We start from the raw sequence: 288,170 nt of genomic DNA, 5'->3' as shown, positions 1-288,170 counted from the left end.
GGTTCCCCTTTCCCAGGACTGTCTCCTCCCCTTATTAGACCCTTCCAGGTTCCACTCTTGCTTCGCTTTGCAGCTTCTTTCTCTGTAACTTACTTCTGTCCTTTTTCCTACTAGCCTACGTCTCCTTTTTTCCCCCAAAGTATAGAAAAGCGCTATCCTAGTCATGTAGAATCCATAAGTTCTGTTCCCGCCCCAAACTAGAAAAGTTAAGAAGCAGTAAAAACTTATCCAGAGGTCTGGGCCCTTCTGCCTTCACTCGTGGAGACCAGGCAACCCTGGACTGGAAGGTATAGAAGAAAACAGGTCCGTGTACACATTCAAATTTGTTTAGGGTCAATTTTAAATTGTGTGTGTGTGTGTAAATATGTTGATTTCTGTGAGCGACCCTGAGGGGATTACTGATTCTGTTGTCTCCCTTCCCAATCCGGACCACTGAATCCTCTTCCCACCACTTGTCTCTCCTTCCTGGTCCTTCCCTTCCCTTCATCTCTTGCCCCACCATCACCTCTGAAATGGGTTTAAGGCGTACAGATGACTCCATGTCGTATGCACCCCATGTCGGAAACAGATGGACGTGTTTATGTGCATTCACAATGTCGGAGTTTATTGAATTACAGTAAATTCCACAAGTACAGTGGTTTCACTGGCACCGAAGAGTCCCACTTTACTTGGTAGCTCTGGCTAAGGCAAACACAGGTTCATTTACTGCAGTAGTAATTACTAATATTAACTGAGATCCACATACATCACTCAGTAAGTTTCTCTATATATATGTTTATGTATGTGTGTGTGTGTGTGTGTGTGTGTGTGTTGCAGTGCCTACAAAGGGTTAAAAGGGGGCTAGGAATTTAAAAAGCCTTGGGAAGCCAAAGCTGAGAAACTGATAGGGATGCAAGAGTCTCTGTATTGATAACATATAAACCAGCTGCAGGGAAGAAGCTGCTGTTCTTGGGCCACTGTGGGTTACAAATTTGACAAAGTGTCCAATGTAATCCAGATGCAGAGGTGAAATGGCAGGACATAGTCCAGACACAGGAACTGTTAGGCTGATGGACAGCAGATCCACACTGGCAGATGAGCTGTTGATTGACCCCATCAAAAGCAGGGACTAGCTAACCTGAAGGTCTCTGGAAATTCGGGGTTCTCTGCATTTTGGCCAGTGGCATACACCAGATAGTTAGAGGACCCATTTGTGGGAGCATTGACATCACAGTGTTAGATGTCAGCCTTTGTTGACAGAGAAACAAGATTTCTGATACAATCATGTGCCTGAGGCTCTCTCTTCCCAACCATAAAGTTTCCATTTCCAGGAATCTCACTAGAAATTTCGTTTATAGGGGAAAGACATGCATTAAACCCTTTGTGTAGCTTCGGTGACTTTTTACCTTGTAAGATCCTGGCTATCTCTGTAGTCCCAAATTGATACAGTCTAGAGGTCTTGATCAGGTTTGTTTTTGTGGCAGCAGAGAAATCTCAAACTGCACAGACAGAATTAGTAGTTGAAGAAAGGTGACCATTTGGGGGTGAGGAAACATGCACACAGCAGACATACAGAATAAAAAAAAAAAAAGACCCTCTACGAAGCAGAGCAGAGACACAGCCAAAAAAAAAAAAAAATCTAATCTCTTCTTGGGGCTGGGGATTTTTAAGCCTCTAAAGAGTCTTCTTCCTCTAATTTAGGGTTGGTTGGTCAGTTTGAAGAAATACAGGAAGTTTGATTGGCCAGCAACTGTTCAACTGTTGTGGAACATGTCATCAAGCCTTGAACTTGTTGAACTAGTCCATCAGCAGGGGGCCTTCTGGGTGGAGGACAAGAGCCAACAAGGCTTTGGTTTTAGGCTTCCAGGCTTTTGTCTCCAGTCAGGAGGGCCAGGAAGAAGCCAGCCATCTTAGAAATTCTCTACCTTGAATGCCTAGCCATGGCCCCTTTCCCTATCTGTCTACCAGGGCAACTGTCTAATTCCTAGTTTCTCAAGTGAGGTACTGTTTCTGTTTCCTCATCACTAAGAGGGTAAAAAATTTTCTCTCATGAGCCTGACACCTTCCTATTATCACTTAAGAACACAGTATTTCAAAGTGGACTCAAGGAGGAAACTCCAGGACATTTGGAGAGGGAAAGAAAGGTAGGCACACAAGATGTTTTTTGAGTTAGGGGTCAAGAAAACAGGCATGCTTCATCAGGAATTCCTCAAGCAATGGAACTGGGGGTGGTGTTGCTAGAGAGGGTCTTAAGGAAGTTAGAAGACCTGGAGTGTCAGAGCACGAAAATTTAGGAGTTTGGCTTTTGTCTTAAAAAAGGAAGCAGAGGGAAGAGAAAATGTTGTGGTTTCAAGTGGGCAGGCTTAGCAGTGAGGGGCTATAAACAGTTAAAGGAAGGACTTGTAAGGTACCAGTGCATGTTTTGAGGCGTATCATTTCTTTCCCCCTTCTGGCTTCAAGCTATCTTTCCAAGATTGTAAAACAGTACTTTCTACTCATCACAGTAGGTCTTTGGCTTTGCCTGGCCAAGGGTGGCTCCTGCTGTCTACATCACAATATGTTATCAACCACTGACCATTTGCAAAGGGAGTTAGTGACCATTAACCATGCTGCTTGTGTCATTACCACAGTGATATTTATTTGTCCCAGATGGGTCTCCAGACATGGATGGCACCTGCTGTCTGCATCAAAAAGGATGTGGAGCACGCCATTTTTACTAGAGGAAGTGCACATAGATGTGTGCATTACGTCACCAATAAAGCCTGGAAAGCAGCTGACTACCAATGGCCCTTTTGATTCCCCTTCTCACTACCTAGCATCCCCTATCACCAACACTTGAACTTTTTTGAGTAGTGTTGTCATAGCAACTTTTGTGACTTTTCAACGATGTATGATGAAACTGCCTAACTCAGTGAATAGTTTCTAAATATCCCAAGCATAGTGTTTACAGGATCATACTTGAGTACACTTTTTTTTTTTCCTGAATGTCTGTCTCTGTTAATGTAACAGTACCAAAATTACCTCATCTTGAAGAAGCTATGAGTTCCTGACTTTTTGGTGCAGTATGATAAAAGAATGGTCACATTATTTAAAAAGACTACTAAAATGTGCTTTTTTTTCCTCCTAAATTTGAATCTATATTTGAATGAGACCAGATTTTATTCATTGGCTTCAACCAGCTGTTGCAGAATATACAACCCTCACTTCAAAGGGAATGAGAGATCATTTATTCTAGAGCCAAATAAGAGTGACCATGGGAGGGAACACAGATTTGGGTTACTACCAAATACCACTCTTCAACATGGTAACAGTTTCATGATGTATTAAAAGTAACTCAACAAAGGAAGTGATCAGTCAAGTTACTTTTCAGATATTTTGGTGGATGTGGACGCATCAAATAGGCTACAGTGAAACAGGTAATTCTGCTATAGGCTTCAGATGTTATGACATTTGTAGCCTTTGGGTTATGGAAGCTACAGGTCATGATTGTACATTACAGAAGTATTTACCTAATAATCATGAGGATGTTAGGTCATACAGGTGGGCAATAAATGGCTATTTAGAGAGCTAAGGATAACTCAAGATAATTGGACTCTAGACTTGCAGCATTCCACTCTCCACAATTCAAATAAGTTCTAATCAGTCAGTCAACCTTGTTTAACATAATATGTTCCCCTCCCAGTGTCATCTTTTACACTTGGCAGTAGGGAGATTAGCAGAAATAAAAACGTAAGCAGAACCATCCTTCTTACTAAATTTTATTGTTTTAAAAATATAGTGTGTGCTATTTAAAGTGTAAAAGGTTTATTTCTAAAGTATAAAAGGTATATTATATTTCTAAAAGAATTAATAAATGACATGATGGAGAAACCCATTTGGGAGGTTCTCTTGTTTTGAGATAGTCTCACTGTGGTTCCCAGGATGGTCTCATACTGCTGAGCTCAAGCAGTCCACTCAAGTTCTAGGACTATAGGCCTATACTAGTGTGTCTGACTCAGGAAGTCAGTTTTTTTAATGAAGCTGTGCTGTGGGATGGTCTTCCTGTATGCTGTGAATATGTTTTAGTGCCATTGCTGAATAAAGAAACTGCTTTGGCCTATAGCAAAGCAGGATGGAGCCAGGCAGGAAATCCAAGTAGAGATACAGGAAGAAGAAGGGCAGAGTCAGAGCAGACGCCATCGAGCCACTAGGGCAACAAGATGTACCAGGGAACAGGTTAACACCATGAAGCCACGTGGCAAAAAAAAAGATTAATAGAAATGGGTTAATTTAAGTTGTAAGAGCTAGTTAGTAATAAGCCTGAGCATCGGGCCAAATGGTTTGTAATTCATATTAAGTCTCTGAGTGATTATTTTAAAAGGGGCTGCAGGAACAGGCAGGTCAAAAAAGCCTCTGTTTACAAAGCTGGCATGTAAAATGCAAGACAAAGGGGGAGAAGTAAGTCTTTCATGAAATCCTCAAGTCTGTATTCCTGGCAGGAACCCTAACAACACAAGGAACAAGGCTACTTAATCGTGTCAACTGTGGAATCCACCCCTCCAGTTATACAAACCAAAAAAGTGTTTATTACGGTATTTGTTCACTTTGCATTAATTTGACAAAATACCTGACAGAAACAAGTGAGTATTTTGGTTCCTGGTCTCAGAGGGTTTCAGGCCATGGTGTTATGGAAGACTGAGGCTGTCACATCTGAGGAAGCAGAGAGCAAGGCCAGAACCAGGGCAAGGCTGTCATCTTCAAAGGGCTGTCCATATTGATACACATCTGCCAAAAGGTTCAGGAGCATCCAAGAATAGCATCCCAGAATACCACTGCAAACATGACCCTGTGGGGATATTCAGATTTAGGCCATAACAGTTACTAATCCCTGTTTGAGGTAGGCTTTCGATTATCACTTATCCTGCCATCCATGTTAAAACCTCCAGGTAACTATTCCCCTGATTCATTACCTGTCGATATCCAAACAGGCACTAGAGACAATGATTAGTACTTAGATTTCTGATGCTGATCTAGAGTCTGGCAACAGATTTCTAAGAAGTAAGGTGGATAAGGTCTGTCTGCTTGGTGGAACATAATGTCCATGGTAAGAGACAGACAGTTGAAACTACTTACAAGAGTCAGTGATTTAAAACAGAAAGATGTGTACAGTAGAGTGAGTTATACAGTGGCATCTTTAAACGCTAATACTAAAGGATGCTCAGGATAGGACACTGAAGTTAGGAATGTGATGGTCACGCAAAGATGAAAGACCCGCACTCCCAAGTGAGGAATTAGCAAATGATGAAGTCTTGAGGAGATAAGGAGGTCAGTGCTCACATGCTCAACTCTTCACCCCACCCTCTACCCATCAGCATGCGCTACTGATCTCGACATCACAGTACACCCTATCCATCCCTATCTCAGTGACACACTTCCCAGAGACCAGTTGGTCCTTATCTGTGTGATTATAACCACCTCTGAACTAGTGTCCTTGGGCCCACCCATATGCCTGTTGTACTCTATTCACTAAACCCTCTATAGAGTAGCTGGTGGGGGCTAACTTGGGCTTTCCCAAATGCATGTAAAATTCTCCCTCCTGCACCTTGGAAAGTGATCTTACTGTATAGAATGTCTTCATAGAGGTAGCCAAGTTAAAAGGAAGTGATCAGGGTGGATCTCAGCCACTTTAACAACAAAACTTTGGGATACAGACTCTCAAAGTAGGTGGCCTCGAAAAGAGACACAGAACAAAGCCACCTGTCAGCCAAAGAGATAAACCAGGAACAAGCCCTCCCCTGCCAGTCCTCAGAACTCTATCCTGCCAGAGTCTCGCTTTCCATCCTCTACTCCCAAGATGGTGACAGTAGACCTCTGTTCGAGCCCCAATAGGTGGTGCTCGGTTACCTACCCCTAGCCAACAAATACAGGAGGCACAGATCCTTGTGTTACTTCTCTGCTGGAAATGCTCCTGCCTCAGTAAAATCTCAAAGTCCTATCTCGAGTCTGCAATGCTGTGTTCTGAACCACCTCTATAGCTGCATGGGCATCGATCTGTCAGACTCAAGTGCACAGCATCCCAACATTCAGGACTGAGCCACTCTCCACCCTTGAAGTCCCAGAGTCTATTCCCTAGGAAGATGAAGGTGTATGCAGGGCATGCATGATAAGGGGCAAATGTATGCCACAATGTGTGTGTAGGGGTCAGAGGACAACTTCATGGAGTCAGGTCTCTCCCATCTTCACATGACTTTCATGAACTTTTACCTGCTGAGCCATCTTCCCATCGTAGAACTAGAATTTATGAAGCAGAGTATCATGTTTATACCTTCAGGATTCTTGAAACTTAAAAAAAAAATCAAAATTTCACTTGTTTAAACCTATTCTAGGTTTTAGTTTGCTTCTGCCAAACCTAGTACCATTATAAACCCCCTTGTTGTGCTTCTGTCTTAGTACATTATTTCTGTGTGACATGATGGCTAGAATGGAGGATCCCAGTGAGGAGCTTTGTTTTGCTCTTGCTGGCTTTCTACAGCCTGGACCAGTGCACATCAGGTAAGCCCATAAATACTCCTTGACTAAACTGAAGAGGAAATCTGCACTCTAGGAAGACACGCTTTCCTGGGAGTTACTTAAGCACTTGGCAAACAGCTTTATCTTCTGGGAATGAAGTTCCTGGCAGAAGTTGACTCAGTCTGACAGGTCAGTAGCTACACAGCTAAGATGCTAATCCCCACTTGTGAGATATTTATGCAGTGTTTTCTCTGCCCGTGTGTCTTCTTTGGAAGGCATTCGACAGGCCCTGCCAAGCAAGGCTGCACCACAGTCAGCCTGTTCTAGAGAATCACTCCTCTCCCTCCAGGTAATTGGATCCAAGGTGATTAAGTCCTGGACCAGCTGAGACACTGTTGATGGCCATACACAGCTAAGCGCTGGATTTCAGTAGTGGTGTGACTCCAAGTCATGAACCCAAACCACAAATGCCATGGATGGCCAGAATAGATGAGCTTGGAGAGAGAAACAGCTTGTGTACCTGTCTGGAAGGACAAAGTCAGATGCTCTGAGGCATCCTGCTGACCATCCATGACAGTTCCTGATTCTTATAAAGAATGGCCTATTCCTGTTGTATTAGAGTGGGCTTAAGATCTTTGCACAGAAGCAATCTCTAGCTAAGACAAGGTCCTTAGGATATCACTCAGCTCTCTCCAGCCTGGTGCCCCCTATCTGAGATCTCATCCCTTGCTGGCTTTCCAGTGTTGATACTTTACACAAACTGTTTTTCATTCTCTAGAAAAACATCACACTGTTTCAGTTTGTAGTATTTTGCGGGGCATTTACCCATCAACCCCACAGCTCCCCAGAGTTTTAAGTGAGAGCAGCAAGAAATATTAGATAGAAGGATTTAGAGTATGAAGATAAACAGAAAATACAGGATAACCTCGAGAGGGCCTAGAATCTATTCCAACGGGCCCTGTCTCTGCCCCAGGGTATTTATAGAGACACCAAGTGGTGGAGCAAAAGACCTCCCCCCAGCACCATCTCAGACACCTGCACTCAGGCCCGTGGTCCTAATCATCCTCTATGCAGACCTGCTGGGTAAAGCCACTAGGAACCTGAAAATGGGCTCCCACAGTATTTGAATACATGCTGTCATGTTAATCACACAGATGGGAGAAGAAAGACCACTGGCCCAAATGGGGGCAAATAAAATTAAAGCAAGCTATTTTTATTCCTGTACTCAGGCTGTCTCCCACTAAGGCTGGGTTCAAGAGGTCAGCATTGGATGTGAGGAAGACAAAGTTAAAAAAAAAATAAGGTTTAATAAAAACCTTAGGTCAGGATGCCTGAGCTATAAAAACCTTAGATTTTAATAGCTAATATAGATCTAGATAATATAATACTATATAACTAATATAATATAGAAAATAGGGGGGTTCCAAATGGGAGATTTGGCAGGCAAGTAAGCAGGGGTCACAGAAGCGGAACAAAACAAGTTGGTTATAACAACCTTTTGAAATGAAGTCATGGTTGCACGGTGATCCTAACAGTCTCTTGAAACAAGGCATGGTTGCTGTCTCCAGAACAAGCAGGACAGAACTATTTGTAGTTAAGATGACAGGCGCGGCATAGCCCAATCCTTGAGAAACAGGTTTACTCATAAACAGAAATGGACCTCGTTTATCTTTACTACAACTTGGCTTTTAAGCCCAAAATGGAGGCAGGCTGGTTTAACAATTTATGCTGGTAAGCTCTTCCTTCCTAGCTTGTACACTGCTGACACCTTCACACTATTTTTCTTCCTTCCAAGAGCATGCCCAGGCTTGTCTGCTCTGATTCCTCAGGCAGAAGCCTCTCTTCACAACACTGGCATGTCTCCACTAGGACTCATCATAACACACTGCAACTGATTGAGGAAAGGCTATGTTCATTCTTGGAAGTCTCCAGCTGTGGCTGCTCTCAGGCGCACCTGCTACTCAGGTGTTTTTGCCCAAGTCTAATTTTCAGCTGTAGGTTTTGATGCTCTGATAATAGATGCTGACTGATGTACAGATTAGTTCTCTTGAGTTGCTAACATTTATAAAAGAAATCTTCCTACCAGACATCAAAGCCTGGAACATTTAGAAAAATGTTTAATGTTTATAGCAGAATGTACCACTACTACTTATAACTTATACCATGTTCCTTCTCTAATCTGGAGAACTGGCCCAGAGGTTAGGACCACTGGCTGCTCTTTCAGAAGACCCAGGTTCAATTCCCAGATCTCACGTGGCAGCTCACAACCATCTGTAACTGTAGTTCCAGGAACTCTGACAACCCTTTTCTGAACTCCAAGGGCACTGGGCACACATAGACATACATGCAGGCAAAGCACTCATACATTAAAAAAAAGTTTTAAAAAGCCTTAGCACCCACCCTATGTGTGATTCAGTGGCTGGCAGGGGCTGCCAACTCCTCTGCAGAGCTGCCCATCTTCTGCAGCTGTAGCACCAGGCCTAGACTGACTCTTTATACCCAGGGGATTTTTACATGTCTTTAGGTATATAAGTACCTTAGTTTCTTTCCCCATTGCTGCAAAAAAGTACCCTACCAAAAGCAACTTAAGGGAGAAAAGGTTTGTTTAGTTTACAGTGCCACATACAGTCCACCACAGTCGGGGAATCAAGGCAGCAGGAGCTTGAAGCAGCTGGTCACATTATGTCCACAGAGGAAAAAGCAATGGGCACAGGCTTGCCAGTGTTCAGCTTGATGTCACCAATTTATACACTAGCCGTCTTAATATGTGTGCTGGCTAGTTTTTTGTCAACTTTACAGAAACTCAGTAAGATTGGGCTGTAGGCAAGCCTGTGAGGTATTTTCTTAATTAGTGATTGATGGGGGAGGGCCCAGTCCATGGTGGGTGGTGCCATCCATGAGCCGGTGGTCCTGGCTTCTATAAGAAAGAGGCTGAGCAAGCTTTAGAGAGGAAGCCAGTAAGCAGCACTCCTCCACAGCCTCTACATCAGCTCCTGCCTCTAGGATTCTGCTCTGTTTGATTTCCCGCCCTGACTTCCTTCGATAATGAAGAGTGATGGGGAAGTGTGAGACAAATAAACCCTTTCCTCCTCAGTCTACTTTTGGCTATGACAATAGGTATTTAAAATAGGTACACAGATCAAATTTTGACTGACGATAAGTAATGAAGGATTTCATTTTAAAGCAATCCTTTCGAATCTCTGGTTACTCTTCAGATTGTATTGAGCTTTCAGTGTATGTGTGGTGGTGGGGACACGAATGCCCTGGCACACAGTGGAGGTCAGAGGGCAGCTTGCAGGAGTTGATTCTCTTCTATCATGAAGATCCTGGGGATCAAACTCAGGTTGTCAAGCTTGGTGACAGGCACCTCTTTTACCTGCTGTTCTATCTCACTGGCTCCAACTTAATGCATTTTAAAATGATTCTTTGGTATGTGTTTAATTTGGTCATTGATTAAATATGTAAGCAAATACGCTTATTTTTACATAATTAAATCCTGGATGAATATTTGGTACTGCAGAATTAAAGTGTCATTTCAGTGTTTTCTCAAGTTGATCCATATTTTGATTTTATAATCAACACTGATGTTACCACTTCACATAAACACATTGTACAAAATGGCACAAGTATGTTTAGGGCCATTTCAGAAAGTGTTGAAAATTTTGTCCTATTTTGAAGCCAAAATTCATTTAACAATGTTTTTCGAAACTCAATTCAGCAATTCAAACAGCAATTCTTAAAATCAAACATTCTAACACAATAGGATCAAAGACCTACTAATTTGATAGATGCTGAGGAATGATGAGAGGTAAAGATTAAAAGCCTTTGTTTTCCATAACGAAAGCGGTATGTTCCTATGAGGGCAAGAAACTTTACATGCCCAGTGAAAGCACTGTGGTCCATCACAGGCAATAGTCTTGTATCTGAGCCGAACTGATTTCGTGCTCCTTGTCATGGTGTGGACAGCGTGTGCCGTGGAAAGGGCACACGTTCAGAAATTGGCCTGCGGTGAAATCGGCATGACACAAAGAGCCGGTATTGTGAAAAATGCCTTGGGCTCACTACACACTTGATTTCAAGTTACCTTTCAGTCACCAGATTCAGAACCCATTTCATGATCGCACATTCAGTTGCCAGCCACAGTTGATGATGAAGCTGTGGTCTCACTCTGATCCCATCCTAAACCCCCTGCTCCCCTTTGTATAGGACAGTCCCACACTCTCCAGGGTACCCAGGCTTTGTCAGTCCAGCTTGAGCTGGTGCTGCAGGCCAAAGCCATCGTGTCCTTCAGGAAGCTCTCACCATATTTGCAAGGAATAATAACACACCTTACATGAAGTCTTCACTAGCTCTTTAAAATCATAATCAAGTATTTCCCCATTTTTTCACTTCACTGTAGCTTTGGCTAGATACTTGGTATTTTTTTTATTATCATGTGTGTGTTGTGTGTGATGTGTGCCACAGAGTGCATGTCAGGTCAGAAAACAACTTTGTGGAATCCATTCTCTCCACTTCACCATTAAATAGGTACTGGGGATTGAACCTAGATCACCAGGCTTGAGCAGCAACCACTTTACCCTCTAAACCATTTCGCTGGCCCCTTGAATTTTTTTAGTATGACTTTTGACTCTAGACAGAGTTGTCAATTCAATATTCAATGACTTATAATCACTGGATTTTCCAGATAATTTGAGAAATACTATTTGTCTGATCTGCAATCTAATAATCCCTGCTCGTTAAGCTATTCTGTAGAAACAGACCTGTCTGGGTGCTTGTCCTTCCGCAAGCCTTTCCTTTCCTCAAGGAAACCCCTGGGGACATTTGAATGAGTGGTGGCTGCTGTGACAGAATCACTCTCTGGAAGAACCATGCTAAGCTTTTCCTCTGACAAGCGAGGCCAGTGGCTGCCCTGTTTGGTGCCATTCCTCCGCACATGCGCCCGCAGATGTGTCTCTGGCCTTGGCCTGGCGTATTTCACTCTTCATTTCCTGTGTGCTTCTTGATGGCTTCATCAGAGCAGCCCTGTCCCTTCTCTAAGTCAGACTCCAGTACCTCCAGCCAGCCTTTGCTATGTGTCAATCAGAGGGACAGGAGCCTTCCTCTATTACTTTATACACCACATACGGTGATTTTGTGTTTCCAAAACTTAAAGACTGATTTTTTTTTTTTTTTAGTGCATTTTTGTTCTCTCGAAACCCAGGCCAGACCAAATCTTTTATTTATTTTTATTTATTTATTTATTTACTTATTTATTTATTTTTTCCTGAACAGCATATTCCTTCCAGATTTTTCTGCTCTGGCAAGAGCTTTATTTATTAGTTAACAGCATTGCTAGAAACACTCCTTCTTTTAAATCTTTCCAAACCTGAATGTGCCCACGAGGTTCTAGCTATCAACCTCCAGCCTTCAGCAAAAGACCCATCATTCTCCTAGCATCATCTCACTTCAGACTCGGCATGTAGTGAGTTAAATTCTGTTTCCTGATCACTTTCATATTTTGTTGTTCATTCTCTCTTTGCCAGTGAAACCCAGCAGTGTGTGTGTGTGTGTGTGTGTGTGTGTGTGTGTGTGTGTGTTACCGTGGAGCACACAGTACCAGGGTCACAATGGAGAAGAAAGAGGGTCCTCACCTGCACAGGCCCAGTGCCTTTGCCTTTCTTTTTCATTCAACAAACACGTCACTACTTAACTCGTTCACTGGCTGCAAGTAACAGTGAGTGAAGCAGCAACTACCTCGAGACTCTAAGAGATGAACAACAGCCGGGAAGAGAAAATGAATACAGATGTCAAAAATAGGAGCTAAAGAGATGGCTCAGCAGTTAAGAGACCCTGAGTTCAATTCCCAGTACCTACATGGCAGCTCACAACCATCTATAACTGTAGTTCGATGGGATCCAGTGTCCTCTTCTTGTGTGGAGACAGACATGCAGAGAAAACGCCCATATACATAAAATACATAATAAATCTTGAAAGCATCGTTTTCAAAAATAGGGCTTGCAGGTGATGACTATACAGGTACTTGCTGTGCAAGCCCGATGACCTGAGTTTGATCCCTGGGATCCACTTAGAAAGCTGAGTGCAGTGACTCACATCTATAATCCTAGAGATGTGAGGGAGAGGCAGGAGAATTGCCCACGGGCTCACAGGCCAGCTAGCAAAGAATAAGCAATGAAGAAATAGAACAGGGGAGATAACCTCATCACAAGATGGGCAGAGAGGATGAACTCCTGACCTCCACATGCATGCTTGGTACATGCTTGCTTGCATTCACACACACACACACACACACACACACACACACACACACACACACACCATACACATATAGAACCCACTACCTTTTTTTTTTTAGATGACTAGGACCTGTGGTTAGTATTTTTGTTAAGGTAGAGTGCCACTGCATTTCTCAGGCTCACCTTGAATTTGGGACCCCTTGCCTCCCCAGGGATGAGCTTACAGGCATATACCACCAAGTACAGCTTGAGTTTTCATTCCTGCTTTAACCACAGTTGCCCTTGATTGAGGTACAGAACCATGTGATGGGCATAAAGGGCACAAGTTCCAAGTTCCAGGAAGAACCGCTCTTTCCCATTAGAGAGCCCAGCAAAGCCTGCTGTGAGCAGAAGACCATGAGTGGTAAATCCAGCTTCTCCTTCCCCTTCATCCCCACCCCGTTCTCCCCAACTCTCTCCTTTCCTCGCTCAGCCTCTCCCTCTTCTCTTTCCCTGATGTCTCCCTTCCTCTCTCCTCTCTCCTACTTTCCTGTCCCACCCTTCTCCTTTCCTCTCTTCCTTGTCTCCTCTTCCCTCTCGATTCTCCCATGTTTTCTCCTCTCCTAGCTACGCCACCTTACAGATCTACACAATTGCAGTGGGGACACAGACAGCTAAAACTCCAGTGCAAAACTATTGTTATGACCAAAGGATCCTGGAAAAGGAGTCTTGGGAATCAGCAATGTGGGAGATTCCAAAAATAAAGGCCCCTCTCATTGTGCCTCCATATCCCACTGAGGGAGGTCTTCTGGAGTTGAAAGTATAGAATAGACCCAGAGGAGTATAGAAAAACCTTAGGAAACTGGACAGCCTATAGAGGGAACAATCTCAACCTGTGGAAACAAACCACAGACTGCTTTAGGTCATAGCACCATGAGTCTCACAAGGTAATGCTCAATTTGTCCAAGACAGAATGCAGAATTGTCTGACAAAACAAAACAAAGACGAGAAATGGTGACCACCAATGCCAACCAGGATATGGCTCAGACCCTGAAATTAGCAGACAGTTGAAAGCATCTGTTATAACCACAGCTAAAATAAAGGAAGAGATGGGGCTAGATTCCATTTTGTTTTTGTGGTACTAGGCACAAACTGGGTTTTTGAACCCAGGGCATCACATATGCCAGGCAACTGTTCTTCCACCGAGCTACGTACACCCTCAGCCCTAGAAATAGGTTTCACCAGAGAATAGGAAAATGAAAAGGAACATATTCTACAACTGAAAGACTCAGCACAACCTGAGAAAGAAAAGTTTACCAGGCAGCTCAGAAATAGATGCAAATGCCAGAGAGACCATAGGAAAGGGTCCAACATGGAAGTGCAGACAAAAAGAATTTAAAGCAATAAGCATGGCCAAGGGGCAAAGTCATACATCAGTACAGTAGGGAGATGGCTGAGCAGGGAAAAGTTATCTGAGAAGTAATGCCAGGCTTAGAATTAATAACTTGAGGAACACATAAACCCAAGTTAACCTCAATCAGGACGAACTTGAAAACTGCTAAGAAACCACATTGGTGAACTACCACAGGAAAGAGGAAGAGGAGGAGGACCAGATAAAAACAACCGATTACATGACAGAATATCAGAAAAGAAAGATTTGAGACTTTTCCTCAGAAAAGTTTAAGGACAGAAACTCAAACCAAGCCCCTGAAGCTCACCCCTTGGAAACCAATTTCCTATCATCCCCAAATTCTATGTGCATTCAATTCTATGTCCTTCAGGTCATGTGATTATGGTGAGAGCTTGTCTGTGGGTTCCCAAGACCAGGAGACCCAGCATGAGAAAAAAGACTCCTCCTGAATAAAGGCAAAATGTAGTTCTGACAGGCGGATGCAGTGACTGAAGCCAGACACCTCAGCCCACAGTGCTTTAATATTAGACACCCCACCTCCGGAACTGTGTGCCCTCTTTATAAAGTCCAGTCTAGGGCATTCTGTCACATCATCCTAAAAACAATGAACCAATTTCTAGTACACTTTGCTACTGGATTTTAAAAACAAGAGTCTCAGTGTAGCCCAGGCAGACCTAGAACTCACTGTGTAGCCAAAGCGGTCCTCAAACTCATGCCAATCCTCCTGTCTCAGCCTCTCAGTTTGGCTGAGATTACAAGTGTGAGTCACGATACCTAGTTTCCAAATTATTTTTTTGATGGGGGAGGGGTAAACTATCCGTAACATTTAAACAAATGATGTGTATGTATGTATGTATATGTATGTATGTATGTATGTATGTATGTATGTGCACATGTGCATGTAGGTGCCTGGGCATGCTAGAAAAGGCTATTGGATCCCCTGGAGCTGGAGTTACAGAGAGTTGTGAGCTGCCAGACATGGGTGGTAGGAGTGGAATTCAGCTCTTCTGGAAGAACAGCCAATGTTCTGCTAAGTTACCTCTCCAGCCCACAAAATAATTGGAAGTAGAAAGATGGGAGGGCATAGTGCTTGATTTCAAGACTTCTGATAAAATGAATGAAAATGAAGACATGACCATTCCAAGGGTATGCTTGTGGAGAAGGTTTTATTGTAGATATGAGGGAGAGAACAGCCAGAGGCATCTGGAAGAGTCCAAACAGAACATGGCCAGCACAATAGAGCAGACCATGAGAGGAGAGGGGAGGGCAAGAGAGGGGACCAGGAGCCAAGAGTGGAGAACCAAGAGGACAAGAAGAGAGGCCGTGGCCAAAATGGCAGATTTTTATAAGAATCAGAAGCCGGGGGAAGGGAAGCAAAGCTCAGGATCTGGAGAGATTTAGAGTTGGGAGTAGGAAAAAGAAGAGCAAAGAGGAGTCAGGACTCTGTAAAAGTACTCATGATGCTGAGAAAGGATGGGAGCCAGTATGCACTTCGGTATGTTAAATAAGTATCACTGTTAGCCATTTGTCCTGGGTTTCTTTGGGATCTGAGAATAAAGGTATAGTAAGATGGTGTAATTTTGGTGAAAGCGTTAAAAGATCATTAGAACAGAATGCTACTGAAATAGAGCCATGTTGAAATGATTAGTTGTGTGCAAAAGTATAAAGTAGTTTGGGAGAAAATTATGATGTTGTAATAATCAAGCATTCATATTGGAAATAATGAGTTTGACCTATGTGTCACACTTTATGCAACAACTAATTTAAAATGTATCATGGACCTATTGATGAACCAGCCTGCCTCCATCTTAAGCTTAAAAGACATCTTATAGTAAGGACAAAAAAGGCTCATTCCTGTTTATGATGAAATCTCTGTTTCTCATGAACTGGGCAATGCCCTACCTATATAATCTTAAGTGCAAACTATTTTGTACTGCCTATTCCAGGCAATGGCAACCATCTATATCTTTGTTCCAGATAACCATCTTGCAACCTTATCTTTGTTTCAAAAGGTTGTTATGACTGCTTGTAATGTCTACCTTGCTATGACCACCTTGCAATCATGTCTTTGTTTCATGTCAAGGTCATTATGACCAACTTGTTACGCTTATGTTCTGCTCCTGTAACCCCGACTATTTTGCCTGCCAAATCCTCCATTTGGAAACTCTCTACCCCTGAGCTATAAGAACATTGTCTTCCTCATGTGCAATGCTGAACTCTTTTTTTAAAAAATATTTATTTATTTATTATGCATACAGTGTTCTGCCTGCATCCCTGCAGGCCAGAAGAGGGCACCAGATTTCATTACAGATGGTTGTAAACCATCATGTGGTTGCTGGGAATTGAACTCAGGACTTCTGGAAGAACAACTAGTGCTCTTAACCTCTGAGCCATCTCTCCAGCCCAATGCTAAACTCTTGAATCTTATGGGGAGGCAGCCCATGTATACAAATAAAAAAGCTTGCTTTAATTAATTGCTTGTTTTAATTAATTTGGCCTTGATGATTTGGGTCAGTGTTTTTTTTTTTTTTCTCCCATCTTTGGGATTAGCATTATGGCTTATAAATGTTCGTGGAAGCTTTATAAGCATCTAATTCATCAATGCATGAGCAACTGTGACAAACCATAAAAAAGAATTCTGCTTTCAAAGCAAAACTCAGGGCTCATCTCAGAAGAATAAGAGACAGCTTATTATGAATCAAATATGAGTGACCATTGCCTGGGAATGGGATGCCTCCAGCATGTTGCAATGTGAGAGCAGTTACACGAACCTTTGTAGTTACAAACCAATAGTCATAATTAAGGAATTTCCAAATACATTGGTGGGAACATCAGATAAGTGGGTTTCAACAAAGCGGAGGAGTCTCTGCAATAGAGATTATCTGATGACATCTTTCCTTTGGGCTTGTCATAATTAATGGTTTGAGAAGTTAGTACATTTTAAAGAAAGGTATTAGGTCAGATGCAGCAGTGGGCAGTAAATGGATATTAAGAGAGCTAATGATAGTCCAAGATAAACCTGTCTCTAGTTCTGGATATCCTTAGCTTCAGGAAAGTCTCCTAGGATCTAATGAAGTTGAGGATGAGCATGCAGAAGAAGTCTTTGGGGTCAGAGAGGAAAGCCTCCAGATCTTGTTGGCATTATTAATCCTCTTGATCTTGTTTCCATTTTCTACCCTCCTTATCTGACATAATATTTAGAAGTAATGTATAACATGAGTATTATACCAATGTTGAAATTCTCAAGAACACAGTGTCACCTAAAGAAGTAAAGAGAGTAAATGAGGGAAACGAGCATTTTAACCAAGCAGGAATCAAATCAGACTCTTCAACCAAATTGGAGGGTGGTGAAAAGTAGAAGTGCTGGAAATGAAAACCTCAATGAACCACATATGAAACAGTGGGAAGTATAATAGGGTCTACCAAACAGAAGAAAGAAGACTGTAGATTGGAGTTCAAGGTTGGTAAGTACTACATTCACATATGAAAGAAAAGAATAAATAAATAAAGGACCATAGCCACATTGTCCAAGAACTCTGAGATACAACAAAGAGACCAAACCTAAGAATCTATAAGATAGAGGAAAGAGTTGAAATAAACATTAAAGTAATAGCTTCTGTGGAATTATAGCAGAAATATTCCAAAACTTTGGAGAAAGGAATATAATTACAGCATTTAGAACCCCAAGTAGAAATTTCCAGAGAAGAACATTTCCAAAACATGTCAAGATGTCAAAAATACAAAGCAAAGAGATATTAAAAGCCATGAGGGAAAATAATAACTCACCTACAAAGGTAAGAACAGCAGAATAATATCAGATCTGTCATCAACCTTCAAAGTCAAGGAATGAAACCTTAAGACTAAACAACTGCCAACAACATGGCTATATCCATCAAAGCTATTTCTCAAAATTGATGGAGATGGCTAGGGAAATGGCTCTGTGGCTAAAGGCCCTGACTGCTGGGACTGGTGACCTGATTTTGATTCACAGGATACACTTGTAGAAAGACAGAAATGACTACCACAAGTTGTCCTCTGATTTCCACATGAGTACCATGGGATGTGTGGTACATTAGGTAAATTTAAAGAAGAAGAAAAAGGAAGAAGAGGAGGAGGAGAAGGAAGAAGAGGAGGAGGAATACAAATGGTCAATAAACATTTTTAAATGTCCAACTTCACTAGTCATCAGAGAAATGCAAGTTAACACTACCTTGAAATTTGACCCACAGTCAAAAAAAAAAAAAAAAAAAAAAAAAAAAAAAAAACACACTACTGTTGGTGGGAATGTAAACTGATACAGCCACTATGGAAATCAGTGTACAAGTTTCTTAAAGAGTGAATTATAGGACTACCATATGGCCTAGTTATCACTTCTGGATATTTACCCAAAGTCTATACTATATTCCATCTTTCTGTGTTCTTTGATGTTCTGTTCACAATAGCTAGGAAGTGCTATCAGCCTACAAATCTATTCACTGATGAGTGGGTAATGATAATATGGTACATATACATAATGGAATTCTATTAGTCACTAAAGAAAAATGAAGCTATGAAAATGAATGGACCTAGAAAGTGGGCCAAGTAATGGTCCTGGAAATACAAAATATTGTTCTCTTTCATATGAAGATACTTCGAAATTTATGTGTTTAAGTTGGAATGAGTACTTGTAAAGGACAGGAAGCAAGAAAGGATCCTTGAGATGCTGAGAGGAGTTTCTGGGAGCTGGGGGAGAGCAAACATACATATGACGTGAAAGGAGAGTTGGAGAGAGCAGAGCGTTGTTACCACTGGTCCAGCAGTGACAAGAGTGTTTTGGTGTTAACCAACTGTTGTGATAAAGAATGGAATCTGGGCTGGTTGGTGGTTTGAATGAGAATGACTCCCATAGGCTCAAATATTTGAATGTTTGGTTCCCAGTTGGTGGAACTGTCTGGGAAGCATCAGGAAGTATGTTGTTGAAGGAGGTATGTCACTGGGGTGGACTCTGAGGTTTCAAAAGCCCATACCATTCCCTGTTAGCTTTTTTTCTGCCTCCTACTTTTGGATCGGGATATAAACTTAGCAAATACTGCTTCAGCACCATGCCTGCCTGCCTGCCTGCCTGCCTGCCGTGCCCTGCCATAAGACTCACTCTCTAGAACCATGAGCCCCAATAAATCCTTTCCTCTTCGAGTTGCCTTGGTCATGGTGCTTTGTCACAGCAGTAGAGCAGTAACGAAGACAGCTGGAGAGATGGCTCAGCAGTGAAGTGTGCATACTGCTATTGCAAAGGACGTGGGTTCAGTTCCCAGCATGCATATCAAGCAGCTTACAACTGCCTGGGACTTCAGCTTCCGAGGCATCCAATGCCTCTGTGGTTTCTGCAGGCACCAGCACTGCTGCACATATCCCCAATATATACACACAATTAAAAAGAATACATCTTCTAAAAAAGAGAATAGATTCTAGCATTAAGTGGAAATATGCGATTGTCTTCTCCTTAAGAGTTAATCCACTTGGGCAGGTCCATGACTTTGACAAGAGATCACCACCCCACCCCCCAGGAAGGCAGGACCACACCTAGGAAGGTGGGCTCACCTTAAGCCATGCTCAGTAGACAGGCATAATAACTGTTTCTTTACTAAGATAATGTACCTTTCCTTCCCAGAATTCTCATCTCTTAGTGCAGTACCTTGAGTTTGGCTGGTCTGCCCATCTTCCCGAGTTAGGAGTAACTATTTCTGTTTTCTTCTTGTCTTTTACATTCAGATGCTGACCACAGTCTGGTTTTTATTTTGTACATTGGACGCTGGACTTCCTTACTTTTCCTGAAGCTCCCTGGTCCCCATCATGTGGGTGACCATGGTGGATGGCTCTTGTGTGTGGATGACCTCTGCATCAGTTTGCTTCAAAGGACATGGCTTTCCCCCCTTTTTTTCTTTTTTCTTCACTCTCCTTTTCTTCGCAGCTGCTGAGATTTACTACTTTTCTGCTCTGGAGTTTTTCTTTTCAATCCTAATAAAATTATTCTCAGGTTTCTGTTTGGGTCTATTCTTAAATTCTTTTATTAATGAGATGGAGAACCTCAAGAGGGGACCCCAATTTCCCCAGTATCACCCCCACTTTCCAGTGGGATTTGAGGCCCTCCTGCAGAGGAGAGCACAGACTAGTACTGGTGAAAAGCCTTTGGCTGGGAGGAGAAGGAGGCTGTCCTGCTGATGTTTTGCTAAATGAACAGATAGACAACTGCTGCCTGAATGCATTTATATCCACAGACTAGTGCTGTTGTCCGCCTCTGTCACAGAAGCTTTTTGCAGAGGGCAGAAGTTAATGCAGAGACTCAAAGACAGCTGGCCAAAGGGCTGAGATAAATGACTGTTGAATGTTCATCCCCACACAAGACATCTATGTCACTCCTGCCCAGGCCCAGGGAACATCACAGGAGGTGGAAAGATTGTGAGAGCCACAAAATGGAGAAAACTCGTGCAGAATGTTGTATTCTGGATATGGCATGGCTGTCATCATCACAAATACACACCATCTGTGATCACCTGAATACGACTCGTGTGTGCATGCACATACATGTATATACAGATGCACACACACAAGTTAGCAGTCCTGGAGATGATTCTGGTTATTGGCAAATATAACTGATTTGTTTAGAGTCAAGTCTTAATTTTAACAAGCACTTAGGAATTGCTTTTTTTTTCCCCAAAAAAGCTTCAGCTTCTCACTTGGTTTCACAAGGTAGGATAAAAACCCAGCATCTCTGCCTTTATTTTATGTCTGGCTCCTTTCTTTTGATCCATTACTTAACTATCAAAATTTTCTCATTGGTTAAGACTGACAGGACAGAGATAAGCTATCTGATTTGGAATCCCATTAGATTTTAGGACTAAGGAAACCTTCCAGGGAACGTTATACCTATGCATGGGCGAGGCTGCCAAGTCCAGCATTTTTCTCCTGAGAACCAGCTTGTCCCTCAAGCAGTGAGGATTGCTTTGGATCACGTTGCAAAGTCAGGATTGAGTCCATGATCAAGGAGACCTCTCCTTGGCCAGGTCTGCATAAAATTGTGATTCTTGCTCCATTTTTCTCTCATACCAACACCTGGACAGGCTTGGGGTCATTGGCCCTCTCTCTCTGCTCTGCCCCCAATATGGCCACATCAATTGAAGATCTTTTCTTTAACCCTTGTCATTATTCTGTCTTTAATTGGCACATTGGTCAGGTGGCTAAGTCTAGCTCGTTGAGGCTGCATGAACCAGGATTTTGCCCAAAACTCTGGATACACTGTGAACTAAGGATAATATCTGTACTGATTTTTCACTTTCAACTTACATGAGCAGTCACTTATCAGCCAATTTAGTAGCATGTAACCAGTATACAAACAAACACACACAGGGAATACATACTGACGACAGACCAAAAGGCCAATGTTATTGTAGATGTCATTTAGCTTTAGGATTTGCAAATTTCAAAAATATTCTTTTTTTGCAAATTTATACACACATATATGTATGTGTCTATATGTATGTATGTATATATACATATAAATATGTATGTAGCACCTTGATAATATCTACCCTGGCTCCCTTATTTGAAGATATTAACATTACATTAGTGATCAAATTGTACTTCCTCCTTAGCACTGAGCTAGCCTAATGCAATATCTGTACGTGCAAAGGATCTGCTCTTCTTAGACACAAGGTAGAAAATGTGAACCCCAAAAACATAAGGCCCAACCTGAGTACTGATAAGATTCCAGCTAATAACCTGTAAAAGCCAAAATGTGACCCGTGTTGTGCAAACATTGGCTAATCTCTTCCCCTGATTTACAAGGCAGTTTGATAGGAAGAAGTCAAAAGATCTCATTTGGTAGGGCAGGAGGTATTCTGAAATTCTCTAGCAAATCCCACAGTCCTAGTGATGTGAGAAACCTCAGGGTCAAAAGATTTCAGCCAGAGATTATAGATAGTAGGATCACTTCTTATCTAGCTGTCATCCTACAAGAGGTCACAACGATCTTTTTTTTTTTTTTTTTTTTGATACAGAATTTTGATCCATTTTGGTATTACTAGAGTGGATAATAGAAAGAGTTGACACCAGGAAAGACTAAATGAGAGAAGGGGGATGAGAAAAGTTGGTACAGTCTTTGACATTTTCTTGTTTTCTGTTTTTTTTTTTTTTTAACATCAATTTTTCTTAACTTTGGTAGAATTTTTCAAAACATTATTTCCAAGTTAGAAATTTCATTATTTCTCTTAGATGCTTTAAAATTCCAATTAGAGTAGGCTACCCATTATCTTTTGCTTTATTGTGTAGGAGTTCTAGTTTAGTGTGAAAAAAATACATTAAAAAAAAAGAAGAAGAAACCAGTTTAGGAATATCAATTGTGTCCTGTTGAAGAAAATATAAAGCCAAGTTACCTTTAGAATTCCCCATTTCCCGTGGAAGTTGAATTATAATTACTGATACTACTTTTTCCACTGTGGAATTTCCATTTCCACTTCTGCTAGAGGCATCTTTCCTCCTGAAAACCAGAATCTTCTATGATAGCTGGTGGAAATCTAAATCAAAGATTTATATCCTACTTAAGGGATTAGACCCTTTGGGTCTCATCCTGAGGTGGTTTCATCCAATTCCATCCTAGGTTTATCCTGTACACAGGTGTACAGGGAACATGAGGGAGATTAAGGCTCTTGGTGATTATCCTTCATGTATGCTTCCCCAATGAGCCAAGAGAGTTCTCTCTAACTCTTGTCTTTGAGAAAAAGGTATTTTGTCTTGGGTTTCCATGTGAGGCTGTTGCATGTTTTAGGGGAGTCCCCCATGTCCTCTACATCCTGTTGAGCTGGAAAGATCAGGTGCCTCCAGCCTTCAGTACATCAAAAGAAGACACTCCTAGACTTTACAGACTGAAAGAAGTAAGGTTATACAGGAGAGGACACACACAAATGCACTGTGGAGTGTTGGCGGATTGGCAGTAGAAAGAGGCCAAATGTTAGCAGGCAAATGCTGTGAGAACCAAAACTTGGAACAGCTAGAACACCCCAAACTATCTCTGAATAAATCAGTTGACTATGGACCAAAACAAAAATGGAGTCCCTACATCAGAAAAAAAAAAAAAAAAAAAAAAAAAAACCTCACTGACACTCACCTGAGCAGGCAACAAGGATGGTTGGGGAAAAGAGTATTGTAATAGTACCCAGTACCAAGCCAAGTGACTTTTCTGGTGAAAGTGGACCATCCCTGGGACCTCATGGCTGGAAGTCAAAGCTGTTGATGTAAAACATAGCTCTTATTTCAACTGGTACTAGAGATAATTTATTTTATAATAAGTGTGGGTCATGGCTTCGGAACATAGATTCAGCCTGTTACAAATAACACGTCCCAACATGAAAGTGCTTGCATGAATTTTCATAGTCACAAAAGAAAGTCACAAGTCAAAGAATTTTGTGAACACATGGGTGGGTTACAGCAAAATGAGATGTCTGTGTTGTTGGTCTCTGAGGCTATCTGATGATGTTCTAAGTTTTGGGAACAGTGAAGCCTGAGGTCTGTTAAGTCACTATATCCCAAGGGTTTTACCCCAAAGTTGAAAGTTGCTAGATCAGCCAAAGAGATGACTAACAATGACCTATTAGGTGGACTAATGACAGCCAAGATAATTTTGCTCTGGATCTGGAACATTCCAACTTTCCACAATCAACTAAGTTCTAGTAGTTAGCCAAGAGACTCTTTAACATAGGTAGTTTGTTTTCCAGGAACTTCAATTCACACTACTCTTCAATAAAAAGAAAGAAGTACTTGTACCTGCCACATCTTGGTAGACTCACAGTTGGGTTGTTCTAAATGGGAAGAGCCACATACTTTCCACCATACTGCAGGGCAGGTAAGTTGTGTGGCTGGGACAACGGCCATGGATATTCTGGGTTTAGTTCTGATGGAGAGAGGATGATCACAAAGCACTGAGGGGATTTCTGATTGTGTATGAATATCTGCTTCTTGGCTGGGTAGTTTTCACGTACCTCTATGCATTGGCCAAACTCACACTGCTATACTCTGAAAGAGTGAATTTTACTGTATATAAATTTAAAATACAGTCACGATAGAAAACAGTGTGGGAGTTCTCAAAAAGCTAAAATTAGAAATTCTCTATGATCCAGATATACCACTCTTGGTCTCATAACTGAAAGACTCTATATCCTACTACAGGAATACTGGATAATCCATGTTCATTGTGGCTCTATTAGCAATATCTAGGGATGGAATCAGCCTATCAACTAAAGAATGGATACTAAAAGTGTAGTACATGTACACAATGGAATTCTATTCAGCCATAAAAATTAAATAAAATTGAAAGATAAACAAATAGAACTGGAAAGTATTATACTGAATGAGGTAGCCCAGGCCTGGAAGGACAAACACTACTTGTTCTCTCTAATATGGGGAATGCCAGCTTCAGATTTTTAGATTTCTGAATTTAAATTGGGTTGAGTACCAGTTGAGGCCAGGAAGCAAGAAAGGAGCCCGGGGGAGGGGGCACTAAGTTGGGGATTGGAGGTAGTAAAACACTGGAGGGGACGTCCATAAGAATTTCCTTCTCAAGAGTGCAGGGACAGGAATGCCTGAGGAGCAGTTTCCAGTGGAGATCCGTGGCAAAGGCTCTGTTAGTCTGAGAGTTGGCAGGCTCCACAGCCATGCTAACTCTTGCTGTGAGTGCACTTGCTGTGTGGTGGGAACAGCAGTCTACCTCTGTGCCCTTCCATCCCCCGAGGCCCTTCCCACAGCCTAAGAGAGAAAGCACCCTGCAGAGTTCATAAAGGAACTCAGTGCAAAATACCTGATCAACCCTCTGTCGAGGACATCAGAAAAAGAGGGCACTGTCACAGCTAAGTGGAACCAAAGGAGACAAAACAGGGGAATGCACTGGGGAGCCCAGTGGGACTCCAAAACAGAAAGAAATCTGAATAACCCAGTGTGAGGGTACAAGTCTGTAATCCCAGCACTCAGGAGCTGGAGGCTGGAGGATCCGAAGCTTAAGGTCATCCTGAAGATACAGTGACTGGAAAGCCAGCCTTGGCTACATGAGACCTGTCTCAAAAACAAAAACGAAACATAAGTAATAAATAAGGTAAGGGCTTTTTGGTGTTGTTGGCACATCAGTATTGGTCCATTGATCCTAACAACCATACCTTATAACCTAAGATGTCAGAGATGGGGGAAATGGGTGCAGCCATTCTCCAGGCCATAGTCTTAATTTTTCTGTTCAACAAGTGACCTATAAGTACCAGCAGGCTCCAGCACACTCCTATGTAATGAGAACAAGCTCACTGGACATTTAACCTATTATTTCAATTAGGCACATGTAGTCAGAAGTTTTCCTGTGTCCCATCCATTACACAGGGGCTTATATTAATTACCAATTCTATGGCCTATTGGTTCAGGCTTCTCACTAGCCAGTTCTTACAACTTAAATTAACCCATCCCTATTAATCTATATGTTGCCACGTGGCCATGGCGTTACTGGTCTGCTGGCATCTTGTTGCTCCTTGAGCCGCAGCAGGCATCTCTTACTCTCCTTTCTTCTTCTTCTTCTCTCTCTCTTCAGTTCAAATGTACCGCCTAATTTTATTCTGCCTCGCTATTGGCCAAACAGCCTTATTTATCAACCAATCAGAGCAACACCTATTCACAGCATACAGAAAGACATCCCGCAGCAGGCACATAACAAACCACTCCAGAATTCAGGAGCTTAGAAGAATGGCTTATGGTTTTCTATGATTCTGTGGGTTGGCTGAGCTCCACTCCATGCTCATTTTTGCTAGAAGTCCTCTTCATGTGTGAGCTCGACTGGACCAGAAGTTCCACAATGGCCTCTCTTACATCTACCCTCCCCAGCTTGGCTCAAGTCCCTATCCAACAGGACATGAAACTTCTTTACTTGGTGGTGACTCCAGGCTTCACTCACCTGAATATGGAGCACCCTAGAAAAGGCAGCATGTTCACCAGACATTACAGGAGGAAGCAAGTCCCAGGTCACTAGATCTAATAGAGGGGAAGCAGGTTCTGTATCTTCAGAGAAGCCTGGCAGATGCCCACGCTGTGAGATGACCCGATGCTCATTGCTAAAGACAACTTCCCACTTGAATGGGTTAGGTCTCACTGTGTACCCCTGGCTGTCCTGGATCTCACAGGCATCCACCTGCTGCTGCCACACATGCTGGGATTAGAAGTACCAAGCTTTGGGGTTACTTTCTACCACACACGCTTGTGCATAAGCTGCACGGAGAAAGGGAGATTTATGGCTTCAGTAAGTCCTGTGCCCCCAGTGCTCAGAACTGAACTTGGTGCACAGAAGGCCCCAAGAATGTACGTGAATGCACCAGAGTGAAACTTTTTAACTGTATGTTCTCTTCTGGTTCTGCCCACATGTTAGGCTTATGACTGACTGTCTGAAAAATCACCTTCAATCACACGAATGTGCATTGAATGACTCCCACAGTAAGTGAAGGGGCTCTAGCAGGCCCAAGCATGGCAAACACAGGCCTGAGCATGGCAAACACGGCCTGAGCATGGCAAACACGGCCGAGCATGGCAAACACGGCCCGAGCGTGGCAAACACTGCAGACAGGTTTTGCCCTTTACCCTCCCCCTCTCCCTTGCTAAAAACCATGACATCCCTAAAACTAGCCCCCAAGGTCCATTCCCTTATTTGGCCACTGACTCATTCCTGAGACAAAACACCAGGGTCCAACAATTAAAATTCATTATTTGGCCACTATGTCCAGTCAGGATTTACCAGCTCACCTTAGCACAGACTCCCCCACTTTTCCCTTGAAAACCCATTCCTGCAGAAACACCCTCTCTTGCCTTTCTTTCTTGTTTACCCCCCTACCTCTACTTGCCCCTGTGGGGTAATATATCTACTTTGTGCTGAGAATTTGATGTCTTGGTATGTCCTGTGCTGATTCTGAGTGTGTGTGTGTGTGTGTGTGTGTGTGTGTGTGTGTGTGTGTGTGTGTGTGTGTGTATGTGTGTGTAGGTAAGACCATTATAGGCTTTGTGAGTAGTTTAATGTTTTTGTTGTTGTTGGAGACAGGGTCTCTCTATGCAGCCCTAGTTGGCCTGGAACACACTCTGTTAGACCAGGCTAGCTTTGAACTTAAAGAGCTCCACCTGCCTCTGCCTCCTGAGTGCTGGGAACAAAGGTGAGCACCACCAGGCGTGGTTTGTTATTTTTAAGTTTTCCTCCTACCCTCCGACTGCCTTGCCTATGTTCATTTGGATAATGGCTTGTCTGATTGATTCTTTGCTCTTTCTCCCAAGGCTTGCTTAGGGGAAGGGTTCTACGTCTTCAAAGTTGGATTGTCACCATGTCTCTGTCCCTATTTTAGACTCCCGCCTGCCATTCACTGTGCTTCAACCTTCTGCATTCCTTCAAAAACTTACATACACATTTTGAGATAGGGTTCCATGTAGCCCAGGCTGGCCTTGAATTTTTAGTGCTCCTGCCTCGACTCCCCAACTGCAGGATAACAGGAGTGTACCATCATGCTCTATTTTGAATACGGCACTGAGGACTGAACCTCGGGCTCTGTACATTTAGCACTCTACCAACTAAGTTACACCCTCACCTCCCCATCCAAAGCTTTCAAAGAATGAAATGAAATGGTTTGAAACTTCTCAAGCCCATTTAGATGATCACTGATTACACACCAAACTGCAATCTTACCACCTGTGTGTCTGACCTCCCATGGCACTCCATCCACTTTGATAACTAATTGCCTCCTTAGCTCATTTTAGACGTCCATCCCAGCAGTGCTGAGGAAATGCACATAGCTGTGCATCCTTTCTTCAGATATCTTCATTCCAGAAACCCAGAACTGCCCTGGCTGCCACCTTCTACCTTCTGTTACTGTGGATCTGGCCCCTGAGACATCTAATGAAACATGGAATTATGTGGCATTTGTCTTTTTGTAACTGGCTTGTTTCACTTAGTAGAATGGCCTCAAGGTGGGTGAAGTACTTGGAACTGGTTTACAACTGCATGACCTTCCTCATTATGGACATACGTATTATGGACTCCTTAAGTATCAGAGGTGGGCCTAGAGAGATGACTCCAGGATTGAGAGCACTTGCTGCTCTCTCTGAGGACCTGACTTTGGTTTTTAGACTGGGGAATTAATTGCTTATAACTGTAACTCCACTCAGAGGATCCAGTGACTTCTGACCTTTGCAGACACCCCTACAGGTGGCGCACACACACACACACACACACACACACACACACACACACACACACACTTTTTTTTTTAACTTTATAAAAAGAGTCAGAAGAATCCATTCAGCTGAGTTTTTCTTTTTAAATGTCTTCTGAGATTCCATGACAAATGCTGGTTCAGTGATCACCTTAAGAGAAGAAACAAAGAGTTGTGTGATGGATGTTTGTTTTTTTGCAAAACACATCAGGTAAAGAACTGATATCCAATATACAGACAGAACTTCAGTAATACAAAAACGGACAACTTCAAATGGAGAAACGTACTTCACAGAGAAAATACACAGAGGTGATGGAGCATGCAGAAGGTGCTTAGCAACATGTACCAGGAATTATAAATCAGATGCAGCCATGACATCCACTGCACACCTGTGAGACTGGCCCGGCACAGAACACTGATGCCCCCAAAGGCCGTTGTGTAGCCACAGGAACACTCTCTCATTGCTGGTTGGATGCATTCCGAAACAGCCCTTGTGGAGGAGGGTCTGGTAGTGTCTTATAAAACTAAACCTTGGGCTGGTGAGATGGTTCCATGGGAAAGGGGCCTGCTGACAAGCCCGAGGACCTGGGTTTGATCCCAGCACCCACCTGGTGGCAGGAGAGAACCCTGCTTCTGCAAGCTGTCCCCCAATCCACATGCACAAAATAAATGAATAAAAATGCAACTAAAAATGTAAAGTACTAAATGTACTGTGATTTACTAATCCCATTATATGGTATTTAGCCAAAGGAATTGAATTTTTTTTTTTTTTTTTGTTGTTGTTGTTGTTGTTTTCGAGACAAGGTTTCTCTATATAGCAGCTATAGCTGTCCTGAAACTCGCTCTGTAGGCCAGGCTGGCCTCAAACTCACAGCCATCCACCTGCTTCTGCTTCCTGAGTACTGGGATTAAAGGTGTGCACCACCACTACCACCACCACCACCACCACCACCACCACCCAGTAGGAATTGGAAATTTATGTGTGCAGAAAAGCCTGCACACAGGGGATGACATTAGCTTCTTCATAACTGCCCAAACTTGGAAAAGTAAGGTGTCCTTCAGTCTGTGAATGAACAAACTGCGGCAAGTCCAAGAGATGGAATATTATTCTGCCCTGAAAACAAATGTTGTATCAAGACACGAAATGACACGGAGGGAACTTCAATGCACACTGTGAAAGAAGCCGAGTTAGAAAGGCTACGTGTTGCTGATTCCAACTGCATGCCACCCTGGGAAAGGCTAAACCATGAAGGACACGATTGGCGAATGGTTGCCGAGGATTTGGGGGACGGGAAACTGAGCAGGTGGAGAGTCGGGAGTCTTGGGGAAAGAATAATCTGTTAGTTTGCATAACATTTATAATTGTGTCGTTTTTATACTTGCCCAAACCTACGGAGTGTCCGACACAAGCAGTGATTCTTAAACTAGGGGCTAGATTTTAATTAATAAATTAAAATTATAGCCAATACGCCCCATGGTTTTGCAAGATTGAAAACAGAGGAAATTAACAGTGCTGGGAAGGCGCATGGGAACCTTATTTATTTACTGCTCAATATTTTCTATAAGCCTAAAACTGCTCAAATACTCTGTTTTAAAAATCACCAATACTGGCACTGGAGAGATGGCTCAGTGGTTAGGAGCACTGGCTGCTCTTCCAGAGGACCAAGGTTCAATTCCCAGCACTTACATGGCAGCTCACAACTCTCTGTAGCTCCAGTTCCAGGGGATCTGAATCTTCACACCAATGCATATAAAATAAAATTTAAAAAACCTCACTAATAGCTTCAGCATCTTGTACAGCTCTTCTATTGCCCACCTTTAAACAGAACACAAACCCAGGGCCTGATTTGGGGCTGTCTCAACCTGCCCTTTCTCTGCTTAGCTTCCTTGCCAATTCATTTCCTTCCCTGTTGGAAATAGCTACCAGCAGAGGTTGCTAGCAGGCAGGCATTGGACATGCTCAGAGGCCTTTCTGGGATGCTCTGCTTCAACCTCCCCAAGTTAGCATCACGGGAGAGCAGAGCAGGACAGGGAGCCTATAACAGCGCAGCATCGGGAAGTGTCGTTACAGTGTGTGTGTGTGTGTGTGTGTGTGTGTGTGTGTGTGTGTGTGTGTGTGTGTGCAGGGGGGCGGGGGAGGGAGGAACACATGAAGCAGTTCAAGGAAGAAGACAAACTTTCTCACACCAGGGAGCTAGGTGGGCACCTCATTTTCTGGGTGGTGTTGTGAGGGGTTAAAGGTAACACATTTTTTTCACCCACCCCCACAGTGTCCCACCTAAGGAAGGAAAGCAGAGCATACTTGTTTTACTTGAACTGCTGAATGATTAGGCTTAGGCTTAGTTTTGTGTTTTAGAAGAAAATTCCCAGGGACATGAGAAAGTGGATGTAAATATTAACAGCTTGCTTGCGTTGAAAATGTCTTTCCTAGAAATACGTTTACATTTAAATATTTTTTTTCACTGAGCACACGTATGAAATCATTTCATTCTCAGGTTTGTTTTTAATATTTGAGGGACACTCATGGTTGCGGGACGCTCATTAGCAGTTCTGTCAAGCTCCTTTAATAAAATTCTGAATGCAGCCTTGCTCTATTCCCAGAGGTTATCCAAGAAGGGAAGTAGAGAATGTTCTTTTAGAAAGCATGAAGTGGGAAAATGTCTAAAGCTATTTATAGCAGCACTCAGCCATGGAAACCCCAGACTTTGCGTCTATTTATAGTTAGTCTTTGGGTTAAAAGGGTGAAACCAGAAATCTTGAAAATGCCGCCGCTTTTACCCCGCAGCGAAGACTGATCAGCTGTCCCTCTGTGGTTATGATAACCAGAGACTCACTGGAGTGACTCTGGGAATGATAACAAATACATCTTGACTTAGAAAACAATGGTTTGTTTAAATTGAAAAAGCAACTCTGATTATGGGATGCATACTTAAGTTTCTTAGGTTTGCAAGCTGCCTCTGAGTGGGAGTCTGTCTGTGGCATGTGGGATGTCGAATGACAAGAGAGAAGGAGAGTGGGCTTGTAAATCTGGACACAGCAGTGAGTTCCATCACTGGCTCATCATCTGGATAAAAAGGTGGGGGGGGGGAAGCACTCCAAACGTTAGTGTGTGTGTGTGTGTGTGTGTGTGCTGTGCATGTATGTGTGTTGTAAATATGTGTGTGTGCCTGTGGGTGCACGTGTGTGTGTGTGTGTGTGTGTGTGTGTGTGTGTGTGTGTGTGTAGGCAAGTTTGAGGTTGGGTGTTCCTTCAGTTGCTTCACACCCTATCTTTGCGACAGGGTCTCACAGAACCCGGATCTCACGGATTCAGCTAGCTGGTGGCTCATCTCCTCCTCCCCCGCTCCGGGGTTACAGACATGTGCCACTGCACCTGGCTTTTTAGGTGGGAGATGGAAAATCAAGTATTTGCTTGCATGGCAAATACTCTACCAATATAGCTCGCTCTCCCAATCCCTCAAACGACAGCCTTTAGACCTTCCTCTGAGGCTTAACAGTTTTCAATCATTCCCCCAGAACATAACAGCAAGTCCTGATGAGGCCTTGGATACACAGCATGGGATCTGTACAAAATCTATAACCTCCGGACCTGAGGAATTTGTGTACTAGTTTCTTAATATGCTCCTGCTGGGGGCACGGAGACTGGGTCAGAGGTCACTGCTAGAGCACCTGCCATCCCTGGGGGGCCAGTGCTGAAATGAGGTGGGGGTGTCTTTCCAAGCAGGGTCAGCTGTCCTCCTTGAGATATTAACACGCTGAGAATGAATGAAGTTCTAAACAAAGGAAAACTCCTACTTGAAGAACAATGCGGACTTGGACAGAACAGAAAAATCTGGGGTTGGGTATGAATGGGCGAGCACAGCCATGAGAGAATAGCCAGATGATCACGTTGCTGCTAACAGTTGGGTCTTTACCCGTGTCCACTTTTGACTGTCACCTGTGCCAATCAAGTAGGGCTTTCCCAATCCACTCCAGCTTCTGCATGGCTTAGACAGAAGGTCAGACCTCCGAGCATGCAAACACACCTTTCATTTACAGTTCCCTTTTCTTCTGCCTGGGTGATGTCACGTAAGAACACGTAGCCTTCTCCTGAACCCGTCACCTTCAGACCCTTTGAAGTTGGGGTAACTTCTTCACTGTCTCCCTGAGAGCCCCAGTAACATTGGTCCCCCATTTGTCCCTTAGTTACCTCAGTTACATGTCAGCTTACGTCATCTCTGACGCCATTGCCCTTCCTTTATGAAGCACTTGTTTCCTGTGACTACCCTGGTATGTTCCAGCCTTGCCTTGTCTTGCTAAAGCCATGTGGTTTCCGGGAAGCCACGTGGCTGCAAGGACCAGAAGGACCTGGAAGGAAAAGCTAGGGCCCGAGTTCCCACCCAGTTTCTGCTGTCAACATGTTGAGTCGTTCTGGATGAAGTCTCTGCTTCCGTTGCTAAGAGGAGGTTGAGCCAGACTTTCTGGGAGGCCTCACCAGCTCCCAGTGCCTTTTCCCCTCCTTTCTCAGCCCCTCCCTGGGCTGAGCCACACTCTGAGAACCACCTCATCTTACTCATCTCCAGCCCCCAAGCTGTTCACACCTACAACTGTTCCTCAACTCTAAAATGTAAGTGTGCCTCCATGTGGGGATGGCTGTTCTCCCAGGCTGAGGTCAGGTCAGGAAGCCCAGGACCCTGGCAGACACACACCTTGCACAGCCCTGTTGGCTATCCTCAACCTGAGCTTGAGGGATGCTTTCCATCCTCGGAAGGGGTAAGGTTCCGCAGTGCTCAACAGGGTCTCACAGGACAGGCCTCCAAGGCAAGGTCATGTGACTCTGACTTCAGCTCTCTGTGCTGTCTGCCTGCTTCGGTTGGCCAGATAGGGCCTGTTAGTGGAGGTGGAGCGTGGCTGAGGCTTTGGTAACAGTGAGACTGAGTTCAGTGTCAGAGCTGGAGGTGCTGCTGAGATGGACTAGAGCTCAGGTAGGACAGGTGTTGGGATGATCGGGGCTAAGGACTCTGAACTTCTTGCCTGTGCCCTGAATCCAGCTGTGGTCATGGTGATGGCCCTGGGGTCCCAGAACCTAATTCTGTTATTGCTGTTAGCCCCTCCCCCAGCCTTCTGCATAAGATGCCTTTGTTCTCAGTCACTCAAGGGTTGAGCAGGGTCATTAACTGGACTTGGCATGTTCTTTAGGCAGAGAGAGGGAGGAAGAGCTAAGGCACACTCAGAATTTGGCGGGAAGGCCTGGTCCCAGGAGCAGCTTCAGAAGCACCCAGGGGAACCCCGAGTGGTCCAGGTTACCACTTGGTGGTGGTAGATTCCCTAGGCATTTTGGTGTTGGACAGGCCCATTCCCCACATCTTCTTTTTTTCTCTGTAATTCACATAACAGCCAAACAGATGAGGATGTAGGTGCATTTTCAGTTTCTTCTGAAAGGTCATTCCATTTTCATGTGTCATGAGTAAAGACAACGGACTGAGACAGGTATGGTGGCGCATGCTTTTGATACTAGAGCTCAGGAGACAGAGGAAGCAGATCTCTGTTGAGTTCAAGGTCAGCCTGATCTACATAATGCGTTCCAGGCTAGCCAGAGATACATAGTGAGACCCTCTCTGAAAAAGCAAAGAACAAAAGAAGCTTAAAAAAACAAACAAACAGAATGATGACCCTTCCATAAAAGACAAACACTATTGAGACCCTAGGAATAGAGGCCCCAGGCAAAGTCATTTTGTGCAGAGGTGGGGAAAGGTGGAGGTCCTCAGATGAGCCCGATCTCTAGTCACGGTTGACATCCACTGAGCTGGAGTCAAGAAAGGAAAGGTTTCTGCTCTCCATCTTTGATCCCTGGCCTCACTGGAGCAACCTTGCAGCCACTCTGGCTTCACACAGGGTGGATGTTCTAGTGAATTCTACCCTGGCATCTGCTTTGGCACAGTCCTCAAAGGAGTCACGTGGCTCACAGGAGTGCCCTGGATCAAAGTGATCTCACAGAAAACCAAAGCAACGATGAGGCCATCCTCCCAATTTTACATGGGAAACATCATTATACATGGTGCTTAAGTTTCTGTGCTTAAAGTCTTTTGTGTGCTCAGATAAGAAAATGGCAATTTATTAAAAATGTAGGCCAAGAGCAATCTTGTGCATGTACAAGATCGTTGGCACTGGTATGCTGAGTCCTGGTATGGGGCTGAAACTGAACTCTTTAACTCCTAGAGAGAGAAGCTGAAGCACATGCAGGTCTAGCACCCCGGGGACAAGCACACACAGGAGAAGGAGCTGGAATGGAGCTGAGCATCTGGAGACTTGCAGGAACTGACCATTGACTGCACCCAAAGACAGAACAAGAGAACGGCAGCATCCACGATGCTCAGGGCACAACCTGCATGACATACTCGGCATAGAGACACGAAGTCCTTTGCTATGGGCTCAACTGAGTGGTCACTGCACCTGGGACTGAGTTGCCAGGAAGGGCATCTGTTTCATGGGTTCCCTTAAATGGCTCTAAGATAGAAGCCCAATGAGCCTTGGGATATTGGGGAAACTGAGGCCTGCTTCACAAACAGCACACAGAAACACTTTCAGGCTTCTAATCGGAGAGTGACAAGTGGGTCTTGAGTCTTTTGGTGTTTGTTGAAGGCTGCAGACTTTCGACACAAAGCTTCTCTTTGTCATTTACCTGGTGTGAAGATGCCGTTTCACAGTCTATCATCCTATTGCTTTCTGAAGACATACCTAGTGCAAATTTTAAATCACAATTTTCTCCTTTCCCTTTCTTCCTCTTTCCCTCCCTCCCAGTGCTACAGCGCAAAGCCAGGGCCTTGCATGTGTAAGACAAGTATGCAAGAAAAGATGTGGCATCTCCAGACTTCTTTTTTTTTTTTTTTTTAAACACAGGCTGTCTTATAGGGTTTCTATTGCTGTGAAGAGACACTATGACCATGGCGACTCTTATAAAGGAAAACATTTAATGGCTTACAGTTTCAGAGGTTTAGTCCATTATCATCATGATGGGACATGGCATTTGCAGGCAGACATGGTGCTGGAGAAGGAGCTGAGAGTCCTATATCTTGATCCAAAGGCAGCAGGAGGTAAACTGAACCAGGTGTAGTTTGAGCATAGGAAAACTCAAAGCCCATCCCCACAGTGATATACTTCCTCCAACAAGGCCACACCCACTCCAACAAAGCCACACCTCCTAATAGTGCCACTTACAATAAGTGTATGGGGGCCAATTACATTCAAACTACCACATAGGGTTTCACTATGTAACCCAGGATATTCTTGGACTCTCCATGCAGCCCAGGTTTTCCATCAAGTTATAATCCTCCTGCCTCCACCCTTAAGTGCTGCTATTATGGACAAGCACCATGATGCCCAGTTAAATCCATGATCTTTCTCCTCAGACTCCTTGTCTTCTCTTACTACTTATGAAGATAAACTAATCCCTCTCTCCACCCAGTCTCCCTATAATTCAGGCCAGGCAGTCAGGCGTTCTGTTGGCTCTTGCATTAGTAACTTTACTGGTGCTGTGATCAAATACTATCACCCAAAAGCAACTTAAGGGAGAGTTTATTTTGGCTTACGATTCCAGAGGTCTAGATGTTCCTGATGGCAGGGAAGCACGGCAGCAGGTGGTTGGAACAGGAAACTGAAAACTGTTTCACTGTGGCTACAGACAGATGTCTCCCCTCTTCTGGTAAAGCACAAACAAACCCAAGTGCTATTCTCCCAGAGTACGACTGGAGGCGAATGAGCTTACTGGCTGATGTACAGAGCATGAGTGAGGGATTACGTACAGGATCATGGGTGACCCCAAAGCAGCCGTGGCACCAGGAAGTCCCAGCATGGATAACACTGCCCCCCATTGCCACAGGGATGGAGGTTCCCCTTCAGTCACCCTTCCACAGTCTGTATTCTCCAGCACCTGAGACCATGTGGCCACATGCAATGCAGGCAAAATTACATACAAATGTCCAGGAAGTACAGAGGGAGCCGCTGAATCTCAGATGAGGGTCCAAAAACTCCCTACTCTCTTCTAGGAGAGTTGACAAGCCCAATCTTGGGGGAATCGTAAAAGTGGGGTCACAGCTGTTTGAATGGAGCTGATGGCTGCTATGCTCAGAGGATCTTCTGCCTGGTACATCCTATTTGCTAAAGCGTTTCTGGTTAACCACATTAACCATGGAATTCTGAGAACTCAGACAGTCCTGACTCTGGCCGTGATGGTGAGCTGGAGCTTCATAGAGCGGAATGCAATAAACACAGAGGCATGCTCCTTGCAGGCTGAGGACCTCCATCGGTGGACCTGTGCAGTTTCCCACTGCATCCCCACCTTGTCCCTGCAGCTCCAATGGTATTAGCACAGTCCAATTTAGAGGGGATGTGGAGCCCTTGACACAGCTTTAACTTTTTCAGGTCTAGCCTCTATTCTCATTATTTATTTGCCTCTACTCATGGCCTGGGAAATCTTTGTCTATTTCATTTAAGGTATACAGCCATCATGTTTAATTCATTTATTAAGTCTGTCCCCGAGGGGCAGCTTATCTTCCGAGGCAGGTTAAACAACATTTGTTGCTTGTTAATTCTATGTAGCCTCTAAGTTAGCATTTCATTTTCAGAGGACTCACATGGTAAATGTATTGAATTGGGCTAAATCTGCTTGGTTCCCTTCTCTTTTGGAGTCTGTATTAGTTACTAAGGTTTAATTGTTGTTTGCTGACAAGCTACTTCTTAAGATATTTTGAAAAGGAAATTACATTCTGGATGCAGTGACCACTTAGGGCTGGAATATTTTAGAAGTGTAAGGGTGTTCTGTGTGTGTGTGTGTGTGTGTGTGTGTGTGTGTGTGTGTGTGTGTATGTGTGTGTGTGTGTATGTGTGTGTGTGTGTGCCCATGTGCACACTCTCGATAAAGCAGGTTCCCTCCTGCACATGTTGACTGTCACAGAGATGTCCCTTGGGTGATGGGAAAGGGTGTGTGGCTGGAATACTAGTTCTATGCATTGGTTTCATTGAGAATGGGGCATTGGCAGGAGGCAGAACGCTACAGACTGGCAGGAATTGATCCATGGGGAGCATTTTGGAAGCATGTCTGGGAAGAACATGGATGTTGGAATAACACAAACAAAGTTAGAATCTCTTCTCTGTGACTTAGAAGGGGGTGACTTTGGGCAAGTTATTAACCCCCAATAGCAGACCTCTGTTCTAGACCTCTAGCTCTGTGGGCTCAATGAGGTGATTAAGTAACTCCCTCATCATGGAGCCCCAAAGTCCTTTATGCTATTAATCTGAAAAGACTATCTACTCTCTGGTCAATTATTGCCTCAGAACATTGATGAAGATGGCCAAGGAACGAAGACCCTAACTGGGAACAGGTCTGTACTCTCCAGACTGGCCTGAGCAGGGAAGAGATCTAAGACAGAAGCTGGCAGGGCTGCAGCAGGGGAGGAGGAACTATAGCTCAGGTATTAGGTGAGCTGAGAAGGCTTGGCCTGTTGATTCACCACATACTATGGCCGCCCCAGTGCAGGATGCTCGGGCCCACTGCTACAAACATCCCACAGATCACCTGCCTGGCCTGGCCTCTGTGGAGGGCATTGGCTGGCATCTTCATGGAGGACACTGTGCCCTGGCTGCAAACTTCCCTAGACACAGCTGCGGAGCTCCCTAGAGCCAGAACTCAGCACAGTTCAGAGGGCAGATCACTCTATACCTCTGTGGAGGGGATGGTGGAGCAGAAAAAGGGTCTGCACCACTTCGATCTAGTATGTCAAATACCACAAAGGACTTCCTGGATGTTGTAGAGAGCTGGGCCCAGAACCTGTGGCGCTTTAGCTGACAGCCTTCTTATCCACATCCTACCCATCGTCCTTGGGCATCAGATGCTGAACCACTTTCCCACTTTGGGAGGCTGATTCGTCCCCAAATCTATTTCTTCTGCTTTTTCTTCTCTCCACAGCAACTCTGGTTTAACTCCCTTCTTATCTCCCCCGACCCCCAATCTTGCCATTCTAGTGGAACAGCCCTGACACTGGGAGCATTGAGTGTTGAGCATTGGGAGAGCGCAGCAGGAATTTGAACCCTGGATAGATGGTGAGTGATAGAACAGGTGAAATTTTTGGTATCTCCTCTGTATTCAGGTCTCCAGCACCAGTGGGTCATCCTGTATATGGCCTCCAGAACATGAGCATCTGGCCCTCTGGGGCTCTTTCTTTGCCCTCTGGATGGCTGCTCTGTAGGCCAGCCAGCTACCCTGTTCCCTGGCCTCTTCCTTTTCCTGAACCCTCTAAAGGTTAGAATAGAGCTGCACAGATAAGGCCTGCTTCCTGGGTGGAGGCCCTGGAGCCTCCTCCCCATCACACAGTATCCACACCGCGAAGCCTGTTTCCATTCCCACACCCTCACTTAGGTCAGGGGCCAGTTCAGGACAAAGTCTCAGTGATGTGGCAAATAGAGGGCACAAACCTTAACGTCTAGGTGAATTGCCCGGCACTCTGTGGTCTAAGTCCGCTCTGAAAATGTTTAAAAACGCGGATCATCTACGGCATTCTTGACTGTACCTCAATTATGCTATGGGTAACACTTACATAATGAGCATCTCAGGAAGCAAACACCAGCTCCGACAGGGTTCTTGTCGACTTCCAAATGCTCGCCTCATAAACTCACATAGCACACTATAATTTGGGGACCGTTGGTATTTTTTAACTAGTGAGATAGTGAGATGTTGAGTGGTTTCTCCCCAGATTACTCTACCCAGAGAGTCCAGAGCTGGTCTGTCAGCAACTATAAAATCCAGGCGGCCAGAGGATTCCAACATTCATGGTGACGCCTTGTGGCTGCTCACTGGAGCCACAGAAATAGGAACCTCTTGTGAAGCCCACTGTCCAGGAGGTAAAAACAAATTGTTTGCCAAAATTAGAGCAAAGAGCAAGCTGAAGGGGACTGTAGATAATTGGGTTGAAACTACAAGTGCACAAGGGTGTGTGCGAGCACACACGCACGCACGCACGCACGCACGCACGCACGCACGCACGCACGCGCCCCAGGCTTAGGGTCTCAAATAATTATCATCTCTTTTTCAATTGAGCCTATCAAAACAACAGCCACTTGCTCTTTCTTGTAGTCAATTATCATCCTGTGCCTGCAGGGAAAACCTCAATGAATCTTACATCTTTCTTTGCTTCAGGATGATGGCGAGTAACCCTGGATCTGCTTTTTTGTTCCCTTCATTTACCTTTGCAGATTTTGATGGTATATGCCATACTTCTTTAAATTCCTTTATATTTACTTCACACTCTAAAGTTATGCATGGGCCTGGGGAGATGACTCAAAACTGGCCAAGTAGAGAGAGGTGGGTCCCAGGGGCTTGCTGGATAGTCACACTGGCCAACCTGGTGGCCTCCAGGTCCAGTGAGCAGTTGTGTCTCAAAAAATAAGGTGGAGAGCAATCGAGAAAGATACCTGTTGTCAATCCTTGGCTTCCACACCCACAGGCATACTCATGTGGATGCTTACACAGATATGCATATATAAATGAGTCATTTTTATTTATCTGAAAACATCTATTTTACTTCTCATTTAGAAGCTATCAATTACCATTGGATTTACAATTCCAGATCTATGGATACTGTCTAGGACATCCAAGAGATCCAATGCCTCCATTTCCAGGCTCCCATTAGAAGATCACAATCAGCCTAACTGAGGTGTTACTTTGTCTTTGATAGTATATAGTATGACTAAGAGATAATTACATATGAATTCACTTTTTACTATCTTGCTTGGTATAATCTAGTGATTTCTCAATTCTATGAAGATGTCATTATTCCAGTGATATTTTCAATATTCTTCACTATTACTGTCCTGCCATTTAGTTCTGGAATGGACTATGTCGAACTTTCTCTTCATTTTCTAACTTCTCTTCCACAGTTTCTGTTTGTCCTTGTGTGATATATTTGGAACTATTTGTTTGGATATGATTTTCATGTTAGTGAATCTTTCTTAAATGGTGTCTAATTTTCAGATGGCATTTCCATGAGATACTTCTTATTACTCTTGGATGCTAACAGTCTCTAATGTGTCTTAAAAACGATCTGTGGTCTTTGTCTGTCCCCTTTCTCTTATAATTATTTATCCTGTGAAGGACCTGACTCATTTGATCTGTCATTTCTAGTTTGCTACCACAGGGATGTTGGTGGCTGCATGTTAGTAGTACAATTTCCCTCATTGCTGCTTCTCTATTTCCTGGAAATTGGTGTTGAGTTCCCCAGCAGGATCATAACTCAGATTCAAGGCTTGATCAAGACTCTGGGAGCCATGCTGATTCTTCTCTTTCATTGGGATAGCAGCAGTCACTGATACTGAACCTCCCCATCCCTGTTGGTGATTGAACTTTGGTCCTTGTACATGCTAGGCAAGTGCCTATAAACATTTCGGTTATTATGAAGTGCAAGATGCCTCACCTTAACCGGTAGGAGCCTCTTCCAACAAGTCTGTGGACTTTTTAAAGACATTACCCAATAGTCTTTAATAGCTTTCTATTTGTTGTGACAAGATGTTCCAAACTCATCCTATACTTTTAGAAAATGTAAAATTAACAATTTCTTAAAGAAGTCTTGTTATAGTTTTCTTCAGAAATGGTACTTTAGGACTATAACTTGGGCACCAAAGGATATTCAGTGTGCGGACAAAGTTAGAGGTTACATGTATTTCTTGTTATAGGTATAATATTTTATACATATATGTTGTAAGTGTATCATGAGTTTGGTTCAAATTAGTTTATGGTGGCATTGTGTTCCCCAAAAATATTGTGCACCCTAATTAATTTATCTGGGGTCAGAGAACAGAACAGCCATAATATTAAACATAGAGTATAGGCAGTGGTAGCGCACACCTTTAATCCTAGCATTCCAGAGGCAGAAATCCCCCTGGATCTCTATGAGTTCAAGGCCACATTGGAAACAGTCAGGCATGGTTGACTCATGCCTTTAATCCCAGGGAGTGATGACAGAAAGAAGAAAGATAGGTAAGGCATGAGGACCAGAAACTAGAAGCATTTGGCTGGCTAAGCCTTTAGGCTTTGAGCAGCACAGTTCAGCTGAGATCCATTTGGATGAGGACTCAGAGGCATCCAGTCTGAGGAAACAAGACCAGCTGAGGAACTGGCGAGGTGAGGAAGCTGTGGCTTGTTCTGCTTCTCTGACCTTTTAGCATTCACCCCAATAACTGGCCTCAGGTTTGATTTCATTAATAAGAACTTTTAAGATTCCTGCTGCATTAGTTTATAAAACTTGTCTTCTTGATCCTACTGGGGACTCCTTTCCTCTGTGTTTGTGCAGGCAGGCCAGCATGGAGCAGCAGCTGAGAGGCTGCACCCTGATCTGAAAGTTGGAGGCAGAGAGAGAGTGGGAGAGAGGGAGGAAGGGAGGGAGGGAGAGAGAGTGTGTGTGTGTATATGTAGGGGGGGGGCAGACCTAGCATGGGGTTTTGAAACCTCAAAGCCCATCTCCAGTGATACACATCATCCAACAAAGTCATATCTCCTAATGCTTATCACATATTCCACCAACTGGGACCAAGCATTCAGATATCTGAGCCTATGGAGGTCATGCTCATCCTAACCCCAAATGCCTCAGGATCAGCTCTCGATACTCTTGGTAAGGAGTTCTCCCTAGGGTATGGCCTGGCTGGGACAGGTACTTACATGGGCCAGTTTGAGAACTCATGGAATAGCAGTGTCATCTTCTAGTGCCAAGCCCTCGCACGCACATCTACCACTCAGTTAAAACCAGTACTGGATCTAGCTCGCTCTGCTGTGTTTTCTAGGGGCAGCTGTTCATTGTCTGGGGGTTCTTCTGTTCTCAGGTCCATCTGTGTTGCCCAGGGACCCTTTCCTCCTCCTCTGTGTAGACACTGCAATGACAGGAGGCTTCTGGTTGATGGCTGATGGTGTTCTGTCCCCACCTGCCTGTATTTGGAGTTCAAGAGAGTTCCTTGGTTTGGTTTGATTTCCTAGACCATCTGTGTTTGAGGACATTCTACTCAGTGGTTTGATACTACAACATGATGCCACCATCTACAAATGTGTAGATGTGGCCACATTTTTAGCTACCTTGGGATGCCTGAGGCCTAAGGTTAGGCACATGAGAAGCACTCTTATATTGCAAGTGCTATTTTTCATTTCTATAATTATACTTTCTTTTTAACTTGAATGCATCAGGTTATTTTGGATTTATTGCCCCTTTCTCATGGATTTTGTCCTTTGCTTTCATTTAATTTGTGAGACTTAAAAAAAAATTGATTTCCAGGCTGCTCCCCGACTTGCTATATAGCTGAAGTTAGCCTTGAACTCCCGATCCTCTTGCCTCCACCTCCCAAATGGTGGTAGCCCAGCTTGTTTGCTAGACAAACCTGTTTTATCATCTACACCTGATGACTGAAGTCTGCCTGGTCCTTGCTTTTCCTAAGGTGTGTGGTTCATCTGAACTGTCTGCCATTCAATCCCATCTGAGGGATATTCTTAGCAGCCGTGCTTGCCTTTTCAGGGCCTGATGACAGTTTCCAGCTGTGCATGGTAGCGTGCATCTGCAGCATTAGTAAATTGGAAGGCTGACATGAGCGAGATCACCTGGGTCCAGGAGTTCAAGAGCAAGCCTGGGCCAAAGGCTGGAGTGGTGGAGAAGGTCTGTGCCCCTAGCTGCCCTTCGTGCTACGTCTTTACATGAGAACATGTGCTGCATGGCTGGAAATGACCAATGTACTGTTGGACAACGTAAATCGTTGCATGTTGAAGTCTGTAGCTGCTGGGTTTGGTGGTGCATGCCTTTAATCCCAACACTTGGGGGCAGATATAGGTAGATTTCTGTTGAGTTCAAGGTCAGGCTGGCCTAACCCGAGTCTACATAACCAGGGCTATGTAAAGAGACTCTGTTTCAAAAATAAATAGAAAGAAGCGCGTGTCTCCTCCTTGCAGTGTCTAACTTAGATCCACAGAGCAGTTTGCACAAGAACTCATTTCTTCCCATCCACTGATGGCTCCTGCTGCAACCACCACAGGGAAGTGAGTCCTACCTTGACCTCGTGACTCATCCTTGTTCAACTCTGCCCCTAGTTCAGCAAATACTACCACCCAGTCCTACTATACCCTCTCCCAAGTACCTTTCAAACCCATCATGCTCCTTACAAGCAACTAGTCCAAATTCTCCACATTTCTCCCCTGAAAATAGAGGGTCTCTCCCCACTGGCTGAGGCTCATGTATGATGGAGGCCTCTCCAGAATTTCCTCTCCTCCTTCCTGGATGCAGAACACTGCCTCCCTACTCCTCTGTGCGAATCTGACCTCTTTCTGGTCCCTTTCTGAACTTGATACACAGGAGCTCACATGTATTCAGTCCCTTCAAGGCCATCAGCCTGTGGGCAGTGCTGTATGTAGCAAGAGGTCCTCAGCTCTCTGAGGGCAGTGCTGTTCTAGCTACATCTGACCCTTGGGGCTTGGCATAGTAACCGATACAGAATAAATGTTCAGCAAATGACCGACTATGTTCTTTTTCTGTTTCTTATGAACCAACCATAGACTTCTGTAAGAAGGTGAATGTTAAGAACGGTGGGGGCACGAGAATGCTAAGAGTTAAGGTCTAATTTGGGTTCAAAGGATATTGTAAGGTGGTCCGTGTGCGCAATAAACCCTTAACAAGGTCCGGGGAAGAAATTCTCATTAAAAAAAAAAAAAATGCTAGAATTCAAAATATTCAAATTTCTCTGTAAGATGTGATCGGGTTGGAAGGCTGTTGCACAGTTTGTCCTTGGCTCTGTGGCCACGAGCCGAGGTGACAGCTTTTCATCACCCCGAGGAGATCTGTCTTGAGCCTTCTGCTTCCCTCTGTGCTACTGGCCCGTCCCATACAGCATCCTCACTCTGTTTTCCGAAGGAAGCTTGTCTCCCCAGTCCAAACCCCTGCCCTGCCCCTGGCACCCGCAGCTTCACACTCTCGGGACACCGAGTCCTCTCGCCTCCCCTGACTGGTTCCCAATAATTTAATGATTGGGTTTCACACCACTGGCTGAGCGCCCCATCTGCCTGATAGGGTGCTCTTGGTGTTGAGCCCTGAGGTCTGGCAGCCTCCTCTTCTCTGGCTCTCTCTGGCCCAGTGGGCTGACTGATAGGGCCTTTGTCTCTCCCCTGTGGATGCTGGCCCAGCCCAGGAGGGAGTTCCTCCCTGCCATTCCTCTTCCCTTAGCTTTGGCGAGATCACACTGGCTGGCCCACAGAAGGGGATACGAAGTTAACTTTCTCAGTAAATCTTCCCTCTGGACTCTTCAAGATAGAACAATCATTTGTTCCCATAGATAAGCCGTGAATCCAAATGCTTAAAAAATTGAAACCAGATTAATAAAGCCACAGCAGCTGCCAGTATCTTAGAATTCTAGGTGGAGCTTCGCCCCTGGAAGGTCTTAAGGCTTTGGGAAAATAGGAACGCCTAAGCTGGGAACTCGTACCAAATAAAATATTAGTTTAGCCTGTAGAATATGTGTGTGCTCTTGTTTAGTTTCAGGTCAATAATTTTAATTACTGTCTTTCAGTTAACAGTTCAAATATTAGAGGGAGAAAACCAGATACTGTCTTCTTGGCACACAAAAACCTTCACAGCTTTAAATCAGGAGAAAAAGCCACACTGAGAGCAGAGAATGTAACACTGTAACCACAGATAACTCTATAACAGGATCCACAACCGATTATTAATTAAATCAAATAACTGCTGAGCACAAAATAATTGAACAAAGTGCCTACTGTCTCTGTGCTCTTGGGTTATTTGGACCCAGGGCTATTTAGTGGACATTTTCTAATCTGTGCTGGGAACACCCAGGAGTTGTTTGGGTGGACACAACTCAATACAGACCTCAGAGCCCTGACTTCCTTTTGCAGGAGGGTGTGTCTCCTGGCCCTGGACCGCCAGACATCAGGGCAGGTGGGATGATTTCACCAGTTGAAGAAACAGTAAATGACTTGTCTCAGGCTGTGTCCCAGAAAATGGCTGTCACCAAGCCTCAGGTTTCATGTGAGGAGAACTATGGGCAGTGTAGGGCAGTACAGAGCAGTGTAGGAAGCAGAATCAAGGCCTTGCCAAGACACCCATGTTCCAACCCTTGAATCTGCAACTGAGGTACCTCACTTGCAGAGGTATATGGGAAAGCGGGCACTCAGTTGACTTAAATAAAGACAATATCCCGGATTACCTGGGTAGTCCTTGTAATGACAAGGCCCCCGGCTGAGGATAATAGGTGGCTTGGGAATAAGAATCAGAGTGGAGTGAATGGGCAAAGGCTCTGCCTTGCTATGACTAAGGTAGGGGAAAGGCCAAGGGATAGGCGTTGGCACCCCTCACCTAGGGAAAAATGCAGGGTTTCTCTGCAGGGCTCCAAAGAGGAGTCAGTTCCGCTGACACCTTAGTTCAGGAAGTTCATCTCCACCTCCCTGAAGCTCAAGCGCTATGGTTTTGACTGTAGGTGGCTGAATTTTGCATTTCAAAATCATTACAAGTATTCTTGGATAAATATTACAGCACTAACAAATCAACAAATCAACCACGGTCTACTTTACTTCAATCATTTTTTCATGCTATTGTCCTAGAACACTGTATTGTGCAAACAAAATTTGCATGGTGGACTATAGTAAAATTGTATAATTTTGTATTTTATTTCATATTATACATGCTTCTTCCACTGTATTATTTCTCATAATTCTAAGTGCTGCTTGACATTTCACCAGACTGATTTCTAACAATTAAAAAAATTGTTTCTTCTTGCTGGGCATCTTTTCCTTTCAGTGTAATTAGTGCTTGATGTCGAGTATTGCTATAGTGAACATCACTGGTGTGATGGTAAGTGTTGTCAACTTGACAGAATTTAGGATTTCCTGGGAGCTGGGCCTCCGGGCATGCCTTCGTTAAATGAGGCGTGCGTACCCACCAAAGCAGATGGCATTGTCCCTGGGTAGGGTCCTGGCCTGCATGAGCGGTGAAAGGAGGCTAAGCAGCAGTAAGCATGCACTGCTGTGTTCCTGATTAGGGATGGGATGTCATGCGGCCGTGTGGTGGTATTCTAATTGTACTGAGATGTGATTTTGATTGTATGTTAATAAATAAAGTTGCCCGGGTCAGAGCTATTAGAGCCATAGACAGAGTGTGGCGGTGGTGGCACACGCCTTTAATCCCATAGGTATCTGTGTGTTCAGGGATATAGCCAGCATTGGAGACATATGCCTTTAAGACCTAGGGGGCTGTACATTCAGAGAGTGACGAGGCAGTCACGTGTTTGGGTTTACAACCAATGAGAAGGCAGAACAAAATACTATAAATAGACGAACAGACAGGAAATAGGTCTCTTTCGGGAAGCTGGGACACCGCAGGCGGAAGGGTGAGATTTTAGCTCTGAGCTCTGACCTCTCGCTTTCTCTTTTACATTGTTTTTGTGTTTCTTATTTAATAAGACAGTTGGTTACATCGATAAGGCCGGCCGCTTCAGGTTCCTGTTGTCCTGTCTTCCCCGCAATGTTGGACTGTACTCATGTACTGTGGCAGAAAACCCTTAGATTGATATGGTCAGGATCTTTTACCCTAGCAACAGGAAAATAAAGAAGGAACTGGGTATGTGCAACTTTCCTTCTCTTAGAAGATTTTATTACAAAAAAACAAAAACAAAAACAAAAACAAACAAACAAACAAACAAAAAGCCGGGCGGTGGTTGCGCACGCCTTTAATCCCAGCACTTGGGAAGCAGAGCCAGGCGGATCTCTGTGAGTTCGAGGCAGCCTGGCTACCAAGTGAGTTCCAGGAAAAGCGCAAAGCTACACAGAGAAACCTGTCTCGAAAAAAAAAAAAAAAAAAAAAAAAAAAAAAAAAAAACAAAAACAACAACAACAAAAAAACAACAAGATTTTATTACAATTAAATCATATGGATCTAGGGCATAAATACCTGTGTTTCCATGGTGATCAACAAATTGCTGCCTCACGATGTCATGTCAAAGGCCGGGGATGTAGCTTAGTGCTAGAGAGCTTGCTTGCTCAACATGCAGGAGGCGCTAGGTTTGATTTCCACATGTAAAAATCAAGACATTGTGCCAATTTATCAAGCCACCAGCAGTGTGTACAGGTACACACGGCCAGCCTTGTTAGTGTTGGTGGTTAACTTTCAAAATTGTTGTCTTAATGTCTTCAGGTGTGCTAGCAATGGCTTCTGATGAGCAAAGAGACAGGAGATGTTCATTTCAGGCTTTTATATTTATTGTGACACATAGGAGATGCTTGTCTTTGGGTTTTTACATTTATTCTGATGCAAGAAAGTAACTTGAATTGCAGAATCTCAAAGGATTGTTAAGAAAAAAATGAAAATCTACCCAATTCAACCATTAACATTAGGAATCATGGCACAAAGGAGTTAGTGGTGATTTAACCAGTTTAATACATTCACTGTGGAGAAAATCAATCTGAGGAATCCTGAAGTCATGCTGGAGAACCTCCTCATGATGGCCCTCCTCTAGATAGCTTCTGGTTGGGGTTGGTCACCTGAAAGGTCAACTACATGTTTGGAGGGTGAGATTTCAGTAATCATGAGCTCCAGGGAGTGGGAGTTGAGTGAAGGACTGAAGTCGGTCAACAAGGATTGAATTACCCAGGTCTGCATCAGGTCACAGAAGGAAGCAAGGAGTTACCACTTGCTGTATGCAAACAGGTTAATGGCTTTGCACATGCGAAGAAAGAGAGGACAGCAACTTGCTCTTGATGCTGACCTAAGGGAACAGGACAGTACAGAATGGTGCACCGAGACCTGGCTGCTGACAGATTCACACATGCTTCCCTTTGGTCTTGCTCTGACCTCCATCCTAACTTCTCGCAGTCAACTTCTTTGTCTTCCTTTGCTTCTCAAGATGCTGCTGTGTCCTGCTCAAGGCCTGGGTGTGGTACAGACTTGGTGCTGGTACTTTACAAATGACCAACAGAACTGGGAGACTCCAAAGTCCATGGTGCATGAGTAACTTAGGGTATGGTTTGAATAAGTCATTTTTGGTGTATCCTCATGTCGTGGAAGAAGCAAAGAGCTTACCCTGAGTCTCCTTCCAGGGCTCCATGATTTGGTCACCTCTCTAAAACCTCCTAACACCATTTGGGAGTGGTGGTTTCCAGCCATGATTTGTGAGGGAAAACAGAGTCATTCAGATTATAGAAGAGGGGCCAAAGATAAATGGGGTCTCTCTCACTCTCATTTGATCTGCTCCTTCCAAGGAGCCTGGACTGCTGGATCATCCAGTACACATGACACCACAAATTGCTTTAAATTTCAGAGGCCATTCCCACTGGGCTTCATTCCTTCACTTTATTCAGGGGATGAATAACAAAGCTGTAGAACAGCCATGCCACAGAATACTGTTTGGCAACAAAAAGGAATTGTCTGCTGCCACACATGACATGAATGAATCATCAGAGCATTAATTACATGGTGAAAAGGCCAATGCCACAAAGTCACATATTGTATGATTCAACTGCTTATCACTAAAATGACAAGGTTTTGGAAGTGGAGTTAGATTTACTGAGTTGGAAACAGCAGCTGACATGAGCAACCAATCACATTACAGAAAACCGCAATGAGCTGAGTGATACCTTCAAGCTCCCTGAGACTCAGTACCTCTGTTAGGTGCCGGAGCAGCATGAGAATGTGGTGTCACATGATTATAACCCAACACTTGGGATGTGGACAGGAGGTCTGCAAGCTCCAGGCCAGTCTGGGCTATAGAGAGACCCTGTGTCAACACAATGAAGAGTTACCAACCTGATGGTATATCCAGGCTTTTCACATTGTAATGCAATGTGGTCATCTACAAAGTTCACTCACAAGAACTGTGCAATTGAGTTACCTCTCAACACACACACACACACACACACACACACACACACACACACACACACCCCTTATAATACTTTTAAGTAAGTTTATAATTTTGTATTAGCCACATTCATAGTTATCCTTTGACAAATATGACACATGGGCCATGGGTTGGACAACCCAGACATAATTCAGTCCTAGCAGCTGACTTTGCATAGAGAACCTTGCGGTAGCCATTTGAGGCTGAATGATAGCCATTCAGAAGGCAGACACAGTCACTGTACAAAACTTTCAGACCCATCTTCCTTAACTGCTCTGAGAAGCATCTCAGAGACATAAGTGTAATCTTAACAATGCATGGTTGACCTTCCTATCTAGACAGAGCATATTAACAAAGCTCTCAGAGTCCAAGCCAAGAAAGTTAGGGGTTTGCTTGATTGTTTAGGACTAAAACAATTTAAATCAATTTCCATTCTGTAATTGGGAGTAAAGTATCTTGAAGACAAAAGTTCTGTGACCTTTTCATCATGGTCATTATTAGTATTGTATAAAAAGCCCAATTGGTGCTGGCCAAGATTTCTGTGAAATACAATATGAGTCATGAATAAATTACATAAAAGAGTTTTGAAGATAAAAGCTGGAGATGTAGCTCAGTGGTAGAGTGCCTGCTTAGCTAGCCCTGGATTTAATCTCCAGCAACACACACACACACACACACACACACACACACACACACACACACACCTACACACCCCACTGAAGATAAAAACAACAGCACACGAGGTAATGTGCGACATCAAGCCTTAAGCTGTACACTGGTTCCTTCTTTCCATGGCTGTTTTTCTTGAGTGTTGAGGACAGCAGCCATTGTCTCTCACTGTAGCAATTGGTAGTTGTCAAAGTCACAGACTTTGTGTTGGGTGATGGAATCTAAACAGAGAAAAAAAAAAGGCAGCTTTACAGTTAAGATAGCTGGTTGCAACACAGGTAATCCTCTTTGTTTTACAAAAACGATAGTTTAAACATCTTAAATGTTTCAGTACTACTCACAGACCCACTGGATTTTAAAAGTAAAATGAAATAAAGTAAAACAAAGTAATTACTTCCCAGAGAAAGTTAGATGGCTGGTCAGCTGGTCAGCACGGTGTGCCACAGTTGCCCCCAATCCCTCTCTGCTATGGCTGGGATGTGTAATGGTCCACGGGCTGGAGGTGAAAGCTCAGTTCCCAGCTAGCGGTGCAGGTAACTTTTTGAGGTGGAGCCTAGCAGATGAAGTGGGTGTTTGAGGTGGGTCTTCGGTTGGATCTTGCCCTGGTCCCTTCTCCTCTCTCCCTGTGCTTCCCAGCTGCCATAGGCTACTTTCCTCTGCTCTGCAGAACACACCCCTAATCATGATGCTTTGCCCACCCACCGCCCCAAAGTAGTAGAACCAGCCAACAATGCATTGCTGAACTGAGGCCTACAATACATCTTCTCATGGCATTTTTCTCAGGACTTTGGTCATAGGAATCGAATTTTGACTAATATACTGTCATTGTCCATACTAAGAAGCTTACTACTCACAAGTGTCTTCTTACTATAAAAATAAAAAAGGAACCACAGCTGACTGTCAGTACTCACTGGCTGACAAGCTTAATCACATTGATTACAGCATCTCCCATCACAATTGCAGAGAAGTAAGGCGATGATATTTGGAGGGTCCTGAAGAGCGATGCTAATGAAAGATGGATGGACAGCTATGAAGGTTGTGTGGAACAGGGGAGAAAGGGGTTCCTTCTAGAAATAAAGAAAAAAAAATAAAGGGAAAGCAGAAGAAATAAAAAAAGCTCATCTTAGTTTGGTCTTAAAGTGTCTGAGAGTTTCCCAGTTGCCTTCCTCTATAGATACCCTTCCATATAAGAATGTGAGCTGGAGAGGGGTTCCCTGGTGGGCTTCAGAGGGAGGAACACATTGACTAGTACTTTATATATATATATGCAATTGTGTACACACACACATTATTATGTATAGGTAAGACAACTACTATCAGTATGGGAACACCATTTAGTTTACTGTACAATGGTGAAGTAGCCCTTATGGTTTATACCTTCATCTGAGCTTGTCATGATGCATGCTGTACTATGTTTTTGTTTTTTGTTGTGTCTTTTGCTTTTTGTCTTTTTTTGTACACACTTTTGCCATGTAAAAGCCATTGTCTTCCTTATGTGTTTACATTATATTGACATTTGGTTTTGTACCTAGGTTTTGAGCCACAGATGAAGATATGCTCTCTGTACCCAGTCTATAAAGTAATTCAGCCATATTTCCATCCAGGTTGTAAGAGCTCTTTGGACTCCAGTTTTACACATGGAATCTTACTGTATTATTTATAAGGCCAGGAAAAACAAAACAATTTGTCAAAAGAATGCCTCTTCCTACTTAATATGAAAATTCAATACAACCAGAAACTTTCAAGTTTTATAAAAGAGTAAATTAATGTATTGACTCTAACATAGGAATACAGATTTGAAAAGGAGAACCCAGTGATAAAAAGGACTGAACTGTTGTAATTACAGCAGTAAAGTCCAATGTGTTTGCACAGAACAAATAGAACACTGCAGGGAAATGAGAAATGAACCCATAAAAAGGAGGCGAGCGAAACGGGGCAGAGAGACAGGTCAGACAAATGAGAAACCCCGTTTCCCCAATCCTTCACACAGTGAGGCAACTACAGGCAGAGGACAGCTCCAGACAGTAAGAAAACCATTACTCCTCAGCTTTTTGAAACAGGCTTTTATGTAGTCCAGGCTGTACATGAACCTGACACTCCTGCCTCCTCATCTCCCTGTGCCACCAGTACACAGCTAGGAATTTTAAGCAGGAAAGATGAGGAGATGTGCTTGACATCGAGGCAACAGCTCTCCCCGTCTCGTTCCTGCCTCCTTCGCTCTTTTCTTCTTAAAACAAAAACAAAATCTCTAACCCCCACACCCACCCTGCTCTTTAATAGGTCCTGGCACACATCTAGGGCAAGCCACAATTTTCTAACCACACTTCTGTGTGGTCTTAGGGTTAATGTATGGTACCAACATGCTGCCAACGTTAATGTTTTATGGCGTGGAGGACAAATATATTTAACTGAAACTCGGTAGCTAGTGGCTGATGACATTGTGCCAGCTCAAGAGCACTGGGGACTGGGCTTTATCTTTGCTTATCAAAGGTCCAGAAGAAAGCTCAGTGGCCATGTGCACAAACTCATTCAGTTAGGCATTCCCTCTTCACTGTGGGATGAGCATTAACTAGTCTCTGGGAGTTATGTACGGCAAGAACTTCACCCTTCAACAGTAGGGGCTCAGATTATGGATTCCCTGTCTTAGTGCGTCTTAGTTAGGGCGATGAAACACTGTGACTAAAAGCAACACAGTGAGGAAAGGGTTGATGTTGCTTACATTTCCACATCACTATTCATTATTGAAGGAAGTCAGGACAGGAAACTCGAGCATGACAGGAACCTCCAGACAGGAGCTGGCGCAGAAGCCATGGAAGAGTGCTGCTTACTGGCTTGCTCCTCATGGCTTGCTTAGCCTGCTTTTTTCTAGAACCCAGGACCACCAGCCCAGGGATGGCACCACCCTCAATGGGCTGGGCCCTCCCCCATCAATCACTATTTAAGAAAACGCCCAACAGACTTGCCTATAGTCTGCTCTTATGGAGGCATTTTGTGAACTGGGGTTTCCTCCTCTTAGATGACCCTAGTTTGAGGCAGGCTGACATAAAAACTAGCCAGCACAATTTTCAAAGCACTCTCTAATGATAAACCTAGTGCTACCCCCTGCATAATTATCACAGGTTGACCTCAGTTCTGTCTGGAGCCAATGAAGCAGGTCTCTCCTGCTGTCCGGTCATCCCACAGGCTGGGCCAAACTTGGCTCTTTCAGCATGGCTCCCCAAAACTTGCTTGTTTAGACTCTCCTTGTGGCTGTTCTGGACACTCAGAATTCAAGTCTAGGGGTGACTACCATTCCTCATTTCTCCTATATCCTGCCAGCAACAGCCACTGACATGTCAATTATATTTAATGTGACGACAACATGCCTGCACGGGTATCAGCCTAGCATCCCTAACCACCCTTGCTGATCAGCCGAGCATCCAGGGGCCAGCATCACTTAACATGCATCACAGCCTCCCTCCCCTATGGAGCTCTTTCCCACTTGCACTTCACGACACCCACACCTCCAGGCCTTGAATGGGCAGCTGGTTTCTCGGGCCTCATTCCCCTCCCTTGGTCTTCTCTTCTTCCTTTCAGTCACCCCAGGCTGACTGCTTCTCCTAACTGAAACATCTTGCACCCCCAGGCCAGGACACAAGTCTCTCCAGCCCCTCTTCCTTATTCAGTCCTTGGCTCCAAAGCAGTTCTTGGTGAGGACCTCCCCCGCCCCCTTCATTCCTGCACCCCATCTTCTGCATAGTATCTACCAGTACTGTTGTGTAAATCTGTTTTCTGTCTTTCTTAGAGTGTAAGTCTCACAGGGGCAATGACTGTGTCTTTCTTGTCAGTGTTACATATATAGTGCCTAAGAACATGTTCAGCCCACAAGCAGTGCAAAATACGATGAATGAGACTTGATGGTGTGTGTGTGTGTGTGTGTGTGTGTGTGTGTGTGTGTGTGTGTGTGCCATGCACACTCGAGGCAGCTGACATTGACTGGCAACTCGACAGGTTGATAATCACCTAGGAGACAAGCCTCTTGGCATATCTGTGAAGAAGTTTCTAGATTAGATGAACTGAAGTGGGAAGACCCACCCAAAATGTGGAAAGCACCATTCCATGGGCTCGGGCCCTCGACTGAGTAGGAGAAAGTGAGCTGAGCAGCAGCCCTCGTCTTTCGGATTTCTGACAGGGATGAAATGTGTCCAACGCCTCTTGCCCTGCCTTCCTGACTCCCACCATGATGGATTTCATTCTCAACTGTGAGCAAGAATAAACTCCCCCTTCCCCCTTAAGTTGCCGCTGTCAGATACTTTCTCAGAGCCAAGAGACAAGTAACTAATTCTTTTTCATGACGGAAAATGCTTGGTCTAAGGCACTTCCTTTCAGCTCCAGTATTGCCCAGAGCTACCCTTAACCTGGCATCTGTCTGAGGACTTAACCACGGGCAAGACAGTCTGCCCTTGCCTCTCACTCACAGGGCTTCTCCTTGCTGTCCTGAACATGGAAATAAAATGCCCGTACAACCTACTATTTTCTCTATTTTATAATCATCACAGGGTCTGCTATTGGCCTCAGTGGTAGATTTTGTCATGTTCAACTTTGCTGACTTAGTTGTGGCAGTTTCTTGTTTCTATGTAGACAACAGCACCATGCAAAGATGGTTTCCTCTCATCCTTTAAGCCCCCACCCCTTTTTCTGTTTACTTGACTGGCTACCCCAGAATACTGTTGAAAGGGTCATAGCATTGCTGTGCTTCTTCTACCTGACTTGAGTCTTACGCTAAGGTTCTCACTACTAAATAACTTGCCATAGTTATTTCTTCACAGATAACGTGGGCAGGTTAAGAAGGTTCCTGTCTGCTCCTGGAACTTGAGGCATATTGCCATGGGTGGATGCTCAATTATCTTTCATGCTTTTAAACACGACTGGGAAAAATAACAGATGAAGAAAAATCATGTTACTCATTTTTCTCATGTTCTTAGGCTGATATTTGGTTATGTACATTTTATTTTTAGCACACCACTACACTGGATTTCCTAAGATTTCACTTTAGGTTTTTAATATCCATGTTGACAAAATGAGTGATTAGATTAAGATCAATAGCCTTGGAAAACAGGGTGTGTAACTCCCTTCTTTAGTTCTGCAATGGTTTGTTACTTTTGGTAAAACCTATTACTAAAATTGTATAGAGGAGATATCATTTTTATAAGCTATACAAACTACAGATTTACCATTTTGGTTATTTTGACTACACACTTCAATGCCAGTAAAAGTATGTTCACAATACTGTGCAATTACCAGCACTTCTGAATTTCGAGAACTTTCTCATGATCTCAAACCAAATCTCCATACCCACTAAACAGCAACTTGCCACGCCTATACTCCCTGCCGTCGCTTCTGGCAACCCTGATCACATGTTCTGTCTCTGTCTCGGAGACATCAGGACCCTGGGTTTGTCTTCCTGTGCCTGGCTTATTCCACTGGGCATAACGTCCATGTGGAGTAGGCATCAGGCTCTCCTTTTGCAGGCAGGAGACAGGACACCATGCTTATACCCTGGATTCACCTTGCTGTTGTCTGTCAACTGATACTTAGGGTTGCTTCCACCTTTTTGCTACTGTGAATGCTGCTGCTATAATTATAGACATACACATCCTGCCAGACTCATCATTTATATTTGGGGTGGGATATGTATGGCTAGCAGTGGAGCTGTTAGGTCATAGTAACTCGACACAGTGTTTTCCTTAGTGGCCACAGTACTTACATTTCTTTTAGTGGCCCACAAGGGTTCTAATTACCCTTATTTTCTTGAACACTTTTTTTTTTCTCTAACTTTTGGTGTGTGTGGGGGTGTAGTACCCATCATAACGGGTGTGGAGTTCTGATTCACATTTCCCCGGCGGTTAGTTTTGTTGACCACTTTGTCATGAACTTATTACACATTTGGATTTTTTTTCACATTCATTGTCCCATTTCTTAACACTGATCTTACTTACTATTCTTTTTTGAATCACAGGAGGCTTTATGCATACTCTTTCTGAAAGTCTGTCGTTCTGACATAGTCTCATTTATCTGCTTTTACCTCTGCTGCCTCCCTTCTGGACTCTTTTCTGTCCACTCTCCAGTCCGTGAGGTGGTGGTGAGGATTCATCTTGCAGAGCCCCAGCCCTAGTGGCACAAGCTTGTCCTTCTCTTGGACCATGGAGAAGGGCAGAGATCTGGCCATCGACTGACTACATGCACATCTTCACACCATTCTGAAGATGGCCTTCCTCGACTGGGCATACTCCAGTTGCTGTAAACCTTTAAAGGCTCTGTAGATTTCCTACACAGTTGGCTCGGATAGCCTCTGTTCATTTTCTCATGTTTCTGTGACAGATAAGCGTATGAAGCATAGGTCTGATGTTCTGATAGCGTCCCCCCCATCCTCCTGCAGCAGTTTAGAGGATAGTGGGAGACACTCCTTGATTCCTTTTCACTCTTTTTTTTTTTTCCCTTTTCACTCTTTGTAATGCCCAATTTGTTTATATTTTCTGTTCCCCGATTCAGTTTTGGCATCTCATTTTCAAATTTGTCAACACGAATTTGCTCATCACACTGCCTTTACTGTCAAACATCCCTACTGTGTGTGTAATGGTCTCTAGGTTAATCTGCAGTACTGTTCACTGACTGCTTTGCCTTCCTTTTCCAGTATTGAGCATTTTTGCCATTTAGAAGATCGGGCTTCACTGCTGCTCAGCTTCATGGTCTTCTCTGCTTTGTTCTGTTAATGTCTGGCAATGCCACTACTGTTTTCTCCTCCTTTTGTGCTTCAAGATTATCTTACTGTCACTCATCTTCAAGCACTGATGTTTGAGAAAAAAAAAAAAAAAACGGACTGAAGATTAAAACAACAGAGCTTATCCAACTACTGTTCTTCCATGCTTGAAAGCTGGGAGGTGGGGGGTGGGGAGGGTGTATTGTCTTTTGCTCTGGGGTGGAACAGCTCAGCTTTGGTCCTGTTTGCCGAACACTGCAGTGCACAGTTGGAAGTCTACCCATTAGCAGTCTTGCAATCAAAAGAAACTTTTACTACAGTACAAATGACCACTCCTTATGCTGAACTGGAAATCAGGTGGTTGGGCTGGTTTCTAGAGTTCTTTGTAATCCACCTATGACTTCCATAGGGGACCTCAGGAGTCAGTGAATTATAGTAACCAAGGCTGCAATCAGAGAGGACTCTAGGCAGGGTGGGGCAAACAGCATTCATCTACTTTCTCACAGTTCTGCATTGATATCTGAGGTCAAGGTGTTTCTCTTGAGGTCTCTTCCTTGGCTGGTTGATGCTCTGGCTCCCTGCATCCTCCCATGGTCTTTTCCCTTTTCTTAAAAGAGAAACCATCCAACTGGATTAACACCCTACCTTTATGAGCACTTAACCTTTTATCCTCTTTCAAGGTCTTATCTCCAAATACATTCTAAGTTCCCTGCAGGCTTTATTTATCTCGACCACTTGGACCTTATCACTTGAGGTTCTCGGGTGTTTAACATTAACTGCCTAGCAGGCAACTGCATTGAAAAAGGAGCCAAAGCCTAAGGTATTCCAAACTCACAAGAAAACTACCTTTCAGCTCTAACCCAGAGAACATCAGTTAACCAAGCGAGCAAAGATAGGCTAAGTAAGTGATCAGCAACATCCCATTAGGAGGTCAACCTCTGAAGTTCCTTTTAGATGTGGGAGCCATGGGGAAGCTGTTACACACTGGGGGCCTTGCTCAGGAGGAGGGTGCTGCTGGGCTTTGTGAACCTCTAATCTCTACAGCAAGGTTTAGAGAGTTGTATGTCACATCACAACCATGCTGAGCACAACCATGCTGATGGCGACGGTGACTTCCTACATGAGCACATACATTTCTTCTGATGTATATAAAATGCTGTTCTGCTGACGTCATTTTTGCTCAGGGCTGAAGACACAGATGCCTTTTGGGTTCTGAGGTGGCATTTTGTGCTGAGGGAGGCTGAAGGAACTGGCTTGAGTTGAGTAAGGGCAGCCTGGCTGGCCAGGAAAATTCAAGGACAATCACCTGGACGATTGGGAGAGCTTAGGGACTTTTCCTGAGTCCATCTTTTCCATATATTTCCCAAACCAAAGCTAAGATACCACGTCAGCAGTCAACTTACAGAATCCTATCAACTATATGTTGGCACACACATCGGCTTTTGATGTAAAATCACAAAATTCTACTGCTTAGCTTTTAATCATGTATAATTTGGTAGTTACTTTCCCTCAGTGTGATTGGTGGACTGCTGGGCCTAGATTCCTGGGCAAGGATAAATTAAGCACATGGGAAGAGAAGGTCAGAGAGAAGTGGAACCAAGGGGCAGACAGGCCTCTCATTCTTCTGGTTTCTTTTCTGGACCCTCAGCCTTCTGTAACTAGTTCTTATCTATGCAGCTGGGATATGGGACAAGGTGAGCTTGATCAACCCTCATGTGTCCATTTAATTATGAATCCCCAGGGAACATGGCATCTAGATTAGCCTTGTTTCACAGAAAGCCACAGTTAATGTGCTTAGCTGGTCAGCCAGTGGGGGACACAATGAACATCCAGGCCAGCATGGGAAGGCCCCCAAGCTATCAGGGACCTTTTTCCTGAAAGCTCTGACATGGGGCAACTGTCAAGTCAAATGCTCTTTGTAAGCTTTGCGGAAATTATGTCAGGGCTAAACTTTCTTTTTCTGGTAGCTCTGTGAAGAATACTACACTATCTCCCCACAATAGCATAAATGTTTTCCCCACAATAGCATAAATGTATGTCTTATCTCTTGAATGCAGTCCAGACAATTAAGAGGAGGCGGAGACTGGGACCAGTCTCATGAGAAAGGCCAAACCCATATTATTTGATACCATCGAAGGGAGGGGATGGCGTGACCAAGAATGACCACAGCACCAAGTCACATATCTTGACAGCTCCTGGTGCAGAGCTGTGCTTGCCTCTTTCTCACCAGTCAGGGTCCTTAGACCTTTGAGGATCTTTGAGATATGAAATGGGAACTATAGTTCGTGGGAGTGCCAAGGAGACTCCAACAATTAGACAGCAGTTTTAAATCACACCCACATTACTGACATTAGGACAGGTAGTGCCTGGTTCCTGCTACCAGGAACTTGATGTTTGTTCTCTTGATGTTGATTTTCATGTATATTCAAGTGCCCACAAGGGTGTTCTTGCTCAAAAATCCCCATTGCTCCTTCTGGTTGAATGATTCATGGAGAATGTTGGCCCAAGTACAGTGCTGTTTCAGGGAAAATGGGCTCTAGGGAGTGAAGAGGGAACATAGATTCCTTGTAAGGCAGCCTGGCATCTGACACCCTCTGTGGAGAGCATGAGTAAGGCGAGGATTAAATGCCTCCTGTTGAATTCCACAGGGTGACATTCTGCACTCCTTCAGGTCCTCTGTCAGCAGCACACAATGGCTGGGAAGGCAGGATGCTCAATGCTAACAGTTCACCCGACTCAAGGCTGGAAGAAATTCGCAGAACACTCCCTCACTTTCTTTGAGGCACTTCTCTGCAGTTTCACACAAAACTCATCAATTATAAGAATAAATATAAAGCTATCAACCAAACAAATACAGCACACTCAATCCTGAAATTTTCGTTTTGGATGGCAACTAACAAATTTTAAAACTTTGTTTCTTTTCAAGACAGGGTTTCTCTGTGTAGCCCAGGCTGTCCTGGAACTAGATCTGTCTACCTCTGCCTCCCGAGTGCTGGGATTAAAGGTGTGCCCCACCCTGCCTTGCCTTTTAACACTTTTAAATAAACATTTTATCCAAACTACTCTCAAGCCTCTCCTTGGCCCAAACTCCTACTGCCTATTCCAGTTGAAATAAACTTGATTAATAAATACTGAATATTGTCTTTCATAACTTATCACAAAATAATTTTCCTTTCAAATTAATGCTTTAAAAGTTCCTGTTAATCTTAGATTTTTTTTTCTATTTACTCATTTATTTTAGAGCTGGGGACTGAGCCTTCACACATGGCAGGCACGTGCACTACCATCAAGCTCTATCTCCACTCCCTTTCAGTATATGTTGAGACTACAGTATCTCCTCTCTTTCTCTTCTTCTCCCTCTCCCTCCTCAGAATGACCCTAGGGCCTTGTACAAGGTGGACAGGCATTCAATCACTGAGCCTAATCCACCAGCCTGAGAATAAAATGTTCTCTAGAGAAATGTTTATAATAATACAAGTTTTGGGGAGTAAGAGCCTTCAAGGGACACATGTCACTTTGTTATGGCGCTGGGGTGACAGATCCATGCACGAAGGGACATTGTCACTCAGAAATCCTGGGAAGGCCAACCACAGCACACACTGTCACACACTCCTGCGTTGTCTCCTTGGGCCACTGCACGAGGTGAAGAGGAAAAGATCACGCCAGGGCAGAGCCTGGAGGGGCCAGCAAGCACAGGATTCAGTTGTGCTTGGTGCACAGAGGTGGAGGCCACACCTCCGTTGGGTTATAATTCAATTCAGAAAGAGAAAAATGAGCTAGCTAGTGTTTGAAAGATACACGGCTCAGGCTGCAAGACCTGGTGTGTTTGAGGGGTACCCACAAGCCATGGGGACTCATCTTACTCAGGCAAGCCTGAAGCCCACACAATACCCGGATGCTGCCAAGGGCAGAGGAGCTAGTGTAATCAATGACAGGTCAGCAACAGGACGTCAATTAGGGGGAGGAAAGAAGCAGAAATGAGGGTCCCCGAGCCAGCCCTGGCATGCAGAGAATGTTGCGGGGCCTTGGGTAGATGCAAGCAGGTAGGCAGTCATCTCCTAAAATCCCAGCCAGAGACAACCGACAAACAACCGGAAGAGCTTAGCCTGGCTCAGACAGTGACTGCACAGGACGTAGGAGCAACAGGAAGGACCGTCAGTCACCCAGCCTGGAAATAACAGGAGTGTACGGGCTCAGTCTGGGGCCCTGAGCAGCAACAATTCCCGCACTCGGGAGCCGTTAGCTGTTGGTTCAGACTACTGATACCAAGTCATGCACGGACATGTTTTTAAAGCCCAGCTCTGGTCTGCAGGGTTGTTAATTTGATGCAGTTTTCCAAGAAACCAAACGAGAACCCGGCTTTGGAACATGTGATGTCTGAAGGTTCTATTCTTGGCATTCAAAAGAGTAAACAGTGGCTTGGCTTTGGGACTGGAGCTAAAGGGTATTTTTTTTTTTTTTTTAGTAGTTTCTAAGCAAAAGACAAATTGCTCTGTAGCGGACAGTAAAAAGTACTTTTGATTGCCTTATTTGAAAATGTACAGTGACAATCATCAATCATTTAAAAGATATTAATAAAATCTATGTGTTTCTCTGTGAATGTAATTCTGGAAAACAAGGTTATCTATTTATCTATTCAAGGAGATTGTCAAGACGGGAGTGAGAGAAGCCAGAACTTTGGGGTTTAAAGATGAGGGCAGAATAAGAAACCCAGGAGGAGGGGAAGCAGGGAGGAGAAGGAGAGGAAGAAGGAGAGAGACGGTACACACACTGGGAAACAGTTCAAGGACCTCAGCCTCAGGAGAGAAAGGGAGGGACAGGGAAAGAGAAGAGGAAAGAGGGCAGGCAGAAAGAGGAGAGGATGGGGGGGGGATGGAGGAGAGGAGCAGGTGGAGGAGGGGAGCAGGAAGAGAGGAGGGGGAAGAGAGGAGCACGTAGAGAGAGGATGGGGGGAGGAGGGGAGGGAGGAGGAGGGGGTGAGAAGAAGGGTAAGAATGAGGAAGATGGGGTGGGGAGGAGAGGAAGAGATAGTTAGGCTTTGGCCACAAGAGAGAAAGGGAGAAATACACACACACACACACACACACACACACACACACACACACACACACACACACGAGACAGCTCTGAAGGAACCAGGTAAGGACCTGCAAGTGGGGTAATTGTTTTAAAGCTGATTCCTCTCAAAACTCCTATGTTCAAGCCCCAACCTCCAGCCCCTTAGAATATAGATGTATTTGGAGACAGGACCCAGGGAAGACACTAAATTAAAATTAGGTCTCAGGTGGGGATGAACGAGTCTCACCAGTGTCTTGAAGGAGGAAGTGTGGACTCAAAAAAACGAAGTCCTGGGGGGAAGAGATGTCACCTATATATTCAGGGGAAAGCCATAGGGAATCTACCTGATCCTACTTTGGCCTAATCCTTCCAGGTTCCACGATGGTGAGAAAATGACCGGTTAGTTGCCTGGTCTGCAGGACATGGTCCTACCAAACCAATACATCTGTCAACGTCTCAGGGATGAAGATTTAAATGTACTCTCAAAGCTGAGTCTGGAGTTCATCCTGTTTGGGATGAGTCCATTGCAGGGTGGTGAGCCCAGCATAAAAGGACGGAAGGAGGAGAAGGATGGGAGAGGGAGGGGGAGGGGAAAGGAAAAGGGAGAAGAAGGACACCCCTGGGAACGCCCACCCCTGGCTGCATGGCCCTTCTCCTCTTAAGAGTTCTGCAATCCTCCAAAGTGGAATAACTGGTGAGGCCTGCCTGTCACCATCATACATGTGGACAGCCTACAGTCAGGTGTCTAGTCTAGAATCTTTTCCTCTCTGGGCATCTCAGGTAGCACCTGCTCCAGGTGCTTAACCCAAGCCAGCCAGTGTAGCCTGGTCACTCCATGCTTACAACTTGAGGCTCTGAGTGAGCTGGTCCTACATGCGCTGAGAGGACAAGGCCCAGTGCAGTCTCCTCTCCGTATGAACTGTCCTGCATCTGGCAGTAAGGGGCATGTGTGTCTATGATGGTTAGAGAAGATGCCTGAAGGCTGAGCTACTAATTTCAGGCCCAGACCACATGGGCATCATCTACTTCTCTTCTTACTACCAGGACCACAAAGTGGTATTCTCCGTAAGCTCCTAATGGCCATGGGATCAGCAGGACCCTCCCCTGTGCCTCCTTCTTGTGTTCCATCATCTGGGTTCTTACCTAAGACCCATTTCTCTGACAGGTACTGGATTCTTGCTTCCTTCTTGCCACAGTAGGGACCAATGATGAGGCTGGCCAGCTGAGGGGCTGGGCTGACTTGGCCACCACACAGGAGTACCAGTTCACACAGCTTGGCTCTTGGGGGGCTGCTGGCTGGTACAATGAACATCTTCGGCTGGTTGGCAAAGAGGGTTCCTTGGTATCGCCGGGTAGATAACTGGCGTTCCAGTCTGCAGACCTGTGGGCAGACAGAAGGAAGTCAGCGGGGGCAGAAACTCACTCAGCATGGAGACCCGGTTAACAGTGAAGCTCACTTCTCTTTTCAAAAACAAACTCAAGGTAAGGTTGCTGTATCTGTCCATTTCTGTCAATATCACAATGTATCCGAGACAAACACCATCAAGGAGGAAGGCTTTCTTCTGGCTCATGATTTGTTTCTGTGCTAAGTGTGGTGGTTGGGAGACCTAGTGTAGAATGGAGCACAATCAGGGGAAAAAGCACACCCCAGCGAGCAGCTTCCTCCAGCTAGTCCCCACTTCCTAAAAGCCCATGCAGTCATGAACTCACGCACAGATTCATTCTGTGGTGAAGCTAACATCTTCCCAATCTAAATCACTTCTCAAACAGCATGGCCAGCTGGAGATGAAGACTTCCAACACACCAGCCTTTGGGGTCCCACTTTAGATCTGAATCACAAAAGCCATCCATTCTTGGGCAAATTTTACATTCCCAAGACTCAAGAAGACGATGATGTGAAAGAACGTTTTTTTTTTTTTTTTTTTTTTCTTCAAGGTGGACAAGGTAAAACTCTAGGAACACAAACGTACAGGAAAAAATGGGTTGGCTTCTGAATTATCACAACACTAAAAACGAAGTATTAAAGAGTAACCAAGTACGTCTTTGAGTACTGTTGAAGTAACTTGGACGACTGTGTTGGTGAGGGCAACACCTACTGCTGGTATCGCCTTTGCCGTCATTCAACTCTGGGGGCTCCGGGGCTCCTTGGCAAGTGACTAAGAGACTCTGTGACTGCTTCAGATTGACCACCAGGTGAGATGGCAAAGGGGTAGGAAGAGAATTCCCAGGAACATTCCCCAGAGAGAGCAGGCGTGTATGTGGGGGAAGGGATCCTGGAAGATGTTTCAAAGAGTCATTATAAAAACAGTTTAGACAACATTTGAGGAAAAGTGTCAGGCTGGAGAGATGGCTCAGCCATTAAAGGCTAGGCTCACAACCAAAAATATCAGAGAAAAAGTGTCACAGGCAGTGGAAGGCATTTGAGAAACAGACACGTGAACTTGTACTCTCTTGTAGTTCGATACAGTTGTTGTGGCCATCTCCTTCTCCTTATCCCAGTTCCTCTGCAGCTGGCATGCTCCTAGCCAAGGTGATCTAAGACTAGGTGAGATCGGGATGTTTCCCTCACTATTATGACCCACAGTGCCCTTTGGACTAAATGGCCATGTCTATGTGCGACACATGCAGTTATTGAGCCCCTGGGACATGATGAAAATGGATGAACGGGAAGATGGCAAGTCTAGGATCCCGAAGAACCTAAGTCCTGGACCAACCAAACTGGGACACATCCTTCTTTTCTCCTTATACTAGAAAACCAATTCTAAGTGTGTAAGCTACCTATTTTTTCTTTTTAACTTTTCCTTTTCAGAAATTAAAGTGTGTCAATGATCTTAATTAACTATTAAAGATTTGCTGGGTATTTATTAACCCACTCTAAAATGCTAACACAATGTACACATAAACACTTAGAATATTTTAAAGCAAGAACAACAAATCATCATCATCATCATCATCATCATCATCATCATCATCAACATCATCTAGGTTCCGTGGCACACACATGTAATCCCAACACTTTTAAGGCTTTGGCTACACAGTGAACTTGAGCCTGCTTCTGCTATGTGTGACTTGTCTCAAACAACAAACAAACAAACAAAAAATGGGATCAAGTTCACTCTCTTACAATATTATAAGCAGCAGGCAGCCTGTTTTTATTTCAGAAGAGGGAAATAAGCCTTTGGCATCCCAGAATATGGAGTTAGTTGCTGATTTCTTTAGTTAGGTTAGTCTTTCCTCATCAAGCATGTACGTTTGCCAGACTCATTTGGAGCACTGGTGAACAGTGAGAAAGAGAGTTCCTGACCAGATTATATACTCAAGTCAGCAGATTAAAATTTGTCTTTTTGTTTATATACTCGGCCTGAAATCAGAGGAGGCACAGTGTTTAAAAAAAAATCTGATTACTGCCAGCAGATGGTGGCACATGCCTTTCATCCCAGCACTTGGGAGGCGGAGGCAGGCAGATCTCTGTGAGTTCCAGGCCAGCCTGGTCTACAAGTAAGTTCCAGGACAACCAGGGCTGTTACACAGAGAAACCCTGTCTCAAAAAACAAAACCAGAAATATCTGATTATTATTGAGAACAGTTGAGCCTACCCAGGCACTGACTTTCTGCTGGGAAGAGGGTCTTAGTCACTCTTCTCATTACTTTGACAAGAAGTAATTTAAAGAAGGAAGGTTAGTTTTGTGGCTCAAAGTTCAAGGGGATCATTCCATCATGATGAGAAGACATGACAGCCGATGGGAAAGGCTTGACAGGGGGTGTGGGAGGCCCGATGACATTCTACGTGTATGTACTTAAGGACAGGGAAGTGAAGGAGCAGACAGCAAGTGAATACTTCTTACTCTGAGCTCTTCAATCCACACTGCTGGTGGAGGTTAGCTACAGTATGGTGCCAGCTGAGGCCAAAACTGGACATCAGCTTTGCTTTAGAGAATGCTGTCTCTGGGACTGTGTGTTTGTCCTAATCAGAGAGGCTACTGATTCACCAAGGGTTAGCTCAGACCCTTCAAATCTGTTTACCTAGAAGTCAGTCACGGCAGACCGTACTGCTGAAGTGGAACAGAATCTCTCAAGGTCTAGCTCCAAGGAATCCTAGCTATTTATCCATGACCAAGAAATAAAACATGGCAGGGGTTGATGGTTCACTCACTGCAGCCAGGGTACAGGATTGCAATTAGCAAGAGAGCGTACTTGCTGAGTCTCTCTGGCTCACTGATGGGATACACAGGCCCCTGGTGGGCCACACATGGGAGAGGAGGTACAGAGCTGCTGCGACCAAATCCTGGGGGCAGCAGACAGTATAAGGGGTCGCAGCTCCAGGAGGACGCCTGAGACCATGTGCTAGCCACAGGACAGTCAGGCTTTGAATCAAAGGGTTGGGCCCCACAGTGCTGGCCTTTCCCAACTCTGTTTCTCACCACTACCAAGAAGACAAATCCACATCCAGGTCAAGTGAATACTGCCACATCTGAGTCCCCAGATGAGGTTTCCGTAGCCTAACAATAACATGCAGATGCTGGGGGGTTAGCCTGACGACTCTTTGGAGAAGCATGGGAAACACAAGCAGGCGACACCTTCAGTGCATCTTCGATTTCGGTATCCGGGGCACTTGCCACCTCCTTAACTGGTGAGGAGCTGGTGCTGTCAGCTCTGAGTACACTGGGTTGGGCCTCTAGAACATTCGCATGGCTGTGCAATCATAGGACAGGTGATTGGTGCCCCTTTTCTTGGGTCAGGACTTCTGAACCCATAATGGGGTCCACTTCATTAGTAACCTGCTTTTCTCCTGTAGCCGGGGCCTGGGGTTTCTAATGTGGGTCTGCTTTCCCTCTGAAATGTTCTCTGCCCATCAAGCCATTTCCTCAAGCATGCTACCAATAAGCTTGGACTTTTCAGATCCCTGCTTAGGATGGCTGGTGCCACACTCACAGAACTGGACATGGAAAATGTCAGTTTCTTGCATGTTAATTTAAAGGGTATGAATTGTACCTTTCCAGCCTTACATTTTATATCCATTTTTTTTCCCTTCAAGGACAGTGTGCCTCTTCCTCTGGGCTTATCTAATGGGCTCTACCCTCATATCCTTCCCACCTGACTTGTCTTAGAGGCAGGCAGTGCCACCGGTCATGCATGGTCATGAACACCAGCACCTTGTGTCCCAGGGATACCAGCTGGTACATGTGACCGAGGCTGGAGAGAGATGACGTGGACTCAGGTGGAAAGGCAGGAGGCACAGAGGACATGGGATCACTCAGCCTGCTCACAGGAGGCAGGTACTGTAGTTTTTAACTTAATAAGAAAAGTAATTTTAGGGGCTGAAGAGATAGCTCAGTGGTTAAGAGCACTGACTGCTATTCCAGAGGACCTGGGTTCAATTCCTAGCACCCACATGGCAGCTCATAACTGTCTGTAACTCCAGTTTCAGGGGACATGATATCCTCACACAGACATACAGGGAGGCAAAACACCAATGCACGTAAAATAAAAATAAATTATTAAAAAAAGAAAAGTAATTTTAGTTCAAGTAACTGAAGACAGGGTGCACAGATGGCTCAGTCAGTGAAGTGCTTACTATGTGAGCACAAAGATCCGAGTTCAAGCCCCAGAACCCACATGAAACAGCCAGATGTGGTGGTAATGTGCTTGCAATCCGAATGTTGAGGAGATGGAGACAGGCTGATCTCTGGAGCTAACTGGGCAGCAACCTACCTTACTTGGTGAGTTCCAGATCAGGGAGAGACTGTGCCTCAAATAAATCCAGTTATGGGTTGGAGAGGTGGCTCAGCAGTTAAGTGCATTGGCTGCTTGGGTAAGAGCACTGGCTGCTCTTCCAGAGCACCTGGGTTCGATTCCCAGCACCCACATGGTGGCTCACAACTATCTGAAACTTCAGTTCCAGGGGTTCTGACACCTTTTTCTGTCTTCCTCAGGCACACACATATAGTATACCGACACACATGCAGGCAAAACATGCATACACACAAAGTGAAAAAAAAATTAATGTGGCCAGGCATGGACGCACACATCTTTAATCCCAGAACTGAGGGGGCAAAGGCAGGGGGATCTCTATGAGTTCTAGGTCATCCAGGGCTACACATTGAGTTCCAGGATAGCTAAGACTACAGAGTAAGGTCCTGTCTCAAAAACTGGAGCAAACAAACAAACAAAACAAAACAAAAAAAGCCAAAAAACCAAAAACCCCAAACAGACGAAAATATGAAGGTGGAAAATATCACAGTGGAGAGTGTCAGAGGACACCTGGAATTGTGCTCTGATCTCCACACATAGGCACATGCACACGATTCTCTCTCTGAATGTTCCTCCCACTGGTGGAAGTGCTCCCTTCTCACTGTGCTCCAAGGGCTCAGCTGTCTGGGTGTTCTGAGAGGAACTGCAGAGACAGGAGAACCTCACTGCACAGTGTGCACAGATTCCAGAGGCACTATAAGGGGGGGCGGTCAGGAAATCCAGGGGAGTTAGAGAGAACCCTGAGTATGGGGCTGTTCGAGATACAGCTGTTCAGGAGTCACCTCTGGCTGATGAAGCCACTTTGGGATACAGAGTATCTAGTGTAGGGTGTGGTCCTTAGAGGACATTTGACCATAGCTTTCACTGTACAGGGGGGAAACTGAGGCCCAGGGACAAAGGACACAGAGCTGCTTTGGATGTTGCAGAGAACCTGACAACACTGGCCAATCCTGCTCCCACCGACTCTTCACACTGCTCAGGATGCTGTCACTGAACTAATTGGGGCTCTCCTGGCCTGCTCCTCATTCTCATGTTGGGTCACTGGTGAGTCCAATCATTTACCACCCCCTTCATTCAATAGAATAACAGGCTACACTTTGAGAGCACAAAAATGGGAAGACAGCCGGTCTACTTTGTTTCTCAGAGTACAGACACTTCACTCAAAGAGACTGAGGAGACTAGAACCAGCTAGGGGGACCTGACCTGGTGGTGGCGGCGGGAAGGAAGGAAGAGAAAGCACACGGCAGAGCACTTCAGGTGACAGGTGTCTAGAGCTTGGCACGTTCCAACACAAAGTCCAGGATCACCAGAGCGTGATCGCGCAGGAGGGCACTTGGTGGTGGGGTGGTAGGGAGTACTAAGAAAAGACAACCTTCTTAGAGTGTTTAGGAAGTGACCATGCGATGAGGCTGAATAAGTAGGCAGCAGACCAACGTGACCCCACAGTGGGAGGAGGGTAGTTAACAGGGCCACCCAAAAACTCATTACACAGTGAGTCCCAGGCCAGCTTGGGCTACAGGGTGAGACTCTGAAAACAAACAAACAAACAAAATCAATCAATCAATCAATCAATCCATTCATCATCAAACTCCCCCTTGTGAGCAGCAGGTTGTTATATTATCGCCTCTGTAAGTTAGGAGGATTGCCCTATAGAAGAACACACAGGGCAGGATGGACAGACCAAAGGAAAACACCGTCATGATTTTAGTAAGAAATGAAGATGTGAAGATGCTGAGTTTGTGAAGGATGAGAACTCAAGACAGAACGAGAAAGCAACTCTACTTAGAACCTAGCCATGCGATTTGCTTGATATGTGTAAATGGCGGGGGGGTTAACATGAACAATGGTACAAGAGCCATGTGTGGCCCCTGCGGGAAGACTCGGCCATTGAGGTTTGAAGGGTTCCAGTACCTGTCTTTCTCCCCAGAGTTCAACATCAACAGGAAGGAATTACAGGTGTTGAGCAGCTGGCGACCAAAACTGCATTTTCTTATCCACGCAGCTGCCTGCAGACATGGCCTGAGACCGCAGTCATGTGACTTTAAGCGGCCAGCCACTCAAGAACGCCTGCTGAAAGAGTGAGCTCATCTCTAGTTCCTCTTTCTTCTCCTCTTTTCCCTGCCCACTACACCTGTGTGGTCTCCAACCCCCAGCACGGCACGCCATTTCTCACATGCACCCAAGACACTGCTTTCGGACACGCTGAAGACAGTGGGGGCAACAAACAGACGTTCCACAGCCTCCCTACAGATCTGCCTTCCTACCGTGACTGGGGTGGACTGCTCCCAGGGAGAGCTGACAGTCCCCACTGAGCATGAGTACGGCCTGCTTGCCCACCCGAGGACCGCCCTGTCAGTTCCCTCGCCCTAATTAGCTCACAGCTACAATTAAAAACACGCGTTTCTCCATTTACCCGCCACTTGCCTGCTCTGCTCCCCTGGCCAGGTCCTTCCTCTCTGTGTCTCTCTGGTCTCCCTAAAGCCTTTGCTTCCACCACATCCTGCGCCTGGAATGCTGGTGTGACATTTCTCCAGAGCGAAAGCTGAAGCTCCTCAGTGGGCAGCAGGGCCCTCACCGCTACCGACGTGCACTGCCCAGGAGCTCTCAGGCAGCCACACCCATCCCTGGCTCCTGACTGGTCTGCCTCATGCTCCTGCACTAGACCGTCTCGAAACTGTCTTCCCACTCAGGTGACTGTGCAGCTTACGGAGCTGTCTCACTGTCTGCAAGGCCTGCTTTCTAAGCACACTGAGGGTGTCCCTCGGCTCCCCTCGCTCTCCCGCTCCCCTGGGCCTCCTCTGCTTCTCCTGTCAAACTTTCCAGCACCTTCCAGTGTAACAGATCATTTACTTTTTGTGTTATTTCTCTTTTCTCCTGCTGGAACCAAAGGCAAGAAATGGCCGTTCTGTTCAGGGGTAGACCCCAGCACGCCTGGCAACACCTGGTGTGCTGTGGGCACTCAGCTACATTTGCACGGTTAATGGATTTCTTGGGTAACTGTGGGGGTATGGTATGCAGGAGACCCAGGGTTCTGAGGAATCTAATTTCAAGAAAGCTCCAACTTTAGCTTGGGAAGCAAAATATACTACTTTAGGGGCAAAATCAGGGCAGGAACGAGGAGAGAGCCATCTTAAGGCTCAAGATTATGGCAGATGAGGCGATGCCTAGAAGGGTGGGCTGTAGTGATGGATGAGTGCAGATGAATGAGGACTCACTCAGGAAATGGGGCAGGGGGAGGCAATCTCGGAACATTAACAGCAAAGCAGCACCAGCCGTGAGGGGAGGAGGAAAGGGAGTGCTCTTGAGCCAAGAGAGTTGGAAGAGGTAGCCGGCCATGAACAGGTTGCTGGGGCAGAGCAGTCCTGGCATGGGTGAGGACTCGGCTCAGCTTTATATGTCGGGTTAAGTCACTTTTCTCAGTGTTCTGACAAAACACCGGACAGAAGCGACTTAAGAATGGAAGCGTTTATTCTGGTTTGCTGCTCACGGAGGGAAGGGCATGGCTGCCGGGGCACGAGAAGGCTGGTCACACTGCATGCAGTCATGAAGCAGAGAGGTGATAGCTGGTGCTCAGACTGCGTCCTTTTCATTCAGCCCCGGGCCCCAGCCCATGGGATGGAGCTGGTCCACAGTCAGGGTGGGCTTTCTCACCTCGATTAACTTAATCTAGACATTCCCTTATAGACATGCTCAGAGGCAGGTTTCCATGGTGATTCTAAACGAAGCTACCCATTGCAGATGTGCCGAGTGGGATGCTGCAGTCGTCTGTCATCATCCAGTCTACAGGATGCAGCTCCGCAGACATCCAAGCCCATGGGTTTATAGAGCTACAAGTTGGTGAGCATGTCTAGGGGCAGAGAGGACGGAGAACTGCCATGTGTGCCCTGTCCTCCTGTCCTGTGTTTTGCCTCGGGCATTTCCTCTTTAGGCTCTGCACTTTTGTCCCTCAGTAATATCTTTTGTGATAAGGTGACAGGTGTAATTCAGTGCTTCTCTGATTTCTCAGCTGTTCAAGCAGGTTATCAAATCCGGGGGGGGGGGGGGGGGTTAGGAATCCCTGAGTCACAGTTACTCAGTCAGAAGTCACTGGGGGACCCAGCCTGTGTGACTGGTTTGAGTCTCAGGATACCTAGTCGGTGTCCACAGCAAAGGGGTGCCTGGAATGGAGACCCCACACGGTCAATGCTGATGTGCTGTGTGCAAGGACAGCAGAAGGCAGAAGTCTGTGAGTTTAGAAGAATGCTCAGGGGCAGCTCACAGCAGGGCATTGGGCCTGTGGCTCACCTGTGCATACGCAACAACAGCCACCAGAAGACTTCATTTCTAACTTGCCACTTAAAGCTCCCAAGTTTTAAGTCTTTAATTGGAAACATCATGCCTAGGCATTTCTGAAAGAACTACAAAGGTTAAAAAAAAAAATTCGGGTCTTATAGTCTTAGTTGGGATAAATGGGTCAATGCCCTGGGCCAATACCCCCACCCCACCCCCGCCCCCTCACAAGCTCATTCACAAAATCACACCTGTGTGTGGCAGGTTCTGTCCCGGCCTGGGAGGCCCATGGGCAACAGCAAAGCAGGGTGATGACAAATGTGAAACCTGCCCTTCTGTTGGAAGTGTGCTTCGATGATGCTGGGATTTCTCACCAGTGAAGGGTCTTCCCAACAGGGAACCATGTGCCAGGCCTGCTGCCAGGAGCCATATGGCTGGTTTGACTGGTCTGACGGGGCTAGAGAAACCAGTGGACAATCAGAGCTGACCGACACTAGAAAGGTAGGACAGAGAAGGAGGAGGCAGAGGTCTGCCAAGAGCACACTGAAAAGGTTGAGAAAGACCATACCTTAAAAATAAAGGCTCCTGATTGTCACCAAGAGTGCTCTGGCTCTGCATCACCTTGGCTACAGTGTCCTGAGCTTTTTGTGCAAATCCTTGTGAACGCTTCTGTTTTCTCACTGGACTCTGAGCTATAAAATGCTTACTTAACTACTGCCATAAATTACTCAGCATGTAAACACACCATACAAGTTTAAAAGTAGAGTGGTATCGAAAAGCATTTTTAAAAGCTTGCCACACTTGGAACAAAATGCTCTACTCCAAGGGATTACTGTAATCTGCTGGTAAGTACTCCAAGGCCTAGAGACATGAAGGGCATGGGGCCACAGAGCGAGAACAGCTCAGCCTTTCCCGCACAGGGGTCAGGACACTCTGCTGAGCAGTGCTCCTTCACCCTAGAGGCTGCACCCAGCATGTGACACAGAGGAGGGCCACCAGACTAAAATACTGGTACTTCCCAGTCCTACTCTGTGTGTGTGTATGAGAGTTTAAGTAATTCCCTTGGAGCCTGATCTGTGAAGCTAGCTCACATACTGTCGCTCATTTAGTCATACGCCACAAACTTTTGGCTTCTGTTGGACACATCTAAAGATGCCTAAAGTGTGTGTCTCCAATATATACCATATTCTATTTGGATCTGTCTTGCTTCTTGTTTGATCTTCCTTCCTGTGGCCACGCTGAAGCCCCCTTTGTCAAATCCTCTAAGAACGCCCATTGTCATCTCTTTAGCAGCTCTCCTGTCCCCAGAAGCTGAGAGACAAGAGGGCAGGCCTGGGCTCCAGGAAGAGCACAGGCTTCAATCTCAGCTGTTACTGTGTGGCCTTCAGTAAGCCGTTACCTCTCTTGACTCCCAACTTCTGCTCATGCTCTCACAGCATCTGCTCAGCAGAAATGCTAGAAGGAAAATTGAAAATGTAGACACTCAAGAAATGCCAGTGGTCATGTTATCACAGCCTCCCACTCTTTCACATTCATGCAGTATTTGCACTCTGCATACTTGTTAAATCATTCTAGGAACATTCCACAAAATACCCAACTGTTATAAACTTATTGAGGCAGAGACCATCATTGTAACATTTTACAGTTAATGAGACTGAAGTCTAAGGCATCTTAACCAAGGTGACATGCTGGTAATGTGGTAGGAAATATTCAAATTAGATCTATCCTACTGTCTAGGTAGAGCCCGTGCCCTTGGCTACACAACATAGTGACTTAAAGTCATGGTTGCTAAACCAGTTGCTGTTAGCAGCCTCTTGTCTGAAAGCAAGATGCTCTTTCTAGCCATCAGGTCTCTGACAGTGTCTGAATATATCTGAGTCCGTTATTCTATATCCGTAACTAAAATCTTGCAACGGGTCTAAATTCATTATACTTTCCTGTCAAACTTTAAGCTTGAACTTGTTAGTTTGGGACTTAAACACAGAGATATTTCATATGGTGTCGTGGCTCTTCCACACTCCAGGCTGTGAAAGCTCAAGCTATACAACTGCTTAGATCTTAACTTGGTTTATGCCAAGATGCGGGTGATGACCTCCCAGAGTCGTGGTGGAGGCCATCTTTAATCCTGCTAGCCTTGCCATCAAATGTTTGCTTAGCTCAGTTGAATCCCTTGACACCGTATGATAAATCATGGATCAACTGGATTCAGTGCTCTGAATGAGGAAAGACAGACAGATACATTGGTTGATTTCAAGACTTCTCTCAAGGAAGACTATGGTACCTCTGATGAGCCAAAAGTGTATGTGTGCGCATATAAGTAACATTCAGATATTCATCCACAAAGAATTCCCACACAATGTCCCAGGTGCTAAGCCAATAACAATGTAGGCTCCAGACGCTAGGCAATGCAGCCTTCCCTGCTGCTTAGGCAATGTTCTGAAATCTGAGCTCCAAGGATGGATGGGAGGGGCGTTTGCCTCTAACGCAGTAGCAACTCGGCCTTGAACATCTGTATCTGGTTAAGAGGACTGGACTCAGGAACATTTAACAGGCTGATGACTGGGAGATGAGAGCATGTCAAAGAGGGAGACGTGCAGGCCAGCGACAATGGTGCAAATGATTTAGAGAACCCTTATGTTATGTCCTTGGCAGCGACCGTCGTCTCAGGCAAAGCATGTGTGGTTGAGTTCTAAGAGTATGGTTTATATAATCTCCCTTGGTTTATAACTCTAAATAAAATCGAGATAAATTGTAAAGAACATGCTAAGAAAATATATGGGGTGAGGACAGAGGAGGGAGTGTTGGGAGGCAAAAAGCCCTGGATGTCTGCATCAGTATGAGGCTACTTGGTAGGATGTGGGTGGCATTACTTCAATAATGAAACTCCCAGTAAATACAGAGCCTATGTACTGAGGAAGGAGACAAAAGGGCTGTCACTCGCCCAAAGCCTTGACTGAAACCCTCAGTTTATGAAAAATGGCACAAGAAAGTGATGAAGGAAGTCACCGTTGGCCCAGCGTTTCCAAGAGTCATGTACAAATGATGACGGAAACGTTTTCCTGACTTTTGCTGAATGCTACTCAGACAACCAATGTCAGAGTTTGGTGTGTGCCAAACTTGGATTTTCTAAAGCATCCTTTGAGTTTTAAAGGCTGCATAAGTGATGGGAACATAGCTGTCTGGGGAATCCACAAATAGCTTCCCCAAAGCCATAAATCTGCAGTTCACGCCTCGCAGTGTTCAGCAACTACAAGAAGTATGTCAGAATCTGAACTCATTAGGTACTTTTCTCTCTCTTTTTTAAAAAAAGTCTCACACTATAGCCTGATGTGGACCTTGCCCAAATCCTCCTGCCTCAGTCTCCTAAGTGTTGCGATTCCAAATATGTGCCAGCTCCCATTCCATCACACCCGCCCCCAACCTGCCAGGTTCTCCCCTTCAGAGGTCTGAGGATAGTTTCTCCATACATTTCAGTACTAACAATGTGAGCTACTGTGTGGTGTGTGGCTCTGAATAATTTTGTTTTTAATTCCCATTTTTAGAAATCTCAATACTTATGGAAATCATTCCTTGGGTTTACAGAATCTATATTTTGAGCCTTTAAAAGCCATCTGGTAGGGTCATCAAGATGGCTCAGTGGGTATAGGCATTTGCTGCCAAGCCTAATGACCTTAATTTGATCCCCTGGACCCACACAGTGGAAAGAGAGAACCTACTTCTCCAAGATGTCCTTTGACTTCTAGAAGTACATTGTGGCACACACGGGCTTCACACATACAAAATAAATGAATGTAACCATTTTTTAAAAATTGTCTGGTAGCCCAGAGCATATCCATAGAGTATTAGGAAGTCAGGAGTTCTGGGTGTTGGGGAGATGCCTCAGTTAATAAAGTGCTTGTCCATAAGCATGAGGATTTAGTTTTCACCCCCCAGAATCTCCATGAAAATGCTGAGTATGGTGGCATTCACTTGTAATCCCAGTGCTGGGAAGAGGACATAGGAAGACACTTGAGGCTCACTGATTGGTCAGCCTAGTCAACTGACCAGTTTAAGGTCTCAGTGAGAGACCTTGTCTCAAAGAAACAAGGGAGATGGCCTCAGAGGAATGACACTGACCTCTGTGTTCACGTTCATGAATATATTCGCCTTACACCCTACCCTCACATGTGTGCAGCTGGGCATTACACACAAAGTTAGGAGTTCTGAGCAAAAATGTAGACAAGGCTGTACTCCAACACTTCTATAGGGTTCTTTAGAGTAGTTCTCATTCTAAGTGGCTGTTAGAACTGCCTCAGAAGCTGCAGGTCCACACTACTCCAGTAAAGTCAGAATACTGGGTGGGCGAGGGCAGACATCATTTCCCAACCGAGTTGATTAGGATGTTCAGGCAGAGACAGTTTGCTGACCAAGGTTTTCAAACACCCGACTTCTGTAGTTACCAGGGGGTTTCAAAGGTACCTGCGTCCTGGCTCTTCTGCTTTAACTAAAGGAGCCATGATTACAGCAGCAGACCTTACCAAATCTCTCATGTGATTCTACAGTCCTAGAAGGCCCAGATTAGAACTGAAGGGGCTTCAGAAGAGCCAGGCTAGCTGGCTGTGGACAGGTCTATTTACAGTTCAACAGACTGTGAGCTCAAAGACCACACTTGAGCACCTTACTACAAAGGCCTGGCTGCACTGGGCCACCCACCAGGGAAGAGTAGTGGTCCTTTCTTAGTGACGAGGAAAAATCTGTGAACAGGGACCTAACATCAGTCTCAGGCCTCACATGAGCCACCCCAGTAAGTGATATGGTTCTGCACCCCTCCCTGCTTGTGCTTTCTGGGTTGTCTTTAGGCTCTTACCTGACTACAGACATCTCCATTACCTAGGCAGCCCTGCTGCCATGAGCAGGTGAGGCCTGGCCACTGGGAAAGACTGCTCAGTCCTCACAGGCTTACACACGTGCTGAGCTGCTCTCAAGCCCGGCGTGATGGTCTGTGTCTGTTTATCCTTCCTGGCTTGCCAGCCAGTTCTGTTGATGTTGGAGTCCTGCTTCAGGATCTGGCTAACACACTTTGTTGGGGGTGAGTACTCTGTCCCTTCCAAGAACCATGACTACTGTTTGCTTCCTTGGGACCAGAGAAGACCTGACTCTAAGTCGTTAGTCTGGTCTCCCCATCTCTATCGTTGTTCTGAAGTGACCTGGTTGCTTACTGCCAAGTGCATGCTGGGTTGTGTGGAGAGGAGAGATATTCTTCCTACCCCATCAGAGACACCTATGTGCTTAGTTTTACTGGAGTGTGGATAGCCAAGTAGAAGTGTTATTGGACAAAGCAGGTGTGATCTAATGATGAGCTGAGGCCTGAGAAGGTGGGGTACCCACTCTCCAGTGTGCAGAGAAGAGGGAGTTCCTTTCATCCAGGTGTAGGGAGGCCATGCCTCCCAGCAGTCTTAAGATAAGTCTCAGGGAGAAGTGTGGGAGAGGATGGGGGGATCCTTCCTGTTTCTTCAGCTTTCTGGAATGCTCACTGCCTACACTTTTAAGATTTGGAAAGTGAAAAGTGACCTGCTGTGATTTTTTTTTTTTCTTTTCAAATTTGAGCTGGGATGCAGGCCAGTGGCCACAACTGTCACCTGGGTCGTGATCTAAGTTTGGAGGGCAGAGCACTGTGGCATCTGTCCAGCCATTCACAGCAGGGCCTTTTGATGTTACGAGCTCAGGGCTCCTCTGTAGCTCATTTCCATGATTTATTTGCTGCTGAGTCTTTGGTCAGAAATGCAAGGCCTGAGCCCCCGAGCACTTCTACATGTGCCTCCTGAGGCTTCTGAGGAATGATCTGAGGCCGGGCTCCTTGCGCCTTCCAAAAGCTCCCTCAGGGTGAAAGTGCTCCTGGGCTGCCAGCTGCTGAAAACTAGGGACAAGAGAGGAGGGAGGAGAAACTGAGTAGCCAAGGAGCCCTGAGGGAGGAAAGATCCTCATTGGACATCAACATCTGGAAGAAAGAATAAAAACTGCTCAGATATTTGAGACCCGCCCAGAGCAGAGCTATGAGGGGAGTCCTGCCCTCTCTGCATCTCCACTGGATAGCACCCGTGGGAGCAGGAACAGAGACACAGTGACATCTGGGTGACAAGGAGCAGGTGTGTACACAACACTGTCAGGGTGACCCCATCCTCCAGTCCTTAGCTCTCCACCTACGAAATGAAAAGACCACTGGACCATTTTCTAACTTTCTTTCTGATTAAATATTTCGATTCGGTGTTTCCCCCATGTCTACTTCTCTCATTCCTTTCTATACAACAATGTGTTTGCTATGAGCTAATTTCAAAAGTGTTTGTTGCCCTTCTCTTTTTTTTTTCCTTCCTTCCTTCCTTCCTTGCTTCCTTTTTGTTTTTTGAGACAGGGTTTCTCTGTGTAGCTTTGCGCCTTTCCTGGAACTCACTCTATAGCCCAGGCTGGCCTTGAACTCACAGAGATCCTCCTGCCTCTGCCTCCCAAGTACTGGAATTAAAGGTGTGTGCCACCACCGCCCAGCTCCCTTCTCTTGATGATTCTAAAAACCTTTTAGAATTATAAGTGCACAGTGAAGGATTCAGACAGTCACATTCATACTCTGTTATACTTCAACCTAAACAAAGAGGGCTCTGGAGTCAGCCTGAATACCTGGTTTCTATCTAGGACGGGACAGGAATGGTCTAGGATGGTAGTGAAGCACACCTGAGCCAAGGCCAAGGCTCTCTGGAGGCAACAAGGTAGAGAACCAGCACCACCCTGGGAAGATACTTCACTGCACCAAGAGGCAGTGGCAGGAATCCCGGGTGAGGGCCCAGTGACCCTCTCTACCTTCTATGAGTGAGCAGCAAAAAAGCCCCACCTCAGGGTCTGTCAAAGGTCAGGGCTGTGAAGATGACAGATGTCATGCTTAGAGGCCAGCACAACAGGAGGGAATCCAGTGTCTATGTGCACACAGGTGACGAACAGTCACAGACCCACCCTGAAGCAACATGCCTGTTTCTGTATGCTTAAGTGTCAGGATCAACTTGACTGAGGTGATACACAAGCATTATAACACACCAATTAAAGGAACCAGTGTGGTGATTTGACAAAAGGAAATAATGACACTCAACTAACACGGAGACCATTCCATCCTAGAGACTGCACTCATTCATTCCCTTTGCACGCATTTATTCCCTTTGCGTTTTCTCAGCACTCCAACCTCTGAAGTTGCTGGCAGTGAGAGAACCCAAGACAAAACAGAGGCGGCCCATTTGAAAATTGTGTGTCTATGAGCCACTTCTATAGGCACCACAGCCTCACAGAAGGGGACAGACAACTTCTGTATGGAGCCATGGGTATCAATATCTTGTTTGTCATCCAGTTTTGTATGGATCAATTCCTGGGGAGACTGAAAAATTCAGGCTGCAGGATAATGCCTAGGAGGAAAGGATGAAGTAAGGCTCTCAGGGAAATGATACACTGTATTTATAAAGGACTGGCTGGGTGCGTGCATGTGCGTGCACACACACACACACACATACACACACACACTCATGTGCTTGCATACATAAATACAACATGCATGACCACAGGTGTGCACATAGATATAAATATGCACACATCATACAAATACACTTCAATTTTCTTTCTTTCTTTTTTTAAAAGACCATTCTTATCTAGGCCAGGCCTTATTTAGTTTATTGCATCTCTTAAAATAGTCCCAATAGAATAACACAAAAACAAACATGCTTCAGAGAGTGTGGAAAGGTCATGCCAGGAGCAGAGTTTAAAAGAATAAAATACACAGAGCTGGGCCAAGAGGTGACTAAGAGGGAAGGAGATAAGATCTGTCTACAAATACCTGGAGGCTGTAAACAACAAGGAAAGCCACAAACCAAGCCAGCCAACAACAAAGGCTGACCAGGAATTCACTGCGCATTAGGGAGAGGAAATGACCTGCAGGAGCAGGAGCCTTCCCACTCTGGGGCTTGAGTGGGAGGGCACAGCTGGCGCCATCCCTCCCAGGTCCCTGGACTTCCCTAGTCTCAGACCTAGTCTCCCTTCTGCTTCCATGGTTACTTCGGTGGCTCAGCATCTTAGGGCACTTCCACTTGGGGGACCACCTCCATCAGGTCTACCTTTATCTGCCATTGCTTGGTTGCGATGGAAGTCCTCACTAGAGATGGCTGATCTAACTTTTGACAGAAAAGGCATGAGGCTTATTGTGTCTGGCCTTAGGTCCCCCTGCATTCCGAGTGAGCACCTTTCTGGGGCATTTTGTGCAAGGACTCTGATTATCCTAAATTACACACATAGTATTTGGAACCTTGCTACCTTGTGTCACATTCACATTTAACTTGATGATTTACAGAATGTCCTCATTGTATAATATAGGAAAGTTAAAAGGAAAGGGGAAAAATACATGGACTCTGCTTCTAGGAACTCACAACCTAGCAGGAGACACATGGATATGCCTAACAGAATCAGAGCAGGTCAATTACCCTCATGTATAATGGTAACAGGCAACAGTCCTGTGAAATCAACTCTTTATGGAGGACTTGGGAATGCTTTTCAGAGAAACCTGTCCTGTGGGGATAATTAGGAAAAAGGTGTGTGTGTGTGTGTGTGTGTGTGTGTGTGTGTGTGTGTGTGTGTGTGTGTGTGTGTGTGAGAGAGAGAGAGAGAGAGAGAGAGAGAGAGAGAGAGAATGAATGAGAATGAGGGAGACAGAGTTATATGTGTACTGTAACATACACAAACATACACACATATGTGAGGTACAATAGGCATGTGTTCTAAGTACATGAATGGATATATATATATATCATGTGTGCACATGTCCAGCATAACAGAGACTAAGTAATTAACAGTGGTTCCAGGAGGGCAGGCTGGCCCTAGTGTGGGTAGCTGCATTTGGGGAGAAAGGAAGAAGGAAAGAAGAGATGCAACTGGCAGGGAGGTGAGAGCAGGTTTTGAAAAGTTCTGCAACGCTGCACTCTGGGGTTGAACTTTAACCTGCCAATGAGAGGAAATCCCTAGAAATTCCACAGCAGAGTGGAACTCGATGGTATCTGTTTTCCAAAGACACATTGACGAAGACCAACATGAGCCGAGAGTCGGGCATGGAAGGAAGCAGCAGGAGCAGGAAGGTGCCCTCATGCCAGGCAACAAAGTCCACCCCTGCCGGCCCTGGCATGTGGCTACAGGCTGTATCTGTCTATAGGATCTACACTTGCTCCTTCCTGAGGGCACCTGTTCTTCCTCTCTACCTTGTCACCTGTCCTTCCACAGGCCTGTTTACCAGCCACATAGCCTGCGGGACACAGAACAACTCAGAGAGGACCTGGGTCCTGCCCCCGAAACCCCACTCTCCCCAGTGGATCTCTCACTCCAGCACTTCCCTCCGGGGCCACCAGAAGCAGCCCTTTGACAGGAGACGCACGGGTGTTTAGCGCGCTGTGTGGTACCAGGGTGGCTGCAGATCTCTACAGATTTTAAAGCAGCATCCAGACAAAGGTTTCAGAAAAAAAAAAAAGAAAAACAAAACCCCAAGTTTAACTGTTTCTGGATCCCAAACAAAACGATGTCAGCTCCAGATAGCTTTGCAGCTTTCTAATACCGTGGGTCTGTCATTCAGTTTCCATGGCCCAAAGCTAATAAAACACAGAGAAAGAAAGAATCCACAGCACTTCTCTTTTGATTAATCACACACTTCCCCAGACTGACAGCATTTAGATAGTAACTCACTCAGGCAAGTTCTCATTTTATTTCATTTTCCCTTATTTTGTATATAGGTAACTACAAAAACGCACAGATATGGTTAAGGAGAGACTGTCCCGCTGGTTTTATGTGTTTAATTGTCATAGCTTATCTTTTTTTAACCTACACAACCTGACTGGAGTTCTGTGTAATTTCCTACCCCACCTGACCCCATGACTCTGAAAAAAAGGGGGGGGGGGGGAGGAAAGAAGATAAAAAGTAAATTCAGGGAAAGCTACCAGAGTCCGCTGCCACCAACAGATGACTCAACCAGCACCTGAGAATTTGTTGTGTTTGTGTGTTCTGAGGCCCTGGACTTCCTGCTTCAATAAAATACCAAACAAGTTGTGTTTCCTTCACAAATAAGCTATTACATCAAGCCCTGTTCCTATAATTTCACGGGTTTGTCTCCATTCCAACATTTTCTTTGGCAAATGTAGAAACATTCTAATTAAAGTGTGGAGCAAAACAAGCGTCACCCATGGCGGTAAGAACCGGGCACGAAAGCACATCCTCGCCTTTCACTCTCTTGCTGTGCTGGGCTCTGCTTTCAAACGGTGGGGGACTGGCGACTTGCGGTCCCTGACTAATTCCGAGGTGACGGTTTGAAGAAGCCTGAGTCACTTGAGAAAAAATTCCAAAGGTATCAATAATTCCTGTCACAAGCTTAGCATTCCTGAAGAATGTCCTTCCGTCCGCCCTCGGAGGAAGGCATTCCTTTTAGGTCATCACGTAACATCAAGGTTTCTTTTTAAGACATTGAAACGAGGAAGAGGCCTTCCTATTTATATGACGGCGGAAGCGAGTTGGAAGCCGAGTTGAAAGGACGGCCTCACTTCCCAGGGGCTCTCTACATTTTCGCTTTTATGGAGACTTTTAAAAGCCTCCCTTGTATTTACTTTGAGAAGCACCATCTAAATAGGACGAGTGCTTTTTAAAATACCCAGCTTCAGTAGCCAGAAGCCACCAGCCCTGGACCTCGTTCTCTCGGTCCCCAGCTAAGCAGGCGCAAGTGCGCGTTCTGCTTTTACCTCAAAGGAACCGTGTGGTGGCATGCTGTGCTCCACTATCATCAGAGTCAATGAGACCACTCACAAGAGACCCTCAAGACTGTAGTGCTGACACTACTGTGAAGGAGGAAGCAGTAGGAAGGGTCTGCACCTGAGATGCTAGCTTGTCCCTCGGTGCCAGCCGATCTCAGTCTGCCCCAGCTGCAAACGATCTCCTGGTCTTCAGAGGGGGTCGTATGCACAGAGGGCTAAGTAGGAATACCATCTGCACCATTCATGCAGTTGTGGCAAGCTGTCATCTATGCTCAAGTGAGACTTTTGGGGGATGTGGCCATCTTGGACTTACGCATACTCCTTTAGGCCAATTTTCACTCATTGGGCAAGCAAGCCCAATAATTCTGTTGGTTTTCTAAGCTGGACTTGAGTGGAATCATCACTTTGGCCTGGTTGGCGTCCTATTTGGGGGATGCGTATGTTTCTGTTCCCATCTCCCCAGGAAAAGTCCATGCAACACACTGTATTTGGAAAGAGTCACACTCTAAATCACACTTGCTGGATAAGCCACAGCTGGGCATTTTCTCTAGGGCGCCTGACCACATCTGTTCTCCAAGTTCTGGTTAGCTCTTAGTTTGACAGAGAAGAAAGGCACCTTTAAGACCACCATTCTCATGTGCTTCTCAGATGATGGACTATAGTGGCCGACCCAAGAGCATGTGGCTCCCACTGTAGTACAGAGGCCACTGGAGGACCCACATTCACCTACATGCACATACGTCTTTAGCTGAATAAAGCAAGAGAGATGCGGTTTCATTGTGGGAGGTGGAGGGGGGCAGCAATGATCTTCCAGAGGCTTCCTCACACAAGAGAGAGGGCTGGCTTTACATTGTCCAAGGAGCTCTCCAGGGACATTCACCTTCCAGCTACCAGCCATTCTCCTAGCAAGGGTCAGGAGTGGGGGTGGAGGGTGCAGGGGGGGTGGTGCAGGGGTTGGTACTTTCTTCTGTACTGGGTCTTCGAGGCTGTCACTTCCAAGAGTTATACTATAGACACTACTCTGTCTTAGGAAGGTTCCCACTGAGTGAGTGTCTTGTTTGAGACTTTTGCTGGTCACCCATATGTCTGAATGTCTTGACTAAAGCCGGTCACACTCATGTCTGTTCCTCTTGGCTGCATTTATGGTGTATGTGGGGGATCCTCACTTTGTTGCAGGAGCTCCAAAATACTGAGATAATGTTGATTGCAAAAGGATGAGATCATCCTGGAAAGAGGCTACCTATTCAGTGCACATTGACTCAGGGGAGGGCCTCACATTATGTGTGTGAGTCCCAAAGCCAGGGGTCTGCTTTTGCCTCCCAGGGGCTCACAGTTCTAGAGAGGCAGGTGCAAGAAGGGTACACTTGCCACGGAGGGGTTTCTTAGGACAGAGACTTCAGGTAGAATCATTAGTGGTGATGTGCACATTAAGGAAAGGCCTGCATTCAGAAGTAGCATGATACAGGCTGAGAGATCTCAGGACCGCCCTGAAGCAAATGCCACCAGAGATGAACAAATTGGGAAAGCGAAAGCAAAATTTTTTTTTCTCCTGTTCTTTCCCAGCACCAGCTCTCAGCTTGCTGGCTCTGTCTGCAGCACTAACAGCCCCTGGAGAAACTCAGGAATGCTCAGGGGGGAGTAGACGTTTGGGTCTAGTGGGGAACTCCAGCTCTCTGGGCTGTTGGCCACTGTCCATCCTTGCACTGGCTCCAGTGTTTCTAGGCAGACCAGTATCTGACAGAAGGCCCTTCCGAGACACATTCATTACCTGTGGCCACAGTGAATGGAACTGGCTTTGACGAATGGCCACGTGTCTGATGAAAAGATGGACATCGGAGCCCTGTGTCCTGCCTGTTTTCTTTCAGTATTTCATGCTGACAGGGACGATATAAGGATGACAATGAGGGGGACTTCTGAGGACGCAGGTGCCCTGTGCAGGAGCAGTGTTGGTACATTTTCTCTTGTAGCAGCTGGAATCAGGTTCACACTGAGTCTCAAGGCAGAGTCGCATGCCAGGAACTATGGGGCGTACATGGCTCCTGTGCTGCCTCCCAGTGTGGGTTATAGCCTTGCCTCGGTTCTTTGTAAACCAACTCACTGCTAATTCTTGCCATAGCAGCTATACAGGAGTTTTCTTTCTTTACTGTTTGTCCTTCTGTACCTTGGCAGCTGAGTCTTAGTCATCTTATGATTGACAGATACTAGTTTTGTCTCCACTGCAAATATCTTGTCTTTGGAACAGGTCAGGAAACCCAGCACAAGAGGGACTGCTTGCACTGATCCGGTTGGGTCCAGCTAGTGCCACAGTTTGCTGGCAGCTATTATCTTCTGAGCAGTGTGCTGGTTGCTAGGAATACAGTCAAGTGCTGCAAAGCCTTTGCCTGGGGACCAGGAGTATCCTGCATGTCCCTCATCCATACCCATGGGCTAGCATACTGCTGCTCTTCACATTGGCTCTAGGCTTCTGGCTTCCTTGCCCATCTTGTATAGGTAAGTCACTTCCCATGGTTTTAGAAGCTAGACTCCCTTGGCTAGCCTGGGCATGGATACAGAAGTATCATGCTTTGGTTGTGGGCCTGGGCCATCCTGTGGTATGTATCTCAACAGACCACCTCCCCAGTGACTTTCCTGTCTTTAGCCTTGCCTGGGAAGGAGGACAGAGGCTATGGACATCCAGCAGCTGGCTGAGCTCCAGGAGAAGCTCAGAGTGAACTGAGACCTCCAACCCAGAGGCATGGAATGCGCAGTTAAAGGCACAGCTAGTTTGATGCCAGCTGAGCTTGGAGCCCGAAGGAAGGATCAAAACATCTTCCAATATCCTTCCCATGTGGATGTAAAACTTTGTCTCTTAGAACTCACTGTTGCCAGTGTGGCCAGAAGAGACATCCGCAAATGTGTATTACATGCATGGGATGATGCAGAATGCTAAAACAGATGAAAACAACTACGAGTTCAATGTTCTCACCCAAGCATTCTTACTGTCATGTAGAACCTTCACCTGATTTCCGTAAGCCCTTCTCTGAGGATCTTCTCTATGGTGGGAACAAATGACCCTCTTGACCATGTCTCTTACTGTCCACATTTACTCTTGTCCGCAGCAGATTCCTCCCACTCGACAGTATCTTCATCACCACAGCAGCTGAAAAAATTCTCTGAAGACCTGGGTCCCTTGATGCTTCTCACTCAGACTCGTGGGGCCCCCATCTCTTGGTCACAGCAGAGCCCAGCTATCCCCTGGCACCCAGTCTTACTCTTCCCCATGCCTAGCGAGCAGACATGTGAGATCCTATACTCAGGACACCCTGAGCTCTACAGCTGAGGGAGTGCCTACGCTTATTATTGGCTCAACACTTGGGTAGGACCGACAGCTTGCGTCTTAGTTATGCCCTGGGATCTTCCACGCAGGCAAGAGGTGGGTCTCCTGGAAAATTAACATGGCCCCAGAGAGCGGAAGCCCTTTGTGTCCTCTCCCAGGACCTGAGGGCAACAGGCACTAGGGTAAAATTCCACAGTGACTCTCATGGTGATGAGGGGATTTTTTTTTTTTTTTTTTTTAATTCAGACAGGGATTTATGGAGCCCAGGGTGGCTTCAAACTCATGATGTAGCTGAGGCTGGGGGCTGGCCTTGCACTTCCGGTCTTGGTTCCACGTGTAAGTTTTTTTTTTTTTTTTTTAAAGAATATCTTTTACTATGACTGCTACAGGAACCTGTGCAGATGATGTCCTGATGTGCACAGTTCTGGGGAAGCCAAGTACTCAGTCCCTCTGCACCGTAGTCACCTTACCTAGACAGTTAGCCATGGAGGCACTGACCAAGGGGAAAGGTAGGTGTAGGTGTAGGTGTAGGTGTAGGTGTGTAGGTGTGTGTGTGTGTGTGTGTGTGTGTGTGTGTGTGTGAAATCTCAGGGAGAGCCACAAACATGGAGCCATCCTAGAAGCTCTGTTCCCAAGTCCCAGGCAAATCTTGGTGATGATCTTGAGATATGTATGCATTAGCACAGGCAAGAGACCAGTCCAGGGCCACGGTAACCTCCATGGAAGGAGGAAAGGAAAAGGAGGTTTGGTGTGATAACTGGGCAAGACTGTCCAATGTTAAAAATACTTGCCAAGACCAAGCAGAAATGGAAATAAATACATTAGATTGTTAGGATTTGACAACTGTGTGGCACATGTCGCTACCAGACATTTCTGTTGCTCTCCGTGTACTTGGATGGCCTCATAAAGATCGGCATAAAGGAAAAGGGCTGCTGGTAGTGGTCACCAGCACAGCCCTACTTTTCCATTGTTTGATCCATGGAACTTTCCCTGGTTCTACCCTCAGGATTACCCAGCATTTTACTCTGAAGAGTTCTGAATGCACATCTAAGCTTAAATTTGCTGTGACACCTACTACCCAGCTAAACACACAGGATCAATTTCTACTCTTCCTTGCTTTAGTAAACAGCATTGCTACACATCACATAGGAGTCTGTGGGGTACAGTTGCTCCACGTAGAGGTTTAATACCTTTCTCTTCAAATACCACACAGTGTCTCAGTGGCTCTTGACTTTTCTACAAAACTCAGCCTTCAAACTTCGGCAATATCGCTGAAGCACGAGATGACAGAATTACTTGCTTCTCTAAGGGTCGAATGTGCCAGGACAGAGTGGATATCCGTAGCTCATCACCCCACAAAGCAAAAAGGAACCTGCAGAGAAGTCTCTGAGGCTACACCGCTGCATCCGTCAAAGGCAGAGGAGGCAAGGAAAGACAGTATATTTCTCTCACCATGCATTCCACACTAGGGAAATTTACAGGGGGAAATACCCATGATTTACGCAGTCTGACTTCATGGGCATCACATTACCAGGGCCTGTCACTCAACATTCGACTATCTGCAAACACCACGTGGAAGCACCTTCACAAAGAGAAGCCCCGGAGTTCAGCTGTGATGTAGCCAAACCCATTGAGCTCAGTTGCTATATAAAGCAGGCATGTGGCCAATGGAAGTGATTTTAACTACTAGGGCCCCAGAGAGGCAGCTCACTGTAGCACTGAGAAGAGGGCGACCTGTGAGTCCCATCCCTGGAACCCACATTGTACAAAGAGAGGCACAAAAAGACTCCCAAACATTGCTCACTGGCCTCCACATAAAATAAATAAACAAATGAATAAATACAATGTTTTTTAAAAAGTGTTTAGAGACTTCATGCTTGGCTTATTTGATATAACTAAGCCTGGGGTTACATCCCCACTGACCTGTGATGTTTTATTATTTATAGCAATTTTTGTTTGTATTCTGGCAGACCATTGCTTTAACTGTTTCCATATACACTGTATCTGACATGCCAGGCAAGAAAACAATGGCGATAGGGTCAGATTCCAGACTGGGGTGCTGGTCGATCTGAACCAGAGACTGACACACCCTTCACAGAGGGGCGAGCAGACTTGAGCCTGAAGAGCCCCGCAAACACGCAGCTTCCTACCACAGACCTGTCTCATGTCCTGGTCATGGCTGGTTTTCCGTTACAGCGGCTCACATCACTTCTGAAAGTCCAAACCAAGTGGCGTTTACTCTCTTCACATACAACACAGATGACACACGGCAGCCTTCCTTCCCTCCACCCTTGCTCAGCTGCCACCCAAGCTTTCAGTAATTCCTCCTTCTAGGCCTGATCGATACATAGTTGGAACCTCATTCCTGTTTCTGTGGTACTGAACACTTGGGTTTTTCATGATTTCTGACTTTCGTAGACATGCTTCTTGTCTGAATGTCCCCTGCCCCTCTTTTTGTTATCATAAAGAACATTCAACCTTTCCTGCCCATAATCTCAGGAGGCAGAGACAAGAGGATTGGTAATTCAAAGAAAGTCTTATGCAGGGCCAGGTTCAAGACCAGCCTTAGCTACATGAGACAGTGTATGGATACGATAGAGTGAGATACTCTGGAGATTTTGTTTGTAAGACATGTTTTTTATATAGCTAGAGAAAAACAATCTCTCGTGACTTAAGACATTGCATTTTAACATTCTCATTGCAATAAGGACAGACGCATCTAGAAGACACTGCCACATCTGCCCAGACTGCAAACGTTCTGACAGGTATGCTGGCATCCAAGTGGCATCCCGTGATGTAAAGGAAACACATGCCTGAGAATTTCTGTTAGCTCCAGACCTTGGACACACCGAGGACAAAAATGGGCAGTGTTTGCCCGGCAGGGTGCAGTCTGAATGTCTCACCCCAAACCTTAAGACGGCAGATGGCAGGCGCATAGTAGGAGCTCAGGGAAGTCTGGCTTCCTTCCCCTGCCCCATGAGCTTGTTTTCCTGAAAACAACTTTGTTGTTCAGGGTTCCATCATTTCCAGACGCCTGCTCTTGAAGTGACACCTAGAGCTACACACACTGATGTCAGAAAGCCGGGAATTTCTGGTGGGAATCAGTGGTAGAGTGGCCACAGAGATCCTGTTTTTATGTCAATATCCTCAGCAACAAAATATGAGGAAAAAGGAAGTAGAATATATAAATATTCTTTTCTCCCAATTTGTACTGAGAGAATGTCTTGTTAATTAGGCATAGACAGTACAAATAAGAAAAACAGAAGAAAAAAAAAAACAAATAAGAAAAACAGAAGCACCTTCAATATGTGAAAAGGCCATCATTAAGATCTGAGTTCCATACAGCAGTTTCTATGTTCCTGTGTTTCTGTATCACTGCCTAATAAACCTGGTTTCCCCCCAAATAAAGAAGATCCTGCTGTCAATTTATCACAGAGCTTATTGACAGTCTCATGGTCTAGTTTTTCGTTCAGAAAAATCTACTTGTAAAAGATGTTTTCAATGGCCACCCACCCCACCCTCCCAATGCTGTGATTTCTGCCCTTGCACCTGCTGACCATGTCTCCCTGGTGCCCTGAACATAACATCTGGATTATAACTGATGCATCTCCATGAGTCTTTCTCCCTGTGTTTGGGACCCGAGCCTATCCTCAGTGGAGCTGGTGGCCCTGCAGAATGCCATGGATTCAGGTATCTAGGGGACACAGGCACATCCTGGGAAGAGGACACAGCCTGATGAGGTTCAGCAGTGTCATGGGTATGATAATGCAGTCGCTATGTCTGACCAGAGCATCACTCAGCCTCTCCCAGGAGACAGCCAAAAGCTGGAAGGGGAAGGACAGAGGAGGCCTGCAGAACGGAGTCCAGTGTTGACATTGTCCTGTGCGACTTCGTGGCTACCCCAGTCTAAAAACCCAGTGGGGATCCAGCTTCCCTGGGGATCTTGGACCCTCACCTTTCCCTATAAGAGCTTTTCCAATGCCACCATGCCCACCCCGCCAAGCCACAGATCTGTTCTCCAAAGGCTTTAAAGTGAAAGGTTTTTTTTTGGTTGCTGTCATTATTATTATTTTTTTCCCCCAGGCAATCTATGATTATTGCTTCAGTGGCGGTCAGCGCCTTTGAAGACTGAGCTGCCTGCCGGGCAGGCGGGCTGGCTGGCCCTTCACAGAGGTGCAGCTGCAGTCTCTTCACCTATACAGTGGATATGGTACAGGTGAGGTGTTGGTGTCTCCTACAGCTTGCATCTGCCAGCATCAAGATAAGCCTGAGCTTATCCTAACCTGGCACAGTGAAAGCTAGCCAGCCACTACCAACGCCACACAGCTTAAGACAAAGCAGTCCGGTGATGACGGCTGAGACTGAAGCAAGCGTGCACTTTCTGGACTCTTCCAAGTGAGGGTTGAGCCACCACACACCTTCTAGAGGACATTCAGTCTTGGGGAGCTCAGATGCACACCGCCTCACCAGCAGAGCAGAGACTGTAACCTTTGACAAGCCCCTGGGTGTTAACGGCCATCATGGGTCTGTTTCCTTGTCTTTGGCAGCAGCATCCCAAGCACGTACTTTCTTTCTCACCTACCCCAGTTTCCCTGCGAGTAGGAAGACATTCATACAGAGATGCCCTGGGCTGTGCCCCTGCCATCAGGAACATTCTGAAACCACACTCAACTATCCAGGCCCCAAGACAGCCATTCTCCTGAAAAATTACCAAGTGATTTATGTAGATATACAAATCTCTGCCAGAAACCATAATCAAATTCACAGCAGTTGAAAGCTGGAAACCACTTGGCCGTCCAGCAGTCAGCAGTTGGGGAATGGTTCCACCATGCATCTGCTGTGCCCTGTGATCATACATCTGCGAACAGTTGCCCAGAGCATTAAACACACATGGAAGGTGGGGGAACTCCTCTGTGCAGAAATGACAGTGAACAAATAAAGCCATGGGAAACATTCCAGAACAAATTAAACAGAATCCAAGCCCAGGGACATCCAGGTGAACCTCAGTATGGCTGGGTAGCAAGTCAGGCCAGGGTCTCTGTGACTGCCAAACTCTAGGGCTATGCAATCCATGGGACCAGAGGTGGTCAAGGGGCACTCACATCAGCCAGGCACACACCATCAACAACTAAAATAAACAGCTGCTTACAGCACTGAGAAGGGAGAGCAGAGCCCCAGCTCTGGGTGCACAACAAAGCCACTGCTGACTTTAAGGCCACCTGCTAAAGCGATCCTCCATGGAGAGCCTGTGGCAGGAGGATTTTCCTGATAGGAATTATCTCAAGTGAGTTTTTAACTCAGGATGACTGTGTAGAGAGGACTGTGTGCTGTTAGACGAGATCCAGTCTAAGATTCGGGGGTGGGGGTGAGGGGATGTTCTCATGGTTCTTATCCCTTCTTTTCATCTTGAGCAGCACTGACAGACCAGTCTCACCAAACATTGCTCCCAGGCTCCAAAGTGCCTGTGCTCAGGGCATGAGCATCACTGTGTTTACTTCCAGCACCCCCTTGGCCAGCTCTGCCTCTACCTGACCCACTCTGGTGAACTCATGGTTTTTTTCTCCACCCTACACACCTCTCCCACATGCCTTTAGCTGGGGTTCACATTGCTAGAATTCCCCTCAGATGTGCATCTCTAAGCCCTGACTGGCAGACGGCAATGCCTGATAAGGAGTGGTCCCAGTGTATACCCTGCCATGGGGAGAGCACGCACTGAAGAAGAGCATGGGGGCTGCAGAGCAGCTTGGGCCTCTGAGATTCATCTCTGAAGGTGGGGCAGCTGGCAAGGAGTTTGTTTTGTCTAGGAAACCTCAGAGCAGTTGGAGAGGTTTAGCTGGTCCCAGCTGCATCACTGCACCCCTGCCCATGCTAACAGAAGGACTGCCTCTTGGGCCTGAGAAACTGCAGTCAGAACTATGAGTGAACTTCAGCTAACAGTCAAAGCAGAACACTGCACACCAGCACTGCACTGATGGCCACCTTCTGTTGTGCAGCCATGGAGCTACTGTGTTGTAAAGGCTGCCTTGCAGTCTCCTAGCATGACTGGCCATGAGGAAAGAAGTATAGGAAGAGGCCAGGTGTGGTGATGCACACCTTCACTCCTAGCACTTGGGAGGCAGAAGGAGGAGGATGCATTTCAATAAGAGAAAAAAAGAAATATATAGTCTTCTTACTTTGCAACATCTCGAAAGGCAGACCTAGAGAGAGGGGTGTTGATCTATTCACAGCACCCTAGCTTAGGTTTTAGGAGGTGAAGGAAAACCAGAGGCAGCCAACAGGAGTAGCATCCAGGCTCCAGCTGCACTGCAGCCCTGGAGGAGAAGCCCTGTCCAGGGAAGAGCTCTCACACAGCTGTGACATATGTATGTATGTATGTACCATGTACCACCACATTCCCAACTGCGCTGACAACACAGCCTGCTTCCCGGGAGTGTTCACCCAAACGGTCTCCTCTCAACAGGAAGCTTGGAGGACAGATGCTGTCGATGGACTCAGCAGCCCAGGGAATGTTATTCCTTCTCACCTTAGCTGTGTGCCTTGCCGGCCACAACCATGCCTCCTGTCTCTGCAACCTCCAACAGGAAAAACTGTGTTTTCACTCCCGACAAGTCCTTTTATTGGCACCCCCAACCCCCAAAAATCAGGAAACAGAGATTCTGTAGCCATTTTGAAAGATTAGAAACATACAGCTTTTCTCCCAATTCAAGCTAAATTGCTGAAGACCAGTTCATGCTCACAAACTCTCATACCTGCTGCATTGACAAGATGATTGGCACTGGGATGGGTAGGGCTGCCTGTTGATTGACTGGACCCTGATAACGGAATGCAGCTCAGATTTGAGATGCTGCTTCTTACATTATATTTGGACTTTGAGGCTCTTGTGTGGTTTGTATATGGAGTTATTGTGGCGCCAAGGGACACAGTGGACCCCAACTACTTAACAGAAGAACTGTGTTGGTAAGCAAGAATCTCCTGCAATAGCTAAGTCTTGGCAGAATCTGGCCATGGAAAATGCAATCAGGAAAGAATCACTTCATTGTAAAGCCATGTGTTAGTGTGCATGTGTATGTGTGGGTTTTAATACACCCATGCTCACATGTGTAGGCCTATATGTGTGTGTGTTTGTGTATGTAACCCAGAGGCTGGTGTTAATTGTTTTGTGAGCAGGGTCTCTCACTGAATCTCACTGGCTGAGCAGCTTCTGGGATCCTCCTGTCTCTTACCCACCCCCGCCCACCCCGATGCTGGGGATACAGACTCCTGCTGCCATGCCTGGCTTTTAACATGGGCTGGTGAGGATTCCGACGCAAGTCCTTGAGCTTTCAGAGCAAGCCCTTTCCCCACGGAGCCATCTTCCCAGTCTCTGTGAAGCCACTTTGACAAGTCATTATTAATTGTTGTGTATACTGTCCAAATACCAAGTGGAGTGGTGGCTGAAACAGAAGGGGCTTCAGGAGATAACTCTTCTTTACGCCCTTTCTCTTCCCGCTCTAATGATCTGAAGAGTCAGGCCTGCCCTGAATCGTGTTCTGTCGTTGTGCCCTTGGAATGCATGGGTGCAGCAGCTGAGAGGACGAGTAAGCAGAGATTACACGAGAGAGAGCAGGCTCAGTGCAGTCAGAGGACTTGTCACAGTAATTGCATCTGCTTTGTCTCCTTTTCAATCGGCTGAAATATGCTTTGGGGTCAATGCTTGTTTCCATTAACCTCTAACTTTTATGGTTCACTAAACCCTAGATTTGATATGAATGTAAACATTTTGTGGAGAGGACGGATCGATGTCTCTGATGGGGCAGAGAAGAGGAGCTTGTGAGTCCCTTTGTCCCCAGCTCCTCCATGTGCAATACTCTTTTCAAAGTGCGTCTGGACCATGAAATCAATCCGGGCTCTTTTAAAATTGCACATTCAGCATAAAATCTGAGGGTTCCAATTATGATGAATCAGGGGATGAGCAGAAGTTTCCAAGAAGTCACAGACCACTAGCAGGGTGTGGAGATTTGGGGTGGGGGTGGGACAATCCACTGAGTAATAATTCTCTCACCTATTAAAAAACTAATATAGTTATTGACTCCGTGTCAACAACATTAAATGTGTAAATACATCATGTACAGTTACCTATAGGAACAAAAGTCAGGAAGCCTTCTGGTGACACACTGTCTAGTCATGAGGCCTGGGGAAGGCATTCTGCTTACTGGGTCACGCACAACATAAGGGCTCTCCAGTCTCTTTCCGACCCTCAGATGATTCCAGTTTGAGACAGCCAACAGCCACAGGGGCATCATGGAGGTGCTCACACCTAACAATGTGGAGGTCAGACTGCATTTTAAGTGCATATGGACCTTACTCCCTCGGCTGGTATTTGAGTGCCACCTCACATTTGGCAATTCCCTATCGTGTGATGGCAGAGATGCCTGGCTCCCTGTTTCCCAATGTGTGCAGTGGATTCGGAGTGTATACCCATCTACACAGAGAGAGACTCATCGCTCAGAAGTGAGAATTTAAAGGAAAGAGAAAGTAGCATCTGCCTCCCAGTCAAGGGCACATGGAGCCCTTAGCATCTGTCCAGGGCTGGTGGTGCTGGGAGCAGATCTGTCTGTTTTGTATTCAAACTGTACCTTAGTCATTGACCAAACAGCACACAGCGTCTTCCTCACTAGTATTATTTAAATGCCCCAATTTCTTTTTCAAGCAATTCCACTTACATATAAATTAGAAAGCATCTGTTAGTACCTTCCCTTATAACTAGGAAATCCAGCAACTCCTGGTGACATGAGCTTTGGGGTAGTAAAGAACTGCTGTTGCATATTTGTTTTTTCTTCTTTCTTTCTTTCTTTCTTTTTTTCTTTCTTTTTTTTTTTTTTGGTTTTTCGAGACAGGGTTTCTCTGTATAGCTTTGGAGCCTGTCCTGGAACTCACTCTGTAGACCAGGCTGGTCTCGAACTCACAGAGATCCGCCTGCCTCTGCCTCCGAGTGCTGGGATTAAAGGTGTGCACGGCCGCTGCCACCGCCGCCGCCCAGCTTGCGTATTTGTTTTTTTTTCTAAAATCTTTTCTTAGTATAAGATTCAAGACACTCACCACGTACCTTCAGCACTGATTTAAGAGGTTAATGTCAGCTATGCAACAGTAACAGAAGCAGGGACAAACGTCCAGGCTGTATATCAGGTATGCTCAGATTATCTGCATGCCAAAACAATTGCTCAAGAGCCCCTAATAAAAAAGTTCCAGAGAAATGCTTTCCTCAGGAATGCATGAGTTAATCAGAAGATCGCGGACAGTTCAGCTCTGAACACAGACATGGTTTCCAGTATCTAGAGAGGACAGAGTGCACTCTGGTCATCGTTCCTAAGAGAACAGATCAGACCCTTTCCATTGCAGATGGAATTTTTCTTTGGTGATTTGGCAGATGCTGAAGAATGGAGTACTATGTGGTGTTAATCAGCTCTTCCATCCTGAGGTGGGCATGGCTGCTCAGATCCTTTATGAGCCTGCATCTGTCCTGAGGCGACTGAGGATCCTATGTGGCCTTCACTCTTCTATCTGTACGTCACAGCACATCTGAACATGCCTGTCAGACAAGCTGGGTTTGGTGGCTCTAGTCTGTAATCCCAGCACTCCAGAGGCCGAGGCAGGATGGTTGCTGGAAGCTTGAAGCTAGTCACTTCTACAAAGCTAGACTCTAACACAAACAAAGGCAGAGATTCAGAGGTGGTGCCTTGCATTTTGTTTATTTATTTATTTATTTATTTATTTATTTATTTATTTATTTATTTATTTATTTTTTAAACAGGGTCTCTCTTTGTAGCCCTGGAACTTGTCACGTAGACCAGGCTATCCTCAACCTCAGAGGTCTGTCCGTCTGTCTCCCATGCCTTACATTTGGACCTACTGTACTTCCTCTATTGTTTTGGTAGCCACAAAGTAGAATATTCTCAAAAAATGAAAGAAAACAAGTATACAGGAAAATTTAAGGTTATATTTAGAAAATAGCCCCCAAAATTCCAGGTTTAGTCATTAAGGCGTTCAAAATACATTCTAGAACACAGGTGCAAAGTCGGGCTTTGGTTCTGATGTCCTGAAAACAGACATATTTTTAAGTCCTAAATAAGCTCATCATGGGAAGGGGTTTCCCGACTTTTTTGGTGGCAAGCTTTATCATTTTCTCCCTTTCCCTCTGCCAACTAAAATGCTGATGAGGATTGATATTGGATAGTAAACAGGTGCAGGCTCTAGCTGAGAGTCTTCCTAGAAATACCAGCTTTGGAAAGAATTTCCATGGCTTCCTTCTCCCACCAGCCACCCTAACAGTCCAAGCTTGATTCTGCTCAAAGGCCACGGTCCACACACTTAGCAGGACAGCTGAGTGTGTGGGAGACAAAGTCAGCATGCTATTTTTAGCAGGTGGTGAAAGGAAAGCCCACTTTGGAACTGCCCTTGGGATGAAGCTTTCCCCAAAGAGGGCCGGGAAACGCAAGGTCCAAATGAGACGTGGGAGAGATGCAGAGTGCTACAGGAGGTCGGGGGAGACCTTGTTTCCACCACCCTCCATGTCAGAATGTTTTTACTTTTCTTGAGTGACTTTGCAGGCAGGTGGACACTTCTAGAACACTTGTCTGTTGGGGGGAAAAACAGGAGGACCTATTTTCTAGAGGTCTTTCTACACTTGCCTTGTCTCTCTTGTACAGGAGCCAAAATATCTTCCTCATCTATAGCAGTGGATACAAGGAAACGGCACTGAAACCCCAAAGGACTAACACTGTACACCGCTTAGCCACATACTAAGCTAATGCTGTGGTTGGGACATACTCAAACTTCTTGGCCCTTAACTAGTCAAGATTTGCCACTCATGATGTCTTTAAACGCAAGGTGTGTGGCTTTCAGCTGAGGACCAACACTTCTAAAAGTAGTGGAATAAGGGCAGTGTCATATATAATGTGGCAAATAATGTTGAAGGATAATATATTCATATTCTCTCTCTCTCTCTCTCTCTCTCTCTGCTTTTAGAGACAGGGCTTCTCTGTGTAACAGCTCTGGATGTCCTGGAACTCAATCTGTAGACCAGGCTGGCCTTGAACTCAGAGATCCACCTGCCTCTGCCTCCCGAGTGCTGGGATTAAAGGTGTGCATCGCCACCTCCCGGCTCTGATAACATTCTTTTAAATGCAAGATGTAGCACGTCTGCTGGAAGATCATTTGCCCACATGGAATCTCTGAATGTGTTTACCTGGGAAGAATTTATTCTATGTCAGGTGCTGTACACCTGATAGTTGAATTTGGCTCAGAGCTGCTGCCTCTTGGTTTCATTAGAATAAAACAAATTCTAGACCATGAGAGATGAAGAGAAGATGGAGGCTTCCATTACAGACTTGCACACCACTACTGCTTAAAGGGCAGAACTCCTGGGAGAGGAGTCAAGATGCCAGGAGCTGCAGATGTTGAGGAAAGAGGGCTTCTGAATGTTTAGATTAACACTTCCCAGTCAAGGGACTCATGACAAACACCTAGCACCTTGTCCTCTTCTACTGCAGCAGGAGCCTGAGGTGGCTGAGACTGAGGATATCATCTTGGGCTTCCGCAGAATACCACTCCAGTGGCAGAAGTTGCAGGCTGAATGGAAAAGGGGCTCTTGTCACACAGGCTGCAGAGACAAACACTGGCAGCATGGGTAGGAGCTCTACACCTGCATGTCTTCATTTCATGGTAGATGCCCTTGCAGGCACAGCGGACGAATGTGCATGAATCACTTTATAGCAGCAGTAGGCTGCATCAGGCTGTACACAGCCTCAGGTAGGACTTCATCACATAGTGGAGATGGTGAGCTATTCTGACCTCAAGTACAATGACCCTGAGTTGCCTGTGGAAGGACAGGGAGTGCTTCAAAGAGGACATGACATTTGGCCTGACCCTTTAGAGGCTGGCTGCAACTGCAGATCAGCAGTCCTCCCAGGAAACTCTTGCAAGAGCTGGGCATGGCTATTGCTATCATTAGAAGCCAGAACTGCTTGGGTCCCCTCTGCTCTCTGCCCTCAGGTTAAATCGGAAGCACGAGAATCAGGTGGTTAGTTGGGTGGAGGCATATGATAATGTCCTTCTGAAGGTGAATTGTTTTGAAGGCTGTACTAGTTGATCGGAGCAATCATAACTGCCATATACTGAGTGGCTTAGGGAACAGAAATTCATGCTCCCATGGTTTGGAGGCCAGAATGTCCCAGGTCCTGGTATTGGTAGGTATGGTCCCTCCTGAGGCCTGTGATGGTATCTCTTCTGGCCTCTCCCGGGTTTCTGGAGGCTGATGGCTGTTTGGGGGTACTATCACTTGCTCTCTGCCTCCAATGTCACATGGCATCTTCAGAGGCTGTCTCTGTCTCCACATGACCATCTCCTTGTAAAGATACTGGTCGTGTTGGATGAGGGGCCCACACTATTTCAGTATGACTCTAGCCTAGTTCAGTATACTCGAATGACCATAACTGCAAATAAAGTAACATTCTGAGGTCCTTGGAGATAGGATTTCAGCTTGGATTTAGGGGTAATACAATCCAAACCTCAATGTATATATATTCCTTAAATCAAATGACAAATTAATGTAAAGGAATTAAGCTACACATTACATCCTACAGATGTAACTCTACTTTGAATCACTTGCAATACCCCTTGGACTCTTTTGACATTTTTAGTAATTGGACCGAGTCTTCCTTATTTCTCTCATTGAGTATCTTCTAGAGCAGAAACTAGAACCAGAGATAGCATGTCAGAAAGCACACAGCCTGCCCTTGTGAGCCTTCAGTGAAGGATCACTCATGGAATTAGCGTCAGCACTCAGCAGAGGAAAATCAGCCATGGAGCTCTGAGAAACAGACAGCTTCTTTTATCCACATCACGTGCAGGGATGTCAGTTAAGACTGCTTCAAGAGGCTAGCCATTGACTTGGAAGTCTGAGTCCGTGGTACTTTATGCAGCAGCCTCAAGAAACTGGTCTAGCAAGAAGTGAAGTGACTTGGTAGAATGGATCCATTCCCTGTGAAGGCTGTGCTAACCTGGCTCTTGGCTATTTCTTTTATCTGTTGGGTTTTGCTAATGGCATAGGATTGCTTGTGTTTTTATTATTTTTATCTGTGGGCTGCTCTGTTGCCTTAAGAAACTGTTAAGCTGTTTTGAAAGCTGAGGGGAAGGTACAGAAAGGATTCTCATCAGCTTCTACCACAACTGGGCTGGGTGAGAATTGGTATCACCAGTCCAGGATGCCTTCAGAAAAATTTAAAATGGATCAAGACTCCAAATGGATCAAAGACTTCAACATAAAAACCAGATACACAGAATTTGATAGATGTGAAAGTGAGGAACAGCCTTGAACTCACTGGCACAGGAGAAGACTTCTGAACAGAACACCATTAGTATAGGCACTAAAATCATCAATTAATAAATGGGACCCCGTGAAACTGAAAAGCTTCTGTAAGGCAAAGCACACCATCACTAGGGCAAAGCGGCAGCCTACAGAATGGGAAAAGATTTTTAAAAACTACACATCTAGTAGAGAGCTACTACCTGAAAATATATAAAGAACTCAAGAAACTAGCTATCAAGACATCTAATAACCCAATTAAAAATGTGGCATAGATCTAAACAGAATTCTCAATAGAGGAAACTCAAATGGCTGAGAAACACTTAAATGTTTAACATCCTTAGCCATCAGGGAAATGCCAATCAAAACTACTTTGTGATTTCATTTTACACCTGTTAGAATGGCTAAGATCAGCAAAGCAAGTGACAGCTCATGCTGCCAAGGATGTGGAATAAGAGGACCACTCATGCATTGCTGGTGGAAGTGAAAATTCATACAGCCATTATGGAAATCAGTGTGTTGTTCCTCTAGATTCAACCATACAACTCTTGGGCATATACCCAAAGGATGCTTCATCCTACCATGGAGACATCTGCTTAACCATGTTCATTATGCTCCCACCCTCCACAGTATTACATAAGACTAATATTTTATTATTGTCTTGTCATATTGTTCATGCTATTAAAATGATTCTTTAGTCCAACATTTAAAGATGTTAAAGTAAGAAATTTCTTACTCCTTTTTCTTCCCTAAAACATCCCATGCTGCTGGGGATGGAACTCAGGACTTTGCTCATGCTAGGCAAGCAATCCCAATCACTGAAACTCTTCATAGCAGTCACACAGATTCTCCCTTTCAAATGTCTGCAAGCCTTGCATTAACACCGAAGCTCAGGCCACCGTAATATCTGCCATGGGACCGCATTCAGAGTTTCTTCTAGATCAAAGTGGGCTACTCTCCTGCTTCAAACTCTCCACTGGTAGAGTTTGGGTAGGGTCCAATTGCTGAGCAGATGCTTTAGGAGTGAGTTCCAGGCACCATCTAAAAGTTTACACCTTCACCATCCCTCTGTTCGACTATAGTCAATTTCTTTTAATGCCCGTAATGTTATTTTCCTTTTTAAATTGTACAAATAATTTTCTCAGCATGGAATGTAGTTTCTCAGTTTAGTTTGCTCTGTGGAGCAAGTCAGGATTGGGGAGATGGCTTCTTTTTGATTAAGTAAATAGTTGGGAGCAAAACCAACATTGAAGACATTCCCGCAGTTCATTTAACATTCACTTGCTTTCCCTGGGGGTATGAACTTCACTGCTGGTGCCACCAAGCCATGCCTTTGGCACAGCATCCCTTTGCCTCTCCAGAGTGGGACCTTGCTGCAGGCAGCTGGGTCTCAAACTCCACTCATTTTGGAGACTGATAACAAGGACTTCTGTCACAAAGCACGGCTCATGTCCTGGGGCTGGTAACTGTATTGCTGTGCATGCTGTGCACACTACATGTGTGTGCCTGTGTGCACAGACGTTAAGGCTCTGTCCCTGATGTGCTATTTTACATTATGACTGACAGCATCCAGGTTACTTACGAGTTGCAGCTGATTTAGGTCTTAAACTGCCCAGTGTTTTTATTAATGACTTTATTGACAGTCTTGTGGGTCACTTGTTAGGAGACCAGCAGGGGGAGCAGGTGAGCATTAATAGTGGATTTGATGTTAGCATTCTGCAATAGGTACTTTTCTTGCTGTTTTCTTTTGGCTTAGTATTTTATTTTAGTCAAGACTTTTTGGCATATAAACTAAAAGAAAAGGCCATTTAAAGGCATCAGGATTTGGGGAGAATGTACATAATTTCTTTTTCTGTAAATATTCTAATAGAATTGTTTTTAGACTTCAAAAACATTATTGCATTTTTTTTTTCTTGAGGGAAACAGATGTCAGGAACTGGTACCTAATACTTAATAAATGTCCTCTCTTTGTGGTCTTTGTCCAATTTGTCTCCTTTCATTTCTCTTTTGTGACTGTCTGTCTTTGACTTGTGCTCTTGCCTGGACTGGGAACATTTGGAGGGAGTGCTAGCGGGTGCCAGACTAGGGCTTAGGGAGGCGTCCGAAAGAAAAGCACAGAATACGTACAGCAGACAACCAGGAAGACCTAGTCATTAAGAGACAACTGGATCCACACAGGGATAAAGACAGCATGGAGTCTTTTGTGCACCTAAGTGCAAGCATCATGACTGCTTATAACCTTGACTGTAACTTTTATGCCCAACTATTTATCATAGTTGTGATACAGTTTTTTAAAAACTACTTTTGTCCATGTAAGTCCATAACCAAATGTAAGTTCCCACAGAAAGTTTTCATATTAACTCAGCCAGATGGATGGGAATAGCAAATGAGGGTCATGTGCATTTTTTAAAAAAATAACCTTGACATAAGCTATTTATTTATGTTAACTTATAACCAAGAGAGATAATATATCTAAATGTGAATACTTACTATGGCATTTTTATCTCTTTTTAAAAATGTTTCTCAATAATTAAGATAAAATTTATAAATTTAGATTAAAAGAAGATTAATCTAGATGGCATTAAGCCACTTGAAATGAAAACTCATTCTGTGGAGAGATGCAGACAGTTCATTCAGAATGGCCATGAAGGGAGGCTGGACACATTTCTCAAGAGCAGTAGGATCCGAACTCTCAAAAGCTTGTCTAGATGGATTTAATGTAGAATTTTATCTAATAAACTTACCTCAAAACATCAAGTACTGTGTCAAAGCAAAGATTTAATTCAGGTCATAAGTGAAACAGCCATCACTGGCACAGGAATCTTTTACAAAGAATGTTTACCGTTTCTTCCTCCAGAGAGGAAATGCAGAGATGTCAGGCTGGCGCTTACTCATTGCTGGAGAATTGTACTCACCGTTTTCTCAAAGCTGTGATTTGTATCTGTACCCTTCTGACATTTGTTTTTTGATGGAGAGGTAAATATTCCACAAAAAATATTAGAATGAAAATATTTAAAAATCAAACAGTGTTTGAGATAACTTTATACAACAGGATAATTATATAAACTGAAATCTTCCTAAAAATTTGAGGAATTCGTGGTGTAATCTTAAAAAAATATTTACTTGCATATTTCTCAAGTTTCTAATAAATAAAAAGCTCCCCCTTTCAGAGCCCGTGGGCTCTAGAAGATGCAGTGTGGCTGTCAGATCTGAAAGCCCTTTAACAGGATGCTCTGCTGGGTCCTGATGGTGCACACTGTAAACAATTTGAGAATCTTTTAAGTTTCTTTCAAACAAAAATCTATCCTATCTAAATGTCATTCAGACATGATTTCATGGTAAACACTCGGATAAGAGAGTGAGTGAGCACCTGGTACCTTTTCATATAACTAAACAGGAATGGCAGGCATTGAGAGGTCATATGATCTTCTTACAGCCCCTCACTTTGCCCTCATATGCACTCATCAACAGACCAGGTCTGTAGCTCTTTGTCAAATGGAAGTCACACAGCTGGGCTGAAGATGGGGACTGAGGGTGACAGGCCCAGGCTACAGACCCTGTAGTCCTTTTAACGTACTTGTCACCATCTACCCGGAGATGAAAACATGCTGGCGGTAGGCGGAAATGGCTGTTTCCCAGGAAAGGAAGTGGCCTGAAAACACATCTGGCAGACCGTCCTTCCCTCCTTTGGCAGTCAGAGAATGATTTTAACAAAATATTCACTTCCTCACCTCTCACAAAGGTGAATTCCACAGAGTCAATGCCCAATTCTAAGCCAGTGACTTAATTATGCTCTAAATATACCGGGCCAGCTATTTTATGTCAAACGCTATGTGCATACAGCAAACATAAATAAACACACAAACAAATACTTCCAACAAGAACAGGAAAATGTGCTCCAATTGGCACCATATTTTATTTCACAGGCCCATCACATTCTTAGCTGCGAATATAGGAAGAAGCTAAAGAGACAAATTGGGAAGGAATTATGAAAGCCAGAAAAATGAGTATGTGGGGGCAATGTGAATACACAGCTAGCCGAAACATGGACACACATGCTGGGCTTCCAGCATCTGGATTCTAAGTCTCCACTGATGAATGAGTTTGTGTACTCACACAGGGTTGCCCCCTAATGGTGATCACAGGACTGCCCCCTCCCCATGACCACGTCTGCACTATTCACAAAAGCTTGTACTTTCATGCAGCACCCCGAAGCTCAGTTTTGGGTCATGACAAGGATTCTGTCATTAGGAGAAGTATCCGTACCATACAGGGGGGACAGCCAGCACTAAACAGCAAGTCTCAATCCTTTCCAAAGGAAGTTGGGTTTTTGCCTTGTTAAAACTGAAGTAAAAAATTATTGCTTTAGGGGCTGGAGATACAGTTCAGTGAGTGATAGTACCTGTTCAACGAGCATGAGGACCATGCATGTATGTACACACACATGCATGTATGTACACACGCATGCACATATGCACACATATACATCCCATGGCTTTATATTCAATGGCATTACATGAATGAAAAGGAAGGCTCCATGGATGCACTTGGCTGGCAGGAGTCTTTGCTTTTCACCCCAGTGAGCCTTGATTTCTTCATCTTTAACAGGAATGAAAAACTCCATATGTATTGAAGGATCTGTGTGCCTCTTTGAACTTTTCTTCAAGGGGCTTTCCTCTGGTACTTTTCTCAAATCGACAGCTGGGGATTACCTCACGGGACCCCAGATTCTGGGCTCCATATGGGCATGCTGGCCGCTCAGGAGTGGTGGGAGTTGGTGTGCTGACATTTTTGCTGATGGCCACAGTCTGCCTTTGTGTTGTTCAGATCGAGGTCGACACGCACCGAGTAGAAAGAAGCCACGCCAAGGTACTGCTGTGCAGGGACTGCTGAAATATTACTATCTCCCCCCAACCCCTTGTATGTGTTGGGGGGCAGTTTCAATTGTTCCCTTGATTCTCATTAATGGCTGCAGACAATGTGAAGAGAACAGCAGAAACTTCCCTGGCAAGTTTTAGGTCCAGTGAATGCCTAATGCTTTTCCCTGCAGACCAACTTTGAGGTGTATAGAGAAACATATTAATTATTTGACAATTCTAAAGATGCCAAGGGCAGGAGGAGAGATGGCCAAGAGGTCCCTCAGTTCTCTCCCCACTTTCACATGCCAGGCGCCCGAGAGTCTCAAGTGTGCCATTCTGACTGCAAAGACACAGTGTCCCAGCTTCACCCTGTAGGGTAATTCAGCAGAGTCTCTTATATACCAACAAGGCACTTTCCAAAACTCCAGTCCAGGCTGGCCAGATGTGCCTGTGCCAGTCAGCACGCCAGGGCTGTAGGCAGTGATGGCATGGAGAGAGGACTCTGCTGTGCCTGGTGAGGGTACAGACAGGGGACTGGCTCAGAAGGACCTGCCTAGCTCTGCAGGGAATGGCTGTGATCCAGATCCACGTGCAGGGGACCCCATGCCTGTAAAGGGTCTGAGTGCTCTGTGCATTTTTAATAACACAGGCTCTTGTTAAATGTCCCTTGTTATGTGGTGAGGGCGAATGTTCTTCCAGGTCAGGCGAGAGGCCCTGGGTCTACCCACTTATCTAACAAAGACAACACTCCTAGGGACACTCTGTAAACTGGTTCACCCTGACAGCGGAGACCATGGGAGCTACTCACAAATGCCCTCCGGCATGGGTCGCGTGGCAGCTGCCCACTTCATGTTGATTTAAAAGTGGGAAGTACCTGGCTTCCAAGGATACTATTTCCACAGAGCCAATCATTTTCTGGGTGACTCTAGGCAAACTAGAGGCTCTGAGTACTCTGACTCCAGGATTCTGACAGCAGGGGATCTGTGAGATACTAGATTCCTGAAGAATTGGGGAAGCCAAAGCCTACAAGGAGACCCTGTAGCTTTGACCTCAGTTGAATGGGATGAAATGATGCCAAAGGGTGGTGCTTAAGCGTCTTTGTGATGCATCCTTCCCTACAAGACTCAAGGTTCTTTGTGGAATAATGTGCAGAAGGATTGTAAGAACCAATGGCAGTTGATAACATCAAGGAACCAGTGTTTTCCAGACACACAGGGCTGATACACATGTGAATTCACACTGATTGTGGTAGCATGCATAAGGCCTGTGCAAGCAACAGCCATCCAAAATCCCAGCATAGGGGTGGGCTGAAATCCCACCATGAGCTGAAGTTATTGACATTTGACAATAGCTGGGAGGAGGGAGAAGCAATGATTTTTAAATGATGTGACCCCTGTTAGGTTGAGCACACAGTAGGGCAGGCTCCACTCTCAAGACTAGCTAGGCAACAATAACTGGACTGAACAGGGAGGAAGAGAAGGAGGAGAAGGAGGAGGATGAGGAAGAGAAAGAGGAGGAGGACGACGATGAAGACGAAGACAAAGAAGAAGAACTTGTTACCATCATTATCCTCTCAAAGCTGGGTGGGAGGGTGGACAGGATGGCTATGGGTGGGTGAATATATTCAAAGTACATTGTATGAAATTCCCAGAGAATTAATAAAATTATTGTAGTTTTGTTTTGTTTAAGGTCTTTGTAGATGGCTTCCTTTCTGGAAATGGTAACTCTGTCTTTCTGGTACCATCAAATGGCTTAATGGGAACTGGAGACAACTCTTTTTTTTTTTTTTTTTTTTAATGATCATTGGTGTTTTGCCTGCATGCATGTCTGTGTGAGGGTGTCAGAAGCACTGGAAATGGAGTTACAGACAAGTGTGACCTGCCATATGGATGCAGGGAATTAAACCCGGGTCCTCTGGAAGAGCAGCCAGTGCTCTTAACCACTGAGCCTTCTCTCCAGACCCCAGAGACAGTTCTTGAGAGGATAAATGGGGCTGTGAGGTTTCAGCTGATGACATGGAACATGGCAGAAAATACGCATAATGATGGAAAAAAGCCGCACCATGCATAGCTGCTCCGCAGAAGCAATGGGGGCCGAGAGCAGCTTCTAGGAAACCAGTGTCAATATCCCTCAGTTTGCATCTCCATCTGCTTCAGCAATCCTGTCAGTAAGTGACTAAGGCCAAAGGTTCTGTGTAAAAGGAACACTGGAGAATCACAGAAAAGGATGGAGGGGCCTGAGCATGCTCAGTCGCTACCCCAAGCCATGGTGGGAATCATTGGCCATTGGCTGGTGGCGCTAACAGCAGGGCCCTTTCGGTTTCTGCTGGCTTCCCTGGAGCTGGTGTTCCGTGAGGGTCTCCTGTGAGTTCTCCTAGCAGTCTAGCCACAGTTCTGACTATGTAAGCCCCTCTGAGTTCCTGTGGCTCTGGGGGCTGCCACGTGTCACTCCTTGCTCTGTGATGGCGTCCCTTTCCTAGCACTTCAAAGTGTCACTCCTCCTTGGGCTCTGTACTAGACCCTGGCCTGGCATCTGCCACACTGTAAAGTGAGGGCCTTCTTTTCACCCTGGATGCAGACTCAACAGCGAGTGGCCTCATTGAATATGTCCCATCCCCAGGGTATGGATTTGCTGACTCCTCCCCCTGCTTCTAACTCATAACCTATTTGAGTGTATGAGTTAGAAATGCTTTTTTTTTTTTTTTTTTAAATAGCACCTATGCACATGGGTGTTTGTGTGTGTATTTACTTTGTTTCGTTTGAGACAGAGTCTCCATGTAGCCCAGGCTGGCCTCGAGCCTGCCACAATCCTCCTGCTATAACCTCTTGGGTGCTGGGACTGCAGGCATGTGCCATCATGCCTTGCTCTGACCCCTACATTCTTAAATGATTGAAAAATATACAAAAAAGAGTATTTCACGGGTGTGAAAATAATAAAAAATGTGAAGTGCTGTGTTCACGAATAAAGCCCTCTTCTGGCAGGCCAAGAGCTGCCCGGCAGCTGCCATGATTTGCTGATACAGTCATCGAGACTGGGGCAGTCCACAGAGCTCGAAGCCTCTACCATCTCATTCCTCAAAGAAGCCTTGCTGACTCCACTCTTAATCGTTTCCATTTCAGAATCTATGAAGAACAGCTCCTACCATGTTCTGGGGGAACCGGTGAGGACAGTGTCCATAGCAAGAGCACTGAGGCCTGGTGTCCCCAGGAGGTGGCGTTGCCTTACCCTATGCACTCTCATAGTGCTCTGCCTATGGTCCCCTTCCCTCCCTGTCCCACGATCCCCTCTGGATCAGAAGTCCTGGTGTGAGTCACCCTTTGCCCAGCAGAGTGTTTCACTTGCTAATTGGCATGATCTCTTTTTCCATGTTTCTTCTTGTAAAGCATCTTGATTTGCCTGGAACACTATTGAATGGTTCCAACCTACACCATATATTAAAGCCTTGAATTGTGCTTTTCCAAACAAACAAAAGAAAAGATCTGCACCCATTGCTATTGCCTCGCTCAGAATCAGAGAGGAAGTGTGGAACAGCGGAGCTACTGTGTGATGGTGAACAAATAATCTCCACTTAATAAACGAGCCTGTAAGGAAAGGGAGTTAGCAATCTTAAATTGTGCCCATTATGGATCAACTTAATCCAGAAAATTCCACAGAGAAAGAACGGATCCTATTTTCTAAGTAGGGAAACTGAGGCTGAGAGCAGCTTAGCTCTGCTAAGTACACACAGCCCTGAAGTGAAGGCCTGCCTACTCTTTCCTGGGTGTTCTGAGTAGGGATAGCGGCATCAAGGAACCATGCATCATCTCTCAGGAGTCAAACCTCCTCGCCTACTAACCGTCTGTGCAGAGCATGAGTTCTGGCCTTTCGGAGCCACAGAACTCTCTAGTAGTTTGGAACACCTGTGAGTCCCTTCTAACAAGTGTGAGGATTGAGGAGTCTGTAAGAATGGACATATCTCCACTGATGGGAAAGTATGGTTGGCTAATTCCTCATTTATCCAGGAAAAGCTGAATTTTCAGTTAGAGCTTGCTGAAATACATTTCTTTTTTCTTTTCTTCTCTCCAAGTTCATGGACCCCCATTATATCTGCCTGTGGACTTTTGGATAAGGACCCCTGTTCTGGTGGCAGCTTGGTAGCCAGTCTGTTAATAGGATGCATTTTAAAAAGATTTAACTAGGTCTCTTCTAAACTGATTCTGTGAATAACAAAATTCTCTGTGCAGATGCCAGATTCACCTATGATCTAAAGTCACGAACTTTTGTAACCTCCAGAAGCCGAGCATGTACTCTGTGGAGCTGCCTGGGCTTTCTGGAGGCAGATACGGTCCCGAGTTAGTTCACCAAATCCTGGAGATTGCACAGTACCGATCTCTGGAGCATTAAGATCTAGTTATGAAGGGGGAAGTGAGTCCGGATCAGCAGAGCCACAGGGCTGGAAGTGCCTTAGAAGTCAGCACAGCCCCTGACTTTTATGGCCAAGGGATTTAGCACTTAATTAAAAGGGGAAAGTGTTTTGCCTGAGTCCATTGACTGGGACTAATTTAATTAATAACATGTCACAGAACGATGGATCCCTGAGCAAACCCCAATACCGTAAAGGACAGGGTATGTGTTCCCTCTAGATAAACTTCATTTAAATATCTACCGTAAATTAATAGATCATTAATGAGGCCAAAGTATTTTAAGCTTATTTGTATATTTAAATGGCTATTTTGTTTTAAGTTACAAATTGTAAGTGCTGAGAAACTGATCTTGGTAACTAGATTTAGTAACATCAAACTGGGTTAAAATAAAAACTATGCATAGCTTATCTAATAGTTAAAAAAAAAAATCAAATAATACCAACAGGACTATACCCTACCCCCCTTTGAAAAGGCACAGTTTACAAGAGCTGGCTGGTCTTACTCTTTATATTTACAGTAACAAAAACAAAGTCCTGTTATAGCTGTAGTTTTATTCCTACAGGAAAACACAGAAACTTTCACTGTGTTTTAAAATTAAAGTCATTACCTCAGATACTCTGCAAGCTTAGCCAGCGAATGAGCGGACAGACAACAGAGCCCCAACTTCTCTCTAGGAAACAATTAGGGTGGTGCCTATGACATGCCCAGGGGCCTTGTGGCTGGTCCTGGTTCCCAGAAGGCTTCTGCAGTGCACAGTCCTTCGGGGCAGCAAGCACTATGCTCTGATTTTTCCTGTTGCCTGGCTAGTGACCCCCTACAGGAAGATAGTGGGTGAGCCAGGGGGCGGAGCGGCTGGCTGCACATGTCTGGCTGCTCTTATCAACTTATCATATAAGGGAAGGAAAGTGATTGATTCGGATACTGACACTGTAGACTCGGGGTAGAAACAAAGAGTCTGTGCAGACCTCTGGAGTGAGCGGGGCTGCTCCTTCCTCTGCAGGACAGCTCCCTGTGTGCCGGGGGAAAGAGAAGAGACAGCCCTGGGAGTCAAGCCTGCTTCAGGAACGGGAGGAGAAGGCTCTCACTGATGGACTTGTTCACGCAGCACAGCCCTGTGCTCTAGACAGCAGCTGAGGGCTGAGGACGCGTACGTGCCTGCAAGTTTGCTGAGCTCACAGTTTATAACCCAAAGAGAGAAAGAATGTGGCAGATTGTTTTCCTGACTCTTGGCTGTGATCTTGTCTTGGCCTCAGCCTACAATAACTTTCGGAAGAGTGTGGACAGCACAGGGAAAAGGCAGTACCAGGTCCAGAACGGGCCCTGCAGCTACACATTCCTCCTGCCGGAGACCGACAGCTGCCGATCTTCCTCCAGCCCCTACATGTCCAATGCCGTGCAGAGGGACGCACCCCTCGACTACGACGACTCTGTACAAAGGCTGCAGGTGCTGGAGAACATTCTAGAGAACAACACACAGTGGCTGATGAAGGTAGGAAGGTGGGCTGGCTCTGCCGAGCAAGAAGTAACAGCTCTGGTTTTATCAGGCAGGACTGGGGCTATGGAGATGGGCTGCAAGCATCCTCGAGTGAAGGACGGCTTCTTTTGTGCTGTCCTGGAGTAAAGTAGTCATAGGGTGAAGAGCAATAAAGGGGCTGTCTGAAAAGAATGCCAGCATCTGTTCAGAAACATCCCTGAGTTTAGGAATCTTTACTAGCTGAGCAGAGGAAGTGTGCCTCTCTGCAGATCCGCATGCGGCTCTGTTTGACTAGCTGGGGCTAAGTGACACCCATTCCCAGGATCTTCTCAGCGGGTTGTAGGCATGTGAGGGAGGCCGTGAACAAGACAGCACGGAGCCAGGAAAAACGTGACAATCATGTTAATTACGGATACTTAACGGATGGAGTCAAGTGCTTTACCAATTTCCTGAATTTCTTTACGAAAATAGATTATGACTCTCGGTAAAAGAGAGGAAATTAAATAGAGCCAACCTCGTGTTCTCCGAGTCTCAGGGCTGCGTATGCCGTGAAGGGGTTGCCATCTGGAAATGGGGCTGTGTTTCCCAAGTGTCCCGGAGACACTGCAGCCCGGTTCAGTTCCAGAGACAGGCTGTGAGCTTGTCCCCACGTGGGGCTGTGATGCTCAAGTCACGCTGGGCTGAGAGGGTCTGACAGTTTGTTCTCCGGGCTGCAACGATCCCTCTGTTTCATGGCCTTTTTATAGAGCGTAACCAAAACAAGACATTGAAAGGTCTGTTTTGCTTTCACAAATGATTGTTTTCTACAAAACCTCAAATGACCCTGGAGTTTTCTTTATGTGAACCATATGTATTCCACAGGAAGTTGAAACAAAACATGTAGATAGTAGATGAATCGTTAAACGTTATGACAATGACATCACATGCTTACAAGGTAATTATTTAAAGTCAGATAAATCTTTTCAAAGATGGAGGACTTCAATGACTACTTCTTCCCAGAAAAGCATAATTTATTTTTCTCAGACTTCTCCATAAACTTTTGGTTTGACACCCTTCCTTAATCTGAGAATAGAGCTGTGTTTCTCATGCATACCCCAACTTTCTGAAGTAGACAAGCTTTCGCTGGAAACTGGAGTCTAAATGAATGAGTGTTGCCAGCCCTAATCTTGTGGAGAGAGGGGAGTCGTTCAAATCAAAGAACAGAAAACAAAAACTCCCCAGGACTACAGGCAACACAACAGAAAAATCCTCCTCAGAATCCTTTTTTTCCTGAGTGATTTCCTCAGCTTTCCTCCTTTCCAAAATTCACAGATATCTGAACACTGACCTTTGATGGGTGTGACAAGGCATGTTCCAACGTCTGGGGTAGTGAGGGGTCCCAGGTATCTGCTTATCTCTTTGGATTCTTTGGCAACTGTCTTGCTCCCTTTCAGGGACCTTCCACATCTACTGTGGCGGTGGGGATACTGGTGAGCAGAGCTCCACAGAGGAGGAAGGCACATCCTTCTAGTAAACACTCTAATCTGACGACTACCAAGTCCTCTGCTAAGATAAACAGTCACCAAACGGGGAAAAAAATGTTTTGCTGAGGGCAACGCTGCTCTTTGCTCAGCGGAGCCTGGGCTGGGTATACCTGGGCTTGTGTTTCCTGCACGGGAAACCACCCGCGTTGTGGGGCTTTGCAAAGCGGAGAACGGGAGGAGGAACTCAAAGCTAGGTGGCCGCAATCTCCTCCCTCCCAGAGTCTATTTGTAAATATTTGAACAGTAGCACAGTGGCATCTCGAAAGCCCTTCTTCTAGTGGTTGAGCTAACTGTCCCGGAGGGCGGCGGCGGCACGCTTATCTGCTCATCAGTGGCGGCACCTGCTCCCACCAGCACCTGCTCTTGCTCTGAGCCGTGCACCTGAGAAAGGCAATTTGCCAGCTCATTCACTTGGTTTATGGGCTCCAGGCGTGGAGACAAAAGCAAAAAGTAAATATGAAACCCACTCGGAATGATTAAATGAAATCTCTCTGCTTGTTTTTCTCCTCCGTGTTTTGGCACCTGCAATAATAAACACTGCTTTTCTTTGAGGGAAGAAAATAACATCTAATGGAACCACAGATAAGCCTGATAACTAAAAGAGCAACAACATGACCAACACCTATTTATAGATTATCACAGAAAGAAAAAGCATGATTCGGTTTCATTGTTTCACGTGTTTTCTCTTGAGCTGTTTTTAAAAAGGTTTCCTTATTTCCTTGCCCTCCCTGATCTACACACAAAACTCACCCAAGAACCATTCGGCTTCCAGGAGTTTCAAAAACTTGTCAGGAAGGAAAATAAAGGCACAGTTTCGGTGAGTTTGGCAGATGAATAGCACTTCAATTTCTGAGCGCTAAGCACAGCCCAGGGAGTTCAAGCTAAGAAAGCTCCACCAACACCATCAAAAGGGCCCACACTGCCCCTTTAATCTGTCATGCAAAGGAAGTGTCAGCCTTCTGAATGAATGTGGGGGGAGCACATGAATGGAACAAAAGCTCACTCTCCATGGCGTGGTTAAGCAAGTATAAGATAAACTCCTGGTTGCCAGACCCCATTCTACCAGGTGATCAACCATGAGGACAAACCTCTGTCCCAGCGATTTCAAACACATTTCATACAGCCTCTCAGCTTACCAACATGCACTGTATTTGGGTAGGTCAAACGTATTTTTTTTTTTTATCCAACAAGAGGAAGTATGGAAAGGAAATAAACAACTATTTCACGCTACCGAATGCCGTATATTTTATAAACAGCTATGAACCCTGCGGCCACTTTAAGACAAAGTGACTTGAAAAACACAGCTAATGCTTATTAGCTTGATGTAAACATTTCCTCTGCCACCAGCCTCTCAGTGCTGGTTTTTAAACAACACAAGTGCAATGCAGGAAAGGCAATCCTTTTCTTTCTTTAAAAGCGATAATAAGATATCCTCAAAGAAAGGTCTGGAAACTGCAATTCATCAGTCCAATGCAGGGGGACCAAGGCAGTTATGCTCCTAAAAACATAGTTGCTGGGAAAACAAATGACGACAAGGGGTTTGCAGAGGCGCTCAGCCCCTCAGGACCTTCCCATGGTGTGTGTGTGTGTGTGTGTGTGTGTGTGTGTGTGTGTGTGTGTGTGTGTGTGATCATGCATAGTATTCTTTACCATTTTTCTGTGACACTTATGGTCAATGTGCTGCCCTGAAGCCTGGAGAACAGCAACTAAACCCCCAGGAATTACATTCTGAGTTGGGAAATATGCATTTTTTTTTTTTTGCATCTTGATAAGATGATTAAACTACCTATTTTAGATCTCAGGGAAACAACTACTATGATTATGGCCATTATATATTAGCATCATCATTTTGAGGCATGTTGGGGGGTAAGTTTCACTAAGTTGAGAAGGGTAAGTGTGTTTAAAGAGTGCAGGTACGGTACAGTGTGTAACTTTTCACTACAGCGGTGTGCTGCCACGGCAAGAGTGTGGCTATCACAGTACATGCCAATCCTTACGGTGCATAAGGATACATGTTTACTATACATGGATCTGTAATTTATATTCTATAATTAGGCGGTCTCTGCCTATCAAATAGGGTCACTGGACATGCTGGATCAACTATTTGGGTGTCACCCTATAGAGCTGATTAGTCTGAAGGGCTTCGAGCTAGGAAATGACTTCCTTCATACCTCACTTCCTGCTGAGACAGGAGACAATCCATTCAGTTTGAATGCCGATACTGGAAAGCTCATTTGGCTTTAATTAAAATGGGTCTATACAGTTAACAAGCAAGTTGTAATTCAGAAGTTCATCTGCAAGCCAGTCCCTCTCTCTGAAAGCTGACACAGATAATGAGGCCCACGGTACTTACTTTATTCTAACACATAACTGAAAAATTGGGGCTGGAGAGATGGCTCAGTTGCTGACCCATTTGCCACATGAGTATGATAACCCTGGGACCCATGTAAAAGCTAGGCATGCTAAAATGCATCTGTGACCCCAGCATTTGGTGGGTAGTGCAGAGATAGACAGGGCCCTGGAGCTTGCTAGTTTAGCTGAATTGGTGAGATCCAGGTTCAGTGAGGCCTTGATTCATAAGTGGAGAGCAACTATGAAAGACACTTAACATTTGACTCTGGCTTCCACTTGTGTACATAAACTTATAACACACACACACACTCCTAAATTTTTCTGTATTTGTATTTAAAAGGACACGTTAAAAACAATCCTATCACCATATAGACAATTTTAAAAAATAAAAATATTAAGAAAGACATAGGTAAAGTTAAAATCAAAAGTGCACGCCTTTAATTCCAGTACGTGGGAGGCAGCACTAGGCAGATCTCTGTGAGTTCTAGGCCAGCCTGGTCTACGTAGTGAGTTCTAGGACACCCAGGACTACATAGTGAGACTCTGTTTAAAAACAACAACAAAGACAAAAACCAAAAGAAGAAAGTCAGGTTGTGCAAACGAGAGGAGAGGAGAATACCCTTCCTTCTCCTTCTCTCCAGACCTTCCTTCAGGACTTACACTAGCTGTTCACTGCGGTCAACAGAATGACGCGCACCCTCCCTTCCACTGCACAGACTGTGCTGTTACACCATGGCCAGCACACGCCTTGGCTTACCCGGTGACAAGAAAAGAGGCTGGAGAAGAGAAGCCGGGGGAAGGAACGGAATGAGGCGTGAGGTGAAGGAACACCTGAGTTAAAGCCCAGTGTGTATGGGGCGAAGAGCAGGGGAAGGGGGGCCACCTGGAAAGAGTCAGGGCGAGAGCGGATTGAGGGGGAAGGAGCGCCCGGATTACAGCCAGTGTGTATGGGAGCAAGGAGGACAGGAAAGGCGAGAGAGAGTGCAGGGGCTGGCAGTTATGGCAGGGATGGACGGAGGGACTTTGTATCTTTCCATAACTGCCCATGAAATGAGGACATCCTGAGTTGGGATCAAGACAGTGTTTGCAATGGACTATGAGCAGACTACTACTAAATCATGGGTCAACTTTGCAGATTTTTTTCTATCACTTTATGATAACGACACAGTACCCTCTGCCTCTGTGACAGTGGGTGTGCATTTGTGTGTGTGGGACTATCTGCTCTGTGGAATATACCCTTCAAAAACAGGACTGAGCTAGACATTGCCAGTTTTCTTCCATGTCTTCTTCTGACATGAAGGAACCTCTTACACAGAACAGTGGTTCTCAACCTTCCCAATGCTGAGACCCTTTAATGCAGTTCCTCATGTTGTGGTGGCCCCCAGCCATAAAATTATTTTTGTTGATACTTCATAGCTATAATTTGGCTACTGTTATGAATTGTAATATAAAAGTCTCTGTTTTCTGATGGTCTCAAGTGGCCCCTGTGAAAGGGTCACTTGATCCCCAAAGGGGTTGTGACCCACAGGTTGAGAATCACTTCTCTAGAGTCTTCTCTGTGATATAAAGAAATCCACTCAGTTCCCGCCAGGCTTTTATCTCTGAAGCAGTTGCAGTGACATTAGAACAGGAGGTAGGGTAGCATGCTTGGCCCAAGCTCACTTTAAAGTTCCTCGTTATCTCTAAACAGGCATGGTGGGTGCAGTCTTCCACACGTAAGCTTGTAAACTAGCTTATACACTGGTGTGATAACACCATGCATGCTCTTAGAGGTCATCAGGAGCCAAGAGAGAGGAAGAGTGTGTAGCCCTCCTCTGACTGCAGGGGAACCTGCCACAGCTGGGAAGATGCCAGGCAGGGCAGACAGCGGCATATGAATATGGATTCGGACAGAAGTGCCATGTTTTTCCTAAGCTTGATGACGTGAGTGAGCGAATACCATCATCAATCCGGAGGTGTTTCTGGTTCAGAGTCGGAGCCATTAAAGTTCATTTATTTGCTCAAAAAATATTGACTGAGGGGCTCCAAGCATCCAGAAAGTGTTTGCTCTGGATGCTGGGGGTAAGTGGATGGGGAGTTGACTGCTTGAGAATGTGGCCTGGAGAGGCCTGTGAAGTCAGACCTGCACCACTCTGGCAGATGAACATATGTCTGGAGAAAGGAGCCTCAGGGCAGGGGGGCAGGGGTGTTGACAGTGTGTGAGGGCAATGTAAATTTTCACTGCAAAGGAACTTACTATAAAATGAAAATCACAATTATTTCTGAATGAACATGTTTCATGTTTTGGCAATGGCCAATACACAGTAAGTACCTCTCAAGTTCAAAGGCAGGTTTGGGCTATATGAGACATAGCTTTTTAAAAAAAACTCATTAAACACATCAATATAACATAAATGTCTACAGACAAATATTTTAAAGTACATGGAATGAAGGATAATGTTTATATATAGCCAGACTCGCCAATAATTTAACTTGTAGTTAGAGATGGAGAAGGAAGTGAACCTGAACGGGCCAGCAACCTGGCCCACATCCAGAGTCAGTAACGTAACATATGCACATCTCTCACTCGGCAGACCCAGCGAAGTGGACAACTCTCCCATCAGGCAGACAGGTGGGACTTGCCCTTTCTAAGTGAGGATGGTGGTGGGGTTACAAAGAGGAGGGAAGGCATCGAGCAATACCTTCTATGCTAAGCAGAAGCAGGACGTTCTACTTTGTCCAGACCGTAAAAACAAGGGCTGTGTCTGATAACCAAGAGAAAGCATGTGTGCAAAGCCTTGGGAATGACACCCAGATCCAGGCCCTTTCTAGAAGTGCACGGAAGATAAAATCCTGGACTCCACAGTCCACCACTGTGAACGACTGGCAATATACGTTTCAGGAGTCATCTTTGTTCTCCCTCTTCCACTGTGCCTTGGAAAGCCACCCGGACTGTCTCCCATCTCCCATCCTTAGCACGGGCAGGACCACAGACAGCCGGACACCACCAGCACTGCATGCATGTTTAAGACGGGATAAAATCGAGTGACGAAAATAAAAACCGTTAAAACATGGGCATTGTTGTAAGATGAAAGTTTACCAGTTTAATGGGACTAAAATGACTATATCACGTGGTTTGAAAAACAAACAAAAAAAAGGGACAAGTCTTTCCCTCCTCCACTTAAACTTTAGGTCTGGTGTGCTAGCTGGATGTCTCTACATGGGTATTTTAGTTAGATATTTCTTTATGAAATTACCTAACTTTCACATCCTAGCCTGTACCAAATGGCAGAAGATGTGAGCCTACAAAGATGTGAGAAGTGGACCTAATCCTTTACCCAGCACCATTCTTCCAACATTGAGAATTATTATCTTTGCAATCCAAGGAGAATCAATTACAGAGTGCCCCCTCTGTCCTGTCCCCACCAGGGTCCTCAGAGGGCAATTTTTCTGCCTCAGGTCTCCCTTTGAACAACATTTCATATCTGGAAATAAACTTTGGAATCAATTTGATAATGTAAGAAAATATTAAACCAACATTCAATGTTTTAAAAAATGCAACCAGAAACAAAATTAAAAATATAGTCCATCATTTAAAATACAGTTTTATGGAAATATATATTTTATATCTGTATGGACAATAGAGAATTCTTTAAAAAAGAAAGAAAATGAAGAATTCTTATGGGATGAGATACTAAGACATATGTCTTGAAAATGTATTATTTTATCATACTAATGAAGTTTCACAGAGGATGAGTAGTTTCTGTGTTGAATATTTACTACTGTTATTGGCCTTTGTTATAAGGTGCTAGAGGAAGCAAACACCCAGGCTTCCCCAAGTATTTTGTCACATTCCATCAAGGACAACTGGGCATGTGTGGACACCTCTTCCAATTCGCCACCGTTCTTTGACGGGAGCAGCTCAGTTTTACTGGGTGGCTTGGTCTGCTCATCAGTCTGGCCCCGAGGACCACCTTCATATCACCCTGTCCTAAGAGGATTTCTGAGCCTTCCAGGACACATATCTGTACCCTCACTATGACTATTCTTGCAAATTTGTAAGAGGAAGGCTAAGCCTGGATTCAGACTCATGTCTGATTAGTTTTTTGGTTGGTTGGTTGGTTTGATATTGGGAATTAGAACCAGAGCCTTGAGCATGCCAGGCAGAGCCTCTCTACATCTGAGCCATGGCCCCAACTCTGGCTTCACCTCTTTATGCCATCAATTAACAGCATCCCACTGAAATTGCCACAAACTAAAGACTTCTACTTTGGCAGCCTAGAGAGTATCTTGGGAGTAACGCTCAACAGCAAAAAGGAGGAAATATGTCCTGAAATTGTCTGCTCGTGGATTTACAGCAAAGAGGCCACCCGTCTCAGCATGACTTGCTGGGCTGTATGACACTTTAAAAGGCCTTTAGCATAAAATCTGATTTTCTGTTCCAAGATGTACTGGACAGGGAGCTGGGAAGCTGCCCACCCACTCTGGCTGAGGGGCCTCTGGGCTCTCAAGACCACCAACCAGAAGGGAAAGAGGTGAAAACATTAAGATTGTTTCAGACAATTTGTTTCTGGCCAGAGCCAGCCTCAGGAATTTTGCCAGACTCAAGCAATGGGAGGTAAGGGGGTGGGTGTGGAAACAACACTTTGATGTTCATCCAGGGTATGGAATAGAGACATTCTACACAAAGAGCAAGAGAGATCTAAATGTGTGTGTAAAAAGCTTATGGTTGTGTCCATGTTATTATCATTATATGATTTGCTTTGGGGTTACTTCCCCGGGTTGTCCGTGTTTGCACATTTACTTAACCACAAAACAAACCATTAGAAGACTCTGACAGAAGTGGGCTGACTTCACTGCTATAACCTGAAGGTGTAAAGTCAAACATTTCCACTGGCCTTTTATTGTGTGTGTGTGTGTGTGTGTGTGTGTGTGTGTGTGTGTGTGTGTGTGTGCGCGCACGCGCGCATGTATGTATGTATGTGTGGTGTGCTTGGCAGTTCCAGGACCACAGTTTAGAGATTAGAGATGGAAGCAGAGATTCCCTAGCTACTGCCTACACAGCCTCCCTCATTATCAATATCCCACACTGGAGGGGAAGAGCTGCTAAAAGGGGTCAACCAGCACGGGCACATTTATCAGCCACAATCCATGATGCAATCTTGAGTTCATTCTGTGGCTTTAGAGTGACATTTCTATGTCGTTCCAGCATTTCATACAAAATGTCTCCAATGCCCCCCAAGTCCTCAATACCTCAACTCCACTTCCCCTTGACAGCCCCCTACAGCCACCAATCCCTCCTGTCTGTTCCCTCAGTGTCCATGCAGAATGCCCTGTACTGAGAGTCACACATGCAGTCCTCCAGAGAGCTTCTTCCGCTTACTCAATGGTATTTTAAGAGCAGGGTTAGCCACTCCGTATCTGCTTAGTCACCCATAGCCTCACTCTGCTAAGTTCACTGGCTAAAAGCAGGACTCTGTACCTCCAGGAATGAGACAGGCTTTCTTAGGGTAACTGTGGTGAGCTCACAGAACAGTCACATGTTTCCAACAACAGGGGGTGGGGGAGCAGATGTGCACTGGAAATTGTCAGATGCTGTACAAGCAACAAATTGCAACTGTGATAAGTTCATTAATGATATCAGATCAGAGCCACACTTATCAAGATCTGTACAAGAGCTCACATGACTTAAAGGTTTTGGTTCTATCCAACTTTTATGCTGTCTGAGGCAGGGACCACAGAGTGCATCTCTGTTCTTACATGCCTAAGTGACTTTCCACACTGAACAGGAGGACTACGAGCAAACATGTACAATGGCTTCGTTCTGCATATCTCCTAACAAAGGGCCTCTTAGGAGATGGGTGTGCCGACAGTTGTCCACGACACGACATCTTCCTCCCACCCGTCCTTTCCAGTTCCTGTTGTACTCACAGGTCCCACAGTGAGCCCATTAAAATGGCCACTTCTTCTTTTTAAACGCATTTTTATCACTTTAGGCTATGGTAGCTTATCTGCAACTGGGAGGGCGTGTCTCAGCATGCTCTGTTGTTCAGCAAAGTCAGAAACACATCAGTGTTAACAGATAGCTCCATAGTACCTTCTAGACAGGGATCTTGGGCGCTCACCAGTCAACCTGCATGCCTGGCCAGACAAGATGCAAAATTACTCAGAGGTAGTGTTTCCTCTGATTTCTCTCTGGGTTTCTGAAAGCATTTTTCCCCCTGCTATTAAAGTTCTAGAATCAACAGATGATATCAATCTTTGGGGTATCTACTAGATAATGATAAACATTAGTCTGAAGATAACTGGAGTCTTGAGTTTTATTAGACTATCTAGTCTTTGGAATCTTGAGCACTTATTAGATACAGATGTAGCTTTAAAGTTCCCTGAACAAACTGGGCTCTGTAATGGGAAAATTTGGTGCAAATATGATGCTAGAGAAACATTACATTTTGCTGAGTGACACAGAACCATCAAATTCCAACCACAAGCTAATTATCTGTTTAACATTTGTGGTATGTCTGTGAAATTCCTTATTATTTTTAACTACGAAGGAACAGATTCAATTTTCCTTTTAAAAAACTTATTTGACCTTAATAAAGGGTTAACAAGAATTTCTGACAAGTATAACTTTAACTAGATTGTACAGTGAAATGTTCTCAAAAGTGGTGATAGTTGAGACAAAAATATATTAGTTAAAAATAAAGGCTAATCAGAACTATTCGCTTAGATAATAGTTGTTCATTTTATAATGTGTAATCAACTTTAGACCATACTAAATATGGTTCCCTTTGGATGGAGGTAATAATGGCAAATCTGTATCTGTTTCTCCTTTTAATTGCACAGTTTTAAATACAGATCATGTGATATCATGAATCTCCATGTCTTGTCTATCTTACACCCAGGTAGGGAGATGCTCTCTTCTCAATTCAGAGAAGAGACTCAGCTCAGGAACACGCTGGAAGGGGCAGCACAGATGGCCAAACGACGCATGTTTTTCACCTCAGAGCTTCCTGTGATAACGCAGACTTCCAATGGCCTTAGTTGGCTGATCTGTACTTCCTCTTGTGTCCTCAGGACACACAGCAGACTTCACTTTGTTCCCTAAACCTGCCATCCTGTCACTGCACACAGCTGCCTCTTCTAGAGCACACCTGTCATGCTGAAAGAGCAAGAAACAAGGGAGGAGAAACAGGGACCCAGTTCTGGTAGACTGTCTGGCTGTGAGTGCAGACATGGGAGGTGTCCCGCTGCGTGAGGGACAGGAGCTGCGAGGCAGGGCTTACCTCCACATGGGAACACGTAGAACCCTGCGGCCAGTGGCTGTGGCTGTCCCGCCTCCCTCAAGCTCTGCTTTTCACAGGACCCAGACTGAGAAGCAGAACTCTGGGGTCCATGGGATTTAACTTCCACGTAACTCAGTCTGAGGGACCACAGATGCAAGCTGCTCCCCAGGCTGTAAGACCCATGTGCAGAGAGATCTGGAGAGAGGAGGAGGACAGGTGAGGTTTTCAGAGGGAGGGAGGATCATGAACAAGTTAGTTAGGAAGATGCAAAGGCCACTCTTAGAGCAGAGCAAGTTAAATCCCACTGCCCCTGCTCCCCTAGTCCACCACTCACCCACCGGACGAGGGTTCTAAGTATTCGGCTTTGGACTGCGGCCCAAGCTGCCTTAGACTCTGTGCTATGCTTTATTATGAAACTCAGTTCAGTTTTCAAGGAGGAAATTACACAGCCCGCAGCCCACTCATGCCACGTACATAGTCTGATGAATATACTCTCTCATGTCTGTGTGATGACACCCCGGCCCAGCACATGGAGAGGGTCCAGCACAGCTGAGGACTTTTATGTCCTCCTCCCCGGTTGGGTCCTCTCTGCTCAAGGCTAATCTTTATTTTGCTACCAACTATAGGTTTATATAACCATGTTTTGAATTTCATACAATTGGAGCAGTGCAGTCTATACTTCTGCTCAGTGGTTTTATTTTTTCAATGACTCATTCATGCTGTTGCATGCATTGAAATGTGCTCCCACGGTGACTGGGGAGTGATTTGTTACACAGCACAATTTCCATACCCATGTGTACTAGTTCAAGTGGATGTGTGTGCTCTTTTATGGAAGTCAACACTTCAATACTTCTCTGTTGGCCAAACTCATGTGCCATACTTTGCACTGTTATCTTTGGAGTCTATATTGTTAGAATGACTTAAAAGCAGTCTGGCGTGAATTCCAAGATCAACTTATTTTCTAATGAAATTCGCCATTCAGAGCCCATGCTGAGCAGTGGTTTCGGTGTTCATTCTGGAGGTGTTGAGGGAGAACTCTGAAGTGAGGGATTATTTCAGGGGATTTAAGTACGAATATAATAAATTTCCCCAAGGTTATGGTCAGAGGTTAGAACGGAGACAACAGATGACTGGAAAGAAGAGATGGAAGAGTGAGGTGGGGATGGGAGGAAGGGCCCTGGTGTCCTGGCGCTGCTCACTCAGCTCTGATGCTGCTACCTCACCCCTGCCACCTTCCTTTCTCATTATTGGGGGTGGGGTGGGGGTGGGGGAGGGACTGACATACACAAGTTTTCCAAAGCAGAGCTTGCTTCTGTGAGCTCTGGGAGTTTTCTTCCTTTACTCCATCTTTCCAGAGAGCACCGCCATCTGACAGGTGTGCTCACCGAATGGGACTCATATCCACTCTCCTAGAGCTTGCTGCCTGAGCAGTTCCTCGGATCACCCAAACACACAAGGGAGGTGCCATTCCTTTGTTGAAATTGGCCCACGTGGGACTCCTGGCTGCTGGGGATGATGACAGAGAGGAGGATTCTGACCCCAACTCCTATTTTCCATTGCCATTTTGAAGGCACTTGCTCTCTTAGTAGGGACTTGGCCCTCAGAGGCAATGCAAGCCTTAGAGGCTGGGGGCTGAAGGGTTTAGGAATGAGGAAAGATCCTGGGAGGTCTGCACCTAGCAGCTGGAAAATCCTGGAACGCAGGAAAAGTGCTGGGGCAAATCCTTCACTTCAGCTCTAACTTTGGCCTTGAAAGTCACCCCAGGAGGGTTCAAGATGCCAAGGAACCAAATACTCAGAATGTGGACCCAGACAAGCGGCCAAACTCCAGCCAGGGCAGGCCCTTTCATCAGGGGACTCAGTAAGCTGCAGAGCTGCAGGGTTCAAGCTGGCACCCACACTTCTTAAATTCGAAACTGAATTCTTAGAGCCAAGGGAAGCTATCAAGAGCCCTGTACCGCGCTGATCAAATTAAAGTGGTTCATGGGGTCAGGACCAAATCACAGGATAACCACAGTGAGCTTTGGGCTAACAATGGGGCAAGAGGATGCATGTTTTGACAGACCAGCAGATCTAACCATACGAAGAAAACTTCTGCTACTGTCATCTTCTCTGCTTGCCCCTCGTTCCCACCAAGTGAGCCAGGCAGGGCAGGCTCTGAGCAACCTGTGGCACAAATGTCACTGTGGTTCTGAAAAACAAGCGCACTCAGATGGTCTCAGTGACACCAATACGAGCCCCCAAAGGAGGAGCAGACAGGGCCAGCTGCTCTGTGATGCAGAGCGTACTGCAGCCCCTAACTAACCCCACTCGCTGGTAAGTACAACACAGCTCTTAAAATTCACCTCCCCCCCTTTCACTTTGTGAGTAAAAATCTAAGCGTGCAGAAGAAAAGTCAGTTCTGAATGGCATGCTTTTTATAACTCAGGCAGTGGAGTGAAAGGGGACAGGAATTTTCCACTAGCTTCCATTCGAACAGCCGTGCATGCAAGGCAAGAGGGCTGGGGAGAGGGGGGCAGACCTCCAGAACTGCAATTAATTATGGGAAAAATGACTCGAGTCCCTTGTACTTTCACCACAAGCATTTGGAGACTCATGCTGAAGCTTTACTTCCAAAAGGGCTGTGCCACTCAAGTCAACTCGGCTTTTCTGCCTAACTCCAGAGTTCCAGGATTGCTCACCTAAGATCGAGTGAGGCCAGGACCCGTGCAAACTATAAATCATAGGCAGCAATGGGTAAGATCATTTGAAAGCTGATGCCCATGCTGTACCTCCATCTACCACCCAAATGAACTGGCGGCCCAGAGGCGAGCACAGAATCCCATGGCACCCGCACACTGCTCTGAGAACACCAAGTACTCGATGCTGGGAAAAGCTGCTCACCTAAAGAGGAGTGAGCTTGCCAACAAACTCACAAGGAACGTGGGTGTTGTTTTTATTTTTATGTTTTTTTTTTTTTCGAGACGGGGTTTCTCTGCCTAGCCTTCTCTGTCCTGAAACTTGCTTTGCACACCAGGCTGGCCTTGAATTCCCAGAGATCCTCCTGAAATCCTTCTGTCTCTATTCACTGAGTGCTGGGATTAAAGGTGTGTGCCACCGCCTCCGGCTTGGTTGCTGTTTTTGATGTCAGAAGCTAGAAAAATATCGAAGCCTAAGACTTTTGCTAAGGCCTAAGATAACTCAGCAATTCTGTTTTGTTTTTCTAGTTTTCCAGCAAGCACACAGGTAGCAACTGAAGGCCACCAAAGGCAAGGCTCTGTGCAATATGTTCCCAATTTTCTCCATTCCTGACATCCGAAGTATCTCAGTAGCTACTGTTTTTTTTTTTTTTTTTTTTTAATAGCACCCCTAGGTTGAAAGAAATACCTAATAAATAAATTGACTAGTATATGAGGTCCAAATACTTAAATAACTTAGCACCCATTTCAAAACATCTACCTATATCTATCTATCTATCTATCTATCTATCTATCTATCTATCTATCTATCTACTTTGAGATAAAGCATTGCTATGTAGCCCAGGCTGGCCTCAAACTTGTCTCAGCCTTCTGAATGAATCTGTTTCTTAAGCATGAAATGGAGTTGACTTAGCCTACAGGCATTGCACAGCTTCTTTGGAGTCAAAGTGGATACTGCCCCTGTACATTTTAGTCCATCTTCTATCCTGCTGGGCTTCCTCTCTGCGACAGTGGCTACCAGAGACTCAGCTTTGCAGAAGGACAATTAGACATTATAACTGAGGGGCCCAGAACCCCTGGTTCTTCCAATAGTTGGCAGAGATGAATGCTGTGGAGTTTTCCTTGAGCATTTTAAACTCCCCTCCACAGTGTTATCTGTTTGCTGTAAGGGATTCAGGCTGCCTTAGTGTACTTTGGAATCTGCTAATTTGTTCAACTTGATTGGATGCTAACCTACTATAGTAAGCTGCTTCCTCATCTTCCTCCTCCACCTATCTGGAGCAAGGTCTCCTGTAGTCCAGGCTACCCTTGAACTCATTATGTAGTGAAGGATGACCATAAACCTGCAATCCTTCTGCCTCTACCTCCTAAGTCCCAGGATTAGAGGTGTGGTGACCATGACCAGTTTATGTGATGCTAGAGCTTGGACCCAGAGCTTCATGAGCCAGGCAAGTACTCAGGCAACAACTAAGCTCAGTGACCAGCTCCGCAGTATTTCTATGGCCGTTTGCCCAACGAGGAATGGACAGTAGAAAATGCTGGCCCAATCAGCAGTGAATATGGAGCTGAGCTGGGATTCCGCCTCCTGCAGAGGTACCCACAGGACAGCTTCAAAGACAGGTCGCCACACTTAGCCTTGGCACAGCCGTCTCACTCAAAAGCATGGCACACTTAGTGCACTGGAGGAGCTCGAGACAGAATTAAATTCAACCAGTCCGTCTATTTATTTCACTTTCTGGAGCACTGCGGCCTCGTTCCGCTGGGCACTCGGCAGAGCCACCATTCACCGCCCAGCTTCTGTTCTCCCTGCCACTGAACTCCATCGAAATGCAATGTATGACTCAGACATTTATTTATTTGTTATTTATTTTTAGACTAATGGGAACTGTATGAATTCTTTCTTGGGCTTCCAAGGGCACATGCCTTTTATGCTTGATCCGGAAAGAGTCATGTTTAGGAATGTTAAATTACTAATTTACCTAACTGCATCCTTTAACCCTCCCTGGGCAGCTAGAACGGTTTCATCCACAGTTCTCGGAGCGTGAACTCACATTCCCAAGCTCATTCTCCAGGCATTATGTAGGTAGTCCCAGGTGAAAGGTACAGATAAAATCACCCATTTTAAGCGGTGTCATGCTATGACAGTAAAAATACATTACATATTTCATTTCAAACATCTTGCCCTTTAAATCTCTTTTTGTTGGATCATAAAATGCAGGGAATATGTAGGGCACAATGAAATCAAGCTTACAGTTTAATATTGACTTTAAGATGAGAGTTTATTCAATAACTTGTTCCTAGGCCAACATGTGAAATATTCTATCATCTGTCTGTCTGTCTATCTGTCATCTTTGGGTGGTGTGTGTATATAGCCCAATCAGTGAGCTCCAGGTTTAGTAAGAGACCCTGTCTCAAGAGAATAAAGCTGAGTGCCAGAGCAGATACAAGGCTGTCTTCCTTTGGACTCTACACACACACACACACACAGAGACACAGACACATAAGCATGCACAAAATTTAAAAGAAGTATATTCAGTTTGGAGTAGCATGCCTTCATATCATGGCCAAATTGTTTTTCTGCTCCTATTGTTTTTCTGCCTGGAGAGGAGCTCCATTCCTTCTCCAACATGAATGAGCCCTCAAACAGAAATCTGACCAACTCCCTCTGAACAGGAGTCAGAAGCAACAGCAGCCCTAAGCTGGAATGCTGTTATGAGAAGCTCGGCACAGTATGTATTTTTGTGGTAGACACTTGCTTATTTTGGGTCAGGAGACATAATTAGACACTCGATGATTTGCCCGAAGTCATAATCACCATTTGCAGTTCTCAGCTGAGCCTCTTTTCTGTGGAATCAAACTACAGCCATCCACAGAACCCAGGGCATGTGGTCTGCAGGACACTTCTGATGGACTACATGCCACAGGCAGAAGTAGAACATGCTTGGGGGGTTTCTACAGCCTTACAAAGTGAACAGTGCTCCCAGTTTAACCACCAAAATGACACTGATGAGTACTTCATGTATTTCCTATCAAATTTCAGATCATATAAATATAAATTGTAATTAGAAGAAAAAGTTCCGCCATTGCATGCTTTGTTGCATACTTGAGTGAGTGATGAGTACTGCCACACCTTCCCTGCACTGCTGCTTCATCTTCATATAGCCCAGGCTTGTCTTAATTTGCTACATAGATGAGCATGACTGTATTACTGACTCCATCCTGAGGGCTGAGATAAAAAGCATGTACCACCATGCCTGTGTTCAATGCAGTGCTGAGGACCAAGCCAGGGCTTCATGAATGGTGGGCAATCACTCTGCCAACTGAGCTATATTTGCAGACCCTGAAGTATTTTTTCTTTGAAAATTAAGTATCTATACATATCCAGGTATGGTTGGCTCTTGCCTACAATCTCAGACTTCGAAGGTAGATTGAGGAAAGAACATCATGAGTTCAAGGATAGGCTTTCAAAATTCGATATGGAGTTCCAGGTCAGCCTGGGTTTCATGAGACTCTGACTCAAAATAAAACAAAAAACCTGCTAATCAGATTTAAGACGAGTTTGTTAAAAATGTTTAAAGATATATTTTAACTTTAAAAACTAATGTGTAAAGCAAGGCCTTGTGAAATAGTTTATATTTGTAATGTGAGTTATAAAAAGACTGGTCACTTTTAGCTTCAGCGAGTTGCAGGCCCATGTGCAGTCCTGTGAAATATGTGCACACAAGGGACTACAAGTATGAAAATAAATATGAAAAAACCATAGCCTATAACACTTGGAAGAGTGGGAACGGAACCAGAGGTTAAAGGAGAGATAATCTAATCAAACAGAAGAGGATGATTTTCGCCCTAACTAGGTCAGAAAAGCAAAGTCTAGTTGTAATGAAATCATTAAATTAGAAAAGCTGTGGACAACAAAATGAAGGGCATGCTGTGGTCTGAGATGTCCTGGCCAGATGTTACACTACAGTGTCTCTCCAGGTTTGCACCTCTACACATCAATGAAGATGGGACACATACACATATGCCACCACCCCACCCCCACCCCCAAAGATGGAGCTAGGCTTTCTAACCTGGGGCAAAGCATATAGAAGGATGCTCAGAAAAGAGAAGGAAAGCTATCCAGGAGAAAGGCATCATCCACACCGAGGAAGTGCCTTCTAAGCCAAGCACTTCAGGATAGGGGCAATGCTACAGTGTCATGGGTAAAGATTGGCAGGTGCACAGGGCCACAGGTAAAGGATGTTAGGTGCACAGTGCCATAAGTAGTGGATGGCAGGTGCACATCTTCACAGGTAAAGGACAGCAGGTGAACACCACCATAGGTAAAGGGCAGCAGGTGCACCATAGGGCAGCAGGTGCACATCACCATAGGTAAAGGGCAGCAGGTTCACACTGTTATAGGTAAAGAATGACAGGTGCACACTGTTATAGGTAAAGAGGGCAGGTGCACATCATCATAGGTAAAGAGGGCAGGTGCACATCATAGGAAAGAGGCAGGTGCACATCATCATAGGTAAAGAGGGCAGGTGCACATCATCATAGGTAAAGAGGGCAGGTGCACATCGTCATAGGTAAAGAGGGCAGGTGCACATCGTCATAGGTAAAGAGGAGTGCAACATCATAGGTAAAGAGGCAGGTACACATCATATAAAGAGCAGTACATCATCATAGTAAAAGAGGTGACATCGTCATAGGTAAAGAGGGCAGGTGCACATCGTCATAGGTAAAGAGGGCAGGTGCACATCATCATAGGTAAAGAGGGCAGGTGCATTACTGAGTCTTCATGCAAGCTAACCCTATCTACTTTTTAGCAGCTCGAACTTCTCTCCCCTGAAAGCTTTTGCATCTTCAAATTGCTACTACAAAGAGGAAATAAAGAAGCAGAGGGCTTGGCTGGCATCTGTCCACAGTGGCGGCACACAGCAGGGTACACTGTGAGATTTCTTAAGCCACACTTTAGCCCTGCACTCCCAGGCTCACCTCACCTTAAGTAGGATGAATGAGCTAACTTCCCTAGCAGATGTATGGCAGAAGCCTGTGGAATCTCCTGGATGCAACTTATTTGCTGAGGTTAAAAGGAATGTCTTCTTCATATTTTGGCTGTTCCCGCTTAGGCGAGGTCATGCCTGCTGTCCTCTTGTAGGACTTCAGCTGGCATTTCCGGTCTGCATGCTCACCCTCTCCGACGGGTCATTTTCAGATTTGCTGTTGCTCTCCCACACAGCCACCACACAAATTGCTGGCTTGGAGCTTATAATCAAAGGCCACATTTGTCACAGCTCAAAACCCCACCCTACCCAGACACTCTGTCAGCTTGCAGATTCTGGTCTGGGGGACACTGGAAGAACCATTTAAGGTTTCTGAGCCTCAATTTCCCCTTATTAAAGAACTCCAATAGAGGCATCCTGACATCATAGGGCACACTTTGGGTGACCACTTTCAACCTTTGGGGCCATTCCTATAGACTGGCCTCGATATGGACACTCCTCGAGACCCCTGGCTGACTCTACTTGGTGAGAACACAGTGGGAGGAGCCTTTGGATTACAGCCCAAGGCATGGGTGTCGACAGGGCCACCAGTGCTCACTGAAGGATGGTTCTCAGGGTTCCCCAGGTCTTCTGGGGATCTCACCAGTCACCAGTGTGGTGGCCAAGAGAACCCTCATGTTTGAACTGGCTGTCCCTCCTAGCTGCCTTCCTCAACCGTCCTCCATGGCCACCCTCTGGGACTACTTCCTAAATAAACTTCCTGTATGCCTGCCTGGGTCTCAGGCTCCGATCCTGGGGAAACCCAAGCTAAGAATGTGAGAATCCACTGAGGTTACAGAAATAAGATATAAAAAGCATTCTGCAGCAGAGTGTTGTACTGGTCTGCCCGGCATATGGACATCTGGACTTGGGAGCTCTGCTACGTTTTATTCCTTATGTACAGGTCTCTGTAAGGTGGAATGAGACTGTGTTCTAACAGGTACTGGATAAATATGTGCACCCCAAGATCTCTCTAGATGACACTTTTATAAAGTATAATATCTTATGCTAAATAAAATGTCCACGCTACTCTACAAAGTTCCATTAAACCTGCATACATTCAGAGTGAAAGCTTCTGAGGGAAAAAGCCAGCTTTTGAAGCAACGACAGTGGGGTAGACACAGCAGCAAAGGGGTATGGGCATATGTAAAGGCTCCCAACAAACAAAAAAAAAAAAAAAAACCAGTAGACACAGCAGCAAAGGGGTATGGGCATATGTAAAGGCTCCCCAACAACACGGGAAAGATCACGGTCATAGGAAGATAAGAACAAACCAGGTGTGACTGGACAGTGTGGGACACAGGAACACATGGCCTCAATTGAGATGTATCATCTCAGGAGTGGGGACAAGGCTGCCCGCCACGGCCTGCCATTCCCACCGACGGCTTCTTGATGACAGGGGTCACCAAGACGTCATTTTGTCTCTTCATGCTGATGAAGGCGGCAAGAGGTTAGCTTCTCTGGACCTTGCATCAGATAACAGAAAGTCACAACACGGATTAACTGATGAGAAAAAAAATCGAGTGTTCGAGTGTTCTTGGAAGACCTTACACAGGCTGTGATCCCGTGGCCACAGCAAATGGAACCAGGACTGCTGTTTAAAAAAAAGTCCTATGAGCCAACCACCCAGGAGCTAGGGCCAGAGGCCTGGCTTCTCTCTACCTCTGCATTAGGTGGGCTATTTGCTCTGATGTGCGTGTCCCTAGGTCATATAATGCAAGATAGTGTCTACAAGCATGGTAATCAAGGAGACACTTGCTTCCTTGCTCTGGGGGCATCAGAACATGACCTATAACCCGTGGTGACATGTCTTTGTCTACGGGCCTCCCACGGGTATCCTAGGAAGACAAGGGTTTCTCCGAAGCATGGGCCTCCTGCTCATCCTCGCCTGCAGAGAACACAGATGCTTAGGCAGCAGAAGCCAAGAGACTTGAAAACCAAAACCAACAAAGCAGTGCTACAAGGAGGGGGAGGGCCCAGGCATCGCCACTTTTCTGTCTGGAGACCTCAAAAGATGCCTCAGAGTTCCCCCATGACAGAGGCTAGAGAACATTAGGTCAGAAGCCATCCCCACACAGCATCCCTGGGCTTAATAATCTTGCATCCGAAATTCCAAACTAATTATAAGAGCAAATGTTTGGGATGTTGTTTCTAAGGGTGTATATGGAAATGGTTACAGACATTTAGTATCCAAAATGAACATGAACATCACTTCCAGTGGTAGATTTAAAAATAAATTAAACAGCACTTTAAAAAAAAAAAATCAGAATGCAACCTTGCTTCAAGAGCACAGGAGGTGAGGGGCTCAAGGGACAGGTACTGGGAGGTACTGAGCAGCCTTACTATGCAGGGGAGATCGGGGTCCCCTCTTGGGGATTTTAGTCTTGTTAATGTAAGAATTTAAGCATGGGCTCAAATGGAAGCTTAAAGGTAATTATATTAGAGTGGAAAAGAAAAACACCCCAGGGCAGGCAAGCTATAAATGTCAGCAGCTACCCGGAAGAGTTGAGAATGGAGGAGCAAAGGAAAAAAAGCTGCACCATTGAAGCTGGAATGGAGGTCAGGCACATGGTGGACAAAGAGCCGCATGGCAGCCAGGGGAGCTGTAAAGAGTAAGGAGCCCAGAGTGTAAGAGACAGAGAGACAGAGAGACAGAGAGAGAGAGAGAGACAGACAGACAGACAGACAGACAGACAGAAGCAGCATGGCATGGCTACACTTTGTCAGAGACTGAGTGGGGCTGGGAATTCTGGGACAGAAAAACACAGTACTCATTAAAGGGCTGATCATTCCTCCCATCTCTTTAGAACGGCCTAAGGGGAGCCTGCCTTCCTAGCCTGGTCTAACTGCAATGGTTGGTCACCACCCAGGCCAGGGATCCCAGTCTCTTGAGCAGAGGAGTTATTCTCTTAATGCGCCTTTACTGCTACTCTAATATTTGCGAACAGGCACAGCAGCAAGGTCACAGGCTCCCAAAGCTTGAGACTGCTCTGCTTTGGGTCTGGTTTGCACATGTCTCCCAATGGTTTGTGTGGCGGAAGCTTTGTCCCCTGTGTCACAGTTTTGGGAAATGATGGGACCCGTCATTTGGGAATCTAGCCACGGGTCACTGGTGGTGGTGGGGGTGGGGCACTGCACTAGGCAGGGACTAAAGCAGTTCTCCTGGGACCCTGGTTAGGTTTCCTAGAGTGTTGTTATGAAAGAGCAAGACGGTCCCCTCCTGGCCTTTCTGGTTTCTGTCTCACTATCTGACCTTCCCCTTTCCCACGAGCTCCTGCTGTGATAACCTGTGCCTTCATGTTGCCAGGGAAGCTGTCCATCATGCTCTCTAGGCTTTGAGTTTCCCAAACTGTGAGCTAATTGGGCCCATGTCCTTGCACATGCTAGGCAAGACTCTGCTCCTGACGCACTCCATTGAACATAATTATACCTCTTTCCTTTTTCAGAGTACCCAGCAACAAAAGCCAGACTAATATAGAGGTCAAGGAGATTAGAGGATGCCAATCCTCAGCATCACAAAGCACAAGAATGGAGATTCATTTCCAGACAAAGTCAGAGAACAATGCGAGCCACAGAGGCATCCAATTTGTAGTTGTTTCCCTTACTCTGAAGGCAGGGTGGTGGGAGAGAAGGTAGGGACTGCCTTAGGGTCCAAAGGAGAAGGTGGGAGATGGGGATGGGGACACACAACCACGGAAGAAGGGCTCTTTGAGGTGAAAAGAAGGCAAGACCTAGGCATGGCAGGGCTCTGCAGTAATCTAAGAAGTTCAAGGCCAGGCCTGGCTCTAAGAGACCCGGTCACAGAACAAACAAGGGCCAAAGAAAAGACCCTCCTCCCCTTTCTCTGACTCATCTGTCAGAAGTTACAGCACTTTATTTACCGAGTGAGGTGACAGCCTGAAATGTGCCCAAGGAAACATCAATTTTTAATTTCCCAGAAAAACAGGGTTCCTCAAATAGATGGAAACTCACCAGTGAAAGGGGATGGGGCCACTCAGTTCTACCTAGCATCTACTAGAATCTTCAACTAGCATCAGCTGCTGCCAAGGGGTCAATGCCAGGCCGCTACACTGAAGACAATTCCTGCACAGTACATGCGTTTTTCTTTCTCCAGCAAAGTGCAAGATGACTTTTCTTTCAGTATAAAAAAATAAGGAAGCTAGTCAGAGAGATAGTTTAATGTACAATCAGTCTGCATGGCTGTCTCACAAATGGACTTACTTTTCCTGTCAAATCTAATTATTCAAATGGGTGAGGGGGTAATTAAACCTTAGAACATATTTGACATTATACACACATGTGTGCTTTAATGTATTTTATTATGACAGCTGAACTTTGATTTGCTGCCAGGTGTTAGGGATTGTATTAGGAGTACACCTAACATTGAGCAACAATGTTCTCCAACTACAGAATCAGGACAGGCTGTAGGGGTAGACCCAGAGATCCTCTGCATTCTGAGCACAGGAACATAAAGGCTCAGCATCCCAGAGGTGCTTTAGCCATTAGAAGTGAACATCCAAACACAGGGCGACCTCTCCCAGGTATACAGGGATCTTTCCAGAGACACCTATGCCTACAGACCACTGCATGATCACAGGAAGCTGATATCAAAGGTCCATGAGAAAGAAGCGTGAGTATATGAAACTATGCATGGAATAAGAACCATGCCCTCCATGGGGAGTCTCAATGAGGCTCCCAGAGCTGTCGTTGGTAATCGCCTCCAAGCATGGGTGCCGAGAAAGGCAGCACACGGGAAAACAGCTCTATTCACCCCCTGCTCCCTTCGGCTGACTTCTTACGCCAGAAAGGGCTTTGTTGAGCAGATTTCTGCTGCCAGGGATTAAATCAATAAGAAGCCCTGATCTGAAAGACATCCCATGTGGTGAATTAGAAAAGAATGAATTTACATATGTCCAAAGACAGGGCAGTTTCAAGGTTTATATGTCTCTGTGGACCAGCTGAGAGTTTCATGTCTAGAGTCAGTCTTAGGTTCTCTGAGATGTCATGATTTGTAGAAAGGCTACCGCATGAAGGAGACCTTCATTTGGAAATTGCTGTCTTCACATTATCATATGAACAACCATAGTCTTCCCATCTCAAAATCAGTACTAGTCTTTGGAGAGGAGAAACAGATTCTTTTGTCAGGACACTCTTGAGAGACATGACTGATGTTGACAATTTTTGATCAGGGCTTTCTTTTTTCTTTTCATGGTGCTGGGGATGGCACTTAGGGCCTTCTATATAATAAATAGCCAAGCACTTCACCACAAAACTAGACACCCTGCCCTAATTCTAGGTTTTCTTGTTGGCCAAAACGGCTGTGAATCTAGTGAGGTGGTCTGTTTGTAAGCACCATGAAACCCAGGATAGGAAGGTAGGCTCAAGCCAATTCTGAGCTCTATCTCTGCCCACTGTTAAAAGGCTGGGATGTATGTAGGGGCTCTGGGGATGAGTTAACACTGTGCTAGAAAGTGTTAACTCTCAGCTGGGCATTCTGAGCTCAGGAACACTAGAGAGTGACTGAGATGTGGCTGGCCAGCGGTTAACAGACATTAGCGGTTCCAGCAGGCCTTGCTGGGCCGCTCCTGAAGAGAAAGTGTCTTCTTTCTTAAGCAGCTCACGGCTTCTCAGAACTTTCAGTGTCTTGGTGTAAAATGGGTCACTCGATGTTACTGTTGGTGGGTCACTTTCCCCACCCTGCAAATTTCCATTACTGTCATAAAAAGGAACTGCGTTAAATTGTTTCATAAGCGCTCCACACAGTACAACCATGTACATGGCTTTGTCGCCCTCCCCCGTTTCTTCCCGAATTACTAACCTTTTAGAATTTTTGTCTTTAAGCTTAGAAAAAGATACAGTAATGAAATGAGGGAATTTTATTTCTGAATTATGCCTTTTTTTTTTTTTTTTTTTTTTTTTAAGGCTCCCAGGTCGAAGTTTAAATTGGAACTTGAGTTTAAATGTTCCATTTATAAACAGTCTTCTCCTGGCTCCTAACAGTTGCAACCACATTTGACCCAGCAGCTTGAAAAAGGGGAGGGAGGCGTTAGAGGGTTTATTTTCCCTCTCTGGTTACATGCTTCAGAGTGAGAAAAGGGAAGTCATGATCTTCATTTACACTAGGCTTGCAGACTGTTGTTTCTGAGCACAGATCTACATTAGAGGTTCAGGGCATCTTCCTAGTTCCAGACTCCTAGAATATATCGCCGTAAGCACTGTCTTTGCTGGGTGTGGAGAGGAGGTAAGCATGGAGGACCGTTGTGGACGACTTGCTGTGACCCAGGCTCACATGCAAAGTGCTGCCCATGCGTTCCTGTAAGAGGTGCATTCCAATTCATTGAAAGTAAAGCTGAGGGAGAAAGGAAGGTGCATTAAGAAGGATACTATACTATACTAAGAGCCTGGGATAGGCCTAGTGGAGGTCAGTAGAGACCAGCATGCGAGAGTAGACTAACTTGCTACACACAGCTATTGGAGTTTTACAGCATTTTACCTCCATGTCATAGCGGAGGCTTCATCTTCACACTTTCATAAATGACTGGAGAGCTTTAGGACATGTCACACTGTTGGGGTAGATCTGCTCAATGACCAAGGAAGGATGGTCAGTGAGAGTGACTGCTACCTACCCAGAAAGCTTGTGTGGAGGGTGGGAGACCGATGGACAGGCAGTACCAAGAGCAAACACAGAGTGGGAACACAGCATATAGTTAAGAGTGCAAATCCATGGACTGCACAGTACCCATCGGGAGACACAACGTGAGTCCCACCAACAAGGAAGCCCTGAACACTCACAGAGGAACACTACTCCTCCCATACCACTTTCTTACTCTTAAAGGCAGAAGTTAAGAATCATTGGTTAATGTTTTAGGAAGAGCTTTCATGACTGACCCTGTAAACCCAGTGACCCTCTGTAGACTTTCAAATTTAAAGGAAGGCAATGGAATCAGCTTTCATATTAAGTTTAATACAAAAACACTCTACTTTGTACAAAAAGAATAAAAATATTTTTTTGTCCTAGAGCTATAGTTTGGGCCAATTAACAACTCTCATCATCAGATTACCATTTTAAAGTTTTAAGCACCTAGTAACACACACACAATGACGTAGAAGCACAGCCTTATTTCTGAGGGGCTCAACTGACCCATTGGAAATGCTAGTTTACATACAAGGAAATCAGTATCCAAAGGCCAAGTGTGGAGCTAGAGCCTCTGGCTGCTGAGCCGTCTTACCACCCTAAATAAAGTGTCTTAGAAAAGAGGCAAATGACAAATACTTAGGAATCGGGCTTCTAGCCATTTGACTAATGACTGTCTGTCCATCACACGCTCCTTCCTAGCTGGAGAACTACATCCAGGACAACATGAAGAAGGAGATGGTGGAGATCCAACAGAATGTGGTGCAGAACCAGACGGCCGTGATGATAGAGATCGGAACCAGCCTGCTGAACCAGACCGCGGCCCAAACTCGGAAACTGACTGATGTGGAAGCCCAAGTAAGTGACAGACTGAACCCCTTGGGGCCGCAGCTAACAGACCACGTGCCTGCGGCTGGCTGTGCGGTGGAATGATGGGAAGCTATAGGCACTGGCTGTGGAGGAAGGTGGTGGCTTCAGAACTGACGAGGAGTTAAGGGACAGTTAGGACTTTGAGAAGCCAACGGATTTTCATTTTCACAACTGGGGCTAAATTTAATTTATTCTATCAGGGGCTCCCTAGCTCTATGAGTGTTATCCCCAGCTTAATATGCTAAGATAAATGTTCCTTCACTTTGCTGGCCTCTTCTAGATTTTAGATATTGTTTTTCATTTCCAAGTTCTGCTTTGTATATTTGAGAAATAGAAACTATGAAGCAGAGATCTGGGAACCTTGCTCTTAAATCTAACTCTGGAGTCAATAACTGTTGACGAAATTTGTGGAATGGATTCTTAGAGGATGTGCAGACAGAATAGTGGGTGGCAGCCTGCGGTGGCACAGACAGGGTATGATCTGGAGCCAAGAGCCCCAAGGGGGGGGGGTGAGTCTTATTAGGTGCTTGATTTTCTCCAAGTCTGCTTCCTGAGTCCTGATCCTACTTCTTGGAAGCTTCAGTATCATCATGCTCTGAGCTATACCAGTCCTCTATCAAAACAATAGAGGGTCCCCACTGTAAGCCACCCCAATATTCAGTACCCCACCTGCTGCTTTAACTAAGAGGACTAACTATTAGACTTAGCACAAGACAGCATGACTCACTAAGAAAACCACTAGCCCTTCATCCCCTGAGACACTCTTGGCATGATGACAAGAATCTCTCTAAAAACTATTTTCATAGCGAAAACAGTAGATCAAAAACTTCTATGAAAAGCAGAGGGAGGAATTCTTTGTTTATCATCTTTCAACAATATCAGGCATTTAGGAATAATATAAAGAAACACACATTTTCCACAGATCACAAGGCACTGAGATTTAATCCTGCTTGTTAATAAGTGTTAACATGACAAGATACAGTAGTTTAAAAAGAAATAATGTGTCTATCAATTCAATTGATAAAATAGCAATGATTAAATGACATTCTGAAGCTTTTGATATTAACTCTGGGAGGCAATCATGCACTTCCAAAACATCTCTTAATCCTAGTATAGTGTTTCTTGTTTTTTTTTTTTTTTTTTTTTTTTGTGATACAGCAATAAAATAATGTTAGGACACAGAACAACTATGCAAACCTTTGGGACATCCGGTGTAAGATCACAGGATTTAAAAAGTGCCACTATGAAGTTAGACATCCTATGACTGAAGCTAACAGGAAAGCAGACCAGGGATGGGGAGAAAACAGCTGCAAAGTCCAAATAAACACATCAACGCGGGCGAGCCCGAGGAAGGACATGGAGAGGCTGACTTAGGGTCTCGGTCTAGTTGACAGCAACTGTTAGTCACTTACGGATGGTGTGAAATAGGTTCCATAAAACATGAACATTTCTGGTTAGATGCACAATTCTTCTAGACGGTCAGAGTGAGGATATTAGACAACCGTACATAGCTGGAGGTCTGAGACCTTACAGTCATTCCCTGACTTGGACAACATAGCACCAGCTAACTCGGCACCTTGAGATCTGTTGAACTATACAACCCCCTTCAGAAAAGTGATGCAAAGGCCAGTGAGATGCCTCAGAGGGTAAAAGCGTTTGCCACACAAGCATGAAGACCCCAGTTTGATCCTCTGAACTCATGTAAAGAAAGCTGGATGTGGTGATGGCCATCCATAAGGTCAGTGTTCCTAAAGCATGATGGGAAGCAGAGAAAGAACTCCTTAGATGATTGGAGGTGGACTAGCCTGGAGCACATATCATAGCACAAGCAAGATGAGCCCTGCCTCAACAAGGCAGAAGGAGAGAACCAAATGGTGTCCTCTGACCACCACATGTGTGTCATGCATGTGCGTCCCTCCACACAGACACTACCTTCTCTCCCTCCTACACATACACACATAATTCCTGTATCAAGCAGGTTCTATTGGCATCGTTCTCTGCCTCTCTCCAAATCGGTCCTCATTCCATAATTCTCATGGATTAAAGAGGAGGGCAAACTGTCCCATTCTTTAACGAATAAACTGGGATTGAATGTCTGTAGAGAGCAAACAGAGGCCAAAGCTGTACTGACGGCATTGCAATCACAGTCCAGTCCTCTGCTCATTTCCAGAAGCATTCTGCTATGACCTCAGCCAGGCTTGACAAGGACCAGACATGCCCGGCACCTGCATGGTGAGACAGGCCAGGGCTATGCCGATGACAAGACCCCCACAAACAATGATTCTTTTTCAAGGTCCCTGGTTGCTGGGCAACGATTCAGACTTCCATTAACAGGTGATATCACATCCTGAGTGACACCACACAAGGATGTGAGTAGTCGATTCTTCCTGCTGGGAGGCAGCCAGGCACCAAAGAGCCCACACAATGGCCAATGTTGGCTTCCACTGGATATTGAGATTTCATTATTCCCTAATTGGCCAGAAAGACTTTTAAAATAGGAACAAGAAAAATAGAACAGAAGAAAGAAAAGGCTTAACAAGTGGGTATAAGCTAGGAGATGGCAGGCTAGCAATGAGCCTTCACTGTCAGAGAGGGAAGCATGTGACTTTGTCTTTTTGTGCCCTCACAGAAATTTTTGAGCAGAGGGCAATTATTTAAAGTAAAATATTATTTAGTTTGCATGGATGCATGCATGCATGGTGTGTGTGTGTGTGTGTGTGTGTGTGTGTGTGTGTGTGTGTAGGTCAAAGGACAATTTGCAGGAGTTCATTCTATCCTGGGGAGTGAACTTGGATCATCTGGCTTGGTGGCAAATGCCTTTCCTCGCTGAGCCATTTTGCGAGGCTGAGATAATTTTTTTACTCGTTTATAATTTTTGATCTATAAAATGGTTATTTAATATCACCACTTGTTATGTTATATAAAACAATGAAATATTACAGAAAGAGAAACATGATATATGATTTGATACTAGCTGTTTTCCAGGGCTGTTACACATTTACTATGTAAGGACTTAAAAGATATACAATTAGGCATGTCCTATGATACCAAAATCTTTATGGGCATAAAAAAAAATGTGCCAAGCTCAGGTAGGGGAGGAGCACTCCAGACTCTTCCCTTGTTGAGGAGCTACTGGCAGTTAATAGCTGCAGGGGAAGGAGAATCATTCTTCTTTCTTTTAAATGTGTGGGCACTGGGAGATCTCCCATGCTGCAGTAGCTGGCTCCCACACCCAAACTCATATGGCTAGTACTACTTGGACTTGGTTGGTTACTAAAATAACAGTTGGGTGGAGGCTGTGTTTGTGGGGAGAGTTGGAGGATAGAAACAGAGGCGTAGATATGACCATGTTTTATGGTGTAAGACAAAAAAAAAAAAAAAAAAAAAAAAAAAAAAACCCACCACATGTCAAAACAAGACAAGTTAATGAATAATATGCTTTCTGATCACTCTGATGATGGTCTCAAGAAAGGGCATATATTGTATTAATCAAGACAGGAGGCAGTAATTTTGTTTGTTATATGCAGGTATTAAACCAGACGACAAGACTCGAGTTGCAGCTTCTCCAACATTCTATTTCTACCAACAAGTTGGAAAAGCAGATTTTGGACCAGACCAGTGAAATAAACAAACTACAAGATAAGAACAGGTAATAACACTATAAAATACTTCAGATTCAGAACTGTACCCTTTCTAGATATACACTCTACCCAAGACTATAAGCATAGTGTCCCCAAATGATGGATTTCTGCCTGGAACTTATGTGGGTCAGAGGCTCTGAGAACAAGAGGCAAAGAGAATGCAGAGAAAATTTCTGAACTGACCCCAAACTTCTCTTCTCTTTAGTCCTGAATATTGTTTTTTCATTCTGGCCCTTTAAAGACTCTGGAAACAATATTCCAAATTGCCTCAACATTATGCAGTTTGATCCACACAAAATACTAGTGGGGTTGTGAAGTAATGAAGTAGCACTGTATGAAGACTTTAATATCAACTTCATCACACTTCTTGGCCTTTGGGGGATTCTCACTATGTAATCCTAGCTTGTCTGAAGCTTATCATGTAGACCAGGCTAGCCTTGGACTCAGAGATATGCCTGCCACTAGGACTGGGATTAAAGGCATGCACTGTCATGCCTGGTGGGGACACCTTGTTTCTTGCAAGATGAAGCACACTAAGGAAGCTGGAAGACAGCATCTGTTTCAGTGTGTAATACTTCCTTTTTAAACTTAAGCTGAGGGTCAGTGAGATGGCTCAGCAGGAAAAAGTGCTTGCCAGACAAACCTGACAACCTGAGTTCAATTTCCAGACCCACATAAAGGTGGAAGAGAGAGCCACCTCCACAGAACTGTCCGAGGACCTCCATATGCCACAGTGGCATGCATCCACTGCCTCCCCGCTTGCTCGCTTGCTCGCTCTCATGCACACACCAGTAAATAAGTTAATAAGCTTATGATGAAGTAAAAGGAAAACTTAATGTGCAATATATTTAAAAATCTCAATAGAATCTATACAAGTGCACATTGTTTTCATGTTTTTTTTTTTTTTCCTATTGGGGGGACACCAGGGAGTAGTTTTACAACGTATGTGGTGCTTACTTCCCTATTTTCAATCTGACATGGAGAATGGTCCTAATAGCATGTCTCACTCTTTATCGAGAGAAGGGGATGACCACAGGCTCACATCATCCTCAGTGTTAACCAAAAACTAAGCTGCCGTTCTTTTTTTGTTCTCTGTGTAACCAGGTTTACCCTAGCTTTTACTCATGAGCTTGAAAAGCAAATAGATTTTTTTCTTTCCCAGAACAGTTTTCTTTCCTATTTAAAATTTCCCTGCTGCACAGTAAGAAATGAGAGCTTGAGATGCTGAGACGTTACGTCTTAGTATCCCTTGGCAAGACTCCTGTGGATGCTGGTGAGAACTCTTGCTTGCTTTAAACACACCACCTCTCAGAAAGGTGGCATTGCTCAGTTTGTTGAACACACTCCCGTACTGATGACTGCTTCTTCCCAAGGCTTCATAATCAGGTCAATATGTCCACAATGCCACCCAGTGTCTTCTCTGTAAACTCCCCCATCATTCAGGATGCACAGGGGATTGGATCTATAATCCACTTTGGATCCCAAAATCCATCAATATGGAAGTCCCTTATATAAGATGGGACAGTTATTACCCCATTATCTTCATAATCCTCCTTTATGATTTAAACTGTCCTTATGTTGCTTACAGATAATACCTAGCATGATGTAACAACTGTGCTCACAATTATGCTATATTACCTAGTGAGTAATAACAAAAAGAGGGGGTGTACAAGTTTAGCAAGCATGTACCCTCCTCCCAAATAATTCCAATCCCAGAGTGGTTGACTCCACAGACTCAAAGTTTGTGGCTATGAAGGGATAACTGTATTTGCCATCAGTGTTTGCCTCTTTTCTAGACAAGTTCAACTCTTGTTCCTTATTTTACATCCACTGTTGGAATAAACTTCACACACAAACGCAGCTGCTCAGAGAGCTGCTTTGAAAGACTGAGAAACTTGCACTGTATTTTAAAATCCACTTCAGGATTTGGTGAGATTTCTTCATAAATCGAGACGCTTTACTATAGAGAACAGTGTTCCCAACCCCGATGCAGTAACCATGATGTAGCTTGCTGTGGTTTCTAATAATTCTTGCTTAAATAATCTCTTGCTCTCCACCCCTTGTTTAAGTCCTTCACCTTTCCCCCAGCTTAAGTGACCTGGGTCAAGAAATAGTATGCCTTTTCAATAATTAAAGTCATTTCATGAGTTTATGACCAATCTTGAAGTTTCTCTATAAAAGCACCTTGCCACACATATCCAACAAAGTGCAAAGTTTCTAGGACTTACACCAACAGTACTTCACAATGTCAGCTGTTAAAAATCTACCCAAGGGGGCTCTGTGTTGGAGTTGCCTTCCCAGGGACGGGTACACAAAGGTTGATTGACCATAAAAACCCGTCTGTAACAACAGTCACAAGGAAAGAATAAGCTGATCTTACAAGCTGCAGAAATCGTCTTCTCTTTTGTTACAAATATGGGATGGAATAATAAAGTTTCCTCATCGAAAACGTCATGAAATTTCCTTGATGACGTTAGATCTCTTGATGGGTGTTTCCTGCCTTCAATTCTGACCAGTCTAAGATTTTACAAAAATATGACTGGAAAAAATATGTGGTGTTTCACATTCTACAAATGACTTTTCAACCATCTTCTAAAATTTCTTCAAAGTGGAATTGCTTTCTTTATAGATTCAAGCAAAACCAAAAATACTTACCAGGGTCAACATGTCTCCCTGAATCAACACTACTGCACCTTTAGATTCACCAGCCGAAGGGAACTCTACTGTGCATTCTTTACTTTATCTTTCTCTTTTATTCTAATAATGACTGACTGGGCTGTGTTGACAGTGCAGCTAACGTACTCCGGCATGAGGCAGGTAGCCACTGATTCTGCACAGGTACAGAGAAGCCACAGTTCCCAGTTAGGTCCTCCCATCTTCCGTTCACCTCACTGGCAACAGCAGCTGTCACAGGCCTTTACTGCAGGACTCTGTTTCTGGAAGGAGTTCATGATCTGGACTTCCTAGCATTTACGTAATCCTACGCACTTGGAATTGTTTTCTCTAGTTTGATATTACAGGAATAATTTCCAGTTAAAAATTAGTATGCTCTTAACTGAACCTATGAGTGGTAATGCATCTTTATAAATTAAGATTAGAAATAACTATAAAACCATTAATAAAACCTTTTGGGACTTACATGGCATAACTTCATCAAGCAATTTTTAAGGGGTCTGCTCAGGCTGTAAGTGTTGAGAACCATGTACATGAGATAGGCTGGCTAAATTTCCCAAAGGAAGGGATCCACATTAAAAAAAACAAAAAACAAAAACAAGCAAGCAAACAAAGGAACAAGGAGTTTAGAGTAAGAAAGATCTGCGTTTGAATTGGGCGTCATCAGCCACCTGGGAGTGTTTGTGGTCATGTGATTTATTGTGTCTACATTTCATCTTTGTTCAGTTTACTTCTTGAACATGAGACGATAATGTTGATACTGGTATAACATTTACTCAGTGTCAACTACCAGTCTGTTTATACTTTTACATGCACGTATTCCTCAGATCAGCCTCTCTCAGCGGGTGACATTAGCCCAGTTTACAGATGAGGGAACCAATGCACAACTGAGTAAGTCACTTAAACTCATGAGGCCAGAGCACCAGGATTTAAACCTGAGTATAATATTCCCCTCTATCATAGAAGAATATTTGCCACAAGGTACTGAGAGAGTTGGTGCTGTTATTATGATTAATATTCAAATGAAAATAGTTTAGGAGAAAGGTAACACATGACCTGAAGGTCTATTTCAAACTCCCTGCTCTCATGAAAAGCACTCTGTAAGCATGGCTTGAAATAATTCCACCTTCTTGTGAACTTGTAGCAGGTAATGTTTGTGACACTCACGGTATATTGCCGAGGCCCAGTGTATTCTTGCACAGATAAAACTGTATACTCTGTCAGGTTTACACACACATACACATGTACATATACACCTAAATAGTTTACCTTGGCAATTTGAAAAATTTCTCTGGGCTGTGAGAAATCTTCCCACTTAAAAAAAGGTTTTCTATTGATTTCTTTATTTTTATGTGCATGAATTTTTGCCTGCTTGTAGGTATGTGCACTATGTGCATGCCTGATGCCTGTGGAGGTCAGGAGAGGGCACCAGATCCCCTAGAACTAGAATTATGGAAGGCAGCTATGCTTACCACTATACATCCAGAAAATGGAGTTATGGGTAGTGGTGAGCCACCACAGGGTTGCTGGAAACAGAACCAGGTCTTCAATAAGAGCGGCTAGTGTGTCTAATCACTGAGCATCTCTCCAGCTCCCAAATCTTCCTACTTTATATTGCATTTTAACCAAATACCACCAAACAGAAGTCCAAGAAACAAAGATTTATTAGCTTTGGAAATGACACGATTTTATCGAGCACTTGGCTGGCAAGGTCCCGAGGCATCTGGAAGTCCTTGCACTTACAAACACCTTCCCTATAAGCTTCCTAGAAAAGCGAGTGCTGGACATGGAGGACAAGCACAGTGTGCAGCTGCAGTCCATGAAAGAGCAGAAGGATCAGCTCCAGGTGCTCGTGTCCAAGCAGAGCTCAGTCATCGAGGAGCTAGAGAAGAAGCTGGTGACTGCCACGGTGAACAACTCGGTCCTTCAGAAGCAGCAGCATGACCTGATGGAGACGGTCAACAGCCTGCTGACTATGATGTCAACGCCCAACTGTGAGTAGAGCTCCTCACTCCCCAGGACTTCTGGTCAGCGAACCCTCAAAACTCCAACATGATCTCTCTTAGGTATTTCACCCAGGAATACAAGACCCTCAGCAGAGGCCCAGCACAAAGGAGGAGGCAGAGACCGGAGGAGGATGTATATTATACTAATTATCAGGAAGCACAAATCCCAAATAGTGTGTGTGTATGTGTGCATGTTCATGGGCACATGCATACATGTGTGTCTAAACCAGTGGTCTCACCCTTCCTAACGCTGTGTCCCTTTAGTACAGTTCCTCATGGTGTGGTGACCCCTGACCATAAAATTATTTTTGTTGCTGCATCATAACTACTTTTGCTGTTGTGAATCATAATGTAAATATCTGTGTTTTCTGATGGTCTCAGACGACTCTTGCGAAAGAGTTGTTTGACGCTCAAAGGGGTTGTGACCCACAGGTTGAGAACTGCTGGTCTAGAGGCTGGAATCCAGCCTCTGATGTCATTCCTCAGGTGCCCTTCATTGTCTTTAGAGACAGTCTCCCACAGGGACCTGGAGCACAGGGTAGGCTAGGCTCACCGGCCAGGGAGTCGCAGGGATCTCCTCACCCCACTTCCCCAGCACTGAGATTAAGGTGCGCTGCCATGTCTGGCTCTGCTTTGGACGTGCGTTCTAGAGCTCAAACCCAAGTCCTCATGCCCGCCAAGGGAGCCTTTAGCGACAGCTACCGCTCCAACGCACAGAGACAGTTTTGATTCAAGGCTGCGAGGTTCTCCTCTTGAGTTAGTTCCCTCATCAATCGAACGAAGGAGGCTGGCAAGCTATTAAGCCATAGTGAATCTTTCTTTCTTTGGCTTTCAAATGGGCAAACCGCCCTGGGCCCAGAGGAAGGCTAGAGACACAAGTGAGAGCCGTCTCTCCCATCACCGGTGCACGGTGGGTACCAAGGCGGCACCGGCTCCCGTCTCTGCCCATGCCCTTAAGCATATCTAGCCTCCTTCAATGCCATTCTTACTTGTTAGATTCTTTTACTTAAGGGGGTGGGGGTGGGAGAGGGAGGAAAAGAGAATCTTCAGTCATTAAAGATGGAATGTACCGTCTTTGTGGTGTTTTTCCTGTAGGATTTTTTTTTTTCCTAACTGAATTAGACTTCGTTCATACTGTGGTTTATTTCACGATGTCCCCTCAGCTGGCACGTGACAAGTGGAAATGGCGGGTGGGGCAAGAATGGGAAGAAGCAGCAACAATGGCAGAATTAAAATCTGAAGGAATTTCATAAGCCTACAAGGTTTAGACGTAAAGAATTTAAACATGTAGATAAACAGGCATTGTGCTCCCATGAAGGTGCAGACTATTATGTCACATTTAGTGAACACCCAAAGGACACTAAGTATGCCCCTTCAATATTGGATGTATGTGTGGATGTGGGGCCTGCGGAGGCACGGATGTGTGTGCAGGCAGGGAGAGGCCTGGAGAAGATGCTGAGTCCTGCTCCAGCACACGCTGCCTTCTTCTCCTGAAACAGAGTCTCTCACCAAACCAGAGCTAGGCTGGCAGCTAACAAGCTATAGAAACCCTCCTGTCCCCTGTCCCTAAGAACTTGGTTACAGGTGTGTGCTGCCGCACTGGGAATTGTTATATGGGTGCTAGGTTCTGAACTTTGGTCCTCAGCCTTGCTCAGCACATACTCTGACCTAACACGGAGCCCTCTTCTGAGCCCTCCATTTAATACTCTAAGAAAGATTAAAGACTTAGCCTCAGACATACAATGAACGGCCAGTGTGTACATTCTGACTGCGGTAGGACAATGAGCCAAGGGGATCTGGGGGTGCTGGTAGACGGAGTGCTATTCTACATAATATTCTTTCATAATGTTTGCTCAAGTCTAGTCAAGAAGAGGAGTTTTTAAAAAGGAGTGGTTTATTACAGCTCATTATGAAGTACTCACGTTACACACATTTTGATTTGAAAAGGGGGTAAGAAGCTGGCAAGATGGCTCAGTGGGTAAAGGCGCTTGCCACCTAAAACCTATGCTAGATCCCTAGGACTATCATGGTGGAAGGGGAACTGACTCCTGAAGACTGTCCTCTGACTGCCATACCCACACCATGGCACATGTGTGTGCACATATATGTGTACACACACACACACACACACACACACACACACACACACACACGTACACACACGTACACACACACACACACACACACACACAAAGTAAATATATTTAAGCTATTTGTGCTAATTTTCCAAAATGACAGGAAAATGTGCTCCAGGAGTAACTCCTGGGCAAGCACAGTCTGCCTCTCTTACTTGAGAACAAATGACTAGGTCTTGCCTAACAGGCTTCTCTCCATTCACAAACCCCATCTAATTGCTCCATTGTTTTTAAACACAGCCAAGAACTCTGGTGTTGTCCCTAAAGAAGAGCAAACCACCTTCAGAGACTGCGCCGAAGTCTTCAAGTCAGGAATCACCACCAGTGGCATCTACACGCTAACCTTTCCCAACTCCACAGAGGAGATCAAGGTAAGGAAGGCTGCCCTATGGAGGCTGCGGGGGCTCCTCTGCATCACTGCAAAGGCCAAAGAACCCCTGCGCATCCATGCCTCGTGCCCTTCCCAGGCACACACTGAGAGCTCTGCTGTTGCTGAGTACAGAGCACGGATGCTGAGCAGATGGTCTGCAGCTCCACCTCCTTCCACAAGCACGTCCTGCTGAAATGATGTGCACACTCAGGTGCCTGCCCCCGCCCCTCCACTCCCAGGTGCTGGCATCATCTCATTAATTTTAATGAATATATCTTCTCCAAACTGAAGTTGGATTAACCAGAGTTTGTCTTTTAATCACTTCCCCAAGCAATAGTTGCATTCCATTTTGGAGGGCGCTCACTGAGAACACACTTAATACAACTGTTCAGAAGGGACTAATTTGCACACACACACACTCCTTCTCATATAAACTGTAGAAAGATGTGCACTTAGCAGCTAGAGTTTAATAAAGTCAGTCACTTTTTCTGAGGCAGGAGGATGCCTTGAGCCCAGAAGTTCAAGACTAGCTGGATAACAGAGACCTTCTCTAGACACAATCCTAGACATAAACACATTTAGTGCTTTGAAAGATTGCTTTGACACTCCTGGCTATTTTTTCTTTAGACTGCATGTGGGCTGAGCAGAGCACACATCAGCAGCACCTTTAGCATCAGTCCTGCTTCATGCCAGGGTGCTGCCAGCTTCACCCTGGGGACTGCTGTTGCCATATGGAGTTGCTCACAGGGTCCCCAGGAAGCTCAGGGCTCCACAGCTCATAGCGGAAGACTATGACCCCATTCAGTGCAGCCCAGAAGACCTGAGCACACTGCCCCAAAGTGCAATTCTTTTTCCTCTCAAATGGGGGAGTCCAGACAGAGCCCGTGTCCAGCAGGGCAGGTTAACACACAGGCAGACCAGGCCACCCACAAGCAGCCTGCAGAAGTCCTGGGAGACTGTATTTCAGAAAAGCACTTCCTGTCACTTCTCTAGAGGTCTGATGAGGTAGAATGACATTGCACAAGAATCAGTGTGAACGGCCGTGTGAATGCTGGACAGCTGGTTATGCTCCATGTTGACAGGTATGGTTGCATCTAAAAGTAAGAGCAGCTATGCCCTGAGCCAACATGACTCCCAGAAGTGCATGGGATGCTATGTCAAAATAGAAATTTCAGAGGCTCCTGGAAGTAGTATCTTTTTGAATTCAGTATTATCTTCAGAATTTAACATGCTATCAAAGAAAAATACAAGCATTTAAGTGTTTAAAGATGTGGAATTTGAAACAGTAATATGCACTTTGATTATGAATTAAAAAATAAATACTGTGCTATTTAGTACAATACTTTCCAAAGAAATCTCTCTAATTCATTCATGCTGCTTTAAACCAACCTTGAAAATCAGTTAATGTCCCTGGTGGCCTAAAAGCGGAGCATTGGGAGGAGGAGAAAAACTGTACAGCTTGCTGCAGATGAAAAACCAGTAACCCCAGGCTGAGGGTCTCCACCGTCTCTGCTATGCAGCTTGCAAGACAGTTCTTTGCAGTCTGGTGTCTGTCACCAGATGCCTGCATGCTTTTGGCCTGGTAATAAGGGGGGCAGGAGCACCCAGAATCAGAGGCTATGAGCACACGGTGAACACTCTCGGAACTTCACTGACATACAGTCACACCGCTCTAGGGACGCTTTTCTGGGTTAGTGCTGTTTCCTGCCAAACACCACGCTACCCTCACAGTTTGACAGCCACAAAGATGCTTAGAGACAGATTTATAGTCCCTTTAGATATTCTCAGTAAAACTAAATCCATTTATACAGCAGGGGACAGTCGGTTTTCACAACCTCAATTTCTTTTCTAAAATGCCTGGTGTGATGAATTAGTGGGTAAAGTGACTGCCATGTAAGACTGGTGACCTGACTGTGGTTCCTGGGTCACAAGATGGAAGGAGACAATCAACTCTCAAAAGTCATCCTCTGACTTCCACCTGCATGCTTCCCTTCCCACACAGACACACATAGACAGACAGACAGATAGATACACACACACAAGGATAAAGATTTAAAAATTAAAATAACTGGGCTGCATTGCATTGTTACCTCTAAACTTCCTTCCAGACTTGGTGCTCTATAAATGACAACGTGATCTTGTGTTACTGACCTGTCACCCCACCTTGCATGGTGGGGCAGTCAAAGCAGAGCGCCAGATATGGCCCTGGAAATAAATGATACACAGAGCCTGCACAAGAGGTCAGAGCAGGCAGGGTCATCAAATTCAGAGGAAATAATGCTCACCCCAACTTTACATTTGATTAGTTTAACTAATTTAAGCGGTTAGTAAAGGTCACATTTATATTAGGTTTTCACGTGTGTAAGATATACACATTGTGAAAGGGCATCCGTGAGAAGCACAAGCACGCACTTTGCTAGTTAGGAGCATAGTCCGTTTCCTTCCCCAGATTTCTCAGGCTACGACTCCTCATGCTTATGGACGTCTGCTATTTATTCCCTTCACCCAGGCCTGAAGCTGGAGCACAGCGCTTAACTCAAGCATTACTTGCTGAAAAGCTTCAGGCCTTGGGTCCTCGTGCCAGGCCCAGGCACGCAAATCAAAAGCACTGAGCGCTTCCAGGTTTGGTGTGACGGAAGCAGGCATGCTCTGGACTGAGGGCCGCCGCTGCTGCCTTTCAGATCTTGGTCTGATCCTTGCCATTCATTTCCCTGAGCATCTCCCGGCTATGTGGATACTCTCTACTAGAATACTATCTCTTTTTTTGCAAATTCACAACCCAGTGAACCGTGATTCTCTGTTTTCCACAAATGCTTTGTTCTTCACTTCTTAAAAATCTGGACAAAGTATTAAGAGAATGTTCTAGTAATTTTGTCATGGTCACTAATGGAGTCAAAGACAAGGAAAACATGGTTCATGTAACTTATTTATGTGCTAGCAGTGACCCTCGAAGTTGGGAGCCTTGCTTCTGACTCCCACAAGGCAAACTTGTCCTCTAAACAGGAAAAAGCGTGCCTTAAATATCATCAAGCAACTACCTCCATTGTAATCACTTTGACACCAAGGAATCAGATAGTATTAGAACAAGGGTGGGCTCACTAAAACATTTCTTCCCGTCTACCAACACGCCACTTAGGATGCTGGGGAGTTAACTTCTGTGCACAACCACTGGGTCCTTCCTCTAGTGGAGCCTGCTTGGTCAGTGTGCCAAGTGCAGTGGTGAGGAGACATATTGATAGAATGGTGCAGCACTGGTCAGCTGGCTGATCCCGGGCAAACAGACCAAGGACCCCTCATGAACCGACTGCAGTGCGGATCTGGCTAAAGGACTCCTTGTCTAGTGACAAAGGGCTCAAGTTTCTCTGCTTTGGGCAGCATGATGTCACGGACAAGATAGGACACAGGAATTAACAAGGAGGCCATGTTCAAATCCTATTCACCACTATGAGCTGAGTGACTGACCACGTGAATCAATGTGAAATCAACCGTTTCAAGGGTTCACAGTGGCAGTGAGACGGCAAAGGATTCGTGGGAAATATCTGACAACTTGCATGCAGGAGAGTCAAACAACAGTGGTCAGTGAACAAGAGTGGCATCGGTGCCTGGTGACAACCAGGGGCTCCTTCAGCAAAGTCATTTACCTATTTGTATAATTTCGCTGAGGAAATAATCTTATAAGTAAATATAATTTTGTTTCACCCCACGTGCCTTTCTAAACACCAGTCGGTGGGGAAGGGGGCATGAGCCCAGGATCTTCATGAAGAGGCAGAAGAGTGCTGGAGAGATGTCTAAACAAAGCAGCCTCTTAATGCTCTCAAGGTCCGTGAGCAATAGAGGCGAAAAGCAAGGCGGACGGCATGGCTTCCTTGTGGTTCGGTTCCTTGTAGGCAATTTGAAGAAAGAGGATGAGAGGGTCTCGTGACTCCTTTAGCTCTCTTCCCTAGGATCCTAACTCACAAATACAGAGCAGCTATATTTAGGCTAACCCTGCCAAAATGGTCTTCCTTAGTCTCCAAAGACCATGGCACTCAACAAAAGAAGAATATTCATGACTGGTTATGAACCTTAATATTCCTACCATGTGTGCTGTAGGGAAATTATCTTATTTTCTGGAAAACGGTTTTTTGGGGGGGGTTATGACTATAATCTTATAATTGAAAAGTATTTATGTAATCTTATTTTCAAGGGTTTTTAATTATACAATAAAACTCCAGCTGAGTTGAAATTAAGCATGCAAGTCCAAAGAATTTTGTGTTCTGGACAAAATTTTTTAAGACCACTGAGGCAGTTTAAAAGCAGAAATAAAATACTGGGGAAAATGCCACAGGCAGCAAGGGACGTGTGCAGAAGCCTAAACTCAGACCCCGGTGTCAGAGCTGCCGAGCCAAGCTGGGTCACATGGTACTGGCACTCCAGAACCCCGAGGCCTTCCTGGGCAGGAATGTCCCAATAAACTGGCTTTTACTGCACACAATGGGAGCCCAACAGCTCCAAAGCATGAAAACATGACGAGCGTTTGATACCCTGTGGTAACAAAGCGCTAACTCTACAGAGTGGATGCAGCCGGCAGTGAAGGTAGTCAATGCTGTGAAGACAGTCTGTGGTTTTCTACGTGGTAAAGATGTGGGATTTGAGAATCTGTCAGTTTTCTAATCACAGGGAACCATTCAAAACAACTATGGGGTAGGACTCTTTAGCTAGAGCACACGATGATCAGGAAGTCCAGTTTTTACTAGGGTGTCATGTGATTCTACTGCTTGTAGATCATCACCATGCACACTCTAAAAATATGACAACGATTTGCCCCACAAGTTATCACAAAGCTCCCTTGGAACATGTCATCACTACAAAGGCCTGGGTCACCAATGTCTAGCATGCAATGACTCTGTGTTTTTCCCTGCAGGCCTACTGTGATATGGACATGACTGGAGGTGGGTGGACAGTCATCCAACACCGGGAAGATGGTTCCGTTGACTTCCAGAGAACATGGAAAGAATATAAAGAGGTAAGGAAGTGTGCTAAAACACCTTGAAGAAATGCCTTCCTTTAGAAAAATTAATTTCCCAACACCTTCAGAACTTTAAATACAAATTCAGAACTGACCAATGGCTTCTGAAGAAGTTATTTATAATTCAGTCCTTTGTGCCCAGCATTTCTGTCTCTCTTAGAAAAACGCTGCAATCGAAGTAATTTAAATACAATACAGAGCACCCTGGGCAAGCTGCTCTGTTGTGAGGCTCTGGTGGCATAAATGTCACTATTACAGTTATGGCTCACGGTACCTAGGTGGGTTTAGCTATTACAATTACATCTCTGCTCGTAGCCATGCCAGTGGCTTTAAATATTCTAACAGTAATTTTCTTCTGAGAACAGCTCAGTTCCTTAAACTTGACTTTTTTAAAATTTATTTTTATGTGCATTGGCGTTTTGCCTGCATGTATGTCCTGTGTGAGGGTGTCAGAAACCCTGGAACTGGAGTTACAGACAGGTGTGAGCTGCCATGTGGGTGCTGGGAATTGAACCTAGGTGCTCTTAACCACTGAGCCATCTCTTCAGCCTTAAACGTGACTTTTTAAAATCTATTTCCTGAGCTGGGGACATGACCCATGCATAAAATGCTTGCTGTGCAAGTGTGGTGACCTGAGTTTGAATCCCTAGAACTCGGAGAGAGCCGGACATGGTGACTTTTGTCTGTAATCCTGTGATAAAATGAGAGACAAAGACAAGTGATGCCCCAGAACCTTGTGGTCCAGTTAGCTTTACATATGCAGCGGTGAAGGAGAAACCCAAGGCGTTGGTGACTTCCATAAGCACACTGTGCTACATATTCACCCATTCTCCCTCTGCTTCTCTGTTTCTTTCTTTCAAAAGTAATTTAAAAAAATCTTTCCTGTGTGTATGACCTTAACGTTTCTCCTAGGGAGTACCATCTGCTGACTGCATAAGCTGATGGAATCCAAACACAAGGAACAACCGGTAACTAAGTGAACTGCTCTTGGTTGCAGGGGTTCGGGAGCCCTCTGGGAGAGTACTGGCTGGGGAACGAGTTTGTCTCACAGCTGACCAATCGGCATCGCTATGTGCTTAAGATACAGCTGAAGGACTGGGAAGGCAATGAGGCACACTCATTGTATGAGCACTTTTACCTCTCCAGCGAAGAATTCAATTACAGGTAAGTAGGCTATCACTGAGAACATCGAAGGACCTTTCTGGTTAGTTACTCCAGAGACTAAGAGCCATGTTCATCTGAACAAGATCCAGAATTGCTCCATGTTGAACTGCTGTTTCTTAGAGGCACCTCAAACATCTCTAGTTTTAAAATTTTAGCTTTCGCTGGTGATATAACTCAATAGCATAGCACTTGTCTAGCACGGGCAAGAACCCTAATTCAGTCCCTGGGACTGCAAGGTAAGTAGACAGATGATCGATAGACCGACAGATACACAGAGGATAGATATCTAACAGTGGTTAAACAACGTACAGGAAACGGCGAGGGCAGTTTTGCATCTGTTGCTTTCCTGTGTGTGCTCTGAGAGGAGATGCTGTGTGGCAGACAGCATACAATTCAGAGTCCCCTGTAGAATTAGTGAACATGAGATATCCCTTTGATACGCAGTGTGTGTAACAGCAGACAGACACCTGGAGACATACTGTTTTTAAAGGTGTTAAGTTAGCCCATTTTTTTTTTTTTTTAAAGTTTAAACAGTTAGTTGTTTAATTCCAAATTAAGAAACACAAAGCACACTTGAGTCACAGTGCCCCCTTAGCTTCTGGCTCATCCCCACCCATCTGATGACAGTGACACACATGTTCCATGAGCGTGGGCAACCCTGACGACACATTCTTTGGCTGTAAAGCACAGTTAGGAGGAGAACGGCAAGGACTTGGCTTTCTGTGTGGAAGATGAGAGCCACGCATGAGGTTCTGGAGTCAGTGTGTACAGTGTGCTCTCAAATCCAAGTTCCACAAGGGTGCTGGGCAGGAAGGGTGGGATGGAAGCACCAAAGAAACAGGGCTGAGCACAGCTGAGCACAGGCATCCAAAGAATGTGGGCACCTGGTGCCTGTGTCCACAGAGCACCCGGTAAACTACTGAAGCCACAGAGAGCAAGTGACGCACAAGAGGCGCTCCACAAACAAAGCCATGGCTCACAGTGCCACCTCCATTGCAGGGGCGCCCAAGCCCTGTGGAGAGGAAGCTTGACTACAACATCCTTGGCTGGTGTCCTACGGAGGTCACAGTGGACAGCACAGGGAAGCCGGCTCAGAGTCTGGGGCCTGACCTGAGAGCTATGTGCTGCCCAGAACAGCCTGCATTTTACAGACAGTGGGTGAGGATTCAGAAGCTGTTTTCAAAACAGACAAGGCCTGATGTGACTTTGAAACAGCTGGGGAGGCACTCAGTGAAGTCCCCGCATAGACCGGGCTTCTCTGGAGGGGAGGATGAACGGGAGGAGAGGCACCGTCCCAGCCCCGGAAGGTCCCACCTGACTCCAGAGCCCAGAAGTCACTGGATTCCGAGACACAAAGTGGTCTTCATTGTGCTATCTCCAAGCTAAATATTTTCTTAACTGGCAGCAGTTAGGAATCTACAATAGAGGAATTAATTTTTTTTAAAGAAGAAAGAAACACAGAAATGAAGAATTAGCCTGTTTATATTAGGAGATTTTACTAAATGGGTCAGCACCCTTCCACACTGACATTATAAAAATATCTTAAGCCGAGGTTCCTTTGGAAATGCAAACATATTTTGAATATGCTGTTTGAAAAGGAAACCCACTGGTTTTTGAGACTAAATCTATTTGGAAAAGTAAAACAAATCCTCCACACAAACTTGCTAGAGTAATTAGCAGGGTAACAGCAGGGGAGTGGCATGTGACACAACTGAGTGGCTGATGCCAGAGACCTGACTGGGTTTCTTGCCAATGAGAAAAAGCAGAAAACTGAATTAAGAAAGAGGTATGCAGCACCTGGACAGTCAGTCAGTCTGCCTGTCTGTCTGCCCCACAACACACACACACACACACACACACACACACACACACACGCACGCACGCACGCACGCACGCACGCACGCACGCTCTCTCTCTCTCTCTCTCTCTCTCTCTCTCTCTCTCTCTCTCTCTCTGGATTCCTAAGCTTGTAAGCCTAAGCTTATAGCCCAAGCTAGTCTTGAACTTTCTATGTACCCAAAGATGACCTCAAACCCCCAATCCTCCTGACTCCACCTCTCAAACGCTGGGGTTATAGACATGGGCACTGTCATGGCCAGCTCATGGATGTTCTTAATAACAGATCTGAAAGAATGTACTTTTATCCGGTAGGCCTCCAAAGGATCTAAAATTGAACAACCTTTCAAATACAGGCTAATGAAAATAGCTTTCTCTCTTATATTACTTGCCCTTGGGGGACACTTAATGAGTCCCCTGAGCATTGACCTTTCAAAGAAGACAAGAGACTGAAAAGGAAGACGAGCCTGGGTGTGTGTGTGGGGGGGGGAGGTTGTCGCAGGGGAGGGGAGGCTGGGAGGTAGCACATATCCGGCCTGCCTAGGCCTAAGGAGGACCGGAAAGAAATGTGTTTCAGATTCCAAAACACGGAAGAGCGGGTGCCCCACACACTGCATCTGGTGTCCTGGGGCTGCCATGAGCACTCACTGTGCATACCTGTGGCAGAGCCCTGGGCTGTGGTCTCTTCTCTCTGCCTGTCCCCACGAGATCCTGACAACTGAATCCCAAGGTGCTGGTTGGCAAGGGCAGAAGGTTTTACAAAGAAGAGCACATTTGGGGGCTCACAGGACACTTCCCCGTCACCACTGCAGGGATTTCCCTTGTGGCGTCTTGGCTCTCCTATGTCTAGGTCTCATCATGTCATGGGGATTCAGCACTCTAGTCTCCTGGAACTGGGCACCGGCATGCCAAGACACCAACATGACACCCTCACAGCCAGTTTATCATGTGAAAGCCTGCTCTGGCCTGTCTTGCACCCTCTGCCCACAGGCATTTTGTGACAGTGATGTAACCGTTTATAGACTTATATGTTCTAACTGGGCATGCTGTACATGTAAGTCCAGCACTTGGGAGGCTGAGGCAGGTGGCCATCTGCCACAAGCTCAAAATCAATTTGGGCTGTACAGTGAGTTCCAGGCCAGCTTGAGCTACAGTGTAGAACCCCGTCTCAAAAACAAAACAGTAAACAACAAAATGGTCGCACTTATCCTTTCTCTTGGATTCCCCTTGTGGGCACAGCTGTCTGCTGCAAGCCACACTCTGGAATAGTCTAACAGCGTGGGCTGTGACCTGGTGTCTGAGCACTGACCTTTACTCCCTTCCTAAGGTGGGACAGGTTAATGACACTAGTGTTCAGAACCAAGGCAAAGCAGCTGCAGGGATTTACTTCCAACACAGCCCTGCGGATTTCTACCCCAAACTCTACACCCACTCCTACCTCCTAGCCTCTCCATCCTAACTCCCACCCGTTCAGAACAGAGAGGGTACGCTGCAGCCATTCCGGAATCCACTCCACAGGGACGGTGGTTGTGTGTGGGGTGTCTTTGGGGACACCCCTTCGTGCTGCAGCCCCCTTCTAGTTATCTGGGGGCAGGAGGAATATGAACTACAAAGCCCCACCCGTCCCTGCTGGGGCTGGTGCAGGCAATACGCGTCGAAGTTGTCATGAAAACATCCCTCTCTGTCGGAGGGTTTGATGATAAGTTGGTTCCTGTTTATACCAGTGCAAAATATTTTGTACCGGAGTAGGCACGGGAGTGCACTAGCCGGCCTGAGCGTATTCTGTAGAATGGAATTCTTCACCATGAGAAATTTTCCACTACGGTGAACCAATGATCCCCGCCAGTTACCGTTTTTTATTTTTTCCTTTGCACGTTCCAGGATTCACCTTACAGGACTTACAGGCACCGCAGGCAAAATAAGCAGCATCAGCCAGCCAGGAAGTGATTTTAGCACAAAGGATTCGGACAACGACAAATGCATCTGCAAGTGTTCCCAGATGCTCACGGGAGGTAGGGTGACTCTTCCTATTTGTGTTGGCAAGGAGCAACTGCATACATAGCCTAGGAGGCTGGCAGTGTGGCGCTCAGGCTGGCATGGGGACAGTGGCCTTACTTTCATGAGAAGACAAGCTAGCAGGAGATCAGTACAAGGGCTTCCCCTCCTTTCGGCCCAAGGGTGAAGTGAGAACATGACATGGAGCTGGGATTGTCACTAGGCCAACAGTGTGCTCTCAGGAAGTGAGCCCGGGGAAATGAAGTGGATATGTGATATCCAACAAGCTCCCTGGAGGTTCTGCTCATTGACCAGATGAAAGGGGAATGATTTATTTAGCTCTACCTCCATTTCTGTTTAATTTAACATCCAGTCAAGGACTTTTCAACGGTCCTCTTTCTTGTAATGATTCTCATGCACAGCAAATGATTAAAACATAAAGTGGGCTGGGAGGCAGCCCAGTGGGTAAGGCACCTGACACCTAAACATGAAGACTGGCGCTCAGGTCTCAGGATCCCCGCACAAAGCTCAGTACGTGGTGTGCTCCCGCAATCCCGGTGCTGGGGCTTGCTTGCCGTAGGTCTAGCTGGATCCATGAGTTCCGGGTTTGGTAAGAAAACCTAGCTCAGGCCTGGGAGAGGGCTGGGCGGTAAAGGTGCTGCTGGCTGTCAAGCCCCGAGTTTGATCCCTGGGTCCCTCCTGGTGGAAGGGGAGAACGGATTCTCCCAAGCTGCTCTCTGCTCCACACCTGTGCTGTGGCATGACCCACCACAAATACATAAAACTTACTTAAAAATATACATAAAACTTACTTAAAGAATAAAAATATAAGTTGCTAAGACGTGTAAAAGATCGAAGCTTGAACCACACGTAACTCCAAAACTGGAAAAGAAATCCAGAACTTGAAATTTCACGGAACAATTAGGAATAGTAGATCCTGGAATTGTAGGGAGAACAGAGTGGGCCTCTTGGCAGGAGTTGTCCCCGTTAGTTGTAATTATCCAAAGGAAAGAAAGCTATTGAACCGCTATTGTAAAGGAGGCTAGACTCTCTCATGTCACTGTACCAATCCTCTTTAAAATCAACTGACAATGGGGGTTCTGGGCTGCAACACACCTAATCCCAAGTCCTGCTGCCATTCCCACACTGAGACCTCTCTGGAGAGGCTGGCTGTTTTCAGACCACCCGTGTGCTGCTACTCCAGAGAGCTGGAGAGCTGCTTTATAACCAAGGACACAATCTATTTATTTACCTAGTTCAAGATTTAGGGGCTGAGAATGGAGTTGGGAGAGACTGGGGAGGAGGCAAGCAGCCAGGGAAGGACAATGGGGAGGTCTGGCCTGAAAGAGGCCACATTCCAAGCCATGGGCAGGCTCATGGGGAAGGTGGCCTATGGGGGAGTGAGATGTCTTCGGGAGCAGTGGCATGGATGGTGCCTGAAGTTAAGACAGATCCGTTACTGACATTTCTCCACGTTCCAAGGGTTTTGCACAATACAGGATTTTCTTATAAACCTCCATTTATCAGAATCACCAGCTAGGAGTATCTCTAGCCAGCTGTGTCCAGGGAGACAGATGCACTCCATGGGAAAAAAAAATTTTTTTTTAAAGAGAATCTGCCCTACTGTGTCCTGCTTGCCCTGAGTTAGCCTCTGAATTGGCATCTCATCCACATTCTTTACTATCAACTCTTGTTATTGTTTTCTGTATTTAAAAACAGACAAGAATACTATCAGATAATCTCATATAATGGGTGTCTTTCCCACATGAGGCTTAGAGATGAATTCAGATTGGTACATTACCCATGTTACTGCTTCATATGGCAAATCCTACCACCCGCCATGCTCCTATTTGTGGGATCCAGATCTACCATGAGGGAGGTCTTTGCTATTGCCTGGCTCTCCCTTAGCACCTCCACCTTATAGCCTCTAAGTTTTTTTTTCCTCTAGCTCCATGGAGCACTAGGCACTTGGCGTCTATTCCAACCCAAACAGTTAGATGGAGGGAGTGGGAATCGTCTGGCCCACCCTGCTGTTAAGACTTCTACACACGTATACCTCCAGTGTCACCATGTCTTCACCCACAATGTAGCCACTGATGACAGGCTTTTCACACCGACCAACAGTTCTCCATGTTGCGAGGATTCTGTGCAAAAGGAGCTAGAAAGTGTGTATGGAACTGTGACCGCAGGGGAATGAAGTGTGTGTCTGGGGAATAACAAATCAATGTGGCTTCTCCCACACCATGAGGGGGTGTGTGTACCTTCTCTGGAGCTGGGGCCTGAGGAGCACACCTGAGCCCCCTCCCTGTGCTGACACAGGTGCCGCCACCCACTCCTAATTCCTCTGTTTCACTTTCACAGGCTGGTGGTTTGATGCTTGTGGTCCTTCCAATTTGAATGGACAGTACTACCCACAAAAGCAGAATACAAATAAGTTCAATGGTATTAAGTGGTACTACTGGAAGGGGTCTGGCTACTCGCTCAAGGCCACAACCATGATGATTCGGCCAGCAGATTTCTAAATGCCTCCTATACTACCAGAAGAGCGTACTGTGTCCAAAGATTAACCCAAAGCACTGAGAGACACCAATGCACAGCAGCCCTCTCCCCGTCAGGAGGTGCTCCTGGGGGTGGGGAGAACCTCTCTGTGCCAGACTGAAGCACATCACTTAAGCCTGCACCAATAACCAACCCAAGGAAACCCAAAGGCAACGTGGTCCGGAGAAACACCTGTGGGAAGCTGAGGCTGAGAATCAGAGGGACAGCATGCAGACTCTGCCACGAGGAAGAACGTTACGTGAGGGTTCATCAGTCAATAACTGGAAAACAGAACACTTAGAGAAGATGACCTTGAACCACAGCCCTCTAAGCGCAGCTCATAGATGGTAGGAATGTGCAATACAGCTGTCACAATGACAAGACTGTGTCCGTTCACACAGCAGCGAGCATTCGGGGATTCTAAGTACTGGTTACAGGTTAAGACCTGGAGAAGGACAGTGCATTGCTTTCCTCTTAGGTGCTTTACATTTTCATTTGAAAACAACACATTTACCTGTCTCGACGGCTTAGTCTTTAATGGCTGGATACTATTTGCTATATGATGAAAACACCCACATCTCTGGGATTACCACCAACCGGGTGCCGCCACGTTGGTGTGTGTGGAGACTGTACTATTTTGTTTTCTGCCTGGCTGTTAAATATGAAGGTATTTTTAGTAATTAAATATAACTTATTAGTTGAGGTGATTACGTTTAATTTTTATGGTAACATTTATAATTTTGTTCTTTGGTCGCATACAAAAAACCCTGTGCCTCATGAAAAGGAAGGTTAATGAAGAAAAAGCTGTTTCATGATGAAGAGACTTCACCATCGAGTTAGTATTCTATTCTGAAGATCTGCTCCCTAGTTTAGCAAGACATGTTTTAGAAAATGACACTAAAACTTGATTTGTGGTTGAGGAAAACCATCCCACCTTACAACCTCTATAAAGCCATGATTCTCTGAATTAATTTATAGAAAAAATATTTTGCCTTAGTACCATTTTTATCTTCACTAGCAAACTGAACAAGTGTTTTAGGATGGAAAACCGAAATGTCCTGCTCATAGTATAACCAGATGCTTCTAGAAAAAGTTTCAGAACACAAGCTTATGCTTGGAACTGTTAACCTCAATTCCTCCTGTTCTAATGTCCTGGAAGCTTGCAGAGTGCCAGCTGCATCAATGAGTGGCTGCACAAAACAGTTAGATGCAATCTTTCACGCAGCCTTCCTTTCCTGTATTTGCCCTTCTCTGTGTCTAATGCTGGTTTTTTTTTTTTTTTTTTTTATTCTTTTATTTCTCTAACCTTGTGATTCTCAACCTTCCTAATGCTGCGGCCCTTTAACACAGTTCCTCATGTTGTGATGACCCCCAACCTAAAATTACTTTGTTGCTACTTCGTAACGGTAATTTTGCTATGGTTATGAATTGTAATGTAGATATCTGACATGCTAACCCCCAGGGGGTTGTGACCCACAGGTTGAGAACCACTGCTCTAACCTGTCTTCTTTCACACGGCCTTCGTGTTAGAAACCCTCGCGCACTTCTCTGTGCTCTGGTCGACCCGCAGACTCAGGTGGCCAAGGCACCCTTCTCTTCTGCCATGCTTCACTTTCTACCAGCTAACTCCAGAGGAAAGAACTCGGTCCCTGCTTCCTGACCGCTGTTTCTGTTATCAGGGTTCGGGAACATCGGCGGGGCCAACACGGCTCTGTACCCAGTTAAAACACCTGACACCAAAAAACATCCCACAGCTTCCAAAAGCAGTAAGCGTCTTGCATGCCCACGGTGACAGGAACTGAGGCGGGGGACGATCACCCGGGAAACCCAGCTACAGCACTCTTCTTACATCTGTCTCTCCGAAAGGCAGGAAGATGGGTTTCAAAGGCAGACCTCCTGGGCTACTCAATTACATACTCTCGTAGGTGAAAGAATGGGAGGAATCCTGGATCCCACTTTATACTTCAGCGCCTTACACAGTATTTTAAACAAACAAACTTACTGGGAAGAATTTTTTTTTTTCTGTTCTTAAGAAAACATTTACAAAGTTGAAAGGAAATCAAAACAGTAATCTTAAAAATGAAAACAAAACAATGCAATGAGCTAGATGACTGAGCGATTAGGGGGCAGAGTGCAGCTTCCTGCTGGGTCCCCGGCACAGGGCCACTTGGACAGCTACCTAAGAGACCCGGGGACAGCTAGAACAGCCACTGCCTGTCAGAGACTCATCTTTTCAAACAATAAACAGTCCCAAACCAGACAACATGTTTGGAAATGGAAGGAACTTCTGTATAACCCTGTTTCCAGTCAAACCTTAATTATCTGGGAAGTCAGAATTTAATCAGCAAATATTTAAAATGCCAAAGAGTCCATAAAGGTGGAATTTAGGATAAGCATCAAAATATAAAGATCACATCACAATGCTGGCAGGCCATGATTTTTATACCTATCAATTTTATCTGTATTAGAATTAGTTTTTAAGAGTTGTCTTTTCTTTTCAAAATTTCTGTTTTCTACAGCCCTATAGGCTTTCATAATTAAATTATTATTATTATTATTATTATTATTATTATTATTATTATTATTATTTTGAGAAGAGGTCTCACCTTATAGCCCAGGTTAGCATCAAACCTGCAGCAATCTGCCCAGTGCAGTTTCCTGAACGCTGGACTGCCTGGCTCAAGTGAAACTTCTCAAGTTGACATTTTTCATTGCACTTTAAACAAATAAATGAACAGAAGGCATTCGTTTCTAGGGCGGCATCCTTTTAGTCTGAGCAAGACTACTCTTGACTTAAGACATCGAATTCATGTAACAGTTTGCCTAAGATCACCACATCCAACTTATTATCACTGGACAGTGCTGACTTACCGGAGCTGCAGGGAAAGATTCAGAGAGTTCAAAAGGCTCCTCAGAAATCCAGTGACCCCACTCTAAAGACCACAGCACCTAAGAGGGACACAACACACAGAGAACGTCAGTCATGGGCTGATTAGACTGCTGGGTGGCAGGTCAAAGTCACTTTGATTAGAACAAAAACAAAGTCCCCTAAAAGCCTAGAGAGACGAGCTGTGCAGGCCTGAAGCCAGCCACCCAAACACCAGGGCGCTTTGGGAAGCTCCATGCTACAGTCATTAACAAACACATTATTAGGAAACACAGCTTCCCATGGTTGGAAATGGAGGCCGGTAGCCAGATGAGTGGCTTCTGCTGCTGAGATAAGAAGCAGAAAAATTACGAAGGCTCACAGTTCAAAGGCACAGTCCTTCATGGCAAGGAAGTCAAGGTAGTGGCTTGAAGCAGTGGCCACACTGCATCCAAACTCAGGGAACAGTAGGAGATGAATGCTGAATGCCTGCTCTTAGCTTGCTTCTCCTTTTTTTTTTTTTTTTAATGCATTATGGGACTCAAGCCTAGGGCACAATGCTACCCGAGGTTAGGATGGATTTAGTCACCTCAGTGAACCCAGTGAAGAACATCTCACACAGGTACCGACAGACTTATCTAAATAGGACAATCCTCACTTGAGTGCCTGAAAGGTGGTCTCCTAGGTGATTTCACAGCCTGTTAAGTTGACAACACTGACACACTATCCTAGGGAAACCAATATTTAAACACTCTTCTGCTTTTATCAGAAATGCTATGTGTTAGGAATATAAATTTTTAATTCGTTGTCCTTTAGAATCTTTCATAAACATTCCATGATTTTATGAATTAAAAAAAAATGAGCGGTGGGGTGGCGCACGCAGTAGGATTGCTGAGGAGCGGAGGCAGGAGGATCACGAGTTCAAGGCAGCTGGGCACACATTTGCTGGCGGTGGGCGCACGCCTTAATCAGCACTCGGAGGCAGAGCAGCGGATCTCTGTGAGTTCGAGCAGCCTGGCTACCAATGAGCTCAGGAAAGCGCAAAATAGCAGAGAAACCGTCTCGAAAAACCAAAAAAAAAAAAAAAAAAAAAAATATGAAGTGAGGGCTGGAGAGATGACTCAGTTGGGGAAGTCACGCTGTGCAAGCATAAGGACCTGATTTTGAGCTGCAGAAGCTGTGTGGAGGTGGGGTGAGCAGCATGTGTGGAGCGGGGCTGGGCTGGGTGAGGTGGTGCTTTGGAAAGGTGGTGGGGAGGATTGTGGGGGAAGGCCTAGCACATGGCAAAAACCAAAAACCAGAGGACCCGAGAGTCAGAAGATTGCCTACAAGACAGCTATGAAGTAGTGAACGCAAGACCTTAGAGAGTGGAGGGGACATGGGAAAGCATGTCTCCATTAAGGATGGGGAACAGCAAGTTGTGTTCACAGGAACCCTGCTCCAGGAAAATACCACATTTTCAATTAGATCCCTGTGGTCACAGGCATTTTGTCGTTTAATTCCCTTTTTTGTTTTCTCTTAACTTTTATTGCCCAAGTGACACTGGAGGGAAGGAAGATAAGGGTAGGGGAAGGAGGAGAAGAGAAGAGAAAGATCTTAGTAAGTTCAGTAACTGGGTTAAAAACATTCCCATTACACAGTGTTCCCCCTCACTGCTATCAGCCGTCCTGGGCTATCTATCCCTCAGAGATACACTATCAATACTGTGGGGCTCCATGACCTCATACAATCAGCCCAGGAGATAAAAAGCAGTTTCAACATCAGGTTCATGTCAACATGTGGCAATGGTAGAATCCTGTGGTGGGAAATGTGGTTCACCAGTAAGAGGCCAGGAGTCAGCTGTAGAAATGTGTGTGGCACTCAAGTTCAAATTCAACCCACATTAAAATGTCAACTGAACCTAAACAACTTGGTGGAGAAAATTCATGTTCTCTAACTTTATTCCTTCCTAAATGTTAAGAAAACAAAATTGTAAGGCAGTTACAGTATGATTTTGCAAAGCAAATAGATAAGTTTAATTTCTTTAAGAATAAATATTGCATGGAGGTAGCAGAAAACACTGATCTGATTTCACTAAAATCACAGAGTCAGAAATACCAGAAAAAAATTGTGCTTTATCTCTTTCTATAGGCAAATTGCTTTCTTTGGCTTAGGATAATATTCAAAATAGGTAAAATCTGTTTTTTAGGATTCCAGGTAGGTTTGAGAAATCATCTTACTTAACTCCACATATTTCCCCAGAAAACAATGAGTAAGACAAAAATAACCGAAAAAACTAAATACAACAAGGAGTGGGGTTGTGTGCAAGGGATCAAATCTTCTGTGTATATAAATCTTGGTAGGGGAAGTTATCTCTAGGATCCACCTCAATGAAAGCTCAACATCCTGCAATCAACACTAGCACATTAGATAACAGAAATGGCACTGTTGACATCTGATCATCACTTATAAAAGTACAAACTTTGTTGATGAACTTAATGGAGGAACCATTTTCTTGCTTTATACTTAGATATACCTAGATGATGTTTCACCATGGAGGGCTATGTAGTTCACTCTATACTACTCTGGGTACCAAGTCTCTTCTTCTTTTTAAAGATTTATTTATCATCTACTTACATACCTACCTACCTACCTACCTACTTGCCTACTTACCTACCTACCTACCTACCTACCTACCTAATGGTTGTGAGCTGTCATGTGGGTGCTGGGAATTGAACCCCAGTCCTCTGGAAGAGCAGACAATGCTCTTAGCCACTGAGCCATCCCTCCATGCTCTCCAAGTCTCTTCTTGTTTCACATATTTTAATAATCCTTATGAGTAGTGTGAGGCAGTTTGGCTGCAGTTGGGCTATAGTTGGGGAAGCCAACAGTGGTGTTGTTATTAAATGCAAGTGAAGATGACTGCTATATGCCGTGAAGAAAATGCAGCTGAAATATGACTGGTACAGCAAAGTAAGCATGCATTTAGTTCCACCAGGGACTGGAGGAGGGAGAAAGTGAACAGAAGAGACAGTGCAACTGAACTCTGAGAAATATAGAAAAGTCAGAAGACTGAGGAGTGTTGTGGATATTGCTCTGTATAAATATAAGGGTGACTGGTCAGTAGCCAGGCAGGAAGTATAGGTGGGACAAGCAGAGAAGAAAATTCTGAGAACAGGAAGGCTGAGGCAAGGAGATGCTGCCAGACGCTGCCATGAGTACCAACATGTAAGATACTGGTAAGCCACGAGCCATGTGGCAAGGTATAGATTTATAGAAATGGGGTAATTTAAGATAGAAAAACTGCCATGGCCATACAGTTTGTAAGCAATATAAGTCTCTGTGTGTTTACTCAGTTGGGTCTGAGTGGCTGTGGGACTGGCGGGTGAGAGAGATTTGTCCTGACTATGGGCCAGGCAGGACTGGAGAAAACTTCAGCTACAGAGGAGAAAAGAAACTTTTTTTTTTTTTTTTCTGAGACTGGTTTACTCTGTGTAGTTTTAGTGTCCGTCCTGGATCTTGCTCTGTAGACCAGGCTGGCCTCGAACTCACAGAGATCTGCCTGGCTCTGCCTCCAAGTGCTGGGATTAAAGGCGTGCGCCGCCGCTGCCCCGCCGCCGCCGCCGCCCCACCACCACCCAGCCAGAAACTCTTAAGTGTCTGGAGAAAGAAGGTGACAGGAATCTTTAAATCATTTCGCAGAGTCCCAAAAGCTGGGGAACGTGGGGCAAGGGAACTGGAGATAGAGAACAGGTCAAAGATCAGCCACGCATGGAAATTAGATGGAAAGAGGTGGTGGTGCTCCTGGTGTCACGGCAGTGGGGAGATAGCTTCAGGATATTTGCCTGGGAGCCTGAGTTCTGAGAGGGGCAGAATAACCAAGTGATCCACAGGTGGCATCACCAAGATCCTGGGACTGAGAGGTTCTCTGAGGTGTGGATGCATCTGAGAGAAGAATTACGTTAGCACACATCTGCAGGAACTCAGGGAAGGACACTAGCAATCCAAACATTAGTCATCAACTCAGGAAAATCAGGAAGTTTCCAGAAATTCCACGGATCCTAGTACATTAGAGAGCTTAGCAGCCATGGTGCTCAAATGGTGCTTGTGCGGATGTATGTGTACAGACCCACACTGGAATGTGTGAACACCATGATCAGAAGACACCTGCAGATCCTAGGGGCTGAGCTTAAAAAATTTATAGTATTTACTTAACAGCTAAAATATCTCAAGGAAAAAATTCTTTATTCATAAAGTATTTCCTAAGCAGAGACCCTAAGCAAAGCTTCCTTCGTTTAATTTCCAACTACTTACAAAATGTTTTTAGAGAAGAAAATAATAGCAAATTATTTTAATTAAAAGTGATGGTAGATGCCTTGGACTATAGCAAAAACCAGTCTGTACGAGAGACTTTTTTGGTTGGGCTTGAGAAAGCTAATGGTTCCCATCAGTAATGATTAAGTGCTGACATGAAATACAACATGAAGTTGATTCAACTCACTGGACAGCGTTGCTGTAGATCATGCTGAACAAACTTACTGTAACTGTACAAATGGAGTCTATTCCAGAGTTCCAGATGACCAGCCTCCCTGGCCTCTATGTTGGAGCCTATTTAGAGAGAGAACAGAGCTCCAGATATTCTGTTAAAAATTCCACCTTATGTGTTGAGGATGGAGCCTGAGGTGACTGAGTGCTGACCTAACATGCAGGGAAGTCCTAGGTTCAATCCCTAGCATGACATAGCATAACAGGAACCTATGTGCTCAGGAGGTGGAGAGAGCATGACCAGAGAGAGGTAAAGGTCATCAGCAGCTACATAGGGAGCAGAAGGCCAGCCTGGGACCCTGTCTCAGAACAAAACAAAATCCAACAGCCACTGGCAATATGCACTCTTTTAGGGTCCTAGCAAGAAAGGAGCAAGAGAGGGTTCCTTGCAGGCTGCATGAAACAACAGCTAATTCACTAAGTCAAGTCTGATGGACACTTGAGTCACAGATTTCATCTGTAGGAAACTGATTAACTTTATACTAGTCAACGTCTGCTTCATGTCCACTGAGTCAGCAGACAGAGTAGGGACTGTCATATACATGGTCTTATGTCCACTTCGATCAAAACGGTGATGGGGTGGTAGTCTCCGTCACCATCTACCTACCTACCCTCCCCATGAATTTCAGTTTAAGGGACGGAAACATGTTTAGTATTATCAAGGACAATGGAAGTAATCTGTTAAACTGTTATTTGCTGCCAGGCTGTGGTGGTTCATGCCTTTAATCCCAGCACTTGGGAGGCAGAGACAGGCAGATCTCTGTGAGTTCGAGGTCAGCATGGTCTACAGAGTGAGTTGAAGGATAGCCAGGGCTACACAGGGAAACGTTATCTTGAAAAGTCAAACAAACAAACAAACAAACAACAAAATAAAAATAAGAACAAGAACAAAACAACAAAACAAAAAACAAAACTGTCATTTGCTAAACATCATAAATTTCAAATTATAAAAACCTCCCCACCAGATATCATAGAGACTTAGTCTCAATGACTAGGGTGATTTTTCTCGAACAATAAAAGTTAGAATTTAGACCACATAGTTCATTTTGGCTGCTTCAAGGTAATGAATAAAGTTTGTGATTCTTCCCCAACCAGGCAGTGTAAAGAACTGATTAAACACACAGAATGCAGACAGCTTGGGACAAAGGCCAAGCCAAGCTAGTTAATCCTTCACATATATAGTATGTAACATCCATCTCTATCAACTGAAGAGTAACCAGGCAGTTAGTGGAACTGTGTGGCAATGGAGTTATTTCTAGGTAACACTGAACTTCAGGACAGAGGCAGAGGGAAGTGGGGAGGGAGGGAGAAAGGGAGAAGAAAGACAGGGAGATAGGAGGAGAGAGACACAGAGAGACAGACCAATAGTTTAATTCTAATGACAAAGTAAATGGTTACTTATGTCCCACGTACTTTGGAGCCAGAAAACGGGAGGCCTGGTCTTCCAAAGAACCCAGCTTGAACTGGCAAAGTTTCAAGGCAACAATATTTGTTCCAAAATAAGCTATCCCCTTGTATTTCCACCCTATCTCACAGCACCAAGAAATGCTTCCTATAATTACATAAAGTTATTTTTAAAGGTACAAGCAAGCACATTTAGTAGATGCACTATCTGACACATTGGAGTAATTTTTCAGGTGTAATTTTTTAATGGTAGCAAAGATTTCCAAACACTGTTAACTATTTTTAAGTGTACCATTTAGTTCATCCACAATGTGCATTTCCCCTTTTCCAGTTTCAAAGCTTTAAAAAAAAATTGTTTAGATAATAGAGTCAATACTCCTCTCATTTTACAACTTTATGCGTGAGTGCTTTGCCTACATATATGTCTGTGCACCGTGTGTGTAGTACCCTAGGAAGTCAGAAGAAGACATTAGAACCCTGGAACTGGAGTTAGAGATGGTTGTGAGCCACACTGTGGATACTGGGAATTGAACCCGGGTCCTCTGGAAGAGCAGCCAGTGCTCTTAACCACTGAGCCATCTCTCCTGCACCTCCCTCCTTGCTTTATTTTGAAGAACGGGTCTCACTGTGTATTGATGGCTGACCTGTAACTTGCTACGTAGACCAGGCTAACCTCGAATTCACGGAGATCTCCCTGTCTCTACCTCTCAAGTGCTGGGATTAAGGGCATGGAGCCACCACACCTGGATCAAAACGTAGAACAACAGCAAAAGCCTGTCTGTGCCTACAAAGTCTTCCCCATTTTCTCTCCAGCTCTATCCTGGTGCTCATCTCCATGTAATCATCTATGACAGAAATATCACTAAAAAGAACCAGCAGGTATGTTTTCTCTTGTAAGGTTGTTAAGGTTCATTATGACTTTAATAACAAGTCCTGAAAGGTGTCAAGTCTTTGCATAAAAATGCTACATGTTCAAATTTGCCGATGCTATACAGATGATCTTTTATCCTGCTATAGATCAGGAAACTGAGGCTTCGATTGTCATTGTTGACCAAAGGCTACACAGCTAGTAAGTGGCTTTTCAGTGTGAAACCCATGATCTTACCCATTTGCAGAAATACCATGAAAAAGGTGAAGCCTTGTTGAGAATAAAAATGATCCACAGGTCACCTCTGGAATTAATATGGGCCATACATTATGGAAGTGCTGAATTCAGATTCAAAACTCACCAATTTTGAGCATGGATCCCCTTGATCATGAGTTTACTAAAGGCATTCAAGCCCCCCTTCTCACAGATGCTCATGCTGACCAATGGACTCAGCAGATGGAAGTCATCTGGGAAACAGCCCCTCTGTGGAACTGACGTCACCGGGAAACTGCTCATCTTCACCCCCAACATGTCCTACTTGGTTCCTAGAGCCTTCCTGCCAATGTCCAGTCATAGCACTGGGCATATGGCTATCTGTGAAGCCCAGTGGATCACTGTCACCCCTGGATCAATGCCACTTGAATCAGAACCTGGATTTCATGCAACACTTTTCTGTCTGTCTGTATCAGGTACTTTTTCTTTGCTGTGATAAAATACCATGACCAAGATGGCATTGAGTGTATTTGGTCTTGCAGTTCCAGAGGTTTAGAGTTCATGATGGTGGGAAAAAAAAAAAAAAGGCATAATGGCAGGCAGCTGGAGCTGGAAACTTGGAAACTCACATCTTTACCTACAAGCAAGAGGCAGAAAGAGCTAACTGGGAATGGTGGGGGTGTTTGGAAAACCATCCCCAGTGACATACTTCCTCTAATAAGGCTACACCTTCTAATCCTTTAACAGTTCTACCCACTGGGGACCAAGTATTCACAAATATATAAGCCTAAATCTGTGAGAGACATTCTCATTCAAACCACCACATTCCACTCCCTGGTTCCCTTAAGGCCATGGCCATATTGTAATGCAAAACGCATCTAGTTCAGCTTCAAAAACTCCCCATAGCCTCAATGCCAGGCAAAGTCTATGCCTCTTCTTATAGCAAGTCAATCTCTCAATTGGAAGCCCCTGTAAAATCAAAAGGTAAATCACCTATTTCTAACATACAATGCCACAGAATATACATTACCATTCCAAAAGAGAAAAGGGGGCATAACGAGGAAATACTGGACCAGAGCAAGAACAAAACCAGCAGGAAAAACTCTAAATCCTGTAGCTCTGTGTCTGAAGTCAAAGGCTTAGCTGGCTCTGTCCTTCCAGCCTTGCTGACTGCAATCAATACACTTCTCTCTCGGGCTGGTTCTCCTCCCCGTCTATAGCTCTTTTTAGCAGATATTCCATGGCTTTGGCACCTTTCACATCTTGGGGTCTCCAACATAATTACAGGCTTCATTTTCACAGCTTCATGAAATGGCCTCTCCTGGCCTCCATGCAGGGACTAGCTTGTCACATGCCTGGCCTCAGTGGTTGTTCTTACCCTAGGAAGAAGACTCCACAACCCCTTTCCTCTCCTGTCCTTCGCAACTCTACAGCCAGATCCATGTGGATGACACTGGCAAGTCTGGCTGCCCACGTAGGATGGAACCTGGCTCCCTTGGACCACATCTGCAGCAGCTTTCCTTTGCTGTTGCTTTGCAGGGGAACAGACAAGTCCTTAGGCCTTCACAGAGGTCGGAAGCTTGGTTGGGGCTTGCACTGAGGGTACCACTCCTTTTATTCCATTTTATATCAGACCTGTCTTTATCTCTTTCAGTATAAGCCTTGGCTTCAACATTAAAAAAAGAGCATCTTTTTTCCCACAAAACTGTACATTTTGTATGTCTTTCTGCCCCACTTGCTCTTTCTCATTGTAGGTGTAAATCATAAAAATGATTACTAATAACCACGTGATGGAGTCAACATTAGGCTGTCTTAAAACTTTTTCAAAGAAATTTCATCTATTATTTTTGAGATAAGTCTCAGGTAGATTCTTAGGACAAGGGTAGAAAGCAGCCACATTCTTTACCAAAGTATCATAAGAATAATCTCTAGCCCACTTGCTAATATTGCTCCCCTCTGAAACCTCTTGAGCTAAACCACTGCAATGTGCATTTTTCTCAGCATTGATGGCATGTTAAGCACCTCTTACAGCGTTCAATCACTATTTTAGTCCAAAGTAGCAAAGTCATCATAGTCATTGTCTTCTATTTCATTTTTTGTTGTTGTTGTTCAAGACAGGGCTTCTTTGTGTAGCCCCAGCTGTCCTGGAACTCACTCTGTAGACCAGGCTGGCCTTGAACTCAGAGATCCACTTGCCTCTGCCTCCTGGGTAGTGGGATTAAAGGTGTGCACCACCACCGCCCAGCTATCCACCCCCAAAAAGTCTTCTACAGTCCTCCAAATACCAGCATGACCAGACCTGTCACAGAAATAACTCACTTCTGGTTACTAGCTTCTATCTTAGTTACTTTTCTACTGTAATAAAACACCATGTCCAAGGCAATTATAGAAGGAAGGGTTTATTTGGGGATTACAGTTCCAGAGGAATAGTGTAATTGATATATTGTGCACCCCAATAAACTTATCTAGGGGTGAGAGAACAGAACAATCACTATATTAAACATAGAGTTTAGGCAGTGGTAGCACATGCCTTTAATCCTAGTATCCAGATCTCTGTGAGTTCAAGGCCACACTGGAAACAGCCAGGCAAGGTGACATATACTTTTAATCCCAGCACTTGAGTTCTCATGTGTTGCTTGGGAAAGACACGCGCCTTTAATCCCAGGAAGTGATGGCAGGAAGCAGAAAAGTATATAAGGCATGAGAACCAGGAACTAGAGGCTTTTTTAAACTTTTAGGCTTTTTAGCAGTAGTTCAGCTGAGATCAATTTGGATGAGGAAACAGGATGAGCTGAGAAGTTGGTGAGGTGAGGCTGGATGTGGCTTGTTCTGTTTCTCTGATCTTTCAGTATTCACCCCAATACCTGGCTCCGGGTTCATTTTTATTAATAAGACCATTTAAGATCCGTGTTACGGAATAGGAGTGCATCGCCGTTATGGCAGGTGGTGTGGCAGGCAGGCATGAAGCTGAGGCAGCAGCTGATCCACATCCTGATCCACAAACAGGAAGCAGAGAGACGCCCATTTTGGGAAATGGTGTTAGTCTTTTGAAACCTCAAAGCCTACCCCCTAGTGACACAATTCTTCTAACAAGGCCACACTTCATAATCTTTCCCAAACATTTCCACCAATTGGGGCCCAAGTATTCAAACATGAGTCTATGGGCCATTTTTATTCAAACCACCACATGGTCATATAAAAAAAGGGGGGGGGCAAGAAATTGAAAGTTTAGTGATATTTAAGACAGAGAAGATAAGCAATACACTATCAAAAATAAACAACTCTTTCCTTTTAAAAAGATATTAACAGACAGAGACTAGATACCAGATGGTAAGAAGAAAGCAATTTACATATTGACGTGTAAGTTTTTTCATGTATGTTTTAGCTAGGGTTGCTATTGTTATGATGAAACACTATGACTAAAAGCAAGTTGGACAGCAAAGGGTTTATTTGGCTTACAGTTCCACATTGCAGTCCATCACTGAAGGAAGTCAGAAGAGGAACTCAAGGAGGGCTGGAACCTGGAGGCAGGAGCTGATGCAGAGGACATGGAGGAGTGTTGCTTATTAGCTTGCTCCTTACAGCTTGCCCAGCCTGCTTTCTTATAGAATACAGGACTACCAGCCCAGGAAAGGCACCACCACAATGGGCTGGGCCATGTCCCATCAATCATCAATTAAGAAAATACCCTTTGGGACTGGAGAGATGGCTCAGCAGTTAAGAGCACTGACTGTTCTTCCAGAGGACCCGGGATCAATACCCAGCACTCAGATGGCAGCTCACAACTGTCTGTAACTACAGTTCCAGGGGATCCAACACCTTCACATCAATGCACATAAAATAAATTTAAATACATTTTTTGAAGATTTATTTATTTATTATTGTATACAGTATTCTGCCTGCAGGCCAGAAGAGGGCACCAGATCTTATTAAAGATGGTTGTGAGCCACCATGTGGTTGCTGGGAATTGAACTCAGGACCTCTGGAAGAGCAGGCAGTGAGTGCTCTTAACCACTGAGCCATCTCTCCAGCCCCAAGTTAAATGAGCTGTTTTAAAAAAAGAGAGAGAGAGAGAGAGAGAGAGAGAAAATGCCCTTCAGACAGATTTTAGATAACTCTAGCTTGTGTTGAGTTGACATGAAACTAGCAGCATAGAATGTGGGACTCTTTGAGACAGGTTTCACTATGTGGTCTGAGCTGCACTCCAATTCAAGTGCCTCCTGCCTCTGAGTGCTCAGATTCCAGGAGTGCACAACCATGTCCTGATATCTCTGCATAACCCTTACCAGTCTCATAAGAGCTGAGCTCTATCCTATGGAGCACTTGGGCTAGATCTGGTCAGCTTGTATTTTACTCAGTCCTTTCCAGTTCACTAAAATGAAAATGAGTTGCTCTGAGATCCCAAGACTAAACTGCTCAGTCATAGCCACTTTTAAAATAAGCTAAGCAGTGACCAGGGTGACCTAGCATTTCACCACTGGACTTGGATGTCAAATCCAAACATCTTTATAAATAGCATGAACACGTACTTTCCTTATCAGAATAAAAACAAAGAATAACTATAACAAATTCCAATGTAACTAAAATAAATGGCAGAAACATCACTTCACAATATGAAATAAGAGCACAAGTTACTATGACCAAGGAGACAACACTTTGAATGCTACAGTTACTAAGGGAAACACTGGGTTTTATACTACTTTTAAAAAATGAGCACCAAATCACAATCTTTACTGCATTGGAGGCAAGGAGAAATTCTTAGATTTATAAAAGAAATAGGTCATGCATCTTCTCATTTAATCATTCAAAAAATAAGCTCTGGGTTCCACGTCTGATTGTGTGCCAGGGAAAGTATGATGACCTCTAAGTTATGTGACAAAAGTACTATTTGTGGGACTTGTGGGGTGTGGCTTAATGGGAGATGCTTGTGTAGCGTGTGTAAGATCTTGTTTAATCCTTAATGAAAAGATAGAAGGGCGAGGGAAGAAGGGAAGTGAGATGCTGTTCTATTTAACAACTGAAGTCAGTGTTCTGCTACAATAAAGAATACCAGAATGTCTAAAGTCCTCAAGAAACAAAACAAACAAACAAAAACCAATATCCATGGAATTCACTGTATGTATGCTCATCTTTCTTATTCTGTTGTTACTCAACAACACTCAAGGGCAAATGGCTCCTGCAACATTGAGTGATGTTGTCTTTGCTTGCTCATGGTCTGAGATGTGGCACCTGTGGAGGAAGAGGTGGCTACACTGAGGACAGAGCTTGTACTTTCCTGTACTGAGTGTAATGATTTGGTGGTCACATCCTGACATGAGTATGTCGCAGCAAAGGTCCATAGGGGTTGTGTATGGCCTGAGATGGCCAGAGCTTGGTAAATGATTAGGTATGTGGAATGCTAATACACCAGCAGAGACATGCTCTTTCAAAGAAATCAATACCACCTGAAAAGAATGGAGAGACGGGATCACCCTAAGCATACTGCAGGCTGTTATTTCAAGTTCAGTGAACAAGCTCACAGTGAGCGTACATACCCTTTTCATTCTCTGGCAAAAGGAAGCCCAAGATGTTGTTTAGTTTAGTTTAGTTTTTGTTCTTTCGTAAAATGTATTTTCTCTAAGTGTAAGAATCAGACATAAAATTTATCACTCAGTTAAAATGAGGGATGTTGTCAACTATTGTTTTGAAAAATAGTACAAATGTCTTGAAAACCAAGTGTTTCTTCAACCAACTCTCCGCAAAGCTGACACTGGCACTCAAGTCTCATCCACAGAGGTACTTAATAATGGACTAGCAGAGTTCAAGTACAATGCTCCCTGGCAATCTACTTTAACTTGGGGATAAATTTCAGGAACTCTGAAAGTGTGGACAGCCGACAGCATCCCAATGTCACTGGCAAGGATCTAAATGACAGATGGCTAAAAGCAGCTGTTGGAAAGTTCCAGTTAAATCAAATTACGGGTGAATTTTCCAATGTGTGCCAATGGATAAAATTTTCCATGCTATTAACAAAAGTAAGACTGATCAAGCCATCAGAAATTGGGCTGGAGGTATAGCTCAGTGCTGCAGAAAAAGCACACAGCCGGAGGGAGGGAGGGAGGAGGGAGGGAGGGAGGGAGGGAGGGAGGGAGGGAGGGAGGGAGGAGGAAGAAGGAAGGAAGGAAGGAAGGAAGGAAGGAAGAGGAAGGATGGATGGATGGAAAGATGGATGGAAAGATGGATGGAAAGATGGATGGAAAGATGGATGGACGGAAGGAAGGGAAAAGTAAGAAATTATTTCTGAATCTGCAACAAAGAAGTTGCAAAGGGAGGTGACCATGCACTTTAGGTCACTGCTGAAGTGCTATCTGAAGTGTTGTCATGTGTATACATGTTTGTCTGCATGTATGCACATATGTGCACCATGTGCATATCTGGTGCCTGCGGACGTGAGAGGAGAGCTCGGCGTCTTCTGGAACTGGAGTTATTTGCCCAATAAAGGAACGTGCACTTTAAAGCTAACTGTAACCCAGGAGCTTTTTTTCATGAAATAAGAAAGTGAGTGTTTACAATGAGCAGTACCATGTCCTTCCTGATTCCCCTGCTCATGTCTGTCTCCCTGGATTCCTTGGTATTCGCCCACCCTAGGGCTCATCCTTCCTCTTGGTAATTACTATACAATCATTCCACAACACTCTAAACCTCTAACACACACACACACACACACACACACACACACACACACACACACACACAAAAAAAAAAAAAAAAAAAAAAAAAAAAAAAAAAAAAAAAAAAACCTCTCCTTGAATACCTGATAGGAATCTCCAGCTAAATATGGATAATCCAGAATTTTCTATATATCCTATACCTTGGTGTGTCCATGTTTTTATTCCTCACTATCCCCATAGTGAACTGAGTGACTACCACCAGCTGTTCCAGTGAAAATGTAAGTAAGAGTCACTCTGTTGCCTCTACTCCCTCATCATCCCTCACAGCGCACATTACACATCTGTTGCATCCAACAGGCTGCAGACCAGCTCTCCACACCCGACCTGCACTATAGGTGCTTGTCTTGGTCACAGCCTTCTGCACCCCACCATCTGCACTACAGGTGCCCCTGTCATGGCCACAGGCATTTCACTCTGATCATCCTAGCTGCTTGCTTTGCTTCTGCTCTAGGCTCCCTGGAACCCATTCAGGGCAGAGGACAGACAGACAGAAGCCTGCTACCTCATAGCTGCAATGGCTTCCCATCCTTCTGCGGTGACCTATCAAGTTACACTTGGTCCCTGACCACCTTAGAAAAAGAGGCACCAACGGCAGAGCTCTGCTCGTGATGAAGTCTGTGGTGGTGGCTCATGGTGTCTTCTCTCTGGAAAATGGCTTTGATTCCAAAGGCCACCACTCACCCCTCCAGATACATTTTCCCACTGTTCTCATCAAGGTAAATGCCAAGGCCCTCATTTTCCAGGGGACTCATATGGTTGTTTTTTAATCTGTTCTCAATCATGGGCGCTCAGTTTGTGCCTCCAGTGTGGGAAAAGGACTCTAGGATCCTGCCAGAGGGACAAAAAGAGGATTAAGGGAGGGCTCCAGACAGAATCCTTATTGTTGTGGTCCGTGGCCAGTTCCCTGTGGAAAAAGTGCATGGGCACACCACAGCGGACAGACACAGATGGACTCTACAGTTTTACCTATGTAGGGAGAATCTATACAATTTAGTGGTGCAAATCTTAACAGTCAGGGATGTGCTAAGATAAATGATCACGGTCAATGCCTTGGGACAATGCCTTCACCAAGGCTCTTTCAAAGACCTATGTCGAGACCCAGACAAGCTATTTCTGCATCGTGTTCTCATCTGGACATGTGTCTAAGGATGCAGTTTCCACGCTGCAAAGCACTCCAGGGACCAGTGAGCTGGCACATGTGAGGTGCTCTGGAGCCTGCAGCCCTTCCTGCCATAACCTGCGGCAGGGATGAAATCTCTCCACAGTGAAGCCCACGAAAGCTCAAGGGTCCCAGAGCTACTCAGGCAGATCCCTGGAAGCTTGACGTCTTGGCCTGCCAGGTGTGGCCAGAGCTAACCCAAGACGGCATACACAGCTGTCCGCCAGAGAAGCACAAGGAGAGCAAGTGGAAACTCTGGATGCACGTATGATAGGGCAAGGGCGACTTGCTCAAAAATGTATCCTCAGAATTGATCAATGTAAGCCTCAAAACAGAGATGGTGTCCATGATGCTTTATTCTGAGTAGTTTTGGAAGGGAGTATAAAATACTGACCACACAGAAGGCAGACCTGGTTTGGGGAGCACCCGGCTTTGGTTCTAGAATGAGTAGCTGTGATGTGCTGTGAACTGGGAGGCTCAGACCACACACGAGTGATGGGCTTTGCTCTATAGCATTCGACTCTATCCTAGATGCCAGTAAACCAAGGCGAGAGAGTCCCAACTTGATCCCATCATTCTAAGGCAGGATTGCATCCTGTTCTTTCTGAATCGGAAAGCACATGATTATTTATTGTAAGTTCCTTGAGATTTTGTAGAAGAATTTGTATTTAGAGCTGATTTAACTTTTAAAACCTCTTATTAAGCTCTGTCTGTGAGATGTTTACAGTTAGTATCTTAAAGTATGAAACAGGCTAAATTCTTCATGGCTGCAGGGCTGTTTCTGACTAGGGACAGAAGTGGAGAAGGGAGAGACTGGGTCACAGGACTCTATTGGCCTGCTAGCAACCATAGCAGGTGAAAAGGCAGAGCCAGGCTGCAGAAGCCACAGAGAACAAGAGCAACAGTGAGCAAGGACACGAGTGCCTACTGACTCTTACAGTAAGCAGCATGTTTAAGGCAGCCTGAGTCTAGCTGGACACTTTGGCCAATCAGCTGATTTTTTTTTTTTTTTGTTGTTGTTGGGTTACTCCTGTTCTCCCAGGTACAGGAAACTGAGCAATGCCAGGCGTTGGTTTTGTCTCCTACTTATGTGCCAGGCAATTCAGTCATGAAACAGAAAAACACAGATTATTGTCTTTCCAGAAAACAGAGTGGCTGGGCGGTTGTGGCACATGCCTTTAATCCCAGCACTTGGGAGGCAGAGGCAGGTGGATCTTTGTGAGTTCGAGGCCAGCCTGGTCTACAGAGCGAGATCCAGGAAAGGTGTAAAGCTACACAGAGAAACCCTGTCTCAAAAAAACCAAAAAAAGAAAAAAGAAAAGGAAAGAAAACAGAGTGAACACTGGGGAAATGGACTGGTTTATGAGCATGCAGGAATCACCAGCAAAGTTCTCAAATGGAAAAATAAAAGAAGACTAGGCAAAAATTCACACCAAATTGTGTTACAAAATCACCAGGAGCCTTTGTGAGTGACTGGCCACAGGCAGCCATCTGACTTTGAAGGACTGCTACAATGGTCTTTCACAGAGATTTCCTGAGAACACTACACAAACCCTGAAATAAAAACATTCTCAGAAATGTTTTCCTTGGAGCTAAGTTTCTGATGCTAGCCAAAGAGAATATTTTAAGAATCCCCCGACTACACTGGAGATGGGGTTAGAGGAAGGCCCGCAGAGAACGAGGTCTTCTGACAGCAAGGCCCACGCCATCTTTCAAGGATAGAATAAGAAAACTCACAACCGCAACATGAAGGGCAGCAGCAACCTGTGAACGCTGTAAAGTACCCAAGACTACATGCTGCTTGGAGATGCCAAGTAAGTTGGATACTAAACCAGAAATTTTGGCGACTGATCTTCCTAATGGTGGGAGCAACCATCTCTCTCCCACCATACAATAAATTAGCATTGACTTTCTTTTCAAAATTCAAGGAGGAAATCTCGGGAGGTGGATTAGTCAGTATAGCATATTCCTTGCAAGGGCGAGGACCTGGATTAAATCCCCAGAACCCAAGTAAAAGGCGAGGTACAGCGGTGGTGCACGCCTGTCATCCCAGCGCGGTGAGGCGGAGGTAGAGATAGGCAGATCTCTGGAAGTTCATGGGCCAGAGAGTCTGGACAACTTGGCAAGGCTCCCATGGGAGACCCTGTCTCAAAAAGAACCTAGGAAGTACCTGGGGAACAACACCCGAGGCTGACCCCACATGTGCACCACATATGCATGCTCCTGTACCTACATGTGTAGTCACATACTCGAATACACAAACATAAGCAAAGTAAAACACTGAGATAATGTAAGTGCAAGAAGCAAGGCTGTGCAAGAAGAAGCAGTAATATCGGCCTTGTTGAAAACTGGTATAAATAGAGAAAAAGGTCTGGTTAATTTCTAGACTTAAATAGAAACATTGGTACAGATGTCATGGTAGAGAAGGGAGATCCTGGCAACTGCCACAGCTATGCAGAGTTCCCTTAACAGACACCTGCTGTTTGTGGTGGACACTCGAATTTCCCATCTAGTGCTGTGTTAAGCTATTGCTGGCACTTCAAGAGTTTTCAGTTTGCATAAGATTCAAGCCAACAAAACAGTGTTCTTAAGATCTGAAAGGGACAGTCTGTGGTGATACAGTACTCAAAGATTTGAAAGAAAGTTATAATACTGGATTGGATATGAGGCCTCCTTCATGGAGAGAAGTAAAGATCTCGTTCTGTGAACCAGGGCAAAAATCTATGGCTGGGCAGTCCCAGGCCCTAGTGAGGAACTTACTACCAACATTAAGCTGGGTGAGGCCAACATGCCATCGAAATAGTTATGTCTTAGACTGGCACTTCTGTCTGCCCTGCACAGAGGAGGCAGTGGCTAATAACTAAACTTGTACCTGAGGGTAAATGGCTGCTGAGTGCTCGACATCAACATCACCCTCTGCGAGGCCCAGAAGACAGCACAGAACAGAGGGTGCAAAGACAGCTGAAAGATGAGAAGCAGTTCTATGTCTCTGATTTACTTCACACATTGTTTTTGTATAAAACTATGTTGACAGTTGTGGTGGTTTGAATGGGAAAGGCCCCCATAGGCTCCTATGTGCGAATGCTTGTTAGTGGAACTGTTTGGGAAGGATTAGGGGTGTGGTCTTGTTAGAGTAGGTATGTCACTGGGGGTGGGCTTTGAGGTTTCCAAAAGCCCATACCATTCCCAGTTAGCTTTATTTGCTTTGTGCTTGTGAGTCAGAATATAAGCTCTCAGATACTGCTCCAGGGCCATGCCTGTCTGCTTCTGCCATGATGATCATGAACTAACCATCTAAACCTATAAGCAACCCCCCAATTAAATGCTTTCTATTATAGGAGTTGCCTTGGTCATGGTGACTCTTCACGGCAATACAACAGTGACCAGGACAGACTTACAGTAGCTCAGTAAGGACTTTCTCTTGGAAGAATGGTTAAAATATAAAACACGCAATTCAGTTTCATGGAATGAAATCTGCACAAATATTAATTTAAGAAAATTAATAGGTGAAGGACCTATCCTGGACAGGTGATATTCCTTATCAGAATCGCAATCTTAATTAAAGATGCTGCATCTGAAGTAGCATTCTCTCCTCTGCTTTACTATACAAGCACTTATGACCAGGAGCAAGGGCATAGAGGAAAACAGAACAGACATGGCCTCCAATCTACAGGAAGCCACCAATACTAGTGAGTCATGAAGCTAGTGACTAAATGCAATTTTGATAAATCTTACCGAAAACATGCAATGGATAGTCTAACCTACAGCTTTTGGAGATGGGATCATGTAGGATGAAAGAGGCGTCAAAGAAGATATTGAAACGAGAATGAAAACAAAACCACAGGAAACAACAACAAACCAGTCAGGTGTGTGGTGCATACTTTAATTTCAGCATGCAGGAAGCAAAGGCAGGAGGAGCTCTGTGAGTTCAGGCTCTCCTGGTCTACATAGTGAGTTCCAAGCCAGCCAGGGCCATAGTGAGAGCCTATCTAAAAACAAAATAGAAAAGGAAAACAAGAAGAAAGAAAAGAAATGACAAGACAAGGATAAACAAGGAGATGTGAGAATGGCCCAGATCTAGTCAGAGGGGCCCAGAGAGCCTGTGCAGGGAAGGGCTCTGCAGGGAAGAGGGAACCCATGCGGCTTTGGAGCAGGGAAGGAGAGAATGTAGAAAACATCAACCAATAAATGTAAGCAAGCCACTGAGAAGAGCTACACCTTATCCTAACTGCCATGGCAGCCACTGAGTGACTTTATCTAGCAAAGCAGCATGGCCAATGCTAAGAGTTATTCTTAAATAACCTGGTCAGCTTCAAGAATGATTTATTTAAACAGCTCTGATTTGAATGATCCATCTAAAGATAATGAGGTAATTGGAAAATCTGAGTGAGGAGCTGTCCTCTGGCAACTGTAAAGCGGTACTTGCAATGTGCCATGACTCTAAGCACCTCAGGGCAAAGTAATGCAGCTTGTTTCTGGAATGATCCAGTCCTGAAGAAGGAGAGGTGATTTAAAGAGGAGGTGGAGATGAGCCTTGAGTTAGGTGCTAAAGAAGATGAGAGACTGCTAGGGGGAGAGGTACATTCCAGAGGGATCATAGTCACTAGGGATGGCAGTGGTATCATTTTGGTAGTACAACTATTGACACTTGGGGATGGGAGAGAATGGAGTTTCTGCTCCATTTATGGAAAGGTCCATGAAGTAGACAGAGTAAAGCTGGGGAGGCCTATGTGAAGAACTGGCAGACACTGAGCAAAGGTGTGAGGATTCTAATATTTTGAGGTCCAAAGGGTACTCTATTTCCATCCCCCATCCTCCAAAATGGGCAGGCCCCCTAATTCAGTCCAAATTGAGTTTAGACCTAGCTCAGCTTGGACTATAGGAGGATTTTTGGCAGTTAGATAAGAGTAAGCATTTCTCAGGAACTTGTGAAACTGGTTCGCATCAGCCAAAGGAGTCATTTTGCTTACCTCTGGCAGAAGGGGCATATGGCTCTCCATTGACATGTAGCTGTGGCTGCATCAAAGGCCATGCTGGCCTCCAGTCTTCATCAGTCCCCATTTGTAAGTATGTGCTATACATTTCACAGCCCCCACCCTGTCTCCCTCCTGCTCCAGCTCCTCACCTTCCTCATAAGCATCCCCCACCCTCACTATTCCTGACTCTCTTGCTCTCCTCTGGCTCCCTCACTATGCACTATTTTCTCCCTTCTCGCCAAGATGCACAGCCCTAGTCACATCCAGTTGGCTTCTTTTTCTTTCTGCTCTAGACTCTTCCAGATGCCTCTGGATGTTCTCTCTAATTTACAATAAAAGCCTTAACTATCCTATGGAGTGGCAATGTTGGCAGTTCCTTTACTGTGCCCCCTCACATACAAGTGTCTTTCTGCAAGTTGACAGTGAGTGTTCCAAACTCTCACCTGGTCTCTCGTAGCTGCTCAACTCCCAGGAGAACAGACTGACACAGAATCAAGTATGGATACCTATGTTTGTAAAGAATACCCTTCTGGAGCCGGGCAATTGTTGCATGAATCCTAGATGGTCTTGTAATAAAAACCTGGATCCAGATATCAGGGTGAAAGCTGAAAGATCAGAGAAGTGGAGCAAGCCACAGATACCACCTCTTACCTCACCAACTCCTCAGCTTGAAAGCACCAATTCCTGTCTCTGCCTTATATTCCTTTCTCTGCCCAGCCATATCACTTCCTGTTTCAACCTTCCTAGTGCTGGGATTAAAGATGTGTGATCCCAAGTGCTGGAATTAAAGGTGTGTGCCACCACGGCCTGGGTCTGTTTTTCTTTTAGACTGGATGAATATTGTATAGCCCAGGGTGGCTTTGAACTCAGAGATCCAGACGGATCTCTGCCTCTGCCTCACGAATGCTGGGATTAAAGACATGTGCCACCACTGCCTGACCTCTATATCTAACTCTGGCTCTGTCCTCTGATCTTCAGGCAAGCTTTATTTCTTAGATTATAAACAGTATATTACCACAGGCAATGGTGGCACATGCCTTTAATCCCAGCACTCAGGAGGCAGAGGCAGGTGGATCTCTGTGAGTTTGAGGTCTACAGAGTGACCTGGTCTACAGAGTGAGTTCCAGGACAGCCAGGACTACACATAGAAACCCTGTCTCAAAAAACAAAAGTGAATACTTTTTTTTTTTTTTTTTTTTTTTTTGGTTTTTTGAGACAGGGTTTCTCTGTGTAGCTTTGCGCCTTTCCTAGAACTCGCTTTGGAGACTAGGCTGGCCTCGAACTCACAGAGATCCACCTGGCTCTGCCTCCCAAGTGCTGGGATTAAAGGCATGCGCCACCACCGCCCAGCTAAGAGAATACTTTTAACATTGTGCACATCACAATTTTAAGCAAAAATCTAAGTCTTTGTGCATGTTTTCCTGAGTGTGTACATGCATGTGGATGCCAGAAGTTCAAGCTTGTATCATTCCTCAGGAGCCACCCGCCTTGCTTCCTGAGATGCATTCCTCACTGGGACCTGCCCGTTAGGCTAAGCTGGCCCAGGGATCTGCCTGAAGCTGCCTCCTCAGCGACAGGAAGGAGTCCAAGGTCGTGCAGCACACCAGGCTTTTCATGGAGGCCCTGGGATTTGAACCCAGGGCTTCATGTGCAGCAAGCACTTTAGCAATTGCAATTCTCCCAATCCCTCCTAAGCCTTTTGTAACAGAGAGCTGTGGGGTATGACACGGGGAAAAAGACTTTGAGCCATTCTTAAAAGTACATCTGCAGCTTGTTTTCGGGGTGTAATCCTACAGGATTAAATTAACCCAGTATTAATGTAATACATTCTTGGGTGAGGAGAAAGGAGCACGCGAGTCAACATAGCACAAGCAGCCAATGCTGCTGCTCCCACTAGCAATGAGCTGACGGGCTTTGAAGTGACCCCTAGGCTGAGGATCAAAAGGAAAACACACTGACTGACAGACTATCACAATTTTTATCAATTATGAAAACGACGACGACGACGACGATACATTTTTAAAGACTGCCTTAAATGCACAGAAACTAATGTTAACGATACACGTATGCTTGGCAAAACCTATCCAAATGGGATTAGATGAACATGTTTCAGTGTTTCATCCTAAGCAAATCCATCTGTGCAAACAATCTCTGGGTTTTTTTTTTTTTTTTCTTTTGGCTTCTGAGCCATCGAGAGCATAGTTCACATCACTCCTTAGTCAAACACACAGCAACACTCACTGGCATGTGAGAAAACCCAGTTTGTGTTTTTAGTGCAAGCCTGTTCTGATCTTATTTCCACTGGAGGCTGGGAGTTTGTTGTACACGTTTGTCTAATCCCTCCCGTCCCCGCTTCTTCATCGAGCCTTGGCCTCGCCACACTCTGAACCGCTCTCAGTGTGTCTGTAGGAAGAACACCTTCCCTGGCTCTCAGACACTTCAGGGTTCACAGGTTGCACGTCAGTGCACGTGAGCTTAGGCCCAGCTGCTCCTGTCATCGCCTCAGATCCAATGGATCCAGCAAACACCTCGTTTTAAAATAAAAGAAAACCGCAAATAAAATAAAACACCTCATCTAAAATAAAACAAAGTCGTAAAACGATGAGCATATGGCTTACCCATTCGTAAGAAAGAATCCAGCATCCTCTTGCAATCCCCATCAGCACGTTCAGGGTGCGGACAGACTTCCCCACCAGCACGTGGGTGGTGGACTCGCAGACCTCAGGTGAGAATGAAAAGCCTTTCAGTGTGTTCACCACCTGGATGATGAGATTCTGCTTCCTGCGGACCAGAGAGTCAAGAGTCAGCCTTCCCGCAGTGTGCCCGTTAGACACACAGAGGCTCAAAGTCTGGCTTTATTTTAGTTACAGTGTTCACACCTTGGTTTCTTTACAAACAGGAACATGGGATTTGGGGAAACAAGGACCTTTCAGATCTCAATTCCAAGCTGATGAGGCTTCCCATGGTGTCTCCAGAGTCAAACAAGCTGTCTAGGGACAGCATCGGCATTGGAAGCCAGACTCCTGACATCAGTCTACAGCACACCAGATTATGCACTTTCATGCATTTTGAACCAGTGTGTACATGTACTTCTAAAATATGTATGTGTGCGCATGTATGCCATGATGTGTGTGGGGGGGCAGAGGACAACTTGTGGGGATAGGTTCTTTCCTTCTACTGTGACAGTTCTGGGAATGAATTCAGGTCACCGGGTTTGGCAGCAAGAGCCTTTGCTCACAAGCATCCCACCAGCCCAGGAGGACTCCAATTATTATTTGCTTATTTTACTTTGAAAATACAACATTATTGGAGTGTCAAATGCAGTTTTTCCTATTACAAAATAAATAAATAAATAAATAAATAAATAAAGAGAGAAAGAAAGAAAGAAAGAAAGAAAGAAAGACTCTAATTAAATTATCTCTTTAATTCCCAAAGCTCACTGGCATCTTTAACCTGTCATTCTCTTAATTGCTGGCATGCCTTTCTGTTTTGTTTTCCAAAATGTTCTTCTAGCCTCCTCACACAGCCCTTTAGTTCTAATCTGCCTGCTTCTTTCTTTTAGTGTTTTGCTGATATCCATGGCCCCCTGCCCCAGCATTGTTTGAAAATCCCCAGTGAGTCAGTGGAGACATGAGCTTTTCTCCTCTCCACTAGGGCACCACAATGGGTGGCCTGCTGTGCCTGCCCCAACCTTGCTTACTCCTGGGTGCTTCTCTCCTAGTCTTATCTCAGGTACATAGCACCTCAAGAGTTCAACCTCTCCCTGTGAGAAGGGCTGACCTCCCTCAATGTCTAATCTTAGGGCTCCACAAAGTGGGTCTAGATGGCCCCTCCTCAACCGACCTGGAGACGCTGTGCTTGTTAGCATCTCAGAGAGGATTAAGTTTAGTAATATCTGATCTTGTCTGTTCCAAGCCTGGCAGCTACCAGCAGCTCATGGATGTGCTAATTGGGAACAACTGCCTTTTTATGGCCTTGTTAATCAATGTGGAATCAGACCGTCCAAGGTCTCAGGATACAGCAGGGAACAGCGCAGCCAAGATGAAAAGTTTGCTTTTTAAATCTTTTAACAAGAAAAATAACTGGCTATCTTTTTTTTTTAACTTACAGAATAATCAGGGACTTTATTACGTTAATATTCCATATTTCTAGAGTAGACTATCTAAAGTGTTCATGGCACCTCAAAGGTATTAATAAAAACAAGAGGGCTCCTCTTTTGTGATATATGGCATATGGTGTTTAAAGCATTAGTGCTTTTGTTCACACGCCATGGGCAGGAAAAGGAGCCCACCACAAAAAGTGGTCTACACACACATGCTTCCTGCAGCATGTTTTTACTGAAATGTCCCAATGTTTTGATGAATGTCTTAAAACCTCAAGACCTATGATTGATACAAAAAAATGTGGTTTTCCTCTTTAAGCACAAATTTGAAAATCCGTTGCAAAGAACACAGGACTATATATTTTTGTTGGATGTTCTTTATTGTGCTAAATGTTTAAGGGAGATGATAAGAGCAAGCCAGAAAGCCATTAACCCTTCCCCAAGATGCAGAGATAGCTGCCTTCGGCCACATGTAGAAAGCGTTCTGCACTGGTGTTTCTTCAAGATCTGTAAGGAAACGTTTCGACCCCCACTGCTCAGTTTATTGAACATTCATAGGGTGAAGGGGTGGACAAACAAAACCATTAGGAATTAAGCAAGCAAAGAGGACAGCAGAATAATTAATAAATAAATAAAATAAAATCTCTTAATGCTATGCAAAGGACCCAAAAAGCTTTCTGCACTCGATAGCCCACATTTAACTACATTTTCAGTTTCCAATGATCTTCTAACCCCATACTAGTTACATTGAGTAAAAGTGATCTAGTCCAGTTCTGCGAATGTCCTGAAGGCATAAAGACCTACAGTATATACAAGAGAAGGCTAAATTTTACAATGAATAGAAAGTTATCAAAACAACAAGTACTTACTCAGATGGCATGCTTGTCATGACTAATGTTCTCATTGGCTAGAGATTTCAAAAAAGAAGAACAAAAAATAACAGTCAAAAATATAAAAAATTTTCCCACAGAAATAAACTTTAATAAGTTTTTTGAACAGTTACATCACTTAAACACAAACATTTAAGCACATATATATTAAAGAACTTTATATTCTTGGGGGAACAAAAAACAGCAGGAGATAGAAATTTAGATACTATGTTAAAACCATTCCAAAACAAAACAAAACAAAAACCCCAGACATGATGGAGAAGGGCAGGAAAGCCCTCAGAGTACCTCCAGATGAGTCAGAGTGCAGACTTTAAAGTTAGGAAGGAATGAGAAGGGTGCTTTAAAGGCTCGGCCACTCTTCCTAAGTTATGGGCAACCATGTCCTCTCGGACACACTCCTGTACAGTACTGTTCATGGTCAGGAGGGTCACACTCCGTGACAGGGGGCTGAATTCCTGGGTTACCATCTGCTGTGATGAAAACTGTATGTATTAGGTGGTGGTGGTTGATGTTGAGACTGAGTCTTACTATATAGAACTCAACAACATGCTATGTAACCCAGGCTGGCTTTGAACTCCCAATCCTCCTGCCTCAGTATTAATGGGTACTACCAGATTCTGCCCAACAAAATATTTCAGACAGCTTTACTTAGTGTAATCTTGGTTGTCAATTCCTGGGACTTAGCATCACCATGGAAACAAACATCTGGGCATGTCTGTGGGGGATTACCTAATTCAGACTAACAGAGGCGGAGACCCACCTTAAAGGTGAGTGGAGACTCTTCCATTGACTGGGGCTCCAGACTGAATAAAGAGGAGCAAGCAGACTGAGCACCAGCATTCATTCATCTCTCTATGCTTCCTGTGTGCGACACATTGAGCTACCGTAAGCTCCTGCCTTCCCAGGCACAATGGACTGTGTCTTCCAACTGTGGACCAAGATGAATCCTTCCTTACGATGACAGGAACAATAACTAATCTACTCAAGGGTGTGTGTGTGTGTGTGTGTGTGTGTGTGTGTGTGTGTGTGTATTCTTCAGAAAACGCAAATGCTATACAAATAAACTTATATACACGAGTGAGCTACAGTCCCCCTGCCTCCCGCCCCGAATTTGCTGTCTTCCAGCCAGTGTGCACTCCATGGGATTGTGCGGGTTTACATCATGTGTAGACCTTTGCTATTGAGGTGAGGAGCCTCACTTGTTCTTGGTGGGGAAAGCACAGTGGGGAGGGGAACACAAGAGGCCTCCAAGGATGGGGCCTGGACACTGTACGGTTAGGGAGGATGAAGACTGCAGAACACAGAGGGAATAGGAATGTAAAAGCCACCCAGAGGAAGAGCGCTGAGGATGACAGTTAAGCTAACAGAACACTACTTCCCTGTCCTTTTAGTGATCTTTCTGGAATATTAGTTTCTTCTGCTGTACTCCTGATAACCCACGTGAATTAACAACAGCACAGCTTTGTAGATGTAACGGTCTTATTAAATAAGAAACACAGAGCCAAATGCAGAGTTAAAAGCCCAAGAGGTCAGAGCAGTAGCTAAGAGCTGAGACCAAAACCGCCTTCTTACTACCCCCTGCCGTGGCTGTCCTTCCGTTGAGAAAGAGACCTACTTCCTATGAGTCTATCTTTTTATTGACTTTCCGTTCCGCCTTCTCATTGGTTGTAAACTCAACCACATGACCTCCTCGTCACTGCCTGTCTATACAGACCTCCAGATCTCTATGGTTGGTATTGAGATTAAAGGCATGTGTCTCCATGCTGGCTGTATCCTTGAACACACAGAGATCTGCCTGTCATGTGATTGGGATTAAGGGCGTGTGCTACCACTGCCAGACTTCTGCTATGGCTTGCTTTTAGCTCTGACCCCAGGCACTTTTATTTATTAACATACAAATAAAATCACATTTCAGCACAAATAAAATATCACCATACAGCTTTCTGATTGGTTCTAGCTACAGGGCCTGCATGTGGGAGACTCCAGTCATCCAACATTATTCTGGCTGAGCTGAGACTGTCCGTTAGTGTCATCTCTGAAAGGGCAGGGGTCAGGGAACCCAGGGGGCCACAGGCCAAAGGTGGTACAGTCCAGGGGGCCACAGCTGCAGGGAGGCAGCTGCCTCTACCCTGCTGAAACTGGGCAATCAGATGCCAGGCATCCCACCCTCACCCCGCCACCATCCCTCATCCCCTGCCCACCACCGTTTTTCTTTCTTCACAAGCTTGCTCTCTGGAGTGGCCACATGGGTTTAAATACCAGTCATGTCAGCACATGGCCAGCGAGTCCCAGCTTCCTATGTGTAGAGCCTCTAACGTCCAGACTCCAGGGCTCTGAGGCTAGCTTCAGAGTTCTACTTGGAGGTCTAGTAAGGATTTTCAATTTAATTTGATCAAAAACTAAACCACTGCACTAGCCAGAGAATTAGGAAAGAAAAAGAAATAAAGGAGACCAAAACTAGAAAGCAAGCAGTAAAACTACTTTTACCCACAGATCAGATTTTACATGGGCTGTTTTTCTGGCACTTTAATAAAAAGTAACCACAAGAACTAAATAAATTCGACAAGGCTTAAAAAAAAAAAAGATCAACACACAAAACCAGTTATTCTACAAATTAGGAGTGAGCAATTTGAAAAGGGTATTAGGAAAACAGTTCCACTGACAACATACGAAAGAGAATACGGCAGAACAAAGTCAATGGAGAAGGCACAATATTGCCTGCTGAAAGTGAAAACTGTTGTTGACGGGCCGGGGAGAAAGCTCACTGGGTAAACTGATAGATGCACAAGTGTGAGGACTGGACTTCAGATCTCCAGGAACCAAGCATACTGGATAGGCATTTGGAACCCCATGATTCAGAAGCCAGGGGAGACGGTCGGAGCAAGCTGGCTAGCTAGATTAGCTGAATCACTGAGAGCTGGGTACAAACCAAAGACCTTGCCTCAACATATGAAGTGGAGAGGGAGCAAGGAAGACACCTAATGTCAACCTCTGGCCTCCTCTACAACTCAATTATTAAAAAACAAACAAACAAACAAACAAAAAAAGATCAAGGGCCAGAGAGATGACTCCTTGGTTAAGAGCACTGGCTGCCCTTCCAAAGAACCCACGGTCGCTTCCCAGCACCTACTTGGCAGTTTACAACCAGCTGTAACTCCTATTCCAGGGGATCTGATGCCCTCTTCTGGCCTTCTAGGCCCCAAACACACACATGCTGCACAGAAATACATGCAGACAAAATACACATACAAATAAAAAAGTATTAAAAAAAATCAAAACCTCAATTTAAAAAGTAAGCAAGCAGCTTGAAGAGACATGGCTCCAAAGAAAAGGAGCAAATGGCCATCAAGTGAACAGAAAGATGTGACATATCCCTAGTAACCAGGAAACCACCACTAAAACTCCATTGAGATGATACATCATGTCATTATTCTGGCTGTTTAAAAACAAACACAATAGAAAACAACAAGCTTGATGGGGAGGTGAAGAAGGTGGAGACTCGGACATGACTGGAGGGAAGGTAAAATTTAGGGACAGTTTGTTAATTGCTTCAAAAGTTAAATGTGTCATTGACAGTTGATGAGCAGAGAGCAACTTACAGAGAGAGCCAGCACACTGCTTATCTGGCTGCTAGGTCACAGCACATGGCTTATCTGGCCACATAGGTTAGAGACATGAAATAGATCCAGTGTGACTCCTCCCATTAACCAAGGAAACTCCTAAGAACATGACAGATATTGGTATATGTAACTGCTAGAGATGAATTTTTTAAAAAAAATGAAGACTGCTAATGGATAGAGAAGTGGATGGTTGGATGACAAAGTAAATATAGTCCCCAAAGCAGCAACTGTAAAACTCAAAAGCTGGAGAGGAGAATTTCAAAATCTGATCGTAGTATATAACAGTTAATCTTCATAGGGTCTAGAATCACCATGGAAACAAACCTCTGGTCTTAGCTGGTAGGCATTACCCAGATTAAGTTAATCGAGGTGGGAAGACACATCCCAAATGTGGGCAGCGCCATCTGTTGGGCTAGAGCCCGGGCTCAGGAAGGAGAGAGCAGATGAGCACAAGCACTCGCTCATCTCTCTCTGTCCCTGGCTGTGGCTGCCATGTGACCAGCTGTCCTGGACCCCTGCCACCTTGCCCTCCTCATGGTGGACTGTACTCCCCCATTCTGTGAGTCCCAAGAAACTCTCTCTCCCTTACACTGCTTCTGTTGGGCATTTTGTCATGGCAACAAGAAAAGTAAACTACTCCATAATAAAAGTGATATTACCCACCCAGCAGAGGCTCAACTGATTCTTCGCTACCATAGTTTGAGCCTTCAATGTCCCACAAAAGCGGATGTGCTGATGTTGGACGTGGTGGGGCCTTTAAGACACAGGCCCTAGTGAGAGGTCTTTAGGACAATGGGGGAGGGGGTCCTTGAAGTGTATGTGTGGGGGGTGGGTATTAGGAGCACCCCTCCCCCCACGCTCACTTCTGTTTCCCTGCCCCAAGCATGAGCAGTTTTGCTCCACCATAAGCTTTTACCATGATGAATCACCATAGGAGAGGGCGACAGGGCTAGCTGGCTGCTGAACTGTGGGACAAACACGTTAGTCTTAAGGTAACAGTCTGAGGTAGTTTGTTACAGTAACCGAAGATGACTAACACACGCTTCCACTGGGGAAACCACTAGCAATACCATTTCAGTAGGCCTGACATGTAACATTGGCTTAAAAGGCAAGCTGAGGCACCCGGAGGGTGAGAGGCCCACAGGCAAAACAAGGACGGCCACCAAAAGAAAACCATGAACTCAAAATGTGAGGCCCAGAAAATGTGTTTCCAGAATGGTACCTGGTGGATTTGGCTTCATAGAATGAAAAAAGGAAGAAGAAAAAGGGTTTAGCCAAACACGGACCTAAGATGGCCATCAGGCACCAGGTACGGGTATGTGACAGCAAATAAGCACGATGTGATCTCCTCTAAGCCACTACTATCCTGGCATCAGGACAGCTGTATAGAGCTAAGGGTAAGTGCAAGGTTGAAATGAAGGTGACTCACAAGCCCATGGCCTCCGGGTACCATTAACTAGATCATTGCTCTCTATCCATTTGTTTATTCTCCTTTGAGCAGAAGCGTGGTGATATTTTATTTGTGCTGAACTGTGATTTTATTTGTATGTTAATAAAGAAAGTTTACCTGGAGATCAGAGGTCACAGCAAGCCCTAAACAGAAGTCAGGCGGTGGTAGCACAAGCCCTTAGTCAAGCTCACAGCCAAGTGTGGTGACACACGCCTTTAATCCCAGTACCAACCAGAGGCCTGGAGGTCTGTATAGACAGGCAGTGATGAGGAAGTGATGTGGCTGGGCTTAGAGCCAATGAGAAGGCAGAACAGGAAGGCGATAAAAGCGCAGGTTAGACAGGAAGAAGCTCTCTCTGGGGAAGCTACTGTGTGGTGGTAAGCTAAGGCTAGTCGTGGCTATTCGCCATTTCTCTGATCTCTTCGGCTATTACCCCTGTATTTGGCTCTGTGTTTCTTATTTAATAATTAAGACTGTTTAGAAATTCGTCTACTAGCGCAAGGCCCTGGGTTCAGTCCTCAGCTCCGGGGAAAAAAAGAAAGAAAGAAAAAAAAAGACAAAAAGCAGAAGTTCGTCTACACAAGAGATGAGGGCTTTCTGGTTCCCTCACAAATTAATGTGTTGAATATTCATTTCATTTCTGTGCAAGATTCATGCCTGTACCTTTAAAAATAATCTTTTCACTTCTGAAAGTCTCCTAATATGTCCAGCAGACTCTGAAGGAGGCCAGTGAGCTACACAAGTACAGGCCAGCATCACCCCTAGTAGCTCCGGGCCAAACCTGAGAACCCCACAGCAGAGCAGTGTGTCCCAGGTTATCAGGCTTAGGTCTGAGAACCCCACAGCAGAGCAGTATGTCTCAGGCATCAGGCTTAGGTCTGAGAACCCCACAGCAGAGCAGTGTGCCTCAGGCATCAGACTTAGGTCTGTGAACCCCACAGCAGAGCAGTGTGTCCCAGGTTATCAGGCTTAGGTCTGAGAACCCCACAGCAGAGCAGTGTGTCTCAGGCATCAGACTTAGGTCTGAGAACCCCACAGCAGAGCAGTGTGTCTCAGGCATCAGGCTTAGGTCTGAGAACCCCACAGCAGAGCAGTGTGTCCCAGGCATCAGGCTTAGGTCTGAGAACCCCACAGCAGAGCAGTGTGTCCCAGGTTATCAGGCTTAGGTCTGTGAACCCCACGGCAGAGCAGTGTGTCCCAGGCATCAGGCTTAGGTCTGAGAACCCCACAGCAGAGCAGTGTGTCCCAGGCATCAGGCTTAGGTCTGAGAACCCCACAGCAGAGCAGTGTGTCCCAGGTTATCAGGCTTAGGTCTGAGAACCCCACAGCAGAGCAGTGTGTCTCAGGCATCAGGCTTAGGTCTGTGAACCCCACAGCAGAGTAGTGTGTCCCAGGTTATCAGGCTTAGGTCTGAGAACCCCACAGCAGAGCAGTGTGTCTCAGGTTATCAGGCTTAAGTCTGAGAACCCCACAACAGAGCTCCCCAGGCAGCTCAGATCCAGACACATCTTTCACTGGCTTTTTGAGGTTGAGTCCCTAGAACTTTGCTAACCATTTTTCTCATTTTCAATTTTGTTCTCCACTAGCTTTTGTTTTTATTTGCTTAGATAAATTGGTCCCTGCTAGGGAAAGCAATGTGCAGGAATTTGGTTATTTGGTACGGTCATTTGATGTCCTATATAAATGGGATCTAGTTTTTCCTGAGGAAGAGGAAACAGGGGGGCTAGCTTATTAATTTTTAACTGTTAAGTCACAGTAAATTAGGTATGAGGATGTCTCAGTACCTAGAGTCCTTACACAACGAACCATAATCTAATTTAGTGTGTCAGATCAGCAAAAGCCTAACTTAGCAGTAAACTTTGCAATAAATAGCTGAGTCCCAGCCAGGCACAGTAGCAGGTTTTAGTCAATGGCAGATAGATGGGTGGATGACCAGGCCTTGTTCAGATGAGGCAAATACCCAAGCTACACCCATCAGGCTGCTGATACCCCTTCTGATTTCTGCCTCCAGATGCTGCTTTCTACATGTTCCGGATCGGGTCTCTCTGAACCTGGTCGCCTAACTTACAAATTGCTCTTTGATTAAGTTCTGTTCAGTTTATTCTGTCAAAGCTTTATCAGTTTGGTACCACTGAATAATCATGTGAAAGTACATTCTAGGGAACTGTACCTGCTTAGCTTTCCTAGTACCTGAGTCATAACCTAGTCCTTCCTTGGATTCAAGACCCACAGACTTGTACTTTAAGTTTTGAGTTTCTTTGAGCCATGTTTGGACTGGATAGGGTCCAGGACTGGATTACGGCCAGTGATTATCTAAGCTGGATTCAGTTAGCGGTATTACAAGTTCAGCAGCTTGGAGAAAGAAGGCCCAGGTTCAGATGTCAGATAAGGGTTTGAAAGAGGGACCAGAAGGATCATCTGAATCCACAGGTTGGAAGGCTGCTGACTTGAAATTACCAGGCTGAAGAAACAGGTGAACGTTCCCCCTGAATACAGTGACTGGAGCCATGCTGGAAAGATTTCAGCTAAGCAAAATTGTTCACTTTATGGGGTGTTTTACAGAGAGGGCATAAATGCTTTAGACACAGTGAGATTCATTTCTGACAAGCATAAATGAAACTATTCCTATAAAAATGTGTGTGTGTGTGTGTGTGTGTGTGTGTGTGTGTGTGTGTGTGTGTGCGCGCGTGCGCGCGCATGCGCGCGCGCCCGTTGGTTCCCTGAAGCTGGAGTGACAGGCAGTTGTGAGCTGCCTGAACTATTGTGCTCTGGTGGGTGGCAGCAAGTGTTCTTCACTAATGAGCCACCTCTCTTCCCCATGTGGAAATCTTAAAGAAGTACTTGATAATGGAATAAATCTTATTACACTGTATTTTAGTGTCCGTGTATTTTGCCTGCATGTACGTCTGTCTATCATGTGCATACCTGGTGCCCTTCTGAGAGGACAGAAGAGGGTTGCTGATCTTCTGGAACTAGAGTTACAGATGATTGTGAGTCGCCATGTGGGTGTTGGGAACAGAACCTGGGGGCGCTGGAAGAGCAGCCAATGCTCTTAAATGTTGAACCACCTCTTCAGCCCTAACAGAAAATATTTTATTGACTGTTATCTCCAGCTTCTTCTTCTCTCTGCCTTTACCTGTCCTGTTCTGTGTCCTCGGAACGCCCCAGCCTTTGCCCTTAGCCACTTTCTCAGTTAAATGATGGGAAGAAAAGCCGAGGACCCAAACTGGGCCCTCCAATTAGTGAGTGTTTCTTGAATCTCCCTTGGGCTTTGGCCCAAACCTTAAGCATCCCACAGAGAGACTGTCTTGGAAAGGCATGGCAGGGGCTTTGTCTGCAGCAGTGTGAACTCAGTATTCTAGCTGAAAAAACACAAAAGGAGTTTCAAAGCTACCCATGTCTTAATCTCTGTCCCCTCCCCCTTTCTTAAAAAGAGAAGAAAATCAACAGGGCAATGGGTTTACTAAGGCTCACATCTTGACCAGCTCAGGAAGAACAAAGAATTATTCAATGGATGGACCCTGTGACTTGTAAGTCAATCACCATGGTGACAGCAGAGCCAGGGGGAGTTCAGAGTTTCGGCCAGGCAAAGCTGGAAGGCTGCTCAATCCCTTGTGCGGCTCCATCTTGTAATTGTCTTCCTTTCTGAAGCTCACAGTCCTCCGGAAACTTCAAGAACCTGGCACGGGTTTGAGTTTCCTATTTTGTGTGACGCTCGTGTCCCGGCTTGTTAATAAATACATGTGCTCTTTCTTTCCCCTGTTGAACTATCATCCACTGTCAGTGTCTCTCAGGAGGCTCGCTCATGGAACCCTCTGAGAGGAGGTGAAGGCCCCTGGCCTTGGCAGGCACCAGCAAGCTCTGATGATGATGAGCAGAACCGTCTCTAGGTGAAGGGACTCCCCCACGCTATCGCTACTGGAGACCCTCAGAACAGCACACCAGAGTCAATTACACAAAATGATAAAGTAAAAGAAAAAAGACTGTTGCCAGGAGCCCCGAAGACTGTCCCCCAGGAAAACCTGGCAGTGCCTGTGTTGCTGGCTTTACACTTGACAGTCCACATGACCTTTTTCTGTATGGATACCTTACCTGAGAGCTACTCTAATGAGCTACTACCAAGTTTGACACAGTTAATAATCATATTGAAAGTGTTGAAGATCTTCATAGTAAAATTACACAAGAATGTAAGTCATGCCTTAGTCATCTGCCCGTATAATCTTTGCTGTATGTGAAACCTCAATGATGAAAACAAAAGCTGAGCGAGTTTTGGGACTTGATTCCCTTCGGCGACAATCATCCAATGAGATCCATGGTGTGAGGTAACAGTCACAATGCAAAAATCTAACTAGAATCGGAAACTTTGGTTAATGTTATTAGGAAAGACCAGAAGAACATATTAACATTTAGAAGGCTTGACATATTAAATATTAAAAAGCCAAGCAGGGATTTATTTGTACCTGAGAGCTGGATGGCTATAATACCTATTCTGATTTTACTGGAGGCCAGTTCTCTATGGCAAAGTTGAACTTTACCTGAGTCACGTGTCCCCTAGAAAATACAATGCTGGTTAAGAATTCCCCTAGCCTTCTGTGTTCTGACAGGACTTGCCCTGCTCTCAAGAGTCCAAAATAATGTGCCCCCCATCTTCCTCAGTGACCCAGAAGTCCACTGCCATGCGCCCTCATGCCTGTGAAATAAACCAATAGCCTGTTCTCAAGAACCTTGGGTCCTTCCTTCCCTTCCCAACATTCTTCATGAGGAGACCCTTCTGTTACCACAGTCTGAACAGGGGTTGGGATGGTGACTTTGTCTCTCCCCATGTAGGTACAGCGGAACTGGTCCTGCTTCCTCATCTAGGAAAGGGACTACAGGAGTCCTTTTACTCATCCCTGGAGATCTAGGCACATGCCAAAGAATTCAGCTACTGACCCTGCACGTGATGGTGTCAGTAGAAACCTGATTTCAATTCTATTTTGAATCTGGTGCCAGTTTCTGTTGGTTTCTGGGTCTGGCCCTGTGGTACTCTCTATAAATGGATGGATGTTTACAGAGATCTTGTCTCTACTGTGAAAATAACAGAGAATCTGGCTTGAGAGATCTTTCGATTTGTCTGCTTTGAGTTTGAAACAAATAAAAATTTCATGCTACCAAGAAGTAGATATGCTGTTTTGTACTACCATAATCATGCCTGATCCATGACAGAAATTTTGGAATCAAAGCTACAAACGCTAGATCTCTATGCATGTGTGCATGCCACTGTATTGCATGAGGCCCACTATGTGGAAGATTTAAAACTACAAATTGTCTTGGCATCTACTTTAAAAAATGCTTAAGGTTTTTTTTATTTTTTATTTCATTTTTATAAAGAAACAGGGCTCTGCTACCTCTTCTTGGTTTCCAGTTCTACAGTCTTACCTAGGATCTCAGTCTGGGCTACCCAGATGTCTGTCTTACAGAGCCTCCTTGTGGTGACTACCTCCCTAAGACACATCTCTATGTGCCTCTTTTCCTACTCTCTCTGGCCCTCCTACCCTAGCTCAGTGACCATCTCTGGGTCACAGTGTGACCCCAGGGAACTTGTATCTGCTTCCTTTCAATCCCCCAAAATAAAAGTCCCCATGGGAAACTGACTTGGAAAATAACATCATTGATCATGGGTCTTGGTGTCTCTCTCTCTCTCTCTCTCTCTCTCTCTCTCTCTCTCTCTCTCTCTCTCTCTCCCTCCCCCCCCCCCTGTCTCTTTTTTCCCTCCCTTACCCCCTGCTTGACTCTTCTAACCCACCATGAAAAGTCTGGGGATGGAGGATACCTAATCTCTCTGTATTTAATCTTTTTTTTTTTTTTTTTTTTTTTTTGAGACAGGGTTTTTCTGTGTAGCCCTCTGTCCTGGAACTCGCTCTGTAGACCAGGCTGGCCTCGAACTCATAGATCTGCTTGCTTGCCTCCTGAGTACTGAGATTAAAGGTGTGCACCACCACCACCTGACATGTATTTAATCTTTAAATGAAAGTTATTCTTTATTGTAGTACATTGAATTTTGTCCCTAGTTTGAAGACTTGGGGCTACTCTAAGCTGGGATTCCCTTGGGACATCAAAGAGAATGCAAAGGCAAGCTCTAGTGCAGAGTGGTAGCATAACCTCAGCATGCATCAGATATTTGTATAAACAGCAGTCCAAAGAGAGAGTCCTCTGGTCACAGGTCAGACACTAGGCACCATGCTTTCTAACAGGTCAAACGGAAACCTGTGAAAGGCACACCATAGCCGGACTACTCCAGTTCTCCAGAACATGTTGGGCAGCAATGCAGACCATCCTGGTACGAGGCCCTGTTTATTTGGGGTTCTCAAACAGCACCCCTCCATTCTGGGATGACCCTTATGAGGGAATGCCACCAAATGAGGTCATACATCTTGGATTGGAGATACACTGGAATCTACAAATTCCCTAGACCCCTGCCCTCAGAATTTAAGGAGTGTGTGTGTGTGTGTGTGTGTGTGTGTGTGTGTGTGTGTGTGTGTGTGGCATTCCTACTAAACTCAAACATTTTAATAATTCAAGCTCACATATTTAGGTAAATCTTTGGGAAATAAAATTAGTTGAATACTTGAGGTTTGGGGAAAACAGCTAACCTGCCATTGTCTTTCTAGAAAAGATGCTAATTCATTGTCCTTCTATTAATATTACTTCTACTCACATTTCTAAGTAACTATGGCCCTATAAATCAGGTGTTCAAAATTTCCTGACAGCTTCTGAGACTTGTCTTCGTCTAATCAAACGAAAATAATGTTTTGTATCTAAAGCCGTGACTTTTCCTGGAAAACCACAGAAGTATTTGTGCTACTTTGTAAGAACAGGGACCTGGGCATAGCAGTGTCCACATGACACGTGTCTACTGATGACAATACACAGGGAACTGTCAAGAGATGCTTTGCCTCACCCAGCTTATCTGTAGAAGAATGGAAATGAAACGGAATGGGTGTTACTTCTACCAGTATTTCACTGATGTGTAAGGTTTACTAGAGACGAGCAACTCTTGGAAATTCTTGCTCTAATTTCATGCTTGGCAGACCACAAATATGTCTCAGGGCTATTTTATTTCATCTGAATTTTTTTTTCTGTAAGACTTTCTATCACACATTTGTTTATTTATTATTTATTATATATACAAGTGCCATGGAGTGCATGTGGAGGTCAGAGGACAACTTGCAGGTTCTCTCCTCTAGGTATATGAATCCCACAGACTGGACTCAGGTTGACAGGCTTGGGGCAAGCCCCTTCACCCACTAAGTCATCTCGCTAGCCCCTCCTACTTCTATAAATAGATGTGATTCCTACTTCTTTTGGAAAATAAGGTTGATCACAATTTACAGATGCCTTCCCTAAACTTCGCGTTTTGCACACCATGTTCAACCTGACCTCTCTGCTGCCATGATTTTTATAATTAACTCTCACCAGATCTTTGGGATTTGAAAATGATCACTAATAAGTTAATCACACTCGCCTTGAGTTTTGCTTTGTTCTGATTCCCCCTCCCAGGGGACTAAACTGGGGTTTCCAGAACTCCGAGAAGCAGATGGACCCTAGGGACTGCTAACCAGCTAAGTAGAACAGTTTATTACTATATGTGAGTGAGTTATGGGGCGGGAGTGTCCCAGGCTTTTAGTTGGGATATGGTTATGTGTCCGTGTTCTGTGCTGTGTACTAGACAGAGACCCTTCCTTTCCCTTCTTACACTATCTGGATCTCATAATGACTTGATGATAGACCATACTTTTGTAAACAGAAAGGACATATTTGGAAATGGCTTATTATTCTTTCTCCCTGTTTGGTCTTTCCAGAATCCAGAAACTGTGATTTTTTTTTTTTCTCAGAGGTTTGTCTTCGATGTTATCAGGAAGTAATTAAACACTGGTTCACAATGGCAGCCTTGTCCACAATGTCATATTTGAGAATAATGTTATATTAATCAGCAGCTACCACACATCTAAGGAACCCAAGTTTGCTTTAGGGAGTCAATTTTGTAACATTCTCTTTGCAAAACAAGACTGGGACCAGCTTAAGGGATCCTCAGCCTTCAAGTGAGTGAGTAAGGTTACACTGTAGCAGAGTAGCCATGGCAGGTATGGAGGGCATCTCAGAAAAAGGGAAGTCACCCAATATAAGGGGCTGTGGCTGACCTGGCAGCAAGCTCCTGCCTGGCTTGACTTCCAGCCTGAAGAAGCTGTTAAATGTACAGTTGGACTCTTTCAGAAAGGCCCACAGGGGTTAAGAGAGATGCCTCAGCTCTTAAGGGCACTTGTTTTAACAGAAAACCTAGGTTTTGATTCCCAGCACCATGATGGAGGCTCCTAACCATACAGAACTCCAGTTCCAGAGGATCCCTGACCTCTTGGGCACTGGACTTATAGTACACGAATATACATGTAAGCAAAACACTCATACACATAAAATAAATTTTAGAAAGGAAGGGAGGAAGGGAGGAAGGGAAGAAGGAAGGAAGGGAGGGAGGGAGGGAGGGAGGAAGGGAGGGAGGAAGGAATCGAGAAAGAGCTATCAATGTGTCAATCCTGTCCGTGTCTAGGCCGGGAAAATAAAGGCCCATAAAATAAACTTAAGGTCCTATTGAACTAGCTTCAGTCATCTATGCAAATCAATGTAATGAAGCCAGGCTTATTTTGTGACTATGAATAATCTAAGAGATGTTCTTTGATCAGTGAGTGAGGGACTACAGAAGAAAATGTATCTGAGGCATGGGGTAGTGTCTGAGGTCCCTTCCCGGGTCCTCTAACTTCAGCTCTACCACTGTCTGAAAACTGTTCAGTGATGTTTGAGATGAACTCACTCCCCATTCCCAGCACCTACTGCCTTAGTGACCAGGTCCATTGCATCCCCTCCGCCTCAGTAGTTACCAAATTCTCTTTTCTTTCCATCTCCTTCAACCCTTGGTACAAACCCTGATTTCTTTCACTCGACTCGGGGTAGAATGAGCCATCTCCCTGAGAGCTAAGGTCAAACTGGAGATGGACTTGGCAGCAGACTAAGCCAAACCACACATGGGCTTGGTTCTCCTAGGGCTGGTTATAGTGCTACACAATGCTTGGGCCACGCTTCTGTCCTATCAGAAGTTCCAGGCAACACCAACTTAGGGCTGTACTGTGCAACTCAAGTATTCTCTTCCTCCCTGGACCTAGCTGACTGCCTACCTGAGAACTCCATCCTGCCTGTCTTCTGAGACAACTTTTAGCTGAGTAAACAGTTCTCTCTTTCACTGTAACAGTTACTCTTTAAGGTCCCTAAAAAAAGGGATGCTTGCTCTGAGGTCTCAGGACAAATGGCTGAGGAACCGATTTATTGTATCAAAGTGGCCAGTCTACCACAGTCCCCACCTGTTACAGGGTCACTGCTGGCAACCCCCTCCCCGCCATACCCTAAACTCTTGAGTCCAGAGAGGGGCTGGGCTTCCCCTCTCCCCATTTCTGATTCCTGTCTAACCTCAGCCATTTTGGCTACATGGTCTTTTTCGGCCTCTTGGTCTCTTGGTTCCCAGGTACTTTCCTTGTTCCCCTCTTCCTCTCTTGTCCCCCTTCCCCCTTCTCATGGATCTGTTCAGTCTGGAACATTCCAGATGCCTCCGACACTGCTCTCCCTCATATCTACAATAAACCTTCTCCTCCAGCATACTTAGGAGCAGTCATGTACTTTTGTTGTGGTTGCTGGTTCTCGTTCACTGGCCACCACATCTCAACAGGTACATTTTTGTAGGGATGAGCTGTACTTACAGTTCTTAGGCGTCTGATTCTCACACTACACCCAGCCTTTCATCTCTCTCCCACACTGTAGGAGCAGACAGGCTAAGAGGGATGCATCAGCCTGCCCAGCTCTCTATTTTCCCTCCTCTTTGCTGCGCTGGCCCAAGTTCTCCTAGGCTCCCATAGATGTCCTGTCTCACCAAAGGGACGTCCAGCCCTTCCTGGGCTCTGAGCACTCTGTATCAGTGTGTCTGCTGTGTCACCTCAGTCTCCATAGGGCCAGCTGCCTCACAGCTGGCACAGTCTCCCATTCACTCTACCACATGATGTTTTAAATGCCTGGGAAGAAGACTGGGATAAAGACAGGGAACACACACAACAGGTCACCGCTAGCTCAGGAGGTCTTTTACTATGACTGTGACAATAGTGTAGTTGAATAAATGGCTTTTCAAGTGCTCTAATTCCAAGCTCCAAGTTAACTTTGGTCAGTTTTGAATAGAAATTTATCAGCAACGAGGAAACATGTGAGTAACTAATAGGTGCCCTTGGTTTCCCCTGACCCCTGAGGTGGAAGGTAAATCCTTAGTGCTGAAGACACCATGCACTTCAAACACAGGGCCCAGCTGCCCTGAGTCAGAAAGTGCTATGCCAACTTCCAAAGGAGGGAAGCAACAGCAGTTCTATCCATCTATGACACCTATGAACCACAACCATGACCAGCATGGCACCGTAACCCTGGCCTATGTAGGGCACAGTGATGGCACAGATACCTTGGCGGTAACAACAGCTCTCTAACTGAACTTAAGACCTGCTCAACAAGAGGAAAACCATGCTTGGAAATGGAAACTTAGTCAACTACCCAGGCTGGCGAAGTCATGGACTTGGGAGAAGAAGCTACAACCACTACCTCTTATCTAAGCCAGCGTAATTGCTAACTATGTTCTAAGTATTTGTTCTTACACCCCCAGGAAAGTGTATTCCTCACCCCAATCAAGGAACTTCTCTTTGCAACAGATGGAGACCATTACAGAAAACCAAACCAATCAAAATGCAGAGTTGTGGAACCCAGTCCCAATGGAGACATCCCCCAAACACTCCTATACCTAAGGCTTGAGGATCATTGTGAAAGAGGCAGTAGAAGGATTCTAGGAGCCAGAGGTTCTGGGAGTTTTCTGTGAGATCATGTCTCCTAGTAATACCAGAAGCTACACTGATAAAGTCTCCTCAACATGACTGCCTAAACATGAGCTGAACAAGGAGACCTTAACCCTACACAAAGAACTTACAGGCAATTAAGGGATGCTGAGAGTGGGAGAAATAGTGTTCTCCAGGGAAAAAGCACACCAATTGGTTATCCAGTACCAAATGGTCAACCCTGAAAACATACATACAAGTAACAGCATACAGAGTGAGCCAATTATACTTATGATATAAATACATATGAATGTAACAACCATTAATGAAATAAGAAAGCATTAATTTGAAAGAAAGTTAGGTGTGGGGGGTTATATGGGAGGTTTTGGAGGGAGGAAAGGGAAGAGAAAAGTGACAAAATTTATATTATTATCTCAAAATAAAATAATTTAAAAAATTATTGCAAATAAAAATTTTAAATTATGAAAACAATAATAAAAATTAATTAGAAACAGAAACATTTAATCACTGAGAAACACTATTACAGCTGTGCAGCCTTCAGGAATTAAATATTTAGTGAGCCAGTACAATACCCAAGCATAGAATGGGATAGACTTTAGTGAACAATCAGAATCCACCAATTATAAATACAATCCTGGCACAAAGGAAAGATAGGGAAGTACTTGGCTGCAGCAGGAATGGACAGTGACTAAATAAAGGCGCTAAGAGGTAAGAGCTGGGCAGAGGGGCTCCCCCCTCCCACAACTCTGAAGATGGAGGGCCAAACACACAAAATCCTATGTGAAAGAAGCAGCTCCTTTGGGAGAACTTCCCCAAGAGATCACTTTGGGGAACAAAACTACAAGAAGTTTTGTGGACTTGGTGGTGCCAGAAGGTGCTATTCAGGCTGTGGTGGGAGACAAGGAATCATGGGCCTTTCCCAGCTGAGGACTGCAAGCCCTGAACCACTGACCTGCCAGGCAAGGTGCTCCTGCTGGTGCAATATTGGCGACAGGGGCAGGATTGTTCTAAGGCCACCAACCACTTTCCAGCACCGGCTGCTCTTGCAGGGGACCCAAATCGGGTTTCTAGCACACAGAGGGCAGCTCACAACTGACTGTAACTCCAGTACTGGGGAGTCCAACACCCCTCTGGTCTCCATGGGTGGACATGAACACACATATACTCACATATAACTATATGCATGCATGCATGTGCGCGCGTGCGTGCATACACACACACACACACAAAGTACAAGGAGCCTGCCTCATGAGGACAGACTCAAGGAAGGCTGAAACCTTCATGTTATTATTTGCAATATAGTCATATAAAATTTAATTTTCCAACTCCTATATTGGCCACATCTCACAAGGCAAGGTATGTTTTGTAGAATGATGTTATAGAAGGCAAACAAACTTCTATTTCTAATTCTGTTACTCACTGGAAAAAGAACAGGTAAGACTGTGTCCTGAATAGAAGAGCACCGGCCATAACCATAGCCTCTGGCCCATGCAGTCAGTCACACAGAATCAACCGGAACTACGAAACGAACCCCACTGGGAAGGAACCCTAATGCATACACCGTGAACATGACTTTTAACTTAGGAAAAAGTACTTTTTGAAGTTTCTAAAGTGAATGTTCCAGAGAGTCGAGAGGGAGGGCGAGAGAAGAGGGAGGTTGGGAAGGAGAGAATGTGACATTTGGGAAACTGTGGTTTATTTTGTTTCGGTAAGATCAAAGGTAAGTCAAACCAAACAGATGCACTTGTTTTATTAGTGATAAAAGAGAAACATTTCAGGAATAAAACACTGTAAAATTGTTTGGGTTTAGGCATCAGCTTTCAGATAAACAGTAAAATTACTTTTCCTTAAAAATAAGTGAACTGGCTGGGCAGTGGTGGTGCCCGTCTTTAATCTCAGCACTTGGGAGATAGAGACAGATAGATGGATCTCTGTGAGTTCGAGGCCAGCCTGGTCTACAGGATGAGTTCCAGGAAAGCTAGAGCTGTTACACAGAGAAATCCTGTCTAGAAAAAAACAAACAAAAACACAACAGAGTGAACTGAGGAGATCATCCAAGCATTTTCAAAGATGACAGATCTTGTTCACTCCTGGTGTAAATCCATTGTAAGTACACGAGCACTGTCAGAATCATAAACCACTGTGACTACAGAGGAAACGAAAAGGGTAAATCAGCTATGACAAAGGACAGAGGCTGCCAAAACAACAACAAAAGACAATCCTTCCCCTAGAAAAGCGTTCCCGTCACTCCCTGGACTACGCCTTGTCCAGACGCCGGCACCTATACCATTCAAGTCTCTTCTGGAGGTTAGAGAAATGGCTGACACATGTCCTGCATTTCAAGTGTGTGGCATCCGTAGCAGCAGAGCCTTATGGGTAGCCAAGATGCCTTCCAAATACTCATTTTTTTTTTTATACCCTTAAGCTCGTGCTGCCCTCCCCTTTGGCCACAGAAGCCTGTTTTTTGCAACAAGTGACAGTTAATATAGAGACTCAGAACTGGTCAAAATGCTGAGAACAAACAGCTGTTGAGTGCTCATCTCTAAATGGGGCATCCATAACAACCCCAAGACCTGGGACATTATGGAAAAGGGGTTGGGAAACAGGAAGAGCAGGAGGACAGGAAGAGTCCTGTAAAACACTGTTGCTGGGTATGACGCAGCCAACGTAATCATGAGCACACAGTAGCTGTGGCCAGCTGCACAAGACCTGTACAAAATAAATAAGGCATGAAAGTATGAAGGGATTAGATGCAAGGGTCTACAGAGTAGGAGAGGGGTATGGGAGAGTAGGAGGTGAGTGAATTCACAATACACTGTATACACTTAAGCTATCAAAAAGTAAACAAGCATCAAAGGAATAACTTTATACTTAAAAACATAATGCATATCCAAGCAAACTGTCACTGATATCCGAATTATTTTTATAAAGATACAATCGGGGTTGGAGAGATGGCTCAAGGGTTTTCAGTACTTGCTGCTCTTCTAGGGGTCCCAAATTTGGTTCTCAGAACACCTATGGTAGCTGACAACGATCCCTAACTTCAGTTCCAGGGGACCCAACGACTTCTTCTGGCCTCCGAGGGCACTGCAGGCCCTACATACAGGTAGTACTCACATACACACACAGGTAAAACACGCACACACAATATAAGAATAAGTGAACCTTAAAGAGAGGATACAGAGGGCTGGAGAAATAACTCGGGGATTAAGAACAGTTGCTGCTCTTCCAGAGGAACTGAGTTTGGTTCCCAGTGTCTATACTGGGCAGCTCAGAACCACCTGTAAGTCCAGCCGGAGGGTACCCAACACCCTCTGACCTCTTTGGGAACTAATCCAAGTGTGTACATGTACACACTTACACATTTATATTATTTTTTAAAAAAGTTTACTGGAAGTGGAACCAGTCAAGAAAAATACAAAAAAATGGGAAAAAGAAACAATTCTATTAACACTGAAAAAGACTAGGTTTTTAAATACAAAACAGAAATATGGAGCAGATACATTTTAAAAAGAAAAACAGGATAATTCCACAAAAAATAAAACACTGTAATTTATAAAAACATACTTATTGAAAATCTAAAGATGAAGATCCCTCATCCCAAATTGCTCTAATCTGACAGTCAACAGACATGAGATTTTCTTGGACAGACATTGACATAAATCTCCACTTACATCCAAAAGCCACAAAAGCATGCCAAAAATTAAATTGAAATGCTTCTTAACTTAGTTTAACTGATATAATGCCTCATTGATTTGTAATTGGCAGCTTTTATATGTCACTCTCTATTTAATGTCTTTCCCTCTGTTATTTCTTTAAAAAAAAATAAGCAAAATAAAAAACGCAAATCACCCTGTATTATAAGTAATAACTCTGAATATCAAGAGAACAATACTATTTAAAAGGGTCAAAATGTTAGGGAATTAAGGAAAGACAAAGGAATAAAAACCCAGTGATGGAGAGAAAGTCTTTGTCTTGCCAGGGAGGAAGTACAGTCCTGCTTGGGAAAGCACCATGTCTGAAGTGAGATCTAGGCTTTCGGGCAGATGGGCAGAGGCCACGCTCCTCTGCTGTGTGTGGTGTTATGCAAGGCTCATAACTGAGGCAGCCCCACCCTTAGGTACACAAGGTCCAGGATTCTGGACACAACACGAAGTCGAGCGGCTCCACCTCCTGTGCTCTGCACACACGATGTTCCCCGAGGCTCCGAACTGAAGCAGCCCTTCCCTTAGGCACACAGCCATCTGATTTCCATGGCAACAGTGTGAGGTTTGCAGGCCTTGCCTTCCACTCTCCTTTCCTTACTTCACTCTTGGCTTCAACCTCAGGCTGTAGATGTTCCAGGGGACATGGCCAGCCCCTTCTTCCCAGGGGTATATCCACGAGAGAACACTTGTCCCAGGAACTTCACAGGAAGACTTCCCTCACATTATATGGGACAGAAGTGAGTCACCAACTCAGCACAAGAAAGAACATCATGAATGTGGTTAGCTCAGCTGGGTCACTGGGGGACAGAACGGACACAGTGTGGGGCACTTGGCAGGCATGGTTACCAGCATGGTGGTGACTCTCTGGAGAACAGGTGTGTACTCAGGGGGCAAAGGACTGAGTAGCAACCCACACAATCAGCTTCTTTACTCCCAGAGAATCCTTGAAATTGAAGGACTTGATATTTGTAAGCAGATTACTTGGGCTAACTATCATTTAGCTAACATCCCCCAAATAGTATATTTAATAAACTAGACCTTAGAAACCAGCAGTCACAGGTATGGGACAGGAAAGCTCCATTGGCATCTTGTCTAGGCTTAAGAGAATCACCATGGAAACACAATGCTAGGTGTGCCTGTGAAGGCATTTCCAGAAAGGTTTAACTACAGATGAGTGGCACCATCCCATGGGGTGGGGTCCTGGGTTGAATACAAAGGAGAAAGTGAGCTGAGTACCAGCATTCACCTGTTTCCTGACTGCAGATGCAATGAGACCAGTAGTCTAGAACGTCTGCCATCACAACTCAAAGCCACCACAGACTGTAAGTCAAAATAAACTCCGCCTTCTATGAGTTGCTTTGTAAGGCATTTTGTCACAGTGACCAAAAGTAACTAATACAACACATTCAGACAGGACTTGATGACTCAATCTTGCCCAGAGTCTTGACTGCCTACCAGACTCCTGGAACAGCTTCTCTCTCTGCCACACAGACTCTCAGTAGGAAGTGCACTGTCACCTTGGCCTCCAGCTGTGTGGCCCACTGAAGGCCTAGGGGAATCTGTCCAATAAGGCCCTCACTTCTATCATCTCCAGTCCAAATACATCTCCAGATTGTTCTTGCTGCTGGTTCTGAGACAGGGTTTCACCTAGCTCAGGCTAAACACATTCACATTGCTCTTCTTATTAGTAATTGGTTTGGTAGAGACTTCTCTCCAGTTCCCTACACAGCTTGAATTTGCTACATAGCTGAGGATGACCTTGAACTTCTGATCTTCCTGCCTCCCACTCCTGAATGCTGGATTACAGCCATGTGCACCACCACGGCTGTATTTGATGACTTCTGAGCAACACACTTCACAATGAATCCAAAGCTCTTTGAAGACTGCATTAAATATTTTCTATAGAACATGGGAGCAGACTGTTATTGTGGGCCACCAAGATGCCACCGGTTTCTGCATGGCTTCAGACAGCACCATCTGCTGAAGCCCACACCTGTCACAACGAGAGCCCAGCCCACCTCTCCCAGCTCTGGGTGTGGTTTGCCAGGAAGGGTTATCAAAGTAGCAGCAGATCACCAAACACCTGTTAGAAACCCACGCTCAGTCTCCCTAAGCCCATCTCCCAAAGGCTCTCAATGGACCCACCCTGAGATCGGCCCTATCTCAGTGCACCCAGCAGGAATCAACAGCAGGAAACTGTTTACGGGGACATTTATAAAATGTGTCATCTTAGAGGAAGTGTGACAATTCCCTGACTCTCTTAATAATAAATACTCATGTTGAATTTCCAAGAACAAAAACAAATATCACCTGTCATTTGGATGAATCACTGCTATTTCAACTTGAAAGTTAGGCTTGAAATCAAAGCTTCCACCATAATATCTAAAGGCATACAGCCAAAGTCCTGGAATTACAGTAAATGGAAAACCATTTATTCTATCATAACAATGAGAATCATGTCTGGAGGGCCTTTTTCATGGAGGGAAGAGTAGGCCTTAAGTCAGGAGTCAACTTCAGTGATGTACTGCAGCATGCAACCTTGAGGAGAGACTCCATCTTTCACTGACACAAAAGCCACCTCTCTAGGAGGGGAGCATCGACAAAAAGACAAAACCAAAAAACAACAAAAACACACACTATGTGGCAACGATTCCAATGGAGTGGGGACAGAGAGCACAAGAAATGACCGAAACATGCTGAGTCCAAATGAAAGATGAAAGAGGGGAAGGAGAGATGGCTCAGTGGTTAGGAGCACTGGCTGTTCTTCCAGACCATCCCCATTTGATTCCCAGCATCCACATGGCAGCTCAGAATCTAGAACTCCAGTTCAAGGAGATCTGGTGTCTGTTCTGGTCTTTGTGAGCACTGCTCACTATGGTACACAGACACACATAAAGGCAAAACATCCGCACATGAAACAAATGAAAGCATACAAGGGAGGGCTTGGGGGTGGCTCAGTGGGTACAGCACTGACTGTGCAAGCCTGAGAGCTGAGGTTTAGATCTGCAAACCTACGGGGTAGGTGTGGTAGCCGATCTACAATCCCAGTGCTTGGACGGTAGACACAGGGGATCCCTAGAGGAAGCTGGCTACCCAGATTGGGTATTTGGCCATATTTGCCAGCTCTGGATTCAACTGAGAGATCTGAGTTAATGAGTAAGGGGGAGAGCAACCAAGGGAGGCTCCCAGGTCCTACCTCAGGCCTCCATATGCATGCATACTCACACACGTGTACTCATACATATGTAAATATTCACACACACACACACACACACACACACACACACACACACACACACACACACACACAATATCCCTTATCCCATGGAGTGCTGTATCATGCAGAGTACTGCAAGACATCACAGAGCATGCCCCTATTGACTCATAGCCTAGTAAAGTTGGGAGAACAGCAATTATTAAAATACACGCAAGCTATTTGTTTCCTTGCTCATGTACAAGGCTTTTCAGGATGTAAGTATTCTGGGCCAGGGAGATGTCTGAGGTGGTAAAAAGACTTGCTGTGCAGCCTGACAACCCACACAGTAGAAGGAAGTCCTGCAGATGTCCTCTAATGTCCATATGGAAGCTGCAGCACACATGTGCATACGCACACACAATAATAATAATAATAATAATAATAATAATAATAATGCAAAATCTTTTTAAAATGCTGATAGAAATGTAAGCATTCTATCTGGTGTATGGTTTCTTTTAAAACAACAACAAAAACCTTGTCAAATAGGTGCGGTACATTGGTCCTCTGTTTCTCCCTAAGGCTTCGCATCTCTGAAAGCCATCTGCAAACCCTCTGTGCTCTGACCCACAGCTTGCCTTCCTGTGGAACAACCTGGATTGGCAGGCATAGCCCCAGAATGAGATTTTAAAAACTCAGCCACTGACCAAGAGCTATGCAGTTGATGATTCAGGTTAAATTTTTGTTGAGGATAATAATCTTTCAGACAACAACAAGCCCAGGAGTAACAGAACAAATGAAAAACCGTGGAGGAACAGAGTTCATGTACTTTTACGGAGTTCAAGCATGAAGCCTGCATTTAGCTTCCTCCGGTTCTATGCTCAAGAATCCTCAATGGTCAATTTCCCTGAGTAGTTCATATTCCTCCCTCCCTGGAATGATGCATAACTTTATCATCGCCTACAACTAAACATACTATAAACTAAGAGAGGAGAGCTGATAAACTGCTTAACCAAGTCCTCAGCATAAAAAGAGGAAAATTTATAAATATTTAGAATTGTCAATCTAAAAGAGACTGATTCTAGACTGATTTGTAAACATACTTTTCCTATTGAAAGTAGGTGTCTAATCAAAAACATTGTAATGGAAGCTATCATTTTGAGACGATAAACTCTTTACTGAATTGTATTTCTTCCCGCTAAAGAGAAACTCAGGAAAGATCACTGTTTTAAGGTGTCTATTGCCGTGATGAAACACCATAACAAAAAGCAACCTGGGGAGGAGAGGGTTTATTCCACCTTACAGCTTTTAAGTCCATCACTGGGCGAAGTCAAAGCAGGAACCTGGAGGCAGGAGCTGCTGCAGAGGCCATGGAGGGTGCTGCTTACCGGCTTGTTCCTCATGGCTTGCTCAGCCTGCTTTCTTATACAACTCAGGAAATGAAATGTGGAGCAATGTTGACTTTGTCCCCCACATGCAAGTGTACACATGTACACATATTTTCATCCCCTACAACCCGCCACCAACCAATCGATAAAAGTATATATATATAATATATAGACACACACACATACATCCTTTATAAAGTATATACATTCTTTTTAAAGTATGTATAAATATGGACATATATATATATATATATATACACATATATAGAGACACATATAATTAATGCCCACCATTTTAAGTCTTCTTTCTTAAAAAGACCATAAAAATTAACTCATAGTTTCCAGTAGTGATAGACTGAGTCCTGTAAATCTACCAACAAACTGGGATCAGTCAAAAAACTACAAGCTAGGAAAGGGCAAGCAATGTCTGTGACATCACTACCCCGGCAGCCAGCAGCAAGACCTGAACTGCTGACATGGCATCTGAGGTTCGCATTCCCTAGGACATTCAGACTACCTGACAGAGACCCAGCTCTTAACCAGTCCATCTCCTGACTGGACACCAAACCAACATGTTACTTGCTGTGGAATATAGAACTGAAAACTATGAGAAACTGTAGATAATAAAAACAGAAACAAGGGAAAGCAGAGGTGTCAGACACAGACTTCGAAATGAGCATGCACGGTCCAGAACTGAAAATGATAAAATTCAAATAAAGCTATAAGAACCCAAAAGGGCAATGAATGGTGAGGAACTTCAGTCTGTAGATTTAGCAACACAATGGACATATAGTCAACAAAAGGGGAGATAGAAACAAAACTGATTAAAAAATAAATAAACAAAGATACACGAGAGGCCAGGCTTGGCTGTGTATGTCTTTAACACCAGCACTCAGGAGGAGGAGGCAAGCATCTCTGAATTTGAAGCTAGCCTGGTCTACACAACAAGTTCCAGGCCAGCCAGGGCTACAGAGTGAAATTCTGTCTTACAAACAGATCCAAGACGAAAGAAACATCACAAGGTCTGAACTCCAGAAGCAATGGGTAACACACGGTAACACTGTACTTACTGCCAGCAATAAAGAGTTGAGAAAATGCACCAGGCGGTGGTGGCGCACGCCTTTAATCCCTGCACTCGGGAGGAGAGGCAGGAGGATCTCTGTGAGTTCGAAGCCAGTCTGGTCTACAGAGAGAGATCCAGGAAAGGTGCAAAGCTACACAGAGAAACCCTGTCTCGAAAAACCACAAAGAGTTGAGAAAATGGGCAGAAGCAGCAATAGCTGGTAATTTCCCAGAACAAATCAAAGATCAAACAAGAAGGCTCACAATAAATAAACACAGCACTCTGGAACAACTGTCACAGGGTACCTCATCTCCCTTGATGCTTAGATCTTGGGTCTTCTCAGGGCCCCCAGGACTGTTCTGCGTCCCTGGGGTCCACACTTGCCAGTCTCTGACTCCCTACCCTTCACCTCAAATCTCCATGTGACACAGGATTCAGCATTATCCACTCTGACTGGCCTGCCTCTGCAGGGCTGCTAGGATGGGACAATACCTACCCTTGCTGCTTGAGGGGTAGAAGATCATTAGTGCCCAGAGAAACATCTAGCTGTGTTCATCCCTACAGCAGAAGCATACATGAAAACACTGTACTCTGGCCACCAGGACTGTTGGTCTACATGTGCCACAATAATTAGCAGATGAAACCACCTTTTCTTTCTTTCTTTTCTGGTTTTTCAAGACAGGGTTTCCTTGTGCAGCTCTGGCTGCCCTGGATCTCCCTCTGTAGACTAGGCTGGCTTCAAAATCACAGAGATCCATCTGCCTCTGCCTCCCAAGTGCTAGGATTAAAGGTGTGCACCACCACCGCCCACTGAAACCCTCTTTTCAACATTAACATTCAGTCGCAAGATTTTCATTTCTTTGCAGCTCTGGAGATCAAACCCAGGGCCTCGCACATCCCAGACAGGCATACTGCTGAGCTACATCCCTGGCTCAATCACAAGATGTCACAAAGATAACACGAACAAGTTCCGTGCTTAGTAAAATGGAATCTTTTGGTTTGCACTGTACATAAAAACAAGGCCCTGTCAAAGTCTCAAATTTCAGTTTAATGTAGACTATCTTCAAATCTATTAAGGATCAAAACAATCTGGCAAAATTCTCCATTTCTGAGGGGAAAGGGGGAAATGACAGATACTAGCTTAACCTGGAGATGACTCAAATGAGGAAGCTGTACTTAATTTACCAATCTAATTCTACAATCCTACAGTCAGCTTTCAGTATCCAAACCGAACCCAGTGTTTTTGTTGACTCATAACAATACCAGATGCCAAACAAGCTCCCATCCCCACCCTACATAAATGATCTCGATGTGCTGGGAAGCTGAAAGAGAAACCACACATCAAGAAATTTCTATCGTTCTTCAAAACCACAAAGTGACAAAAGCACGGCCGTTGTCCTCGCCATACCTCTATCTAAACCAGGACTTCTAGCAACGCCTAAGCGATGGAGCCTCTGCAGCCATCTTCCTGGCCTATCAGGAAGGTCTCGCCTTACCATACCGACTTCAAGTTCACCATATGCTCCACGAGCTTTATGACTACTGGTCTTAGGGTTTTATGTTAGGCCTTGATTTATTCACAAATGAAGGACATCTGAGCACTTTACTCCTATCTAGTGAATATTTTGCAAATTAGCACAGAGCAAGACACCGGCCCCCATGGTGCCTGAGAGCGGCAGGAGGCTTGTTCACGGCCAGGCACGTGGTGGTAAAGTCACATGAGGACTCGAGGTTTGTGGATGCCAACACTTCATCCTGGAGGGCTTCAGACCTCTCAGTGTTATACCCAAACTGCCCACATTCACCTGTAATTAATTTCGTAAACAAAAACACGGTACATGGAGTAATCATTATGACATCTGAGCATGGGAAGGTTGGAATTGTATTTCTATCTATCTACTGACCTTCTGTCCTTTGTCACATTTCTTTGCTTTCTGTCGAGGTCTGACAAGGCCTGTGCAAGAGCTGTCTGAAGTTTCAGGCTTCACTGGTCCATTTTTAACACCTGAAACCAAGTGGAGTGAAGGTTAGTTAGAAATAACATGGATTGAATGCAAATGTAAGTTAGGCACAACAAAAATTAAGCGTTCTGTTTATGCCGAATGGGAACAGAATACTGCAGACTCTGCCAATCACCACCATACCCACCTAACTCTTTTAAGATCTAGTTAGAGACAGAGCTGGGGAGACAACTCAATGGATAACGCACTTTCCACACAAGTCTAAGGACCAGGGTCTGGATCCCCAAATCCACATAAACACCATGTGAGTGTGGCACCTGTTAGTAATTCAAGTACTTGGAAGGTTGAAACAGGAGGATCCCAGAGCAAGCTCACTAGCCAGACTACCCATATTGTCTGTCTGTCTGTCTGTGTTTTAATTAAACCTTAAAACTTGCAAATAATAAAAGCATCACACACCAGAATTAACCAGACCTAAACTCTCTACAGCTTAAAGACAAGCCTCATAGGTGAGCACTGGGTTCAACTGTGAGACATTGCTTCAAAGACTAAGACAAAGAGCAATGGCAGATACCATGTACGTGTGCTTCCACACATATGTCCATGCACAGACACCACATTCATATACAAGCTCTAAAAATTAAAAAAAAAAAAATCTATTTAGAGTTAGCAGGCAAGTCCCTGCAAACATCCCAGCAAATTTCCAAGGTTGGTCAGTGCTTCACCATACCTGCGTGTTTGTGCCTATGTTCTTTAGGCACCATCCAAAACAACTCTAAATTACCAAGTAATAAAAACCAGTTTCTCAGAGAAGACGCCTGTTAGATGCAATCGGTTATTACAAAATAATAAAACCCAGCACTAGACTTAGTTCTTCTAGATTAGTCTTCAGTACAAAGCTCCAGGTTTTAATCTGCACATATTTGATTTTACGCCCTACTAGATTTTCACATTAAACCAACTTCTTGCCACAAAGGCCCACAAGAAAATCCAGTGCGCTCCCTGTGGCTCTGTGGGATGACAGCTGCAGAGAATGGAGAGGATGCGAGTTGACCCTTACAGGTGCGGCCTTACATGAGCTCTCTGTTCTTATTCTTCTCCAGGAGTCTGCTTACTAAGATTAGCTGGGCTTTTTAAGGAGAACATACATGGGGCACACGTGAGCCACACTTACAATCTTGGCAGGCAGCAGCTGTAGCAGGTGATGGCAGCTGAACTGCACATCCTACCTGAACCCTGGTCCATGGGCAAGCACAGGGTGAGGCTGCCACTGCAGATGGCCCAGTACAGAAGACAATGTCCAATGCACACGCTAGGCACACACATAAATATGTTCCAAGGCAAAATAATAAAAGCACTTGCAGAAACTAAAGGGTATGCAGAACAAAGTCTACCTTGCAGATAGGACGGTATGATAAAACCCACAGGGACCCGTGTTTGAGGAGTCACACTTGAAAACTTCCATTCATGCTTTGAAATCACAATTCTGGGCCACAACCTGTGGCCTTGCTGGTGTCCAGGGGCCATGCCGCTGCCGGAACCATCCTGATCTGAGTGGCCCGGACTATCACTTGGAGCTAGGATGTCAACCAGGCTGAGCTGCTGCCTGAGGCCATGTCTGGGTCTGTGGCTCAGCAGCTGGGTCTGTGTTGAAGTCTGTGGCCAAGGTTGGCACTAGGGCCCGTACAGAGGCCAGGGATCTGGGCCAGAGCCTACAGCTTGGAGTCTGGAGGCCATGTCACAGCAGGGGCCATACAGATATGGGAGGCCTGTGCTGCCACCCAGAGCCACGGTGTCATCCAGGCCCTGGCCACTACTGAAGGCCATGCATGTCTGGGTCTATGGCTTTATAGAGGCCAGGGTCTGGATTGACCTACGTGGCTCCTGTTGCCACCTAGTACCATAAAGGTTGCCCAGGGTCAGATCAGCCGCCTGAGTCCAGTTTGGTGTCCGAGGACCAGGATGCATCCAGATCTGAGTGGCCTGTGCTGCTACTCAACATCATGGTGACATCTAGGCCAGAGCTGCAGCTGAGGGCCATGTCAGGGTCCATGGCCCTACTGCAGCCAGGGTCTGTGCTGATGTTCAGTGATCCTGTTACTATCGAAGGCTGTGCAGACACCAGAGATAGAGGGCCATGTTGATGTCTCAGGGCCATGTTGCCACTGAGGCAGTGGTGCATCCAGACCCAGCTGTTGACGAGGACCATGTTGGGGTCCATCGTCCTGCCACAGCTGGGTTCTGTGCTGAAGTGCATGTCATGCATTGCCACCAAAGGTCACACAGAGGCCTAGAGTTGGGGTCACAATCTGAGGCTTTGGTGGTATCTGGCAGCCATATAGCTAGAATCATTCCTACCTGAGTAGCAGCCACTCCTTCCACCCAGAGCCAAGATGTCTTCTGGGCCCAAGATGCTGCCAAGGGCCACGCCTGGGTCCAGCTGCAGCTGGGGTCTGTGTTAATGTCTGTGGCCTGTGTCACCTCAGGAGGCCTTAGGAACCATGGGAAATGAAATCAGAAGGCCATGCTGAGCCAGCCCCACCCTTCACTGGCCCTGAGAGAGCTGGCATTGCCTCTCGCTGGACACTATAACAAGAGAGATGGCTTCCACCCCTCACCTGTGGTGAGGGCATGCATGTAGGGGAGTTAACTCTGCCCCCTTACCCAAGATGGGTGGCCACAGTGGCCTGAACCGACTAGCTTGGCTACCACCAGGCCCACAGCCGGGCCTTGGGTTGACCCACCCTAGCATCTATCCCATCTAGGACTTGCTAGAGCTTGTGAAGGGACTTGTCCTATGGACCAGTCATCCCCAAGACTTGGGTGGCCACAGGATATCCCAGAGGAGTTCTGGTGAGGATCCACTGAGGATGGTGTACCAGAAACCACAGGTCTTGAACCAGACCAGTGACTCATCGCAATGAACATTTGCTAGTAAAGCTGATAGGACAGAGGGGTCTACTGTCTGACACACTGAAGCCCCAGTGCCACCAGGACAAATGAAGAGGTAATGGAGAGGCAGGAAAGGAGGAGAAGAAAAGAGATTTTCATGTTGTTTTTGTTTTGTTTTGGGGGGATGCAGCAGGGGAGAGGAGTATGGGGGAACCATGAGGTGAGCAGAATTGGGGTACATGATGTGAAACTCCCAAAGAGTCAATAAAGAAGTTAAATTAAAACAACAACAAAACCAAACCAGAATTCCATCTAAATAAAAATAAGGGGCAGCAAGATGGCTTGGTGAGTAAAGGATCCTGAGTCCAATTCCCAAACCCTATGTGGTAGAAGGCAAGAACTAACGCCTTCAAGTTGTCTTGATGTGTGCGTGCGTGCGCACGCACACGCACACACACACACACACACACACACACACACACACACCGGTGCACAATGCACACCCCCAATAAATAATCGTAAAAATGAATCAGTAAACTTAAAAAAAATAATAATAGTTAAGGGTTTTCTGGAATTCAAACTAGCTGTTATTTGTATCCTGGGCCCTAGAAATATTTTAAGGTCAACATTCTTTGCCTATAAATATCTAAATTGGGTCCCTTTGGAGACAAACCAATTACACACTAATCCTCTTCCTTTTCAGCCATCTTTTAAATGTCATGATTCCTTCAATCCTGGATAACTGCCCACCCACTGAAGCCCTCAATTGCTAAAAGAGGGGAATGGACTGTAGCAGGCAGGTAAAGGGTTAATGAATCTGCTGTAAGTGGCAGCACTTTCTCACTCTGGGATACCAACATTCCTATATTGCCTCCTAATGCGTTTAGCAATCTTTAAAATAAAAAAAAAAAAATCTCTCAGCTCCTAACACGCAAACACGACATAATTTGTTTTTAACCATCTTTTAAATCTGAGATTAAAAGTAGTTAAGGAATAGAATATCCATAAGGACAGAGGACCTTGAGTCATAGCATGAAGCAAGCAAACAGCTTTCAATTACTTATCACTCACATGCTCTGCCGTAGGAGGTTGCTCACATTTTCTCTAAGGTCACCAGGCAACCAAAAGCAGCTGAGCTGGCTGTGGGGCCAACCTGGTCCCACCTCCAGTCTCCCAGGCACCCTCCCCGGGGCTATACGTCTGCTCCTGCACTGCTTTCACGGGTTGTCACATCTGTGCTCCCCGGGTGACATCATGTCCTGTAACACCAGCCAAACCTACACTTGCGAAGCCAATGTCCCTTCTCTAGACCTCCTGTCTATGTATGGATAAGATGTAACCAGCTAACAGGTGTCTATTTTGAGTGTCTATGGTAATGCCTGGCCACCTACCCCTAGTCAGCCTCCATCCAGGAAGGGGCTAGTTCTCCACATAACAGTTTGATGACTGTCTTAAAACGCCCTAACTGGGTGACTTGATAACGAGGAATAATCTTCTGTTTCAGAGAATTCGAAGATTTGGATCTCAACTAGATGCTGGTAATTGGCTTCTGGTAAGGACCCGCCCACCTGGCTTGCAGATGGCAGCCTCGTGGCTTCCATTTCATATGGCAAAGAGGGCGGAGGGGGGACTCCTGGCATCTCTTACCCTCTTCAGCAAACAGTAGTGACTTCATTAGGGCCTCAGCCTCACGATCTCATCTGAACAAAATTTTGTTCCAAATATTGTCATCCAGGGTAGGGTTAGAGCTTGTGGGCTGGGGGAGGTCAGGGTGGGGGTGGACACAGTGTTCTATCCAAACTCTACATCTTAGATGCCTCTCATTTTCAGTCTAGCCTCATTGCATGCATGCTTTGCTGTCCTAGTTGTCATAAAAGGATCAAATAAAAATTTAAAAAAAGAACTTAGCAGAAAGCTACAGTGGAACAGGAGTGTAATTCCAACACTCTAGAGCAGTGGTTCTCAGTCCGTGGGTCACAGCCCCTTTGGAGGTCAAGCAACCTTTTCACGGGGGTCACCTATGATCATAGAAAACACTTATATTTGCATTATGATTCAGAACAAAATTAACAAAACATACATAACAAAAGTAGCAAAATTACACCTAAGAAAGTAATGAAAATAATTTTATGGTTAGGGGTCACCACAACATGAGGAATTGTATTCAAGGGTCACAGCATTATGAAGGTTGAGGACCACTGATCTAGAGGCTGAGGTAGGGAGACTGCTCCAAGGCCAGGCTAGGCTACAGAGGGAGACAATGTCTCAAAAAACAAAAAATGAATAGAAAAGAACCCCAGCTCTAACATTTTTGTAATTATGCAAGTCTCAATCTCAAACAGTACAAGTGGACATGCCTGAAAGACAAGTCCACAAATCCATCTCAAAATGCCTTGCTAACTGCCACCACGGTTAGAACAAATGGGCTGTAATTGATGTCATCAAGTGGTCAGAAAGCTTCCCATTGGATAAATTTGTGGATTCAAGAATGGATTGGCTGGATATTACAGAGCACCCCCTAAATCATGCATGGGCAGGGCACAGAAATCCAGTATCAGCCGAAGCTTGTGTTCCTGGAGACAATAGCCACATCTTGATCCCTAAATGACTTATAATAAAGTACAGAGTCAAGAGATACCAGGTAGTCTAAGGCAGACAATAACTTTTATAGAGGCAGAGGCTGGGCCTTCTGTAGATCTGTCTCCCTGGAGGACTTTTCCCCATTTTGCTGGCCAACAAATGTTTATGAAACTTGCCTTCCTTAAGATCTGGTAGCCAGACCTGCTGGAAGGACAGTGGTCCATCATCAACTCCCAACAGCTGGTAGTCTGTAAAAGAATCCAATATTTGGAAATGGCCAAACTGCGCAGATAAGTGAACACACGTGTATAAAATGCTGACGTGTACAATTCCACCACATGCTGCACAGGAGAAAATGTGCACTAAATCAATGGGCAGATGTGGGGCATAGTGTGGAAAAGACTAACTCAGCTGGTGTTCCAGTGAGACACAAACGGAGCTCCTGCCATCAGTATCATTAGACAAAGACAAGCAGGAGCTCTACTGTATACCAAGGTGCTCAGGACCACTGATAGACTTTAATCTACTGGGCAATTCAAACTGACTTCGTGTGAGAGGGAGCAGGGGTAGAGGATGTCATCTCAATAATGACCAAACTGCTTTTCATGCTTCCTGCCTTGCAATGTCAAAAGTTAAAATGAAGTGTGTTGCTACATACCCATAGGCTCAGCAGCCTGAAGGCTGAAACAGGAGGATTACTAACTGGAGACCAAGTATGCTACGTAGTAAGAGCTTGCCCCCAAAATAAATACAATGAAACAGAAAGCAAGACACCACCCTCACACAAATTGGGTTTAGATAGTTCTTTCTGCATTCAGACTATAGTTACTACAGTATTTCCCAGACCTGATAAAAGAACAAAGCAACCAATATCCTAAATGTAAGATCACACTACCTACACGATCCAAGAGATTCTGCTCAGCCTCCCACTGCCAAGTGACCCATGTGCAAGATAAGGACCCGCTGGAAGGCACACATGGAAAGGAAACCTACAGTTACAGAAACACTGCCTTAGGACCCAACAGGCTTGGAAACCATCTCCTTGTGAACTGGCATCACACTTGGACAGGACCAATCTTTGTGAAAAGAGCACCTTCAAGAATGAATACATATTATCTTATGCAACAGCCATAAAGAGTTATTTGCAATCAAGTTTGATGGGAAACTCACCTACTGGAGTCCCAATTAAATCACAGGATTACTCATTCTCCCCCTACCAAAGAAATCTGTTGAAGAGCAGACATGCATTCCAAAAACTATACTCAATTTTGAATTTCATCAACAAAAATTTTGCAGAACTTTCTCTAATTATCTGTATTTATATCCTTTTGACCCATTTTAGAAAATGTCACTGAGCCAGGCGGTGGTGGCGCACGCCTTTAATCCCAGCACTCGGGAGGCAGAGCCAGGTGGATCTCTGTGAGTTCGAGGCCAGCCTGGGCTACCAAGTGAGTTCCAGGAGAGGCACAAAGCTACACAGAGAAACCCTGTCTCGGAAAACCAAAAAAAAAAAAAAGAAAAGAAAAGAAAATGTCACTGATCCTCAATACAGATTATACTAAAGAAACAAATATCTTCTGTGAAGAATATATCAGACATGTTGTTATGAGTTTTTAAAAGGCCAATTTTGGGCAACAGGATAATATGGTTCTATGCATGCAAGAGAATCCCTTTAAATGTATTTCGTTTGTATGTTTATACACACACAGTTATCTGGAAGGAAATACTGTTGACAGTAATTGCTTCTACACTACAGTTTGTTCTTCAAAGTATCCAGGGTTACGACGAAAACAAATCAGATCTGGTTACTCCAGCTCAAGATCCCCAGCGGTTTCTCATCACACCATAAAACAAACTGGAACTCCCTGCCTTGCTGGGGAGGGAAGGGCCTGGGGATCTGACTCCTGCCACATTGTGATCACTGTCCCCGGCAGTCTCAGAGGCTCAATGGCTTGTTGCTGCACTGGCCTCCTCCTTTCTGCAGGACATTCAGTCATTTGCACTTACCTCCAGTAGACACAAATGTGCCCTCTCACTTGGCCTACAGTCAATAATACCTCCTTAGAGGGGCCTTCCAGGTCCCTGACGGAACAACCTATACCACGGGGTATCACTTTTTCTAATTACTGCCAGGTCCAAAGGAAACTTCAATTCCTCAAACTCTGAAAGGCAGTCCGTATATCCAGAAATGAGATCCACCTGGACTACATTACGATTTCTGGTGGTTGGATAAAGCCAGCATTCCTCAGCAACTTGTGACATTGATTCCCATCTGCCAAAAGGAGTCATTTTCCTCATGTGCAGCAGAAGGGACATATGGCTCCATTGATACATATCCGTGGCTGCATATCAAAGTCCATGCTGGCCTCCAGGCTCCCTCAGGGTCACAAGTACCTTATACATTTCAAAGCCTACACTAGCATCCTAGCCCTTCTCACCTCCACTCCTTCCAGATATCCTCCCCCACCATCCCCTATTCTCACTATACCCGTTACCTTTTACGCGCTCTTATTATTCTTGTACGAGTCTGCTATCTCCACTCTTCTCTCCTGCTCCCCTAGCCTTGGCCATGTCCAGTCTACTTTCTCTCTCTGCTCTGGACTCTTCCAGACGCCTCTGGCTGTTCTCTCATATCAACAATAAAAACCGTAACTCTACCATGGGGCAGTCATGTCAGCTGTTTCTTTATTGTGCACCCTTGGATACATTCACTAGCCATCACCATGTCCTATTTAAATTTACCATCTATCTTCTCCTAGGACTCTAGAGTCTGTTGGAAGTAGAGGTGACAGTGTTTCCTTCTCTGCTATCTCCTTACAAACAAGAAGTATGTACAAGAAAATAAAAGGTCTACAACTAACCAGTAGTAATTCAAGAATGATACAAAGCAAAAAGTGAGGACTTGAGATGGGAAAGTTTATTCTTTTTAACAATGGAAATTTCTTGTTTATTGTTCATAAAATTAGAGAATGAAGATGCGAAGAGTTAATGATTCTACCCCACTGTTTCAATGTCTATTACTGAACTATTATTGGGAACTTTCTTTAGAAACCTTACTGCACACTATCTTGGAGTCAGCAAGTGCAAGTGAGATGAAAGCAGACACTGAAAGCCTTTCATTCAACTGGAGAGACCTCGAGGGTCGAGCTCATGTTCAGAGCAGCCTTCCTAGCTCCAGCTGGAGCAGGTACGGAATTTCCGTTTCAGCCCAAGGATTTATGGTTCTATCTATGGTGGATCCCCAAAGAGTTGACTGGCCTGAGTCCAGGCTGGGCTGACAGTGGACAATGTAAAATATCCATGAGTCTTAATATTATTAGTATAAAAGAAAGTGCTTGGGTTTAGGCTAGATAGGTGTTATATTGCCCCATGAGTCCATGTTTGTCTTGTGGGAAGACATGACAGTTTACAGAACTATCAGAGTCAACCCGAGTTACACAAGTCCCCTGTCTGTGCACCAGCAAGCCAATCCCCTTCATCATCACCAAACCTCTCAATCTCCTCTAGTCCTGGAGGGCCACCCCATGCCCATGCCCTTCACCCTCTCTTTCTGAAGCCTGATGCTCAGAAAGGCTGAGCTCTGGATGAAGAAATACACCTGCTTCTAAGGACAGCACACCTGCAATGCTGGGGCTTAGGATGTGCCAAGCTGTTTGGAACCAGTTGTATCCCACTTAATTTATATTTATATATCATACAATATTCAAATGGTTTTAAAATATCATATAATATTCAAATGCTTCAAAAGAGGATAAAACCTCAGAACTCAAGACAGGATATCCTGAAGTAACAAAACAATTCTACATATATACTATTTCATATTTACTAGAGTCAATCTGATTTTACATATTTTGAAAACACATTAATCTTGATGAAACAAAATGCTCTTATGACTATAATATAAATTATTCAAAAGCTATTTAGCGACTTAATATCTAAAAATAATTTAATCGCTGTTTTGAGTGAGTTTATACTCAAAAGAAAAGAGACAGAGCTGTAATTACTTTACCCTGACATAATCTATCCTATAGTGGCTAAACCTATCTCAAATGTAGAAATGATGATGGACCAATTTGGTCATATTCATTTTAACCAAATTTTAAAAAATGGTCAAAGACCAAGATTTTAATTTTGATTGCAAAACTTGTTGATATTTTTGTTATTTTGCCTCAAAATTTATAATCATATAGCTCATTATGACATTCAACAAATAAATAATTTAGTAATTACAATTTAATTATAGATAGGAATAAACAAACCTATCTGAATGGTAGTCTTAAAGCAAAATAAGCAGAAATCAAAGCGACAACCAAATTCTTACTTGAGGGCCAGAGAAAGAACTAACCAAATGCTTTTTGTTGTTTGGTTTTTTTTTTGTTTTGTTTTTTGAGACAAGGTTTCTCTGTGTAGCTCTGGCTATCCTGGATCTCGCTCTGTAGACCAGGCTGACCTTGCTCGAACTCACAGAGATCTACCTGCCTCTGCCTCTTAAGTGCTGGGATTAAAGGCGTGCGCCACCACCATCCAGTCATAACCAAATTCTTAATTGAACAAAATGTTCTAAAACTATTTATTCTTATTGAACACTGCCCAAAGTTTCTTCAAAAGTGAACACTGATAACAAATTTCAAAACTTACTTTTTCGTGTTTTTCTTAGCAAAATCACAGCTGATTCTCTCTAGAGTTCTACAGTAGAAATATGTCAGGTCCAAAAGGGCAAACTCACTGACTTGGTCCAAAATTGAGTCTATGCCCAGCTCAACAGCTCAACCTGGACTATAGGAGGATTTCTGGTGATCAGATAAAAGCCAGAAATCCTCAGGAACATGTGGAATGAGTTCCCTTCAACCAGAAGGAGTCATTTTCATTATGTCTAGCAGAAGGGACACATGGTTGCATATCAAAGCCCATGCTGGCTCCGGGCTCCCTCAGTTCCTATTCACACGCACTTATTGTACAGAGCCCCTTCTCACCTCAGATCCCACTCTCTTTATCCCCAGCCACGGGTACTCCTGCTGTTCCCACTGTCCTCTCTTTCCCTACGTCCTGCTCCCTCACCACTCTTGCTAGGTGTATTACTCTGCTCCTGCTGTTCTCCCTGGTCTGGCAGACAGCCCTGGCCATGTCCAGTCTGCTTCTCTTTCTCTGCTCTGGACTCTTCCAGATGCCTCTGGATATTTTCTCTTTCTTATTCACAATCAAAACCCTAATTATGGAGTGGTCATGTTGGCAGTTTCCTTACTGCACCTATCACATATAAAACCCTTCCTAAATGAACCTAAAATTAAAAAACATATGCCTCGGCCGGGCAGTGGTGGCGCATGCCTTTAATCCCAGCACTCAGGAGGCAGAGGCAGGCAGATCTCTGTGAGTTCGAGGCCAGCCTGGGCTACCAAGTGAGTTCCAGGAAAGGCACCAAAACTACACAGAGAAACCCTGTCTCGAAAAATCAAAGCAAAACAAAACAAAAAACAAATGCCTCTATCAGTCAGTCACCTCTTTGTATAGTCATACTAAGTGAGGGAGGCGTACAGAGAGGCACAAGCCAACCATTTATAGTAAGTATTACTATTTTTTTTAGTCCACAAGGACAAAGCCTGGGGAAGCGTATTTATGGAACAGACTTGACTGGAAAGCTTAGGGCCTGCCACCTATCCCTAAAGAACATCACTGCGAAATATCAAACACATGTTCCTTAAAAGGGGAGGGGGAATATATTAAATTATGAAGTTGTGACAAATTTAAAATATGAACACAGTATTACATACTGGCCAAACAAAAATACTTGGGAAATGATATTCACATACTTTCACTATATGCTGTGGATATGTTCTCCTTTTCTTCTACAGATTTTTCTACATTACAATCCTCTCCCAAACTGAAGCTGTGTGCTTCTCCTTCAGAAGAGGCCGAAGTTGGCGAACTGGTACTGTCTTTCGGGGAGCCTTTTACATCAGCTGGGTCTCTTGCTTCCTCAGTCCCTCCTTTCAAGGGTATGGCACCGCGAGCAGGGCTGTTCTGGGTGTTAGCACGGGTGCTTCCCTGTGGGCCTGTGTCCTCCCTCAGCTGAGGGCCAGGCTGCCTGCAGTGCTTTGGGTTTTCTTCAGCAGATGTTCCCACCAAAATGCACCTAGGAACTGTACTCACTTTCTTGTCAGGTTTCTCCAGACTAGAAGTACCTTTTGACATGAAGTCAGTAATGCTGATGGATCTGGGATTTTTACCAATGCTGGTAAAATCACACATTTCCAGGATGTTTCTTCGCTCCCACTTTGAGAGACCTTTAGAGCGCAACAGAGAAGGGCTTGCTAGTGGCTGAGCCTCAGGAGGAAGTCTCTCCAAATTCCTTTCTTTGAGATTATCAGGGGAAAAGTAGTCCTCATAAGAGGAAGCCCCAGCATCAGGAGTTCCCGGGATGGGGCCGGCCGTGGACTGCAGATCATGGTCAGACCGGAACAGCTGTAGCGGCAGGGCAGACTTCCTACTGTACCTCTTCTTTCCTTTTGGAGGTGACCCCAAGTCTGCTGGCCTTTTTCTCTTTGCCGAGGAACTCTTGGGTCCCAAACGTACCAAGTGTTCATCTATGGCAGACGCTGCAGGAGACAGACAGTGCTTCTCGTCAGGTGTCCCGGAGACACAGCTGCAGCCTGCTTTCTCTCCGGGTCAGCTTTCTCAGCCGCAGCCTCCTTCTGCCAGCTGACACTCTCCTGTGGAGGACTGTCTGCAGCTTTCGGAGGATTTGGCTTAGAGAGGTGGTTGGGCAATGCTGACTCATAAGAACCGCTTGATTTCAACACAGGTGAGGAAAGGCATGCCTTGCTGGCCATCTCATTAGCAGATCTTCCTGGTTTCCTTTCCTGATTTCCACAGAGACCATCAAAAGATGAGTGTGAAAAATTGGCAAAGGATTCATCTGGAGAGAGCAATAAAAAAATCATCTTCAAAATGTGCAATTGACCATAGACTACCTTGTTTTCTTTTAAAGACCCGGTCTCATTATGCAGACCTAGGTGGCCCGCCTGCTCCTGCCTCCCAAATGCTGGGTTTAAGGTATGTGCCACTGGCTAAGCTTTGGTCTTCTATGAAACATTTCCCCTGATAACTCAGCTCCTACTCCCAGCTCCCTCCCTCCTCAGCTCTTCTGGCAAGCTCTCATGTTACATTTATATTTCAAATGAATCTCATGGGATCTTCAGTATTCTGACCGCCAATGACGCTTGCACTTTTCTCAGGAGTAATGCTAAAATGCCCCATCACCTGAGTCTCCAGGCTCCTCAAACCAGGCCCCATCTTTCCTCCACATTTTACTGTGGGTAAACACAATTCATCCTTCAAAACCAGCCTTAGTGTCAATGTCACAAGTGAATCCCTTCACCCTGTCTGGTCACACTGCTACACCCTCTCCTGACATAGCAATAATCATCACAGCATAAGGTTCCCTGTCTTCTCATTACACTATGAGGTACTGGAGGGCAGTCACCATTTTTCACTCATTTGGGAACTTGTGGTCATCACTCAAAGCTGGTTCTCCACTGGCACAGTGCTGGATGGTGGAGAGCTTCGATTTTAGAGAAACCACACAATCTGGAGGCCATACTGGGATTCTAACTTCTGCTTGAGACAATGCAAGTTTAACTTTAAAAAAGAACAGAACAGAGGCAACAAAGATACACCCTCCTTGACACGGTGCTCTGGGAAGGTCTATATGGTAAGTTCCATGCCAGCCAGGGCTTCATAGTAAAAGACTATCTCATAAAGTACGAGTACACACACACACACCCCTTTCAAATCGTAGCTTTGTTACAGAAAGAAAAAAAAATATTACAATTTTACCTGAACTTAAAGATTCACGAGAAATGTTCAAAGATGCTTCACACAGAGCGATATTTGGATTCTGTTGAGACTGTTCAAACATCTGGGAAGCTGATAAAATAATGACATGTCATTGAAATGGACCACAGAATTTCCTATTGGACAAGACAAAGATGTCTGTCTATTCTGCTCTTGATCCCATACACATATTAAAGGGCTCCTAACCATATTCTAAGCTTAATATAATGAGTAGAAAAAACTATGTAAAGTATATTGTAGATGTAAGACTGAAAAAAAATGAATTCCTAGCAATTATTGTCCCAAAAGTATTAACTTATGGACTCACATGTGAGATGAGAATTTGAAAATCCAACTTGCCTGAAGCTTAAACCAAATTAAATGAATGTTTTCAGTTTGTTTGATAACCGTGAAAGTTCCTAGGATTTACCTCCAAGTAGGACCCCGGTGCTAAAGTAGACAGGAGACAATTTCTGTCACAAGATGAGGGAGGGTTATTACTGGTTTAGATAGTGTACACAACAAAGATTATCTCCAAAAGTCAACAGTGTTGTGGTTGAAAAACCTTCAAAGTTTCATAGAAAATTTCTAGGATGTTAATGACTTAATACATCTTCTGTAATTCACCAGTAGACATAATTTTCATTTTACAAAGTAATCACTTACAGGTAGGGGAAAGGTTTTCCCTTTTCTCCTTCATCTCTTGTAGTCTCCTCTCCATCATGTTCTGGTGACTCCTAATGGGAACCGTGGGGCTATATACCACTGAGCAGGGAGACTCAAACAGGAGGACAGGGACACCATCAACTGAAAACAGAGTTCAACTTACGTTCAAGAAAACGCTGCCACACTTCACCAGCTCAATTCTTTTAAGACTCACAGTCCCCCCCTGCGTTCCTGCTCCTTTTCAGTACCATTCTCTCTTCCCACAGACAGTACTGCCCCCACCATGAACCACGGCACTTCCAGTAGAGCTAGCTGCCAGCTGACCCTTGCTGAGCTCTCAGTAAGGGGCATGCATTATTCATCTAGGTGTACCCAGGCCCTACATGATGATAGGTATTGGCATCTTCATTTACAGATGTAGCCACTGGGCCACAGGTAAGTCGATATCACGTATACACTCAACACAACTAGCAAGAAAACTGGCTGGGATGTGGACTGGCCTCTAAAACTGGTTTTATATCCAGCTTTCAGAAAGTGGGCCTACTGAACATTGCTCATCCCCCCAAGACACACACATGAATCTGACCACAGGAAGTGAGCCCAAGTTGTTTCCCTACAGCATTCAAAGCAAACAATGCCTAAGTTTTGCCTGTTTTAGATAATGAAACAAAAAGACCAGGCAAGAGGTAAAAAGGCAACATTAAATAAGTGAGGTTGCTTTTCTCCTGTGATCATTTTGCAGACAAGAATTCCACTGACTGACTGAATGATGAGGATTATCTGACTGCCCTTCCCAGTGGCTCTCATTGACTACTCAGTCTCCTTCTTCTCTAAAGCCAGCCCCCACACCTCCAGCTGTCAAGGCCACTGAACTTGGCTCACCAAGTGTTGTCTTCTGCCTCTGTAGCTCTTCAGCCATTTTCTCAAATTTCTTTTGAAGTCTTTTGTCATTTTCTGGTGTTTTAGGAATAAAATCTTTGGGCTGCATACACTTGTGCTAGGCAAAAAGGGTCAACATTAATGAAAGTGTACTATGTTCTTTACTGTTTGTTTTTAAATATTTACTTATGCTGGGTGGTGGTGATGTATGCCTTTGATCCCAATACTTAGGAGGCAGAGGCAGGTGGGATCTCTGAGTTCAAGGCAGCCAGGACTACATAGAAAAAGCCTGTTTTGAAAAAAAGCAAAAAAAATAAGGAGAGTGATTTGCTTGTTTTTATGTGAAGAAATGTTGACCTGCATTTATGTATGTATACCATATGCATGATGCATGCCTGGTGCCCACAGAGACCCAAAGAAGGTGTCAGAGCCCCTGAAACTAGAGTTAGGACAGTTGTGAGCCACCATGTAAGTGCTGGGAAGAGACCCTGGCTAGGTCTTCTGAAGAAGACAACTGCTGAGCCATCTCTCCAGTCTCTGTGATTGCTACTTGTTTTTTAAAGCAGGAAAGAAAGGCCTTTCCATATAATTCTGGCAACTTTAATGACATCAAAATTAAAATCACTTCTTAATGAGTTGTTTATTGTACTGTATGGGAGTTGGCAGTATTTACTTCTGAGGCACTATTTTGACAAACAACACAGAACTTTAGAGATGAAGTAAAAGGCTGTCTACTTTGCAATCGTTTCCTGAGCTATTTCAGGATGCCAGCATTCTCAGCACCCAAGGCGGCTCTCAGGGCAGCCTACGCACTCTGCTGTTCTCACACTAACTTCCCTCCAATGACACGGAACACAAGAGCAACCATTTCAGTTACTAAAGACAGGAATCAGCATTTCCTTGTCTCAGCTGCTTCTCGCCCTTGTAGGCCCATGCCCCATTTTGCTCTGGACTTGCTAGGTCAGGTCACACTTGGTCACTACCACGTTCCTGTGTGTCAGGCACTGGTCCTCAGCATAGCAGAGCTTGCCCCAGAGTGATGAGTGGCAGCGAAGATCCTTAACAAATAACTCAGTTCTACTAGTGAGTGCTGGGAGGTCAAGTCCAGCAGGCTGGCTCACTGTTGCACAGTGGGACATGTACTACTTAACAGTGTTCTTTTGCACAGTAAGGACAGTTTGTGCATTGTTCTGTGAGGAGGATTAGTGACGTGCCTGGAGTACTCTTCCCATGGGGCAAGCAGAGGATAGAGGTTCTACTCTGTGACCTTAGTATTGGGAATCTTTGTACCATGAGACAAATGACAGCAGTAAGAATAGGGCTCAGATGCTGCAAAAAAAAAAAAAAAAAAAAAAAAAAAAAAAAAAAAAAAGGTATTCACAGAACGTGAAAACAGCGGTGTTTCCAGATCCACACTGCACCTTGGAACTTAGGTCCCAGAGTGACACTGACAGAGCCAGGGCAGCAGCCACAACAGAAAGCCCGACACTGCAACAGGGAGTGTGAGTGAGGGCTGATGGGTAATGTGCCATCTACACAGAGGCACAGAACGCTGCAAAGTGAGTCTCAAATGGACTTCAGGGGAGCATGATCAGACAGAGGGAACAGATAATACCATGATGTGACTAAACTGTTTCCTGAGCAGCAAGCCATGGTCAGGCTGGGGGCAGAGTGACAGGGAGAGCAGAAATTGCCCTCTAAGAACCTAAAATAATGATGGTTCTCAAGTCACAATTAACCTGGAATTGCATTTGGAAAAGGGAAGAAAAAGGAAGGTTTCTAGAAGTGTAATATAGGCTAAAAGTAGTTACTATTTATACAGCAGACTAGACAAAGCTTAAAGATAATACAAAAGCACTGGACAAGAAAGAGGTGCTCTTGCACACTATTGATGTAATCTCCACATCCAAGGCTATTTGCACATTAAGCCAGCAATTCTACTTCTGTTTGTGAGTACAGGCAGTAAACACACATTTCCAAGTAACATGCTTCATAAAAACTGACTGTGAGTATATATAGAAAGGGCCACTCATAATGTGCAATATAAAACGAAATTAACATGATCAAAGACACACTATTAGGTGGGGAAGAAAAGGCAGCCCAGCAAACTGAACACTTAGCTTAGCGGTTTCACTGTGCAGAATGGGTGTATGTGCTAATGGGTAGTGAGCACTTCGGACTCTTACCCAGGTCACTAGTCAAGCTGAGGTGACAGAGGGAAGAAACAGCAGAGATGCCTGCTGTGCCTGAGTTGACCAAGTGTGTAAAAGTAAAACAGCGTGTACTATCGACATGTTTTCCCAAGTCCTTTACTTGGGCATGGCACAGTCAAGAACTGCCCAGAATCAGATGAGGAAGTCTGGAAAAGCCTTGGGGGAGTGGCCTCGTCACTGCCCTGGCACCTGGTTTACTGTGATGAACAATGGATGTACATCACATAGTATCCTCTTTTTTATTTATTTTTTTAATCATGCAGTATCTTCTAAAAGTGCTGAGAAGCCCGCAGCTACTTCTTATACTCAGCACGAAGTATACAGTTCTCATCCACCTCATTCAATCTTGATTAGGTCATCAAATCTAACAGTGGTTCTTGTGTGAGAACAAGGTGCTTTGATAATTCTCAGTGAGCTACACTCAAAGAAAAACCAGGGGCCAGAGAGATGGCCAGCAGTTGAGAGCACTGACTGCTCTTGTGAAGGACCTGGGTTCAATCCCCAGCATCCACTTGGCAGCCCACAACCAACTCCAGCTCCAGGGGATCCAATGCCTTCTTCTAGACTCCATGGACACCAGACTTGCATGCAGTGCAGACACAGATGGAGGCAAAACATACAAACACATAAAATACAAATTAAAAAAAGAAATACCAAACACAGAAGGCTATCTAGTCTTGGGGCAAGTTTTAATTTTCCAAGGCCAACTACATTCTCTTCCCTTTCTTATAGATTATATGTATCAAAGCATTCATATACAAAAAACTTTACAGTTAACTAGAAATTTTATGGGAGAGGAGCAATGAGCACACTTAAGATACTCTGAATAATACCTGTGAAAATAAGATTTCTAGAATAAAAAAAACAAGGGTGCATACATTCATAATCGCCCCATTACATACTTACTTTTTTTCTAATTAGGCTTGGTAAATGTTCATTCGTATTCACTGCAGGGAACAAAGATTCATCGACATGTGCTCCAGCCATCCTGCATCTGTAGAACCAAGTCAAAGCAGGCCAATGAGTAAAAGTCTTTGCTATAAACATACAGCATGGGACTGCATATAGATCAGGCAGCAGGTTCAAAAGTTAATATGTTTTACATAATATATAAATACATAGAATGCCAAATATGAGTCAGTATAAATTTTTTTATAAATATAAATTTTTCCAAAATCTGCTTTCTCTACATGGTCGCCCCTGCCCCAATGTAAAAGAAGGTCAGACATATGAGTACATCCCTGTAATCTAAGCACTTGGGGGTGGTGAGGAAGGAGCAGCATTTCCTTATACCTGAGAGACTTGAGAGAATGGCTCAGTGTTCGGGTGTTTGTATAGCAAGTGAGACGCACTAGATTCAATCCCAAGCACTGCCAAACTGAAACCAGTACTCCCCACCCACCTTCACTCCTTCCATCAGAAGCACGGGAACTAGTAAACTAGAGAGACGGGGCAGGGGTCAGATATATACCCAGGGGTTGAGACACAACCAGGGGCTAGATATATTCCCAGGCTGACAGACTCACGATTAATAGGCTGTGGAGACAGCAGCCGATGTGTCACACATCAGAGCAACCCTGAAGGTGAGATTATCTGTGGACACCCTGAAGCCATACCCCAAGAAGGAAGCACCCTCCAAACTCCACAGGTGACCAAGAACATGGAAAATTTCTGCTGAACTCAGAACCAAGTAATCACTGACCAGATCTAAAACTACGTGGAGACCATGGAAGCAGACAGGAACAGAAAGGCAACCAGAGCCCAGGTAAGAAGAACATGTCTGGCCAACAAGGTAAACAATAGTATAGGCATGGTCACACCAGTACCTTGGACTTAACTTCCACTAACCCAAGTGGGGAAGTGTCACCCTCCAGCACATGTGGACCGATGACATGGAAATTTCCCAGCAGCAACATTCCATCTAGAGGGCCGAGAAAAACTCAAGGAAGGTCTGACACCTACTGGCAAAAGAGCAGAAACTCAACCAAAAGTAACTGGTTTGAACTCTTCATACCCACAAATCTGACTGAAAAGTTTGAACTAGAACAACAAACTGCGTCTTTCGAGGTCTCATCAGTAGTCTGCTATGTGAGACATCACAGGAAGGGGAAGGATTCAAAACCCATCCCAACAAGAAAGAGGTTACTGACTGACATGATGATAAATGTAACATTATTTTCACTTTGTTTTTCAATTTTCATTCTTATATAAGTATCTTTTTATATTTATTTTTACTTTATTTTACGGGTACGAGTATCTTGTCTGTATGTTTGTCTGTGTACTACTTGTGCCTCGTATCCATTGAGACCAGAAGAAGGCATGAGACAGTGTGAGCTGCCATGTAGGCCCTGGGAACTGAACCCAGGTCCTCTATAAGAATAGCCAGTGCTCTTAACCTCTGAGCTACCTCTGGCCTGCAAAAATATGTCTTAATGGTCTTGCTTTGATTTTGATATTGCTCAATTATACTCATTCTATACATAGCCCAGTCTCTCCTCTCATTCCTACCTCATTTCTCCTCTCTTCTGCATACACCCCGCCTCTTGCCTCTTTTTACTTAACCCTAACATCTGTAGCTGTAATAATCTTTAAATTATGGATCCTAACAGTATCCAGGTTTCTCCTTTCCATCCACTTTTCACTCGTTGTTTTCCTCAGTTGATCTAATGCTCATCCTCATCCTTACTCAGCCCATTTCCCTTCCATCCCTAACCTTAGTAACCAGGATCTTTCTATCTACCGCATGGTCCTCACCCCTCTATCTCTGAATAGTTACTGAAGTTGGAGGGCAGCTTGATGAACTATTACAATGTGTGTGCTGAGCCTCTCCAGCAGTTGTGGCTGCTTCTGCAGCTACTACTGCTCCCTCAGGGAGGTATGGGGGGAGAGGACTGACAACCAGAGCATGTGAATTAGGGTATAGTTCACTAGCTACACCCCCAATGTAGAAGAAGAAGAAATGACACCTTCATCTTATTGCAAACCAGTCCCATTTGAGCATGCACATATTTCAAGTAAAAGAATACAGCCAATAAAGCCAGGCATGGTGGCTCACAATTTTAATCCCAGCACTCAGGAGGCAGAGGTAGACAGATCTCAGAGCATTCATGGTCAGTCTAGTCTACACAGCAAGTTCCAGGTCAGCCAGTTACATAAGAGACCCTGTCTCAAAAGAAGAATGGAGAAGTCCTGATGTTTTAGCAAGAACAATACAAGAGAAGTAAATAAAAAGGATACAAATAGAAGATGAAGCCAGTGTTCTTATTTGTAGAAAACATGATCCTACACAAAAGGGAATCATAAAACTCCTGATAAACACTTTCAGCAAAGTGGCAGATACAAAATCAACATAAAAAACAAACTGGTAGCCTTCCTATTTATCACCACCAACACACTGAGAAAGATCAGGCGGATAATCCCAATTAGGAGAAAGCATCGCACAAAGATTTCTGGTTCCCCTGAGGACATGGTGCCTCCCTCAAGAGACTGTCTCCTGCTCCTGTGGGCTCTATCTAAGGAAAGATGGGTGGGGAAGGAGGTGTCCTAGAGAGGTCACCTCTTCAGATTCCAGGTGCACGAGAGTAACCAAGGAGGTAGAAGCCCCTGGAGGTTCACAGTAACAGTGCAGGCACAGCAGGGCTGGGGACGTAACTGAGCACTGTTTAGATAATAAACTGGGCCTTGACCTCTGGGTAAAATGACAGAGCAAGTGCACAAGTTTCTCTTGTTCCCCTAAATCCCAATAAAAGACCAGCAAGAGTAAACAAAAAGGACACAAACCAACAAAAAAGAGTAGATAAGAGCTGCTTGGGGAACTGTCGAGCAAACAAATAAAGAAAAGAAAACCCAGGCCTAGCAGAGTGCAGAGGAGTCAAGGACTCCAGGTCCTCTCCAGCCTCTGGGTGTGTGCTGGGGAGATGGCGACACACAGAACAAACAGGGAAGAGCAGGGAAACAGGTGTGGACATGGTGCCTAGCCAGGCCCACTCCCCTAACACCAGGGTGGAGCTGTGGGTCCATGTGAGACAACTGGAACCCAAAAGTTTGGACAAAGGGATGGCGGCAGCACTCAGTGAAGGAAAAACAACTCTATATGACAGAAGTGTGTTCATGGTAGACTCAAGATCCAGCTACCTAGTTCCTATCAGAAGTGTAAGCACAAACCACCAGCTTAACAAAATTTTATTATGTACATTGGTATAAAGAGAAAGAACATTTGTGTGCAAAGAATGCATATGTATCTCTAAGAGAAGGGCACCCTGAGGTTAAAAACAAATTTCCGGTGGCTGGAGTGATGACTGAGCAGTGCCCTTAAGGGCACTGGATCAGTCTGAGTACCTAACCACAGTTCATGGGATCTGATGCCTTCTTCAGGCCTCTGTGGACACTGCATGCATGTGATACACATACATATATGCAGGCACTCATACATGTATATAAAAATAAATCTTGGGGCTGGAGAAATGACTCAATGGTTAAGAGCACTGACTGCTCTTTTAGAGGACCCTGGTTCAATTCCGAGCATGGCATCTTACAACTGTCTGTTGTTTCCATTCCAGGGGATCTAACACCCTCACACAGACATGCAGGCAGGCAAAACTCCAACACATATAAAATAAAAATAAATAATTAAAAAATTTAAAAATTATTTTTAAAAAATCTTGAAACACACACCAGATAATGTTCACGGTCGATCGAACAATGCCTGCCTTTTACCCTGTGATGGTCAGTGGTAACTGACAACTCAGCCTCTAAGACCTAGGAAGTAGGCCTCGGGGCATATCTACAAGGGACTTTCTAGATTAAGGTTTGCCTCGGAGAATGTCTTTGACAAGCTGTCTCGACTTCGTTAAAGGATGAAGGAAGACCCGCCTTAATTGTGGATGAGACCATGCCCTGAACAAGGGGTCTGGGATTGTGTAAATGGGGAGGGCAGGCTGAGCACTAGCACATGTGCATTAACTGTTCTCTATTCCTGACTGTGGATGTAACAGAACCAAGTCTCTCATCCCCTGCTGCTGTGACTTGCCTGCCATGATGGACTGTAATTTGGAATTATGAGTCCAACGAACCTTTTCTCCCTAAGTTGCTTTTGTCAGGGTATTTTTATCACAGCAACAGAAAAGAAACTAAGCTACACCCCAAGCCCTGTAATGTCTAAGTCCTTTTCTTAATCTGTGTGTGTGTGTGTGTGTGTGTGTGTGTGCGCGCGCATACATCCATACAATCGAGCATCATTTGGTCAGAAAAAGGAAGCAACTAAGAATGACAACATGATGGACCTTGCAAAGATGGAAGCTCAGGTGCTGCCACACTTGACTGCATTGATACAAACTGTCCATGCTCTGCCTTTAGAGTTTCCTAGTGATGGGCAAATAGACATGGGGAGTGACTGCTAAGGGCACAGGCTTCAGTTCAAGGTACAAAATGCTTTAAATTGTGGAGATGGCTGCACGACTCTGAGTATGTTTAAAAGCCATGAATGTATACTTTAACTGAGAAAACTGTATGATATGTAAATGAGAACGTAAGAGAGACTGCTATATATCCACTCTTAATAGCTAAATTTAAATGATGGACAAACCCCAAGTGTGGGTGAAAGCACGGAACAAAAGAACACTCACACTGTTGTAGGAACGTGAAACCATGCGGCCACCTTGTTTGAGTAATAAACCACAAGAAATGAAAACACAGTAAGGCACAAACACAAATCTCCATAACAACTTCATTCATAGTAACCAAAAATGGAAAACTGTTCAGATTTCTACCACTGGCAAACACACTGTGGTATGTAAATGCAATAGATACTACTTGGCTAAACAATGAAGGAAACTATTGCTGCATAAGACATGGAGAAGTCTCTAAAATATCACATTGACTGAAGGAAGCCAAGCCTTACATGCTGGAAGAGTCCATCTGCCCGAAATCCTACAGCAGGGAAACTGATCCAGAGCAGAGGCTGCTCCAGGGTGGGGTTTGGGAGAAGGAAGCTGCTGCAAAGGGGCAGGTGGTACTCTGAAAGGTTGTAAACCCCTAGATTTTGAGTTTGGTGGTCATGACGTAACACACTGATCTGCAAACTCAAATGGGTACATTTTGAGACAGTCTCACACTGTACCCCAGGCTGTCTGGAAGTAGTTATATAGCCTGATCTGGCCTTGAACTCTCAGTGATGCCCCTGTCTCAGCCTCCCAAGTGCTAGTGTTACAGACATGAGCCCCCACACTTGATTTAAGCCACACATTTACAAAGCTGGTTTTAAAAAACAATCCCATCATGTAAGCCTCTAGAAGCCCATAGCTTCAGAACGGTCCTAACCAAAGAGCTGGGTGTACTGACTCATGCCAATGATCTCAGCACTGGGGAGGCAGACACACAAAGACTACGACAAGCTGAAGGCCAGCCTGAGCTACAGACACATGGTGAGATGAGAGCAGGCTGGAGATGAAAGGGAAAAACCAAAACCACCAACCAAACAATAAAGGCCAGTAAGAATGGCGAAAGAGCAGAGGAGGGAAATGTCTCTTAAGTGCTTCTTCTCTAGCCTGGTTATGAGTCTAACCCTGAGGAGTTCTTACCAGCTTGTTCTCACTCAAGAAAAATGTCAGTAAAAGGAAGGAAATGGTTAGGACTCATCTGAACCTAAGAGAAACTGAACCTGGGGATCCTATTACCACCTATAGAATATCCTGGTCAGCATAAGGACAAGGTCAGCTACTCTGGAGACGTCTGCACCAGCTCTGCTGTGTAGGCACTGCCACCTCCCTTCTGGTTTACAGACTAAGTTTAGCTCACAGACCAGCTGCCCAAGTTATAGAATTACTACACATGTTCTACAGCTAACAGTTTGGGGAAAGGCTCGATTCAAACCAGCAAAATGTGTGCCTGGTCTAGTGACATAGTTATAGAAGACATTATTTAACTCCAGAATAAGTGTCACAATAACTCACCTATCAGAGTGACAGGTGTACAGGCTCAGATTTGGAATTCAGTCAGTTCCCACATGAAGTGAAACATGATGCCAGTAACATAAATCTCGGCAAGGGACTTGCATGTTCACACAGGCGTTAAAGTATGAAGCTACTCGGTAAAAACTCGCACTGAACTAGGCATGGTTATACACATCTTTAATCCCAGAACTCTGGAGGCAGAGGCAGGTGGATCTCTGTGAGTTCAAGACCAGCATGATCAATATAGTGAGTTCCACACCAGCTCAGGCTACAAAGTGAGTTTTGTATTAGCAAGGTGAGGAAGCTGTGGCTTGTTCTGCTTCTCTGATCTTTCAGCATTCACCCCAATACCTGGCTCCAGGTTTGTTTTTATTAATAAGACCTTTTTAAGATTCGTGCTACATCTGCTGCCCATTCATGGTATGAATTCACAAAAAAGCTGCTCGCCTGTGGCCTTGTGGGCCCCAGCTCAGATCCGAGCTACATGTTGCCAGTTGTTGTGGTGCATGCCAGTAGGATTTACTGAAGGAGGCAGAGGTAGGAGGATTCCTGAGTTTGAAGCCGGCCTAGGAGGCTTTCTAAGGAGAAGCTGCAGCCAGGGCTGATCCACAAACGGTGGTGGTGGGACCATGGAGGCAGTGGCTGCTGCTCCGAGTTGCTGGCTGCTTATCATTGTGTTGGGTGACTGCGGTGATGCTGCTACCTGGGACGAAGGGTTTACTGCTGCTGGTTCAAAGAATTGCCAGGATTATCATGTTACAAGAAAGCGTCAGCAAAGGTCAGTTTGGAAAAGTTTGGCAAGACAAATGGTGGGGAGAAATTGCTGTGAAGATATTTTCTTCTAGGGAAGAACGTTCATGGTTCCCAGAGGCAGACATTTATCAAACTGTGATTGCTCCAAACCAGAGGAGGCACAAAAAAATAAAATAAAATAAAATAAAATAAAATCTGCAGGGAACCATGACTACGCCTAATAGCAACTTTGAAATCTTCAAAAGGATGACAGGACCCCACAACAATGATTCCACACAGACTATGATAAAGCCATTAAGCTGATCAACACCACAGAAAAATCTGCTTTGGACTACAAACTGCTCAGGACAATTTCGAGATGGCTAGCTGAGATGATCGAAATTCACAGACTACCCGAGCAAGGACTTGAGACAGTCCTTCACTTCCCCATTATGCAGAGACTGGACAAATGATACAGCTAAATCTCTCAGAACTTGACAATTAACTCAAAAATTTTCTTTCCAGGATTCCCTAAAGATGCCTTTGCCCCCCAGAAAGCAGGAAGTAATTTTAAGAAAACGACACCCACATTCCCAAGATGTGGGATGGGAGGTTTTTTGTTGTTTAATGAGTTATGGATACTGTCATTGTTTATGATGGTTCATTACAAGTTGTTAATTGTTAATGGTCAGGAAAAATTCTGAACAAGAAGATTAGATTCAGAATTTTTGTTTAAAAAAAAGAAGAGAATTATAGTTATGAGGTAGATCATTGAATCTACTCTGAGAAAAAAGATAAAGAATAGGATAAATGGAGTAGATCATTCAATCTACTCTAAGAAGAAAAAGGGGAAGATATAAAAATGACAAAAGGTAGATTACTGAATCTAATATGAAAAGAAAAAAGAGAATAGGGATATAAGATAAAAAGGGAGATTATTGAACCTACTTTTAAAAAGGAACTACTTGTTTTAAATAGGATAAGTAATGAAAATTGTTTATCTGAATTTGTCAAATGTTAATGGACTGGACATTGTTAATATATATAAAATGGAGTTTTTTGTCTGAATCTGTCAAATATTAATGGTCTAGACATTGTTAATGTAACTCTTGACTGTATATATTGTGTATACTTATTAGATATAGTTTTTCTTGTATTAGTTATAAGCTTTTTTAAATTTTAGACAAAAAAAGTGGAAATGTGTGATATTGTGTTCCCCAATATATTGCACCCTAATAAACTTATCTGTGGTCAGAGAACAGAACAGCCACTAGATATACATAAAGGCCAGAAAATGGTAGCACACACACACCTTTAATCCTAGCATTCTAAAGGCAGAGATCCATCCAGATCTCTTTGAGTTCAAAGCCACACTGGAAACAGCCAGGCATAGTACACACGCCTTTAATCCCAGGAAGTGATGGCAGGAAGCAGAAAGGTATATAAGGTGTGAAAACCAGGAACTAGGGTCGGTTAAGCTTTTAGGCTTTTAGCAGCAGTTCAGCTGAGATTCATTCTGGATGAGGACTCAGAGGCTTCCAGTCTGAGGAAATAGGATCAGCTGAGGAATTAGCAAAGTGAGGTGGCTGTAGCTTGTTATGCTTCTCTGATCTTTCAGCATTCACCCCAATACCTGGCTCCAGGTTTGTTTTTATTAATAAGATCTTTTAAGATTCGTGCTACACAAAAACAAGGTCTAGAGAGATGAATCAGTAGTTAAGGGCATGTAATGTTTTTCCAGTGGACTGGAGCTCGATTCCCAGAGAATAATGTCAGGCAAGTTATAACCAGCTGTTAACTCCAAGGAGATCTAATGATGCCTCTGGCCTCCCTGGGTAACTCACATGCACATACCCACACAGACACGTAATTAAAAATAATAAAACCAAACTCCACTGATAACAAAAAGCCTCACATTTATCTGACACCTCCTCAATATGATGAACAGAAAATGCTTCCTAGTAGACTTTCAGTATTCTTCAGAAGTGGAAAATGGTAGCACTGGCACTCCATCTAGTGGCCAAGGAGAGAAGTGTTTCAAGGCAGTCCTGACACCCGCTGTAGCCACTTCAGAGCCCAGGGAGGCCACATCTGCTTCTATCCCACTAGGAAAGCTTCCCCTCAGGAGATACCTGTAACTGCCACTCCCTCACCAGGGTAGCCCTGCTGCGCCTTCACCTCCCCCAAACCATCGCCCTTTACCCCCTAAAGCGTCAATGAGTCACCTAAGCAGCAGTGTACTGTTTCTAACAGACACATCACATTAGTACTGCACATATCTGAAAATCACTTGGCTAGCACACAGTCCTAACACACAGTATCCCCGGGACACAAGGAAGAACACAGGAAGGAGGAGTTGAGGGGTCGTGGAGCAGAGAACACAGTAGATTTTACTGGGACCTGAGTTCTGAGTACTGAACACCAGGTTGTACACAGTGAGGGTCAGAACAAAGCGGAGTGGCTACGCACCAGTCTCCATCTCTCCCCAGGCTGCTGGGTCCAGACTTGAATCGAGCAGGGCATAGGATTATGATCTTAGAATCTTGTTGGAGGAGACTGTAGCTGAACTAGGTGCTAAAAAAGGAAATGTAACTATGTAACTGTGCAAAGAAAGGGCATTTGTGGAAATACTTAGTGTCTGCTAAGTCACCGGAAGTTGCCAGGCTCTTCTTTCCTCATGTCACACTAGAAACCAAATCGCCGTCTCTACCTTCTGTTAGCCTCATGCCACCTCTAGTCCATCCCAGCTCTCCTAAGAGGATGCACATGTGGGGGCATGCTGAGACTCTGCAAACGGCAGCCAGTGAGTCAGTCTCACAGCAGTGTACCTGCTGGTCTGTCACGCACTGCTTTGAAAAGTGGCCACTGCAGGTTCCTCATGATCTCCTCCCTTGCAGCCACACTAACCCCGAAGAGTTACTCCTCCACAGGCCTCGGTCCTGGACCCACCCCAGTCTTAGACCTTCCTTTAATAGGCTGACAACACCAAATGGATGCATTTCAACTTTTTACGTGTGTTAATGGATGTTTTAAAATTTTAACTTAGGATCAACTTTCTCCAAAAGACCCAGGAGAAGAGAGCCAGGCTGATCTTTAATTATTCTGTCTTCATCTTTCGTTTTCTGGGATATAAAATTTTCTCTTGTCCAAAAGAAACGTCCTTTTAATCAGAGACTGTTATAGTCTGAAACCTGGTGCCCAAGAGACCCCACACAATGGGAATTTAGTGACCCTAGAAGCCACACACACATGAGCACAGCCAATGAAAAACTGTTAAGTGACCCTGGGCAGTTAAGAGAAGTCAGACCAGTGATTAACAGAGGCCATCTCAGTTCACTTAAAATTAGGAAAAATTAGAATAAAAACAATACTTTTTACTTATAAATTAAGACATCTTTTAATATTACTTGAAAAGATAGACGTTAAGGCATTCTTTCCAGGAAAATTTGACAGCATCTACCACAAATTACAATGTGCACACCCCTTTGAGCTTAAAAAAAAAAAAAAAAAAAAAAATGCCATTTCTGGCATTTAAACTTGTGGAAAGACATATATCTACAGAACACTAGTGTATAGCTAGGTTCAATGTCACAATGATTCTGAATAGAAAAGTAAATAAAAATGTCTTATCAGACCAGTTATGCTATTTCCTGCATCTCTATTACAAAGGGCATTTTTTTCTTTTTTCTTTTTTTTTTTGGAGACTGGGTCTTACACAGCCCATACTGCCTCAAACAACTCTTCCTATGTAGCAGAGGATGACCTTGAACTCTGATCTTCCTCCTGCCTCTACCCACCTACTCCCTAACTCATATCCCCAGCTGGGAGTGCTGGGATTGTAACTTGGGGGTTACAGCCTGTGCCCCAAATCAGGTCTGGCTACCCAAACTCAATAAGCCAATTATAAGAGATGACTTAACAGCAGAAAGCAGATTTATTCAATGTCCAAACATATTTTTCTGCTTCACCAAGTAAAGGTGAAGGAAAAGAGGAAAATGACCCCAGCAGTTGCTGGGAACGTCCATCTTTATCTTCCACTGCAGTCAGCTCACTCCGAGGGGAGACACCCCCAAAGTGTGTCTTCATCCCTTCTTGATCACCATTTTTCTGCTTCCCACTATTAATCTAGCTTTTAATTGGCTTATTGACTTCACATGGCCAGGCTTGACTTGGGGCACAGGTATGACTCCCAAGTTAAATAACAGGATTAAAGACATGCACATGGCCCCACTTTTTACTGCACTAGGGGGTCAATCTAGGGCTCTGTGCATGCTGGGCAAATAAATACTCCACCAACTGAGAGAGAACCTCTGTCATACAAAGTATGATTTTATATTTGTTAAGAACAATGGGACAAGATCTGGAGTCATGGCTCAGTGTTAGGCACACATGCTGTTCTTGCAGAGGACCTCGACTGTTTCCAGCATCCACATGGTAACTCACAACCATCCATAGTTCTAGTTTCAGGTGGTCCAATGACCTCTTCTGACCTCTGTGGGCACTGTACACACATGTTGAACCTAAATACTCATATACATAAAGTAAATACAGGTATTAAAAATAAAATTTCAAAAAGTTATTTTTAAAAAGTGGGACAAACATGTTAAGATTGCTCCAGTATATAGTCAACTAAAGGTCTACATGTATTCTAACATAAAGTTGGGCAGAATCATTAGATATATGAAATGGTCAGAGTTTAGTATTCTCTCTCTCTCTCTCTCTCTCTCTCTCTCTCTCTCTCTCTCTCTCTCTCTCTCTGTTTAAAAAAAAAGAGAGAGAGAGAGGGTTAACAAGAAAATCAAGTAATACATAGGGCCTCATATAGTCCGGGCTGACTTTGTACTCCCTCTGCAACCAAGGATGAACTTGAACTGATTCTCCTGCTTCTACCTCCCCAGTGCAGGGTTAAAGGTGTACACACGCTTGGTTTATGTGGTAATCTACTCAGGGTTTCATGAATATTAGGCAAACACTCCACCAACTAAGCTACATCCCCAGTTCCTAAAACTGGACTTTTAAGCCTCTCAGATTTCAGATTTTCATATTTGAGATGCTCATCCAGTAAGTTGATGCAAATATCTCCAAATCTGAAAACATTTCTTGCCTGGAGCATTTTGAGTGTAGGATAATCACTTGCATGTGAAATTCATAGCACTAAAGCTTCCACTTCCACAGACACCCAGTAATTCCCAGAGAGCCTCTTTTTTTTTTTTTTTTTTTTTGAGACAGGGTTTCTCTGCTTAGCTTTGCGCCTTTCCTGGAGCTCACTTGGTAGCCCAGGCTGGCCTCGAACTCACAGAGATCCACCTGGCTCTGCCTCCCGAGTGCTGGGATTAAAGGCGTGCGCCACCACCGCCCGGCTCAGAGAGCCTCTTTTTATAACCTCTTTTAAAAACATTATTTTGTTGTTGGTTTTTAGACAAGGTCTTCCTATGTAGCCTGTGATAGCCCAGAAGTCCAATGATCCTGTCTCAGTCCCAAGCACCAGGACCACATGAGCCACCCCTCCTTCCCTTTATCTAACAAATGGAACCCATCTGTTCTCCCTATTCCATCTCATCCATACCTGAGGTATGAGAAACTTCGGCAGTAAATTTCTGTCTTTGCTAACAGATAATCTGAAAAAGGTCTCTGAAATAGGAAATTTCCTGAATCCTACATCATAAAGGAGTCACCTTGCGATTTTAGAACACTAAGAGAAATCTAAAAGAAAACAGTAAGGCTGAGTTCAGAGTGACGAAGGCATATGCATGCTGGTTCCTGGACAACTTCCAGGAATGCACCAGTCCTGAGCAGGAAGCTGACTGTGAGGGAGGCTGGGTAGGGGCAGGAATATCAACATTATACTTTCTGATCCTTTTTTTTTTTTTTCCAGAGCTGAGGACCAAACCCAGGGCCTTGTGCTTGCTAGGCAAGTGCTCTACCACTGAGCTAAATCCCCAACCCCTTTTCTGATCTATTTTGCTGTAAACCCAAAACTGGCCTAGAACAAATGTGGGTATTATAATTTGAAATCTATGTGATCATTGTCCCAGTTCTCACAGCTTCTACCCCCTAACATTATTAATGTTAATGAATATTAATCTTTTATTATTTATATGATCTGTTCTTATTAAGTTTCTGCTAGTGACTATCTTTATGGTGGGAACCTGGCTAGCACAGAAGAATCAATTGAGAATTTGAGGCTAAAACTTCCACCCTACTCACACACCTCCAAAAACAGAAGCACTAAAGATTCAGCCCTACACAACCCAACAAGGGAGTTGGATGAGCCTTCAGGTGTTGTAATAGATAGAGAAGGTCGTGCCCTACAGAGGGGAAGAGGGCTTCAGGCACAAGCACCTTATGTGCATTTCTACTTGGTTGTTCCTGAGAAGCACCTTTGTAACAAACCAGAGAAGTGAGACGAGTCCTGACAGACCAGGGGAGGTGAGGAGAGTTCTTCCTTAAATAATGTTAGCTATTCAAACAACCATCAACTCAAGAGGGACTAATGGAAGCCCTATTCATAGCTGGTGGGGCAGAAGTGGTAGAGGCCTGGACCTATAACTACCATCTCAAGTCAATATAGACCTGAAGGACGGAGCCCCTCCCTTGTGGGATCTGACACAAGTCCAGATAGGGTATCGTAACTGAGCTGATGGACACAGATGGTCTGGTCATTTCTGAAAACCAATCAGCCTGGCCAGTCAACACTCCACTTTTCAGCATCCTCCCCCATTCCTCTCGGCCTGACTTCCAGACCCAGACACACTCAACCTTCTTCCCCCTCCATCTGCTTACCTAGGCTCACCTTTGGCATAGAGCTTTTAATTCACAGCCCAGTACAGACATCCCCCCCATTTTAGTAGCCAATCTCGCCCTGAACTTGTCTACCTACTCACCTGTCACCTCTACAGCAAGTCTAGTAAGTATCTGAAATTTGATTCCACACATCTCAATACAAAGTCCTGACTCTGTTCCGCATCATTCCAGCTACCACCTCCAATTCTCTAAAGCCTGCCCAGTCTCAGCCAATGCCATCTTCCTGTATCCAGAGTCAGGGTTCAGTTCCCAGCCTACATCAAGCAATGAACAGCCTTCCTCAGCAACCCCACACATGTACATTACACAGAAAGTTATATACATACAAACACACAAGTACTTTTTTTAAATCTTGAACTGGTCAGTCGCACTACCACATGGCTACCATCCTAGTCTGAGCCGAACATCCAACGGCTCCCCAACACTGTCAGCTTCCGCACGAACCTCAGTCACCAAGCACAATTCCACGTCATCCTTCCCACTGTGCACCCTGACCTACTGACCTCAACTCCACCTAAACTTCCCTTTGATGGCTGGATTGGCATCAAACCCCACAAGTTTGTGTTCCTAACTAACAAAACCTGGAGACAGGATATTTAAAGAAGTAACTGAGGTAAGGGAAGTCATTGTTGAAGGCTTAACTCAACATGACTGATAAGCTTTTAAGAGAAAATGAGGACAGAAACATCAACAGAGGGGATGCCATGAAAGCATAGGAAGAAGGTGGCTACATAGAGGCCAAGGATGTCTCAAAAGAAACAAGTCGCAGATACCTGAGGTACACAGCTTCCGGAGCTGTGAGAAAATAAGCTCCTGTGATGCAGGTCTATGTTAACAGCAACATTGGCTAACAATACACAGTGCTCGGTCACACTCTCCACATCTCCTGCACATCCAAGGCATACCCCTACCTTAGGCCTTCACACTCACCTCCCCTCTACACAGGACCAGCATTTCAGCTATTTTTCAGTTCTAGAGGGTGAGGCTTAAAGATATTAACGTACTTGCCTCCACAGAAGGCTGAGAAAAGATGAAAACCAAATATTATCAAATTCTATCACCAAGCAAAGCACTAAAACTCGATTTTTGCCAATCTTAGAAAACTGCAGGAAAAAAAAAAAAAATAGAGGACAACTACTTACTTTTCAACCCAGAGGACGGAAACCAGCTTTGCCCCTGTCTTCTGGGCTTTGTCCCAGGTGCTCTGATATCCATCTTTGAAGATCACATGGGTCACTTGCTTGTTGAAAGTTTTTGAAACCTGTAGACAAAATCCAAAAACCAAAGTTCACTGCTATCTATTCATAATTTCTTAAAATAATTAAAAAAGAACATTGCTCAAAAATTGTCAAAATGCAATGATCAAAACCCTTACCCCAGAATTTCACTTCTCAGAATGCACCAGGAAACAATACTGTGATGAATGTGGAATGATGCTTTTGCATGGCATGGTGGTATGCAACTTTAATCCCAGCACCCAGCACTTAGGAGACAGAAGCAGGAGGATCTCTATGAGTTTAAGGTCAGCCTGGTTCACGTAGAGAGTTCTAGGACAGCCAGAGCTACATAGTGAGACCTTGTCTCAACCTCTCCCCACCAAAATACATCTGCTGCAGTCAGAATGAGGATTAGCATTCATGTCATCCTTACCCCAATAAAGCTTCGGCTCCTGTCACCCTTACCCCACAATAAAGCTTCCAAGCACAGAACAGAGTAGCAACTTCAAGATAAAGAGAACGGGAGAGAACAAACCAGGTGGAGTCCCTGAGAATAAAGGGGCAGGAAAAGAAAAATGGACAGAAGGAGGCACTACCTGTAAATCAGCTGGAAAGACTAGCAGACACAAGGATATTTCACTCCCTCATCATCCTTGAACCTCCGCACAAGTTGTGGCATGTGTGCACACGCATAGGCACGCACACCTTAAACTCTTCTTTAAAACTTTCCATATTAGACTGAGGGTATAGCACAGTTGGTAGCATGCTTGCCTAGCGCACACAAAGAACTGGGTTCTATCCTCCCACCATTTTCAAAAACCAGGTATGGTGGGAAACACCTGTAGTCCTAGTGCTTTGGTCCAGACAGGAGAACCACACATTCAAGGCCATTTTCTGCTACACAGCCAGTTCTAGACCAGCCTGAGTACATGAGACCCTGTCTCGATAAGTAAGAAATTAATAAACAAGTGAAAAATCCCTCTACAAGAAAGAGAAACAATGTAACGTGGAGGAAACAAACAGCAAGGGGAATACATATCTAATTAAAATTAAAATCAGAATTTTGAGATGATGCAGTATTTATGTGATATGATCAGATATTTCAAAGAGGTCAAGACCTAGAGTTACTACAAATTTAAGAATGGAAAAAAAAATTCCATAGAAATAGTATACAGCCAAGTAAAGAAAATCTTCCAGCAACAGAGCACACAGAAAATAGGTAACAGGGTAAGACAGGACCATAAAAAGCACAGATCATGATCCTGAAGCCAAGTTATAGAGTTAAAACATAAACAAATTGGGGAGATGAAGCAAAAATTATTAAAGAAATGATCAAGGAAAACATTCTCAAATTCAAGGACATGCATTCTGGATCAAAAGAACCCTTCAAAGGCATAGCACAAGTGTGAACAAAGGGCCACAGCAATCACATATCCTAGTTAGGGTTACTAACTATTGCTGTCAGGAACAAAACATCATGACCAAAGCAACTGGGGGAGGAAAGGGTTTGTCTTCCCTCCCCTCACACCAGAGACAGGGCCTCTCTGTGTAGCCCTGGCTGTCCTGGAACTCACTCTGTAGACCAGGCTGGCCTCGAACTCAGAGATGCGCCTGCTTCTGCCTCCTGAGTGCTAGGATTAAAGGCCTGCACCACCACTGCCCAGCTGGTTTGTCTCATGCTTCATCACTGTCCATCACTGAAGGAAGTCAGGACAGGAACTCAAACAAGGCAGGATCCTGGAGGCAGGAGTTGATGCAGAGGCCATGGAGTGCTGCTTATTGGCTTGCTCAGCCTGCTTTCTTATAGAACCCAGTACCTCCCACAATGTCTGGGCCCTCCTCCATCAATCACTAATTAAGAAAGTACTCTACCGGCTTGCTTACAACCTGATCTTATGGAGGAATTTTCTAATTGAGGCTCCCTCCTCTCAGACAACTTTAGCTTGTGTCAAGCTGACATAAAACTAGCCAGTACACATGCCATCATGGAATTAAGAGACTATCTGGAATAAAGACAAATGTTGAAAGGGTGGAAATGGGTGAGAAGATAGAGGTAAGACCAACTTCAAGCAATGTAGATCAATTTCTAAATGGTCTTATATAGGGGTGGAAGCCTTAGAGAGATCAGGGAAATAGAGAAAGCCCACCTTACCTCACCAACTCTGCAGCTTCAAAATTCAAGCTTCTTCCTGTCTTACCCATGCCTTTATTGCCTTGCTGTTCTGCCCTCTCATTGGCTACCTTAGTCCACCTTCCTTGTCACTGTCTGTCTGTGCAGGCCTCCAGATCTCTATGGTTGGCACTGGGATTAAAAGTGTGTGTCACCACTCTTGGCTGTTCCCTAGTATGGCCTTGAACACAGAGACCCTGCCTGATAAGTGATCAGATTAAGGGCGTGTGCTCGTTTACTTAAAATGGCTGGCCTTTTCCCCTGATCTCCAGCAAGTTTTATTAAAGCACAAATAAAATATCACCACAAAGCAATGAGAAATAACAACTAGCTCAGACACTATCAACAGCAATCTGAAGTCAGACAGTAATGTAGGAGCTGGACATGGTGGCACAAGCCTGTAACCCTAGCACTTGAGAGACTGAGGTAGGAGGGTCATCACTATGAGACTGAGGACATCCATACAGTGAGACTTTGCATCAAAAAAGTAATGAAGACATTCCTTCAAGGAAAAAGAAGGCATGCTAACAGTTTACAATCAGCTAAAATACTCATCAAGTTGATTCATAGAGCCATGTCAAAAATAGGCTTTTTGGGACTGGGGAAATGGCTGTCAGTGACATGACTGCTTTGCAAGCACTGATGTCCTCAGTTTGTGTTGTGGAATATTATTTTAAGATGTGTTACATTTGTATATACTGTGGAACACTTAACTCTGTTAAGCTGTGATACTTTGCCTGTATAAAATATCTGATTGGTCTAATAAAGAGCTAAATAGTCAACAGCTGGGCAGACAGAAAGGCTAGGCAGGGCTGGCAGGCAGCAAGAATAAATGGGAAGAGAAATCTGGGAAAAAGAAAAGGAGCAAGAAAAGGAGGACATCAGAGCCCAGCTACACAGCAAGCCTCCAAGTAAAGAAAGGTATACAGAATAGAGAAAGATAAAAGCCCAGAGACAAAAGATAGATGGGATAATTTAAGTTTAAAAAAAAGCTGGCAAGAAACAAGCAAGCTAAGGCTGGACAATCATAAGTAATAATAAGCCTCCATGTGTGTATTTATTTGGGAGCTGGATGGTGGGCTCCCCAGAAGAGTAAAAGTGCCAAAAGAATAATAATAATAATAAAAAAAATCCTACAAGTTTGATTCCCTGAACCTGTGTAAGAAGTCAGATATGGCAGTACATGCATGTAATCCCAGCACGGGGGAGCTTGAACCTACGGTCTTAAGCAAGTTAGGCAGATGTTCTACTACTAAATTTTATACCTAGATCCCTGACCCTTTCTAGTTTTAAATTGTGATACAGGACCCTATAAGGTATCTTCAACTTGGTTATCTGCCTCATTCTCTCAAGTAGCTGGGATACTGTCCTACACCATTGAGCCAGGCTCATGGGTGTGTATGCCTAGATAGGGTTTTGTAGTTTTGTACTATCTGTAGGTTCAGGCATCTTGGGGGGGGGGGTTGGGCTTCATCCTCCTTGGAAAGTACTGTACACTGGAAATATGAAAGCAAATTAAAAAAGGAAGAAATTAAAAACACAACATCTGGGGTCTGGTGACATGACTCAGTGGGTAAAGGGAGGTACTTGCACCACCAATCCTGATGACCTACATGTGTTCCACAGGCCCTGCATGGTAGGAGACGGCCTCAAGTTGTCTTCTGATCACACACATATGCCAGGTTCTCTTGTCCTCCACCCACACGTTTAGAAACTTTTTTAAATGATTACCTTTCCAAAACAGAAGAGAGACTGGGACCTAGCAATAGTGTACTAGCATGTGTAAGGACAAGAATTCTACCCCAGCACTAAAAGGTATAAAGCAAAGGACAACTGGCCTCTCTCGGGTTTCACTGCAAATTTAACAGCCCTGCATAGTAGTAGTTTCATAGTGCACAGCCATTCCCAAGGCAATCAGAAGGAGCCCAGCCTAGCACCTGGGGACACTCTCTCCAAGGCTTTCATCAAGTTGTCAGACAATAAGCAGCACCTGTAAGCCTTAGACCAGAGGAGGATCTGGTAAAATCCCACACCTTGGACTGGGCTGCCATGAACTACATCTAGACAGAGGCATGAACCAGAATTTACATACAGACCCTCCTAAAACAGAACTCCACTTGGTGTCGGGAACGCCAGTGTAACAAAACATGCTGTGCTCTTCAATGAAAAATATGTTGACCTTCCATACAGAAAGTTCCTGCTTTCTCACAGTTTTACTTAGGATTGCTTTACTTTGAGGTGGTAGAAGAGTGATACATTGTTAGGAGAAATGGTATTTTGTTAAGCTGGCTATGAAGTGTAGGAGAGGCATCACATCTCATGATGCAAAGAACAGCAATTCTCAGCCAGTCCCAAGAGCCACTGCTGCACACACACACAGAGTTGCTAAGCTGTACATTAAATACATTTTCAATTCACAGGACTTTCTTTTCTTACAATGGGTATAATAGGCTTGAACTCCATTGTAAGTGGCAGCGCATCTGTGCAGATTCCTCTACTCCAAGCCTTTGACCTTACTTCACATGGACTAGGGTGGTTAAGCAAGGCAGGTACTGCTCTAATACCCATGTTTATCCTGCCTTGAGTTAGCCTGTCACCCACTTTACCCAGCCTGTCAGTGAGCATCTCCTGAAGACCTGAGCAGTCTATGTTCACTGTCTCCGTTTCCTCCTAAGCCAGGACTCTTAGATTCACCTTGGACCCCTTTACCTCTATAATGGGATGTGAACTAAGACAATTGCCTTGCAGTTTTCAAACCTCAAGGCTCTGCTGTTCTGAATCCCCATCTGTAGCGGGTAGCCATCTTTTTTTGTTTTTGAAACAGGGTTTCTCTGTATAGCTCTGGCTGTCCTGGAACTTACTGTGTAGACCAGGCTGGCCTTGAACCAGAAATCCACCTGCCTCTGCCTCCCAAATGCTGGGATTAAAGGAGTGTATCACCACTGCCTGGCTGAATCCCCATCTTTTAAATTCTTCCACACTTGCTTCCACATTCTCCTGACATATTCTTTGCTCTCTTTTGTTCCTGGGTGGGTGGTCAGGCCATCATTGGTCCTTAAATATTCAAAAGGCCACCTCCTTCAGCACTACTCAAACTAGAATCTCAGTAAAGTTAATATTCTCTCCTGACCCCAGAGATCTTGACCACGATGTCACTCACAATTTAGAGCTGTGACTGCCTCAAGCTCCAGATATGGATAGTCAAATGCCTATGTTTCCAGTACACCTAAGGCCACAGCCTTCCCTTAGAAGGCTGCTCATTCTCCTGTATCTTTATTCTTTTGATTCCAAGTACCAGTCCTTACAGGACCAATGCCAGACTCATGTTTCCTCTTAGATTCCTCCTCATATAATGCCTCCAAGACTATCTGCTCTGTAAGAACTACTGCCCAACTCCTATTTGGGTTCTTTTGTCTCCCACCACTTACCCACTGCCATAGCCTTCATATTCTAAAGAATAGCTCCCCTAACAAGAAAATGCCAGCGGGCTATCAATCATTCTGATATTAATTTCTTACCTTTGCCCCCATATCCTCAAGTTGTTTGGTAAATGTCTTTGAGTAATTCTCTGTTCCGTTGGAAGACCATACTTCAACATAGGCCACAATATCTGAAAATGAGCAAGACATTAACAGGAAGTATACACTGGAAATTGCAATACCCTCCTGCTCAATAGGTTTTTCTCTTGTTTTATTTATGTTAGAAAATAAGTGAAAATTTCTATTAGGAATCCACTCAAAAAATTATCACTGCTATTTTGGTGGTACTTAAAGTCTTCCTAATCTGGGCTTAATTATCCTGGATTATGCTTTCTGTAAAGAAACAGTAATTATTACAGGCTTTCTAGGTCAGATTATCTCTCAACACCACAATTTCATGGCCATAGCACAGACAGTGGGTTAACAAGCCAATATAGCTTTTATCAAATAAAATTTTGTGGATGTGAGGGCGATCTGGCTTCGACATCTGTCACCCCATTGATCGCCAGGGTTGACTCGGCTGATCTGGCTGGCTAGGCGGGTGTCCCCTTCCTCCCTCACTGCTCCATGTGCGTCCCTCCTGAAGCTGCGCGCTCGAAGAGGACGACCTTCCCCGAATAGAGGAGGGCTGGTCTTCCTTCAAGGGTATACGAGTAGCTGCGCTCCCCTGCTAGAACCTCCAAACAAGCTCTCAAATAAAATTTTGTTTATGGAGCTGGGCATATCAGCACATGCCTGTAATCTTAGCATTTAGGGATTAGGCAAGAGGATCAAGAGTTCTAGGCCAGCCTCAGCTATATGGCAAGTTGGAGGCCAGCTTGGGCTGCAGGAGACCTTATCTTTAAAAAAAATATATATATGAAGAAAGAAAATAGTTTCATACAGTTTTCACTTGCTATTCTTCATTTTTTCCCCCACTAAATTTAAAATTTGAAGAAGGGCTGGAGATGTAGCACGGTTGGTAGAGTTGCTTATTTACCATGCACTAGGTCCTGGGTTTTAAGCCTATTGCAATGTCAACAAGGCATGGAGGCCCATATCTACGATCCCAGCTCTAAGGAGGAGGATCAGAAACTCAAGGGAAGCCTCAGCTACAAAAGAAGTACTAGGCTATAGGTGGGTTAGAGACTGTCTCCAAAAACGCCCCCTGCGCCCCCCAGGAGTCCCACTGCTAAGTAACCGTGAGCAAAGCAAGAAGACCTGGTTCTGTTACAAAATACTGTGGTAATATTAGAAAAACAGTCACCCCTGGTTACAGAATTGTGCAAACTGCTGGTTTGTTCTTCCAGCTCTACCCCTCCAAGTCCCTCCACGCAGACCTCTTTCCTCCAAGCCTAACTCGACAAGCATCATCAGCAAACCCCAGTGCTCAAGTGTGTGGAGTCACGCCTGGGAACAGATACTCGGGGGGGGGGGGGGGGTGTGGTAACCACGAGGGCCCTTCTAAGCAAAGGAGGGACAAGCCTTGATCTCACCAGTAAAATGAATGGGGCTGCTGGCACGACAAAAACTTAGAGAGTTCCACAAGTGTCAGCTCTGAGGAGGACCCACCGAGAGGCCACTCCCATTACTACCAAATCATTACTTTTCCTGACCCCGCCAACCCCCATGCCCCCAGGCGCTAGAGGTGAGAGGCTCTCAGAAAGCTAACACGGGACCTGATGCCCCCGCCAGCTGCCCAGGGCTCGGGACGCGCAGCGGGGACCCACAGGGGCCATAGCGGGGACCCACAGGGGCCATGGCAGGGACACGGAGGGAGGCGAAGGCCACACGGTGAATGGGGGTGGGTGGGTGTCCACCCGGGTCGTCGGAACCCTGAGGGATGTGAGGAAACGGTGAGCTCTGAGGACACCCCAGTCTGAGGGGACCCCGGGGGGCCCAGGACGGACTTCCGGGCACGCGTCACGCAGACCTTCCCCCCCCCCCAGGGGCGTGTCCCCTCACCTTTCAGGAAGGCGCCCCCAACGCCTCCGGAGGACTCCATGACCCGACCCGGCGCGGCGCGGCGCGGCGGGACGGAGCGAGCGTGCGCGGGCAGGAGGGCGCGGAGAGGCGCGCGCGCGCGTGCGTGCGCAGGCCGCGCCCCCCGGGGGTGGCGGGGGGAGCTCGGCGGGTCAGGACCCGGCGCGTGTCCGGAAGGGGCTCCTCCGGGGTCCTCCCTTCCCTCTCCGCGTGCTGCAGGCGCCTCCGTGACACACGGCAAAGCCCCGGAAGCTGGCCGCCCTGGCTGGAGTCGGTCCGTCCGTCTGCCCGTCCGCCGCACTGCCGCTTCAGGGCCGCGGCGTCGCTACTCCGCGCCCTCCTCCAACGTAGCGCCCGGGGACCCGGTACAGGGAGCCCCGCAGCGTGGAGCGGGAGGCCGGCGGCTGCCGCCGGAGCCTCTGCCTGGGCCCGGGTCTTCAAACCTCCCGCCGAGGAGCTGCGGGGCGTGGGAGAGCCGGGGACGGGCCCGCCTCCCCGCGCAAGGGCTGCCGGGAAGGGGAGGTGGCCCGGCCGTAGGCACCGTGGTGGGTGGGGGGTGGTGCAGGAGGACTCCGGCCAGCAAGGTCCCCGCTGGTCCTTTAGCCGCCCTGAGCACGGGGCGTTGAAAGCATCCTGTTCGTGTAGACGGGGTTCCCGTCGTCTTTGCTTCCTTGTTGATGTTGATTTCTGTGTCTTGAGGATGTTGCCTCCGTGCACATGGGTTGCGCCACGTGCGTGCCTGGCGCCGGTGGAAGCCGAGGAGGGCGGCAGATACCCCGCCACAGGAGTCACGCGTGGGTATGAGCCACCCTGTGGGTGCCGGGGGACCAAATCCGTGTCCTCTGCCAAAGCAAATGTCCTTAACCATTGAGCCATCTCTATAGTCCCTGGTTGGTGTTTTTGTTTTTGTTTATTTTTATTTTTTATTTTTTTTGAGAGAGGGTCTTGTTTTCTAGCCCACAACTCTCAGCAGTCCTCCTGCCTCAGCCTCCCCGAGTGCTGGGATTACTGGCTGAGCCACCTCACCCAGTCCTGCACCTTATTTATTAAAAGAAGAGCCAAATGTATATAATATTCCTTTACCCGTAGTTCAGTCGGTTCCCCCCCACACACACACACTTTGTTCCATCATGAAGTCCATAGTCCTTTCACGAGCGTGATAAAAACACAGCACTAAAAATTCGGGGGACTCGTAACTTAGAATTTAGGAATATGCTTTGCGATTAGGATGAACTAGGAAGTTTTTGTTGATCCCTTACGGACAGAGAGACACTGATGATTTACCGGGCTGTGTCCCTTTCCTGTTTGGGAAATGGGAATGCTCTCTGCCCGATTTACCTTCCCAAGGTTCTCAACCTTCCTGAGGCTGCGACCCTTTAATACAGTTCCTCATGTTGTGGTGACCCCCAACCATAAAATTATTTTCGTTGCTACTTCATAACTAGTTTTGCTACTGTTATGAATTTTAATGTAAAGATTGGTGTTTTCTGATGGTTTTAGGTGACCCCTGCGAAAGGGACATTCGACTCGCAAAGGGTTCATGACCTACGGGTTGAGAACCATTGCTTCCAAGGGACTATGTCTTTATTGTCTTCTTTTGTGTCTGTCGAGAGCTAAAAATTTTTAGTGTGTTAGTATACACCTGAGGAACAAGGACTGGGAATTGGAAGCCACTTTTGATCACACAGAGACCCTAACTTAAAAAAAAAAAGTTTAAATTACAAGTAATTAGCTGTTATTGGGAATTCATGAATCGAGGCAGCTTCTTTCACTATAGCAGCATGGGGGCTTTCACTAGGCAGGCAGTGTCAGGTGCAAAAGAAACCCAGTCAAAGGGCTACCTGGTACCTATTAACATATCAAAGTGTCTGCTGCTGCTGCTGGCCTCCAGGTTCACTGGGGTACCTGTGGCTCTTCTTCGCGCTTCTCACCCCACCCCCACCCTAAACTTCTCCGTTCCCCCAGCTTCTCATGGCTACATAACCCTGTCATTTTGGCCATGAGTTCTCTTGGTCATCTTGGTCCCCTCCCTTGCCTCTCGCTCTTATCCCCCCCCCCCTTTCTAACCGATCTTCTCATGGCCTGGTCCACTCTGCTGGCCATGTTCAATATACTGCTGCCCCTGCTCTGGACTCTTCCAGATGCCTCTGGCTGTACTCTCCCTTATATCTGCAATACAACCCTTCCCTTCAGCCACACCTTGGAGTGGTCATGTGCTCACTTTATACAGGCAGTAAGAGCAGGACTTGGCTTCCTAAGAAGGGAACAGAGAAGCAGAACCATGGCTCCACTTTGCTTTCGGATGGCCTTGTTTGGCTGGCTTAGGTGGGCTGGAATCTGCTTTTACCTTTGGGACCTTTCAACTTCTTTACACCTTCCCTTGCATTGTCTGGCACTTAGCCTGACTGACTCCACTTTGGTTTGATCAGCTCCTTTGGACCTGGTGTTCAAGCTCAGTCAAAAACACAGGCATCCCAGGATCTTGAGTTGCTTCTCCCTCTGGAAATACTCTCTCCCCACACAGGGCATCAGCACCACTCCAGGCATCGTTTGAAGGTTTGCCATATCAAGTCCCCTATGACCCTTGGTGAATTTGTGCCAACAGGAAAGAGTGCTAGCCAAGTCAGCTAGCCCCATATGGGTGAAGCCTGGCATTAGAGCTGAAAACGGGATTTTAGTCAACTAAAATGTGATAGGCTAGATTAGAGAGGACCTCGGAAGTGTGGCAGACATTGTGACTCTCCGTGAATGGGGTATGCGAATTTCCTTTTCTATTCATGTGTTTTTTTTTCTATAAGCCTGAAATTCTTTTTAAAAGGAGGTTAAGAAAAATCTAACAGGACTATAAGTAGTGGGCTGAATATTTTGGGCCAGTATGACCCTAATCTCCCTCACAGAGGCTGAAACCGACTGGGTATTCTTCCATGTTTATGTACACGTTGGTAACCAATAAAGACAGCTGCCACAGTGGCTGTCTTGATGCTCTGACCAAAGCTGCTGAAGGAGGCAAGGGTTTGCTTTGGCTCTCAGTTGAAGAGCACAGTCCATCTGGGCATGGAAGCAGCCGTGGGGGCACGATTGTGAGGGAGCTGCTCACGTTGCATCTAGGCAGGAAAAGGAGAGAGAAGAGCGCTGCTCTTCAGCTCCGTTTCTCCTTCCGTTCCGCCTGCCGTCCTAAGACATGGACTGATGCTGCCCACAGATAGGGTGGATCTTGCCACCTCAGTTTCCATAGTACAGATAATCCTACACAGAAACAGCCACAGATTTGTCTCTACGGTGGCTCTAACCCTTAGCATGTCGTTAAGATTAACCATCATAGGGTCCAAGGCTAGTCAAGCAAGATCAGTGAATATGTTCCTGTAGTGTCTTAGTCTGCCCAAGGCTGCTGTAACAAAAGACCACAACTGTGTGACTTATAAACAGTAGAAATTTATCTCCCAGGTTCTGCAGGTTGGAAGCCCAAGGACAGATGCCTGCCCAGCCAGGTCTGTACTTCCCAGATGACACTTTTTCTTCGTATTTCATTTCCATAGGCAGTATAAAGAAGCAGTAACTGGGGCCTGGAAAACTGGCTCAGTGTATGCAGTGCTCTGAGAGAATTCAGTTCCTAGCACTAGTTGGACTTCTCACAACTCCCTGTAACTCGAGCTCCAGGAGATCCATGGCCCTCTTCTGGACTCCATCAGCACTGCATTCACACATGCACATTCCCACATGATGACACATGCAAATAACTTTAAAAGTATCTCTTTAAAAGCACTACTTCTGTTCAAAACAAGGCCTCTACTCTCAGGGCCAAATCACCTCCCTCCCAGTGACCTCACTCATCTAGTGCTGTGACAAGGAGGACTAGGATTCCTTTTACAGTGCATTCTGCCACAAACCATGAGAAGACACCAACATTCAGATCGTAGCAGTATCCTATTCTACTAGAAAAACATTACTGTGTAACCTAAAAATCCTTTCTGTTAAGGTTGTTCCTTGCTGTTGCTGTGATACAACACCATGATCAAAAGCAGCTTAGAGAAGAAAGGGCTGGACTTGTGATTCCAAAGGGATAAAGTCTGTCATGGTGGGGAAGCCATGGCCTGGAAGGTGGCTGATCACATTTTCTTCCACACACAGAAAGCAGAGAAAATGAACAGGAAATGAGGTGAGGTTACACACACACACACACACACACACACACACACACACACACACACACACACACACGCCAACCCACCCCAGAAAATGAACAGGAAATGAGGTAACACACACACACACACACACACACACACACACACACACACACACGCTCATAGCCCACCTCCAGTGATGGACTTCCTCCAGCAAGACTGAACTTCCTAAAGGTTCCATAATCTCCCCCAAACAGCACCACCAGCTGGGGACCATGTGCTCACATGCCAGAGCCTATGAGAGGACATTTCTCATTCAAACCATCACAAGTGGGATTAGTTTAATATAGAAGATCTTTTATCTAAAGAAATACAGGTATAAATGTTATGTTTGAAACTTATTTAAGGAGCTTGGAAGATGGCCCCATTGATAAAGGGCTTTGCATACATGATATACGTGTACTTCACGTGAGTACAGATAGGCAAAACAGCTATACATATAAAAAATAAAAATCTTAAAGTCACAACATTTGGAGCCAGACGTCTCATTTTGTAGCTCTAACTGGTCTGAAATTTGCTTTATAGACTGGACTGGCCTCCAAGTCACAGGAATCCACCTGCCTCTGCTTCCAGAGTTCCAGGATTAAAGTCATGTACAGCCACTCCTGGCAACAAAGGGAAGCTGGGTATGATAGCCTACACCTGTTATCCCAGGGTTTGGGAGGTAGAGGCAGGAGGATCAGGAGTTCAAGGTCCTATTGGGTATACTGTGAGATGGTGGCCAGCCTGGGCTAGGGAAAAAAAAAAAAAACTGTCACTAAAAGCTGAACTAAAACAGAACACATTTACAATGCATATATAGCGATGAGGGTTGAGAAAGACGTAGAGACTAGTTCAGAGTATACCAAGTTTACAGAAACAGTGCACAGAAAGGACAGATAGTTAGCATGAGCTGTGTGCCATCCCCGGTCTTCACGTGACATCAGTGCGGGACATGGCACAACTAACGAACCAACTGTGCACATAGCATTATAAACTGCATGACTCAAATTCGATTCCCATTGTCTGTGGTACATTGAGTCAGTATTGACGTGTCTCCAATAAAATAAAACCCTCCAAAGGAACCAAGGTGACCAACATTAATGAATGCAAATGTATCTGACTTTGCATTAATATGCCCTTGCCTTAGTTTTATTTTTTTTATCATTGCACTTACACTATTTTTAAATAAAATAACTTCATCTGGAAGGATCTGGTGAAGATGAGACCAGAGCAACTATGCTTCTTTTCCACTCTCCACAGAAAGAGATGAAAGCCATTTTCCTTCCCCACACTCGCTCACCATCAAAGGATGTTACTCTAGCGAGCCCTTTAAACAGCGGGGCTAAGGGAAAGCTGAAAATATTGACTTCTGTGAGGCACACACTTGGGCTCAGCAGGTGGCCGGCTTTCAGAGATTTCTCCTTAACAACCTGACAGCTCTTGGGGAGCAGTCAGGAGTCCCAGCCAACTCTTCAAGAAGTACCTGGCAAGCCCTCAGATAAAGGGTCTTTTCAGGGGGAAAACACTGGCCCCCTGCAGTCTGCAGTCCCCCGCAGAAGCCTGCCTTCTCAACTCTGTGGCTCAAACACGAAGGCAGCAGGGGATGGACGCTCGTGAATATCAAGTGCAGAGGCCCAGTACCAATCAGGCAGGTACACTTCTCTGTTTGCTCTTTCTGTAAAACAAAACAGAATGGAAGAGAAAGAAAGGAAGGGTGGAGGGAGGCCAGAGACCTGAGGAACGACAGTAAATCTAATAGAAAACTTGCATAGTACAAATGAGTTTTCCAGTGCTGACTGTACTATGTTAATCTGGCACTAAAATAATAATAGCAGAACACCATTCTCTTGAATTAAAAAATAATAATACAGATTTTATTGTGGTTGGTAAGATGGCTCAGCTACATAAGCCTGGCAACCTAACTTTAGTACCCAGAACCCCATGAAGGTAAAGGACTGACCCCCAAAAGTTGTCTTTTGTCCTCCAAAAGCACTCTGTGATATCCCCCCTCCTCTCTCTCATACACACACTACAAAAATTAAAAATAAAGTAATTGAAATGCATATTTTTATGTTGTAAAGTATTATTTGATGATATTTAATAAGAAACATTCTTGTACTCACACGGACCAAAGTATTTTGAAAATGTAGTAAATGAATTGAGATAAGTGCTTGGCTCAAAGGTGATTTTAAAAACCAGAGAATTAAAAAACAAAACAGAACAAAACAAATACAACATACCAGAGAAGTAATTGGGACAAAAATAACGAATTGTTTTCGTTTTATGCCTGGCAGTATGAGTGGAATTTTAATGGGTGAGCAAATAAACTAAGGCAGTAGAGTTCTTTTTTAAATTTTTAGAAAACTTTATGTGTATGAATGCTTTGCCTGTACATGTCTATGCACCACATGGGTGCAGTGCCCACAGAGGCCAGAAGAGGTGGTCAGATTCTCCTAGCTGGAGTTACAGATGGTTGTGAACTTGGAGTTGAACTCAGGTCCTCTGTAAGAACAAGTTCTCTTAATCACTGAGCCGTCTTTCCAGCCCTGAGAGTTCTTGTTTTAATTAATTCAAATAAGGATTTATTATGAGGGAAGTTTTAAACCTTGACTAGCTGTATCTCTTAAGAGCTAAGAAATATATAGCCCATGATCTTTATTCCTGGAAGGATCTATGTAAAATCTGTCTGGAAAGCCTACAATTTTTAGCCTTGTGTGTGCTGAACAGATGAAAAGTTGTAGGGCAGGTTGCCAGGGAATTGGTTTTATTGGAAATGCTAGCGTTTTACAAATGTTTACATCTACTGAGGTAGTAATGACTTAAGGGAAAATGGTGAGGGTGCCCCCTGAGCATAACAGTAGCTTTCTCCCTTAGGTACACATAACTCAGGGTACTTGAGTGGTGAACAGTTAACAGCTACCAGCCACCAAGGCCACCATAGGCAAGGGCAATAGCTTCCAGATCCTTTGTCTCCTGAACTGGAACAAGTTTCACGGACAGGGAGGGTGAGTTTAGAAAGGAATTTATTATAGGTTTACGGGTGAGAATGTGAGAGACAGGGAACAGCGGGGCTCCAGGATAACCGGACTGAGTCCAAAAGACGGGTTGCCATTAGCCGCTAGTTACAAGGGCTATTTGTAGGCATGGAGAGGTGAGCTGATCTGTCCAGTTGGCCTCCCGGTGAGATGGCTATGCGCCGTTTGGGTCATGCCCTCACTTAAACCTTTCATGCAGGTGTGCTCTAGCTGAGACTAGATAATAAGAAACCAGACCAGGAATCAACCCCCCAGGCACTCTTGTCCTTTCCAGCTCTGGCCAGAATAGAACCCGAGGCATTTTCAGCTTTTGCCTAGGACAAGAATCAGAACTGCTCGTTTCTGAGGTCCCTGTCCTAAAACGGCCTGGCCATTTTCTACCTCCTGTTCTCAGCGGTGATCACTGAAGGTCGGTTTCTGCCTTGTTTCCCTGTGGCCCTGGTATATGCCTTCTCTTCTCTTGATCGCAAAGATGTTTTACTTCCTACTTCCCATGCCCTGGGTACACCAGGAGAACCTGCAGATTCAGCAGTATACCAAATGGAGAGGGCCCTGTCCTCATAAGGGAGAGAAGAATTCATTATTATAAGGCAGGTTGTTCAAAACAGTTCTCTGAGGCTACAGAAGTTATTATTCAGCACTCACAGGTTGACTCAAAACTAAATCACCTCAGATATTTTCCCGAAGCTTGGATAAATATATCCATTGTGGGAAAACGAGCACAGTATGTTGTGAGCCCCAAACAAAACAATGCTGAGGCATAGTTAGCTGTAGGTGGTGTGACTGAAAATGTTTAATGATCCACTTCCGGAGGCCCATGTTAGCTTTGCGGCTGAAGACAAGGGTATCACCAACCATTCGATCATTCTGAAGAGGCTACTGCCAGATGTTACCCTGTAATCCCTGCCCCATATCTGTTAATTCCTGGTTCCGCAGGGACTGTGAGAAACTCCACCCCAGACTTTTGAGTATAGATGCCTATACTATAGTTGCTGATAATTTTGCTAATGAGTATCCTTGAGTATCTACAGGAACAGCTTTATTTATCCAGTGCTTGAATTTATGCTAGGCAATAAGAACTCTGCTGCTGAGCTACCCCTTCAGATTAGTGTGTGTGTGTGTATTCATTAAAAATCTGCACATGAGCATTTTAGCAGGTTTATTTATAATTGTCCCAAATTGGAAACAGCCAACATATCTTTCAGTGCATGAATAGGAACAGTTGTGGCCTATCCAGACAGATACCATTTGATATTTAAAAAGAAAATGTGTTCTCAAGCCCTGACAAGACACGAGGGTGGATGTGTATACTGGACAGGCTGCACTCTGCACAAGTCCATCTAGACAGCATCCTGGCAACGGCTAAAACAAGGAAAAGATGGAAGCTGTGTCTTTTGGGACGTAGTGTAGCTGGAGGGCTTCTCTCCAGGTTCCCCAAGCCCCGCAGTCCCACAATCCACTTATAAAATAATCACTCAGACGCTTATATCACTTATAAACTGTATGGCCGTGGCAGGCTTTTTGCTAACTGTTCTTTTATCTTAAATTAACCCATTTCTATAAATCTATACCTTGCCACGTGGCTGGTGGCTTACCAGAGTCTCTACATGCTGCTTGTCCTGGCGGTGGCTGCAGTGTCTCTCCCCCAGCCTTCCGCTTCCCAGAATTCTCCTCTCTTCTTGTCCCACCTACCTCCTGCCTGGTCATTGGCCATCAGTGTTTTATTTATATAGAACAATATCCACAGCACTTCCCCTTTTTTCTTTTTTTTTAAAAAGGAAGGTTTTAACTTTAACATGGTAAAATTACATATAACAAAACAATTACCGAGCAAGAATTATAGTTACAATATTAAAGAAGATGTCCTATCTATCTTATATTTGTGAGTTTAAGGTTTTATATCTAACTTATCTTTTATCATAACTGAGGAAATTACAACTATCTAGTTTTCAACCACATCAAAGACCTGAGAAGGAACATAATGGTACCTGAGAAATGGTAGACGGATGCAAGCAACTTCGGGAATCTTGCAAGAGTAGACCAAGACAGCTGGCAGCCTGGACAGTCACCTGATGTTTCTCAGCATTGTTGGTGTATTCAAATTGGCTACAGGCCTAGAGTATCTGACAGACCATTTTCAGGAGGAATTCTGAGAGACCATCTTACCCTGTCTTGGCAGAGTACAGTGGTCGCTTTCCTTGTGTCTCGCTTGTCCAGAAAGGACAGCATTGCATTTGTACTGTCAGCCGTCAAGGCAAGGGCAGTTCTTTGCCCAGTAGGCCATTTTGTGCCAAAAAGACAAACTTCCAAATGGAAATGTCTTAGAAGCCCAACATTCTCTCGGGATCAATTGGTGCAGCCAGGAGCAATTGTGTCTCACATCAACAGAATTTTAAGTTATTTAAATGCCATATTCTCTAGGTCTATGAAGTGTTTGAAGATTACCTATCTATCTGAAATATATCTATGTATACCTAGAAGACTTAACTAACATGGCTACAAATATGATTCTCATAGATGACTGATTATTAATCTATTTTTAATCATCCATTACAATTTTAAATGAGTTAAACATAATACCTCAAACAAGAATAGAAATATATATATACAGTATAACAAAATTAACTCCAAGCTTGTATCAATAAACTAAAATTTTTACCAATGTAAAACATTTTAAACATAAACTAAAATCTATACCAATGTAAAACATTTTAAACAAGTTGTTCTTTAAAAGTAGGTTCATTAATCTACCCTTTTATCTTATCATCTCCATATCCTCCTATATATCTATATTATATCCCCTTTTCTATTTTAGAAAGAGATCACATTTATAATCAACCTGTTTTAAATAAAAATATTGGTTTCTCTCTGTCCCACATCAGAGGGCTCTTCTGATTTGGGACACAAGAATCTCTTAACCATTTTTTTTTAAAGCAATATGTCTGGGTTTAGAGGGGGAGTGAGCCAATTCCACCTCTAAAGCCAGCTTGGTATATTTGGGAATTTGGGCGTAGCATGTCTTACTACTTCCTGCTGGAGGGGGGCGCTGTATCTTATGGGGACGCAAAGAAAATTTTAGACCTATGGGGTAGTCCGTGAGGCTGTATTGTTTGAACCAGTTGCCTTGAAACCGCTCTGGATGTTGGATCATCTGGGCCATGGTGTCATCGGAGACCTTTCAGGGGGTCTTGGCTGGTGAAACCTGATGTATCTTAATCTGGAACAAATCCACAGCCTCTGGCTTTCTGTGGAAACAAAAGCAGAACCTCTTTTCCAAAGCAACATATCCTTAAATCCAAATTTTGAAGTCAAGTTACCTTTAAAATATACATATTGGTTTAATTCAACATCTTTTTTGATCAAATGTTTTTTTGCAGTTAAAAATACCAAAGACAACACAATCCAGATTGTCTGTGTAATATTCATCTTTACGTGTCTTTTTACATTAATTTTTTGTCTCTTTCAAGCCTACGTATATTTTACACACATTGTAAACGATGTTATCTGAATCAGTCTTTTTGTGAGCCTATTGCTTTAAACTGCATCCTTCTAAGCCTGAAACAGCGCTGTGGCTGCTGGCTCCGCCCACTTCAGCTTCCCAACATGGCAGTGGTACGTTTTCCGCCAGCTCTGGGAGTCATCAAGTCTCAGAAATAGTGGGTCTAAGCTTTTATCAAAGCAGCATGTAGCCCAGAAACCTTTTTTTTAAAAAAATACTAGTAAAGACTAAATCTAATACACAGCATAATGTGCCTCTGGCAGACCCCTCATTCCCGCCATACTGCCGGTCAAACGCACTCGCCAGGAACCCGCCAGTGTTCAAACCTGCGTTTTGCGGCGTCTAGCTGCTCATATGAGACAAGAAGCAGGAACCTGGTTTTGGCTCTGTTTAGAATTGGTTATTAAATATTCTCAGGTTTAAGGTGGAAACTCGAGCCATTGGGCGCCATTTGTAGCTGGAGGGCTTCTCTCCAGGTTCCCCAAGCCCCGCAGTCCCACAATCCACTTATAAAATAATCACTCAGACGCTTATATCACTTATAAACTGTATGGCCGTGGCAGGCTTTTTGCTAACTGTTCTTTTATCTTAAATTAACCCATTTCTATAAATCTATACCTTGCCACGTGGCTGGTGGCTTACCAGAGTCTCTACATGCTGCTTGTCCTGGCGGTGGCTGCAGTGTCTCTCCCCCAGCCTTCCGCTTCCCAGAATTCTCCTCTCTCCTTGTCCCACCTACCTCCTGCCTGGTCATTGGCCATCAGTGTTTTATTTATATAGAACAATATCCACAGCAACGTAGGGGGATGAACAGATGGACTCCAGAGGTCTGCTAGGCAGTGGAAGCAGCTCAGTGTGGGGCTGGAATAGGGTATGAGCATCACTGTTTGTCAACCTGCAGATAACCGGGCTATAATGATTACATGCAAACATCACCATCATCTAGATTTTTTAATTTTTTGTTATTTATTTAGTTTATGTATGAGGGCTCTGCATATCTACCTGCACACCAGAAGAGGGCATCAAATCCTATTACAGATGTTTGTGAGCCACCATGTAGTTGCTGGGAATTGAACTCAGGACCTCTGGAAGAACACAAGTGCTCTTAACCCCTGAGCCATCTCTCCGCCCCTACATTTTTTTTTTTTTAAAACAAGGACTCACTATGTTGTCTTGGCTGGCCTGTAACTTGCTGTGTAGATCAAATAGGCCTTAAAATCTTATTGGTCCAGCTACCTACCTCATGAGGGCTGGGGTTAAGGACCTGTGCCACCATACTCAGTTCCTCCCCCCAACCCCCACCCACAACGCCCTGTGTGTGTGTGTGTGTGTGTGTGTGTGTGTGTGTGTGTGCCCGCGCGCGCCCTGCTGCCACCTTTTATGTTTGATTTTGAAACTGGGTCTCTCACTGATTATTAAGCTAAGCTGGCTGACCATTGACACACAGGGATCTACCTGTCTCCCTCTCCTTACTGCTGGGTCTACAAGCAGGTGTTACATTACCATGCCTGGCAGGAAACAAATTACATTATTACATTCATCTCCCCCCTCCCCCAGCCCACAGTGGACACACACACCACTCTGCACAGAGGACAGCTTTTGGAGTCAGTTGTCTCCTTTCTCCATGTGGCACCTGGATATCAATCAACCTCAGGCTGTCAGGATTGGCCGCAAGTGCCTTTATCCACTGAGCAACACAGCCCCATGTCTAGCTATTTTGCCAAATATTCTGATAGTCTCTCTCTCTCTCTCTCTCTCTCTCTCTCTCTCTCTCTCTCTCTCTCTCTTTCTCTCTCTCTCTCTCTCTCTCTCTCTCTCTCTCTCTCTCTCTCTCTCTCTCTCTTTCCAGTTTGAACCCTGTGGCCGCTCATTCCTTAGCTATTCAGTAGGAAAGGGGATATATAATAAGTCAACCAGATAAGAGAGGGAAGAATATGGCACCTGAGAGAGCAGTATTAAATTTCACAGCCTCAGGAACCGAGAGCAGCCAAATAGAAACCGAGTGGAAAGTGGAATGATGTGAAAGAAGAGAGAGAAAATGAAAACATTGCCTTGAAATGGCGGATGAAAGTGTTATCTGTGTTCCCATTTAAAATGTTAGGTTACTTCTTCACATAAAATTTGGATAAAAAAGGTAATATAAAAGTGCTTTTTAAAACCTCCATAGACCAAGCTCTTCCCAAAGCATCTGTCAGCGTCTGCAGGGCTAACAGCCGCCTCTGCTCTCCCAGGGGCAGAGGCACGGAGAAGTTCACCTGTGCTGTTAAGTTTGTTACTGTTTTTCTTTTAAGTTCTTTCTTTACTGTTTCATTTTTGCTTTCTGGAAATTACTTAGATGGCTCACATTGTAATAGTAGAAGCACCAGGGGCAGCAGATATTTCACTGGCTTGAGCTGGCAATATAGCTTACTTAGTGCTGGAGTGCTGGCCCTTGTATGTATGAGGCTCCAGGTTTGCACACGTGCTTGTGTGCGCATGCGCACGCGCCCCTCCCCCCCCACACACAAGAGAAGAAATTTCATTGGCTTTAATAAACTGCATACTAACAGGGAGTCATGAGAATGGAGACTTGGAAGTCCTGGGACTATGAGAACAGCTGGCCAATTCTACCACAGCACTGGGACTCTGCTTTCTGATGTCTGAAATCCAGCAGGAGCGGAGGACTGAATTGCAGATGGAAAATGCCCAATTTGAATTCGGATAAAACGCATATCCACCAAATGCTGTGGACAGCTCTACTATTTGTGTTGAATTGGCAGCTGTCCAAAGATGCAAGCTGAGGTCTATGTTGTGTGGGATAAGACAGTGGTGGAGGGATCCCAGGACTTCTCTTCGCCCGAAGTCACACAACTCCTAGTAGGTAGAGACAGTAATTGCAAGATCAGCTGGAGGCGGCAGAGTGGCTTAGTTAACAGCAAGTCGGTGTTTAACATCCCTGTGGCTGTCAGCAGTCTGTCTTCCTCAAGTCGGAGTTTCAAGGCTTGTAACAGTTTTGTACTTTATATATTAGATTTCTGTTTAAGCAACACAGCCTGCATATCTGGTTGTGGTAGTCAGAGCAGATTAACACAGCAGGTTACCAAACCAATAGCAGCATCTCCTTTGAAAACATCCACCGAATATTCGATGCAGGAGTTGCCTCTAAAACAGGGGGCCCATTCATTCAAAAGTTACCAAGGTTGGTTCAGTAAAAGTCTACCAGCTAGTGTTAAGTATCCTTAATGATGACAGGTTTGCATCTATGACAGTGTGAAGGTTAGTTTTCTGTTAACTTGACACACACTAGGGGCATCTGGGAAGAGGCCTTGTCAGTAAAGTGCTTGCCACATAAACACGAGGACTTGAATATTGACCTACAGCACCCATGTGTAAAATCCAGGCATGGTAACATAGTCCTGTGATCCCAGTGCAGGCATGGCAGAGACAGGAGGATCCTTGGGACTTGCTGGCCACCCGCCTTTGAGTTCCAGGTTCAGTGAGCAGGTCTTCTTAAAAAGAAAAGTGGAGAGTGATAACAGAAAACACCTGTGGTGGTTTGGATGCACACAGCCCCACAGGCTCATGTGTTTGAAAACATAGTGCCCAGTTCTTGGAACTGTTTTAGAAGGATTAGGAGGGGTGGCCTTGTTGGAGGAGGCATATCACTGGGGGTGGACTTTGAGGTTTCCAAAGACTCCTGCCATTCCAAGTGTTGCCCCCTCTATTTGTGCCTGTGGATTAGGATGTGAACGAGCTCTTGGCTGCTGCTGCATCCCCATGCCTGCCTGCTCCCTGTAATGATGGTCATGGGATCCTAACCCTTGGAAACTGTAAGCCTCCAACAAATTACTCTTTTTATAACTTGCTGTGGTCATGGTGTCTTATCAAAGCATCAGAAAAGAACACCCAATATTAATCTCTGACCTCCACATATACTTGCACACATGTGCATGCACATGATCACACACACACACACACACACACACACACACACATTATCCACCCCTCACACAAAAATGCTGGAGAGCAAAAGAGATCACATTGGCAACTACATTGGAGAACCGCAATAATATGAGTAAAGAAAAAAATTGAAAGTCTGCGGAAGTAAGCCACACCAAGAATGATATAGTTTTCCTACTTGCATTCCCATCATGCTCATTGCTGCAGCCAAAACGCTCCCATAAAAGCACAGCCAAGGTCAGGTCACTCTTCTGCCTCAAACCCTTCAATGAATGACTTTACTGCCCTCAGTGAGCACACAAGATCCTTCTGCAGCCTGCCAGGCATGGTATGGTGCGGTTTTCTTCCTAGATTTTCCAAATTCCTGTCTCAGCCCTGCCTTTTCCTGGGCTCAGCAATGCCTACTCTTAGCTTCTTGGGTTTTTTTTTTTTTTTTTTTTTTTTGGATCAGGCAGAACAATTCATTTTCTTCCATAGGCTAATAGCCTCCACTCATCTTTCAAATGCCCCTTGGAGCAGGAGACCCTCCTGTCCCATTCCAGGTTGGACGTTACCTCAGCCACACCTTGCTGAGGCCTCCCGTGAATTCTCCTTTTCAACTCTTTCTCATTATGTTCTTAGTCATGCCTTTATTGTCACGGCTTAGTGCTGGTCTCTCTGCTCAGAGTCAGAACGGTAAACATAAGGGCTTATTCATAGCAGTGATTCAAGAAAGTTGTGTGGAATCTGTGCATACATAAAGGAAAGGCAGAGGAGCTAGGACAAATCTCTGCAGGCCTCCACCATTTGGAGAGGCACAGGAAGCAACTGGAAAAGTAGTCTGAGAGAAAAGTGCCACAAAAGTAGAAAATAGGGATTGAAGAATGGCTAAAGAGTTCATCTCTCAGGAAGAAGCAGGTCTGTCCGACAAGCTATAAGGTAACTGCAGGCTGGGCAACACGAGACATTGACATAGAGGCTAGTCTCGTTTTGGTGAGTACTTGCACTTTTACAGTGAATTAATGCAGTTTCCTGTCCTGTAATTTGTACCATGTGACTGAGGGCTGCCCACATTGGGCAGTGTACAGGTCTGGAGATCAGCACAAACCACTTTGTGTGTTATTTCCGATTATGCCTCTGCCATGTAAATTAAAGACATGCAATCAGGGCCATGCAAATAAGGACCATACGTATCAGAGCTCTCCTGGCGGATCAGTGTTCAGATGTGCACAGGGCCATAGCTCTGTGGTGTCAGGCTACAACATCTTCTGCAGCTTAGTTGGTTTTCTTCTTTGGGATTTCCTTACCAAGCTTGTGAAAATTCCTTCATTTTTCCCAGCTCTCTTACTGTCTTAGTTACTTTTCTGTTGCTGTGATAAGACACCACGACCAAGGGAACTTAGAAAGAGTTTGGAGGGGGGGTGGTTTACAGTTTTGGAGGTTTATAGTTCATGACCATCATGTCAAGGGACATGGCAGTAGGCAGACAGGCACTGCCCTAGAGCAATAGTTGAGAGCAGAGTTGATCCACAAGTAGAAGGCAATGAGAGCTACCAGGAAGGGCAGGAGCCTTTTGAAATCTTAAAACCTGCCCTCAGTGATGCACCTCCTCCAACAAGGCCACACCTCCTTATCCTTCCCAAACAGTTCCATGGCCTGGGGACCAGGTATTCAAATGTATGAACATATGGGGTCATTCTCATTTAGACCACCATACTTATTAATGGCCTATCCTGTGCAGAAGGGATTTGATGCTGGGGAGGGTAAAAGGAGGAATATTTTCATAGCAAGGGAATGCAACAATGTCAATTGTTAAAGCCACTCAAGATTAGGATGGTGATGTCTATTTAAAATTCTGTAACAGGCAGACCACCATGAACTCTGAGAGAAGATTCAGAGGAGAGATGAAAGGTGAATCTCAATGGGGGGGGGTATTCTCTTATTGTGATGGTGTGGTGATAGCTTCAGATCCCAGCCTTAGCTTTACTGGGAACAGACATCAAAGCTAATCCTTAATCTGTGTGGTACTCATCTATGACCTGGGAATGATAATGATTTCCACTGCTAGGTTGTTGAGACAGTCAGAAATAATGAGTGCTGTAGATCCAATTGGAGGATATCATCAATAAATGGTAACAGTTGTTATAATCCAGTTCAGTTTTAGAATTTAAATGGACCATTGGTGAAAATAGACCTAACTAAATCAATAAACAGTAAAGCATTTTTTTTTAAATTGTCAGCTGTTTTATGTACAAGTTAGGAAGATAGCCAGTTCTGTTGCTTTTAGGTTAAGAAGTTGGTAAAAACCCATAAAGACAATGCCTGCCTATGAATCTTTTATTCATGAATAAGTGTGTATGTGTGTGTGTGTGTGTGTGTGTGTGTGTGTGTGTGTGTGTGTGTGTAAAACCCTGGATTGTGCCAGGAAATAAGTTAAACAGACAAACAAAGCTGTGGTGAAATCATAAAACTGAGATACAATAAACAAAACAAATACCTCAGTTCTAGAAAAATAAGTAAATAATAGAAAAAACAAACCTGGACAAGATGAATGCATTGACGTAATTCTTCCTCTGGAGATTTTCTGAAAGCCACTGCTGGAGCCTTTACCTTTCTTCCTTTGTGATTTGAAGGAACTTTGATGTTCATATCCTTCTTTTTGAAAGGAACATCCATGTTAGGCTGAAGATACAGAAAAATCTTTTGTTCAATATCAAAATTTAATAGGAATATTCAGTTCATAGTAGAACCCTTTATGGATTTTTTAAACATTTTTTTATATTTTGAAATTATAATTACATCATTTTCTCTTTCCTTTCCTCCCTCCAGATCCTCTCTGTACCTCCTCACCTTGCTGTCTTTCAAATTCATGACCTTCTTCTTAAAGATTGTCATTAAAATTGTAACACACATGGCGTGTGTTATGTGTGTATGTGTGCACGCATGTGCATTTTCCTAAATACATAAATACAACCAGCTCAGTCTGTATAGTATTATTTGTACATATATTGGTATTGGATAACCAGTTGGTGTGCCTTTCCCTGAGGGAGACTGTTTCTTCTTTTCTCAGCATTCCTTAGCTGCCTGTAGTTCTTCATCCGGGTTTGAGGCCTTGTGAGTATCCCCTGTCCACTTTAGCATGTTTATTGATGCTGTCCTTGTTCAGCTCCTGTTTAGGCAGCTGTGTTGATGAGACATCATTGGTGCGGTTTCTAACATTTCTAGGAGAGAAACAATCTCAGAGCAAACTCCCTGTTCCTCTGGCTTTTATGATCTTCCTAACCCTCTTTTTGCTGTGATCCTGGGGCCTCAGGTGAAGGAGTCGTGTTGTAGATGTTGGAACCGGGCTCCACAACTCTGATTTTGATTCGTTCTGGTTTTTTGTAATGTTCTCTGTCTGTACTAAGATCTGTTTCCTTGCTGAATGGCGAGGATTATACTTACCCATCTAGACTCAGAGAAGAATGTGCTGTGAAAATTTTATGTTTATTAAGCTTCCCCCAATTTTTATATATACCATCAAATGTGCATAAAGACTTAAGCTTCAACAAATGTATTGTTAATTATTCTTTATTTCTGAAAGATAGTTTTGACAGATAGAGAGATTTTGATTGACAAGTTAGCCTTCTCTTCCAGGATTTGGAGTGTGCCATTCCACTGCCAGGGGCCTCCAGTGTTTTATCTGAGAAATCAGCTGTTAACTATATTAAGACTCTTGGGTATATGATATGTCTCTTTTCCTTTTTTCAAATTTTTTTATTTGACATTTGACATTTTGATTGCCATGTATTTAGACAAGGATCTCACTGAGTTTATACCAACTACAACTTGTTGAATTTGCCACTATGTAAAGAGTAACATAGACCATCAATTTTGTCATTGTTTTTTCTTCAAACATCTTGCCTGTCTCTCCCTCTGGTTCTCCTATGATACATATGTGGGTATGCCCAGTAGAGCCCTACAGGCCTGTAAGACTGTTAAATCTGCTTCATTTTTTTCTCTCTGTTCCTCCACTGTGTAATCTCAGTTTAGCTTGGAGTTTCTTGACTTTTTTCTTCTGTTTGTCTGCCATCAAAATCCTCTCACATACTATAAGAAAAATCAATCATATTACTGTATTTTTAACCTCAAGAATTTTTGGTTTTCTTTTATAGTGCCTATCCCTTTCTTGATATTCTCTCTTTGATGAGACAGCATTTCATATTTTTCTTTAGTTTTTACATGCAAGCTCCTGGTTCATTGGGCAAATTTAAAATAGTTACTTAAACCAGGAGATGCATGCCAATAACTCCAGCACTTGAGAGACAGAAGGAGAAGGATCATGAGTTCAAGGCTAGTCTGGGATACATAGTATGACACTGTCTCAAAATGTCAGCAAAATAGTTGATTACATCTTTGTTTATGAGGATCTCAGGATGGCTTAGTCGGTAACTGCTATGGAATAATTCTCTTGCACACTGTAAAGATTTGTCACTTGAATTGGTTTAATAAAATGATGGGAAAAGGAAGGGTGGAGTTGGGAGTCCCAAGCCAGACACAGAGGAAGCAAGATGAGAATGCTGTACTGAGAAAAGATACCAAGTCATGTGGCTAAACAGATACAAAATGGGTTAATTTAAGTGTAAGAGTTAGTTAGTAATAAGCCTGAGCTACTGGCCAAGCATTTACAATTAATATAAGCCTCAGAGTGGTTATTTGGGAACTAGCAGGTGGGAGAAAAATGTCCAATTACAGGTATCAGCACTTGCTACCAAGACTGACAACCTTAGTTTGATCCCAGAACCCACATTGTTGAAGGAAAGAACTGAGCTTTGAAATTGTCCTCTAACCTCATGCACACTGTGGCATATGCGTATAAGCACACACACACACACACACACACACACACACACAGAGAGAGAGAGAGAGAGAGAGAGAGAGAGAGAGAGAGAGAGACCGACACACACACACACACCACACACACACACACACACACACACACACACACACACTAATTGTAATAAAATTGTAAAAAGCCACTTTGTCCAATAAGTTTAATGTCTACACTTCCTTAAGAACCAGTTCATCTGAGCAACCCTTTCATGCATGAGTTAAATTTTATTTCTTTCTATGTCAATAACTCTCTGTTAACCTGGACATTTGGGATTATGTCATGTAACCCTAGGGATCACATTCAGCTCATTTCTCTGTGTGTGGTTGCCATAGACTGCTTAGTAACCCTCTAAACTAAATCTATATAATGTTTTGAGCAGTTCTATTGTTTTTTCTTTCTTTTCTTTTCTTCTGCCACTGCCACCTGGTATTTAGGGCTGGCCTTCCAGTTTCTGTCAAGGGGCTTTGTGTGTGTCAGGAAACCTGCTTTCTACATCCACCAGCTTAAGATTTTCATTGAAGTTTACCTACCTCTTGCTTGCTCAGATCCATCCATCCTTCCTTTCTCCCTCCCTCCCTCCATCCCTCTCTCCCTCCCTTCCTCCAACCCTCCCTCCCTTCCTCCCTCCCTTCCTTCTTTCTTTCTGTCTTTTCTTTGAGATGGGCCTCACTCTGTATCCCTGGCAGTCCTTGAACTCACTATGATGATCAGACTGACTTTAAACTCACAGAGATCTACCTGCCTCTGTCTCCTGGGTACTGGGATTACAAGCGTGTGCCACTCTGCCTACTTCTCTACTCTATCTCTTGATGGTATTGTCATGTGCAGCTGGATATTTAAAAAGCATCTCTGATTATCTTCAGCAAAAACCCCAGGGAAGGACCATTTTACCAAGCCAGGGCTGTGTAAGATTACCTAAGAATAAACCCTGTGAGAGGAGATTCCCAGGGCACCACCACATGTATTGGATAGTCACAGTTTTCTGGGAATGGGGAATTTGGGAGGCTTCAAACCCATTCTTCCTCTCCAGTGGTTGTCATGCTGCTGTTTTTATTTGAAAGGGGCTGTTGGTTTTCATGGTTACTGCACAGCTGGAGCAAGGGGCTTGGGAGTAAGCCCACTTACTCTGAGGTAACACTAACTGAAATGAGCCGTTTTCTCTGGAATAAACGCGTCTTGATCATTGCAAGTCTCTGGCTAATCCCCAGAGTGGGTAGTATCTTTGACAGTTTTACAGGGAGCAGATGTCCTTACTCTACCACATCTGGTAGTATCCCAGTGTGCCTTGTGGGGTCATGTCTAGTGTGTGTCCGCAGCTCACTCATTTTCATGACTGGATGGGATTCCACTGTGTGGATGTACATCTTGTCTATCCATTCCTTATCTGATGGTAAGATTGTTACCAGTTTTCTAGTCTTAGGAGTAACGGGAGTCTTATTTTAATGCTTCTGCTTTCCTTGAGTGAGCACCTTGGAGTTGAATGGATGAGGCAGAGAGAACGTTTTGCATTTAACTCTTTGGGAGACTCTTATTTTCCAAAGTGGCCATACCGGTTTATGCTCTCGCCCAGCTGGATGAGTCCCTTGTCTTTCTACCTCCTCTTCCACATTTGTTTCTCTCTGACTGTAGTTCCTGGAGTGGCCACAAGATGACAAGATGGATCTGGGTGTTCCTGTCATTTATGTGAAGGTGATTTAACAAAAGTTTCTAAAGTCTTGCATTTTATACTACCTCTGGGCATGGAGGAGTGCCTGTCCTGTGACGGTCAGTTAGGAGGGACATCCAGGGCTATAAAGTGGATGTGGTGATCTGAGTGTGAACGGCCCCCATATATTCGCATATTTGGTTCCCAGGAGGTAGAAATGTTTGCATTGGGAAGTGTAGCCTTGTTGGAGGTGTGTCACTGGGGATGGGCTTTGAGGTTTCAAAAGACTGCCCCCTGCCCTTCCCAGTTAGCCTGCTTCATGGTGTCTCAAGATGTGAGCTCTCAGCTCCTGTTCCAGTGCCATGCTCTCTGCCGCAAGGGTCAAGACGTTAACCTTCAAACTGTAAGCCCAAAATAAACACTTTCTTTTGTCTATTGCCTTGGTCATGTTGTCTTATTACAGGAACAGAGAAGTAGCTAATACAGTAGAGAAGAACATATGAACTGAACAGACTGTCACCAGCAATCACTACCAGAATTTGCCCTACCACTCTTTCAGGAAATTCCCTTTTTGGTGCCTATGGTACGCATTGGCTGAATTGTGAATTTTCATTAATTAAATTATTTTCTGTATTGGCATTGAGCCCGGAGCCTCATGCATGCCAGGCTGGCACTGTACCACCATGCTAGACGTTCGTGCTCTTTTTAAAGTTCTTACCTATTTTACATTTCTGTGAGTGTGTACTGCTTTGTGGGTCTATGTGCAGTAAATGTGTGCAGGTAGCTATGGAGGGAAAAGATGGCCTTGGATGCCCTGGAACTTCAGCTATAGGTAGTTGTTGGCAGTCTCCTGGGTGCTGGGAACAGAACCCTGGTCCTCTGTAGGAAGAGTAAGTACTCTTAACTGGTGAGTCATCTCTTCAATCCCCTTTAAAAATCTACCATAAGATCTCAACTACATTGCCTAGGATGGCCTTGAAATGTGCATTTTCTGCCTCAGTCACATAAATAACGAGTATTAAGTGTGTGCCTCTAGGCTGGACCGGCTACAATAATTCTTATCTTTATGAAAGTTATATTTTAGCCAAGGAAGATATTTAATAATTTGAAAAAAACCAAATGGAATATAATATATTAATTGAAGACAAATCCTATGCAAAATATTTAAGCAGATGGGGGGTTAGGGAATACTTGTGGTCGATGTGAAAGAGGGAGCCTGCGATTTCAAAAGAGCAGAGAGCACAGCCTCAGCTGCAAGGCAACCTTTGGAAAAAGGAGATGACGAAAGCCATTTGGTGAAGGGAAGTGAGCTGAACTTGGGAGCAGCACCAGGGTGGGAGCAGAGTACTCCTGAAGCTGGGGCACAGTACTCCTGCAGCTGGCAGGACCAGCCACATGGCTAACAGGAGGAGACAGCGAGGAGAACTTTGAGTGGAAGGGAGAGCACTCCAGGGCACAGAACCGAGAAGTGACGAGACATGAGCGTTAGCGAGCTCATTTGGAGAATGCCGACACCCACTTCACCATGGAAGCTCAGACACGCTGTCCTGATATGGTCAGGCTCTCCAGATGAGGGCATCTGTGGCTGAGATGGTGGTGGGGCATTGCATGCATGGGCAGTCAGAGCGGACTGCAGCCGTGGCAGCATATGTGATCACTGTACGCCAGGGTCTGTGGTCAGCATATTCACATTTAACCCCTCAGCAAACCCTCTCTGTGTCGTGATCTTCACTGACTAAGTAAATGGTAAGCTGGAGCCAGCCAGGTTGGAACACTTACCAAGACGGAGTGCTACAGCCAAGGCTGGGCTGAATTTATTTAATTCCCAAACCTCTGCCCACATAAGTACACAATACCAAGTCCCATGAAGTTAAAGAACATGTCCACGAGACATTTGCCACTAAATATAACTGGTTATAACTGTATTACATAGTGAGCTAAGTGGATTGGGGATGTGCCACAGCCTGTGGCACAAAAGCATCTCATTATTATTTTGTAAAATATTTCCAAGTGCATATTTATTTTTACTGTGTTAGGAGAAGGCCATCTGGACCTTGTAGGCATGGTTTCAGGTGAGACCTTGAGATGGGCAAATGCTTACCCAGGGGGCTCAGGGCCTTAAATGATGAAGAAAGGGTCAGAGAGGATGTGGTCCTGGAAACAGAGGTTAGATGCATAGTACCACAAGTCAAGGACTGCAGACACCTCTGGAAATTGGAAAAAGTCAGGAACAGGGTCTCCTGTGGAGCTTCCAGTAAGAATTTGGCTCTCAGAACCCCTGGATTTGAGCCCAGGAAAACTCGTGGTGGGCTTCTGCCTCTGAAGTGGCCATTAAATTAGTGACTACTTGTTACATGCAATTGCAATAAGAAACTAATACAGAGACACAAATACAGACATACAAGCTGTGGCTTACAGATTAGACACAGGAGCCAAGTCTCCAACAGGACTCCACCTCCTAAAGGTTGCTCTATCTCCTAAACAGGGCTGCCAGCAAGTCTGGCTGGGCAGTGGTGGCGCACGCCTTTAATCCCAGCACTCGGGAGGCAGAGCCAGGTGGATCTCTGTGAGTTCGAGGCTAGCCTGGTCTACAGAGCGAGACCCAGGACAGACACCAAAACTACACAGAGAAACCCTGTCTTGAAAAAAAAACAACAACAAACCATAAAACAAACAAACAAAAAAAATGAGTCTGTGAGGGACACATACATTCAAACCTGAGTGCCATGTTAAACCCAGGATCAAAGGCGAGCACAATTAGTACGAATGGCTAAAACCAAGTTCTCAAAAGGTAAAATCATGCAAATGTGCAATCTGAGTATGTTTTGGAGATTTTTCAACCTGCTAATTAGCAAGGGGATAAGTAAGATTAAGCCCACTTCAAACTCTGTTCTAGAAACTGCGTTTTCGGATAGGTTAGTAGGAAAATGTCAGGTAAGATTGCTGACTGTGACACAAAACTGGTTTATGTACAACACAGCCACTAACTTTTTCGTGGCCATCTTTTTCCCTGGCAGAACTTTCTTTCCCGTTGGTGAAATGGTGCATGCGCGTGCGTGCGTGCGTGTGTGCGTGCGTGCGTGTGTGTGTGTGTGTGTGTGTGTGTGTGTGTGTGTATCTTTACAAATCTAGGGCTCTTCCTAGCAGGCACTTAAAAGTCATTCCATAAGCCCTCACTACTGTGAGGAAAAGGAAGGGAGGAACAAGAAGCTTACATTTTGCCTTGTGTCTGAGTTTTGAAGACCTTTACTTTTTTTTTTTTTTTTCTGAAAGTTTCATGTAGCCCAGGCTGTCCTCCAACTCCTTACATAACTGAGGATAGCCTTGAATTGCTGATCCTCCCGCCTCTACCCAGGTGCTGAGATTATAGGCGTGCGTCACAAAGCCTGGCTTATGTGGTGCTGGGGTTGGACTCAGAGCCTTCCATTCATGCTAAGCAAGCAGTGTCCTAACAGCGACATCCTCAGCCCTCGGCTACTTGTTCTCAGCATCGATCACTCACCGCGTGACTTTGAGACCGTCAAGCTGGTGGGAAACGCAGAGAAGTGATTAGAGGCTTGTGCTTGCACAAGACAAGCATGCCTGCTAGCCCCCTTGATAGTCTAGAAATGGGCAACAGTAACAGTTAAGGGGGGTTCTGTGAAAGCAGGTTTTTAGATGCAACTGTTAGTGTAAAAGAATCAGGAAGCTAAAGACTGAAAGTAAAAAGCGTCTCAAGGACAAGTGAATTACCTTTACAGAGAGCCCCCCAACATCTGTCATGTTTTACAAATTATCCCATTCACATAACTTGGTAGGAGACCAGGAAGTATCCAGCTCAAGAAAGGATTAATGGAAAACCGTTTTCTTCATTAAAGCCTATCCAGTTAAAATTTTCTAAAAATTCATTAAGAGACAAATAATAGTAGAGCAATAAATCTAGGGACTGTCTCCTATTAATTTGTAAAATAATTTAATTAGGGCAGGTGAGTCATGGATCAGTGTTCACACCCTCCAGTGCAATTCTGTAAAAGAAATAACTCATCCCTGAAATACATCATCTTTGGGTAAAACGTGTCTGGCCTTGCATCAGCATCCAGATATTGCAAAAGTTTAGAAAAGTCAGTGAGTTCGAGGCCAGCCAGGCTACAGAGTGAGTTCCAGGAAAGGCGCAAAGCTACACAAAGAAACCCTGTGTAGAAAAACCAAAAAAAAAAAAAAAACCCCCAAAAAAAGAAAAAAAGAAAAGTCTGTGAAATACATAAGACATATAGCTACTATTAATGAGAAATTTGCGGGTTTGCCTATATATTTATAGTTTAACTATATACTTACTGTCTTCTCCACAGAACCCAGATCTGAGAGAGGGTCTGTGATTTAATCACCAGATGTGTGCCAGACCAAACCCCTGGGGAGACCAGAACAAACCGGCAGTTCTGCATTATGCCGCGAGGTGGCGCTGCCACGCTTTGGAAATGGCCAGGACACCGCCATCTGCGAACGCTGCACTGGAGTGGGAGGAGAAACAGCGCGGCAGCCGGTGCCTGCAGGTGCGGGTGACACAGAGCTGTAGGATAGAGGTGCTAGAACACAAACAGGACCAGGTATTAAGGGAGCCTGGGCAGGGCAAGAAAACATCGAATCACAAAGTTAGAAAATGCAGCCGGTCAGGATGACAGGACATCCACACACTCTACACAGATTTAGCAAAGCATTGCTGGTACCACCCTGAAGCTGGGATACCCCAGGCTGCCTGCCTTAGCCCCCGTTGTTTTCCTGCCTCTGCTTTATTCTGGTCCTCAGAATTGCCCATACCTCTACCTCGAGTTCTGGGTGTTGTGGACTTCATGCATGAGCTTTTCGCGAGTTCTATATAATCACCGGTTTAATTCTGAATGGTGCTGCTGTCTTACTATCACCACGGGGCAGGTGGCAGCCTTGCTGTGGCTGCCTTCTCATCAGGGAAGAGCCGTGGTAATGTTCACTGGGGAAAAAGATCTGCGGTTTTAACTTTTAAAATCCAAATAGCGGTGTAAGAAGGTGGGAAAAAAACCCAGGTATATTTACCAAATTCAGAGGCAGGATCCACAGCTGATGAGCCTTCCCTAACTGGAAAACAGGATTACACGCCTAGCCACAATAGCTTTTAATTGAATCACAAATTCTTTTAGGAAAGGCTCTCTCGATAGCTCTTTAAACAAGGCAAGCAACAGAGTTAGGTGGAAAAATATATTGACATTAATGCTTTTCAGAGAAAAGTTAGACTCCATTTGAAGAAGGCTTAACAATCTTTTGCTTTTATTTCTCCTTTTTTTAATGCACCAAAGTAATATATTAAATAAATCTTCTCCAGGAGGCTTAAATAATCTCTTTCAGGAGATGTTTATAAGTGAAAAGTGTGTTTTAGATGGAAGGAGTTTTTTCCTTATGTCGTGTTGTCATTGACTGTTAATGACATTTAAAGTCATTTTAAGTAGAGAGAGCACTTGTAACAAGTGTATTCTCATTCTGACAGGATACAGTGCGGTGCTACACTTACCAGCTTTATTGTAAGACCTAGAACCAGCACTGCTTTTGTGGTACTTAACCTCCAGCACTTAGTGTTCCTACCTGTGAAGGAAAGGCAGTGGCAAAGTCTTTCTCTTTAGGAAATGAGTTACAGAACTCAGCACAGTTTTGAACATATGGTGTACAGCCCAGCAATGCTACCAACTCAGTGTTCATGAGACATCACTGATGAGGCACTGTGAGATGTCATCGTGCCTTCGGAAGACAGTGCTCCTGCTTCACATCATGCACATGACTGTCACATAACAACCTTGTTACTTGGGCTGGGGCAGTGGCTGAGTATTTAAAATGATTGCTGTGCAACCATGAGGATCTGAGTTCGCATCCCCAATACCACGTAAATGGTGGCTGGGCATGGCAGCCCACTTGTAATCCCAGCCCTTGAGAGATGGAGATGGGGGATCCCCAGGGCAAGGTGGTTAGCTAGACTAGCTAAACTGCCCAGCTCTGGATTCTATTGGGAGATTCTGCTTCAATTTCTAAGGTGGAGAGCGACCGAGGAAGAGACTAGTGTCCGCTTCTTGGCTTCTGTATGCATTTGCACACCCGTGAACACATTCATGATATGCAAAGAAAAGCAGGAGCGGGGTATCCTGCAGAGTTATCCTGAGAACCAGTGTTAGGACCTTGGCCATTAAAAGTGTTTAATGGACAGGAGCTGGGCTGACTCCTTCTCCCTCTTGGGAAAGAAAGTTAACTGACTTGCACCTTTCATGCAGCCTCTGGAGGGGGCTTTGGGTTCCAGTCATGAGAATTTGTTGGGCAGAGGACCAGCGCTGCTCATACTCTGGGGGAGGGATCCAAGGCCTCCAGCTGGGCTCGTTGAGCCCAGGAAGTAGATGGGAGGATTCAGGGGGTCCTCGAATCTCACCTCAGAGGTCCCCTGCTCAGCCACCATGGTCTCCTCTGAAAAAGTGATATGGTAGGCTGCAGGGTGAGAAGAAATATTGGTGAAATTATTAAGGCCACTCCACGTAGTTAAAAGGGAGGTTTATTTTGTGGGGTAACTTACAAGTGAAGGAATAGGTAACAGGGTCTGGGAAAGGTGAAGCGCAGTCCGGTGGTGTTCCCTGGAGAACTCTGCTCGGTCTACCTCCAGCGTCCAGGGTCCAGGAAACGAGAGCAGGTGCATCCGGATCTCAGGTCTTCAGGGTCCTCTCTTGGCCCCACCTTATAGGTGTGACAGTTACCACGAAGCCTCATGGGGGTAGGAACTTCCAGATCAAAGCTTTCGGAATGGCTACCCACTACAAAGAAACTTTGGAAATGACTGAATTCAGACATCAGCAGTTCGGGAGGCAGGCATCTTGACCTGCCTTCTCATCTTGGTCTTCCTGGGTGCTAAAGAGCGCATGCCCCACTTTCTTCTCAGGTCTCCAGTTGATGGCTTCCCTGCTTCAGGTGTGCTTCCCTCCATGGCTTTGACTTTTGCATCTAAACTTCACCCACCCGGTGAAGGTTAAAATTCACTATGCAAAGTCAGGCAAAACTCATGCTGACAGACTGAGGTAAATCAGCCTTGTTTACCGCCATTTACATAAACACATGCATTAGCTGTGCGGAGTGGTCCTGACGATGATGATATCTGTGGGCTAATTGACTTCCCAGAAGTTTCTCTTAGCTTGATGATAGTTGGGGAATGGCAGATCTGTGATGCCTTCACTGGACCCAGTGGGGGGGGGGAGTGCGGGTGGAGGACAAGTGTGGTTTGCAGTCAGACTGTCTTCTGTGCTTTAACAAGTAGTCTGATTGCTGCTCCTGCTGCTTACCCGCCTCTCCCCTTCCGGTTCTCATGTAGTCCATGGTGACTCCAAACTCTCTGTGTATTCCTGGCTGGCCTTGAACTTCTGATGCTCCTGCCTCCACCTCCCAGGTGCTGAGATGATACAGGCATAATCTACCATGCCTTATTCAGCTTTTCCACCTCTCCAAATCTGTCCAGTAGAAGTGACATTACCTATATAGCAGGGGTCCTTTCCCTCCCTCCCCCTGTTTCTTCTTCCCCACAGGAGACACCTAAGAAATACCTCTCCACTCCCAAGTCCCCTCTAGCCTCACGTGACTCCCAGAAGTAGGAGTTGTGTAAATGCCACACAAAGCAGCGTGTGTTGTGGCTGGTGCAAGACAGAGCTTGGTATTCTTCTGTAGTTTATCCTGATTGAGTATTGGCCCAGCCACTGGCTACTGAATTATACTGTTTTTACAGCCATTGTGTCAGATTTACAGATAAAAAAGAGGTACCGAGAAGTCTCTTTTCTCAGTTACTGCCAGGAAGTACCTTATTTTTGTTTTCTGGTGTCTATAGGGTGAGTCCTATCTTGGCTGCATCAGTTAACCTTACTTTCTCTCCTCTGCAAAAAGAGCCGCGATTATAGTAACATCATTTGAACTGTGAGCATAAGCAATGCGCTGTGTTTCATATGTAGACCTACTGTGTTCTCACTGGATTTCCTTTCTTCCTTGCCTGTGTGTGTGATGTTAGCAGGTGCTGGGGAGACAGAGCAAGCAATAAGCTGAACGCATGTACAAGAGCCTCTGGAAATCCCAGGGCGAGTCGGTGATTCCACGCAAACACGACAGAGGCTTCAGGGAGGGGTGGATCCTTGAGAAAGGCATCAGCAGTGTGCGCAGTGTTTGGACTGGCAGACTCACGGGAGCTGGCCGGAGAGTCAAGTGAGGGGCAGGATGGAGGAGAAAATGGAGGTGTTTGTATTTGATGGCTCCAGGAGGGTGAAGACTGTGCTGAACGTACTGAACGTGGGCATCGAGATAGAGTCCTCAGATTATAATTTTATTTATTTATTTATTTATTTATTTATTTATTTATTTATTTATTTATTTATTTATTATTATTTATTTATTTATAGTATAGTATTTGCTTTGTGGCCCTGGCTGGCCTGGTACTGGCCATGTATCCCAGGCTGGCTCTCAGCCATCCTCCTCTCTTGGCCTCCTGTGTGCTAGGATCCTAGCTGTAGGAAACCACTCCAGCTTTTGAGATTGTAATTTCAAAGGCGATTGAGTAGTGATGACAAATTAGTGTGTAGCATTAGGGACTGGAGAGACTTTTCTATCACTGAGTAATCATTTATTGGGAATGAGCTGGGGGCCATTGTCACCATAGCTGGCACAGAAAATTGTGTCATGATGGCGTTGTACAGTATTTGCCTGTAATTATTAAGTCTGGACCTGAAAACTTTCATCCCAGAACTAGAAGTGAAGATGAAGAACAAGCTTTCCTAAGTAAGGATGGCTGTGGGGGAGGGGGCATGGCTTGTGGGGGAGGGGCAGGGCTGTGGGGGACGGGGAAGGATTGTGGGAGAATGGGGACAGAAATTTTCCTTTTTTGCTTAGAGTAAGTGGTCACTTAGGTGCTTTGAATGTTAGAATTCAAACAGAGGCAAGTTCTTGATAATTAATGAATTATTATCATGTTTGGGGATGAAATGTGGGGCCATGGGTGTTCCAGCTTTCTACCACAGAGCCAAGCCACAGCCCACAACAGATTTACTGTTAAGAATTTATACATTAATAAGACACTTTTGTTATTATTCAGTCTATTACTGATTGTATATCAGAATATAAAATGTATTTTCTCTGTACTATAGACTGTTCAGTATTGTACGTAAAATAAATCTTGAAAAATCATTTTTTATAAAAAAATATTTACTGGAGATGAAATTATGGCGTTTGTAGGAAAATGGATGAAACTTGAGATAATTAGTGAAGCAATCTGGACTCAGAAGGACAAACATCTTGTTTTCTCTCATTTGTGGATCTTAGATTTTATCATACACACACACACACACACACACACACACACACACACACACATGCGCACACACGCACAACATAAAAGTAGAAGAGAGGCTCTCTGGGGAATGCAGAGGACCAACAGGAAAGAGAAAGAAAGGGAAGGAAGGGTATGGGGTGGTGAAAGCATACAATGGAGTTCAATGAAAACATCTATCCAGGTGCAAAAGAGTTACTGGATTCTATAGTCAGAAGTTTTCCTGTGTCCCATGGCCACTTGGTCCCAAATAAACATACAGAGGCTTATATTAATTACAAACTGTTTGGTCTATGGCTCAGGCTTAATGCTAACTAGCTCTTTTATCTTTAATTAACCCATTTTTATTAATCTATGTATTGCCATGTGTCTCGTGGCTTTACTTGTGTTCCATTACATCTTGCTCCCCTAGCAGCCCAGAGTATCTCCCCTGACTCTGCCTTTCTTTTCCCTGTATCTTTGCTTTGATTTCCTGCCTTGCTATAACCTGTTTAGTCATAGACCAAGGCACCTGGTCAAGACATATTCACAGCATACACAAAAAAAACATCTCACAGCAGGGTTCTACTTTTTTTGTTATTGTTGTTTGTAGCTGTAGTTTTCTCCAGTCCTGCTCAGAACCTAGTAAACACACAGACATATATTACTTATAAACTGTATGGCCGTGGCAGGCTTCTTGCTAGCTAGATCTTACATCTTACCCATTTCTATTAATCTATAAGTTGCCACGTGGCTTGTGGCTTACTGATACTTTACATCTTACTTCTCATAGCAGTGGCAGCAGTTGGCAGCATCTCCTGACTCAGCCTTCCACTTCCTAGAATTCTCCTCTCTCTTTGTCCTGCCTGTACTTCCTGCCTGGCTACTGGACAATCAGTACTTTATTTATTAATCAATCAGAGCAACACATAAAACAGCATTTGTTTGTTTTATTTTTTGTTTGTTTGTTTGTTTGTTTTGAGACATGGTTTCTCTGTATAGCTTTGGAGCCTGTCCTGGGACTCGCTCTGTAGACCAGGCTGGCCTTGAACTCATAGAGATTTGCCTGCCTTTGCCTCCCAAGTGCTGGGATTAAAGGTCTGTGCCACCACCACCTGGCTTGGGTTCTACTTTTTTAATGAGCATTTTGTACCCAAAATAATTTACCCATGCTATAATTTGTTGCTGTTGAGTTTAAGTGTTAGCTTTCCCTTCCTATCCCGTTTGATTTCACTTTTTCCCTGTAAAAATTTACTTTTGGCTTTTGCTTCCTCTGACTGTCCTCATCAAATGTCTTTTTCTCTGGTTCACAAGGCAATGTGATTAGGGTGTATTTTAGAGGTAAGAATCAAACATATATGTAGGAATATTTTCCTCTAAAAAATGCATCACGTTTTCAAACTGAAGAAGTTTCCCTCTTCAGTTTCCCCTCTGACAAATCTTCCATTAACTCAGGCTGTGTCTTCCGGGATTTGCAGCACTCTTGCTCATGAACTTTTCCTCTCCAGCAGCCTCTTAGACTCTGTCAATCACAGTGACCTTTACTCCTCCAACTTGATGCTCAGCAAAGAAGTACCTCATTGTTATCTCTGTAACTTCAGCCTTTTTAGGTGCCAGACAGAGGTCAACATGGCTTTCCTTTGAGACCTTAAATGAAGGCATTTCCCCCACTTAATCTCAATCTGTCCTCTTTCATTCTTCCTGTGCACAGTCGCCAGCTCTGGGGAGCCCTATTATGCCGTGATGTCCCCATTGTGGTTCTATCTATACCAAACTGTCTTCATCTGCCTCTTGGGCCAGGTGATTGCTCACTGTCTGCCTCTTCCTCCAAGCAACTGCCTTAGATCTTGGGCTTCCTCATTAGGACATTTGGCCCTGAACAATTTTGACTGACAGTCGCTGGGGATGAGATGGCCATTTGGCAGGGGGAAGGTGGATAATGAAAAAGGTCAGAAGATGTGTGTGTCTTAGTGCTGGATCTCAATGGAAGAAGACTGATTTTGCTCAGATTGTATGGTGCACATGAACATCAAAAACAAACTTTCTTAAGATGTTTCTATTCATACAATATAACACTGAGAAGATTTTAATTCACTCAACATTATTATTATCATTATGTTTTTAGAGGCTTGACTTAGAATGGCTGGTTGGACATAATAAAGACACCATGTATTCTTGCTGTAACACACAAGACACTTTGCTGCTGAAAGCTACACTGGGAAGAAATGGGCAAGTCTGTGAAAAACACACACATGTAGGTCCATGTCTTGCTCTGGAGATGATGGTAGAGAAATAGCCACTATGAATGTGTGGATATCTGTATACATGACCACCAACTGTACTTAACATGAGGGACAATATTCTATTTGTGTTCTACAAGATTTTCTCTTGCTCCCAACAAAGTAGATGTTTTGAATCAAGTTAAAAGATGTGTGGCTGAAGAGATGACTCAGCAGTTAAGAGCACTGATTGCTGTTGCACGAATCCTAATTGGTCTTAATAAAAACCCGGAGCCAGATATCAGGGATAAATGCTGAAAGATCAAAGAGACAAAGGAGCAGGCCACAGCCACATCTCATTTCACCAGGTCCTCGGCCAAGAGGACTGAGCTTCTTTCTCCACACAGCCATATCACTTCCTGTCTCATCATCCCTTCTTCTGGGATTAAAGGCATGTGCCTCCCAAGTACTGGGAGTAAAGGCATGAGATCCCAAGTGCTGGGATCAAAGGTGCGTGC

At 44.8% G+C, this 288,170-nt stretch overlaps 2 protein-coding genes across 2 annotated transcripts; one reads left to right on the top strand and one right to left on the bottom strand.

Moving 5' to 3' along the window:
* Positions 1-47,576: 47,576 nt before the first annotated feature.
* Positions 47,577-255,469, bottom strand: Mcph1 (microcephalin 1). The gene is given in 15 exon segments (XM_028882066.2): positions 47,577-50,121; positions 62,841-63,078; positions 162,481-162,558; positions 184,948-185,110; positions 187,301-187,338; positions 214,554-214,654; positions 225,890-226,714; positions 226,717-226,995; positions 227,916-228,005; positions 228,579-228,719; positions 229,461-229,575; positions 232,577-232,664; positions 247,299-247,417; positions 253,062-253,153; positions 254,967-255,469. Coding segments are annotated over 15 exon segments (2,463 nt in total). The 5' UTR covers positions 255,007-255,469; the 3' UTR covers positions 47,577-50,065.
* On the top strand, positions 109,035-160,326 carry Angpt2 (angiopoietin 2). The gene is made up of 9 exons (XM_028882068.2): positions 109,035-109,910; positions 136,076-136,231; positions 139,771-139,892; positions 144,319-144,551; positions 146,939-147,069; positions 151,972-152,073; positions 153,074-153,240; positions 156,958-157,088; positions 159,433-160,326. Exons 1-9 carry the CDS (start codon positions 109,623-109,625, stop codon positions 159,591-159,593), a joined length of 1,491 nt encoding a protein of 496 aa, XP_028737901.1. The 5' UTR covers positions 109,035-109,622; the 3' UTR covers positions 159,594-160,326.
* Positions 255,470-288,170: the final 32,701 nt, after the last annotated feature.

Source organism: Peromyscus leucopus, chromosome 17 (genome assembly GCF_004664715.2).
Source record: "Peromyscus leucopus breed LL Stock chromosome 17, UCI_PerLeu_2.1, whole genome shotgun sequence".
In the NCBI taxonomy this organism is placed as follows: Eukaryota; Metazoa; Chordata; class Mammalia; order Rodentia; family Cricetidae; genus Peromyscus; species Peromyscus leucopus.
The sequence above is the reverse complement of the archived record's forward strand: the minus strand, read 5'-3'. Positions and strand labels throughout refer to the sequence as shown.

Coding starts and splice junctions, on each gene's coding strand:
- Angpt2 (XM_028882068.2), top strand. CDS start 109,623: ATGTGGCAGATTGTTTTCCTGACTCTTGGCTGTGATCTTGTCTTGGCC. Junction 139,893..144,318: donor AAACTACAAGATAAGAACAG/GTAATAACACTA, acceptor CTTCCCTATAAG/CTTCCTAGAAAAGCGAGTGC. Junction 153,241..156,957: donor AGCGAAGAATTCAATTACAG/GTAAGTAGGCTA, acceptor TGCACGTTCCAG/GATTCACCTTACAGGACTTA.